The 288,358-nt window shown below is 35.1% G+C and overlaps 14 protein-coding genes, 2 long non-coding RNA genes and 6 pseudogenes across 20 annotated transcripts; 11 read left to right on the forward strand and 11 right to left on the reverse strand.

Annotated features, from left to right (window-relative positions):
* Window positions 1-23,916: 23,916 nt before the first annotated feature.
* LOC148199057 (uncharacterized) lies at window positions 23,917-26,444 on the reverse strand (annotated as a pseudogene).
* Window positions 26,445-81,893: 55,449 nt separating this feature from the next.
* LOC124847105 (chromatin assembly factor 1 subunit FAS1-like) lies at window positions 81,894-83,135 on the reverse strand. The gene is made up of 3 exons (XM_047324499.2): window positions 82,642-83,135; window positions 82,460-82,568; window positions 81,894-82,237 (listed from the first exon to the last, which is right to left on the reverse strand). Exons 1-3 carry the CDS (start codon window positions 82,738-82,740, stop codon window positions 82,065-82,067), a joined length of 381 nt encoding a protein of 126 aa, XP_047180455.2. The 5' UTR covers window positions 82,741-83,135; the 3' UTR covers window positions 81,894-82,064.
* A 5,235-nt stretch (window positions 83,136-88,370) lies between these two features.
* Window positions 88,371-91,998, reverse strand: LOC148199058 (uncharacterized). Its single transcript, XM_088112565.1, has 3 exons — window positions 91,858-91,998; window positions 89,396-90,827; window positions 88,371-89,185 (listed from the first exon to the last, which is right to left on the reverse strand). The coding sequence occupies exons 1-3, from the start codon at window positions 91,996-91,998 to the stop codon at window positions 88,371-88,373; spliced, it is 2,388 nt and encodes a 795-aa protein (XP_087968691.1).
* Window positions 91,999-102,598: 10,600 nt separating this feature from the next.
* Window positions 102,599-108,001, reverse strand: LOC124836585 (AAA-type ATPase family protein). The gene is made up of 12 exons (XM_047311758.2): window positions 107,586-108,001; window positions 107,383-107,494; window positions 107,003-107,204; window positions 106,834-106,929; window positions 106,627-106,742; window positions 106,176-106,256; window positions 105,300-105,423; window positions 104,624-104,673; window positions 103,834-103,924; window positions 103,402-103,437; window positions 103,185-103,282; window positions 102,599-103,076 (listed from the first exon to the last, which is right to left on the reverse strand). The coding sequence occupies exons 1-12, from the start codon at window positions 107,891-107,893 to the stop codon at window positions 102,960-102,962; spliced, it is 1,431 nt and encodes a 476-aa protein (XP_047167714.2). The 5' UTR covers window positions 107,894-108,001; the 3' UTR covers window positions 102,599-102,959.
* A 920-nt stretch (window positions 108,002-108,921) lies between these two features.
* Window positions 108,922-112,475, reverse strand: TTN9 (titan9). Its single transcript, XM_047311760.2, has 8 exons — window positions 112,324-112,475; window positions 112,179-112,248; window positions 112,002-112,092; window positions 111,493-111,554; window positions 110,488-110,705; window positions 110,338-110,374; window positions 110,114-110,245; window positions 108,922-109,456 (listed from the first exon to the last, which is right to left on the reverse strand). Exons 1-8 carry the CDS (start codon window positions 112,369-112,371, stop codon window positions 109,263-109,265), a joined length of 852 nt encoding a protein of 283 aa, XP_047167716.1. The 5' UTR covers window positions 112,372-112,475; the 3' UTR covers window positions 108,922-109,262.
* A 2,831-nt stretch (window positions 112,476-115,306) lies between these two features.
* LOC124836587 (BEACH domain-containing protein C2-like) lies at window positions 115,307-173,895 on the reverse strand. The gene is made up of 32 exons (XM_088112307.1): window positions 173,653-173,895; window positions 170,425-172,508; window positions 168,872-169,659; window positions 166,182-166,862; window positions 165,354-165,488; window positions 156,464-156,568; window positions 156,156-156,275; window positions 155,198-155,274; window positions 154,083-154,164; window positions 153,072-153,374; window positions 152,110-152,675; window positions 150,252-150,336; window positions 149,951-150,145; window positions 140,572-141,117; window positions 140,355-140,498; window positions 139,499-139,954; window positions 137,983-138,128; window positions 136,296-136,365; window positions 135,573-135,656; window positions 135,300-135,356; window positions 135,129-135,197; window positions 134,946-135,032; window positions 134,745-134,861; window positions 133,817-133,966; window positions 133,434-133,518; window positions 133,217-133,337; window positions 132,974-133,070; window positions 124,147-124,260; window positions 118,218-118,584; window positions 116,590-117,362; window positions 116,315-116,437; window positions 115,307-115,817 (listed from the first exon to the last, which is right to left on the reverse strand). The coding sequence occupies exons 2-32, from the start codon at window positions 172,448-172,450 to the stop codon at window positions 115,740-115,742; spliced, it is 8,847 nt and encodes a 2,948-aa protein (XP_087968433.1). The 5' UTR covers window positions 172,451-172,508; window positions 173,653-173,895; the 3' UTR covers window positions 115,307-115,739.
* On the forward strand, window positions 126,615-128,824 carry LOC148199059 (uncharacterized; annotated as a pseudogene).
* On the forward strand, window positions 148,120-149,943 carry LOC148199060 (secreted RxLR effector protein 161 pseudogene; annotated as a pseudogene).
* A 975-nt stretch (window positions 173,896-174,870) lies between the features above and the next one.
* Window positions 174,871-177,534, forward strand: LOC124821411 (phosphopantothenoylcysteine decarboxylase HAL3a-like). The gene is made up of 3 exons (XM_047293283.2): window positions 174,871-175,062; window positions 176,041-176,410; window positions 177,100-177,534. The coding sequence occupies exons 2-3, from the start codon at window positions 176,063-176,065 to the stop codon at window positions 177,370-177,372; spliced, it is 621 nt and encodes a 206-aa protein (XP_047149239.1). The 5' UTR covers window positions 174,871-175,062; window positions 176,041-176,062; the 3' UTR covers window positions 177,373-177,534.
* LOC148199061 (BEACH domain-containing protein C2-like) lies at window positions 176,312-186,263 on the reverse strand. Of its 3 annotated transcripts, XM_088112214.1 has the most exons (4): window positions 186,009-186,261; window positions 183,355-184,864; window positions 176,679-176,772; window positions 176,312-176,452 (listed from the first exon to the last, which is right to left on the reverse strand). In XM_088112214.1, the coding sequence occupies exons 2-4, from the start codon at window positions 184,804-184,806 to the stop codon at window positions 176,439-176,441; spliced, it is 1,560 nt and encodes a 519-aa protein (XP_087968340.1). In that variant the 5' UTR covers window positions 184,807-184,864; window positions 186,009-186,261; the 3' UTR covers window positions 176,312-176,438. The 3 variants fall into 3 exon arrangements, with proteins under 3 accessions (XP_087968340.1, XP_087968341.1, XP_087968339.1); XM_088112215.1 differs by lacking the exon at window positions 176,679-176,772 and having other exon boundaries at window positions 176,313-176,452; XM_088112213.1 differs by lacking the exons at window positions 176,312-176,452; window positions 176,679-176,772 and adding an exon at window positions 177,641-179,380 and having other exon boundaries at window positions 186,009-186,263.
* LOC148199062 (uncharacterized) lies at window positions 179,390-180,676 on the reverse strand (the record flags this gene model as incomplete). Its single annotated transcript, XM_088113596.1, has 1 exon — window positions 179,390-180,676. A coding segment is annotated over exon 1 (1,272 nt), but the record flags the coding sequence as incomplete, so codon positions are not given.
* On the forward strand, window positions 181,524-183,279 carry LOC148199063 (secreted RxLR effector protein 161 pseudogene; annotated as a pseudogene).
* Window positions 186,264-187,226: 963 nt separating the features above from the next.
* LOC148199064 (phosphopantothenoylcysteine decarboxylase HAL3a-like) lies at window positions 187,227-189,894 on the forward strand. Its single transcript, XM_088112216.1, has 3 exons — window positions 187,227-187,420; window positions 188,400-188,769; window positions 189,460-189,894. The coding sequence occupies exons 2-3, from the start codon at window positions 188,422-188,424 to the stop codon at window positions 189,730-189,732; spliced, it is 621 nt and encodes a 206-aa protein (XP_087968342.1). The 5' UTR covers window positions 187,227-187,420; window positions 188,400-188,421; the 3' UTR covers window positions 189,733-189,894.
* A 4,634-nt stretch (window positions 189,895-194,528) lies between these two features.
* LOC148199065 (uncharacterized) lies at window positions 194,529-195,920 on the forward strand. The gene is made up of 4 exons (XR_015785785.1): window positions 194,529-194,630; window positions 194,725-194,952; window positions 195,040-195,529; window positions 195,616-195,920. It is a non-coding gene; the product is annotated as an uncharacterized LOC148199065 (long non-coding RNA).
* Window positions 195,921-196,238: 318 nt separating this feature from the next.
* On the reverse strand, window positions 196,239-197,335 carry LOC148199066 (uncharacterized). Its single transcript, XM_088112566.1, has 3 exons — window positions 197,226-197,335; window positions 196,891-197,136; window positions 196,239-196,821 (listed from the first exon to the last, which is right to left on the reverse strand). The coding sequence occupies exons 1-3, from the start codon at window positions 197,333-197,335 to the stop codon at window positions 196,239-196,241; spliced, it is 939 nt and encodes a 312-aa protein (XP_087968692.1).
* A 4,664-nt stretch (window positions 197,336-201,999) lies between these two features.
* LOC124848433 (phosphopantothenoylcysteine decarboxylase HAL3 pseudogene) lies at window positions 202,000-202,858 on the forward strand (annotated as a pseudogene).
* Window positions 202,859-219,153: 16,295 nt separating this feature from the next.
* Window positions 219,154-219,990, forward strand: LOC124820396 (phosphopantothenoylcysteine decarboxylase HAL3 pseudogene; annotated as a pseudogene).
* Window positions 219,991-220,816: 826 nt separating this feature from the next.
* LOC124820397 (early nodulin-like protein 18) lies at window positions 220,817-221,934 on the forward strand. Its single transcript, XM_047292066.2, has 2 exons — window positions 220,817-221,120; window positions 221,348-221,934. Exons 1-2 carry the CDS (start codon window positions 220,925-220,927, stop codon window positions 221,785-221,787), a joined length of 636 nt encoding a protein of 211 aa, XP_047148022.1. The 5' UTR covers window positions 220,817-220,924; the 3' UTR covers window positions 221,788-221,934.
* An 18,525-nt stretch (window positions 221,935-240,459) lies between these two features.
* Window positions 240,460-250,458, forward strand: LOC124836638 (calcium-dependent lipid-binding protein-like). Of its 3 annotated transcripts, none has more exons than XM_047311812.2 (12): window positions 240,460-240,795; window positions 240,875-241,020; window positions 243,505-243,606; window positions 243,812-243,862; window positions 244,421-244,541; window positions 246,352-246,473; window positions 246,552-246,650; window positions 247,153-247,233; window positions 247,321-247,406; window positions 247,676-247,901; window positions 249,375-249,539; window positions 249,663-250,458. In XM_047311812.2, exons 2-12 carry the CDS (start codon window positions 240,916-240,918, stop codon window positions 250,200-250,202), a joined length of 1,698 nt encoding a protein of 565 aa, XP_047167768.1. In that variant the 5' UTR covers window positions 240,460-240,795; window positions 240,875-240,915; the 3' UTR covers window positions 250,203-250,458. The 3 variants fall into 3 exon arrangements, with proteins under 3 accessions (XP_047167768.1, XP_047167770.1, XP_047167767.1); XM_047311814.2 differs by having other exon boundaries at window positions 240,460-240,778; XM_047311811.2 differs by having other exon boundaries at window positions 240,460-240,753.
* LOC124836640 (uncharacterized) lies at window positions 242,489-249,914 on the reverse strand. The gene is made up of 3 exons (XR_015786174.1): window positions 249,773-249,914; window positions 245,841-245,944; window positions 242,489-243,284 (listed from the first exon to the last, which is right to left on the reverse strand). It is a non-coding gene; the product is annotated as an uncharacterized LOC124836640 (long non-coding RNA).
* A 3,503-nt stretch (window positions 250,459-253,961) lies between the features above and the next one.
* LOC124836635 (polygalacturonate 4-alpha-galacturonosyltransferase-like) lies at window positions 253,962-261,404 on the reverse strand. Its single transcript, XM_047311808.2, has 10 exons — window positions 260,990-261,404; window positions 260,595-260,629; window positions 260,228-260,287; window positions 260,000-260,122; window positions 259,828-259,891; window positions 259,705-259,751; window positions 256,128-256,459; window positions 255,666-256,023; window positions 254,893-255,474; window positions 253,962-254,582 (listed from the first exon to the last, which is right to left on the reverse strand). The coding sequence occupies exons 1-10, from the start codon at window positions 261,105-261,107 to the stop codon at window positions 254,307-254,309; spliced, it is 1,995 nt and encodes a 664-aa protein (XP_047167764.1). The 5' UTR covers window positions 261,108-261,404; the 3' UTR covers window positions 253,962-254,306.
* An 18,956-nt stretch (window positions 261,405-280,360) lies between these two features.
* On the forward strand, window positions 280,361-283,442 carry LOC124836631 (putative fructokinase-7). The gene is made up of 7 exons (XM_088112567.1): window positions 280,361-280,370; window positions 280,634-280,836; window positions 281,561-281,773; window positions 282,080-282,277; window positions 282,487-282,627; window positions 282,836-282,952; window positions 283,167-283,442. The coding sequence occupies exons 1-7, from the start codon at window positions 280,361-280,363 to the stop codon at window positions 283,302-283,304; spliced, it is 1,020 nt and encodes a 339-aa protein (XP_087968693.1). The 3' UTR covers window positions 283,305-283,442.
* Window positions 283,443-288,358: the final 4,916 nt, after the last annotated feature.

Raw genomic sequence — 288,358 nt, forward strand, 5'->3', positions numbered from 1 at the left:
GGCCTCGGTCCTGTTTTAACCGAGGCATAAACCTATAACCTATTTCAACACCAGTTTGTTTTAGAACCGGGGTATATAAGTTCATCTAAATTACAAGTTTGCCACCGCTTTTGTATATGTTTTGGTTTTCCTTTAACCGAAGCCTATTAGGCGAGTTAAAAAACCTATTTTTTACTAGTGTACTCTTCGGTAAGCATCTTTTTGAAAAACATACCTACACATTCAATCAAGAAGAGAGAGAGTTTGTGTCTCAAACAGTCAAAATAACATTCACTATCCACAAAGGATCGCGATATGTTAACAACTAAAATTTGACAACAATTTAACAACGGTCACATGTTAGCTTCTTATTGGACCGTAGGAATTTTGTTTTGTTGTCACTGTGGTGAAAAGGATGCAGATTTACCTTTTTGAGGATTCCGAAATTACCCCTCTATGCACCCTGTATTTTCAATTCATATTTCATTCCTCTCTCCCTCTCCATTTCAGTCCTCTCTCCAACCTCCATCAAAACTATACTTTGCCCAACTCATTATGGAGCAAAGACCCCATGTGGGTGTTTTAGCAAGGTAGTTCAAGTCCCTTAGCATTTGAAGCCAAGACATGCTCTAGTAATTGATTACATGGTGCTTGTAATCGATTACTAGTGGCTTAATAGGTACCCCAATTGGGAGAACGTGACTCTCCATGGTGATTTGTCTGTGCTTAAGGCTGCCTTTGTCCATTGTTTTCAATGGATGACTCTTGTTGGTCATGGCTGATGGTTGCAAGTGCATCAAAACTCATCTTTGTCCAGCCAATTATGGAGCAAAGACCCCATGTGAGTGTTTCAGCAAGCTAGTTAAAGTCCCTCAGTACTTGAAGCCAATACATGCCTTGGTAATCGATTACATGGTGTTTGTAATCGATTACCAGTGGCTTAATGGCTATTTGTACAAAAACTTGCAAGTCACTCCCCAATTGGTAGAACGTGACTCCCCATGGTGATTTTTCTATGCTTAAGGTTGTCTTTGTCCATTTTTTCAATGGATGACTTATGTTGGTAATGGTTGATGGCTGCAAGTTTATAAAGAAATAAAATAAAATAGAATAACATAAGAAACATGAAAATATAACTTGGAAGTAAACACATTTAAGAAACTAAAAAAAACATTGTTTTGGGGAAATTAACTACATCTAGTATACTGGTCTAAAAATTATAACTTAATAGTCATTTAAAAAATCTTTAAGTCTAGATTCCAACAAAATAAGAATCAACTCATTTGGAGTTCGGTGGAGAAAGTTATCAGCAAAACAACCAGCAAAGGTTAGAGTTGGCACGAATATATAAACGTTAGATCTTTAAGGAATTAAATGTACCTACTCAAATGTCCAAAAATAACAAATTAGTAGTTATTGAAAAGCTTTTTGAGTCTATTTTCTAATAAAAAAAAGAATCAACTCATTTGGAATTTGGTGGAGAAAGTTAAGAGTAAAACAACCAACAAAGGTCAGAGTTGACAGGAATATGTAAAATGTTAACTTTAAGGAATTAACTATACCTACTCAGATGTCCAAAAATTACACATTAGTATTCATTGGAAATATTTTTGAGTCTAGTTTCAAATAAAAAAAGAATCACATCATTTGGAGGTCTGTGGGAAAAGCTATGATTAAAATAGTCGGCAAAGGTCAAAGTTGACAACACATTATCTTATACGTATATCTTTCCCACTTGTTTACAGATCTATTACTTATTGAAAATTCCTTTTAAATTATTTGCACTGTAACAACATTAGATGGCATACCATATGAGTTGTGCAAAAATCGTTATGAACTTGAACTACCTTGGTTCAAACACCTATAGGAGTTTTTTCCTCCACAATTGAGTGGGGGAAACTATGTTTTGATACACTTGACACAATCAATGATGAGCAACATGTGTTTCATCCACAATTGAGTGGGCCAAACTGTGTTTTGATGCACTTGATACCATCAATGATGAGCAACGTGAGTCATCCATGTTGTAATTTGAGATAATATCTTTATAATCTTCCAAATTAGAGGAAATAGATACATAATCTTTTATTTTATTTTATTTTTCCTAGTTTTCCTAGTTTCCCTATTTCCCTTTTTAGGAGAACTAGATTATTACATATAGAGGGTATGAGAATGTATTTTTTATGATTTGAGAATAATAAAATAAGTCTTATTTTCAACTTCGTATAAGTGCTCCTGATCTTGGGGCTCGATTCCGCTACAACAAGTCGCACCGCTGCCGCTGTCAGACCACTGCTGCTGCCGTCGTCGCCGGTTGGGGTTGTTGATAGGGCAGAAAGGTGCGCCCAACACCGGTGATTACAACACCGGAAGTCGCTCCGTGAGAGGAGCTGCCACGTGCCTCTACGCGTCGCCACCGTCGCCGACGCGTGTAGTTTACGCGCCCACCTCTGACGAGACCCACTCGTCGTCGCCGCCACAAATAGGGTCACCAGAGCCCCCTGAGTCTATTCCTAGGGTCGGTGACAACTCATTTTTGCTATATTTAAGTAGATCTGAGTTTTAAATTTTGCTCTTTTTTTCTCAGTGTGACCCACTCACTGTCACCGCCACAGAAGAGTCGCTGGAGCCTTTAGAGTCTGTTTTTAGGGTTGGTGACGACCCATTTGGCCTATATTTGAGTAGATATGAGTTTTAAGTTCTGCTCCTTTTTTCTCGGTGTGACTCATACGTTGTCATCGTCTTTGAGACTCTTGGTGGCGTTCTACGGGATGTCTGAAGTAAAAATTATTCCTTTGAAAGCAATGGATGAATCAATGAGTAAGCCCTTTGGATCATGTACTCTGTCCATAAAAGGTAAGATTTGCCTCAATATTGTTGATCATGTGTCTCAAGGTATTTGGATCCTTGATTCGGGTGTAACTGATCATATGACACCTTTTAGTATGTCCTTCGACTCATATGGTAAAAGAAATAAAGAACAACTTATTACAGTTGCGAATGGTCAAGGTATACCTATATGCGGCTTTGGGAATATAATTTTGGACTCATCTATTGTATTAAAGGATGTTTTACATGTTCCTCAATTAGCTAATAGTCTTATCTCTGTGCAAAAACTCACAAAGGATTTAAATTGTTCGGTAACATTGTTTCCAACTTATTGTGCTTTTCAGAACCTTGCCACGGGGAAGACAATTTTAACTGCTAAGGAGCAGAGTGGGTTGTATTTTTTAGTGTTTAATAACCAAAGCAACACAAAAATCATGAGTCAACAAGCTACATCTGAGATGTGGGCAAAATCTCAAATATGGTTACATCATCAAAGGCTTGGGCATCCTTCATTTAGTCTTATCAAGTCCTTGTTTCCCCACTTGTTTACCAAAGAGTCTATTGAGCCTTTTAAATGTGATATTTGTCAATTGTCAAAACATCATCGTACATCTTATCCTATTAGTCACAAAAAGAGTATTTCTCCATTTGATTTAATTCACTTTGATGTTTGGGGTCTTATCATAGATTCTATTTTTGGAGCCAAATGGTTCGTTACCTTTATTGACGATTGTACGCGTGTCACGTGGACATACCTTATGAAAAATAAATCCGAAGTTTTTCAAATTTTTGTTAATTTTTTCCATCTTGTCCAAAATCAATTTGGAAAAAGTATCAAAAGAATCAGGTTTGATAATGGTACTGAATATATGAATCATGAATTTCTCAATTTTTTGTCTCATAATGGTATTATTCAGGAACTAACTTGTGTTAACAGCCCTCTACAAAATGGGGTTGCAGAAAGAAAGAATCGTCATCTTCTTGTAGTAACTAGAGCTCTTCTTTTTCAAATGTCTGTTCCAAAAAATTACTGGGGAGAAGCTGTGTTAACTGTCACATATCTCATTAACAGGTTACACTAGTACAAAAACAGCGTATTATGTCAGTTATTTTTGGCTTTTAACGACGAATTCGCGACCGACGTCATAGCGGGTGACGTAAATTTTATGTGAATATCACTAGGCGACGTTAATAGGACAATTTGACGTCGAGTGGATCGAGAATTGACGTAAACCTAACGTCAATTTTGTGCAACGACGTGAAGTTATGTCCGTTAGTAAAGAGAATGACGTTCAATATTTGAATAAATATTTATATTTATAGTAAGATTTGTTGTCTTATGTACGAGGGAAGGAACGTAAAGGTAACGTCATTACGAAAGATAACGGACGTAATGTTCATGTCGAAGGTCAAAGAGGACGTCAATTTTTGAGTAATATTTGCATAAATATTTATATTTAAAGGAATATTTGACGTCAAGTATAAGGGGATGGACGTATGGTTAACGTTGAACTTGTCGATATTGGACGTTACTGTTATTTTCTTTTTAAATTTGATTCGGTTTAGCTCATTTAACCAAACCTGAAATACAAAAACCAGTTTTCCAATTCATATATATTCACATAATTAATTAATTTAAACCATGATATCATCAATTCATCAATTCCAATTAAATAGTAAAACTAAAAGACGTTAATGTTATCATCAAAACTTAAAAGAACCCAGTTTTCCATTCATTTATTCACAGTATTAATCTATTAACAGTTTAAAAGCTGCACAAGTAAACAAATGCTACTATCATGAAAGGAAAAACCTAAAGCTATAGCTATTTAAAATGTTTATTCAAATATCCTGCCCAATCCTCTCTTATCGTCTTTATTACTAAAGTGGACAATGAAGAGATAGTGTTGAACCGCTGCATAATCAAGGAAACTTTACTATTATATTCATTTTAATGTCAAAAGTTTATTAATATTTGTAAGATTTTCAAATGTAAATTTTGATCTAGTCCATTCCCCTCTGATTTCTGGTCAGATGATTGCCTTTATCCATGACATGATGTAGTAGCCACATGCCCATGAATCATTCTGCGTATTACACTAAACATGTGAAAGAACTTATTTAAATGTAATGGTTTATTTAAATTTGACTACTAAAATTAAATGTTAAAGATCAACGAATTCCAACCTTAGGATATATAATTTCAAGTTGTTGTCCTCTGGTCCTAGTTACAACTCTAAACAAATCTGAAACATTTGAAACATTAGAAACATAATTTAATATATTAATGTCATAATGAATTGATAAGAATGAATGTAATACTTACGTTTGTATCAAGGACTTCGACTTCGCTTTAATCTTCCTATGAAGAGAACAAAACCATACAACTTGTGCTTTTTTTGGAATGATCACCATGAGTTGCCAATGGCCCCTATCATGTACCAACAACTAGTGAGTTAGTTTATTGATTAAAATTTGATAAAAGTTGACAATATTGGGAAACACATACACATCAATGTATGGCGCAATATATATCTCTATGTTAAACTCAGTCATCCATGTTTGAATACGTGATTTTCTGAAATCTAATGTGTTTCTAGATGGTTGAATGGTGTGAGGTTCAAGAAAACCATAAACTGATGCCCGACCTGATTCAACTACGATGGTGTCCATGTACTTGTAAGAATAAACTATCGGTCCTTTTATCAACTTATTTAATCTAGATGTCAATAGGGATATAGCATCATCGTCTTCTGCTTCCTCACGAGCCTCATTCACAGGTTGAGCAATTGGTTGTTTCTGAGGACGATAGACCTGCAACTCACATTTACAAAAGTTAGGAATCGTTTAATTATAACTTGAAGATTTAAGATAATAAAAAGAAGAATATAATACCGCTGGTGGGCCAAAATATGGCATGATCATAGCCTTAGGCCAAGCTATAAATGTGCCTAAGGCCTCCCCCACGAATTGGATTTCAGATGTAGGCACTGACACTCGAGCCTGGGGGTCTCTTGGATCATCAATCATTACCAGCGCATGAGTGGGCAATAAAGGAGCACCATGAATGGTCTGGCCTCCTACAATATGTCGTCCCATGGCCACTACGCGTGGAGGATCCTTATCAACCAAAAATTCATACTGAATATTGTAATCAGTACGATCTGCAGTAGAGCATGAGCCTTTGGTGCTCACACGAGGTGCAGTGGATCATCTGTAGAGGCGTCCTCCTGCTGTGACTGTTGTTGTTGCTATTGTTGTTGTTGTTGTTGCTCGTGTTGGGTGATCATCGCAAGTTTTTCTTCGAGCATTCTGAAGCGTTCACCCATGCTTTCCTCTAATTTGACTTGCACCTATTGCCTGATGCTACTAACCATTTCCTGAGTCACGGCTTTTGTGTTTCTTGGTTTAGGGCCAAAGTAGTCCCTCAATCCAATAGCTCCTCCAACAGCACGCTGATGACAAATTTATGAACACCGAAAAATGGCGCCACAAACTTGTTTAACAATCGGCAAGTGTGACCGAATCGTATCAAGTAATAAAACTAGGTAAGACCAAGTATCGTTTTCCCAAAGGACTCACGGCCTAGTTAGTTATATGATTTGTTGATTATTTAAGACTTGTAAACAATTGATTGTAGGTCTAAATGCAAAAGACAATAATTAAACATGTATGCATGAATTTGATCAATGGAAAAGAGGAATACAAACACTTTAATGAATTAGATGGATGAGTATGTTGTTGGGGTTATCAATTTCATCTTATCCACTCTCATATACTTTAGGAATTCATCATTCTTTTCATCAATGCTAATGCCACTCTCTAAATCACCTTGCAAGAAGGTCTATCCTTAATTACGAGTTCATACAATTCCTAGCATTCCTAGTAATTAGTTCTGAAGTGCAGGAGCTTAAAGGCAACCAATATGCTATTGGGAGAAATTCCCCGGATCTAGATTTCCCCGTACGTTCCCATATCGACAAAATCAATAATCATGGCAATGAATGAGTGATGAGAGGGTCGCACCTCCCAACAAAAGTTGTGCATAAAAGAATGCAGTATAGTACTAGGAAGTGACTCCTAGGTCGTCTCTCAAAGACCAATTTATGGTTCAGTCTCAGATCAAACACGCAGTGGGGGGGGTTTTGAAAGATTTTTTTTTTTTTGCGATTGCGGATGAACTTGAATAAAACACGAATGCAAACATAAAATGTAAATAAATAAAAACGATATCAAATACAAAATTTAATCATTGGTCTATTAAGCTAACATTACAACTAAATTAAAGAAACTTGTATGACCCACTCAAAAAGCAATTGATAAAATAAAAAAATTAAAATAAATAAAAAAAACATATTATTCAACTAGAATAAAAGAAGCTACGGTTTAGCTATGAAAATGGAACGTTGATTGCAGTAACTTGCCACCCACTTCCATAACCGAAAACAATAATCTAAAAATAAAATTTCGTGAACAGTGAGCTAGAAAAATGAATACGCTGCTTCCAAACTAAATGCATTTAAATGTATATGGTATAAAAGATTCTCGGTGCTAGCATTAAAACATAATAAATCAACAAACACATATATTTAAAACCAAACAAAACCACTGCTTAAGCAAAGCAAATCCTAAATGAAGTCAGCACCGAAATTTTTAAAGCAAGCCATATAATAAAATGCAAATAAAGCCCTTGCTGGTTTCTTCTAAGTGAAAATCACCATTTAATTCCCTGTGCTTCTAACAAGAATGAAACGTGTTTCTCCTAGCCAAACCGTGACACCTCCTTTCCAACTCCACGTGTGCACCGCTGCACATTCAGCTGAACGTTCCCATGCTTCTCACTATCCCATTCAATAAAAAACTTCCTCGAAAAAAAGTCCCTGGAGGTGGCGGCTGGAGCCCTCCAAGTGTACACACCCCAACCTCTTCTCCCCCTCTTTTACTGTAGCCCTGGACCGGGTGAATCATTTTTTCTTCCAGCACCACGTTTTTACTTCTCTGCTGGACCGTGAGTGCTTATCTTCTTTTTCTCCCTGTGGCAGCTAGCTAAAAGAAAAACCCCTACTGGACCATGTGCTGGATGCACCCCCTTCTCTCCTCAACGTGGCAGCTGGACCGTGAGCTCCCTGGATGTGCTGGACGTAGCACCCTTCTCCATTCAAGCACCGTGTATCCAAAGCTGCTCCTACTGGACCAAGGCCAAGTGAATGTCCACGTGTCTCAAGTGTGGACGTGGAAGCTGGACGTGTGTGCAGCTGCTTGCTGGATGCACCCCGCTGCTGTCCAAGTACCTCCTCAACGTGCACACCAATTTACTGCAAGCGTGGGCCGCTGCACCTCCAATGTGCTCATGGGCCGTGACCCTCTTCCGTGTGGGCGTGAGTTTTTCCAAGCCATGAGTGGTGGCCCTCCTTCTTTGTTTAATTCAAAATGCTTGCCAAAATAAATGGGTTGCCGTGTGGTTTGTGTTACGCATTCTTTACGTGAAATACTGGCCTCAAAGTAATAAAATAGAATAACACTTCTCCCAACCAAAACCGTGAATGAAGCGTGGTCCCTCCATCATTTCACTTCTTCAGCACTTTGCATTTTGGAGCTTGCCAACGTGACTTGTCCATGGGCCATGTGCTGGACGTGTGCCCCCTTCCAAAATTAATTTTCCAATGGACCTTAGCTATTACAAATTCAAGAAAAATATTTATCAACACACAGAATAAATAAATGCAGTGCAAGTTCTTTTAAGCACACTGTGTGAATGTTTTTCCAAATGTCCCAAATTATTATCCAATAATTTTCCTATAATTAATAATGCAAATAATTAGCTCAAATAATTCAAATTAATTAAAATTTGAATTTCCGATCAAATTAAGCACAATTGGTGAAAACGGGAAAATATCGGACATTTAAGCACAATTCCCTGATTAATTCTAGCACAATAAACTAAGTGAAGTCAGTAAAATATCGACTCATCAAAATAGACCACACTTAGTCTTTTGCACTCCTGGGCAAAATCAAGACGCAAATCAAGGAATAGTTCAGAGGACATCAGGGAAATGACACAAACTTGGCACACGGAAAATAAAGACGAACAAGGAAAGAAACAGAATTACACAGTTCTCAAGGAATCTGGACCAAGAAAGGAAGTAGACAATATCCAACACAGAATCAATCAGAGAGAGCAGATACTCATGAAATCATCCAAGCAATTCAAGACGTGGCAAAATGATCAATCAGCTCAAGAGGTGAATCAAAAGTAACAAAACCTCACAGATGCACTATCAGTGTTTCTCTCAAGTGTATAAGGTAAAGAATTTCAACTCAATGCACTCAAGAAAGCAAACAACAACAGACTTGGCAAGACTCTAATATCAACACTCAAAACATATGCATGTTCAAATCAAAAGGTCTTTCCATGGTTGTAATGGGGCCAAGGACAAGGGAGGGTATATCTGGATAAGAAGCTACAAACCATAAGGAACAGAGGAGCAATGGGGAACAAGCGTAAACACATTCAAACACACCCACAACCTCTAATTCCATCCTCTTCTTGACTCCATTATTCACAATTATTGACCCACATTTTTTTTTCTATTTTTCTGCTCTTCTTTTTTTCATGCTGTCTCTTTTCTTTTCTCTCTTTTCAAAACAAAACTGTAAAAGACAAGATACACATATATTTACCAAAAGAAAACAAGAAGAGGAACCAACTAGCCAACTCATCAGAAACCCCAAGGAGACCACACTTGTTCCCAAAACACTTCCAAAGCTCCAAAATTCCCTAAGGTTAAGGTAATCATGGTTTTTCACTTAGGGCTAGTGTATGAGCTTCAAAACAAAGAAATGGGGGAAAGTATAGGCTCAAAAAGGGTTTTCAAAGGATTAGAACAAGGTAGGCTTATTTGGCTAGAGAGGCTCAAGAACAAAACTGCCTTTATCACTTCCAAACATGCATATCAATCAAGAATTATCAACAAGAGTCAAGTCAAGGCATATGTGCAAGCAATCAAGAGACATATCACACACAAGAAAGAACATAAAGTGGCTCAAATTCTCACACAGGGCATTTGTGTCACAATCAATTCAACTCTCAAACATCATGATCATCTTCCAAGCAAAGAAAAGCAAGGATTTCAAACAAATCAGAGTATCAATGAAGTGAAAGACACATCTACAACCTAAACAAAGTCCAGAAATCAAGAGAAACATGTAAAACTGTATACAAGACACGATAAAAATAACCTAGAAAAGAAAAAAAAATTTAACCAAGAAAACAAAAACTAACAAAGAAAAATAAAAATCTCCCCCAATAGACCACACTTAAACTACACAGTGTCCTCAATGTGTCATAAGCATAAGATCGGAAATCAAAACAGTCAACAGATCATGGACAAGTGCAATAAAAGTAAGCAAAGGGGGAGAAGAGAGAAAGGAAACTCCCCTGATCATGGTGGCAGTTGCCAATTTTGGACTTTCAGGGAGATGTCTTCCACCACAGGATCCAGCAAGGAAGTTTTGAGGAAGAATTGCTTCATCCTCCAGATTTGATCTAGCAGGGAGATGTTTTCCACAGCTGGATCTATGCAGTGATTGTTGATGAGCAGGTTCAGCAGGTGCCTGTTGATGTTGAAACTTTCGTGAATGCTGGCACCTTTGTCTTCCAACACGGGTGCATGTTGGTCAAATTCATTTGTACCTCCTGCAATAGGGTTAGTGCAACGTGGTTCCAAAGAAATAACATGCAGGGGTATAACACCCAAATTATCATACTGAACCTCAGATACATCCTCAGAACATGAATCAATTTCAAAATCACAAGCAATATCAACTACAGACTCAGATTCATGTTCAATGCATGGAGAATAAACATTCGGATGCGATAGCAAAAATTGGTTCTCATCATGCATAGAGGGAAAATTAAAATCAGACTCAACAACAATACAATCATCAACATACCCCTCAACAACATAATTATCAACAAAATCACATTGAGGTATGTTTACCTCCACTTCCCTAAAGATTGGTAAAGTGGTGGAATATGAAAGTTGTCTACCTGATTCAAAATTACTGCTTATACCTGCCTGGTCCTCAAAATCTTCAGCAGTCTCCTCAGGTGCAAGGATAGGGACATAGGATGATGGGAAAGTAGATGGCACAGTAGTAAGCTCATGACTCTTCTCCCCATCTTCTATGTTGATGCCACTATCATCCTCATCTGGAATCTGAACAGTCTGAAATGGTAACTCTGAATCTTGAGACTGTTCCTGATTTAATTGAGTAGCCATCTGCCCTATCTGGTCATTCAAGCTCTGAATGGACGCTCTAGTCTCTTGCTGAAACTGCAGGTTCTGCATGGTCAACTGCTCCAACAACTCCTTCAATGTAGGCTCAGAAGTAGAAGGCTGAGGAGCTATTTGGGCATGAGCATCATATTGCTGACTTTGGTATTGCTGGACTGGTGAAGGCATAAAAGTACTCTAGAATGGTGGTTCTTGATAATGATGCTGTGGAGCATCATACCATTCCAAGGTAGGGTCATTCCATCCAAGACCGTTGCTGTAAGCATATTGCACAGGGGAAAATTTGCTCAGAAACTGATGCTCAAGATATCCCCAATCGGTAACGGATCTCAGAGGAAGAGAGTCTTTCCAGTCCTTAGCTGCTCCTTGTAATGAATGCGGAAATGCGCTTAAGAAAATGTAATCAAGAGGGACATCTGGAGGCTTCATTGAAGAGCACATGATGTGGAGCTCCTCCAAATGTCTGTGTGGGCATTCTCCTGCAAAACCATGAAACTTAGGCAGCAAATGTATCAGTCCAGGGGTGAGATCGCAATGAAGATCATCCTCCTTAAGTGAAACCGGCTCACAAAGAGCACTCTCAGAAATTAGAGGATGAGTCATATTGTTCTCAACATAGAAGTCAGCAGAATATGAATTACAATCAGAGTAACATGCAGAAGGAGAATCATAATCAGAGGCACTAGCAAAATAAGCAGTATTCACAAAATCAAAATAGGTAGACATGGAAAAAGAAGAATACTAAAAATCACGAAACAAATAAATCACAACACATTTATACATGCAACACACACACACAAAACAGAACATCACATCACATCACATCACATCACAACACAAGACAAAACACAACACTCACTAACACAACAGAAAGACCTAAGACTGAACCGTTGGTCCCCGGCAACGACGCCATTTTGATGAGAGGGTCGCACCTCCCAACAAAAGTTGTGCATAAAAGAATGCAGTATAGTACTAGGAAGTGACTCCTAGGTCGTCTCTCAAGGACCAATTTTTGGTTCAGTCTCAGATCAAACACGCAGTGGGGGGGGGTTTTGAAAGATTTTTTTTTTTTTTTTTGCGATTGCGGATGAACTTGAATAAAACACGAATGCAAACATAAAATGTAAATAAATAAAAACGATATCAAATACAAAATTTAATCATTGGTCTATTAAGCTAACATTACAACTAAATTAAAGAAACTTGTATGACCCACTCAAAAAGCAATTGATAAAATAAAAAAATTAAAATAAATAAAAAAAACATATTATTCAACTAGAATAAAAGAAGCTACGGTTTAGCTATGAAAATGGAACGTTGATTGCAGTAACTTGCCACCCACTTCCATAACCGAAAACAATAATCTAAAAATAAAATTTCGTGAACAGTGAGCTAGAAAAATGAATACGCTGCTTCCAAACTAAATGCATTTAAATGTATATGGTATAAAAGATTCTCGGTGCTAGCATTAAAACATAATAAATCAACAAACACATATATTTAAAACCAAACAAAACCACTGCTTAAGCAAAGCAAATCCTAAATGAAGTCAGCACCGAAATTTTTAAAGCAAGCCATATAATAAAATGCAAATAAAGCCCTTGCTGGTTTCTTCTAAGTGAAAATCACCATTTAATTCCCTGTGCTTCTAACAAGAATGAAACGTGTTTCTCCTAGCCAAACCGTGACACCTCCTTTCCAACTCCACGTGTGCACCGCTGCACATTCAGCTGAACGTTCCCATGCTTCTCACTATCCCATTCAATAAAAAACTTCCTCGAAAAAAAGTCCCTGGAGGTGGCGGCTGGAGCCCTCCAAGTGTACACACCCCAACCTCTTCTCCCCCTCTTTTACTGTAGCCCTGGACCGGGTGAATCATTTTTTCTTCCAGCACCACGTTTTTACTTCTCTGCTGGACCGTGAGTGCTTATCTTCTTTTTCTCCCTGTGGCAGCTAGCTAAAAGAAAAACCCCTACTGGACCATGTGCTGGATGCACCCCCTTCTCTCCTCAACGTGGCAGCTGGACCGTGAGCTCCCTGGATGTGCTGGACGTAGCACCCTTCTCCATTCAAGCACCGTGTATCTAAAGCTGCTCCTACTGGACCAAGGCCAAGTGAATGTCCACGTGTCTCAAGTGTGGACGTGGAAGCTGGACGTGTGTGCAGCTGCTTGCTGGATGCACCCCGCTGCTGTCCAAGTACCTCCTCAACGTGCACACCAATTTACTGCAAGCGTGGGCCGCTGCACCTCCAATGTGCTCATGGGCCGTGACCCTCTTCCGTGTGGGCGTGAGTTTTTCCAAGCCATGAGTGGTGGCCCTCCTTCTTTGTTTAATTCAAAATGCTTGCCAAAATAAATGGGTTGCCGTGTGGTTTGTGTTACGCATTCTTTACGTGAAATACTGGCCTCAAAGTAATAAAATAGAATAACACTTCTCCCAACCAAAACCGTGAATGAAGCGTGGTCCCTCCATCATTTCACTTCTTCAGCACTTTGCATTTTGGAGCTTGCCAACGTGACTTGTCCATGGGCCATGTGCTGGACGTGTGCCCCCTTCCAAAATTAATTTTCCAATGGACCTTAGCTATTACAAATTCAAGAAAAATATTTATCAACACATAGAATAAATAAATGCAGTGCAAGTTCTTCTAAGCACACTGTGTGAATGTTTTTCCAAATGTCCCAAATTATTATCCAATAATTTTCCTATAATTAATAATGCAAATAATTAGCTCAAATAATTCAAATTAATTAAAATTTGAATTTCCGATCAAATTAAGCACAATTGGTGAAAACGGGAAAATATCGGACATTTAAGCACAATTCCCTGATTAATTCTAGCACAATAAACTAAGTGAAGTCAGTAAAATATCGACTCATCAATGAGTTAAACAAAGCAAGCAATAAGCAAAGAGGAAAAACCCTAACTAAAGATGAAAGAAAGCATGTATCTTAATATAAGACGTTAAAACAAATTCCGTATATGAGAGTTTCACAAGACTAAATTGATTCCCCAACAACAATACAAGGTTTAGTTCACCATATTCATGGTGAAACTAGATGAACAATAATGAAAGAATGAAAGATAGAACCCTAAGGAGGAGGTAGCCTGAACATCCAAGATCTTCCTTCAAGGGGTGGAAAAGTGAGTGTTTGCTTCGTCTCAACCAAAGATACAAACCCTAGGACGTCCTAAAGCTTATATACTATTCTAAAAATACAGAAAATTAGGCCCAAGCCCAAAATAGTGCCGCTCAACGGTAAACTACCGCTCAGTGGTAAGTGCATGAGTTGTTTTTCTCCCCTCAGCGGCCTTTTCACCACTCAGCGGAGCCAACGTGGGTTTGAGTGCCGCTCAGCGGTAAACTGCCGCTGAGCGGTACTTGCGGCTTCTCCTTTTGCACTTTTTGATGTCTTTTCTGATTCCATCTCTATCCTTCTTCACTTCTTTCACCAAATTCACCTTAAAACCTGCATAAAAACACTGAAATCAAGCATAAACCTGTCCAACTCTCTTATTTCTAAAAATATAACCAAAAGCATGATTTCAAGCTAGTTTCTACGTGTTAAAGGTTGCTTTTAGTATCAATTTTAAGCATGAAAATAACAGTTTTTCAACTGTTATCACAACCCCAAACTTAGAACTTTGCTTGTCCTCAAGCAAACAAGATGTAACTCAATCTTCTACCAATCCTTATAATGGTTCACTCATTCAAAAATCTTCTTTTCAAGATAAGTAAAGACTTCAATCAAACTCATGACAAAGATTTCAATCAAGACGTGCACATGCTTTGGTGTTCACAAAGTCACTTAATATCCAACAAATGCTATTTTTCATGAATGATCAATCAACTAAACATGGATGTTCATGTGCTCAATGAATATTTCCTCACTAGGTAAAGTGTTTCACTCTACACAAGTGTATAAGAGGTAATCACTCATTCACTCTACTATCACAATGTCACATGAATCAACTTTGCCTTTCATTTAACCACAATCAAATAAATTCACAAGCATGCATCATCACAAGGACTTTTTCAATGGCTTATAATGTGGCTGGCCTAACAAGAAAATTGGTTTTTCTAGATCACAAAACTCTCGAGTTAAGAGAATCATATCAACACAATCATTCTTACTTTTCCCAACTTTCTTTTGCATTGAGCTTTGCTTTTTCTTTTCTTTTCTTTTCTTTTTCTTTTTCTTTTTCTTTTCACATTCTTATTTCTTAGCTCTTAGCTCAATGCTTTGAATTTCCCTTTCTATTTTCCAACAACCCCAAACTTGAACATTTATCAATACCACAAAATATTTTCTACTTAACTCAAGGTAAGACTTTTCAACAAGGGTTTTCAAATCATGTTCAAGGCTAAGGGTTCAAAGGATAGAACACAAAGTGTTCTTTTTTAGTGGCTAATTTCGTGAAATTGGCTAATATAAGGTTACCAACAAATGGCCTTGATCATACAATGCAAACAAGCAAGTAATTCAATCATAGAAAACCTGGGCAAAGTCATTCATGCTTCCAAAGGAATAGCATTCAATCACAAAAAAAAAAAAACTCTGAAGCTCAAAACCTCTCATATAAGCTCATTCACATTTGACATAAACATCCTGCTTAATATCACAATCACAATCACAACATCATGCATTTGTTCACAAAGCTTGTGAATCACCTGTATAAGCATATAATGTACATCTCCACATCAATCCATATCAAAGTATCATCAAGCATTACTTATCAAACAATCACAATCATAAGCAAACCATCATAACAGACAAATTTTCCAATTGAGTACATCAAACCTTATTCTAAAACAACAGTAAATAAGTTCAGAACACTGGGTTGCCTCCCAGTAAGCGCTTGTTTAACGTCACGAGCCTGACCCAAAATTTCAAGGATCAACCAACTGCATCATTGTGGACAAATGTTGCACTTCTCCCCCTAAGTAAGGCTTGAGGCGTTGACCATTCACCACCCAGCTTTTTTGTGGATCATCAGCAGCTGGATTAAATATTTCAATTGCTCCATGTGGATGCACTCCTTTTACTACAAATGGTCCTGACCATTTTGTCTTCAATTTCCCAAGGAATATCTTCAATCTTGAATTGAATAATAGTACCTGTTGTCCTGGATTAAAAACTTTATTTACCAACTTCCCGTCATGATAGAATTTGATCTTATCTTTATAAGCCTTGGATGAATCATATGCATGTAATCACATTTCTTCAAGCTCCAGGATCTGCCTTCTGCGTGTGCCTTGAGTTTCATAAGGATCAAAATTCAAAAATTTCAAAGCCCACAACGCTTTATGCTCCAACTCTACTGGCAAATGACATGTTTTCCCATAGACTAATTGAAACGGTGATAGTCCCATAGAAGTCTTCATTGCCGTCCTATAAGCCCAAAGAGCATCATCCAGCTTTAGTGACCAATCCTTTCTTGAAGAAGTCATTGTTTTTTCCAGGATCCTTTTTATTTCTCTGTTAGATACCTCAGCTTGTCCATTGGTTTGTGGATGATAAGGTGCAGCTACCTTATGTTTCACTCCATAATGTTTGAGTACTTTTTCTAGCTGATAATTGCAAAAATGAGATCCCCCATCACTAATCAATATTCTTGGAGTTCCAAACCACGAAAATATCTGCTTCTTCAAAAATTTAATTACCGTGTTAGCATCATTTTTAGGACAAGCTAATGCTTCCACCCATTTACTCACATAATCCACTGCTACCAAAATATATTTATTGTTAAAAGATGGAGGAAAGGGTCCCACAAAATCAATACCCCAACAATCAAAAACCTCAACCTCTAAAATGCCTTGTAATGGCATCTCATGACGTTTAGTGATTGTCCCTGTTCTTTGACACTTATCACAATTTCTAGCATGATTATGAGCATCTTTAAATAGAGTTGGCCAATAAAACCCTGATTGAAGAACTTTTGCTGCTGTTCTTTCTCCATTAAAATGTCCTCCATAAGGTGAATCATGACAGTGCCAGAGAATTCCTTCTGCTTCTTCATTTGTCACACATCTCCTCAAAAGATTATCTGCTCCAATCTTGAACAAATAAGGATCATCCCAAACAAACTGCTTGGCATCATGCAAAAATTTCTTTCTTTGTTTCCAAGTTAAATCTTCTGGCATGACCCTTGCAGCTTTGAAATTAGCCATATCAGCAAACCATGGCCTCTGCTGAATATACATGAGTGCTTCATCTGAAAAAGATTCCCAGATCTCTGATTCCTTGCTAGTAACCTCCTTGTTAACTAACCGTGACAAATGATCAGCAATCAAATTCTCACTCCCTTTCTTATCTCGGATCTCCACATCAAATTCTTGCAAGAGTAATACCCATCTAATCAGCCGTGGCTTAGAATCTGGCTTTATCAACAAGTATTTGATAGCTGCATGATTTGTGTAGATAATCACCTTAGACCCAATAAGATAAGGTCCAAATTTTTCTAGAGCATACACTGTGGCTAGAAATTCTTTCTCTGTGGTAGCATAATTCAACTGAGCATATTCAGGCTTTGTTGGCATAATAAATTGGATGAAAAATCCGCTCTGTTCGCTGGCCAAGAACAACTCCTATTGCATAATCACTTGCATCACACATTAGCTCAAAATTTTTATTCCAATCCGGGGCTACAATTACTGGAGCTGACACTAATTTGCTCTTCAATATGTCGAAAGCTTTCAAACATTCTTCATTCATCACAAAAGAAGCATCCTTCTTAAGAAGATTACTCAATGGTTTAGCAATTTTTGAGAAATCGTTAATGAATCTTCTATAAAATCCAGCATGACCTAGAAAACTCCTGATCCCCCTTACATTTGATGGTGGAGGTAATTTCTCAATGACTTCCACTTTGGCTTTATCTACCTCAATCCCTTTAGCATAAATTTTATGTCCCAGCACAATTCCTTCCTTTACCATAAAATGACATTTCTCCCAATTAAGAACAAGATTTGTCTGAACACATCTTTTAAGAACAGTATCCAAATTCGCCAAACACCTTTGGAAAGAATTTCCAAAGACTGAAAAATCATCCATGAAGACTTCAATACACTTTTCTAAGAGATCTGCAAAAATCGCCTGCATACACCTTTGAAAGGTAGCTGGAGCATTACACAATCCAAATGGCATCTTTTATAGGCAAAGATACCAAAAGGACAAGTAAAGGTTGTCTTCACTTGGTCTTTTGGATCTACCACAATTTGATTGTATCCAAAATATCCATCTAGAAAGCAATAGAAAGCTTGACCTTCTGATCTTTCTAACATCTGGTCCATGAAAGGAAGAGGAAAATGATCCTTCCTAGTGGCTTTATTTATCTTTCTGTAATCAATACACATTCGCCATCCAGTAACTATCCGAGTGGGAATAAGTTCATTCTTATCATTGTGAATTACTGTCATTCCTCCTTTCTTTGGAACCACCTGAACTGGACTTACCCATTCGCTGTCAGAGATTGGATAAATAATATCAGCTTCTAAAAGTTTCAACACTTCTTTTCTGACCACCTCCTTCATTACAGGGTTTAACCTTCTCTGTGGTTGAGCACTCGGTCAATAATCCTCTTCCATAAAGATCTTATGCATACAATAAGTTGGGCTAATACCTTTAAGATCTGATATTGACCACCCAATTGCTCCTTTATTAGCTTTCAGAATTTCTATCAACTGTTCTTCTTCTTGTAGAGACAAAGAATTACTGATGATAACTGGCTTTTTTCATCTTCTTCTAGAAAAACATACTTCAGATGTGTTGGGAGTCTTTTTAATTCTGGTTTCTTTACTTTGACTTCTTCTTCCTTATCAATTATTTCAAACTTTGTATCCTCTTATGGAATTTTTTCAATGTTTCCAAGTCCATCAGACATTCTGCAATTAATTTCTCTTCTCCTTTATCTAAATCTTCATGAGCATCAATAAGAGTTTTCTCAAATGGAGAAACATACCGCACCATCCTTTCTTGCATCACACAGATTTCATCAAGTTCGTCAAATTGGAAACATGCTTTATCATCATTTGGATACGTCATGGCTTTAAATACATCAAAGGTGACTTCTTCATCATGAACTTTCAATTTAAGCTTGCCATTTTCCACATCAATTAAAACTCTAGCAGTCTTCATAAAAGGTCTCCCAAGAATGAGAGGTACATCACTGTTTCCTTCCATCTCCATGACAATAAAATCTACTGGGAATACAAACTTGTCAACCTTCACTAACACGTCTTCCACCACTCCACATGGATATTTAAGAGACCTATCTGCCAGTTGAAGAGCCATTCTGGTAGGTTTGATTTCCAAACCCTCAATTGTTTTACACATGGATAACGACATTAAATTAGTGCTAGCTCCTAAATCAATCAATACTCTTCCAACTTCCAAATTTCCTATGGTACATGGAATAGTGAAACTTCCTGGATCTTTAAACTTAGGAGGTAATTTCTGTATGATTGCACTGCAGTTACCCTGTACCTTGATAGTTTCCTTCTCAATGTATTTGTTTTTCTTTGTAAGTAGTTTCTTCAAAAATTTTGCATATGATGGCATCTGTTGCAATGCTTCAGAGAATGGTATGGTGATCTCTAGCTTCTTAAACAGCTCCATGAATCTTTCCAATTGTTTTTCTTTCTCCTTCCTTGAATAGCTCTTTGGATAAGGAATTGGTTTTTCAAACTCTCTTTCTTTTTGTCTCTCATCTCTCTCTTCTCTTTCTTTTTTTTCTTTCTTCTCATCTTCTTCTTCTTTCTTTTTTTCTCTCTCATTTCTTTCTTTCCACTCACATGTTTCTTTTTCACTCTCATTTTCTTTCTCCTCTCTTTCTTTTTTTCTCTCCTCTAACACCTTACCACTTCTGGTCACAACAGTTTTACACTCCTTTCTGATATTACCATTTTTCATCTCGTCAACTATTCGCTCAATATGGATCTTCATATTTTCAAATGCAACTTCCACATTCTTACAATAAGATGCATTCGTCTTAAAGAATTTGTGGAAAGTCTCGTCAAGTTTTGTTGTCTTCTCAGATGGAGTAGATTGTATTTGCCATTTTTGCTGTTGCCATTGAACCATTGAAACCTTTTGTATTTCTTGTTGTAATTGAGAAAGTTTCATAATTACTTCTTCCAACTGTTGATAAATAATTTTATTTTGAATAAGCAGAGCATCATTTGATTGTAGCAACTCCTTCTGACTAGGATATCCTCTTTCACTGTTGAGCTCATAGTCACTAGTAGCCATATTGTCAATGATTTCTGTAGCTTCCTCTGGAGTTTTCCATTTGATATTTCCTCCTGCTGAGGCGTCAAGCATCATCTTGGTTTGTGAACCAAGACCTCCAAGGAAGATTAGGACTACTTGCACATCATCAAAGCCATGCGTGGGTGTCTTTCTTAATAAGCTTTTATATCTGTCCCATGCATGCCCTAGTGATTCCTCCATGCCTTGCCTGAATGATGAAATCTCTTGCTTCCCTTTATTTACTTTTGATTGTGGAAAGTATTTGTTTAGGAACTTGGTCACCACTGCTTCCCACTCTGTAAAGCTTCCTTCTGGAAAAGAATTTAACCAAAGCTTAGCGTTGCCTCCTAATGAGAATGGAAACAAGCTAAGTTTGATTGCTTCGTCCGGCACCCCATTTATTTCACCGTGTTGCAGATCTCATTAAAAGTTGTGAGGTGCTCATATGGGCTTTCGTGAGACAACCCATTAAATTGATTACTCTTCACCAGTTGGATTAATGCTGGCTTAAACTCCATGTTGGCTGCATTGACCCTCGGTCTTGCTATGCTATTAAAATGTTGAGGTCCAGCTATATTTGTGTACTCTGCAAGAGTTCTTCTGGCACTATTATTCTCCATATTTTCAGTGCTATGGCCAGAACCTTGTGGTGATGGTTGTAACAGAGTTTCCAGAGAAGGAAAAAGTTCTCTAGATGTACGGACTCTTCTCCTCCGTCTACTCTCGTCTAAACCTTCAAGAAGAGGTTCTGCAGTTTTCTTGCTTCTAGTTCGGATTGCTTCCTGCATACACAAACAAACAAATCTCTAGAAGAATTGGTTAGCACAAAAAAATATAAAAGAAGATATAAGATCAGAGATATGAAGATAAAAATAGTAAAAATAAAAACAGAAAAGATAAAAACAGAAAACAAAAAAATAAAAACAGAAAAATAAAATAAAATAAAATAAAATAAAAATAAAAATAAAAACAGAAAATAAAATAAAATAAAATAAGAAAAACTAAAAACAGAAAAAATAAAAAACAGAAATTCAAAAATCAAAATTCAAAATTCAAGTCAAAGATAATCAATAATCACACAAATGAACTAGTTAAACCACGAGTCCCCGGCAACAGCGCCAAAAACTTGATGACAAATTTATGAACACCGAAAAATGGCGCCACAAACTTGTTTAACAATCGGCAAGTGTGACCGAATTGTATCAAGTAATAAAACTAGGTAAGACTAAGTATCGTTTTCCCAAAGGACTCACGGCCTAGTTAGTTATATGATTTGTTGATTATTTAAAACTTGTAAACAATTGATTGTAAGTTTAAATGCAAAAGACAGTAATTAAACATGTATGCATAAATTTGATCAATGGAAAAGAGGAATACAAACACTTTAATGAATTAGATGGATGAGTATGTTGTTGGGGTTATCAATTTCATCTTATCCACTCTCATATACTTTAGGAATTCATCATTCTTTTCATCAATGCTAATGCCACTCTCTAAATCACCTTGCAAGAAGGCCTATCCTTAATTACGAGTTCATACAATTCCTAGCATTCCTAGTAATTAGTTCTGAAGTGCAGGAGCTTAAAGGCAAATAATATGCTATTGGGAGAAATTCCTCGGATCTAGATTTCCCCGTACGTTCCCATATCGACAAAATCAATAATCATGGCAATGAATGAGTTAAACAAAGCAAGCAATAAGCAAAGAGGAAAAACCCTAACTAAAGATGAAAGAAAGCATGTATCTTAATATAAGACGTTAAAACAAATTCCATATATAAGAGTTTCACAAGACTACATTGATTCCCCAACAACAATACAAGGTTTAGTTCACCATATTCATGGTGAAACTAGATGAACAATAATGAAAGAATGAAAGATAGAACCCTAGAAAGAGGAGGAGGTAGCCTGGGCATCCAAGATCTTCCTTCAAGGGGTGGAAAAGTGAGTGTTTTCTTCGTCACAACCAAAGATACAAACCCTAGGACGTCCTGAAGCTTATATACTATTCTAAAAATACAGAAAATTAGGCCCAAGCCCAAAATAGTGCCGCTCAACGGTAAACTATCGCTCAGCGGTAAGTGCATGAGTTGTTTTTCTCCCCTCAGCAGCCTTTTCACCCCTCAGCGGAGCCAACGTGGGTTTGAGTGCCGCTCAGCGGTAAACTGCCGCTGAGCGGTACTTGCGGCTTCTCCTTTTGCAGTTTTTGATGTCTTTTCTGATTCCATCTTTATCCTTCTTCACTTCTTTCACCAAATTCACCTTAAAACCTGCATAAAAACACTGAAATCAAGCATAAACCTGTCCAGCTCTCTTATTTCTAAAAATATAACCAAAAGCATGATTTCAAGCTAGTTTCTAAGTGTTAAAGGTTACTTTTAGTATCAATTTTAAGCATGAAAATAACAATTTTTCAACTGTTATCACACGCACACGACCTGGACGATCTAGCCGACCTGTGGCTGCTACTAGGAGGTCCTCCCTACCTTGTGCCACAAATGTGCCTTGACTCTGTTGGTCAACCAAGTCATCCTGCATATCATAATGAAGCTAGACACATTAAAAAGTTTGTTACATAATTTTTTTATGGACTATGGTAATCAATTAAAAGTTTCCACTTATAATTCTCTGGGATATCTCCTAAGCAGACTGGGATGTAAACTGGCCATTGGACTTTGTCCATGCAGCCTTCCACAATTCATGTTTGGCTGGTGGAGATGCTAGATCAGGTGACTCAAGAGCTAACTCCTCAACGCGACGTTTTCTCATCGTTTTCTCTAATAACGCATAACCACCACAGTACGTGTGGTGTATCATTAAGCTTTTGCCTCTGCTGGGCGCCTATCCTTTTCATCTATGAAAAAATGAAAATCATTAAGCATAAATCACAAATTAACATCTTGTGTGACTAGAGCAAAATATTAAAAAACATACCTGTCACTCAGGAGTAAGTCTAGATTCTTTAAACTGCACCCACTCCTCCTTAGTTATTTTATATTTTGTACAAGGAGTGTCGTTCTGTTTAGAGCCAAAGATGTATTGACGTGTCATTCTCGTCTTGAAGTCCCTCCACCATACTGCAATGTGGGATAAAATCTTCTTCCTTATCCTCTTATCATTAGGGATATTCCAATTTTCCTGTTAAAAACAAAATTAATGTTAGAGCATGATCAACAAAAATAAGTCAATGATGGAAGTAAAACATCTTAAAAATACCAACATATCCTGCCATAGTAGATTTTTGTCAACTTGTGGGACATCATCCCAACAGGTAGCGACAATAGGGACATGATATTTTTCCATCACGCCCAAGTAACTGCTGAACGATGTTGCATGTGCCCCAATAGGCACAAATGTTCGGGGATCAAACTCCACCGTCACTGGTTTCTCATTAACTCGACGGGATGTGACATCAGGCATCCAAGTCACAGATCTTCCCCCTCCTCCCGTCAGACCTTATCCAAAGCTCGTCATACCTGTTTACAAAGTGTTAGTAAATTATAGTTAGAACAGACAAAATAAATAAATTGTACAAGTAATTAAAATCATGTTAAGACACCTATTTATCCCATATGCCTTCGTTGTGATCACATCAAGTTGCATGTACTTCATCGGGTACATCATCAACCTTATTTTCAATGGTTCTTGATGAGAAGGAGCTTGTCTCAAGTATATCTAGAGAGTCTTCATCATCAGTTGTGTGCATGGCTCTCCCTTCCAATACCACTGACCATTTATTATTCACTAGGTCACTGACAGAATATTTGTCTTGCTTAACTAGCCATAATAAATGGTTCATCCTTGTAACTCATTTTGTTAAGATCCACCAAAGTGAATCTGAGGTCTTCTGTCACCACACCAGAATTAATATCAACCCATTTACACTTGAAAACTGAAACTCTAAAAGTGACATAATCAATTTTCCAAATTTCTTGTATTATTCCAAAATAACTTATTGATGTTGTAATTGGATTCTTATCCTTGGAACTGGAAAAGTGTACAGCTTCAGCTTATAAGGTAACTCCACTATTTTGAACTCTACTTTTATCGTCTTCCTCCTTTGAATAAAACGAGTAATTGTTTATGTAATAGTCGCCGAAAGTGATCACATCAGTGTTAGGTCCACGAGCTAGTCTCAATAGATTTTCAGAAACATTCAGAGTCGCATAAATATTTTTCTTAAACCAAGCTAAAAAGGATTTGTTCTGTTCATTAAGTGTCCACTTTTCACTCATACGTGGATGTGCTGACTTAATTTCATCAATGTGTTGTGAAATGTAAGGAATAACATCCTCGGTGTTGTTTAAAATGTACAAATGTGCTTGATTAACTTCTTTTCCATTAACACTTTCAATCCTTACTCCTCGAACTCCCTTTCTTTCACGTATGTTTTCATGTCTTTTTTTTGGAAGTCCTATTGGGTCACAACTTGGCATATAAGTTGAGCATAATTCAATGGCTTCCTCTGCAATGTAGCACTTTATAATCGAAGCTTTTGGTCTCAATTAATTTTTAACATATCCCTTTAAGATCTTCATGTATCTTTCAACCGGGTACATCCACCTCAAGAAAATCGGCCCACATATTCGAATCTCTCTCACTAGATGGACAATCAAATGAACCATGATATCAAAAAATGAGGGTGGGAAATACATTTCCATTTGGCACAATAGTCTGATGACCTCATTTTGCAAATCATCTAACTGTCGAGGATCAACAACTTTCTTGCAAATGACATTGAAGAACAAACTCAAACGTGTGAGAATACCTCTAACAGAGGCAGGTAATATGGCTCGAATAGCTGCTGGTAAAAGTTGTTGCATTAAGACATGACAATCATGAGACTGTAAACCAACCAACTTCAAATCTTTCATAGAAACAAGGCTACTAATATTCGACGAATAACCTTGTCGAACCTTCACACTATGTAAACATTGACAAAAAATTGGTTTTTCTTTTTTTGAAAGAGTGTGACAAGCTGGAGGAAGATAGGTGTGTCTTCCTATGGATTGCGGATGTAACTCAAAACGGATTCCCATGTCAACCAAGTCTTGTCGTGCTTTCACTTCATCTTTTGTCTTTCCTTTAACGTTTAGTAAAGTCCCAACAACAGTATCACATACATTTTTTTCAACATGCATCACGTCTATGCAATGTCGCACATCAAGTTACACCAATATGGATGATTAAAGAATATTGATCGCTTTTTCCAAATGTTTTTTCAACGGTCTTCTTTATATGTTTTCCGAAGACAACATCAATGTTCCTCACCTGGTCGTATACTTCTTCCCCATTACGTGGTCTGCACACTACATCATCCTCAGGACTTCCATTAAATGCTTTTTTCAATCTACGGTAAGGGTGATTTCGAGGAAGGAATCTTCAGTGTCTTGTGTATACAGTTTTCTACCCATGCTTCAGTTGAAGATAACTGGTATTTTCTTCACAAATCGGACATGCACAATGACCTTTAACACTGTAACCACTCAAGTTCCCATATGTTGGGAAATCATTTATGGTGCAAAACAACATTGCACGAAAATGAAAGTTGTCTTCTGAATATGAATCGAAGACCTCGACGTCCTCTTCCCACAACATTTTTAAATCGTCAATTAACGGTTTTAGATAAACATCAATGTCATTTCCAGATTGTCTAGGACACGGTATCATCATAGACAACATCATGTATTTTCTCTTCATGCACAACATAGGGGATAGATTGTAAATCATCAAAATAACTAGCCATGAACTATGTTTGCTACTTAAGTTGCCATAAGGATTCATACCATCGGTAGCAAGTGCAAGTCTTAAGTTTCTCGGCTCTGCACTAAATTCGGGAAATGTGCCATCAATGTTCTTCCATTGTGGGGAATCAGCTGGGTGACAAAGAAGATTATCAAATTTTCTTCCATCAACGAGCCACATAAGATTCTTCGCATCTTCTTTAACAGAAAACAATCGTTTCAACCTAGGTAATATAGGTAAATATCACATGACCTTAGCCGGTGGACCTTCATTGTGCTCATCGTTATTTCCATCAAGTTTCTTCTTAAATCGTGACGAACCACACGTCGGACACACCTTCATTGAAGCATATTGATCTCTATACAATACACAGTCATTGGGACATGCATGTATCTTTTTGTATTCCAAACCCATTGGACATAGAATTTTCTTCGCGTCGTAATTACAGATAGGTAACATGTTATTTTCTGGTACCATCTCCTTCAGCAACTCCAAAAAAATTTCAAAGTAGCTGATAACCTTGTAAAATTGATGCATCTTGGATACAACTCTTGCTCTGAATTGTTCTTAAGACTATCGATAAATGAGCTCTTCCAAAATTCTCTTCGCCAACGTCGCGTACCATTTTGTCTAAATGATCACTCATCCATTTGTCGACGTAATCTGAACCTCTTAAAGTTGTTGGCTTATATAATACTTCCCCATGCCAAGTCCAAACTATATAACTTCTCATTAATCCATAGATGAACAGATGATCACGGATGTTGTCCAAGTCTTCATATACTTGATTGAGACAACGAACACAACGGCAAAAATATGCCTCGTTCACTAGTTTTGCGTGTTCTTTAACATATTGTATGAACTCAGAAACCCCTCACTCATACTCTTCACTAATACGACGCTGATGAATCCAGCTTCGATCCATACTACTACACTAAACGAAAAGAATCCACAGAAAAAAAACTAACTTACGTAGGGAAACAAAAATAAATACTTATCATACGTTGAAGGAAAAAAATAAACTATCGTAGTATACATATATCATACGTCCAGAATCGACAAACACGAACACATATATCATACGTAAGAGATATTGAAGGAAAAAAAAACAAACTTGAAATGGTGTCACTGGAGAAGATGACGAAGTTCGCTGACAACGAACGAACACAAATATCATACGTTGAAGGAAAAAAAACTATCATAGTATCGTTATACATATAGATATCATACGTCCAAAATCAACAAACACAACACAAACACGAGCACATACATCATATGTAAGAGTATTATAAGAAAAAAAAACATACTAAATGGTGTCACTAGAGAAGATGATGAAGTTCGCTGACCCCGTACGAAAAACAACCTAAAGATAAAAGAAAAACAATCACTCAACCTTAGAAATGAGAACCAAATCACATTACAAAGACAGAAACGACTTAAAAATAACCTTCTTTCTTTATCGCAGTCGTCCACCAAGAAGAAAGTTCAAGAAGAAATGGAACCGCGAACAAACAGTGAGACTATGTTTTGTTTTTACATTCAACAAAAAACTTTCACATCGCATACAACAAAAATTTGACGTTATGTTTAAAAACAACGTCCAAGTCCCAAACCATACGACGTTTTCCCTTAAAACAGTGCGCCTTTTTTATTAATATTTTCTTATAAATTGCAAAGGTTATGTCGAATTTGAAGGGACTTAGATGTAGTATTGGAAGCCAAAAGTTTATACCTTTTTATTTCTTTTTAGTTTTTTTCTTTTAAACACGAGAGCATTAATAGAACGTCGAGTTCTGTTGGAAATTGACGTTTTGTTCTTCTGCCAAAAAGTACCATACTTTCGGATCTTTTTTCTTTTTTGCCCTCCCATAGAACGTCGTAGGCTGCCGTGCTGGGACGTGAAGGGAATTGAAGTACTTGGGAGCATTAATTATGTGCTTAATAGAACGTTGTATTCGATGGGGCTTCGACGTTTTTTTCTTCCGACAATAGCAAAATGTGGCGCTCTTATGATTCTTTTTTCTTTAAAATCAGACATGAATTTTTTTCTTTTTACTTCTTCCTTAATCGATTCAAGTTAGCAGTGTACTGAAATTTGCACTTTTAAACTAGTTATCAGTTTTTGATCAATATCAGAACAACATAATCTTCTCTTCTCAACTAGATTGAAGGTTAGTCCACATACAATGCAATCAACATTCACAATTCACATATCGTTTACTAAAATAAATCTTCATTTCATTTAAAATAAAACCGAAGCAGTACATAAAACCAGAGGTGACTTAGTGTCATGATTACAAAATATTAAAAAAATCCACATAGAAAAGTAGTCCCTATTCTTACGAAAAATATTTCATTCAATCTTCATCAGTTGACTCATCATCAGAATCTTCAGTTTCAAAGCCAATGCCATTCTTGTTTCCCTTCTTCTCCCATCTGAAAAGACTATCTTCAACTCTCTCATCCCTTTCAGACTTCTTCCTATATGGATCAATAACATATTTCTCAAAATCAGTTTGTGGAATGAAGGCAGTATGATATGTAGTAGGAGTAGGTGTACTTCCAACAGTTGGCTCATCTCTGAAGAACCATCCATTCACAGTCCTTTCTAGCCCAATAGAAAACAAACTTAGTATACCAATTTCTTGTGACTTGTTGCATACAAGTCTAACTTCTTGAGATACATCTACTCCTTGGAGTATCAGCACCTGGCTGATAAATACTCCATATGGCAATTTGTGTGCATATTTATGACCTGCAGCGATCATACGGCCTTTTAGTACCGCTACCCAGTTGGTTGGGATTCTAGTCTTGATAGCATTCAACAGAATTACGTCTTTTGTTGACATTCTGTCCTCGACAAATCTTACAGGCAGCAGTAGCCAAGTCAGGATATAAGCAATCAGTTTCTTGTTTAAGCCATCATGTAGGTACTACATATCCACCGTGTACCTTCGTGGATATCTTAAGAAGTTTAGCGATCTATTTGACTTAGAATCACGGATATGAGAATCCAAACCCTCAGCTTTCAGTCCAGCAATATGTGACCAAACATTATCGTCAATAGTAATGTTAACACCTTTGACCCTTAAGCGAATGATCCCATTTACAACCCTCAGATTTGTGTAGAAAACCTCTACCAAATCTGGATAGCAATCTCCTTTCATCTGGACAAAATCAGTAAGCCCTTGATTTGCAATCCATTCTTGAAAAAGGAACCCTTCTTTCTTGAACAATTGCAGGTCCAGATACTTCTGAGGAACTACATATTTTATAACTCTCCAGAATAAAAACTTTCCTCGGATCTCTTCATTACTTATCCATCCAGATGGGTTTGTGATGCAGGTGTCGCGACCCGTCAAATTTGAAGTGCAGGATGTTACCAATGAGGAGCATTGGTAAATTTGAAGATAAATGATTTTGATGATGATGCAACAAGATAGACTGTTCTAATTGTTTTAAAAGCACTTTATAGATAATAAATGTATTAGGAAAGGCTTTAAACATGTAATACTTAGAAAAACTTGTACTTCCAGAACTGTTACGCATTTAATCGATTATTAGAAGCTATAATCGATTATCCTGAGCTTTTCTGAAAACCCTGTTGGTCTGGAATAATCGATTATTACTCCAAATAATCGATTATCACTGGTTCTGATGAGAACTGCCAAAGTTTCTGGAATAATCGATTATTTCTCAGGATAATCGATTATCACTTTTGAAAAACCCTGTAACGGACTCAAATAATCGATTATCACTAACAATAATCGATTATCTGCGGCAGTTATAATTCATATCTGCGAATTCAGAATAGTTGGCTATATAAGGTTCTTCCAAAACTCTAAGAAGACAACTCTGAGCTTTTGAGAATACAGTGTGATCTGAGGAAGTTCTAAAAAGCTAGTTCAAGTGCTTTGCCTGGTCTCGTGAACAGGAGAAGCTCGCGTTTCGTGTGTCGATAGTCGGAGCGGTTCTCTTCGAGTTGGCAAGGTGGTCATCTTCCGGTTCGTTCGTCGAAGGAAGGTTTTTTATTTGTTTTTATTCACTCTTATTGTAATTTGTGAAACTGTTTTTAGTGAAAACGTTAATCACTTTCTATAGTGATTAACAACTGGACGTAGATTCTTTTGAATCGAACCAGGATAAAAATTCTGTGTTGAATTTTCTTGCTCTCTATACTCTTTACATTTTACGCATATCAACTGTTTGATAAATTTTCTCTAAGAAAATTGTTTTTCTAAAACGGACTATCAAAACTTGATTTGTGACTGTAACACGCTTTCCAAATATTTTATTCCGCTGCGCAACTCTATAACGGTACCGATTGTTCCGACACAGGAAAGAATGCAGTATAGACTAGGAAGTGATTCCTAGGTCGTCTCTCAAGGACCAATTTGCGGTTCAGTCTCAGATTAAACACGAAGTGGGGGGGGGGTTTGTGAAAGTTTTGTCGATGCGGGAAAATTAAATTAAAATTAAAACAACAGTGCAGAAAACGTAAATGCAGTGAATAAATAAAGTACAGAAAACCGTAAATTGCAAAACTAAATAAAAAGTGCTGAAATAAAATTCAAAACAGTCAAACGGTAATTAACTTGCAGAAACAGTAATTGTGTAGAAAATGGTAAATGAAAATAAAATTCAACGAACATTAATTGAGAGATACAGAATGGAAATTACAATTGAAATTCAATCCTTGAAACTGGAAATTAAGGCAAATCCAAAACCTCTCCAAATGGGGAGGAGGAAAAATGAACACTCAGAATGAAAACATCCGTGGCTGCACTCCTAACTCCTACTCCTAAATCTAATAATTCTTCTCTGGCTGCTCTCCTTCTCTTATAGGAGTGAATCCACACCTACTCTGCCTAGTCTGCTCTTTCTTTCCTTCCAGGCAGCTTTCCCGTTTTATTTTGTCCCCCTAGCTTCCTGACTTTCTCCAATATGTGCCAAAAAGTAAGCAAAAGGTGAGCCCTTCATTTGTGCTGTCCGTGTGTTTTTTCTACTTCCTTCTTCCACGGATGTTGCCAACTTCTTTGAAAGGTGGTGCCCACTCCAAATTGCTTGTCTGTTTGTAGTTCTGCTTGCTGACTGGATGCTTTCTCTGCTGTACCAGTTCAGCCCCTACTGCTGTCCTTCTCACCTCACGGCCTCCTCTCTTGGCTGCTGACTTACAAGCTGCTGTGTGCTTCACTGGATGCAGCAATCTGGACGCCACTTCCTCAACGTGTACACATTTCTTTCAAGGCCAAATTGAATGCACCGTGCAGCTAAAAGAAATACTGTGCACATCTCTGCTCCAAATTCCCGTGAATACACCTTCTTATCCAACCACCATATTCATTGTTTTAACCATCACCGCATGTGCTATTCTCCAAATTCCTCACTAAATGCAATTAAAAAAATATCATCTTCTTTCCACTCCACCAAGGTCTTGAGTGCAGCCGTGACAACTCCTCCACATGAAAAACGTTCCAGCCTGCTCCTTTGCATTTCTCGGTTGATTCCAGCTCCGTTGAGATTTGATTTGGATGGAAGAAACCGTGCACACCCATTCACGCTGCTTTAAGGTTGTGACACTTGTGTGCTGCTTCAGCTGCTCATGGAAGTGGCAGTGTGCTGCTGCTGGTGTTGGTGGTGCTGTCTTCTTTCTTCAACGAGCTGCTGCTGCTGGAGTGTGGACTCTTGAACGTTGTTCTTTTCTTCTACGTGTTGATTGTCATGAGTTTTGCCAAGCAATCAACTAAATGCTTCTCAACAAAACCGTGAGTGATGGGTGGACCCTTTAGGCCGCGAGCTTCTTTTATGAATTGGAAAATCAAAACGAAAAATGTGCACTCCAAGCGTGAATGCATCCCTTCACCCTTCCATCTTTCTCCTGAAAACGTGAGCTGCTTGGGCCCGTGAGCTTCTTTTCCTTTAATGTGGTCCCCTCCATTAGTGCCATCTAGAAAGAAAGAAGATTCCTCTTTCATAAGTGCCGTGTGTATTGGTTTTGCTTCCACGTAAAATGAGCCGACAAGTGGGCCACAAACAAAATAAATTAGCATGAATCAAATGTGCTTCTCCCTGACACCCTTATTCCATCAAGCTTCACGGTTTACATACTCAAAAAGAATTCTCCAATCCTAGGTGGCGGCTCCACTTTTGTTGCATGTGCTTTCTTCATTTTGGATGTCATGACCGTGCACTTCTTCTTTCATTCTAATAAGGAAATAAAAGAATTTCCTTTCTTGGTGCCAAAATGAATGTGCCGTGAGTGCTTCTTCCAATTAAATAACAGTGTGTAAATGAATCTTTTTCCAAATGTCCCAAATTGTATTTCCAAAATTTTCCCTGCAATTACTAATGCAAATAATTAGCTCAGATAATTCAAATTAATTAAAATAAGAACTTCTGATCGAATTAAGTACAATTAAGAAAAATGGGAAAATACTGGACAATTAAGCACAATTCCCGGATTAATTCTAGCATAATAAACTAAGTGAAGTGAAGAAAATAATGATTCATCAGTTTGTGTTTCTTGTAACCCGGGCAACCTTTTCTTTTCTTCTAGATGATGATGATGAAGAAGCCATGTCTGGATAGAATTATTGGAATGTTTTTCACAATCTAGTAGTTTTTAACTTCTCAACTTTGAAGCTTAAAACATACAATGGTTGCGGCGAATTTTACTAGGCTTTGACGTACAATGAAGAACCCACCATTACCTTTATATTTTAAGATAAGCTTTAATTTTTTTTTATTTTTATATTATATAAATTTGTTTAAATTTATCTGGTAATATTTACATATTATAAAATATAAGAACGATTTGTCGGTGAAATTTAAAAGAGAATAAAATTTTGTTTCTTTAAAATATTAATTTTATTTCATATGGAAAATAATATTAATAATATTTTATGAGAATTGTGTTTTAATTATAGATCACAATAATTAAAATCATAATAAATATTTTTATATTATTAAAAGTAATTTGAAATGAATGTTTTAGGCTAAAGAGAGGTATGATTTTTAAATTATAATACTTTAAGTTTGAGAAAAAATTAAGTTGACTAATAAACTAAAGGTTAAGATAGAATATCATGGACAAGAATTGAGATAGCTCAATTAGAAAAAAAAATACTTAGACAAGTTAACAACATAGATGCATCACATCAAGTCAAAGATCGAGAAGAGACAGCGTGTATGGAAAATAGTTAGACAAATCTAGACTAAAAATTAAGACAAAATGGGTTGGGTCAAAGATTAAAGCAGGTTAAGTTTGACGGTGGAGACTGGTTGACCCAAAATGAATGTTCGGAGATTAAGACTTAAGGTCCAGACAAACTAACATAAGTTGAAGGTCGAAACGGGTCGGCCTAAGCCAAAGGTAGGGATGGGCTGACCCGAGCCAAAGGTAGGATAGAGAACTATCTCCTGAATAATAATTAGTATAGGAAATAAAATAAATTGTATTTTTCTTATCAAAGATTAACATCTTTGTGGCAAATATTTCTTTTAAGGTTTCTTAGGTGTCTTAAATATTTATACCTATATATAGGGACACCAAATACATATGTAGACATTTTGGAAGTCATAAATATGCATTTGCAATGTTGAGAGAGGATTCTTTTGGTTCTTGGTTTACAACTCTGATTCTTATCAAAGATTAACATGTTTGTGGCAAATATTTCTTTTAGGGTTTCTTAGGTTGCCTTAAACATTTATACCTATATTGTGGTGTTTTCATCTTTCTCTTATGAAACTCCAGAAAAAATTTCAAAACGTTGAGACAGACGTGCCAGGACATGAAAGAGATGGATCTGTATATTTGAAACGGACCGATCACGACTACCACATAAGCATTTATAAAAAACTCGAATTTAAAAAGTCGACAACGTTCAAAGATCAAACGAACTCTTAGAATAACTTTTATTGGCCATATTGAAATAAATTATTTTGAAGAATTTAATAATTATAATTAGTTATTAGTATAAATGATTATGATATCAAAAATACTATGATTAACATTATTAGAAAAACAAATTTGACCCTTCTCATGCATTATTTCTTTGCTTTTTAGTATTTTAACAAACGTGTGATCAATATCCAGGCACGTTGTCACTAATATGACCATAAATAATCATTAAAAACTCATTTGCATTTCTTAATTTATAACGCTTTGAATCGATTCTTTATTACTTAGAATCGATTATATTAACTTAGCAAAATTGAGAGTGGAATTATATGAATATAGAGTGGCACATCAAACTTTTTAACTTCAAGCCCTCCAAATCTCCCCTTTTTCGCGGGTGATTGAAAAGTAGACAATTTCTGGGGAGCAGGACGTCATTTTGTTTTTAAATGAATCAAATGAAATTTATTGCTTTTTTTCTAAATGATGTTTGAACGTCGAATTCGTCGGGGCTTCGACGTTCATACAAGATGGTGGAGTGTGGAAGTTACTAAGCATAATTACACGATGTGCGTCATCGGTTCATCTATAAATATAGCTTGCATTTCTCATAATCCCTGCCTCCTGTTTCCGTATTGAACATATTAGGATTCATGTTTTTTATATCCTTGGTCTTTTCCTTTCCTTAGATATCTAAGCATTTTTGTTCTTCATATTGCAATTTGATAACTTGAACTTGAAAGTGGTTCATTCATCGTCATTTCATATGAAGGAGCCCTTTCAAGTTCAAGTTAACAAAATGTTTTTCTAGTACAGAAATGGTTAACATATCTTACTGAAAGGGAAGTGCTTAGGAAAAAGAAATATGGTTCACAATATGTTTAATGCTGAAACAATTTTGAGATCTAAATTAATTATATAAAAATGTTGTTGAACTTCATCATTTAAAATTGTATGATTCTTTTTTAAATTGTCCATAAGTTGCACTCCTCCGTTAGATTTCAGAGCTATCTTTTTTCTAAGGGAGGATACAACTTATGGACAATTTAAATTTGGAATTAATTTACACAATTGACGTTGAATGTTGAGTACCCTTGCTGCAAAGACCTGGAGTTTATTCATTGTTCAGATCCATTTTATGTGATAAACGACGTCCTATACACCCTTAAAACACAGCATCTAAAATGAATCTAAAGATATTTATTACTTTTTCACTTAATGATGTTTTAACGTCGAATGCGGCATTTTGCTGGATCAAAAAGTACATTTTGATGAAGTATATTTGGATATATTTTGTTTTTCCCCTCTCATAGAACGTCGAAGGAAGCGTGGCAGTGACGTGAAGGGAATTACAGTATAATGGGAGCATTAATGGTGAGCTCTTAACTTCACATTAATAGAACGCCTTATTCGATAGGGCTTTGACGTTTTTTTCTTGCGCAATAGCAAAATGTGGCGCTCTTATGATTCTTTTTTCTTTAAAATTAGACATGAATTGTTTTTCTTTTTACTTCTTCCTTAATTGATTCAAGTTAGCAGTGTACCGAAATTTGCACTTTTAACCAGTCATTAGTTTTTGATCAATATCAGAACAGCATAATCTTCTATTCTCAACTAGATTGAGGGTTAGTCCACATACAATGCAATCAACATTCACAATTCACAGATCGTTTACTAAAATAAATCTTCATTTCATTTCAATCTAAAATCGAAAGAAATACAGAAACCATAGGTGGCTTACTAGCCATGATTACAAAATAAAAAACAAAAAATATAGAAAAATAGGCTCTAAAATAATTATCAAGAAGATTCCATTGAATCTTCATCATCAGAATCTTCAGTACGATCTTGATCAAGAGTAGGTGGACTTCCAACAGTTTGTTCATCAATAAGAACCATCCATTCACAGTCTTTTTCAGCCCAATAGATGATAGACTTGGTATACCAATTTCTTCTTTTGCAAACAATTCTTTTTTCTTCTTCAGATACATCTACTCCTTGGAGTTTCAACACCTTGTTGATAAATACTCCATATGGCAATTTGCGTGCATAATCATCTCGTGCAGCGATCATGTGGTGTTTTAGTACCGTAACCTAGTTGGTTGGGATTCTAGTCTTGATAACATTCAACAGAAATACATCTTTTGTTGACATTCTGTCCTCGTTCAATCTTCTAGGCAGCAGTAGCCAAGTCAGAACATAAGCAATCATTTTCTCCTCCTTGTTTAAGCCATCATGTAGGTACTGCTTATCCATCCTGTACCTTCCTGGATATCTTAAGCAATTTATATATATAGCTCTCTTTGTTAGCCATCTGTTTGACTCAAAATCACGGATATCTGAATCCAAACCTTTAGCTTTCAGTCCAACAATATCTAACCAAACATTATCGTCAATAGTAATGTTAACACCTTTGACCCTTGAGTGAATGACCCCCATTTACAACCCTCAGGTTTGTGTAGAAAACCTCAACCAAATATGTATAGCAATGCCCTTTCATCTGCACAAAATCAGTAAGCCCATGATATGCAATCCATTCTTGAAAAAGGAACCCTTCTTTCTTGAACAATTGCAGGTCCAGATACTTCTGAGGAACTACATTTTTTAAATGTGTCCAGTATAAAAACTTTCCTCGCATGTCTGGATCACTTATCCATCCAGATGGGCTTGCGTTTCTTGTAACCCGGGCAACCTTCTCTTTTCCTCTTGATGATGACGATGGAGAAGCCATTTCTGAATAGAATTCTAGGAACGTCTTTCACAATCTCGACTTCTTAACTTCATAACTTGTCAGCTTAAAAAAATACAAAGGAGACGTCGAATTATAGAGGGCATCGATGTACTAATTGTCAGCCAGAAGATAAAGAGTTAGAAAAGGATGTCAAATTTTAGGCATATTCGAAGTTTTCTTCTTCATCGTCCTACCCTCCTATTTTTATTTTTTCCTTTATAAAACCGCTCATAAGCTCCCATTACCATTATATTTCAATATAATATTTACATTTTAAGATAACCTCCCATTAGAAATGCAACGTTACTGATATTCGAGGTTTTCTTCTCCAGCCTCCCGCCCTTTTTCTGTCCTTTTGTCGGTGAAATTTAAAGAGAATAAAATTTTATTTGTTTAAAATATTAATTTAATTTCATATGGAAAATAATAACAATAATATTTTATGAGAATTCAATTTAGTTATAGATCACAATAATTAGAATCATAATAAATATTATTATATTATTTAAAGTAATTTGAAATGAATGTTTTAGGCTAAAGATAAGTATTATTATACTAAAACACATTGATTGATTTTTAAATTATAATACCTTAAGTTTGAGAAAGAATTAAGTTGACTCATAAACTAAAGGTGTTAAGATAAAATATTGTGGACAAAAATGAAGATAGGTAAATTAGAAAAAATGTTGTCAAAAAAATGTTGTCAAAGTATAATTATCAAAAAATATTTAGACAAGTTAACAACACAGATGCATCACACCAGGTCAAATATCGAGAAGAGACAGTGTGTATGGGGAATATTCAGACAGATCTAGACCAAAAATTAAGATGAATGGGTTGGGTCGAAGATTAAGGCAGATTAGGTTTGATGGTGGAGACTGGTTGACCCAAAATCAATGTTCAGAGATTAAGACTAAAGGTTCAGACAAACTAACATAAGTTGAAGGTCGGGATGGGCTGACCCGAGCAAAAGGTAGGATAGAGGACTATCTCCTGATTAATAATTAGTATAGGAAATAAAATAAATTGTATTTTTCTTATCAAAGATTAACATCTTTGTGGCGAATCTTTCTTTTAGGGTTTCTTAGGTGCCTTAAACATTTATACCTATATATAGGGACACCAAATACATATGTACACATTTTGGAAGTCATAAATTTGTATTTGCAATGTTGAGAGAGGATTCTTTTGGTTATTGGTTCTCTGATTCTTATCAAAGATTAACATCTTTGTGGCAAATATTTCTTTTAGGGTTTCTTAGGTGCCTTATACATTTATACCTATAATATGGCATTTCCATCTTTGTCTTATGAACCATAACTACAATTTAAAAAAGTCGAGATGGACAGGCAAGGTCATGAAAGACATTTGTCAGAATTCTAGGAACAACAAAAATTTTCTCAGGGACCAACGATATGTTTAACAACTCTTATTGGCCACATTGAGATAAATTGTTTTGTATAATTAATAATTATAATTAGTTATTAGTATAAATGATTATGATTTAAAAAGTCGACGACGATCAAAGATCAAACTAACTCTTAGAACAACTTTTATTGGCCACATTGTGATAAATTATTTTGAATAATTTAATAATTATAATATAAAAAATATTATCAATAACATTATTAGGAAAATACTATAAATAACATTATTTGCATTTCTTAATTTATAACGCTTTGAATCGATTCTTTATTACTTAGAATAGATTATATTAACTTAGCAAAATTGAGAATGGAATTATATGAATATAGAGGGGCACATCAAACTTTTTAACTTCAAGCCCTCCAAATCTCACCTTCTTGGCGGGTGATTCAAAAGTACACAATTTTTAGGGGACGGGACGTCAATTTGTTCTTATATGAATCAAACTCAAATTTGTTGTTTTTTTTCAGAGTGATGTTTGAACGTCGAATTCGAAGGAGCTTCAACGTCCAGAAAAGATAGATAACAAGCATAATTACACGATGTACGTCATCGGTTCATCTATAAATATTGCATCCATCACGTAATCCCTTGCTTCCTGTTTCCGTATTGAACATAATAGGATTCATGTTTTTTATCTCCTTGGAATTTTCCTTTTCTTACATTTGGAAACATGTCTGTTCTTTAAATTGCAATTTTCTCGGTTGAATTTCAAAGTGCCTCATTCATATCTCAGTTCATATGAAGGTGGCCTTTGAAATTCAAGTGAACAAAATTTTTTTTATAGTACACAAATGATTAAGTTATCTTACTGAAAGGAAAGTGCTTGGGAAAAAGAAATATGGTTCACAATATGTTTAATGCTGAAACAATTTTGAGATCTAAAATAATTATGTAAAAATGTTGTTCAACTTCATCATTTAACTATGTATGAATCCTTTAAAAAAATTGTCTTGGAGTTGTCTTCTACCATTAGATTTCAGAGCTATTTGATTTCTTATGGTGGAAACAACTACAACACAAATTAAATTTATAAAGTTGACGTCGAACGTTGAGTGCATTCGATGCGAAAGACTGGAGATTGTGTAAAATATTTGTGCTCAATGACGTCCTATATCATTATTCATCATAGAAATGTCTACGTTTAGTCAGCAAGGAGTTCATAAGAATCCAAAGAGATTTTTTACTTTTTCAGTGAATGATGTTTGAACGTCGAATTCGGTGGGGCTTCGACGTTTGGACAATTAATCATAAATACACGATGTACTGCTTTTATAATGATTTAATTTTCATCTACGGATCATCTAATTTTTAATATTTTTTTCTTTTTAATTTTTAATCATTCAATAGCACGTCCGACTATGTGGAGTAGTGGGACACTAATGGTTTATTGTTTCCAACGATGTTTTTAACGTCTTTTGTTGGGGGCTAGACGTCAATTAGTTCTTATGGTGGAAATAACTGCAATGCAAATTAAATTTATACTGTTGACGTCGAGTGTTGAGTGCATTCGATGAAAAACTCTGGAGATTTTGTCAAATATTTGTGATCGATGACGTCCTATATCATTATTCATCATAGACATGTCTTCGTTTAGTCACAAGGAGTTCATATCAGAATCCAAAGAGATTTTTTACTTTTTTAGTGAATGATGTTTGAACGTCGAATTCGGCGGGGCTTGGACGTTCATACAATGTGGCAGTTACTAATCATAATTACACAATGTACTGCTTTTATAATGATTTAATTTTCGTCAACGGATCATCTAATTTTTAATATTTTTTTGTTTTTAAGTTTTAATCATTCAATAGCACGTCCGACTTTGTGGAGTAATGGAGTAGTGAATCATCTAATTCACGTCATTTGTTTGGGGCTGGACGTGAGTTAGTTCTTATCTCAATCAAAAGAGATGTATTACTTTCCACTGAATGATGTTTGAACGTCAACTGCGGCTGGGCTTCGACGTGGCTACAGATGATGGACTGTGGTAGTTCCTAAGCATTATTCATGATATAATGTACGTCTATTTCTTAGACAGTGTGACGTCATCATTTCATCTATAAATATAGCTTAAATTTCGCTTAACCCCTGCCCTCATGTTTCTATGTTGAACATATTAAGATTCATGGTTTTTATATACTTTGTGTTTTCTTTTCCTTAGATTTCGAAGCATTTATGATCCTCAAATTGCAATTTGCTCACTTGAATTTCAAAGTGTCGCATGCAGGTCTCAGTTCATATGAAGGTGGCCTATGAAATTCAAGTCAACAAAATGCTTTTTATAGTATAGAAATGATTAAGTTATCTTACTGAAAGGGAAGCGCTTAAGAAAAAGAAAAATGGTTCACAATATGTTTAATGCTGAAACAATTTTATGATTTAAAATAATTATATAAAGAACATGTTCAACTTCATCATTCAACAATGTTGAATCGTTTTTTAAATTGTCTTGGAGTTGTCTTCTACTATTAGATTTCAGAGCTATTTGATTTCTTATGGTGGAAATAACTCCAAGATAAGTTAAATTTATAAAGTTGCCGAATATTGAGTGCATTCTACGCAAAGGCCAAAGGAAAAAGTTAACATCAATTTGGTTGTGGAAGTAATGTAGGATAGGTTTTGAAAGGGTCTACTTGAAATTCATAAGTGTTAACTTTTTCCTGTGTTTTCCCCCATGCCTTCATGGTTAACAAAGAACTGTGTTCGTTTAGTAAAGGACAAGAAGGAAAACACAAGAGAAAAGTTAACATGAATTTGATTACCGAAGTTATGTAGGATAGGTTTTCAATGGGTCTACTTATTTATCAACGTGAAGGGGATTGGAGTGGTTGGGAAGATTAATTGTGTGACCAGAATGTTATGTCAAATTCGGATGGTATTGGACGTTTTAATCTTCATCCATAAGCCAAAGTTCGCTCCATTTTTTATTATTTTTCCTTTTTCCTTTTAAACTCTCACTATAACGTCCAAGCCTCATAAATCTTCGACGTTTTTTTCGTCATAAGCACCAGAGTTTTTTTTACTTTTTCACTTAATGATGTTTGAACGTCGAATTCGGCCGTCATTCGACGTTCATACAAGATACTGAGCATAATTACACGATCTAATGTACATCATCAAATTTCTTATGGTCGAAACAACTTCAAGAGAATTTAAATTTCGAATCTAGTTACACAGTTGACGTAATATTTGAAACGAAGAGATCCACGTCCAGTATTGATACCACTCGACATGGATTGAATGAATTTATTTACAACAACGCCATCGGCTATTGTTAATGTTGGTTGTTATGTTATTTGACGTTGAACGCGTGATGTTGTGCACCCTTATATACACTGAATTTGAAAATCTTATGTGCATTGTTTTATATTGCACGAGTGACTTAAGGTACTAAACCCTAATACTGAGGAAAATTATCTGGTATCCAAATTCAAATGGCTTCTTCATCACATCCTTCAAGAAACAGAGGAAAGGTTGTTGTAGCTGCAAGAAATGTTGATCTCTTTGGGTGGATCAGTGATGAGGAGACTCGTCTAGAGTTTATGAGGTGGACAAAGTTTAAACATATTGTTCCTCACAAATATATGAACCTCGACTTATTTGAAAAAGAGGTATTTCACTTCCAGGAATGGATTAAAACTCAAGGACTCTCTACACTTGTCCAGATGAAGGGTGATTGGTACCCTGACTTAGTAAGGGTCTTCTATAACAATATGAGAAACATAGATGGTGTCCTTCATTCTCGAGTAAAAGGAGTAAATGTTCACATTGACAATGATGTTTGGTTTCAAGTTGCAGGATTAAAAGCCGAAGGGTTATTCTCTCACTTACGGTACTCAGAAATAAACAGATGGCTGAAGAAAAAGGACGTGTACAGTAACTGGTTAAGGTTTCTTGAGAGATACACAATTGAAAGATTATATGTGCATGAGGGACTGAATAAAGAAGAAAAGATAACATCATACATTCTTGCTTGGGTGATTTTACCTGCTAGACCTGTACAAGACAGAATGACAACTGAAGATGTTTTTCTGCTATATGCCATCAAGAATCATGTTCCTACCAATTGGGTGGAAGTAATAAAAGATCATATGATTGATGCAGGAACCAAACATGCACGACATCTACCATATGTTGTGTTTATCAGTAAAATCCTAACCCTTCAAGGTGTGGATGTTAGTGGTGAAAAGAAATTCTCTTGTAACTCCTCAAATGTTATAAATCGAAACACCTTGACTTCCATTAACCTTGTGAAGACCACAAAGGGATGGTGCTTTAAGGATGAGGAGAATATTGTTCAAAGTTCTGGAAGCACACCTGCACTAAATGAAGACCGCACCAACTTCGTTCCTGAAACCAATTTTGAAAGATTTGTTGTTGAAAAACTCAAGAGACTCTAACAGAAGATAGACGCTCTGCATGAGAAAAAGAATAAAAATGATTCTCCAACTGAAGATTCAAGTGAAGAGTCTAGTGAGTAGGATTCAATGGAAATATTCTGAATTAGAATAGAGGCTTAGAATTTTAGTATGGAATCGGTTATGTGTTTTTGTTATGTGTCTGTTTTGCTTCTAATTTGATTGTAATCATTATGAATATGAATGAAATTGTACTACTTGAAACGAAATCCAAATTGTTAACTTATTTCTTATGTTTTCTATAGCGCTTCCCTGCATCACCCTAACTTTTGTGATGACCTAGGAAAAGTTATAAGGAAACATAAAATATATGATATCAGAATGATAAGTTACGACTAAATTTTATAAGTGGAGGACTAGATCAAGGATCCGCAAGTGTATTTATAGAAATGGACTTGATCTTTGACGTCGGCTTTTACAATATGCGACGTAACATTCATTTTTTCCTATTTTTAACTTTTAAAACGTTGACGTTTTTAAGAATTTAACGTAATAAAACTTCAAGGATTTAAAAAAAACCCATAATAACATTAAACAAAGGAAAAATATGAAAATATAACCACGAAAAGTACATATTAAAATTTCAAACAGAGTTCAAACATACAAAAATATACTAAAATATATTAAAATATTACATTAATTTCAGAAAAATAAACTAAAATGGACTCTTGTTCCTAATCTAAGTCAGATGTCTCCATAGACTCATCTTCTGTTGTGTCATCTTCATCATCAGATTCACTTGCTGAGGGAGTTATGAGAGCATTGTCTTCATCTGATTTCTTGTGAATCATGATCAGAGATTTTCAACTTTTGAAATTCTTGTTGAAAGCCTTCGAAATTGATCCACAAAAAATCTTTCAAACTCAGTCTGTGGAGTGAAGGTAGAAGGAGTTTCGTCAACATCCTTGAACACCCAGCCATCTTTTGTTTTCTTTAGACCATTATGTCTCAATGTCGCTTTTCCTATTTCATTTGATTCGGTGCACCAATTTTTTTTTCACCAGTAAGATCAACTTGATGATGCTTCAATACACGGCTGATAAAAACACCTTATGGCAAAATATGTCCTTGACTACTTGCAATTTCAATCATGTGCTCACTCATGACAACAACCCAGTTGGTTGGTATCCAGGTTTTTATGCCATGAACCAAAAATAAATCTGCAGTAGCTAGACGATCACGTAAACATCTTCCAGATAGTATTACCCAAGTAACTACAAATGCACACATTTTTTCTTCCATTTTCAAACCATCAAGTAGATACGGCTTGTATACCTTTAGCCTTGTTGAACTTCTCAGATATTCCTTATAAATTTTCTTCTTGTTGGTCCATTGGTTGAGTTCAGAATTTCTTTCATGAGACATGAAGCCTTCTGCTTTGAGACCAGTAAAAGATAGTCATATTTCGTCATAAATTTTAATATCAACACCTTTCACCCGATAGCATATAACACCATCGACAACCTTCAGATTGTGGTAGAAGACTTGTACCAGGTCAGGACAGCAATCCCCGGTCATTTCTACAAATTTTAGAAGACCAACATCTACAAGCCATTCTTGAAAGATAAACCCCTCCCTTCTGAATAATTCCACATCCAAAAACTTGTGAGGGACCACCTTGAAGAGTTTTCTATAACATCCAAATTTGTATCGTTCTTCTTCATCACTGATCCACCCATTTGGACTAGCATTTCTTACAAGGTGTGTGATGAGCGGGTCGCACCTCTCACAAAAGTTGAGCATAAAAGAATGCAATATATTTACTAGGAAGTGACTCCTAGGTCGTCTCACAAGGACCAAATGTGGTTCAATCTCGGGTCAACACGAAAGTGGGGGGGGGGGGGGGTTTAATTGTTGTTTTTGCGAATGAACTAAATTAAAACTGAAAATTAACTTTAAAACAGTAAACGTGAAAACGGTGAAGTAAAATTCAAAACATTAAAAACCGAACGGTAAAAGATATCAAAATAAAATTAACGCGGGAACACTAAACATTAATAAAACGTAAAACGTTGACACAAAAATAAAAGCATCAGTAAAAGCAAACCGTAAACATAAAACTAAAAACGGTAAAACTGAAATTAAAACAGTAAAACGAAATTAAACAGTAAAAACGAATTTGCTACAGTAAAAATGAAAATACAGCAACGTAAAACAGTAAAAAATAAATCTGGAATAGAAAACAAATACAGAAAACGAAAATACAGAAACAGTACAAATAGAAAATAAATTACAGCAGTAAATTTTTACAACAAAAACAGTAAGTCTGAAACAGAAAAACTGCAGTACAGAAAACTGCAGTACAGAAAATAAAAATACGAAAAACAAAAATACAATAAATAGTAAATACAAAAAAAACAGTACAAATAGAAATCAGTAAATTTTAGAAAATAAAATTACAGCAGTAATTAATAATAGAAAAACAATAAGTACATAAATTCAGAATCCAAATACCAGTAATACAGAAACAGCAAAAACATAATACAGAAAAATATTAAATATGGAAAACAGTAAATTACAAAATATAAAAACAGAATCAGAATTACTGCACCAAAATATAGAAAACCAAATTACAGTAAATAATTCAAAGTGAAATAATTAACAGCAGAGGCAAAAGAAATTAATTTGTAGAAAATATAATTCAGAAATTTAATTACAACAGAAATTAAATTACAGCAGCATTTAAAATATAGCAGCAGAAATTAAATTACAGAATCAAAATAAAACAATAACAGACTTGAAGTTCAGAAAATTAAATCAAACTGAAATTGATTACAGCAAACAAAAAAAATCACTAGTGCAGCGAGGGGCTTTTACCGCGGTTATTTTTCACTATACGTCGCGGTTTACGAACCGCGGCATATTCAGCCGCGGTAGTAAGTCAGAGACTTTAGGCCGCGGTAGGTTGCGGAATATGCCGCGGTTGTCCAAAGAACCGCTGCCTAAATCCTTTTTTTAAAAAAAAAAATTTTGTCCACTATATGTCGCGGTTGGGGTTACAACCGCGGCATATTCCCCTGTAGTTTTTTAAAATTGCAGGTCTGTTTTTGTGATATCCACTACCACAAAAACAGACCTGCATATAGTAGTGTCTTGAATCTCTGGAAAAGACAATTCATATTAATTAGTGTATATGAATTCAACATTTGGGAAAAAATCAAAATTTGTTAAAGTTATCAAAATTTGTTAAAGTTACCACTAATGAAGAAATCATGTTAAGAATGCAAAAGGGCATAAATACCTGGAACAGGGGCGGCGAAAAAGCTTGGTGCAACAAAGGGGAATGGTAGCGGAGAGGAATGACAGGCATTTCAAACGATTTTGATCGGCTAAAACTGTTTCTTATCGTCAAAAATGGGAAATGACCGAACAATTTTGAGTTTAAACGGTGAAGAAACGAGGGAACTGAGATGGGTGGTCGGCGGGAGAAGAAAACTCGAAGTCCAGCGAGCGTCTGCGCGAACAAGACGATACTGTTCCAAAGTTTTATTTTTTAACTCTGACTGGGGAATCTACCGCGGTTCACTACTTAACCGCGGTATAAGATGGCATTTTTGAAATTATTTTTAAACTATATGTCGCGGTTCGGCGGCAACCGCGGTAGAAGATGGCATTTTTGAAATTATTTTTAAACTATATGCCGCGGTTCGGAGGGCAACCGCGGTATATTCCTCTAAATATTTCAAATTCATTTTAAATTTATTTCAGGTAGGAGAATAGGTTGCGGTTACTCTGAGAACCGCGGGGGTATATGCCGCGGTTTTCCAGAGAACCGCGGCATATAGGCTGTTATTTAATTTTTTTTCAGATGTGGCGTCAAAGGGGATGGTTGACTGGCGTATATGCCGCGGTTCCCCTCTGAACCGCGGCATATTCTTTCGATTTGTTTACAAAATTGCCACCGCGCACCATTATGCTGCGGTTTCTAGTGAACCGTGGCATAATGTGCGCTGTAAAAACCCAATTTTTTACTAGTGAATAAAAATAAAATTGGAACCTATGGTGTACACTGCTCAACATCTTGACCGTAACACTCCATGTTGTAGTGTGATTCCAGCCGTCCAGCCCTCTGCTCTCCACTGTCCAGCCCCTCTCTGCTGGACTTATGTCCAGCTTATTCCCTTCTGGAACCTCACGGCCTCTGCACACCAAACTTGCCCTTTTATTTTGGCAGTCAAAACCTTTTGTCCATGTATGTGCACACCATTTAAAAATGAAAGTGCAAAAATGGGGTCCTCCATAATTTGTGTCCAACGTTTTTCTCCTCCCCTCTGGACCGTGTATTTGCAGCAGCCTCTCCATGTCACCTTACACCCAACTAAAAGAAATAAAACATGGTGCCCACCTTTTGTCCTTTTCCTCATTTGTTTTTGATTTTCTTCAACCACATGCTCTTCATTTACGTGTGAATTGCACCACTTTCAGAAGAAGACAAAAACATTTGCTCTCCATTTGGTCCTAAGTGAAAATAACTCATCTAAGTGAAGCCTTCCCAATCCGTAGCTGCAGTACGTGACTTCACCTACTCCAACTTAATCTACTTCTTCATTTACCAAACAAAAGAAATCTCAACAAGCTTAGCTCCAGTGAATCACCATGCTTCACTTCTTTTCCCTGTGTGTGTGGCAGCTGAAATGCAAATCAAGAAAGACCCTATTGGGTGGCTGTTTGCAACACGTTCCTGCTCTCCTTCCTCTCTCTCTTTGCTTGCTCCAAGCTAGACGTGAACTGCTGACTTCTCCGATGGTGCTGCTGTTTGGACGGTGCAGTTGGGCGTAGAATGACCGAGAATTACCACCTTGGTGGCGGCTGCGCCAGCTCCTTGCTCAAGCTCCTCTCCAACGTGCTGTCCGTGAAGACTTGCTTCCGTGTGTGCTCCAACAATCACCGTGAAGATCATTCCAAGCTCCATAAAACATTCAAGGAAAATTGCCAAGTGAAGAGTGGTGGCTGCTGTGATGTTTCTCACTCTCGGTGGCTGCTGTTTTCTTGTGGGCCATATGATATGTTTGTTGTAAGCAAATAATGGTTCAGGAATTTGAATGAATGACATATTACCCACTTCCACGTAGTAAGCAAATAATTATGGTAGCAGTAATATTCCATATGTTTGAAGATGCTTACACGTACACACCTTACATTCAGCCGTGAGTAGTGATACAAAAAATGTGAGAGCTTTCTTTCTCATAAAATAAAAATTACAGATCCATTCCTCCCATCCATGTGTGACCGAGGGTAAGAATAAAAGCATGAAAATTTGTGTGTGAGGAACTTATTAAGGCCGTGACAACTCTCCAAATGTCCCAACATAGTATCCAATAATTTTCCTTCAATTAATAATGCAAATAATTAGTCTCAGATAATTCAAATTAATTAAAATAAGAATTTCCGATTAAATTACGCACAATTAGCAAAAACGGAAAAATACTGGACAATTAAGCACAATTCCTCGATTAAATCCGGTACAATAAGCTAAGTAAAATCAATAAAATATTGACTCATCAGTGTGCAGCCTTCTTTCCACGCCGTGAAGATGAAGAAGCCATTTGAGAATAGGATTTAGACATTACAGGAGGGTTTAAGAATTTTGTTTCTGACAATGATACATGATAGATTTAATCAAACTATATGACGACTTTTACATGAACAAGAAACTACATAAAAAAAACACAGAAATTAAATAAAACAAAGCCAGAAAAACAATGGACAATGTTTTTGAAATTCATAAGTGTTAACATTTTCCTCAGGATTTCCACCATGCCTTCACTGTTAACAACGAAATGTCTTCACTTAGTAGAGGAACTAATGGAAACCCTAAGGAAAAATTTAACATGAATTTGTTTACGGAACATGTCCACCGTACCTTTAGAAATCCGTCGTCCATCAAGTCAATCCTTATATTATCAGAGTTCAACTTCAACCGCATAATAAAACGTCGAACGCTATAGAAATTCGTCATTGCTGAAATTATTTTATTGGGAGATATAAGATTGAAAATTTTAGTTAGGCCTGAAACTGATAAGATTTGATGCACAACTTTATAAATACTAGCTTTGAAAATGCACTCAGTGTTTTCTAAACCGAAGAGTTACAAACCCTAGAAATGTGAAAGACGTTCCAGAATCTGATCAGAAAGGACTTCTTCATCATCATCAAGAAGAAAAGGAAAGGTTGCCCGGATTGCAAGGAATGTTAATCCTACAGGTTGGATTAGTCATGAAGACATTCGACAGAAGCTTTTTAGTCTAAGGAAGATTAAAATTGTGGTTTCTCACAAATATCTGAAACTGGTGAGGGTGTTCTACTCCAACTTAAAGATGAGTGATGAAACATTTTGTTCCACAATCAAGCGGGCTGATATAAAGGTTTGGATTGGTCATCAGCAAGTCTATCCCATTTCTGAATCTTGGAGTGCAAACAAAACAGATTTGACAAAAACTGAAGAAGATGAGTGGGCTAAATGGTATGCGGTGAAAATAGATTGTATGTCAAAATCGCTAAAAAGATTCTTGGGGCTCAAGTAAATTGAAAGCTGACTGCAACAAAAGAATATGGATTTTCGTTCTTTGATTTTAATTTTGTAATCAATGTCTTCTTAAGCCATCTTTTGTTTTGCTGGTTGTAATCATCTTTTGTATGTTAGAATCGCAAAAAAGATTCTTGGGGCTCAAGTAATTTAAAAGCTGACTACAGCAGAAGAATATGGATTTTCGTTGTTTGATTTTAATTTTGTAATCAGTGGCTTCTTAAGCCATCTTTGTTTTGTTGGTTGTAATCATCTTTTGTAAGTCAGAATCGCTAAAAAGATTGTTGGGGCTCAAGTAAATTGAAAGTTGACACAGTCATTGACAAAAGACTCTAAGGATTGAAAAATCATCGACAAAAAGGAAAGAAAGGTGATCTGAACAACCAGAAAGGGATCAACAATAATTCTACAACACAAGAATATGGATTTTCATTGTTAGATTTTAATTTTGTAATTAGTAGCTTCTTAAGCCATATTTTGTTTTGCTGGTTGTAATCATCTTTTGAATATTAATAAAATTCACTTTTGGCAATAACATTACTGCATGGTGATTGAATTGTTTAAATTGATTAAATCACTTGTATGATTGTAATTGAAATTTTTAATGTTACATCATTACATTGAATATACCATTGCACTCTTTTTGTTTTTTTTTTCTTTTAGAACACCAATAGTACGTCGATTAGTAAAGCTACTCGACGTAATATTATAAGAAAAGTTATGAAACGAAGAGGTTAACGTCATTCTTCAGACGTCGGGGCCCCTCCTCACAAACGTCTATGTGGTTGATAGGGTAGGTGAGAAGTTATTTTTTCTGCCATATAGACGTCTGTTAAGAGGGGCCCCGACGTCTATAATATTATAGACGTCGGGGCCCCTCCGAACAGACGTCCATAGGGCTGACATGGTAGGTGAAACGTTCCCCTAGACGTCGGGGCCCCTCTAAATCGACGCCTATAAACCCCGCGAATATGAATTTTTAAATCAAAAAGACGTCATATTAGTTAGGGCCCTGACGTCTATACTATTACAGACGTCGAAGCCCCCCCAGCACCCGACATCTACAGCCAGTTATACTGCAAAACGCGAACCCGCAAGGAGTTACGCTCACTGTTCATCGTCTTCCTCGCATTTTCTCTTTGAGATATTGCATTTCCAGGTGTGTTTCATCTCTTTTAGACCGTTTAAATTTACTTTTACTCCGATTAAATTACTCTTTGATGAAATATCTTCCATTTGAACCGATTAAAATTTGTTTTCGTTACGTTTTAGTGCAGTTTTTGGCGTGTGCTTGGGCGGTGTTTTTTACTCTTTTTGGCCTACGTTTTTGGGCTTGCATTACTCCATCTCCCTGCATTGCTTTTTTAATCTGCTAAAAAGGTTATCTTCTTTCTTGATAACTTTTTTGAATGCATTTTATTGGCTTTTGCGTATATGCATGTGTTATTGGCTTTTAGGGATGCATGTGTTATTGGCTTTTGAATATGCCTGTGATAGTTGTGTTATTATAATTGGCATGTTAAATTATTAGTATGAAATCATTGAGTGAAACTTAGTTCCCGTTTGAAATTTAACACAAACGATTAATCTTTTAATCGTTTGTATTAAATTTTGAATTGTCCGATTAGACAGTTTGGGAAAATTATTTTTCATAATTTTCTATAACATGTACATTGGAGTTTATGGATAAGATTGATAAAATTTCGGTTCAGTATTTGTGTTGTTCTCCGGATGCATATTTGATTATGGTCATCCTTGACTACTCTCATTTCGTGTATTTTGGAGACTAATACGAAATGCTGCCGAAATCTTATCAAATTTATGATGTAGACTTCTTTGCATGTGTCTTAGCTATTTATGAAAAATAATTTTTCTGAATGGGTAGGGCCTAACCTTGTGAGAGTTAAAAAAATGAAACTGATGAAGTATGTTACGAATATAGTTTGGATCGAAGCTGGATGAATGAACGTTGCATCGGTGAAGAATATGAGAAGGGTGTTTCAGAGTTCTTGCAATATGTTGAACAAAATGCTAAGTTTGTGAACGGAACATATTTTTGTCCTTGTGTTCGTTGTTTTAATCAAATACGGCAAGACTTAGGCAATGTGCGTGACCATCTATTCATGTGGCATAATGAGAACTTATACCGTTTGGACTTGGCATGGAGAATTACTGGACCAGCCTACCACGTCACGAGGAACGAATTATGTGGAAGAATGGATGAGTGATCATTTAGAGGACATTATACGTGATGTCGGTGAAGATAACTTTGGAAGAGCTAATTTGTATGATTCTCTTATAAATGATTCAGAGCAACCGTTGTTCCGAGAATGCTCGAACTTTACACGTTTGTCTGCAACTTTGAAGTTGTTTAGTTTAAAAGCAAGGAATGGATGGACCGATAAAAGTTTCATAGAGTTGTTGGAGTTGTTGAAGGAGATGCTTCCATAAAATAATACTCTATCTATTCGTAATTACGAGGCAAAAAAAAATTTATGTCCAATGGGTCTTGAATATCAAAAGATACATGCTTGTCCTAATGATTGTGTTTTGTACATAAAGGAGTTTGCTTCGCTAAAGTATTGTCCAACATGTGGTTTATCCCGTCTTCTGATCTATACCTCAAAGATCAAAATTATTCGAACAATTTTTTTACATATTTACACCCTCCTAAATTCAACACTTTTAAATTTGCAAATGTTAGAATCTATTTTATTTATGTCAGAATGATTGTTTTTATTAGTTATATTTTTTTCTTATTTAACAAATTATTATTATTGTGCATAACAAGGATATCTCAGAATCATAGGGATCTGGTTGTCTAGGAGTTGTTATTATGCTACCTAAATGTTGTAATTACAGAAGATATCTTTAGAATCTTCCTAATTAGAGGAAATAGATATATAATCTTCTATTTTATTTTGTTTTCCTAGTTTCCTTATTTCCCTTTTTAGGAGAATTAGATTATTACAAATAGAGGATATGTGAATGTAATTTTCATGATTGAAAATAATAAAATAAGCCATATTTTCAACTTGGTGTCAGAGCTCCCAGTCTTAGGGCTCCATTCCGCTGCACAGCGCCGCCGTCGCTGTTTGACAACCATAGCTGTCGTCGTTGCCTGTTAGGGTCGTTGATAGGGCAGAAAGGTGCATCCAACACCGGCGACCACAACGCCAGAAGTCGCTATGTAAGAAAACCCGTCACGCGTCGCCACACGCCTCCACTGTCGCCAGCACGCATAGCCCACACGCCCACCTCCGGCGAGACCCACTCGCCACTGCCGCCACAGACAGATTTGTCGGAGCCTCCTGAGTCTGTTCCTGGGGTCGGTGACGACCCATTTGGCCTATATTTTAGTATATCTGAGTTTGAAGTTTTACTCCTTTTCTCGATGTGACCCATGATAGGTGTAAACTTTACTTGTTTTTGTTACTTAAAATGTTGTGTTTTTGAGCAAGTTTAAGTGTTTATTCTCATGAAAAGTATATAAATATTGATCTAAGTATAGTTTTGAATGTTTAAATGTGTTTTGATGCTTTTGTATGTTTATATCGAAGTAGAATAAGGACTGGATAATATCAAAGATTTGGAGTGTGTCACTTGCCCAGTCAGAAGGATCAAATAGCCCAGCCTGCGAGGACGCTCGTCGCCCAATGAGAGGATGCTCGTTGCCCAGCCAGAGGACGCTCGTCGCCTAGCGAGAGGACGCTCGTCGCCCAGCGAGAGGACGCTCGTCGCCCAGCGAGAGGACACTCGTCGCCCAGCGAGCAGTGGTCACTCGCTCAGCGAGACCACTCGCCCAGCGAGAGGAGGCTGCTCGCCCAGCGAAAAATCACTTACAGCCCTTCTCTTTAAAAACGCGAACCAGAGGCAGAGAAGGCAGTTTTTGAGGGGAGAAGGCCAGGGGGAACTCTGCAGCTCACGTCCAACTCGTGTTTGGGTGCTTCCATGGTGGAAAACCACCACTTTCCACCGTCCAATCCATCATTTATCGCTTCTGTGATGTATATGTATAGCTAGAACTCCATTTCACTGGGGTTGAGAGTAAAGTTCTGAAACTCTTTGTAATTTCTTATTAATGCATGATCTTGTATGAATTTTGTGTTCTATCTTTATTATTCATGCCTACGATGGGAATCTGAGCTAATTGAACGGTTAAATCATTGGGAAATGTATGAGACCACGGACCTAGGATAGAACAACTAAAGGATTTCAAGTCCTAGACATAGGATGGAATTTTTAGTCATCTGTGACATTGTGTTTAAGGCAAATCTAATAACTGAATTAGCTAATGGATTAGTAATTTAGTTTGAATGATTCTGAAATGTCATCTGAGTGATCAGAGGCTGCATGCGCCTAGGATATCGATGCTTAATTTTGAGAAAGTGTGTTAGTAGAAAATTACCTGAGTGATGAACTTGAATTTCAACCCCAGTGAACTTTAATTCGACTGTTTTTACCACTTTATTTACATCTGTATGCTAATCTTAATTGTGTTATAAAAATACGTTTAATAATCGCTAAATTAGTAAACTTTAACAATTAGTGAATCGAAACAAATCTCCTGGGAAAACGATACTTGGATTTACTATTTTATATTACTTGAACGATCCGGTACACTTGCCGAGGTTTCAACAACCCACACGCCGTCCTTGTCTTAGAAAAGGTCACCAGAGACTCCTGGTTGATTTCTACGGGATGTCTGAAGTAAACATTATTCCTCTGGGGGTACCTAATGACCTACCAAATATAGGAGGTAACTGTCGGTTGGATGGTCATAATTTCTTACAATGGAGCCAATTTATTTGAAGGGTTCTCAAGGGTCGTTCAAAACTTGATCACATAGATGGAGGAGGACCAGGACCAGACGACACTCATTTTTCAATTTGGGACAATGAAGTTTCATTAATTATGACTTGGATGTGGCAATCCATGATTCCTGAGATAAGTAGAAATTATATGTTTCATTCTTCTATGGGATGATTTACAGAGTACTTGTTGTAATGAGAGAAGATATCTTTAGAATCTTCCTAATTAGAGAAAATAGATACATAATTTTCTATTTTATTTTGTGTACCTAGTTTCCCTATTTCCCTTTTTAGAAGAATTAGATTGTTACAAATAGAGGATATGACAATGTATTTTTTATGATTTTAAATAATAAAACCAATCCTATTTTCAACTGTACTTTTTCATTAAAAAAGGATCTTGCTGCTTAGGATATTTAATACAAACCAGGGCTCTCTTTCCATATCAGAATATCACGGAATCCTTAATGGTCTTTCGCTGGAATTCGATCAGAACCAAACAATAAAGATTATTAAAATAGATGTTGTCGCACTTGCTGAATTCATTGAAAAGGGAAGAATTTTTAAATTTCTCTATGGCCTGAATCAGGAGTACGACCAAATCCGTGTAGAGATTTTTGGAAGAGAAAAATTACAACCCTTTCAGAAGTTTTTTTATAGTATGAGAACAAGAAACTCAGAGAACTGTCATGCTGAATGGGGGGATCTCTAACATAGACTCTGTCATGACAACTTTAAAGGGAGTCCATAAGGGAGCAAATGCTGGGAAAGTCGTTTGAATAAGGTACTCATGAGGACTATTGTTCATACTGTAAAAGATCTGGACATACCAAGAAAACATTCTTCAAACTCCATGAAAGAAAGAATGTTCTCGAGCACATGGGAAACAACAAAGGGTCTACTCAAAGATGGGTAAATCATACTACCTCAAAGATGGGTAAATCATGCTAAGGTGATGTGGTATTTGCCTATAATGCCTAGGTTCAAACGTATGTTCTCTGTTAAAGAAGATGCAAAGAGCCTTAAATGGCACATTGTCGGAAGAAAGTACGATAATCTTCTTCGATACCCAACTGATTCACCACAATGGAAGAAGATCGATGAAACATCCAAGAAACTTAAGACTTGCACTTGCAACTGATGGTATGAATCCTTATGGGAACTTAAGTAGCAAACATAGTTCATGGCCAGTTATGTTGATGATATACAATCTTTCTCCTTCGTTGTGCATGAAGAGAAAATATGTGATGTTGTCCATGATGATATTGGGTCCTAGACAACCTAGAAATGACATTGATGTTTACTTAAAACCTTTAATTGATTATTTGAAATTGTTGTGGGAAGAAGGGGTGGAAGTGTTTAATTCACATGTTGAAGAACAGTTCCATTTGCGTGCAATGTTGTTTTGCACTATAAATGATTTCCCAACGTATGGAAACTTGAGCGGTTATAGTGTTAAAGGTCATTTTGCATGTCCCATTTGTGAAGAAAACATTAGTTACCTTCAATTGAAGCATGGTCAGAAGATAATATATACAAGACATCATAAATTCCTTCCTCGTAATCACCCTTATCGTAGATTGAAAAACAAATTTAATGGAAGTGCTGAGGATGAGGTTGTGTCCAGACCCCGGAATGGTGAAGAGGTGTACAAGAAAGTCAAAAACATTGACATTGTGTTTGGAAAACATCATAAAAGTACCTTTGCAAAAAACATTTGGAAGAAATGATCAATATTTTTTAATCTTCCACACTGGTGTAAACTTGATGTTAGACATTGTATTGATGTGATGCACGTTGAAAAAAATGTTTGTGACAGTATCATCGAAACTTTATTAAACGTGAAAGGGAAGAGCAAAGACGGAATAAAAGCACGACAAGATTTGGCTGACATGGGAATCAGATCTGAGTTACATCCACAGATAATAGGAAGACGCACATATTTGCCCCCAGCCTGTCACACTCTTTCTAAAAAAGAAAAACAAAGTTTTTGTAACTGTTTAAGAAGTGTGAGGGTTCCACAAGGTTATTCTTCAAATATTAGTAACCTTGTTTCTATGCAAGACTTCAAGTTAGTAGGCTTAAAGTCTCACGATTGTCATGTATTGATGCAACAATTGTTACCAGTTGTTATCTGAGGCATATTACCTCCTTCTGTTAGGGGTATTCTGACACGTCTGAATTTTTTCTTTAATGTCATTTGCAAGAAAGTTTTGACCCCGAGGTTTAGATCAATTGGAAAATGAAGGAATAAGACTACTATGTGAATTGGAGATGTGTTTTCCACCTTTTTTTTTATATCATGGTTCATTTGATTGTTCATCTAGTCAGAGAAATTTGAACATGTGGGTCGGTCTTCTTAAGGTGGATGTACCCAATTGAAAGATACATGAAGATCTTAAAGGGATATGTCAAGAATCAGTATCGACCAGAAGCTTCAATCATAGAGCGATACGTTGTAGAAGAAGCCATTGAATTTTGTTCAAGTTATATGCCAAGTTGTGAACTAGTGGGTCTTCCCAAGAGCAGACATGAAGGAAAATATGAAGGTAAATGTGTTCGAGGTGTGAGAATTCAAAGTGTTAGTAGAAAAGAAGTTGACCAAGCTCATTTGTACATCTTAAACAACATTGTTGATGTGATTCCTTACATTTCTGAACACGTTAATGAAATAAAGGCATCACACCCAAGAATGAGTGAAAAATGGCATCTTAATGAACATGTCAAAACCTTCTTACAATGGTTTAAGAAAAAGATTTATGCAACTCCACATGTTTCTAAAAGTTTATTAAGGTTATCTCGTGGGCTGAACACAGATGTCAATACATATGGTGGGTACTATATAAACAATATTTCTTTTCAGACAAAAGTAGAAGATGAAAAAAGTAGAGTTCAAAATAGTGGCGTTACACTACAAGCTGAGGCTGTGCACTTTGCTAGTTCTAAAGACAAAAATCCAATCACAGCATCCATGAGTTATTTTGGAATAATACAAGAAATATGGGAAGTTGATTATGTCAGTTTTAGAGTCCCAGTTTTCAAGTGTAAATGGGTTGATATAAATTTTGGTGTCATGACAGATGACTTTGGTTTCACATTGGTAGACTTGAACAAGATGAATTACACTGATGAACCATTTATCATGGCTGGTCAAGTAAGACAAATATTCTACGTAAATGATCCAGCGAATAAAAAATGGTCAGTGGTTTTAGAAGGAAAAAACATGCAAGGATATGATGATGAAGATTCTCCTGATATACTTGAGACAACATTTGTTGCATCAAGACCCATTGAAGACTCAGTTGATGACGTTGCCGATGACATCCAAGCAATTCGTAGTGATCACAATGAAGGGATCTGGGAGAAAACAATATCTTAATAGGTTGTGATATTTTTTGTAATGACTTTATATGTAGTTTCATCATATTTAAGTTATTAGTAACCTTGTATATATTTTTCAGGTATGTCGGCATCAGACTCAGGATCAGGACATACCAGACGTGGTCGAGGCGTCACACGATTGCCCGATGTGACATCCAGACGCGTTGATGTCACAAAGAATTGTAAGTTCAAATTCTAAACATTGATTGATTGTGTATTTATCATAGCATGTCTTCTAAGTAACTTAGTTTTTTTTATGTGCAGGATGAGTTGGTTGAGCAGCAGACTCAGGGAACATTTGTTGTCCAAGGTAGGGACGACATTCTAACAACGGCCATTGGAAGGCCCGAGCACCCAGGACTTGTACGTGGAGTTCCTGGGGCGATTGGTCTTCGTGACTACTTTGGCCCTACACAAAAAACCACTCAATCAATGAGTCAGGAGACACTGAGGCAGATGGATCTTCAGTGGGAGGAAAGACTCAACCAAAGCATGAGATCAATGGAGCAACGATTCATGGAGCAGCTACAAGAACAAAAAGAAATACAAAGAGCGCTTGAAGAGAAGCTGCATTCCATGGCGTAGGACACCATGGGGCCCGCTGAAGCTCCTACAACACCTCGTGTCAGCACTAGAGGATCATGTTCTGCTGTAGAACCTACTTAGTATAGCGGTCAATATGAGTTGTTGGTTGATGAGGATCCCTGATGAGTCAATATTTTCTTCACTTTACTTAGTTTATTGTGCTAGAATTAATCGGGAAATTATGCTTAATTGTCCAGTATTTTACCATTTTTACTAATTGTGCTTAAATTGATCAGAGATTCTTGTTTTAATTAATTTGAATTATCTGAGCTAATTATTTACATAATTAATTGCAGGGAAAATTATTTGATAATATATTGGGACTTAAAAGAGAAATTTCTCACCAATTTTATTGAGAAACAAAACGAAATTCATTTTCTTGCTGTACACACGTCTAGATTTCATTTATTGGAAAAGAAGAGCGGGGCCATGGACAAATTAAAAACGGTGCAGCAGTTTTGAGTGGGTTGTAGCACTTGGAAACCGGGGCATCATCTTTAAATAAGAAACACCACACGGCCCACAAGAAAACAACAACACCCTGGCTGCAAGGAAGCTTCATTTATTAAATAGCAAAAGCAGCTCCACATTCACTGTCACGGCCCACAACGTAAAAATATGCTTCAATTGGAAGAGTGCTTGGTCCAGCAAAAGAAGAGAGGTGTCACAGAAGGTAACGTCCAGCAAAGAGTGCACACGGTGATGTGGAAATGGAGAGTTCTATTCTTCATGAAGTGAAGCAAGCGTATGCATGGAAAGTGGGTGGAAGAAACTCTCGGTTGTTCCAGAAACAAGCTGGATGTGTCACGGCTGGAAGCATTTGGAGCCACCACCAAAGAGGAGAAGCTGGGAGAAGAGGACAAATGAAGAGAAGACAGCAAGCAGCTCACGGTATTCCAGCAGCTTGGACGAAGCTGGACACAGTCCAGCAGAAGAAACTTAACGTTCCAGCAGAGTGGAAAGCAACCTCCACGGTCCAGCAGGGAATAGGCCTTCATCTGGAGTCCAGCAAGTGAGGAAGAAGCAAATCCAGTAAAGAACCACGGTCCAGCAAGGCAAAGGGAAGCACACTGTCACGGCTGGAATGGTGGGAAACGTAGGCCACACTCATTTTGGCTTTGGCTCTTGAACGCTGTTTTAATGGGATGAAGGGAGCAACACGTCCAACATAAATGGAAGGCTGATTTCGTTTTAAAACTTCTCTTTGCTTTGAATAAGAAGTGACGGTGTCCAGCAAAGGTGGGAGACTCACGGTACAGCACCAACAATTCACACAGCAGCTTGGAAGAAAGACAACACATCCAGCAAGGAGATGTTAGGAGAAATAAAATGAAGAAGCTTGGATGGGCTGCACCTTTGTCTTATCTCCAGGAAGCTCACGGCCTTATCCAGAAAAGAAGAGAGGAGAAAATGCAGCAGCCACCATGAGAGAATGGACGGTCCAAAAGAAATTGGCAAGCCACATTCACTTGAATTTTTGCACCAGCCGCCCCATACATGATTATTTTTATGGAAAGCAATGTTTTTGTCTCTTTTGAAAGTGCACTCATTATGCTGAAGTGAAGAGAAAGTGGAGGGTCCCTTTGCTTGCTTTTATTCACGTCCAAGGAGCACAAGGTGGTGATCAAATTGTAGAAGAAATTCATTTAAAACACTACTACAAAATCGACTATAGATAGCGCTTAAAAGATAGCGCTTTTTTAAATAAGAGCTATCTATAAATGTTCAGAACAATAGATAGCGCTTATTTAAAAAAGCGCTATCTAAACATATGACAATAGATAGCGCTTTTGTGGAAAAGTGCTATCTATATATAATTAATATTACTTTTTTTTATTTATAATTTAAAATAGATTCATAGATAGCGCTTTTTTTAAAAAGTGCTATCTATTGTCATAAGTTTAGATAACGTTTTTGTAAATAAGCGCTATCTATTCCACATTTTAAAAAATTTAATACATATATTTCTCCTTCTAGCTTCTTTTTACCCTCAACAAAAAAATTTCTCCCCTTTTCCAATTCATAACGTTTTTCAAAATAATACTATCTATATTTATTTATATTATTATTTTTAATTAAAAATTTAAAATAAATTAACAGAGAGCTATTATTTAAGCAAAAGCGATATCTATTTATTATAAAAACTAAAAAAAAAATTCGGCATATTTCCTTTATTCAGTTAACTTTGAAAACATATTTCTTTTGTTCGTGCACCTTTGCATCTGGCATTACTGTTCGTATGAGCTTAAATCACTAGTTTTGGTTTTAGAAGGTTAATTCAAAGGTTAGTTCAATTCTTCTTTTCTTCTCCCTTCTCTTTTTCTTTTTGCCCAAAACCGAAAAAAAAAAACTAGGGTTAGCCAAATGGAAGAAATAGCAACGTGAGGACGAGAGAGAGGAAGAGAAGCCTTCAATGCCAAATCCATAGGCCATGAGAAGTAGACAGGGTTAAAAAATTCTGAAGCTCATTCTTCTTTCTTTTTTCTCGTTTTCTCTCTTCTCCCTTATCTTTTTTCTTCTTTTCGAAAACCCTAAGAGAAAGAGGGATTCTTGGTGCGGCTAGGGGAAGAAGAGAATCTGAGGCTCAGACGAAGTAACGGAAGAAGGAATTTAAGAGGGGAGGCGAGATTTCAAGGTGAGTAATGGAGAAAGGGCAAAACCCTAAAACCTAGACAAATTGGAGGTTTTGTGGTGCGAGAGCAAGAGAGCGCAGCAGCGACACGTTTTGGGAAAGAAGGAGAAGAGGACACGAGACGGAGGAAATCCATGAGCAGTGGGCGCGGAATGTGAGAAGCTATGAGCAGTGGGCGCGGAATGTGAGAAGCTATGAGCAGTGGGCGCGGTTTTAAAACTATGAGCAATCTTATTTGGCTATCTATAGTGGACATGATGATAAGCTGGAAATTTGTATATGTTATGTTGGGTTATAATATATTTAAATTGGAATTGATTTGTGGGTCTGGAAGGTGTGAGTTTACTGATAATAATTGGATGTTTTTATTCTTATAAGAATAAGTGGGATAGGATGTTATTCCTAGATGGCCTGGAAAATTATGGTGTGTTGTTATATTTTTCTGGTTGGACTAGATATACACATTATTGTAACAAATAACATTGGTGTAGTGTTTCAAGACATGATTGCATGAGTTTCTATGATTCTAAGGTATATTAGATGTAATTATTGAACTCTTTTAGTGTTATAAATTTGTGAGCACCCATAGGGATTAGTATATACTATTATTGTCTGGAGTTGTAATGTTAACAAGTCTGGATCATGGAAAATTAGTACAAGAATCTATTTGGTGAAAAGGTTGTATTGAATTTATATGTGGAAAAAAAAAAGTGGGAGTTCCAGTGCTTAAATTGGTGCTCATTAAAGTGGTTTAGGGTATTATACTATATGTTGCATTCTTCTATGCTTAAGTTCTTATATGTGATGTGAAATATAATGCATGAAATTATTTAGTGTCGGAACAATCGGTACCGTTATAGAGTTGCGCAGCGGAATAAAATACTCAGAAAGCGTGTTACGGTCACAAATCGAGTTATGATGGTCCGTTTTACAAAATCAATTTTCTTAGAGAAAATTTAACAAACACTTGATGTGCGTAAAACAGTAACGAGTGTAAGGAATAGAAAAGTTGACACACTGGATTTTTATCCTGGTTCGATTCAAAAGAATCTACGTCCAGTTGTTAATCACTATAAAGAGTGATTAACGATTTCACTAAAATCAGTTTCAGCAAAATACAATTAAGAGTGAATAAACAAACCGAAATATAAAACCTTCCTTCGACCAACGAAATGGAAGCCAACAATCTACACTTTCCTTCAACTCTGGAACAGTGCAGAACAGTTCTTCCTTCGACCAACGAACCGGAAGAACAATAGTGTTGCCAACTCGAAGAGAATCGCTCCGACCTTTGACCCACAAAGCGAGAGCTTCTCCTTTTCACGAGACTAGGCAGTGCAATGAACTAGCTTTTGGGACTTCCTCAGATCACACTGTATTCTCAAAAGCTCAGTAGTCTTTCTAAGAGTTCTAGAACTCATCTATATAGCCCACTGTTCTAAAGTTTGCAAAGATGAATTACAACTGCCGTAGATAATCGATTATTGTTAGTGATAATCGATTATTCGAGTCCGTTACAGGGTTTTCAAAAAGTGATAATCGATTATCCTGAGAAATAATCGATTATTCCAGAGACTTTTGGCAGTTCTCATCAGAACTGTGATAATCGATTATTTGGAGTAATAATCGATTATTCCAGAGCAACGAGGTTTTTCAGAAGAGCTCAGGATAATCGATTATAGCTTCTAATAATCGATTAAATGCGTAGCAGTTCTAAAAAATACGAATTTTTCTAAGTATTACATGTTTAAGGCTTTTCCTAATACATTTATAATCTACAAATTGCTTTTAAAACAACTATAACAATGTATCATCTTTCAGCATCATTTATCTTCAAATTTACCAATGCTCATTGGTAACATTTAGTTTAGAAACAAATGTCACAATGTTATTTTAATTAAGATGAGAGTTATGATGTATTTCACTGGTTTTGATAGTGCACAATTAGGTAAGTAAAACATGATTTCGTGTGGTATGTATTACACCTTTTAGAGGTGTTAATTATAAGTTAAAAACTGGTATGATAATTTGAATATATATGTTGAACTTATTTTATGGATTTCGTGAAATATCTCATTTTCAATCTTTATCTTATTTATTTTTATATGCATTGCCAAACAAGTTTAGCATAATTATATTCGTTTCAGCAAACATAACAGTAGAAACATACATTTATATAACTATAACAAACATTGTCAATAATGATAGTGAAATAATTGCATCTAACTTATTTTCATGGTCTGATTTGATATAGTATAATTCACAATTTAAAATCTATGTTTATGTAATTCAAGTTCAATTGAAATAAATCTTTCATGACAATTCAGTAATGTCCGAACTACCCTAGCATATTTTTTCAATCTGATTTTTCTTAACTTTATCCAAATACATAGTTAAAGGTTTCACCTGAAAATTCTATCAAATTCCTATGTTCTTTAACACATGGTCTAATCAACAAGTAAAGTTTAAGTGTGTGAGATTGGATAAATTGATACTATTTTCTATCTTATGAATTACCTATATCTATCTCAATTATATGGTGTTATAACATAACACTATTATTTTAACCATTTAGGTCACAGGTTCCTCTTTCGTTTTTTTTCCCTTTTGTTTCTATGTTATGATATAGCCAATGTACTAGTGTCACTTTGCACATGGTCTAATTAATATGTAAATAATTAATATGTAAAGTTTAAGTGTGTGAGATTGGATAAATTGATACTATTTTCCATCTTATGAATTATCTATATCTATCCCAATTAGATGGCGTTATAACATAACACTATTATTTTAACCATTTAGGTCACAGGTTCCTCTCTCGTTATTTTTCCCCTTTTGTGTCTATGTTATGATATAGCCAATATACTAGTGTCACTTTGCACTTAAGTGTGTGAATTTTGTGATATTATTTTCTGGAAGTTCTGTATTTAATAATCAATACAACTATTCGATTAGGAGTTTCTTTTCAACATATATTTGTAATTTGTGATGTTCTAATTTATCATTGTATTATCTTAGATTGAAGATCAAGACAAGTGGAGAATGTCTTTCGTCATGCCATCAAAGTATGGTGCTAACTTGCCACTGCCTAAAGATTCATGTGAGACAATTAAAGAGGTACCTAGAAAAATAGTTGTTGTAGTTGCCTTTTCAGGTGAGTGCTTGCCTTGGACATATTTCAGTAATTTGATTTCATTTCCCCCTATTGTCTGTTCTTTGGGTTTTAATTGCAGAAACCCATTACTAGTGTAAATATTTAACTACCGGACAATGTACATATACAATTGAATCTCACGGTCTTGGATTTGATGTTGATATTTTTCAAAGTTGCTACCTTTGTTCTTTGTTGACAGCTTTTGTAATGTGATGCTTTCTTATGGGATGCCTTTACACATTGTTGCATTTTATTTCAAGATCAAAATCATCTGTGGATGTGGTGACCGATAGATTGCTCCTACTTTGACATCATTGTGAACGGTTGTAAATGAGTAATAAGTGTATATTATAACATTGAACTTAAAGTTCTTAAAAAGAATATTTACAAAGTTCAAGTGAATAAAACATAATTATTATTACTGGTTGGAGGAATATATGGTTATAATGAAAGCATGGTATATAGTTGTTTGTTACCATAGACTGAATATGTTTGGAGTTTATTAGAGTTTTGATTTGCAGTTATGTTCAAATTATAATGTTTTCTACTTTTGGTTTTCTAGTGTTCAAGACAACCCAATGACAATGATTGTGGATATTATATGTGTCGATATATGAAAGAAATTATCACATGTGAAGGAGGAACAATTTCAACTAAGGTAAGTTATCTTCATTGTCATAATTAATTTGCACGAAAAATTTAATTGACTAATTTTATATTATTATTTTTTGTTGCAGTATTTTTCTAATTGCAAATATCAACAATATTGTGACAATTAAATTATTGAAGTTAGGAAAGATTGACGTTTACATATAATTAGTACATGTTTATAGGTTGTTAGGGTGATGTACATATGTATTAATAGGATATGTGTTATGGTTGTATATACATTTTATAAAACAATGTCATGTCATAACATGTACTTGACGAATTAATGATTACATTTTGAAATATTATTGTACCAAAAAATGTTATTTATACATTGAAGTAACAAACATTCTTTTTGAGACTTGTTTTTATCATATTTGTCTTAATATTTTATATTTATTTTTTGTATATAACTAAATCAATATATAAGTTTATATATAATAGAACTAATATTTTATATTTTTTTTGAAAAAATATTTTATATTTTTTAAAATATTTTAATAAAAATTATTTTTTTAAAAAAATTTAAAACAATAGATAGCGCTTATTTAAATGAGCGCTGTCTATTGTCATACACCAATAGATAGCGCTTATTTAAAAAAGCATTATCTATACACTTTTTTGTAGTAGTGAAAAAAAAGGTTGGTAACGGAAGGCAATTGAAGAACATGAAGAGAATGGAGGGGTCCCTTTCTATTTTGGTACGTAGGAGTGTGGTGATAAGGAAGCCAAAAGAGGACAAAACTTAATGGAATGAAGTTTGAAAGGAGAGGCCGTGAAGTTTGAAGGGAGAGGGATGATTAATTGGTTGAAGAAAGTTAGGAGGAAAAGGACAAAGAGGTGGGTACCATGTTTTATTTCTTTTTAGTTGGTGTATGGTGACATGGAGCACTAGGAGGCTGAATATGTAGTGCAAATGAAATGAAAAGGGGATGGTCCAGAGAAGAGAAGAGAAGCACACGGACATTACACAAATGGAGGGGCCCCTCACTCAATTTTGGCATGCTTCCAAACTGAAAAATCAATTGGATTTTGGCCTTTAAAAGGGAATCCAGCCGTGAGAAGAAGGGGGGGAATAAGCTGGACATTTTCCAGCAGAGGAGAGAATACAGTAGGGGCTGGAACGTGACAGTAGGGGTGGAACAGTAGAGGAGAACGCATAGTACAGAGATGGAAGGCTACGGTTGAGCAGTGTGCACATTAGGTTCCAATTTTAATTTCTTTGTTGTAATAATTTCATGCACAATTTAAATTCAATGCAAAGTTTGGTTTCAATTTCTGTTTTTAAATTTCTAGATTTATTTTACTGTTTTTATTTTACTGCTGTAATTTAATTTCTGCTGTACTTTAATTTCTGTATCCAGTTTTCTACAATTTAATTTTTAATGTTGTTTATCTTTTGCATGTTGATTATTTCACTGTAATTTTGCTCTCTGTATTTTACTGCAGTAATTTTGATTCTGTTTTTACTGTTTTCTAAATTTACTGTTTTCTGTATTTACTGTTTTATGTATTTTCGTTTTCTGTATTTTTCTTTTACTGTTTTACTGATTTTGAAATTTTGCACTTACTGTTTTTGCTGTTATTATTTACTGCTGTAATTTTATTTTCTGTCTTTACTGTTTTCTATATTTACTATTTACTGTATTTTTGTTCTCTGTATTTTCGTTTTCTGTATTTTAGTTTACTGTTCCAGATTTATTTTTACTATTTTATGTTACTGTATTTTCGTTTTTACTGTTTTCTAAAATTTACTATTTTCTGTTTTTACTGTTTTCTGTATTTACTATTTACTGTATTTTTGTTTTCTGTATTTTCGTTTTTTGTATTTTAGTTTTCTGTTCCAGATTTATTTTTACTGTTTTATGTTGTTTTAAATTTCGTTTTACTGTTTTAATTTCGTTTATACCGTTTTAGTTATATTTTTACGGTTTGTTTTTACTGATGCTTTCATTTTTGCGTTTAATGTTTTACGTTTTCTGTATGTTTACTGTTCACGTGTTTTATTTTTCAAGTCTTGATGAATTTTGCATTCTTTTATTTTTACGGTCTTTTACCCGTTCAGTTTTTACCGTTTTGAAATTTATTTCAATGTTTTTAATTCAGTCGTGTTTAATTTTCATCTGCAACCAAAAACAATCACAACCCCCCTCCCACTTCGTGTTGATCTGAGACTCGAACCACAATTTGGTTCCTGAGAGACGACCTAGGAGTCACTTCCTAGCACTATAGCATTATTTTATGCAATCAAATCTGACGGGCCGCGACAGCCGCATCAATCCCCCACGCATTGTGGCTGTCGGACGAGTGCTTGAGGGAGGGCAGACTATTCACGGTGTTCCCATATTACCCCACCACATGCGTTTGACAATTGACGAGGTTCGGGATCCCCAGGCTCAGGTGCCTGTACCCAATCCAGAAATTCATTTTGTGGGGGAGGCCATAGGATCATTTATAGTCTGGCCTAGAGCACTGATCATGTCACACATCGCTACTCCACATGTATAATGTCTTTGTTATTAGTATTTCTATGTTAAATTTAAAAATATTTATTGATAACTTTGAAATTCTTATGATGAATTTGTTTACGGAAGTTATGTAGTTTAGTGAAGGAGGAGTAACGTTTTGAAAGGATGCGAAATCCAAATCTATCAACCTTTTCCTTTGGTTTTCTATACTCCTTCAAGCTTTTTTGTGTCCTTGAAGGAGATAACAGAAAACAAAGAAAAAAAATTAACAGATGGAATTCATAGCAGAAATTTTATAAATGGATGTCTACAAGTTATCTAAGGCTCTAAAACTGTATTTATAGAAAAAAAGAATAATTTCCTTTGGCTTGATGTGGGCTGACCTTTGGCTTCAATAATAAAATGCAGTCCCAAGGCAAAAGTCGCTCCTTTTTATTATTTTTATCTTTTATTATTTTTCCTTTTTAACCTCCAATAACACGTCGATTTTGGAAATATTCGACGTCTTGTGTAGGGTCTGTTTTTGAAATTCCTTGATAGAGTTTATGAATTTTATGAATGGAAGTTGTAGCATTTTGAAAGGCCTTGGAGTTGTTACAAGTTAACACAAAGAAACCTTGGAGTTGTTACAAGAAAGGCCTCATATGGGCCTGATATGGGCTTCAATAATAAAAGACCGTCTACTTAAATGATATATGGGAAAATGCAGTTTGCTGCTAGAAACGAAGAGGTTGACGTCAATTTCTTCAGACTTCCAAAGTGTCTTTTTGGTTTAATTCTTTTTTATTTTAATCCAACAATAAACGTCGGATTCCTTGGGCATCTGACGTATTCATTGGTTTAAAAGAAAAAAAAATATTTGTGGCAAAAAAACGTCGAATTGGTGAAAGAGTTTGACATTCTTTTGTTGGTTTAAAAGAAAAAAGAAAAAACGAGGGACTGAAGTTATTGTTAACGTTGTTTGTCCTGTTATGGGATGTTGAACTTTGACGTTATACACGAGTAAACGTCAAAGCCAAATCCCCACATAATTTGACTTGATAAGTGGCTTCCTCCGCTTAATAAAACGTCGAAGCCACGAGTACAAGGAAGTTTTTTCGTTTGGTTTAGAAGAAAAAATTAAAAACATAATTTCTAGAAAATACAACGTCCAACGCGAAGAAGAATTCAACGTTATGTGATTGGTTTAAAAGAAAAAGAAAAAAATAATAAAAAAGGAACTAAATAACAAAACGTCTAAGACAGTATAAAACTGATATTTTATGGGTTGATTTAAACGAAAAATAAACAAATAACTGCTAGCTGTAATATACAACGTCCTTCTTTTGTTACGATTGATGTCATATTACTTAAATCAATATTTAGTATTTATTTATTTTGTATTGGACATCGGTTGCTTCCTTAAGGATGTTATGTGATTACGACGCACGTCCAACCCCAACTTGCACGACATTCTGTATCGTTGTACACGTCGACCCCCTAAAGTGTGGGACATTCTGTTTGGTTTATAAGAGAAAAGAAATAAAGAATAAAAAAGGGATTTACTCTTTGGCTTCATGCTGGCAGATAAAACGTCAAATATTGGTCATGGTTGACTTCAAATGTGGGGGTATGAGTAATACTGTTGGAAGCAAACCACTATTTCGTTATTTTTTTAATTTAAACTGAACGTCAGATGTTTCTTAAGTTGACGTTATGTGATTCTAAGGTCATTGTTTTACGTCGATCTGGGCCTTATTTGACTTTAATACATTTTAGATTACGTCGATATGCTTCTTGTTTGACGTTAATACATTTTAGACGGCGCACTATTTTAGTAATTGACGTGGAGTGATTCAATTTATTTACAAAAATGACACCTATCATTTTTAACGTTGGATATTGAGTGCTACAACGTTGAACGCGTGACGTTATACGCTATTTTTTCACTAGTGTTACCCACTCGTATCTTAAATGGCATTAGTCCTATAGAGTCTTTATTGTCTTTTCTTCCTTCTTGTTCCCTACTAACGAGTCTACCTAGTCGAGTCTTTGGATGTGTTGTTTTTGTTCACTCTCATCATCCTAATCGTGGTAAACTCTCGTAAATGTATCTTTATTGGGTATCCTTCTAATAAAAAAGGGTACAAATGTTATCATCCTCAGAGTCGTCGCGTCTTTATCACCATGGATGTCACCTTTCATGAAACACAATCCTTTTATGTCAGTCCACCACTTTAGGGGGAGAAATCACTTGAAGTGGATGAACTCTCCTTCTTGTCATTACCATGTTTGTCTTTGCAGGATGCCCAAGACTTGAGCAATGAAGCTATCATAGTCCACAGTGAGGAAGAAGAGGAAGAAGATAAATTTTTTGGCAAAAAATATGAAAGAAGAGAACAACCCACTTCGACTCTCGAGCAAGAAAAATTGTCTAATCCGAAGGTGAGGATCCCTGAAGATATCAATGAGGAGGAGGTAAGTATTACTGATGATTTACCCATTGCATTGAGAAAGGGAAGAAGATCATGTGCTAAATATCCTATTTCTCAGTATGTTTGCACTAACTTTCTCTTGGATAAGCATAGAAGTTTTATTGCTGCCATTGATGCCACAAAAATTCCTACCTCAATCCAGGAGGCCATGAAACTTGAACATTGGAATCAAGCCATGAAAGAAGAGATGAATGCATTAGAAAGAAATTCAACTTGGGAGATTATTGATAAGCCAAGAGACAAGAAGGCGGTAGGGTGTAGATGGATATTCACAGTGAAACACAAGGCAGATGGGACAATAGAAAGATATAAAGCTAGATTGGTGGCAAAAGGATATACCCAAACATATGGGATTGATTATGAGGAGACATTTGTTCCGATGGCAAATATGAATGCAGTTCGAGTTATTCTCGCTTTGGCTGCCCATTTTGGATTGGACTTACACCAGCTGGATGTGAAGAATGCCTTTCTTCATGGAAATCTAGATGAGGAAGTGTACATGGAGATTCCCCCAGGTTTTGAAGTGAAAAATGAAAGAAACAAGGTATGCCTCTTGAAGAAAGCATTGTATGGTATTAAGCAATCCCCTAGAGCATGGTTTGGAAGATTTACAAAAGCAATGGTTTCCTTGGGATACAGACAAAGCCAAGGAGATCATACTCTATTCATAAAGCACTCTTCTACAGGTAAACTCACTCTATTGCTTGTCTATGTGGATGATATGATTATTGCAGGAGATGATGAAACAGAAAAATTGGCATTAAAAGAAAAATTGGCAACTCTATTTGAAATGAAAGACCTAGGAAAACTCAAAAAATTTCTCGGAATAGAGGTTGCCTACTCCAAGAACGAAATTTTCATCTCGCAAAGGAAATATGTACTTGATCTCCTCAAAGAAAAAGGAAAGCTAGGATGTAGAACCTCAACAATTCCTATAGAACAGAATCATATAATTGGAAATGAAGAAAGTGCTCTTGTAGAGAAGGCCCAATATGAGAGATTGGTGGGGAAATTGATTTATCTATCACACACAAGACCAAACATTGCTTATGCAGTTAGTGTAGTGAGTCAATTTATGCATCATCCAAGAGAGAGACACATGCAAGCAGTTGACAAAATTCTCCAATACTTGAAGTCAAGTCCAGGAAAGGGGCTATTATTCAAAAGAGAAGACACATTTACTATGAAGATATATATTGATGTTGACTATGCAGGTTCTATTACTGACAGAAAATTTACTTCTGGGTATTGTGTATTTCTTGGAGATAGTCTGGTAACATGGAGAAGCAAAAAGCAAGATAGAGTATCTCGTTCTAGTGCAAAAGTTGAATTTCGAGCCCTTGCTCAAGGAATGTGTGAAGGACTCTGGATGAAAATCATTTTGGATGATCTTAAAGTCAAAGTGGAGAACCTGGTGCAACTACACTATGACAATAAGTCTGCTATGAGCATAGCCCATAATCCAGTACAGCATGACAGAACCAAACACATTGAAATTGATAGACATTTCATCAAAGATAATCTTGATAGAGGCTTTGTGATTACAACTCATGTTCCTACAGAACTTCAAATAGCATATATTTTTACAAAAGGGCTTCCTCCGGGTAGATTTCAAGATCTTGTAGGCAAGTTGGGAATGATTGATATTCATTTACCAACTTGAGGGGGAGTGTTGTAATTTGAGATAATATCTTTAGAATCTTCCTAATTAGATGAAATAGATACATAATCTTTTATTTTATTTCATTCTTCCTAGTTTCCCTGTTTCCCCTTTTATGAGAACTAGATTATTACAAATAGAAGGTACGAGAATGTATTTTTTATGATTTGAGAATAATAAAATAAGTCTTATTTTCAACTATCCATGCAAAAAAAAATAGAAAAATCACTTATATGGAAACAAAAACGACTTTGGGGAGTCAAGTTCTCCCAACTGGGGAATAACGTGTAACTTTTCGTACAAATCAACAATCAACCCCTCTGGTAATCGATTACCAGGGGCTGATTGTTGATTTGTACGAAAAGTTACACATTACTCCCCAATTGAGAGAACTTGACTCCCCGAAGTCATTTTTGTGTTCTTATGGGTGATTCTTTCCAATTTTTTCATGGATACCCCATGTTTCTTATCATTGATGGTGTCAAGTATATCAAAACACAGTTTGCCCTACTCAATTGGGGACGAAACAATCCATATAGGTGTTTGAACCAAGGTAGGTGAATTCTATGACCATTTAGGAAGCTTAAAAAAATGTTGTTTTTGGGAAATTAACTGCACCTAGTACAGTAGTCTAAAAATTATGAGGTAGTATTCATTTGAAAGCTCTTTAAGTCTAGATTCCAACAAAAAAAGAATCAACTCATTTGAGTTCGGTGGAGAAAGTTAAGAGTAAAACAACCAACAAAGGTCAGAGTTGACAGGAATATGTAAAACGTTAACTTTAAGGAATTAACTGTACCTACTCAGATGTCCAAAAATTACAAATTAGTAGTCATTGGAAAGATTTTTTAGTCTAGTTTCTAATAAAAGAATCACATCATTTGGAGGTCTGTGGGAAAAGTTATGATTAAAATAGTCGGATTAAAATAGTCGGCATAGGTCAAAGTTGACAACACATTATCTTATACATATATCTTTCCTCTTGTTTATAGATCTACTACTTATTGAAATTTCCTTTTAAAATTTGTGCATTGTAACAACATTAGATGACATGTTTCTTAATTAAAAAAATAAAAAAATTTCCTGTGACACTCCGAGAATGGGTGTTACAACAATGGTCATGCACCTAACCTTAATTGGAGAAAACCACCAAAATGAACATTTTTTTTGAAGAAATAAATGGCCTAACATCATCATTGATGCAAGAACATACCCAATAGCATTGAACTCACTCACCCATCTCAAAAAATGGAAAAATTTAACAAAAAGAGAACAAAAACTATTATGGGGAGTGTTGTTGTTCCAACTAGGGAGTCACGTTGAACTTTGTGTACAATTATCCCCAAGTCTCTAGTAATCGATTACAAGACCCTTGAGAGGAAGAACGAGACGGAGAGAGAGAACTTCAGTGGAGAGACCCATAGCAATGATGGAGGGAGAGTAAGAGCAACGATGATATTCACAAGAGGAAACAAGATGCAAAACTGTTGGGCGATTTCGGCAAGCGCACCGAATCGTTCAAGTAATAAACCGGTAAGACCAGGTATCGTTTTCCCAAGAGACTCGTAATACTAGAGAATTGTGCGATTAACAACTCATCTAGACTCAAGAACAACTCAACATTTAAGAAAATATGCAGAAAGATAAATTCACAAGTAATTACAAGGTTGGACTTTGGTATTGAAGGCACTTGGAAATGGAAAAGACTAGAAATGGTATGAAATGACATTGTTAAGGTTAGTTTTCACCAATGCACTCTTGTGTATAACCAATTTCATCTCCTCTCTATCAATTTACTAAAGTCAATCCACTAAAACACTCTAGCCCTAATCCCTTAGGTGAAAGAGCCTAGGTTTTCCTTATCAAACTCCAATCCCTTGGACAATCTAACAAGCAAACCTGCATTAAAGATCTAGGATCTAAGACAACATGTGAATCATCTTCCATCCCTAGACTCAATGAACCACAAGGACTCTTGTTTCAGTTCTGGGTTCCATCTTACGTCCCCATAATCCATGAAACCCCAAAATCAAGTCATGAACGTCCCCATTACATGCAAGCTTTAAGATCGGAAACAAGAATACTAGCAATTGATAGAAAAGGCATATATATAATCAAATCATTCAACAATTACACAAGAATTCAAGGGCTACATCTATCCCCAACAAGATGGGTTTGGCTCTTCATTTCCATGGAGAGCCTTTAAGCTTACAAAATGGCCATGGAAGAAGATGAAGAACCCAAGAGGAAGAAGGGAGTGTTCCCACGAACCCTAGCAGCCCTCCAAGCTCTCCTCTGAGTGAAATCGCGCCTCCAAAGAACCAAAGACCCTTTCCCCTTCGCGTTTTAGGGTTAAATAAGCTCAGTCTGACACATCAGCAAAAGTCGCGCCCGGCGCCCTCTCAGTCGCGCCCGGGCGTGAAACTCTCTGGAAAAACAGCTGAAAGTAGACGAGCGTCCACTGAAAGTGGACGAGCGTCCACTTCTCGATGCCGAGCGTTCCTAAGCGCCTCTTTGGACGAGCGTCCTCTTAGCTCGCTGGACGAGCGTCCACTGCGCGTCCTCGCTGGACGAGCGTCCACTTCTCGATGCCGAGCGTTCCTAAGCGCCTCTTTGGACGAGCGTCCTCTTAGCTCGCTGGACGAGCGTCCACTGCGCGTCCTCGCTGGACGAGCGTCCACTGCGAGTCCTCGCTGGACGAGCGTCCACTGCGCGTCCTCGCTGGACGAGCGTCCACTGCGAGTCCTCGCTGGACGAGCGTCCACTGCGTGTATTTCGATGGACGAGCGTCCACTGCGTTTCTTTGCTGGACGAGCGTCCTCTTCTCTCTCTTTGCTGGACGAGCGTCCACTTCTCGTTGTGCGAGTTTTCGCTGGACGAGCGTCCTGAATCTTGGACGAGCGTCTACTTCTTGCTGGACGAGCGTCCTCTCGTGCGTCCAAAGGGCGAGCGTCCTCTCAGTCGTCCACAGCGACGAGCGTTCGTTCGCTGGTCGACGAGCGTTTCTGCGTGCTAACTTCTTGGTTCAGCTCTATACATTGTTGGAGACTCTTCCAAGCTCATTATTAGCTACAAAATAAGGGATTATCGATGAAAGTACATCAAAGTAGCCAAAAACACAATTATTCAGAAAACAAGACAAAAAAAGAGGATTAAACAAGTTATAAGTTAGAAAGGAGTTGATTTTGCTACTAAAATGATGCTTAAATAATGGTAAAATTTAGCATTATCAAAAACACATAGGGTTTTCTCAAATGAAATCAAGAAACTCTTTTTCCCTTCCTAAAATGTCCTTAACGACACATTATATCTTTTTTAAAAAAAATCAAAATGACCAATCAATACGTGCCATACGGTGTTGTCAAAAAGTTGGCAAAAGTGGGTTGTTAAAGAAACTTTTTCCATCGATAAATTCATTTACAACATAAAATCAGTCACGTTATTACTAATCCATACGACAATTGGCATATATTCACACAACATACCATCGACATTCAATGGACATGAACTGATATCAGAACTACATTCACTCAATTAGGTTTTCCTCTTTTTGAGAGGACATCCGCAAATGCCTTTTGTTCTTCTCTATGCCTCTTCTTTTAACTCATCTTTCGAACTCTCTTGAATCTGTCGATCCCTCCATCTGTAGCTTCTCATACTTCTCATCACTAATAACATCATCTCCCAATAATGCCTTATCAAGAGGATATCCACAGTTCCATTAAGCTTTATTCATGCGTTCTTTAATCTTTTCTTAGCTTCCATCATTTCTAAAAGAAATAGAAGGTGAAAACAGTGAAACATCAACTACGAACGTAAATTAAGGCTAGCTTCAGTATAAAGACAGAAATACAAAAAGAACATCACATTGCCAACCGCAAGAATAAAATTTCACATTCTTGCTTTCAAGAAAATGAAACAATTTGATTAATTATAATTAATCAAATTACATTCAACCAAAACTAACAGTCTAACGAGCATATTACAAGATACCGCGGCAATCCTGTCCTCGATCCTCGCCCGGCACATGCGTCGATTACTAATCTGTAAAGATTCAACTTCCTTCTTCTCCTCGGCATTCTTTGGAATCGTGGCACGATCCGAATTCGGATCTTGAAAAGAAGATTGAGGAGAAGATTTTGTTCCTATCGGCTCTGCCATTTCCACCTACACTCTTCTCAGAAAAAAAGACTCACTCTCTTTTGCTAACCGTTCTCTCTCCATCCTTTGCTTGTATTTGTAGTTTTAAAACTTTTTTTAGTCTTGTAAAAAACAAACAAACTATATAATTTAATATTTGAATAATTTAATATTAAAAAATATACATTTAATTAGTATAATAATAAAATAAAATAAAATAAGGTATCATTGTATTATTATTATTATTATTATTATTATTATTATTATTATTATTATTATTATCATTATTATTATTATTATTAATTAGGAAAATGATATTTGAACAACCTTTTTTGACAACATTTAGACACTGGACGCATGTCTAAATGTTGACTGGTGCACGTAGAATTTTTTTTTAAAATGAAAGAATGACGTGGCAATGAGAGAATTGGGGGTAGATTCAAAATGTAGGGTTATTTCGAAAATTTGAGATTAAAATGTTTTCAGAGAGAGAGAAGTTGGAGAACATTTCATGGAGCACCTTCGAACCTTCGAACCAGCCACCACAACTCTCATCGGATACCCGCCGCTCCTAGACGTTGTCGTTTTCCCTCCATCCAGTGTCGCCGCAGTGTCGCCGGTGTCCGTCGTCTTCCACCCAGCCAGGCAGTTCGGATTGCGGGTCACCGCAGCTCCGGCGTTGGCAAAAGAACCGAAGACGGCATCGTCTTCCCTCCGGCCCAGCCAACCAAGGGCGCGTTTTGAGTATCGATTCCTCTCACCCGCTTCTTTCCCTGTGCCGGACCCTTGCGGTGGTCGCCGGAGCATCGCCAGAGTGTCGCAGGAGTGTCCCCAAACCCTTTCAAGGTATGGTTTAGTGTGGGTTGAAGTTGTGTAGAAGATTTAGTGGTTGATGGCGTTTTTGGGTGGAAAGTATGAAGTTTTTTACTAATTTTTTTTACTATTTACTGGTTTAGATTTTTTGACACAATTATTATGCCATTTATATACAATTCCATGTCCAAGGAACCATTTTTTGTAAAACTCATGGTGCAGCAATTGCAGTGGTAGCAAAGACAAAATAAGTGAGGACTTCAGGCAAATGTTTTGCACAACCAGGTCAACTACGTTGCAGGTACAACACTTGCACACTCCAAGCCAACCAAACTTGTAAGTTTTTAATGCTTATTTCTGCAAATAAAAAATTTTATTGTTTCATTTCTATGTTAAATAACATTATTTATATTTTGGACTTTGTTTGATGTAAGTATGATTGTGTAGTTATTGTTTTGAGATTTATGGAGTTGTGGGATGTCGCTGAGGAATACGAAAGCAACACAATGCCCACCTACAGAAATGTAAGGTATAAAAATTTTCATTTTTGGGAGCTTTGATAGAAGATGTTGCATTTTATTGATATATTGTGCATTTATCTTTTTGCAGGAGGAACTGCAACAGGTTAGGGAGAAATATGTTTGTGATTGGATCTTGGATGTGGACAATGTGCGGAGGGATGAAGTGTTGCAAGATTTAGGCCTTATGTAGATGTTGTTGAATAGGGATTTTTGCAATGTGATTGATGTTTTGTTTACAACCTTTTGAATATGTATTGATGAGGTCTGAATGTACATATTTTTTGCTAGAAATGTTCAAAGAAATGTATTGGTTACATTTATTGATTATTAAATTTGAAGATGAGAATGATCATTGTGTACGATGTATGTACTGCAGTCCCCACGAAATTTGGATGTCATTATTTAGGAAATCTTGTATGTATGAGGTTCTATGTAGAATAAAAGATGAAAGGTGCAAAATATTTGGCTTAAGTCTCATTGAATGCGTCAACATGAATTGTATGTCCACTAAGTATGAACAAAAGAGTTGTGCACTTTAAAATAAATGTCATTTTCATAGTTAACCTGGATGTGCAAAACCTTTGTCTGAAATCCCCACTTATTTTGCCTTTGCTACCAAAGCAGTTTCTGCACCATGAGTTTTACAAATATTGTTTCCTTGGACATGAAATTGTATATAAATGTTATAACAATTGTCTGGACATCACTTTTATGTTCAAATATTGTTAAGGAAAAAATTGAAACTTCAAAATGAATGTCATTTTAATAGTTGATCTGTCTGTGCAAAACTTTTGTCTGAAGTCCCCACTTATTTTGTCTTTGTTATCAAAGTTGTTTCTGCATCATAAGTTTTACAAATATTGTTTCCTTGGATATGAAATTGTATATAAATGTCATAAAAATTGTCTGGACATCACTTGTATGTTCAAATATTGTTAATGAAGAAATTGAAACTTCAAAATGAATGTCATTTTCATAGTTGACTTGACCATGCAAAACCTTTGCCTGAAGTCTCTACTTATTTTTTCTTTGCTACCATTGTTGTTTCTACACCATGAGTTTTACAACTATTTTTTTCTTGGACATGAAATTGTATATAAATGTTAGAATAAAGGTCTCAACATCACTTTTATGTTCAAATATTGTTAAGAAAGAAATTGAAACTTGAAAATGAATATCATTTTCATAATTAACCTTGCTGTGTAAAACCTTTGCCTGAAATCCCAGTTATTTTGCCTTTGCTACCAAAGTTGTTTCTGCACATGAGTTTTACAAATATTGTTTCCTTGGACATGGAATTGTATATAAATGTCATAATAATGGTCTCAACAACACTTTTATGTTCAAATATTGTTAAGGAAGAAATTGAAACTTCAAAAAGAATGTCATTTTCATAGTTGACCTGGTTGTGCAAAATCTTTGTTTGAAGTCCCCACTTATTTTGCCTTTGCTACCAAAGTTGTTTTTGCACCATGAGTTTTACAAATATTGTTTCCTTGGACATGGAATTGTATACAAATGTCATAATAAAGGTCTCAACATCACTTTTATGTTCAAATATTGTTAAGGAAGAAATTGAAACTTGAAAATGAATATCAGATTCATAGTTGACCTTGTTGTGCAAAACCTTTGCCTGAAGTCTCCAGTTATTTTGCCTTTGTTACCAAAACTGTTTCTGCACATGAGTTTTACAAATATTATTTTCTTGGACTTGGAATTGTATATAAATGTCATAATAATGGTCTTAACAACACTTTTATGTTTAAATATTGCAAAGGAAGAAATTGAAACTTCAAAATGAATGTCATTGTCATAGTTGATCTCACTGTGCAAAACCTTTACCTGAAGTACCCACTTATTTTGACTTTGTTACCAAAGCTGTTTATGCACCATGAGTTTTACAAATATTGTTTCCTTTGCACAATTCTTTTGTTCATACTTAATGCACAGTTCATCATTTATTCTACTTCTACATAGAACCCTATACATACAAGATTTCCTAAATAATGACATCCAAATTTCGTGGGGACTGCAGTACATACATCGTACACAATGATCATTCTCATCTTCAAATTTGATTATCAATAAATGTAACCAATACATATCTTTGAACATTTCTAGCAAAAAAAATATGTACATTCAGACCTCATCAAAACATATTCAAAAGGTTGTAAACAAAACATCAATCATATTGCAAAAATCCTTATTCAACCACATCTACATAAGGTCTAAATCTTGCAAACTTCATCCCTCCGCACATTGTCCACATCCAAGATCCAATCACAAACATATTTCTCCCTAACCTGTTGCAGTTCCTCCTGTAAAGAGATAAATGCACAATATATCAATAAAATGCAACATCTTCTATCAAAGCTCCCAAAAATGAAAATTTTTATACCTTACATTTTTGTAGGTGGACATTGTGTTGCTTTCGTATTCCTCAGCGACATCCCACAACTCCATAAATCTCAAAACAATAACTCCACAATCATACTTACATCAAACAAAGTCCAAAATACAAATAATGTTATTTAACATATAAATGAAACAATAAAATTTTTTATTTGCATAAATAAGCATTAAAAACTTACAAGTTTGGTTGGCTTGGAGTGTGCAAGTGTTGTACCTGCAACGTAGTTGACCTGGTTGTGCAAAACATTTGCCTGAAGTCCTCACTTATTTTGTCTTTGCTACCACTGCAGTTTCTGCACCATGAGTTTTACAAAAAGTGGTTCCTTGGACATGGAATTGTATATAAATGGCATAATAATTGTGTCAAAAGATCTAAACCAGTAAATGGTCAGAAAAAGGTTTAATAGGTTCGGAGGTCCCTATATTTGTGTGTTCGTTTCAATTGGGTCCTCCAATTTTGGAAGTGATCAATTGGGTCCCTAATTTGGTAAAACTGAACCAATAATGCCCCTACCATTAATTTTAGTGGACGGCGTTAAATTTAATGTATCGTGGCATGCTGACGAATCAATTAATTATGATGTGGCGCATAGGGGTAGAATTTATTTTATTTTAAGTTTAAAATAAAATCCTTTCTAGGGTAAGAACCTGGCTCTCACACTCTTCCTTTTCCAGATCCCCTTTTGACTTCAAACCTTCCTCACCTTCTTCTTCTTTTCCATTCCAAACATCCAACAAAACAACACCAACTCCTCCATTAATTGGTAACCTCCTGCAGATCGATTCTCTTTAGTTTTTCATTTTTTGTTTTATTTATTTATTTATTATATATATATATATATATATATATATATATATATATATATATATATATATAAGCAAACCACACCATCTGAACAGAGATTAAGATTGCGACAATGGACGAAAGCGTGAGCGGAAAGCAACGAAGTGTCTCTGTGCAAAATGAGATGGGAGAGGAAACAGCGAAGGATAATGATATTTTCTTAAACCTCGTTTTGATGTTGCAGCCAAAAACCATAGTCATAGACAGTTTTCTTAAACATTGCAGCCAAAATCACGATCCCACAATTTTTCGTAACCTTGCTTACCCACACAGGAAGATCACAGACCCAATTGTCAAAAAAAAATTGAATCGAAATTATGACACTTTCTCTCCAAGTTTTCAGCTTTAGTGAGAGACAATGGAATTGAACTCCCCAGGAACGAGAAATTCCACTGCAAAAAGGGAAAGTGCAGAACTTTGAATTGGGAGAACCCAGAAACGAAATTTGAACAGGAATAGGACCTAATTGGGAACGAGAGAGTGGATTGAGAATTAATGGAAATTTGGGAGAGCAATGAGACAAATGATCGAAGGAAGAAGAAAGGAAATTGGATGAGGGTTATGAACTGGAGATGAAAGGGTTATATATTAAGGGTATGGTGATTGATGAGTGAAATTTGATGAAGATGATGGGGACTGGATTTCATTACATGACAGAGAGAGGTAACAAAGATTGAGAAAAGGCTCAAACGGTGTCACCTGGATGTCTCAATTTGCCACCTATTAAAAAAGGTTAACGTCGTTAACTGTATTTAACGAAAAGGCTATTATTGAATCAAATTGACCAAATTAGGGACCCAATTGATCAATTCCAAAATTGGAGGACCCAATTGAAACGAACACACAAATATAGGGACCTCTGAACCTATTAAACCGTCAAAAGAATTAGAAAAAAACTTCATACTTTCCACCCAAAAACACCATCAACCACTAAATCTTCTACACAACTTCAACCCACACTAAACCATACCTTGAAAGGGTCCGGGGACACTCCAACGACACTCCGGCGATGCTCCAGCGGCCACCGCAAGGGTCCGGCAAAGGGAAGGAAGCGGGTGGGAGGAATCGATACTCAAAACGCGCCCTTGGTTGGCTGGGCCGGAGGGAAGACGATGTCGTCTTCGGTTCGTCTGCCAACGCCGGAGCTGCGGCGACCCGCAATCTGAACTGCCTGGCTGGGTGGAAGACGATGGACACCGACGGCACTGCGGCGGCACTGGATGGAGGAAAAACGGCAACGTCTAGGGGCGGCGGGTATCCGACGAGAATTGTGGTGACTGGTTCGAAGGTGCTCCATGAAATGTTCTCCAGCTTCTCTCTCTGAAAACATTTCAATCTCAAATTTTCGAAATAACCCTACATGTTGAATCTGCCCCTAATTCTCTCATTGCCACGTCATTCTTTCATTTAAAAAGAATTTCTACGTGCACCAATCACATTTAGACACGCGTCCAGTGTCTAAATGTTGTCAAAACAGGTTGTTCAAATATCATTTTCCTATTAATTATTAATGATATTTAATAGTTTTTTTACTTAATATTCATTCATCATATAAAATCCAGTTTTTTTTCTTAAACACGTATAATTTTTTCCTTTCATTCACATCATATAATAAATTTTCAATCCATAATTAATTTGAAACTATACTCAGAATATATATATATATATATATATATATATATATTTATATATATATATTATGGTGGTAATGGAATAAAATATTAAGATAGAGGAAAAATACCTATCACCATGCTGAGAAAAAATTGTATTGGATTTGATTTCGTTAAATGTTAAAAAAATTCAACCTACTTTATTTTCGTTGGACTCACGATAAACAACAAGCCAGGCAAGAAATAGTAATGAACGAATTTAAAATATGTTGGTATAAAGTTAAATGTTAGGATTTTATTGATAATTTTGTTTAAATATTATTTTATTAATTTTTCGATCTAGTAATATTTAGTTTGATTTTGATAGAGATAAAATAGGGATAAGTAGTTATAATTTTCGGTTTATCTAGGTATAATATTATTTTATGATCGACAGATTTTATTTTTAATATAGTTGATATTTTATTTTCATATTTTATTTTATTTCCATAACATTGTAAGTATCACAACTATTTAAAGTCCTCCCATTATCAATGAACAGAAAACTAATTTTAGAAAAATATTCGAGTGTGTATCACGAGATTTTCCTAACAAAATAGTGATCGGCAAGAAATAGTGATGTCTAAAATAAATTGGCTTTAACAAATTTTTCTCTTTTAGATTTTTTTTAATAAAATAAAATCTGAAAATAAAATATCAACTATTACAAAAATAAAATCTGCTTAATCAATCATAAAAGATAAATCGGAAATCATAACTAAGTTGTTACTAATTCAGAACTACATTCACCCGCAAATGCCTTTTGTTCTTCTCTATGCCTCTTCTTTTAACTCATTTTCGAACTCTCTTGAATTTGTCGATCCCTCCATCTGTAGCTTCTCATACTTCTCATCACTAATAACATCATCCTCCCAATAATGCATATCCACAGTTCCACTAAGCTTTATCCATGCATTCTTTAATCTTTTCTTAGCTTCCATCATTTCTAAAAAAAAATAAAAAAATAGAAGGTGGTGAAAACAATGAAACAACTACGAAGTAAATTAAGGCTAGCTTCAGTATAAAAACAGAAATACAAAAAGAACATCACATTACCAACCGCAAGAATAAAATTTCACATTCTTGCTTTCAAGAAAATGAAACAATTTTATTAATTATAATTAATCAAATTACATTCAACCAAAACTAACAGTGTAACGAATATTACCAGATACCGCGGCAATCCTATCCTTGATCCTCGAGCGGCACATGCGTCGATTACTAATATGTGTTTGGACAGATTCCGGCAACCTATACAACATTTCCGAAAATATCGCCTGCATATACTATTGAATAGTTAATGTAAAATAAACATGAAAAAGATCAAGATAAAAAAAAATTCTTAATCACCTCCCAACACCAAAGACACGACTCCGTGGTGTCCTCCCATACATCAGCACCGGCCTTAGGCAGTCCAAAACTCGTTCTCATTCCCTCATTCACGACCATAGCCCTCACACTCGCGTAGGTCAGCCGCTTTGTCACCACGATTGTGCCGTTATGGACCTCCCGGTTTAATCGGTCTTAGATCTCGTCGACCAGCTTCGAGAGCGGAAGGTTACTCTCGTTTAGCATAAACGCGACGAGGTCTTCCAGGTAGTCTCTTGAACCACTCCACTGACTGCTCAGGTCGATCTCCACTTTTTCAGCCATGAATTCCTTATAATAGCCGAACAAGTCGGCGAGCTCCTTCTCTAAAGATTCAACTTCCTTCTTCTCCTCGGCATTCTTTGGAATCGTGGCACGATCCAAATTCGGATCTTGAAAAGAAGATTGAGGAGAAGATTTTGTAACTATCGGCCCTGCCATTTCCACCTACACTTTTCTCAGAAAAAAAGACTCACTCTCTTTTGCTAACCGTTCTCTCTCCATCCTTTTATTGTATTTGTAGTTTTAAAACCTTTTTTAGTCTTGTAAAAAACAAACAAAATATATTATTTAATATTTGAATAATTTAATATTAAAAAATATACATTTAATTAATATAATAATAAAATAAAATAAAATAAGGTATCATTGTATTATTATTATTATTATTAATTAATGATATTTAATAGTTTTTTTTACTTAATATTCATTCATCATATAAAACCCAGTTTTTTTTTCTTAAACACGTATATTTTTTCCTTTCATTCACATCATATAATAAATTTTCAATCCATAATTAATTTGAAACTATACTCAGAATATACATATATATATTATGGTGGTAATGGAATAAAATATTAAGATAGAGGAAAAAATACCTATCACCATATTCAGAAAAAATTGTATTGGATTTGATTTCGTTAAATGTTAAAAAAATCCAACCTACTTTATTTTGGTTGGACTCACGATGAACAACATGTCAGGCAAGAAATAGTAATGAACAAGTTTAAAATATGTTGGGATAATCTTAAATGTTAGGATTTTATTTATAATTTTATTTAAATATTATTTTATTAGTTTTTGGATCTAGTAATATTTAGTTTGATTTTGATAGAGATAAAATAGGAATAAGTATTATGATTTTCGGTTTATCTAGGTACAATATTATTTTATGATCGATTAAGCAGATTTTATTTTTAATATAGTTGATATTTTATTTTCATATTTTATTTTATTTCTATAATATTGTAAGTATCACAACTATTTAAAGTCCTTCAATTATTAATGAACATAAAACTAATTTTAGAAAAATATTTGAGTGTGTATCACGAGATTTTTCTAACAAAATAGTGATAGACAAGAAATGGTGATGTCTAAAATAAATTGGCTTTAACAAATTTTTCTCTTTTAGATTTTTTTAATACAAAAGAAATTATTTAATTAATAATTGAATGTTTATATTTAGTTTTTTATTTGTTTTTAATTTTTATATTTATTCTTTTAATTGAGTTTTTTATAATAAATTTTAATTTAATTATTTTATTAAATTGACATTAACATTTGAAAGTATCATATATTAGAATATAAATTTATCATGTGTCAAAGTTTAAATAATTTTTAGATTGAAATTCTCTAATTTTGATATATAATACTTTTAAAATAAAAAATAACAGATTTTGATAAATAACATATCGCATAATATTTTTTTAATAGTCTTAAAATTATAATGATTTTAGAAAAAACATAAGATCTCAAATGTGGTAATTGTAGTAATTGTGTATATGTTGATGTTGAGGGTAATTGTGTATATGTTGATGTTGAGGGTCCTGTAGTTGGAGGTTATCCTGATACTCTAATAATCATTTAGTCTCAAGTAGAGAGGGATGAATTATGTGGTGAGAGGAGTAGGAGGTCCTGGTCTATGTGTCGGTTTTGGACATAGTGTTGAGGACTAACCTTGTGAATGGTGTTGAGACTTTGGCAAGTGTACCAAATCGTTCAAGTAATAAAACCGGTAAGACCGGATATCGTTTCCCAAGAGACTCGTGTCCTAGACAATCGTATAATATCTAACTAATTTAGACTAAAGAATGATTCCATGTTTTTGGGGTTTTCATGCAATTAAATTAAAGATTAAACATAAAGGATAAAAGTGATCTTTGATAATGCAAACACTTAGCAATTGAAAGATTAGAAATGATATGGAATGGTATTGTTGGGGGTATGATTTCACCTACTTCACTCTTATGCATAGAAAAACACTTCCTCTTTATTAATATGCCAATGTCAATCTACTAAATTACTCAAACCCAATCCCTTGGTAGAAAGAGCCTAGACTTACTTCTTAAACTTCAATCCCTTGGAAAACCTAACAAGTTCATCCGCTTTAAGAATTGAGATTCAAGACAACCAAAGGTCCTAGTTCTATCCCTAGATACAATTTCCTTTAGGTGTTTAATCCAATTCTAGATTCACCCAATATTTCCCAATATCAAGCAAACCCTAAAATCATGATATGGTTGAATCAATCATACAAGCTTTGAGCAAAGGAATTAAACACTAACAATCAATCAAAGAGGCATATAATCATTCAAAACAACTGTAATTTACATAAGAGATCCGTGGTTACATCAATCCCCAACAATAATGAAACTAGCTCTCCATGAATGGAGAGCTTGATCTTACAACAAAGGTGGAAATGGAAGAAGGATGAAGACCCAAGGATGAAGAAGGGTTGTTCCCACAGCTCCTAGATCGCCTCTGGACGCTCCAATTGAGAGAAATCGTGTCTGGGATGCCAAAGATGTCAAAGCCCTTCTAATTTGGGGTTAAATAAACCCAATCTGCCAAATCAGCAACAGGCACGCTTGAGACCGCGCTCCAGCGCGCGAAGACTGGAAAAACGGCGCTCCAGTGCCCTTTTGTAGGGGGCGCTCCAGCTAGCTCCAGTCCTGGTGCAGAGCGCGCTCCAGCGCCCATTGCTCAGGGGGGCTCCAGCTAACTTTTTCCAGATTCTGGTTCTTCATATTTTTGCTGTTTTTGCTGTTTTCTTGTTTTCTCTGGTTCCAGCACTCTTCATTTGATGCAGAGACTTCTTCCAACTAATTAACTTGTATAAATAAAGGGGTTAATGATCAATTTATCTAATTAAAGCTTAAGATGAAACCACTTCTTAAACTAAATGAAAACTAGGATTTACATGGTAAAAAGGATGAGAAAGAGTTGATATTTTCTCTAATTCAATACTGAATTCATAGTAAAATATGCCACTATCAACTCCCCCAAACTTAGAACCTTGCTTGTCCTCAAGCAAAAGGTATCTGACTGTCAAACAAAACATATTTCAAAGATTACAGTTGGATTCATAATACATTGCTTAACTTGAAACAACTAGAAATGTGTATCATGTTAGTTTTCCACTATGATGCTCACAACACAATCAATCAATCAAATGCCATAGTTTATAAGAGATCAACAGTCATGGCAGGATGCTTTACTAAATTATGTAGAACCAATCCTCACTTAAGATGGTGTTTCACTCTAATGCACTGGTGTATAAGGATGTGTGTCTATCACTCTACTATCAAATTGTCACACAAATCAACTTTGCCATTTGTTTCAACCAAATTAAACACATTCACAAGTAAGTCAACATCACAAGGACTTTCATTGGCTTGTATTGTGGCTGGGCTAAGAAGGAACATGGTTTTTCTGGATAACAAAGCACCTTGAGCTAAGAGATCAAACAATTACAATCATGAATAAAAGTTCTCTTTTGCTTCACTTAGATTACCACCAATGTCGAACTTATCCCAACTTTCTTTCATTCAGTTCTTTTTCTTTATCTTCTTCTTTCTTCCTTTTTGTTACTTTTGTATCTTTCAAATTTTTCTTAATTCATCCTTTCATAACAACTCCCCCAAACTTAAATCATTCTCCTGCAGTACAGATGATTTCTCTATTTAGCTCAAGGTAAGGAAAATAGGGAAATTTCATTTGGGCTTTAAGGTTCAAAAAGAGTCATTTATCAATCAAGGTCGAAAGGTTTTGAATTGGTTTCTTTTGGCAATATGTGGAAGAAGTAGGAGAGCAAGATGGCCTTGATCATGTGCAACTAACAAGCAAATGGTTCATATCAGAGAAACTCAGGCAAAGTCAATTGTGATCAAATATGATAGCATTCACAATAAAATTCTAAGGCACAACATCTCACAAGGTCAACTCGAGGTTCCACAATAACATCAAGCAACTGCCATGAATAATGATCTCAGTTAAGCATACGGCATTCTCAGACTTTTTCATGAAGGAAGCAATACAATTTGAACTAAATTGACCCATCTCAAGCATCATTTCAAATCAAACCATAAGCATTATGAATCAGCATAAGTCTATCAAGCCAGATAACTAAAACAACTTAACTAAAATTGAAAAACAAAAGCTAACTAGTAACCAAAGTAAAAGAAAGCAAAATAAAAGGTCCTATGACTCATGATTTGTAGCTCATTGTCAGACTCCTTCATTTTCACTCCTTCATTTTCTGCACCACCTCCCCCAATAAATTGGGTTGGTCCCCAAGCCATGCTACTTGGGTCGCATATTCCTCTGTTGACATCTCTACTTTGTGGCGGCGTTTTTTTTTATTCTCTTGGAGTTGGATGAAGAAGTCATTTCTGCACAAAAGATTGAAAATAAAGTTTGCAAATGTGAGCTCACAATGTATGTATTTGTAACAAACAATCATTAGATCACATGATCATGAGTTCACAAGGTCAAACGCACACTAAATATGCAAGAAAAATCACAAAACACAGCCTGGAGCATGAAAAATTTGAAGCAGAAGAGAAAAATAGAGTTGCTGAAAAATCTGGTCTGGTTGGAGCTAGCTGGAGCGCCCCTAAGCAGAGGGCGCTGGAGCTAGCTATGGGTCAGAATGCCAGAAAACTGGATTCGTGCTGAGCGCGCTGGAGCGCCCAGAGCAGAGCGGCTAAGATGAGCAGAGGGGCTCTGGAGCGCCATACCAGATTGCAGATTTGCAGAATTTCACAACTACACCTACGATTTTTGGAATTTGGCACTTCTTGATGCTCAATTCAGCCCAGATTAACATGTTTTCACTATACAAACTTGATCAAATCCATAAGGATTGAAATTGAGTGCAAGAATGCCAATTTAGGTGCACACTTCCAAAGCTTTCTAATTCTACAACTCAAGGCTTCAAATTTTACACTTTAAACATACCTAAACTCAACATAACCATTCAGAACATATTCAATCACACTAGAACACATAAAAACAGATTGAACAATTCTAAAACACATCAATACACAATAAAACTCAACATTACACTAGTTAACCATTAACAACACAAAAACTACAATTGAAACTAACATGCTCCAAAATAACCAAATCAAATCAAAACATTCTAAAGCAAATTCAAACAATAAAAACACACTCAAATAACAAAATCACACAAAGAGAAAGGGTTAGAAAGCTGGGTTGCCTCCCAGTAAGCACTTGTTTAACGTCATTAGCTTGACATCATTAAGCTCAAGTTTGATTTTTGATGTTGGAATGCTTCTTCTTGTCATGACACCAACATCCTCTCAGCAATTTCCTAGTCACCAACTTCACTCTTCTAGAATATGGAGCCTCTATCTCAAGCACTCCATTTATCTTTATGTTCTTGATGACCCATAACCTATTCTTGAATCTCACTGGTTTGCCAGGTTGGGCTCATCGCTTGCCATCACAGGATTTTGGTGAACTAGTTCCTCTTCCTTTTCTTCTTCTTCTCCCTTTACTCTTGGAGATAAACAACTAAGGCTCCTTTTTACCAACTTGGCAGCTTGCTCTGTTAGACTAGTAATTGATAGAAGTTCATCTGTAGCTTCAAGACTAGTCTCTTTTTCATGATTTTGCTGCTCAACCCCAAAGACGTTGAAAATCACCTCCTCATCTTGGTCTTTCAGTTTCACTGTTCCTTCTTCCACATGAATGACAACCTTGGCTGTCTTCATGAAAGGTCTTCCAAGGATGAGTGGTATATCTGCAGATTCCTCCATGTCCATAACTACAAAATCCACCGGGAATTGGAGTTTATCTATTTTGACCACCACATCTTCCACTACACCATACGGATACTTGATGGATCTATCCGCCAGCTGCAGCATCATTCTCGTAGGCTTGACTTCAAGACCACCAATCTTCTTAAGCATAGATAGGGGTATCAGATTGATACTAGCCCCCAAGTCAACGAGAGCTCTACCTATCTCATGATTTCCAATTGTGAATGGAATGGTGAAACTCCCCGGATCTTTAAATTTGGGAGGAAGGGTTTTCTGCATGATGGCACTACAATTCCCTTGCACTTCAATTGTTTCCTCATCTAAATACTTATTCTTCTTGTTGAGGATTTGCTTCATGTACTTTGCGTAGGCAGGAATTTGTTGTAATGCTTCGGTCAATGGCATGGTAATCTCAAGTTGATCAAATATTTGCTTAAACCGAGCCAATTGTTTCTCCTTCCCTTCAGTAGATGGGATTTTTGGGTAAGGAAGGTGTTTCACAATCTCTTTCTCTTTTTGATTTTTCTCTCTTTCTTTCTTTTTATTCTTCTCTTCTCTTCCAACCATGTCTTCTTCTTCTTCATTTTCTTTCTGATCTTCTTCTTCTGGCTTTTCTTCTTCTTCTTCTTTTCTTCCAACCTCTTTCCCACTTCTTGTGAATATTACATTACACTCCTCCTTCGGGTTGGCTTGAGTATTTGCAGTAAAATGTCCACCCTGTTGGTTGGCTAATTGCTTAGCCAATTGACCAACTTGCACTTCCAGGTTCTTTATGGATGCATCAGTGTTTTTCTGGTTTTGGATGGACTGCTGCATAAACATCTGCAATGTGTCTTTTAGCTTTGAAGTCCGATCATTTTGAGGTGGATAATGTTGAGCAAGTTGATACGGATTTTTACTGCTAGAAGCTTCTTGATTTTGTCTCCACCCTTGATTGGAAGGATTAGGGAAATGATTGTTGAAGAAGTGTTGTCGTCCTTGATTTCCCATATAGTTGACTTCTTCATGTTGGGAACTACTAGGACTTTGACAATGGCCGTTGGGGTGGTTATCTCCACAGAAATCACATCTCATTACTTGATGATGTGGTTGAGGTTGAGCTTGCATTGCTTGTAACTGCTGAGGTAGTTTGGCCATATGTTGAGTTAAGAGTTCCATTTGTTGAGCCAGAAGCTTATTCTGTGCAAGTAAAGCATCCTGGGCACTCAATTCATACACTCCTCTCCTCTGTGCTGGATTTCTCCCATGTTGGCTTCGCATGTCAGTGGAAGCCATATTTTCAATCACCGCAATGGCTTCATCAGCAGTTTTAAATAGTACTGAACCACCAAAAGATGCGTCTAGTATCATCTTAGTATGAGGTTGCAAACCATTACAGAAAGTTTGCACTTGCATTTCTAGACTGAATCCATGGCTGGGACACTTTCTCAATAAGGATTTAAATCTTTCCCAGGCTTCACAAAGTGGTTCATCTACTCCTTGAACGAAGGTAGCAATGGCAGCCTTCACCTCTGTGCTCTTTGATGGTGGAAAGAAGCGTGCTAGAAATTTGTATTCCACATCCTCCCAGCTCGTAAGACTTTGATTAGGCTGTGACTGGAGCCAAGCCTTTGCTTTTCCATTTAGCGAGAATGGGAAGAGTCTCATGTACAATGCTTCTTCATCCTCCCCTTTTACACCCATAGTGCCACACAACTCATAGAAGGTGACCAAGTGCGCATGAGGGTCTTCATTGTCTAGGCCAGAAAATTGGTTTGAACTGATGAGCTGGAGTAGAGCAGGCTTCATTTCTGCCAGCTTGTCACTCATAGTGGGCCTCACAATGCTTGAGAAATTCCTCGGGCTTGTGTAAGTTATTGAGTCCCCTATGGTTCTCCTTGGAGGTGGTCCTGCGCCAGCCATCCCGTTCACAGAAGAAGAATCAAAAGATTCTATGTCTTGATTGTTGAAAGGAAATGAGGATTGATGGGTAGCTTGTTGACTTAGAGCTCGCTGTCTCCTTGTGTCACTATTGTTTCTACGAGCTGTTTTCTCGATCTCAAGATCCACAAGGAGTGGTTCAGATGACACAGTCCTCCTTGTACGAATGTTTCCCTGCATACACTAGAAAACAACCAAACTCGTGCCACAAGTCAGCCCAAAAATAAAGATAATAATTACAACAAAATAGAAAATTATACACAAAAAGATAAAGCCTAAATCGGTTAAAATTCACACAAAAGTCTAGTTTAACACGGGTCCCCGGCAGCGGCGCCAAAAACTTGTTGAGACTTTGGCAAGTGTACCAAATCGTTCAAGTAATAAAACCGGTAAGACCGGATATCGTTTCCCAAGAGACTCGTGTCCTAGACAATCGTATAATATCTAACTAATTTAGACTAAAGAATGATTCCATGTTTTTGGGGTTTTCATGCAATTAAATTAAAGATTAAACATAAAGGATAAAAGTGATCTTTGATAATGCAAACACTTAGCAATTGAAAGATTAGAAATGATATGGAATGGTATTGTTGGGGGTATGATTTCACCTACTTCACTCTTATGCATAGAAAAACACTTCCTCTTTATTAATATGCCAATGTCAATCTACTAAATTACTCAAACCCAATCCCTTGGTAGAAAGAGCCTAGACTTACTTCTTAAACTTCAATCCCTTGGAAAACCTAACAAGTTCATCCGCTTTAAGAATTGAGATTCAAGACAACCAAAGGTCCTAGTTCTATCCCTAGATACAATTTCCTTTAGGTGTTTAATCCAATTCTAGATTCACCCAATATTTCCCAATATCAAGCAAACCCTAAAATCATGATATGGTTGAATCAATCATACAAGCTTTAAGCAAAGGAATTAAACACTAACAATCAATCAAAGAGGCATATAATCATTCAAAACAACTGTAATTTACATAAGAGATCCGTGGTTACATCAATCCCCAACAATAATGAAACTAGCTCTCCATGAATGGAGAGCTTGATCTTACAACAAAGGTGGAAATGGAAGAAGGATGAAGACCCAAGGATGAAGAAGGGTTGTTCCCACAGCTCCTAGATCGCCTCTGGACGCTCCAATTGAGAGAAATCGTGTCTGGGATGCCAAAGATGTCAAAGCCCTTCTAATTTGGGGTTAAATAAACCCAATCTGCCAAATCAGCAACAGGCACGCTTGAGACCGCGCTCCAGCGCGCGAAGACTGGAAAAACGGCGCTCCAGCGCCCTTTTGTAGGGGGCGCTCCAGCTAGCTCCAGTCCTGGTGCAGAGCGCGCTCCAGCGCCCATTGCTCAGGGGGGCTCCAGCTAACTTTTTCCAGATTCTGGTTCTTCATATTTTTGCTGTTTTTGCTGTTTTCTTGTTTTCTCTGGTTCCAGCACTCTTCATTTGATGCAGAGACTTCTTCCAACTAATTAACTTGTATAAATAAAGGGGTTAATGATCAATTTATCTAATTAAAGCTTAAGATGAAACCACTTCTTAAACTAAATGAAAACTAGGATTTACAAGGTAAAAAGGATGAGAAAGAGTTGATATTTTCTCTAATTCAATACTGAATTCATAGTAAAATATGCCACTATCAAATGGTATGGAGTATTTCGGAAGTGTATTTGTAAGAAGAAGTAGAAGTCATCACAAGTGCATAACCTCCCGTGACCGCTCATCAACGTATCATCCGGATGAGTGTCTTTTGGGTATTGTGGTGTTCATTGGGTATTGTGGAACGAGTATCTAATAGGAATTGTGATATGATGGTTTGAGGGTGTCTGACATAATTATTATATGATGTTAGTATCAAAGCAATTATGCATGTTTTATAAATGATTTGTTGCATGTTAGCTCACCCTACTTGTTTGTGTTTGGGTATGTACGATGATCGTATAATTCGTTATACGGGAGTAAATGAAGGAATGTCGTCTGATCCAGTACCAATGAAGAAAGAGATCGAAGAATAAGTTAGAAGAATTCAAGTTATATTTAGGAGTTTATAGTTGAAATCTGAGTTTAAAATATGTATAGACATATATCAACTATGAATTTTTAAGTATGAGATTACGGGATGTTACCGTAAATGTAATGTTACAATATATAAATTATGAATTATCCAGTGTGAGATATTGGGATGTTACATTAATGGTATCAGAGCAGTTCGTCCTTAGGATGACCTGCGGTTTGTACGTTTGACCTGCCTTTCAGTGAAGAGTTGAGTCTAAGTGACATGATTTGTCATGTTTTTTTTAAGTTTAAATCGTAGAGTGAGTGCAGTCCACTTAAGGCTTTAAGAACAGAAAAACGTCTTGATAAGAGTAATGAGGGTGTACACTCATGATTTATCAGAGACGAATTTCCTTTCTTAATTCTTAAGGTTTCGGGAGGGAAGAGTTATGGTCTGAGTCTTTTTGTGGTGTGCTCTATAGTGATAGAGAGATACAGATTCAAGGATAACTTTACCTTTATACCTTCTTTAGATTTAATCAAAACCTTTAAGACATGTTTTTTTTTTCTCAAAGATAGCTAGATGTTGTGTATTGGAGCTTGAAAGTAAAAACACCAGAGTTTTGGTCTTGAAGTATAGAACCGTCGTTTTTACTTGGAAGTGTTTCAAGAACCGAGCGAGAGGATCAGATATCAATAGTTGTACAATAAGAGTTAAGTTCAAAGGTTTAAATGAAATGAGTTTTGGGGTAAGCATTAGTGTGGCAAGGTTTGAGAAATCAACTTAGTTCTGCATATAGGTGATGCTTGAAGATTGGAGAAAAGAAAATAGTGAAAGAGTTGAAGTTAAAGTTTAAAAAAAAAAAGATAGGAATACTTAAGTAGATTAAGGAGAAATCAAATATTAGACGAAGAGTAGAGGAGGAGTTGTATAAGGCATATAGCAGATTTAGAGAAAGTTTAGTAGGAGAAGAAATTTATAAGTTAAGAGAACGCGAGGTGTTTAGAAAAGAATGAAGTATTGAAAGGATTCTAAGCTAAGATGATTAAAAGGAGATGGTTAGATTTTTTTTCAGTAAATGTATTGGAGTTAAGATTTGAGAGTATGAGATTCTGGTATGATGAGCAGTGGAGAAAATCCAAGTACGAAAATTTTGGCTTTCGGCTTGTGCAACATGTTATAGTTGTTAATTCTCAAAGGAAAAAGTATGAGAGGATTAAAGGATCACGGTTCATGGTTTAATGGTGGTAAATCTTATTGGTTTTGAAATATTAAAGTTAATAGAGGTAGTGTAGGTGAATTAATATGAACATGGTAAGATAAACTGGAAGGGGAAGTAGTTCAAGTTTAAATTGGAAGTACAATTAGAAGTTGATTTGTGTCAGTTTAAATAGTAATACAAGTTAATAAGGGTTGATACAAGTTTGGACGGCTATATGTTATGAGAATGAGAGTTGTATTGCAAGAATTAGAGGATTAATTAGTACAACCATTAAACTATATTTTAATGTCATAAGATGGATTTAACTTATGTGACATAAGTGGTTTATTTAAATGAGTAGGTGCAATATTGATAAGGTATGATAGTGGGAAATTAGTTAGTTTTAAATTCGGCCTTATCGAGATTAAAATATATGGTTCCAGAATTTATAACATTGGTGATATTGAGTGATCTGTTGAGTCTAATCAGAAACGTATAGTTGTTAGGTGCTAGGTTACAGACAACAGTGAGTTTATAGGATTAGGTTAGGTTAGAAAGTGGGATTAAAATTGTTAACCTCAATGGTTATGTGAAAGATGGGTGAAGATTTGTATGTCTCACCTTGATCTTTGACTAGTGATGCGTGTGTGAGTTTATACTTATTACTCTTAATTCACATAAGATATAAATTTGAGATTTGGTTAATACTAAATATCCTTGGGATACGGTATTGGTCTAGGGAAGCACGTTACAATTGAGATGGCGTTGTTGTCATCAACCCTAATAAGCTCTCTAGGAGAGTGGTGGGAAGTACACTTACACTTACCCGGTGTAGCTCCGGATGGGCGATGGGGGGTGGCGTTGTGTACTTGCCCTGATAAGCTCTTTGAGTGGTGGGAATTGCCCTGATAAACTCTTTGAGTGGTGGGAATTGCCCTGATAAGCTCTTTGAGTGATGGGAATTGCCTTGACAATCTTTAGGCGAGTGGTGGGAAGTAACATGGTGGTTAAATGGTTGGGAGGGTGTAATTACCTGAAAGAGCTCTTGAATAGAGTGGTGGGAAGTGATACTTGGCACAATGATTTTATGTTATGACATGTTTTGGTGATCCATAAATTCCTTATACCTTTGGGTGTAAGGTTGTAAGAGGAGAAAATATGATATATAAATGTATACAAATTAAGGTGTTTCAAAGCCAGTCGTGATGCTTGAATGGATATATTGTTTGGCGCAGTTAGTAGTATAATTTGTGTAGATACTTTGAAGGATATAATCTTATGTGCTCTTGTTTCATGATTGTGGTATTACTAATATGTGTTATGTTGATAAAAATATGTGCCATATCGATGATTATGATCCTATAATATTCGATCCTTTTGAATTCTGTAAAGACGACATTAAATATGATTTTTAGCTTGTGTGGTCATGTGAAATTAATAATTATGCTAGTTGTTTCGTTATAGTTTAAATTTGAGTTTTAATTACAAATATGTGTTAGCATAAGAGTATACAAATGAGAGCTATTCTCAAAGAAATTTCAATTTCATTATTGAAAATGAATAAAACAATGGTGTATGATATGACAAATATCATATATTTCAATAACTCAGGTCTATAAAGTCATTAGGACTACACAATTTTTCAATTGATGCAATTTTGTATTGTCCGAATCTCATAAGTATAACTAGATGCCTTAATCTTCGTGTGAAAATGATATATCACCCATGTGCTAAGCAAACATATCTTATAGGACTGTAGAAAAAAAAAAATCATTAACTAGCAAAGCAGATAAAGATCACAATGCATAAATAAAATAAAATGTTCACGTGTCGGCCACAAGTGGCCGTTAAGAGTACAGTCCATAAAAATATAATAAATAAATAAAAATAGTCTCCTTAAGGAGACTATTGATTGGCGAACGACAATCTCAAAGAAAGCTCTGTGGAAGGGGCTTTGATACGAAACGGCATGGGTTGAGTAACTTTCTCTTCTTCTTCATGTATATCGGGGATGGGAAAGAGATCTAGGAGCCTTGGAGCCTGTGGAATTACCCATGAAGGATCTCCGGTGGTGCAAAAATAATAGTAGTCAGAGATAAATAAAATAAATAAAGAAATTAGAGAAAAAAAAAGGAAAAGAAAGAAAGTTTACCATACATAAACGACGGAAGGAGGGAATATGAAGGTTCAGATGTACCAGGGACGTCTTGCGGCAAGCGTCGATGCTTCACCCGATTTCCATGGTTTTGAAACCAACAATAGACGCTGTATTCTCCAACTTCTCCGTACTCCTTGAGTCGTCCTGTAATCTCGCGAATTTGATCTCGACTAGGATTAATGATCCCATGGTTGAAGATGTTCAACAAGATGTTAACTTGTTACGGGGTGGACCGCCATCGTTTATAAACTGTCTTGGCTTCGATATCCATTTTTTTCTAAGTTTTTGTTCATAAAGTAAAGTAAAAGTAAAAAGATTTATTACGTTGAAGTCAAGTTTCCAATTTAAGTCAAGTTTTTCATTTTGCTTCTTCTCTTTTTAGTTTAATTTTCATTGTTCAGTCTTTGAAGTCTCAATGTCCAAAAATATATCTGTTTCACGGTCCTCGCAACAGATCCTAACTAGATCTAAGTCCACAGAGTCCATATTTTTATTGTTGTTTAAGTGGAAATAAAAGTTTGTTTTGGTTCGTTTTAATTGGGGTACATGGCGTTGTTCTACCCGAATGTCTCTTTCATACCTTCAAACGAAGGAAGATTAACAACAGTTTTCCAGCCTATATACCCCGTGTTTTAAGACAAAGTGTTCATTAATATGACAACATATATATAACGAGTAAGAAAAAGAGAAAAAGGAAAGAGAAGTAAAGAACATAATACTAAATAAGCGTAAAGCAGAAAAACATAGAAGAAAAGCTTGAACAAAGAGAAAAAGGGTTGAGAGAGAAAAACTTACGAACGTGTAAGTAGAGGCAGAGTCTCACTTGGCAGAGGGTTCACTAAGAAGCTCTTGGACACACTCGAAGGAGAATCTCACTCGTGCTCAGATCCCACAAGCTCTCACACTCAAAACTCTCAGCGTTCAAATCTCACTCACACCCAGAAGATCGCTCGAAAGCTCTCTCACTCAGAAGATCTCACACGCTCCAAAATCGTAACGCCTCAAAGTGTCGCTCAACACAGTTCGCTCCTCAGTATATAGCCAAAATCTCACTGTGTCCACAGTTCCGGTCATGCATACCGGAGGCTTCAATAGTATCAGTATATATATATATATATATATATATATATATATATATATATATATATATATATATATATATATATATATATAAAAGGTAGTAGTATCTGATCTTGCCCACATTTTGGAAGTATGAAATATTCAAAGTAGAGAGGATCTCTTAGTAGAAGTTTAACCATTCGGGATAGAAGGCCATAAAATAAAATGGTTTAGGACAAATATCAACTTAGTTATAGTAGTTTGGGATAAGAGAACATGTGACTTTACTAGGGAACTAGTAGATCATATGAAACAGTCGTGACCCCCTTTGGTTTCCTTGAAATGATGAATTTTCGGGATGAAAATTTTTGTTGTTGGGGAGAATGTAAGATCCATGAAAAATATTTATAATAGTAAATTTTAGCATTTTATTAGTAATAATAATTTTAATGGATAGAAAAATGTAAATTTTGGATATAAAATTATAGTAATTCTAGAAGGAGAGGTTCAAATTTTTGATAACTTATTTAGGATTTTTTTTTAAGAAAATTGAATAGTAAAAAGTGAATAGTGAATAGTGAATAGTAAAGTGAATAGTGAATAGTAAAGTGAATAGTGAATAGTAAAAAGTGAATAGTAAAATGTGAATAGTAAAAAAAGAATTAAAAACATGAATAGTGCCAAAGTGATAAGAAAGCCACGTTGGTGCAAAGAGGATCAGATAGAATTTGAATTAAAATAATATTTTTAATAAAATAAGGAATAGTAAAAAAAAGGCTTAATTACCTACTTAGTCCCCATGTTCGGAGGTAATTTGCTGTTTAGTACCCGGTTTTAAAAATGTAGGCATTTGATACCTATGTTTTGAAATTTGTATCAATTGAATCCTACCCACTTAACGCCGTTATAAATCTAACGTTTTTCTGACATCAACTTTGAATTGTGGACGAGCGGTAGTGGACGAGCGTCCGAGCATCGTTGGACGAGCGTCCTCTTCTGTTGGACGAGCGTCCTCCTCTGTTTGGACGAGCGTCCTCCACTGTTGGACGAGCGTCCTCCACTGTTGGATGAGCGTCCTCCTCTGTTTGGACGAGCGTCCTCCTCTGTTTGGACGAGCGTCCTCCACTGTTGGACGAGCGTCCTCCTCTGTTTGGACGAGCGTCCTCCACTGTTGGACGAGCGTCCTCCACTGTTGGACGAGCGTCCTCCTCTGTTTGGACGAGCGTCCTCCAGTGTTGGACGAGCGTCCTCCTCTGTTGGGACGATCGTCCACAACCGCTCGTCCACAATTCAAAGTTGATGTCAGAAAAACGTTAGATTTATAACGGCGTTAAGTGGGTAGGATTCAATTGATACAAATTTCAAAACATAGGTATCAAATGCCTACATTTTTAAAACCGGGTACTAAACAGCAAATTACCTCCGAACATGGGGACTAAGTAGGTAATTAAGCCTAAAAAAAATAAACAAAAACAAATAGTGCCAAAATTTTGGCCTATAAATAGAAATCAGAGGAATGGAGTTTTTGCACCAAGAAGTAGAGAGAATTATGAGAAAAGAAGAAATTAGGAAGTTTTTGGAGTAGGAAGAAATTTTAGAGCAGAGGTTCTGAAGAGTTTTCGGGGAAACAAATTCGGAGCAAGAGAAGTCTGGAATAGAGGTAGGGGAGCTAACCTTTCTAAGCTTTTATATTCTGATTTAGTATTGTTTTATTTCTATTCATGTCTTGAAATTCTGTGTGAATACTGTAAATGCTTACGGTATATTTTTATATTGAATTTCTGTGTCAATATTATATGCTGTTATTTTGAATCTGTAAATAAGAAATTTGTTAAAACTAGTTGAGGAATACTTTGGCTAAGGAAAGACTTGGTACTTAAGTTGTCTATTGTGATGCACCTCTCTTTCCTGGAAGTCTACTCGACAAGCTTTTAACTTAAATCTTGTTGAACAGATTATGTACTGTTAAACTATTGTGCAATATATCTCGTTGGAATGAATTCGTGTTATTGTGGTAGATACGAAATTATGAATTTTAATTGTGATGATTGTAATTTATTATATTGGGTTTAAATTTATGCGTCTGAACATGATATGAGTATTATGGGGAGATTTCGTAATGGTATAATATGAGTTGAGGAATGTGAGCATTGTATGAATCTCGTGGAGAGATTCTGTAATGATGTGGTAATTGTGTATATGTTGATGTTGAGGTCCTGTAGTTGGAGGTTATCCTGATACTCTAATAATCATCTAGTCTCAAGTAAAGAGGGATGAATTATGTGGTGAGAGGAGTAGGAGGTCCTGGTCTATGTGCCGGTTTTGGACATAGTGTTGAGGACTAACCTTGTGAATGGTATGGAGTATTTCGGAAGTGTATTTGTAAGAAGAAGTATAAGTCATCACAAGTGCATAACCTCCCGTGACCGCTCATCAACGTATCATCCGGATGAGTGTCTTTTGGGTATTGTGGTGTTCATTGGGTATTGTGGAACGAGTGTCTAATAGGAATTGTGATATGATGGTTTGAGGGTGTCTGACATAATTATTATATGATGTTAGTATCAAAGCAATTATGCATGTTTTATAAATGATTTGTTGCATGTTAGCTCACCCTACTTGTTTGTGTTTGGGTATGTACGATGATCGTATAATTCGTTATACGGGAGTAGATGAAGGAATGTCGTCTGATCCAGTACCAATGAAGAAAGAGATCGAAGAATAAGTTAGAAGAATTCAAGTTATATTTAGGAGTTTATAGTTGAAATCTGAGTTTAAAATATGTATAGACATATATCAACTATGAATTTTTAAGTATGAGATTACGGGATGTTACCGTAAATGTAATGTTACAATATATAAATTATGAATTATCCAGTGTGAGATATTGGGATGTTAGAGTTTTTTAATACACGGTCTAAATAAACTAACATAGAAAATTCTTGTTATAATAATGATGAACTTCATAAATAAGTTAACTAAATAGAAAAATATATAATTAAGTATAAACATCAATAAAAAATACTGAATAAATGTAAAGTTAATTCAATCTAACAAATTTTACGAATAATAAAATAATATCCAAAATGTTGCGTATTATTTAAAATTCAACGTAAAAAATAATGTATAAAGATCTTTAATTCATTAAAATATCTTTTTCAACTACAATGGAATTGAATTTAAATTTTAAAACAAATAATATGTCAAATGCAATGGGACGAACTATATCCAATAGACTAGTAAATGAAACAATTAAAATTACAAAAAAACGATAATTACAAACGCCATCCTTTCTTCCTCATTTATATTTACTCATATTTTTATATTAAATTTAGGTAGTAAATAGTTATTATTTTGAAATCAAGTAATTAATTACATTATATAAATAAAAATATCCTTTATACGTATTATTACAAACACTAGTACAAAAATCGCGTACAATCTCGAATATTTTGAGCCTTTAACGACTAATTCATGAACAACGTTATATTAGGAGACGACGTCGAATTTTGTTAACATACGACGTAAATCAATTTTTTTTTGTTTTCTTTCAATTAATTGTAATCCTTTTTTACAGAGACTTGAAAAACAAAACAATAACAAATTTTAGTTTTTTGTGTTTTATAAAGGAAGAACTATAAACCTAATATAACAACATACAACAATAACCAACAACAAACAAGTTCAATCAAACAATAACAAAAAAAGTTCAATCAAACAACAACAAACAAGTTCAACAAATAAGTTCTTCAAAACGAAAATTAACTAGGTTGGTTGGAATAAAGTGTCGGTGACAAAGAAAGCAAAATGCACCTATGAAAAACAAAAACACGAAAATAATCAGTCAAAATAAACGAAAATCATAAATAAAATACATTTATATTAAATGAAAGAAAGATGACCTGTCATGTTTATAAAATCTACTTTGTATCAAATAAGCATGTATGCAGTATCCAAACATATAATACAACAAGTCCTAAATTTACTCAATTTACTCAATTTCCAAACAACTTTTCTTTTGATTTCTTTTGATGCTTATAACAACTATTTTGGCAGGAACCATTTCTTTTGATGTCTTTTCTATGTTTTTATAAGATAATGATCATTTGACATTACATTTTTTTAAACAATCTATTGAACATTCCTTTTAATCATAAAAATGTTATATTCAAATAATAAAAATATGTAAAAATATTTTTTTTTGAAATAAAATATAAAATAATAATACATATGATTGTTAGATAATTGTATAAAATATGCAAGTAATTAACATATTATGGTCAGTTTTCAAAACCAATTGAACTTGTCATTTAATTTGTTAAGATAGTGATTTACGGTTTAATGATTTAACTGTGCTCAAATTGGAGTTGAATAAATATTAATAAATTATTTTAACAAAAAAAATATATTGTAATATAAAAAACACAATATTATAATATATGGTGATAAAAACTAAAACGATACATAAATTTATAAGTTCTCAACATTTAATTAATACATATGAAAGTTTAAATAGAGTATATTACCGTATTTAAATTGAAATTTCAATAATTTGCATCAATATTGATTAATCATAGCAAGTTTATATGTAGAATAAAAAATTAATAATTGTTTTTAGGTAAAGTTTTATCTTTTAAAGAAAAAAAGTAAAATTGTGTACTATTAAGGTTTTTTGTTTTTTTCACCCATTTTATAGTTTTTATTTGTTTTTTTAGCATATTTTTTTATGAAATCGGTTGTGTAAACTGTTTAAACTATGACCAATATAAAATAATAATGCCAAGTTTAAGAAATTAAACAATTATAAGTTAATAGGTTATGAATGCAAGGGAGATTGGGATTCGAATTTTGATTCTTTGAATGCTAATTTTACATGAAGGTTGAAACACAAAAAGTAGACTTACCATCAACTGACATTTTTCAGAAGCATAAGTATATCACTTGCTACTTGTGCTTATGTTTGCCACTTTTGAAAAATTTACAAGAATCACTAAATTAAAATGCTTTCTCTTTCTCACTTCAGATATTACTTTTTCTTCCAAAATATGGCATCTTTCATTTTCTTGAACGTGTATGAGTATCCGTTAGAATTTGCTTCTGACAACCAAGCCAGACAGATCCCGTCAATTATTGCTTTCTGCACCCCCCTTATGTATTTCATACGTTCTGAAAAATCCTTTAAAAAGATTTTATATACGTTTCTTCCTGAAAATCTTATTCTAAAACTTATTCCGACTTTCATGAACAAATTCTCAAAACTACATAAATACAAATATTGATTTAGTTGAGAGACTTGCATTTTATAAGTTAATTGAAAAAGAATGAAACAAATGTTACATTTAAGGATAACCATATATAAAATTAAAATATAGCCAAAGATATAAGAGATAGAGAGATACTTGAGAAGTTGAAAGAGATTCGTCTTCATAAATGATGTCCAATAAACTCTCAAAATTAGGTTTATAATGAATCCATCACATGAGTTCAACTAAGCCTCAGAATCCCTACATTTTATTGATAAAAACTTAAAAATAAAAAATAGAAATCACTATATGATTATCAACTTCAAAATTCATATGCTGACATGTTTATAAAGTTTTAAAGATGTACAAAGAATAAAAGTTAAAATGTAATCTTAAAGATGTACAGAGAGTAAAAGTTAAAATGATTAATGACAGGCATTTGAAGGTTTCTACGTTGGAAACCATGGTGTGGAGGCTAGCAGCTAAATTGGATTTTAGGATAGCCAGACATTTACAAAATAAGCAGCACCTATTTTTATAGCCACTAACCTTGATGTCTTTGTCTTGTCTAATTTTAGTTATGTACACACTAATAATACAATGGTTTATTTTCTTCGAATTTCATGCACATGGAGTTTAATAACATGACTTCAATTAGAGCCAAATTCCTTATTCCAGCGCTCAAGCTCTTCCCACTTACTTTTGATTAAGCTCGGTCTAATTACAGCCATTGCCTTCTTAAAATCCTCGTACCTTAGTCCTCTTACCTGGTAAAACTTAAAATAGTTAACTTCTAACAATGAGAGAAAGGTTCTCATTTACAAGATTATACTAATCCGCATCTAAGATCTAGTAATTCAAATCAAATAGCATGCCTGATTAGCCTTAACAGTAAGAATGTCAGCACCCAACTCTCTAATTGGCATCATTGCAGCTTCTTCACACAAGGCTTGCAGATCACTACCAGAATATCCTACAAACCAAGAATAACAAACATTATGGTCCCGTTTAAAAAGGGAAGAAGAAAAGAAAATCTAATTGTTCTAATCTCTTTCTCATCACGAGTCAAATTAGGAAGAAGCAAATAGTTACCTTCTGTCTCTTTTACAAGCTTCTCTAGATCTCTACCTGTGCAACATAAAAGTCCAAAGCTTTTAGTTGAAAGCAGAAAAGCGAAAATAATAACAATAATAATAATATCAATAATGATGATAATCTGGAGCTTCCTTTTAGAAGATTTCAATGACAAGTTTAAAGCAAACAAAAAATAACATCTCTAACATCTAATAAAACTTTTGCATTTTCAAGTATTTCTCTGGCAAACGATAAGCAGTAGATTAATTCGACCAGATTTGGCATTAAGTTTCAGATGAAACCAGAATATATGAAGGTACAAGCTAGCCACAGTAAACTCAGAATTACCCTATAGAAGAATAAATAACCAGGAAATACACTCTGTAGTATCACCGAGTACTCATATATCAAAAGAAGTATCACAACATAAAATATGAGCACATTGCTTACTAGGTAAGGAGAATGCTTGACCCTTGAGCTTGTGCTTTAACAGAAGCTTTCGAACATTTTCATCTGGTAAAGGTACGTATATTCTCTTTACCTAGTAAAGATTTAACAGCGAACCCAAAAAGTGTAAGTAGAGAAGCAGCATGTATTGTTCAAAGATATTAGTTTAAAATCAGCGTCCATCCATGGCATACAATCATGCACAGATTTCAATGGGAATAAATGACATATCTCTTGAAAAATATAATTCAATATGTTCTAACGATTCTTTTTCTGAAGACTAGTTTTCCACAAAACATTTCAGAAATGTTGTTGGAGGAATCTTAACAGAGAGCATAAGTCTGGGTTAAAGAAACAAATGAATGCCACATTGACATGCAAATAGAAACTCCCTACAAATATAAAACCAATTTCTAGAGTCTAACCTATGCCTCAAGGTACGTACAGGATAATACTGATTATTAGAACAGAAGTTTATCGTATACTAAATACAGACATGTTACAATTAACAAGGGTATACAAGCAAAATAAAATTATCTATAAATGGGTTTCGATTTCATACAGAATTATATGATCACCTCATTTCTTAACCTATTACAAGGTATATAGTAATCATTGAGCAAAAGATAAACAGAAAGTTATATCCCTGTACAATATTTCACACCATCAGCTCAAGAAAAAAAATAACATTTTCTAACAGTGATGAATCATTTAAAGTCACATGAGCAACATGACATTCTGGAACTATATTTTCTACATATCCAGTATAGGAGGATACTAAAGAAATTCTTACCAGTCTCCTAAGAACTGCATCATCCAATTCTTGTGGCTTATTTGTCGCACCTATATTAAGGAGAAGGGAACTAATGAATTCAGCAAGACTAATAGATTTATAGACACATGACCAGGTATTCACTTGTAAAAAAAATATGAAGATAAAACAAGCAATTCCACATACACAATGGCTTAATTCAGTTTGGCATCCCATTATACACAGATGCCACGTTTTTAGGACAGATTACAATGCAGGCCAGCAAGGAAAGGAATTAATATGTTCTTAACACACTACAAGTGTGAGATTCAGCTGAATTTAAAAGAGCAAAGAGAAGTAAAGCCCAAAGCCCATCTATGGGGCTAATATGACGACAACAATCTTTGGAGGACACATGTGATGACACTTGAAATCATTGAGGAACTAATATGGTGACTAAAACTTTTATAGGACTTATGTGATGACAAATAACTTCCGATGACTAAATTGAGGCGTTACAACAAGAATGTCACAAATTCCAACGTTCCCAGATGAGCATGCATCTAAACTATCAATCGTCACTTTCCAAAGGGGAACTAAGACCAGAAACTGCAACTATTACCAAAAAGAAAACTAAACCAGTGTACTGGATCTAAAATCTAAATCTTGCTTGATTTTAGAAAGTGAATAACTAAGTATCTTCAGATGTAATGCTTACCAATTACAATCACAATATCATCAGGATTGGAGGTCACCCCATCAAACTGGATAAGAAATTCAGATTTTAATCGTCTGCTGGCATCATTCTCATTGGCCAACCTTGTTGACATTATACTATCAATCTGTTATTAGTTAAGAGAAAAACGACTACTGTTAGTGGAGAAAAACGGAGATGCAAATATAAACTTTACTTTCTGCTTTGTAAATTCTCCTTTTTATAAAGGACAGACTAATGTGATAAAGAAATAATCTGTTTCACAAAAAAGGTAGACACCGGAAGTGCTTTCACAAAATGTAGATACTGGAATTGCTTATGTGCATCATCAATCTTAATAAACATTTAGCCTATTTCAGTTAGAAGATAAAAGATACCGGATATAACTTTTATCAGAAGGGACCCTTAGCCATTTCCTTTTAAAACAAGCTCTGTATGCTGTTAAGAATGATAAATTCAATGAAAGTTGTTAGAAATAATGTAAGTGGGGTGCATGGATAAATTGTTGTTGTCCTTATAATTATTATTATCATCTTATAGTTTTGGATAACTGTAACTTATCTATTTATGACAAGACACATGGTATATGAAATCATCACATTCTCTTTTTTTTTTCTCTCAACAAAAATCAATTAATATTGTGCTGTGAACCAAGTTTCAAACAAAATAATTGAAAAGCATGGGGCAGTTGGACATGTTCAAAACTTCAAAATAGTTATCAAACAAAACTCTTGAACTGATTCTGAAGTACTTTGTTGCTTTTAAAGCAAGCTAAAAAATTTTCCCTATTCTCCAAACATATTCTTCTATGATGTCTTTCTAGTAATATTTATTATGGGGAGAACAGTAACTCTCTATATCTCTACATGAGGGAAATACCTCATCAATGAAAATTACTGATGGCTGTCTTGATATAGCTACCATGAATAGTGTCCGGACAAGCTTTTCACCTTCACCCACCTATTGAGCACAAGTCAATTATGGAATAAACTTAACCATTAAACATATTAACAGAAGAAATAAATGAGATTAAAAAAAGGAAACTGCTAGAATGTACGAAAATTATCCAATAATAACTTCACTCTATTTTAGAATAATTTAGAACATCTAGGATTACCTGTTTGAGATTAACTTCCATATTTTCTAATGTTTCATGATTTGTTTCATTATATAGTTTGGATTCTAGCATTAGTCTATTCTAAACAAGGATTTTGTAAGAAATATATAACATTTGTCAAATATTCATGTATTAAGTATCTTTTATTTCCTTTTCCTCCCTCTACTTCTAAAACCCTGTAATTCCAACTTATACGCAGAGATAGAGACGAACCCATTTTGATGTCAAGGAAGCTGCCGTGACATTAAAAAATGTTGCTTGTGATTCTGACGCCACTGCTTTGGCAAGCATGGTTTTTCCATTACCAGGTGGACCAAAGAGAAGCAAACCTAGAACAAAAAGGGTTCAACAATTTCAATATTTGGCATTTTCATACTTCGATTTTTACCATGATTCAATATTGAGGCCCTAAGGCATTACCTCTGGCTGGCCTTCGAAGACCAGTAAACAAGTCTCTTCTCTTAGTTGGCAAAATAACCATCTCCATTAAAGATTGCTTTGCCTTTTCGAGCCCGGCTGCATTTCCATACTAATAATCAAAGAAATGATAATATATAAAACAAAGAAGCATACATGCATAGATTCTTACCAACATCTTCCCATCTAACAGATGGACTTCTATCTACTATGGCAGTGTTAATCATTTCAACTAGTTTGGTATCATAATTTACACCAGATGCTTGACTCGATTTTGGGCTTCCAACTTTATTCGCCTGACCTATTCTTTGAGGAGGCTTTTGTAACACATTTTTTCTAGTACCCAATGGCTTGATCGGTATTGCAGCAGTGCTCTGTAAACATTTTTGAGGAAAAGAAAAGAAATATTAAAGGCTCATTATAAATTATAATCATGAAATCAGTATCCTACGCCCTATATAAAGTAAGAACACTCGATCATTCTAATTTAACAGGCTTAGGACCTTCAAACACCTTCAGCGTTCAAAATCCAAACATCAACAACATGGGTACCTGATTGGCTGATGAGCTACCAGCTCGTCTAGAGAGAGTCTGCAATCTCTCAGAAACTTGACTCTGCCATTTGGATATCTTCTCACGATATGACTGAACCTTCTGCTGTTCACTGCCACAGTTTCCATCAACAAAACATTCATATTATTAGAATCCACAAACCCTACTTTCGCGTCGAATGATCGGCGTGAAACAGCGAGAACCTGGAGGTGATGTAGGAAGGAACTGGAGTTGAATTAGCTTCGACAAGGATCGATTGCGCGTTCCTGTAGTGAAGAAGCGCGTCGTCTGCCAAACCCCATTCCTCAGCCCTAACGGCCTTCGCGATCTCCTGCGTCGCCAAATCGAAGTAGCCTTTCAGCTTGTAAGCCACGCGCTCGTTCGAAACGGAAGGAGGAGGAGCTTCCATTGGATCCTTTGAAGAAGAAGAAGAAGAATTTGCGGTGTTGTGATTGTTATCTGGGACGAAGATGGAGTTTAAGGAATCAATAATTCCCTGAAAGAAACTCATTCCTCAGTCACAAACGCGATTTTCCGTTTTCGGTTTTCATCACTCGCAAAAGCCCATTTTGATTTGCGTGCGTTTAACTTATTATTACTGTATTTTGATTTGATAGGTTTTTTAGTGAATACGTTGGAATTGATTTTTAGTAAAAGTATAAGCTTGTCTTAGCTCAAACAGTCACCAGCATTACGTGCTTCGGTGACAGGAACAGTGAGCGTGTCTTTTGGAGTAAAATTGATGATGCTTATGCTTACCAATTATTTCAAGATTGTAACTAAATAGTTAATCTACTATATTTTTTAATTTGAGATTTGGAACTACTAAAATTGCCAATTTCTTTTTAAGATTTTAAGTCCGTATAAATAAATTTTAAAGATTCAATTACAAAAATAATTAAAGATTAAAAAACTTGACTATAATTTTGTTTTGTTTAAAAGCCTAATTAAAAATTTCTCAAGAAGTTCAGGTACTTACTGACGTATTAATTTTGCAGTGATCGTGATTGATATTGGAATTAATTTGTTACTAAATGAGGGTAGTTGTAAAATTCGTTACCATAGAAAAATCTACTAGAAGTTATTTATACACGAAATCAATTTGATCCTGAATCAATTTCTTAATATGAAACTAAAAATATCATTCACTAGAAGTGTAAATGTGTTTTTACATCATCTTCTAGTATAATTATTGGCCTTGTTTTATATAATTATTTGCCTTAAAAACTTGATAGGTTAACAATATGAAATTTAATTTTTTATACCAACAGTATATTGAAGTAGATTTCTAATTAAAATATATTTTAATTGATGAAATTACAAAGTATTTATGGTTAAAATATTTGACAAAATGTGTATAAAACCTGTTAATTTGTATACTTAATTAGTTATTGTAATGACAAGTGTTACATATTTTGAAAGAATATCTTATAAACTGAGTGACCCTGTGTTTACAACAGTCACAGACCAACTTGTTTCTTAAAGAAGCGAAATTAATCATTATTTTTCCCTTTAACAATAGTTGTGTGATTCTTGGAGTGTATAGAAATAAACAACTTTAGTAAAATAGCTTACATAGGCATACTTTCATGACATTTACCGAAAAAGTTTTTGAAAAATTAAAAAACTTGTGAAGAAATAAGAACCTTTAATAACTTAATCAGACTCTTGCTGTCTGGTGTGTGATAGACTAAGCTGTACGAGCTCTGTAAAACCTCTTCTGGGAAACCTTACAAAGTCTTTGAGTTAGCAAATGGATTAGGAAATGGAAATGGAGAGAAAGATGCAAATCTACATGCAGGAACTCTTAGAGCTCTCCAAGCAGGAAATATGTACAGCAAATCCACATGAGGGGGCAATGGAATCAATGCTACAAAACATTAATGGTTCAACTTAGTAACACGAGATACCCTTTCGAAGAAGATGGGGCACATGCTGGGGCTGAACATGATGTCCTCCCTCATCCATTCTGGTGCCACTCTTTCAAATGTGCCAAGAGATATGGCATGGTACAGCAGCTCTGCGTCCTCATTACTAGGTGATTTGCTAATCCATGATATGCTGAAGGAGTAACCTATCAGGGTTAAATAAAAGAAACATGTTAACTAGGCAGTTACATATATCTGAAAAATGTTGAATGGATAGAACTTTATTTAAAACTTGTGACCAAGATCAGTTTTGTCAAAAAAATGGACCACAAAACAAAGGTCGTGCTGAACTGAATAGAATAGCTTTGAATTCAGAGTTAAAAATTAAAGAGTGTCGAAAAAGCGATACTGGTTATCTTATCCCCCTAAAAAGAAAACCTGGTTATTTAAAGAGAAATCATGAGAAGGCAGGAAAATGAGGTCTTTTCATGACAGAATGTCTTCACCTTTCTTTTCATGCAGTGCTTTTATGATTATCACACAACTAGATCAGTGTGTCTTGTGTCGATGCTCTCTATCTTATATTATTTGGTGTGTTTACACACTCGACAGGATAAGAGCTAATCATGCCCATTTTGTTTACTTCATTTTTGTTTCCCTCTCATCCTATCTACCTTACTTTATCTTGAGTCTTGCCCACCAAACAATCCATCAGAATTCCAGAAATATGTCCACATTTAAACACTATAACTAAGCATCTTAATTATCAACATTCCAATAGGCTATTAACTAAGAAACAATGTATAATAAGACTAGGAAATAATGAAGCAAAAAATTCGTTACAATCCAAAATTATGAATTACCACTTGATTGATGCAGCGCAGAAAGGCACATTTGTCCAGATTGATCGATAATGGATAGTTTCATGCCCAGTGCATACTCAAAAAGGACATGAATGAGCCAGTTATCATGTCCACTTTCTTGTAAATCAATGCCTGTAAAACACAATGAAGGACATATTAAACATACCAAATATCCACCCAAATGGTTCCCACATAAAGCACAAATTGCAAGTGCTAATACCAACCTGATTGATCATTAGCCTTGGTACAACGCTCCAGCAGCTTTTTTACAGCATATTAAAGTGATTACATTTTCAACCCAAATGAATTAATTCGAACGCACACATATATATAAGCACATACTTATATCTATTTTTAGGTTTTTAAATTCTCACCTTACCAGAAGCAGTTTCTTTGCAAGTCTCCACAGAATTACCGTCATTTTCAAAAGATATAAACCTTGCTTCTTTCTCCAAATCATTCTGCCTTTTCCGTTTTCTTGTCATTCTTATAGATGAGCTGTTGTTGGAATTAGCCTTCATATTATTTAAATCAGATGTTCTCTCCTGGTGAGACTTTAGCAACTTTTCCACTTCTCTAGAAAGAGCTTCATCTGCCACAGTTTACATCCAAATCATCAACATAGAAGAAGAAATGAAATTGAAGTGCGCTCAAAGAAAGGTACATTAAAATACTGTAGTGAACTTGCATTCACAAAAGAGGCAATGAAACATAACCAAACTCCAACATTGAATATAGATTCCCATCAAAGTTCAAACCAAAAAGATTAACTAGGTAAGCTATCATAATGGTAAACCACACCGTGATTCCCTTTTCAGTAAGGAATTGATCAGTAAAATACGAAAAGTAACTAAAACAGTTTCAGACTCAAAGCAATTAACTAAAAACTAAAGTTAGCTAATTTCTGTTGCAAATCTAAACAAGTCCGAAGGATTAATAACTACTATATTCTTTGTTTCTTGAGAGGAATAAGTAAATCACAAAGTAACTTTAAAGAATCATGAAAGTCTCATTGAAAGGAAAATCAGATTCACTTTCCCAAAGCCAACAATACTGCCGGATATAAAACAAATTAGGTCTGTCAACCTTAACTAATATTTATGACTTTGCTAGAAACAGAATCCACATCCAAAGTACCAGTATGAAGTGGAAATTTGCCTATTTTTCTTTCAAGTAAATAAATGCCAATTAGAAAATATGGCGTCATTTGATCCACGAAACTGACACTAATTGTGACAAAAGGCTTTTGGTCATTGTGGAAGGGACAAGGTAATGCAAACTGTCAAAATATGAAAGCCCACAATAAAACATCCATGCTAATTTTTTTAACAAGCATTTAACTTAAATTTAAGAACCACAAAAGAAATCGAAAGTCTCACTTTTCTCTCTTTCCTCCATCAAAAGCATCTGACAATCTGTAATCTCTTTATCCTTGGCTGCCCTGAAATTTAAAGTAAAAAATTTGAGTATACCAACAATATAAAACATTCCTTAAAAATCAACAACAGAAAAGAAATTAAAAAAAAAAAGGTTAATCGCATGATTCAGTCTTATTAGTTGTAGATTCTCAATTTGGTCTCTATATATAGAAAACTTCTTCAGCCAATCCCTATAATAGTAAGCGTTAAAGGTTTGGTCCCTGCCACCATCAATCCCCTTATACATTCTTAACACATTTGTAATTTGGTCCCTATATGTGCAGATCAAATTAAGAATTAGAGATAAGTAAGAGGTTAACAGTCAGAGTATGATAACACTGACTAAATCAGCAAGGTAACTGTAAGAATCAATTTAATAAATGTTTACATGTAAAGACCAATTTGAGAATTTACGACCAGCATATGAACTAAATTATATGCTTAAAAAAAGATGCATTTTGAAAACGTGCCTAAGTGAAGCCAATTCAGTTCTCAACTCATTGACTTGTCCAAGAAGCTCTTCCTTTTCGCTCTTCAAGTGCTCAATCAACTCTTCCGCAGCTGAAACACCCAAAGTCTTCGAAATTCATAACACGTTCGTTGTTCTTCCGGTAAGTCACGCAGAAAGGGACGAAGAAGAAACGTACCGGACAAGTAATTCACGAATTTAACTTCTTGCTCTTTGTTTAGGTGATCCAAATCAGAGAGTTTCTTAGACTTCAACGATAAATAAAACGAAGAATCAGTAATGAAGCGTAATAATCTTTGTCGGTTATTGATGAAAGAACAAACCTTGAGTTTGGTGTACTTGTCGTAGAGCTTCGAATACAGAACCTCCATTGCAGATACACACGATTTTCACTGCACTGGTTTGGGACTGGCGCACAAATTCAAATTAGGGCTCGACAAAGGCGATTCAGTTTGAACGATTGATACGCACCGTTTGCTCCCATCTAACTCTTGGGTCGGGTCCCAAGACTTCAATTGGGGTAACTTGACCCGTCTATAATTGGATATCTTTTTGGTGAGGCTTTCTTCCTGCACTCCACGTTTTTCTTGTACCACTCCCAACCATCATTGTGATTCCCATTATAACCCTATAAAATATATATTTAAAGTATTAAATTAATTAGGTAAGTAGTAATTATTTCTTACCCACCATATTTAGTGTTGTCATGCTATATTTAGTTCTCCAAATATCCTAAGTCATATTCAATAGTGTTTTTTATTCGTTATTCTTCTTCCTTTCAAAGGGATTCTTCTTCTTTTACTTTTTCTTCTTCTTCAATAGTTCTTCAATGCATTTATATTTCATTGTTGTTTACGTTGAAGCTTAGAGATATTTACTTCATTCTTTTTCATTTTCAATGTTTTTCTTTTTTAGTTTTTCATAATTGTTTATTATTTTTTAAAATCATATTTGCATGATGTAAAATCTTGTTTGATGTAAATACTGGATTTTGAAACTGAGCGTATGAGTGTCCTAGATTTTAAAATATGGTTAAAAAATGTATTACATTTTGAAATCTAGTTCTCTATTCTCTTGAATTTCGAAATTCAATTTTGTTATTCCTTGAATTTTAAAATTTGGTTAAAGAGTTTCTCAAATTTCAAAATCCAGTTATTTTTTTTTTAATTTGGCTTGTTTTTGTTTTATGAGTTTATTTTTATCTTCATTTTAGTTATTATTATTGCTATTGTATGCTCATGTGATGTTGTATGTAGTTAGAATCTTGGTATCTAAGATAGAAGACTATTCTTTAAGTTTTATAGATTTTATGAGAGTTTCATCTCATATTTATCTTCTTTTATAAATGAGATACAATGAATATTATATTAATAACTTCATAGTTAATGAAATATTTCTTATAGTGATGAGTTTTTCAATGGGTTCAACAATTGTTTCAATCTTAGTTTTGTTGTTATGATTGTAAGTTCTGATAAAATTAATGATCAACTTGAGAGAAAGACATATATGTATTGTTAAGACGTGAAAACAGTAAAAAATATAAGAAATATAAATGTGATAACACAAGAAAATATGATTGTCCTTTTAAATTGAGACAAAGGTTAAGTAATGGAGAGGAGTGGGTGTTGAAGATAATATGTGAATATCATAAATATGATTTGTCATAGACTTTAATTGGTCATCCTTATGCTTTTAGGTTAAAACTCAATGAATCTTCATTGTTTATTGATATGATTAAGACTCAAATAAACATGCAAACATTCTCCTCCGAAAGAAAATAATAAATCTAATATAACAACAATAAGACAATTATATAATACAAGATTTAGTAAAAAATAGGAAAAAATTGGTTGAGAAAGAGAAAATGCAAAAAGTTTGAGGAAGAAGAGTTTGAAGAAGGGACTCACACTAAACTAAAACATAATTTAACTTAGGATCGAGGGATTATGCATTTAAACCCGTTTGCTTTTAAATCTAAATATTCAATATAAAAATAAAAATTTAACTATTTTATTTTAATTTAATAATTTAATAATTTAATATAATATTGTCTTTCCTTTTTTAAAACCATACATTTTTAACAATTTTATTTCTTCTTAATTAAGTTTTAAGTTTCTCATATTTTAAATTATTTTTTTTATATGTTGAATACTTAAAATTTTATCTTTTACTTGAGTTACTATCATTTAATTTTTGTTATTTTGTCTTATCATCTTGTTAACTTGTTTATAAGAATAAGAATGGTGAGATTTTGTAATTAATACAAAATAATATTGTAGTTAATGAAAAATAGTAAATGACTTTTAGTATTTTAATTAAAAATATCTTGAATAATAAGAAAATTCTCATGATGACGACAATCGTAGATAATGGTTGCAAGAATCACAACAATCTTATTATAAAACACATTTTTAATTAAAATAATAAAAATTACTTGTATACAATGAGTGCAATACATGAAAAGATTAGATAACAAGCCATTAAGTTAAAAAGAAAAATTAATCAAATGACATTCAATTGAAAATACTCCCAATTCAATTAAGCCTACTTTTTTTTTTCTAAATACAAGTCATTCAAATTTTTAACCTTTTTTTTTCTAATTATACTTACATATAATTAAGAATGATTTAAGGTTTTGTTATTTGCCGGTTTGGTTTAATAAACTGAAAAAACAAATCTCATTCAACTAAAACTAAGTTTACCAATACGTCAATGAAACAAGTACCTAACGTCTTTCATGATTATTTTAATTCGGTGACAACTCTAAATATTAAGCCTACAAAATCACAAATTATTCAAATCCTCCACAATTGTGATGGCTAATTATAGTTTATTTACTCGACTTAACGTAAATAATTTTTTTTTCACCACACACGTTGGTAAGATTGACTTTATCATTTACACATTCGTATATATGAAATCAAACAATAACTATTTACCAACATTTTAAATGAGATATCCCAATTAAAATAAGGTAAAAAACATTAAAGTATCAATAATTCTTTTTAACTACCTAACATTTTTGTGCACTATATTTTATGAGATGTTTAAATAATAAAATTTAGTTGTAATACTGAGCAGCGAGGATGTGAAGGGACCATTACCATATAAATATACCTTTAAAATTACAGGCGTGGCCAGGAAAAAATAATTCCAAGTTCCTTATCATTCAAGCTTAAGAGATGTCCCAATATATATGCAACGATTAAAATGTCTTGATAATAAACGATCAATTTGATACCGTAGCAGCCTTTCCTCGTCAGCAACATGGACTTTGATTCATGGAGTAATTTATACGACAAGATATTTGAAAAAGTAACAACATAAATTTGATTATATTAACAAATATTGACCATTCAAACCTCAAAATCTAATCAATCGAAACATCTGAAAAGCAGCAGCATTACAAGGAAGAATAGAAACAGCATTACAAGAAAGAATAGCTATTATATTTTAATTCTCTGTAATAAAAAAATTGGTGGGACAAAAATGGCTCAAACCTCAGTCGGAACTCAAGCTTGTCCAATATCAACACTATAGCACAACCGGAGGAGCAAAGAACCCTCTACCAAATCTAAAAAATCTAACACTAGTGGTAATAGTAGGATGCTACATATGTCACAAGACTAAACCATAAGGGTCCAACCAATATGCTTACAAACCTGTCATAACCTCAAGCTAACTTTCCTAACTGATTGTGTGTAGAAGATCTGTAACCCATTAATGTATACCCTACAAGCTACGATTTTATGAGAGGCTGAAGTCCATCACCTTCCCAGCCAAGCTTGAGCATTTGATCGACAACTTTCAAGCTTAACTGCAAAACAGTAAGTGGCAGTATTAATAACCATCGAATGGGACAGTTTAGACATTAAAACAATTACAGGCGCAACAGAGAGATTTATTTAGACAAATAGTTGGCCTTCATTTCATGCACATAAAAGGTTCAAATTTCATCGGTGGCTGTCATCAACTAAAGGTTTGATGTTGTAAGAAGAATAGTGGAAATTTCACAACCATTTAAAGTCATTAGTATAAGGCAAAAATATTTTGATTCTGTGCACTTGGTTGGTTCCAGAGAATACACAAAAAGATCAAACCACACAAATGTGATGTAGTGACTACTAATATTATGCAATTTAAGAAACTGCATGGGCAATATATGAAGTTTGTTCTGTTTATCAGTTTACAATTCAGGAGAATTAAAAAAAATATTTACTTTGTATCACTACGGTTTTTCTAATTCAGGAGAATTAGAAAAAAGGACTCCAGTTCAAGGGCCATTTGGTATTTCATATGAAAGAATTAACTTACAGCCGGATCAGTAAAGATTATCAATTGCTTATCCAAAGTTGAAACCAAAAGATTTGTGTTATCCTTGTTTAGAGCCAGAGCTGTGATATCCTGCCCTTCTTTCAGCTTCAATACATGAAATACCTACACAAAAATGTAGAGAAGACTTGCTTTCAATGTTGCTCTTTCAGATAAAATGCCTGGTTTCGGTGCACAAAAATGAGGAATTGAATGCCGCACTTTAATGTGTCAAAAATCGTAAATGCAAATTTAAATCTGAAATTTTAATGCTGTACCTCGAGCGTGTGCATATCCAGGAAGCAAATAGATGGCGATGGAACATCTATTCCAGAGTTTTCAAAAGTTTCTTCTGATTCTGAAAAAAAATTGTCACCTGACTTATGCGAGTTTGGACTATTATTATAGGGTCTACCATTTTCAAGGGAATTTATTCCAATCAAAGCACTCATCCCATCAACTGAAATTTCTATGCAACTGATACTGCAAAAGAGAGACAATTGTGTTCTTGCAATTGGAGTACCATTAAGTGTAAAAGTACTGAGAGTATGCTGAGATTCATTCCAAGTCATTACAACCCCCTCAGAGGAAAGACAGACAATATGGGCCTCCACACCATCCAGCCTTCTAATTAAACGCCCCCTTCTTATAGAGTGCAAGAGGACATCTGATGAATGGGAGCAAGAAACAACTATCCCAATATCCGAGTTAACACAACAACTAAGTATTTCAGTGCGGTGGCCCCGAAGAACCTGTATGGGACCTTCAATTCGTCGTCTCCTGTCTTTTTCTAGCATGTGCGATGAACCATTACTAGTTGAAGATGATGTGCCTGTTCCAGCGGAATGTTCTGACATGACACTTGTGTGGGATGCAAGTGCCCTATGTATTCTCCAGAGTAATACTGTGGTGTCTCGGGATCCTGTCACTAGGTAGTTACTATCAGGTGAAAGACCGAGGCATGTTACAGGAGCACAATGCCCATAAGCTGTTTCTAATGTTTTAGCTCCATCTGAGGATATTAGCCTAATACTACTATCAGCATGCCCACCTAATCAATCAGAAGCAAAACTACAAAATTAGATGTCAAATATTACGTATACAAAACCAACTACAACAAAATGTAGTCCATGTTTGTAAAACTCTGTAAGAGCCAAGACCATGAAAAAATATATATTTTATTGGTCACAGATATGCAGAATTGTAGATGTTACAATGCTTTTGGATGCTAAATTTGATCACCATACAAGCAATGTTTTAAAACTTGGATTTGTATTGTAGGTATAGCCACTGCTTCTCGGTTCATGGTTCATTGGTTCAACGTTGTTGAATTGTGGTTGAACCACTACCAGTTAAACTTTTTTTATATTATATAATGTATAAAGTAATAAAAAATGTAATGTTATAAGAAATTAAGATATAAAAAAAATAAAAATTACCATAATTATATTTTTGGTAAGATAAGAAATACTAGTAATGGGAAAAAATTATTTATAACTAAATGTAATCCTTAAATGTGTTTTTTATTTATCTTAAAATTTTTTAGTTTAAATTTAAAATAGAAATGGAAAAATTTGACAAATACTAGTTCAAACTGGCTTTCTGCACAGTTTTGGACCTTTTCTGAAATGAACTAGCTTTTTTGGAGTTACCAGACTAGACACTAGACTGATTTCCAGTCATTCCATCCCAGTTTTTAGAACTAAGAATAAAAGGAAACATTATAACATGAAAATAATCCCACACAATTATGGTTCAAACCCTACCAAATATTCCATGTAGTGGATAAATAACACTATTCAATTAATTCGAAGTATTGCAAGCATTAGTATAAAACCACCAGAAGAGCTCGCTTTATAGATAAGAGACAGGATATCAAAACAATCTTAAGCCTTTCTAGATTTACCAGTAATAACTTCTTTGTTGCATGTTATAGAAACAACAGCTTGGCTTCTAATTCCAGATGCAGCAAATGCTACTGCTTGGGGGAATTGCCACTCGACAGAAGATGTGGCTGGTGCTTTGAACATGCGCATAATAGTACCACCAGCAGAGGCTAATGTAGCTTTTCTGTGTTGAAAGAGGAAAGGAGTACCCTGCCCATCAGGTGTATTAGGCTGCCACTTGTGTTGTACAACATGAGCTGCTGGTGCATTCATATCAACAACCACAACTGTATCTGAAGATGCATGGATGGCAGCTGCAGGAAGATTGCAGCGTTCTGGGAATGGAACATCATATGGTTTGACTTCTTTTGGATTACGGAATATTGTCTGATATTGAAATATAAACATTGTCACGTACTTAACATTGAAAATGACAGTGTATTTACATACTCTGTACCAAGCACAGTAACTCTTTCATAAACAATAATAGTCAGGTTTACAAAAATCTAATTCCAAAAAATTTCATTTACATCGTTTTAGATTAAAAAAAATGTTTTAGATATCAGGTGTCCCCACACATTTAAAAATCAGCATATATTTCCTAAAAAGAACACTAGTGATCAGGCTGAGACAAATATTAAAAGCTAAATATTCTAAGTTACAACAAAAAGTGAATTCACTGATAAAAAAGAAAAATGGAATTCCACATGTGTTAGGAGAGGGTGAGTTTATGAGAAAAGGAATAAAACATTAAATGCCTAACGGCCTTAACTGCCTTAGCAGTTAGGAGGAACGGGGTTATTGGTTGTATAAATAACAAATAAACAATTGTAGTTGTGTGAATTGTTTTGTTTGTAGTTCTAACAATCATCGTGAGGGGGGAGGTTAGGCTCTCTAAAGGGAGGTTGTGCTCCCAAACCCAGTCCTTGTAAAGAGATTCTTTTACGGTGAATAATAGCAAAACACATTCTTCCATTACTATTTCTATCTTTTGAGTGTGTTCTTGTTAGGTTCCAAACCCAGGAACCTAACAATTGGTTCGACCTGCCGGATCGAAGTGGGGGTGAAGGATCAAGAAACTGCCGAATCCAAATTGGGCACGAAAACGATAATGGAGAGAAGTACAGAGGGGCGATTGGAGGCAATTGAGATCACTATGGAGGGGATGAAGGCGGAGTCTGCCGCAGTACGAAGGGACTTACAACAGATAATGAGGATACTGGGGCTACAGGTTAATAACACGGAGGGGCAGTCGGACGATAGCTCCGTGAACGAGAATCCACGGCAACGAGAGGAGGATGTTGGAGGCAGAGGGGTCGGCGACCGCCAGGAAGATCAGAGACTGTGGCGGAAACGGGTGGATTTACCCACATTCGAAGGGCTGGAACCCCTTAGTTGGATCAATAGGGCGGAGCGATTTTTGTAAAGAGATTCTTTTACGGTGAATAATAGCAAAACACATTCTTCCATTACTATTTCTATCTTTTGAGTGTGTTCTTGTTAGGTTCCAAACCCAGGAACCTAACAACATGCCTATGTTGGATAATCTAATGAAGTGCCAAGAATGTATCAACAAGAAGAATCCGAAAGAATATTTAATCAAAATTGCAAGCAACATGAATTCAAATGAGTTCACAACTTGCTGTGAATACTAATAGTCAATACAGATGCAGCTTCTGAGGAAAGTATAATATTGGAATAATGTCAATGTTGCTTATTTTTAGAACCCCATAAGCACGGCTTTCTCGCACACACATGCAAGCATAGTCTGGTTTTTAACTCATTCGTTTGTTTGGGTAACAATAGAGCAAAAGAAAATTGGGATAGAAAAAGGATATAATACTGCTACATTTCACCGTTTCTTTGAACAGAGAATCAGGAAAGAAGGAAGTTACTTTGGTAGGACCCACAAGAAATGTTTTCCCTCCAAATTGGAATAAAATGCGAAGGAAATCACTCTCCTTATCCATCTGGCTTAATTTTTACTTAAAAATAATATAATTTAAATAACTTTATGTTTTGCAAAGATTTCAGATTAAAATTATTTTGTCGTTATAAAAGTGTTTCTATCTAATTTATTTCTTTACACTCATTCAAACAAGAAAAGAATTTCCTCAACTCTTATTTATATCCGTTTAAACATGTTTTTCCATTTTATTTCTCCTCTATGTCTACAATTATTTATTTCCTTTGCATTATCCCTAAATCCCAATCCAAACAAACATGACAATGCTAAGGGAAAATTGCAGATACCTCCGTCGAGGTCATGTTAAATAACACTAACATCCGTATAGTTTTAAAATAGACATTTACCTTATTTTGTTAATACATATTCACATTTTTCATCTTTCTTATGTTTTTAATAAATGACATTCACCTCCCATGTACTTTTAATAAAGTAACACTTGCTCCCTTAATTTTAAATATCATATTGACAAAAACTAAAAAAATATGAAAATTTAAATTAAAGGTTAAAAATTTTAAAATCAGGAATCTTTTATAAACTGTTGTTAGTTGCTAGTAGGATATTAAATGTACTACTACTAGGAGTTGTTAGAAAATTCATAATATCTCTTTTTAATCATTACTTTCTTTATAACCAGAGGTCAATGTATCCTTTCAAATCAATCAATTGAATAAAAAAATCTTTTTTTTTTCTTCTTAGATTAATCCTTTCATGTTAGTATCAAAATTCTCGATCTCGTGAACCCTGCTTCTGTATTTCTTCTTTCCCATCTTTGTTAGATATATTATATCTTTTATCTTTTAGTTAGTTTGCTATTATTTCTTATTTGTATTTTGGGCTTAGCCCATATTTCTTCTATTATAAATAGAGAACCCTATGTGTGTATTTAACATAAGGGAGATTTCTCCTAATCTTCTTCACTATATTCAATATGGTATCTAGAGCACAGGAATAGTTCCCGCCAACTCCACGGTCTCCGGTACCCATCCCTGCCGCTGTCCAGGCGCCGTTTTCCGCTGTCCAGGCACCGTTTGCCGCTGTCTGGCGCCGTTTTGCCGCTGTCCAGGCGCCGTTTGCCGCTGTCCAGGCACCGTATGCTTCCAACCACTGTAGGTCCCCATCACCTCGTCAGTTAGTGATGGCAGTCCCTGTAGATTTGTCGCTTCTAGCCACTACAGGCCCCATCAGTCAGTGATGGCAAATTAGTCCCTACAGTTAGTTTTATAACAGTCAACCGCCGCTGCAGTCGCTACCGCCTCAGACAGACACAATTGCGTCAGTTCTTCTTGGGCTAGAGTTTAGCCCGATCTTCTTGTGATACACTGCTAAGTATCACCACTTGGGAGTTGTCCAGCAAAGAATTTTGAACCTCCAACATGTCTTTGGATCTTTGATGCCTTTGTTTCAGCATTGTAACTTAATATTTTGTTTTGTTTTAGTGGTCCAGCAACTGTGATATTCCACATTTCCGCCCTTCACACTAAGGGGGACTACGTTTCCAAGACACTGCAAGTCACATATATATGGGTGCAGTCCCTGCAGTTTTGTAGATTTCAGCTACTACTGTTGATCCCGTCACCCAACCATCATTGATGAGGATTTAGTGTAGTCCCTGCAGTTTTGTAGCTCTTAGCTTTCAGCTACCACTGTTGATCCTGTAGTTTGTCATTGTCCACCACTGCTTTCCTTCATCCACTTTTGAAGTTGAAGTTTCACAAGCTGCTGTTAGTCCATCTATGTTTGCCTCGCACTCTTGAAGACAAATCATCTAGTTCAACACTGAGTTTATCTATTTCAAGCTTAGTTCATACAATTTGTATGCTCTAGCTTGAGGGGGAGTGTTGGATATATTATATCTTTTATCTTTTAGTTCTGTACCTCTCCCTGTTACTGTTGATATTCCTCTTATCTGTGATCCTCCTGGTGATGCTCCACCCATTTTGTCTACTCCTTCTTTAGACTCTCATTCACCACAGGGTCGTCCTTCACCACCACCCATCTTAAATACAGTTCATTTTAAGGTTGCTTAAAGTGCACCTATTTCCCTTGATTATTGGGGCTACCTAAAGTGCACAAGTTGTGGTTCTGTAAATGTTGTTTATGTTGTTGCCACTGGAGTTGCCACCACTGTCATTGTCGAAGCTTTCACCATCGCAGGAGCTATTAATATTATCGTTGTCAGAGCTTTCCGTCTTACTAATCTTTTTATTTAGGATGGTGGTCCTATTATTAATTTTAACATGACAATTCTATTAAGCAATGCTGATCTTCCATACTTGTTTGATGACAACCACCTCAATGATCGAAATTATCTCTATTGGGCTCAATTTATCAAACACATGTTTAAGGGTATGGGTACACTCAACCATATTAAAGGAGAGGTCATATCTTGGGATAACCTAATTTCCAAATTTTAGACAGTAATGACTCACGAATCATGACTACAAAAATAGGTAGAAATTATATGTTCTTGTCTAGTGCCTTGAAATTTGAAAAGACCTTGCAAAATACTTATTCCATGTGATAGGACATCTCTACATCTTATGACTTAGAAATCAAGATCTTTGATGCCAAGCAGGCCACCCTTTCCGTTGAAGAATATTATGTGACTCTACCGAGTTCACTTGAAAACGAGTTTCCTTCCGAGTTGACGTGGAAGCCATGACTAAGGACATAAACTTGTTCGAGTTAACAAGTTAGTGAGTTTGATAACTATGATTACAGTGACGGACATCAAAAACAGGACGCAAGAAATAGGAGCAGGACTTGTGAAAAAAGAAGCTCATGATACCATGTTAATCTTCATCAAAGAGAGAAAGAGAAGAGACATATTTAGCGAAACTGATTTTATTGAAACTGAACTTACTTACAAAGTTCTGTACATGTATATATTTATACCACAAGATGTAGAGTACAGTTGTATAATATGTCAAGGTAACCAACCATACCTTGTTCTGAAACATTTCTCTAAAGGTAAATTTACTCTACTCTTTTCTATGTTGATGACATGATTCGTGTAGGAGATGAACATGAGAAATAAATCTTGAAAGAAAAGATAGTTGCTCAATTTGAAATGAAGGATCTAGAAAAACTAAAGTACTTCCTTGGATAGAAGTAGCTTATTAAAAGAATGACTTCTTTATCTCCCAAAGATTGTATGTTCTTGATCTTACAGATGTAAAACAATTTGGAAGGCCATTTGAGTTCCTATAGAGCAAAACCATAGAATTGGAAATGATGAAGGCAGTTCTATTGTGAATAAAGGCCAATGTCATGTACTTGTGGGGAAGCTCATTTGCTTAGCTATCACTAGACCTGGCATAGCCTATGCTGAGTGTAGTTAGTCAGTTCATGCATGATCCAAGAGATAGTGAAGTACAAGCTGTGAACAAAATCCTTCAATATTTGAAGACAAGTCTAGGAAGGGGACTATTTTTTAAGAGGAATGGAAATTAAAAATAAGAGTTTATACTGATGCAGATTATGCAAGGACTGTCACTGGTAGGAAATCCACCTCAAGATATGATATGTTCTTGGGTGAAAATTTGGTGACCTGGAGAAGTAACAAACAAAATGTTGTTGCAAGGTCTAGAGAAGTAGGAATTCCTCAAATATAAAACAGAAAACAACAATGTCAAATAGAAAATCAATAGAATAAAGCTATCCAATCCCTTAGCATATCTACTAGTTCTCCATTAAATAAATTAGAAGGATAAGATGTAATTTCCTTTTGATGGTCAGTACAGATGTTACTTGTCAATAAAAACTATCTATAAGAAAGAATTATCTGAATGTTGTGTCTAATGACATACCACACAGTATGTAATTAGATCAATTTAAAAAATCAAATACATTAGATTCATGCCTAACAATCAATTATCAATGATCCTAATTTGCTTGAATCTGTAACAGCTAATGGTTAACAAATCTGTAACAGTTAATGACTATTTTCATTCTAACACTATCCAATGATCAGCTGTTACCTGCAAATGTAGAACTTCTGCTAATGGCTTTCTCTTCAAGTGAGGAACAGTCAGAAGTTGGGATGGTGTTTGTCCAAAATAAGCAATCTGATCTTGTATGGCACGCTGTTGTACCTTTATTTGTCATGAATAAAAGAAAATATTAATCTACATAAACATGAATAAATTACGTTCCTACAACCATCTTACAACAGAGTAATTTAAGGTTACATTACATGGTCTTCCCCTATGATTAAATTTAGTATGAATAAATTTATATACTAAAACCTCCTTTCACACGTCCCTCGATTTGTTATCTTTTAGGCAATGTGTTTGGTTTGTGCATAAAAATGAAGGAGTATATGTAGTTCTTTAAAAGAAAAGAAGTGTCAATGCATAAGAATTATACATACGAGAAGGGACTTAGGTATAGTTTTTTTTATCAGTGAGGCCTAGGAGTACAGCTAGAGGTGTCAATTTGACCCATGACCCCGGGGCTAGCCCTAACCCACTCTTGAAGAAGCCCCCTCTTAAAAAGCCCCTCAAATGGGGGCCAAAAAAAAGCCCCAACCCCCAAAGTCCCCTCTCAAGGGGGTTAGGGTCAGGGTTAAAGTGGGTTTAGCCCACTAAATTTTTTTTGAAAACTAAACTTCAACATTCTTAATAGTAACTATTAAAAGTACTAAATTTTATATTCATATAATTGATTTCTTATTTCAAATTATTAAATAAAACTAATTAACTATAGTATAATAGAATATTTAATATTCAAAATAACCACTTTTTTAAATAATTAAAAACAATTGCAAACCACACACTTAATTTTATACAACTAAATAGTATTACAAATTTATTTTACTGAAATATTATAAAAATGCTTTATTTTGTTGTCAATTTTAATTAAATTATGTCTTATGTTACAAACACCAATTATTAGAAAATTATATATAATTAGTAATATCAAAATAACCCCAAAGAGATATAATAACATATTAATTTGATTTAATATTTGCACTGCTTTTACAGTTCTTAAAAGGAATCACTGTTTTGTTTCCTCGACTTCTAAAATATCACTCAATCTGCTTTTAATTATTTAAAATTAAAATAATTCAAAAATTTATTATCTAAATTTTTTTGATCAAAAATAGTATTAATATTTTATGTGTAAATTAAACTTATATTTTATTTTGTTTTTTTTTCTCTCTGATAATCTTTTCTCAAAATCACCATAAGATATTTTATGTGTAACACATTAAATAATTTATTTTTAACTTTCAATTAGAACACATAACATAAATGTATGTTTATGTTTATATTTATGTTTATGACATTTAAAATGTAAACATTTTGAGTGACTAGTACGACCAGATTGAATTCTATGGGCGAATACAACTTCAATCTGCACAAAGTTTGAGTTTTTTCTTTTTATTTATTATTTTTGTTATGAACATGATTTGTTGAGTATAAAATGAAAAAGAAAATCATTTATATTTAATTTCTTTTTCAATAACTTTCTAAGAAAATAAAGAAGCCTATTTTTTTTAAAGTAAGAGCTTTAATTAGAGAAAATCTTCTCTTAAATTTCAATTAGGATAATTTTAGATAAAAAGTTAATTTCTTACTTATAACTTAAAAAAAAGTGAAATTAAATATTTAAATTTCAAATTTATAAAATGATCCTTTAATTATATACTTAGAGAATCTAACTCAATAAATATTGTCATTTTGCTTTTGCTTCTTGATTTTAGAACTCTCATCTTATAAAAATTTCAATTTATTTTCTATAGTAACTATTTTTGTAATAAATTAGGAGTTAATTATATTTTTTCTTGTATTCAAAATGAACATTTTTTCTAAAACAAAGGCCCATGGGTTGGCCCTGGCCCACAGGGCTTTTGAAGATATTTTGGCCCTGTGGGCTTTTTCTACGAGGGGCTTTTTGGCCCTGTGAATTCTTTTGGCCCCAACCCACGTGGGTTAGGGCCAAACCATGTAAGGAGGGCCAAATTGACAGGTCTAAGTACAGCTAACCTCAGGGAAGGTTAGCACAATTATCCCAATTTATAATGCATAACTTTTTCCATATAACTTTTCTTATCCACTCAATTACAATTGTTAGCAACATATTTTTTGGATGTAATACAAAACTACTAATTAAGCAAGAATCTTCAAGGCATGGTATCCATGCCTTTATGGTCAAATTGTCTAGAGTTTGATCTATTTCAAAACAATCCATTCATTCCCCTTAGTGGATGTATAATGATCCATCAACTATTTATCAAAATCTAATGGGTCTTCTGATCTATACCCCAAAGATCAAAATTATTCGAACAATTTTTTACATATTTAAACCTCTCCTAAGTTCAACACTTTTAAATTTGCAAATGTTAGAATCTGTTTTATTTATGTCAGAATGATTGTTTTTTATTAGTTATATTTTTTCCTTATTTAACAAATTATAATTATTGTGAATAACAAGGATATCTCTGAATCATAGGGATCTGGTTGTCTAGGAGTTATTATTATGCTACCTAAATGTTGTAATTAGAGAAGATATCTTTAGAATCTTCCTAATTAGAGAAAATAGATATATAATCTTCTATTTTATTTTGTTTTCCTAGTTTCCTTATTTCTCTTTTTAGGAGAATTAGATTATTACAAATAAAGGATATGTGAATGTAATTTTCATGATTGAGAATAATAAAATCAGTCCTATTTTCAACTTGGTGTCAGAGCTCCCGATCTTGGGGCTCCATTCCGCTCCACAGTCGCGCCGCCGCCGCTGTCTGACAACTGCCGCTGCCGTTGTCGCCTGTTAGGGTCGTTGATAGGGCAGAAAGGTGCGCCCAACACCGGCGACCACAACGCCAAAAGTCGCTCTGTGAGAAAACCTGTCATGCGCTGCCACGTGCCTCCACTGTCGCCAGCACGTGTAGCCCACGCGCCCATCTCCGACGAGACCCACTCGCCGCTGCCGCCACTCACAGGGTTGCCGGAGCCTCCTGAGTCTGTTCCTGGGGTCGGTGACGACCCGTTTGGCCTATATTTGAGTAGATTTGAGTTTGAAGTTTTACTCCTTTTCTCGGTGTGACCCACACGCCGTCGTCGTCTCGGAAAAGGTCACCGGAGACTCCTGGTTGCGTTTTACGGGATGTCTGAAGTAAACATTATTCCTCTGGGGTTACCTAATGACCTACCAAATATAGGAGGTAACTGTCGGTTGGATGGTTATAATTTGTTACAATGGAGCCAATTTATTCGAAGGATTCTCAAGGGTCGTTCAAAACTTGATCACATAGATGGAGGAGGACCAGGACCAGACGACACTCATTTTTCAATTTGGGACAATGAAGATTCATTAATTATGACTTGGATGTGGAATTCCATGATTCCTGAGATAAGTAGAAATTATATGTTTCATTCTTCTGCAAAAGAAATATGGGATGATTTACAGAGTACATGTTGTAATAAGAGAAGATATCTTTAGAATCTTCCTAATTAGAGAAAATAGATATATAATTTTTTATTTTATTTTGTTTACCTAGTTTCCCTATTTCCCTGTTTAGGAGAATTAGATTGTTACAAATAGAGGATATGACAATGTATTTTTCATGATTCTAAATAATAAAATCAATCCTATTTTCAACTGTACTTTTTCATTAAAAAAGGATCTTGTTGCTTACTATGACATTGAAAACAAGATATTTAATACAAACCAGGACTCTCTTTCCATATCAGAATATCACGGAATCCTGAATGGTCTTTGGATGGAATTCGATCAGAACCAAACAATAAAGATTATTAAAACAGATGATGCCACACTTGCTGAATTCATTGAAAAGGGAAGAATTTTTAAATTTCTCTATGGCCTGAATCAGGAGTACGACCAAATCTGGGTAGAGATTTTTGGAAGAGAAAAATTACAATCCCTTTCAGAAGTCTTTTTATAGTAAGAGGAGAAGAAACTCGGAGAACTGTCATGCTGAATGCGGGGATCTCTAACACAGACTCTGCCATGACAACTTTAAAGGGAGTCCATAAGGGAGCAAATGCTAGGGGAAAGTCGTTTGAATAAGGTACTCATGAGGACTATTGTTCATACTGTAAAAGATCTGGACATACCAAGAAAACATGCTTCAAACTCCATGAAAGAAAGAATGTTCTCGAGCACATGGGAAACAACAAAGGGTCTACTCAAAGATGGGTAAATCATACTACCTCAGAACAGGAAGCCACCAATCAATCTAGTCCTTCACAGTCTAATCCTCCACCACCACCAGATCTTGATATGAAAGCTTATAAGAAGAATCTCGAGCGCTTGGAAGCAATGGTTGAATGAATGAGTAAGCCCTCTAGATCATGTACTCTGTCCATAAAAGGTAAGATTTGTCTCAATACTGTTGGTCATGTGTCTCAAGGTATTTGGATCCTTGATTCGGGTGCAACTGATCATATGACACCTTTTAGTGGGTCTTTCGACTCATATGGTAAAAGCAATAAAGAACAACTTATTACAGTTGCGAATGGTCAAGGTATACCTATATACGGCTCTGGGAATATAATTTTGGACTTATCTATTGTATTGAAGGATGTTGTACATGTTCCTCAATTAGCTAATAGTCTTATTTCTGTGCAAAAACTCAAAGGATTTAAATTGTTCAGTAACATTTTAACAGCTAAGGAGCAGGGTGGGTTGTAATTTTTAGAGTTTGATGACCAAAGCAACACAAAAATCATGAGTTAACAAGCTACATCTGAGACGTGGGCAAATTCCCAAATATGGCTACATCATCAAAGGCTTGGGCATCCTTCATTTAGTCTTATCAAGTCCTTGTTTTCCCATTTGTTTACGAAGGAGTCTGTTGAGTCTTTTAATTATGATATTTGTCAATTATCAAAACACCATCGTGCATCTTATCCTATTAGTAATAAAAAGAATATTTCTCCATTTGATTTAATTCACTTTGTTGTTTGGGGCCTTGTCATAGATTCTATTTCCGGAGCCAAATGGTTCGTTACCTTTATCGACGATTGTACCTGTGTCACGTGAATGAGGAATGCTTATCTGGATCCCGGGTGATGTCTGCCACAATCTTCTTTAAATCTTCATCTTCTTCTACTTCCTTTTCCACTTCCTGGAAATCCTTCCAGTAAGGCCTCACCATTCCCTTCAGTTCCTTCTCCATCCCTTGACTGTGTTGCTCGGTTCCTTCCTCCACTTCTTCGCTTTCCTTTTGTGACAAAGCGTCAACTACTTTATTAGTGGCTCCCGTTCGGTACACAATCTCGAAATCGTAGCCAAGGAGTTTGGCAATCCAATGTTGTTGAGCTTGAGTGGTTATCCTCTGTTCCAACAAAAATCTCAAGCTCTTTTGGTCAGTGTGCACGACAAACCTATGACCCAGCAAATATAGCCGCCAGTGCTGGATCACCATCACCACCGCCATGAGCTCCTTCTCGTAAATCGACTTCCCCAAAGTCCCCTTTGATAACGCTTTGCTAAAGTATGCTATGGGTCTCCGTTTCTGCGTCAGCACCGCTCCGATTCCCACCCCTGATGCGTCGCACTCTACGTGGAAAGGCTGCGTAAAGTCAGGTAGCGCTAGCACCGATGCTGACGTCACCGCTTCCTTTAATCTTCCCATCGCCTCCCTGGCCGCCTCTGTCCAGACGAAATTTCCCTTCTTCAGCATCTCAGTTAGTGGTCTCGCTATCTTGCCGTAATCTCTTTCAAACCTCCGATAGTACCCCGTTAGGCCCAAAAAACCCCTCAGAGCTTTCAACGTCCTTGGTTCTTCCTAGGCAACGACCGCCTCCACCTTTTCTTCATCCATCTCGACCCCTCTTCTTGTTATAACATGCCCCAAACACCTGATCGAGGTTTTCCCGAATTCGCTCTTCTTCCTGTTGGCCACCCACTGCTGTTTTTGTAAGCGGTTCAACACCATCTTCACTTGCTGCAGATGCTCCGCCCACGTAGCGTTGTACACGAGAATGTCGTCGAAGAAGACGAGAACGAACTTCCTCAAATACGATCGGAATAGCTCGTTCATGGCGCTCTGGAAAGTGGCGGGGGCGTTGGTGAGGCCGAACGGCATTACCAGGAACTCATAATGCCCCAAGTGTGTCCTGAACGCCGTCTTCTGGATATCCGCTTCTCCCATTCTGACCTGGTGGTACCCGGCTTTAAGGTCCACCTTCGAGAAATACCTCGCTCCTCTAAGCTCGTCCAATAGCTCTTCGATCACTGGTATGGGGAACTTGTTGGGGACGGTGGCTCTGTTGAGCGCTCGGTAGTCTATGCAAAATCGCCAGCTTCCGTCTTTCTTCTTTACGAGAATCACCGGGCTCGAATAGGGACTTATACTTGGTCGAATAATCCCTGCATGCAACATTTCTGCCACCTGGCGTTCGATCTCCTCTTTCATGACATGTGGATAGCGGTATGGGCGCACGTTGACAGGGTCGGCCCCATCTTTTAAAGTGATTTGATGTCTCTCTTCCCTGTCAGGAGGCAGTCCGCGGGGTTCCTTAAATACCCCCTCATACTGCTTCAAAACTCTCCCCATTTCCGTCTTCTGCTCCTCCGTCAGCCCCTCTTCCCCTCTATCCTCTCGTCCCGATCTTCTGCTTTCCAAGCCCCAAACCAGAGCCCATGTTTCTGCTTCACTCATTTTCAACAGATTTTCTGGTTCAACCACCCTTCTTTCCAACGTCAGATCCTCTTTTATGATAATCTTCTTCCCTGCTTGTCTGAACGACATGGTGGACTTCCCCCAATCTAGTGTGACCTCTCCAAATTTGACCAACCACTCAACTCCGAGGATCATATCTACGCCTCCCAACTCGAACAAATAGAACTTCTCCTCAATCTCGACTCCCCCCATGTCGACCACCACCCTCGGACAACACCCTCGGGTCTTCTTCTTGTGGCCGTCCCCCAAGCTTACTTGATATGGAAATGTGTCTTCATATCTCGCGCCACTGTCCACCAATATCAGCACGACTTTTTCTCCCACCTTCCCCTATAACTTCAACGTCTTGGGTTGCGTCAGCTCGCCAGCAGAAAACGCCGATAACTCCATGCGGGGTGCCTCCAGCTCTACCTCTTCCCCTTCAACATCCCCTTCTTCATCTTCCGCCAGTAACACCACCCGTAAACTTTTCTTAGGGCACTGGTGCCCTGGTCTAAATGGCCCTCCACATCGAAAACACCTTCCTTCTTCTCTGCGTTTCAGAAACTCAGGGTAGGGCAGGTTTCTTGAACTCCGTCCTCGGTTATCACTTCCTCCGTGAGTTCCGCCTCTCATCGGGCCGCCTCCCGTCGCGCTGTCACGTCTTATTGACCCGACGCTCTCGGTCAGGGTCGTTCATGCCGTATTGCTCCTCGGCGATCGGTTCTTACCACCACCGCTCCTCCTCCTGTCATTCGTCCCCATGATGGGGAATTCTTGGATGCCATCCAACCCATCAAACCTAGCCCGCGTAGAGCCTCTTCGACATCTCGCGCCAGTTTCATCGCCGTCATCAAATTTCGTGGGTCGTGCTGTCTAACCTGGCATCGCAATTCCTCTCGTAGGCCCGCCAGAAAGTATCCCAACAACTGGTCATCCGAAAACGCCTTCGTCTGTCTGGCCAGTGCTTCAAATTCTCTCACGTATTCCACGGTGGCTGTTTGCTTGATCGCCGCCATCCTCTCAAAAATGCCGCCACGGTAGCGACTCTCGAACCTGATCAACAACGCTTCCTTGAGTCCCTCCCACGATCGGTCGCTCGCCTTTTCCTTCCAAAACTTAAACCAATAACCGATGCTTCCCTCCATGCTAATATGGGCCAGTTTGATCTTCTCAGGCTCCGCCACCTTCTGTATCTCGAAGAATTTTTCGGCCCTGTTAATCCAGTTCAAAGGATCGGGTCCTTCAAAAGTGGGTAACTCCACCCTTCGCCTCCAATTGGGTTGGTTCTCTGAACGCTCCCCATCTCTTTCTCCTTCGGCGTCGTTGCGCCGGACACCCCCATTATCATTGACTGAACCATGGCTCCCGTCAGAGCTCTCCCCGTTTTGCTTGGTTCGCACACCCATCAACCGTAACAGTTCTTGGATGTCTTTATGCATCGCGATTGAGTCTTGCCCGTTTGCCGCTGACTCCGCCTTCAATCCGTCTACGGCCATCTCCAGATGTCCCATTCGTCCTTCAACTACGTTCATTCTTCCCTCCATCGTTCTCGCTCTCCCCAAAACAGATACGGCAGGTCGGACCACTTTGTTAGGAATCTGGGTAAGAATCCTAACTATCTCCCTCACTCGCACACTTCAGTAATTCTCACAAGAAATGGTAATGAGTTGAATTGTATTCACATCAAAGAATCAAGAATACAACTGGAAATCCAGGAGCTTAACCTCCTTCACCAGGTCTGAACAGGTCTACAAACTCAAAGGTAAAAACTGTCTAACTGAAAACAATAAAAGAGGTCCTTTTATAGAGACCCTTTTCCCGCCTCACTTAACTGTTTAGCAGTTAAGTACTCTTCCTCACCTTTCTCCTCTCATAAACCTTCCATGTCCTAACAGGGTCCATCATTTTTAATGGCTAAGGATTACTTGTCATCCTCATGAAGCACTATAAACAATGTTACAGAAGAGAGAAACAAGAGACAATGAAATCCACTTGTCTCAACTACAAAACTGCATGTAAAAAGCATTAAGGACAAGAAATATTTAGATGCCCTAATTACCATATTTACAAATTATATTATGTATGATTACCATATTTGAATACTATGAAACTCTAGGATTTTACTCAACAAATAAATAAGTTGAAAACATGATGATGAGAAAGAAACATACTGGGTCAGAGATTTTATCAAGATCCACTGTCCCTTCATAGGTAGTATAAAAGAAAACGTTATTTGCTGTAACAGCTTCCTTGCCCCTTTGCTTAAACCTGAGCAGATCAACTTAATTTTGTAAACTAGAATATGTATGGAAAAAATGGATTAACTAGCTTATGATAATGGAAAGAAAAGAAAACAAGCAGCAGAGCAAAGCATCAGACATTTGGGTGAAATTGAAACGTAGTTAAAAACCTACCCAAATATGAGGTCAATCCACTCGTGCAAATGAGCAGATACATACTCACTTTCTAGAGCCTTCCGGTGCTTATGAATAAAATCAACGGGACTTTCAGCCCAAGCAGGAAGCTTTACAGTATCTGGCAAAAAAAATCAGAAGTTATTAACCATGATATCACAAATGACATTTTGACACAAGGAAAAAACTGAAGCAGAAAACATAATTTGAAACATACCAAGTTTTCCTCCGGTTTGTGTTGTGCCAAAATCAATTGAATTTTCATTTGTCAGCACCTCAGATTGGTAAAATAGCTCAGGAACCTAAAAAGTGGAAATAAAAAATTGTGAGTGATAATAATTCCAATAAAACCATAATAAACATTCAATATTAATAAAAACATCCTCCTACTGAAAACACATAGCAAAGGTCCGTCCCTACGTAATACAACTACATTCTTAAAATGTGAATTTAGGTTTAACTCAATCTAACAAAACAAGCATGTAAGGTGATGATTTCCTCCACTCACAAACTGTATTTTGGTATTATCCCTAGTCAATATAGTACTTAAGTTTTTCCCAAAATATATAGAACAACCATGTTTTAGAAGTATATACATACCAATTCCTTTACATCACTCATGTCCTCAAGAACTCCATTCCAAGTAGCACAAATATCAGAAAACATTCGATCTGCATGGTCAAATTTTCCACCTTGCAGTTGGATTGCAAGGGTAGTGAACGGTTCAACTCTCACAAGATAATACAAAACCTGTAAAAGATAATAAATATTAGATACTCCACAAGCAGCAACTAAAAAAATCATGCAAGACAACCGAGTTTACATATTGTGATTACTTCTAATGCTTCTGTATTTAGAAAAAAAAGGGTAAAATCAGGCATCAGAGGACATAGTGATTAAAACGAAATGTTCAATGAACTATTTATAAGGTTGGTTCTCCCCGTAATTGATTCACTGAAATCATCCCATTTACTAAAAGACATAGTCTACTGTTCAAAGAACCTAAACAGCTTCCAATTCCAATTCCTCAACCTAATGAAACACTCGTACCCATCTACCACTTATTTCTCAAACAACAGATCGCCAACCAATATTGATAAAATCATAAGTAACCCACTGCCATACTTTACATATACAGAATGTAAAACGCCAAAGCAATTGATTACAAATTATCTGAATGCGAATTCATTAAAAGGCCAGTAATATAATAGTTTATAAAGTTGTCTTTTAAAATCATAGGTGCTAAGAGCAGCCTGTTAAAATTTAAGGTAGATTAATAACATCTGAATAATTTCTCTGTTCAATATGTTAGTATGCTGCAGAAACTATGCTAGCAGCATACCTGGACATACAAAACTCAAACACAACAAAATACAATACAATCAATCTTAAATTTAGATCTGTGTTCAGTTAACAAAATATATTTTTATCACACTATCCACATTGAACTAAATGAGCATACCAGCAATGCTAACAACTTATTTTGATCAATAAGGATACTAGAAATATATAAAAAAAAGGGACAAACTGTTCCGGCACTTGAGTAGTGTGATCCGTAATGGAATTTGGGAATGACTGGATCATCAAAGCTAGTATATCTCTCCTGAAATCTGTTCAGTCGATCAGGATTTAGTGCACCAACAGGCTGTATGACATAAAAAATAAACTATGAAAACACATTATAAATGCTCTTACAATACTTCTAAAAATATATTTCATTATAGAACACCTTTGAAAGGTCTCGATAAGAGGAGGAATTAGACAAATCCAAGCTCTCTGAATTGTAATCGGAAAGAATCCAGGGGAAAACCGGATACTGCCAAAAATTGGTAATGATGATAAATGAAAATCATGAAAATAGGATTAAATAGATTAATTAAATGAAGTAAATTAAAGGGGATGGGGAGGTAACCTGGGTAATATCATTATAACTTCGCCCAGCCAGAGTATTGAGTTGCATTAGATATTCAAAGTTACTGATCTGCACAAAGGAAATACAAAAGTCATGTAGTCATTTACCGAATGGATGAGTACCCAATTATAATGCAAATTATTCTTTTAATTAATGAATCAAGGCTCTTACCTCCCACCTAGTCCAGCGTTCCATGAGTTGAATTCTCTTCAAAAGTTGTTCAGGCCTCTAGAACAAGAAGGGAATTTCTTTAGATTCTTGGACTGCATATAACACAAACGCTATGCTATATATATATATATATATATATATATATATATATATATATATATATAATCACAAATATAAATTGCAGTAAATATCAGCATGAGTTGTATATATTTCGTCAACTTCATATACTCAGATGCAGAAAAATTTAGACAAAATCAACAGAAAGGATATTACCTGAGTAGCCAAATATATATTGTTTAAATGTGGAGGTCTTGCTTGAACAATTGCACGATATGCGTTTCTTCGCCCTTCACCATTCTGAATAGGGAAGTAGAAAGGAAAATGTTAGGCATACTAAACCATTGCTTAGCCTCCACCGCAGTTTAGAATTTTAGAAGAGTTGATCTTTAATATAGTATGAAAGCCTTCAAGACCAAGTGGTCAAGTGTTCCAATCCTTTTCACATCCATTCTCCAAAATTAAATAAAATTTTGGTGTTAAGGTCCAACAGTGTGCATTGTTCACAATTCAAGATCAAAAGGCTCTTGCAAGAATGTAAAAAGCCTAAGCTTTTAAGAGAGTCTTAGACAAGGATTACAGTGTACTGCATTCAACAGTCATAAGTAAAATATTATGAATCATATCAGTGTTAAGATAACCTCAAAAACAAAATGATATTTTTATAGAATATAGCTCCTCTAAACGTAGGTTGTACTTTAGATGATAAAGTATAATTATAACAATTGAATAGAAATTAATGGTTGAGACTTGAGGTTTTGAACAGCTTCTTAGTTTGTCATAGTTGTGTGTGAATTTAATAACAGAACCTTTGATTTTTATTAATCTATGGTTATAACTATAGTTTATTCCTGTAAGTACACAACCTAAAATTAAAGGAACAACTCCTTTTTCTTGAAAATTTAAAGGAAAAAAACAGGTATATTTGAGAAGAAATACCCCAAAATCGAAGAAGAAGTTTGACCGGTCCACCATAAATAACTCCAGGGCACTTCTTCTAAGGAGGTATCTGTAACAGGAATTAACACATATAGAACACTAAAATCATGTTTTAAAAAAGGATGTATACTGCAAATGTATAATAAAAACTATGAGAAAACTTCATGTAGATAAACAAGAAAGAGAACACAATGCTTCACCTCTCAAGAGAGTAAAGTATTCAATTCTTGGAAAAAGAAAACTAAGTTACAAACAACTATGGAGCAAACTTAAACTAATAAAGGATATTCCCTTATAGCTTCATAGACAAATATTAAGCATCAATGGCTAAGTGCAAATTCAACATCTCTAAGGAACATAGAAATGGGAATAAAAAGAAAAACAAATTACTTAATTTAATTCAAAAATAAAAAGGAAATAAGGAACCAATGCCTGATGTCACCCCGGCACATGGTCAACTACATATGTAAATATGGTAATCTTGTTGCACAAATGGTTAAGAGTAAATGAACTTAACTGTATACAATTATCAATGTGTATATTATCATGAGGATATTGAGATGTCTAATGTTAGCTATTAGTGTTATGTGTTCATCTATAATGTTATATTTTTCTGTAGTTGGTTTTAACTATTTTACAGGGGTGTTTGTATATTTTATTTTCTAGATTTATTGCAATTATAGGCAGTTACATTGGTCTGTAACTGTCTATAACCTATCTCAACTGCTATGTAACTTCTTCTGGTCATTTATATGTTCTGATAATACAGCCTATATCTTTTCCAGTCACACAACTGTCAGTTACTATATTTTAATTATTCTTTTCATCATCTTCGTCAAATTCTATTATGGTATCAGATTTAGTTCATGATCCACAATGGCCGATCCCAATCCCAATCCCAATTCCCTCCCTTCTCCCTCCCAGAACAAATTCTATTATTAGCTGAGTTTGTTTCATAAGTGGCTAATAGTTTCATACTATTATCACCATCATGTAATTAATACATGTAAATATCACTGCTTAGTCTCAAAAGTGGTTAAGAGAAAATGAACATGAATTTATACTACATTCATATGTGGTTTATAATAACATGAATCACTGTTTTTTGCTGTATGTAGAGAGGTCATAGGCTGTGTGTACCCTTTTCACTTTCCTTTCATGGAGAAAAACACAATTCTCGAATGACAAAAATAAATGAATCTCCCAACATCACATTCTTATTACTAAGAAAAACTCAAATCTCAAATAAGTGAGGACAATATCACCTTACAAGCAGATTTAGTAAGGTTGTGTTAGGCCTAAACAATTTGTAAGATGGTATCAAAGTTTATCCTAAATCTATTAGAAGGGCCACTAACTATATCATCTACATTTCAAGCCCAATAGTGTTATAAGTGAGAGGGTGTATTGGGAAAAGTTAAGTCCCACATCAAGTAGAGATTGTGTCACAATACAACATATAAGTGAGTACAATCCTCACTTGAGAAGCTAATTTTCTAAGATTGAATTAAGCCTAAATTGCTTTGTAAGACCTCTATTTATTTCTTTGCTACCCAACCTCTAATTAATCAACAAGTATGCTAATTGTCTTAATTACTGAACTCAACACACACTGTACTTGAAACGACAAAATACTAAACGGCAACAGAATGAATAGAAAATAGTATGGTCTACAAAATAAGCCCACCTCCGACTATAAATTTGATGAAGAGATGACATTAGCCAGCTGCGATCTTTTTCTTGTTTCCCTGCCTCAACATTGGAATTAGAACCATCCAATGTGGTGCTAGTCTCACTGTTATCAACTATAAAATTTATCCTCTTATTGGTTACCTACAATAAGAGAATAATGCGTTACATGAGTGTTATTACCTACATTAGACAAGGAAGTCACTGAAATTATGCTAATGAATTTGTTCTAAAATATTCTAAAGAATTTTTTCTAAAATAATGTTTCAAAAACTAATTTAAAATCTTATTTGATATACCATTTTTCTTTATTTTAAACTTATTTACTTATGAAGAATTCAATTACATTTTTGCGAGATAGTATCATCTATAATAGTGATCTTTGTAAATCTATTTGATTTAAAGTATAATTTTCCGCACTCGAGGAGAGAACGACCATGCTCCATAAAATAAACAAGGGAGGACAGAGAATAAGAAAGACATAAATAAGACAAGGACGACTGTGTGAGGCATGATCCAAAGCTTTTGAGAAGTTGGGAATTGGGATAGAGAATAAGGAATGTGAGATATATAAGCTTTTCAAAAATATGGAAAGGAAATCAAGTTATCTGAACCATATTGAAGAATAATTGGAGAACTATTATTTGTGTAAATGATTCAGTTTAACTGAGAAATAAAAGGAACCTGTTAACTTTAAACTTTAGAGCTTCTAGGACAAAAACTGATACCAAATGATTTTGGTATGTTGCAAATGATTGATGAGCATGGGGGTACCAACATAGGTTCTAGTTGGGATCGTAAGCTATATAGTGATGCTCTTGCATGCCTACCTTTCTGTCATAAAAAAGGGGCAGAAAATGGGAACAAAGGTATTTTTGGATGAGCAGAAGTGAAACGAGCATAAAGCATTGCAATTTCAGCACGAAACAAGAAGAAAATGACTCTGGGGATAAAACTGGAGAGCCATGCCACAAGATTCTAAATTTAAGTATCTAGTGTCAATATTACAAAATGAGGGTAGATTAATAAAGATGTCACACACATGATAGGATTCAAGTTAGGTGACGAAAATGGGGAAAGGCAGAGGTTATTTGTGAGCACAAAATTCCTACCAAGCACAATGGGGAGCTTAATTATATTGATATATGACCAATTAAAATGTATTATGGCCCAAAGGATTCTACATTGCAGAAAATCCAAATCTTCAAATCCACCCTGTAATTTGTGCCAGAAACATAGCTGGGAGTAGAATGACAGCATTGCCAAGGAAACAAGAAAATGAGGCAAAAGGAAGGGTCATGACTATTTTTGTAAGTGTTCCATATTAGAGGAGTTCTATTTATGCACCACTTGTTCTATTTTTTGGTAATTTTGGGGATATAAATATGGTACACAAAATCTACGATCCTGCAAAAGCAATTTCATCAGGATAATTTCAGTATCAAAGGATATCCACATTTTTAACTAAATAGATATTTAATAAGATTATATTAAATAAGGCCCATAAAACTTACTTGAAAGGTTCCCCGAATGACCTTTAGTGGTCGGACCATTGATGAAGGTAGCTCAAGAACAATTCTTTCATCAAGTTCACTAGGTACATACCCAGGTGCAATGGCTGAAGAACTCTGCACAAGTTCTTCATCACTTGCATGTTGAGTAGCACCAGACTCTAGAGATGCCTGAACAGCTTGATCAGTCATTTCAGACAGTCTAGTCTGATTGTCTCCTTTATCATCATCACTGACCCTAGTATTCAGGTTGTCAGTTTCCACCTGTTCTTCATCTTCATTGACTGTCTCCAATGAGATTGCTTCTGCTGACAAAATAGGAGTGTGCTGGTCATTTTTCTCCCCAAAATAATCCTCATAATTTGCAGCAGAACCTAAATGATCAGAGCCATGGTAATTCCTCCTCAAACATCTTCTCATCCTTGAAGAACCTTCCATTAGATCTAGCTTCCAGAAAACCTAGAGAATTTATAATAATTAGTATAATGAAATAAACACAAAAATTTTGCTATTTCACATAGCTTTACTAGAAAATAGTGCAAGTAGGCCCGATAGTATAACCTCCAATTAAGGCCTAACAAGAAAATAGAAAGAAAAAAAAGGATAACATTAAAGAAATAGTCAAATTCTTTGAAACCCAAAGTCTGCCATATATATGTCAGCATCACATTACAAAAAAAAAAAGATATAATTTGTTCCCAAGGTTTTCTGATTGTCACAGGAACAAACAACAAGAAACACGAAGCATGTTTCATAGTCACTTTGTCCTCCCAAAAAGAGAATTCATGGTAGAAAGAGATGAGATGCTATAAAAAATGAGTTTGGTAATGACAATGTGAAGAATAGTATCATAACATACACAAGGTGGACTGTATAAATGATCTGCAAAAGGCCCAAAAAGACTTTTCATTTCTATTAACTGGTGAATAAGTTTGCGCCATGCACGGACTCCTGTACTGATTCGATGTCGACCAATTACATCTACATAGGTACGCCTGTCAATCTGGAAACCAAGAAAGATTTAACATGTGGTTTCTCCATAATCTGAACTTCAAATAAACAATTAGCAAACAAACCTCAGACCGTTGCATGTTCCTTGCTAGGGCAAAACTGGCAACAAGCACGGCAATGTATTTATATGAAAAGGCATTGAAGTCTTTCCCATATACTGACTTTGTATCAACAGGGTGCAAACATTCCATCCAGGCAACTCCCATTGCTTCAGAAATATTCCATCTCTTTACCCGCTCCATATCACTAGCATTTCTTCGCTGTGCAGCTGTGGCCATTGCAACAGCACTAAGACCTCTTCCAGAACCAATTCTAGAAAATCTCTCAAGATCACGAGCAGCTGCCAAAGCAGCAGCTTTTGCAGAGGCTTTGTCCTTTGGTAGGGGTGATGTTTTATTCGTGGCTTCCAAAGGTTTTTGAAAGCTTGAAAATGTATGGAGTTTAGTCTGTTTTCGTTCCATCAATGAAGTATCACGCTTAAGATGGGAAGTTGCTGTAGGAGGATGGCTTTCACCACCCGAAGTACCTGCCGCAACCATAGCCATTGCCATTGAAGCAGGTGGAGATGCAAAAGCAGCAGCCCAAGCAGGAGATATCATAGCAAGAGCAGCCTGAAACAAATACTAGTCACTGAATGCATATCTCAATGAATAAAAAATTAGCATCATAATGAATGTTTTAGCTATCATTATTGTAGTGACAAATAAGCAAGCAGACAACAAACAAAGCCAAGAAACAAAAACTAAAGAACATACAAATGTAATGGTTTTGCATTTATCTCAAGTAACAAAAACCCTTTTTTATCTAAGGTTGGTGGCACCATTAAAAAACCATAAAGTAGAAAAATAGGCTAAATCGTAATTTTGGTCCCCTAATTCCTTTTCCCCTTCAATTTTAGTCCCATACATACATCGTAATTTTAGAAAATCTTTAATTTTGGTCAAATCCTCACTTTTGTGTACATTGATTTCTTTTGCTTTTAACATTTTAATGAATTAAAATACCTTTTCATGGTACCTTCAATGAAAACATTAGGTCTAGGATTCAATTTGACCCCAAAAAAAAAGCACCATGTAACTGAGGATTTGACCACAATTATATTTTCTAAAATTTTGAGCCTAAAATCAGTGAGACCAAATCAAACATAAGAACTTAATGGGAAACCAAATGTGTGTGAATCTACGCATTATTTATATTGTTGAAAATATAGGGTTTTAGGTCTTGAGGGAGGACATTGGAGAATACAGACTTTGTATAATAACTCCTTGAGTATTATTTTATGCATTACTAAAGAAATAAAACACAATAAAGAAACAAGATAATCTGAGATTGTCTAAGATACTCCAAATATGATACAATTCAGAGATAGAATGGTTTACGCAAAACGAAATAAAGTTACATTAACCATTGAATAAAATTCAGTTCAAACTGATTGAAATCATTTATTTATTGATGATGGGCCAGATGATAAGCTGGTACCTGACCACTAAAGTTACTGTTAGGATATTTATCCTATTTTATCATCATTATATTGTGTCAAGGGTTACCTTATTTATCATGATTATATTGTGTTAAGGGTTACCCTATTTATCATGATTATATTGTATCTAGTATTACCCTATTTATCATGATTATATTGTGTCTAGGGTTACCCTATTTATCATGTACTTTTGTATCAATTTAATCTTATAAATAGAAGATTATGAGAGCGATCAATCAAGCCCTCTAGAATTATTTTACAGTTTAATTCTTAAGTTGGTATCAGAGCGGGTCGATCCCGCTTTGGTTTCTGTCTCGTAATATCTGTTCGGCGCCACAGTCCGTCGTCGCCCACCATCGTCCGCCACCGGCCACCGTCGTCCGTCACCGGCCACCGTCCGCCGTCGCCGGCCATCGTCGTCCATGGCTGTCACAGTTCCGTTCGTCTAAACCCTTAGGGTTTTCTTGTTCCTCGCTGGTACTATTCGTCTTCTTCAGAACTGGCGTCTGGCAGTACTCTTTCCTTCTCCGGAAGTCCATCAATTACCTCCAAGAAGCTAAATGGAAAAAATTATCTATCATGGTCTGCTGCCGTTGAAATGTGGTTCCTTGGCCAAGGGCATTATGACCACCTTGAGCGAGATGGAAGCCATGTGCTTACTGAAAAAGCTGATCAGTGGAAAAAAGCAGATTTCTAGCTGTGTGCCCTGTTATGGCAATCAGTGAACCCAAACTTCTTGTATCTTTGAGGGCTTTCAAAACTTGTCACTCCTTTTGGAAGAAAGCCCAAAGCATTTATGCCAACGATATTCAACGTCTCTATGACACTACGAACAAGCTTGCATCTCTTAAAATGGCAAACCATGATATGGTATCCTTCATGAAGCCCAATCTGCTGTCGAATATAAAAAAGACCCATTAGAGGATATAAAAAAGAAACTAGACAAATTTTACACGGTGTTGATCCTTCGTGTCCTACATCTCGATTTTGATCATCTCAGAGATCAACTTCTAACTAGTCATGAGGTCCCCTCCATGGAAACATTGACCACTCGCCTTCTACGTGTCCCGGTACCTCAAACTCAAGAAGTGCATGAACTAGTGGAACCATCTGTCATGGTTGCCACACGAGGAAGAGGAGAACGTGGAACTAGAGGAGGAGGACGAGGAGGTCAGGGACGTCCTCAATGCACATACTGTAAAAGGATGGGTCATACTCAAGAGAATTGTTACTCCTTACATGGTTTCCCTTCCAAAACTGCCAATATTTCGAAAACTGAAACTTCCACTTCTATATTTTCTGAGGATGAATATCAAGAGTATTTAAGGTTAAAGTCTAACGGCCTGGCACAACCATCTCAATCTCCCAGTACATCAACAACCTGCGTTTCTCAATCTATCGAAGGTCAAAATTCATGGGTAATTGACTCAGGTGCTTCTGATCACATTTCTGGTAATACCTCTTTGTTCTCATCTATTTCCTTTCGAGAAAAACCTCATTTCATAACCCTTGCAAATGGATCTAAAACTTCCTCCAAAGGAGTCGGTCATGTTTCTTTGTCTCCCTCCCTCAATCTCAACTCTGTCCTTTTTGTCCCTAATTGTCGTTTTAATTTAATTTCCCAAAGCTAGTTGACCAAAATGTTAAATTGTTCAATAACCTTTGATCATAAATCTTTTTGTTATACAGGAGCGTGGTTCAGGGAGACAGATTGGACAAGGATATGAAGCTGACAGATTATACCATTTTGGATCTCGTCCAAGGGTGTCCTGTGTTGCTGCTCCTAATCCTAAAGTGTTACATGATCGACTTGGCCATCCTCATTTATCCAAATTAAAAAAGATGTGTCCTTAACTTAGTGTCCTTAGAATGTGAGTCATGTCAATTAGAAAAACATGTTAGATCTTCCTTTCCTAAAAGGTCTCAATCAATATGTAATTCTAGTTTTTCCATCATCCATTCTGATATATGGGGATCTAGTCGTACTTGGTTTTAGATATTTTGTTACCTTTAGTGATGAATATTCAAGATGTACTTGGGTTTATCTTATGAAAAATCATTCTGAATTGTTAGCTATCTTTACATCCTTTTTGAATGAAATCAAGAATGAATTTGGTCAAATAATCAAAATATTAAGAAGTGATAATGCAAAAGAGTATTTCTCATCCTCCTTTTCTGCCATCTTGAGTTCCCATGGTATCATACATCAGTCTACTTGTCCTCATACACCGTAGCAAAATGGTATAGCAGAACGAAAAAATAGACACTTGGTTGAAACTGCTCGTACCCTTTTGCTTGGTGCCCATATTCCTGTCCATCACTGGGGATGCCATCTTAACTGCATGTTATCTTATTAATAGGATGCCCTCCTCCTCTCTTGATAATAAAGTCTCTTTCTCCATTTTGTTTCCTAATGATCCTCCCTTTCATACATCTCCCCAAGTGTTTAGCTGTGTATGTTTTGTTCATGACATGTCTCCAGGTCTAGACAAACTCTCCGCTCGCGCTCTCAAATGTGTCTTTTTAGGCTATTCTCACTTCAAAAAGGATATCGGTGTTACTCTCCTGAAACTAAGAAGTATTACATGTCTGCCAATGTCACATTCTTTGAACAAACTCCTTACTTCTCTCCATCTGTTCATGATGTTTCTATCCTCTAGCACGTCCTTCCTATTCCAATGGCTGAGTCAAATAGCTCCCCTGTCTCTGTCATTCCAAGTCTTGATCACAATCCTTCTACACTCGTTTCTCCACATACTGAGATCATCCCATACAGGGTCCCAATGGATGGTCCACCTCCCCAAGACAATGGTGAATCTCCTACTTCAGATTCCTCTCCCTTGTTACCTCCTCCCATGCCTCCTGGTGAAAATGATTCGGCATGACCTATTGCCCTCAGAAAATGTACTCGTTCCACTCGAAACCCTCATCGATTGTCGCCCTCCTATTTTTCTCTTTTATCCTCAGTGTCCTCTGTTGTTATACCCAAGAATGTGAAAGAAACACTTGATCATCCTGGATGGCGACAAGCTATGATTGCAGAAATGCAGGCTCTTGACCACAGTAATACTTGGGAGCTGGTGCCCCTTCCCCCAGGCAAAAAGGCGGTTGGTTGTCGATGGGTGTATGTAGCTAAAGGCGGTTGGTACCCCTTCCCCCAAGGAGATAACTTATCAAGACCAGGACTAAATCATGAACAAAACATGTAGACCCAAAAACTCTAAGAGGTAATGGATGTAGAGGGTCTTGAGGAAATAAGATAGAATGAGGGATTTTGTTATCTAGAACGGAAGATGGCATGCGGTTGATAAGATAACATGCCGTGAGAACAGCATCACCCCAAAAACGTGAGGGTACTTGACCATGAATGAGAAGGGTACGAGTTGTTTCAATAAGGTGTCTATTCTTGCGTTCAGCCACCCCATTTTGTTGAGGGGTATAAGCACATGAGGTTTGGTGAAGAATGCCATGAGAAGCCATAAAATGTTTAAATGGTTGAGAAAGGTATTCACGGCCATTATCACTGCGTAAATTTCGAATAGAAACCCCAAACTGTGTTTTTATTTCATTAAAAAAAGATTGGAAAATAGAAAACAACTCAGAACGATTCTTCATTAAAAACAACCAAGTACATCTCGAATAGTCATCAATAAAGGTAACAAAATACTGAAAACCTAAAGTGGACTTAACACGACTAGGTCCCCAAATGTAAGAATGAACCAATGAAAAGGGGGACGACGCCCGTTGTGAGACACTACTAGGAAAGGAACTACGAGTATGCTTCCCTAACTGACAAGACTCACACGACAAACTTGATAATTTTGACAACCTCGGGACAAGTTGTTGTAATTTGGCAAGACTAGGATGACCTAACTGAGCATGAAGAAGGGATGGTGAATCCATGATTACGCCAACATGTGGAGAAGGGCAGAGATGATAAAGGCCATGAGACTCACATCCTGTGCCAATCATGTGTTTCGAACTCCGGTCCTGCAACCAAACAGAATCTTTAGTAAATGAGATACCACAATTAAGAGTACGAGTTAGACGACTACTGGACAATAAATTGAAGGGAGACCCAGGGACATAAAGTACATGATCAATGGATATGGATGGAAAAATATTAACAGTACCAACACCATGAGATGAAACTCTAGACCCATCAGCCATTGTTACCGAGGGTAAATTATTTGAACACGACAAGGAAGAAAACAAGGACTTGTTACCAGTGATATGATCGGTTGCACCTGAGTTAAGGACCCAAGGTCCGAGGGAGTGAGTCAGACCAACAAAAGGTGTACCTGTACGTGCAACAGATGCAGATGTAGTGGAACTAGAGTACTGACGATCCTCATACCATTTGAGAAATTCGTTAAAGATTGCAGGTTGTTCTACGGCATTAGATGAAGTAGGATGGTCTGCAGACGGTGATCGAGGAGCTGGATCAAAATTAGCCATTGCTACAGGTCGAGGAGGCCGTCCATGAAGCGCATAACATCTATCAATTTTGTGGCCTAACTTGCCACAGTGGTCACATTTTGGACGTCCTTTACTTGGCTTGCGAGACCGACTTTGATCATCACGTTGGGCAGCCATAACAGAGGAATCATCAGTACGAGGAGATGTCTCAGTGACGGGTTTGCTTGGTATACGCAAAAGAGCAGAACAAGTAGAAGTAAAGTTGGGTATGACAGGAGAACCCAAAATCTGATCACGAACATGAGAGACATCATCAGAGAGTCCGTATAATGCCAACAACATGAAGAACTTTGATCGTTGTTCCAATTCTTCAGCAGGAGGTAATATATCATTAAAATCATGAAGAAGGGCATGAATTTTACCCAAATATTCTGCCATGGGACCAGGATTGCGTGGACTAATAACAGTTAATAGGTCCTGACAAACACCATAAAGGCGCTGAGTATCATTTGTGTATAACAACTTCGCTTGAGCCCATACTTCTGAACATGTTTCATATGATCGAAACATTTGTTTTAGTGAGTGAATGGTGGACTTTATAACAATGCATAACTGAGCATCAATTTTCATCCAGCGGGAAGTGTCATCTATGTTAGGAGTAGTCACATCTTGAGTAAGGTGATCTAAGTATCCCTGACTCTTTAACCAAAGTTTGATGTCGGATGCCCATGTTGCATAATTTGTGCCATCTAACTTGTCAATGGACAAGTGTACATTCACATAATTGGTGTATATTGAGGGATCAGAAGATGAGCCACCAACAGAGGTGTTTGTAGATGAGGAAGACGCCATGGAGAGGGAGAAACCCTAAAAATTCAAAGTGCTCCAATTGACGCAAAGACCACGGATCCAGGGCTGATCTCTCCGGCGGCGGATCTCTTTGGCGACGCGCCGGCACGCGCGGCGGGAAGCGGCGGCAGCGGTGACTGTTGCGGCGGCGCGTGGAGGCACGTGGGTGGTCCGTTCGCCACGATCTTTGGACCACGGTGGTCGCCCGGCCGAGACGATTCCGATGGTGTGGTCGTCGGTCGATTTTGGAACTCCGACGACGGCGGCGGAGGCGAAATCGACGGCAACGGCGGCGGTGGCGGCGACTGCAACAACAGCGGCGGTGATGGGTACCGGAGACCGTGGAGTTGGCGGGAACTATTCCTGTGCTCTAGATACCATGTGAGAAATAGAGAAGATCAGGAGAAAATATCCCTTGTGTGTTTAGCATACACATAGGGTAATTTATTTATATTGTAAGATATGGGCCAATACCCTTAATACAGAATAGGCTGAGCCCAAATAACAGAAACACACATCTTAACATCTAACAGATCTCTATATGGCCTCAAGCAATCCCCACGTGCTTGGTTTGGAAAGTTTAGCTCCATTGTTCAAAAATTTGGGCTAAAACGCAGTGAAGCATATCATTCAGTCTTTTATTATCATTCGTCTCCCGGGAAATATGTTTACTTGATAGTATATGTTGATGATATAGTTATTACAGGAAATGATACTGCTGGAATATCTCAATTAAAGGAGTACTTGTGTAGACATTTCCAAACCAAGGATCTTGGGAACCTCAAATACTTCCCAGGCATTGAAGTAGCTCACTCAAAAGATGGAGTTGTAATCTCCCAAAGGAAGTATGCTCTGGATATTTTGCAAGAAACAGGCATGATTGATTGTAGACCGGTTGATAGCCCTATGGATCCAAATCAAAAATTAACAACAGAAGAAGGTGAATTATTCTCTGACTCAGAGAGATATAGGAGGCTAGTTGGAAAACTAATCTATCTCACTATTACAAGGCCGGATCTATCTTTTGCAGTTGGAGTGGTTAGTCAGTTTATGCAAGCTCCATGTGTTCGCCATTGGAATGCTATCATTCGCATTCTAAGGTATGTGAAAAAAGCTCCCGGGCAAGGGTTGTTATATGAAGAAAAAGGAAGCCTTCAGGTATCAGGATATTGTGATGCTGATTGGGCAGGTTCTCCTATTGATAGACGATCTACTACTGGATATTGTGTTTTCCTTGGAGGAAAAATTATCTCATGGAAAAGTAAGAAACAAAATGTAGTGGCTCGATCAACAGTTGAGGCTGAATATAGGGCAATGGCTTCATTAACATGTGAACTTATATGGGTGAAGCAGTTCCTTCAAGAGCTTAACTTCTGTGACCTCCAGAGTATGAAGATGTATTGTGATAACCAAGCTGCTCTTCACATTGCATCAAATCCAGTGTTTCACGAGAGAACCAAACATATAGAAATTGATTGTCATTTTGTTCGGGAAAAATTATTGTCAAAAGAAATATGTACTGAGTTTGTTGGATCAAATGACCAACTCGCAGATGTGTTGACTAAGTCGTTAAGGGGACCTCAGATTGAGTTTATTTGTTCCAAGCTTGGTACATACAATTTGTATGCTCCAGCTTGAGGGGGAGTGTTAGAATAATTATTAAGTCTACCTATGATTAGTATAGCAGGGCCTAAAGTAGGTAGTTGTGTGTTGGGTTATCTATAATGATTGTTCCTAGCAGTCTAGGACAATCTCTTCATCTTCCATCTATCTATTGTATCAGATTTTTATCTATATAAATAATATAACTGAGAAGGGTCTTCTAAGCCCTTCAGAACTATTTTTCATTGTTTTAGATCTCAAGTATCATGATTATATTGTGTCTAGGATTACCCTATTTATCATGATTATATTGTGTCTAGGGTTACCCTATTTATCATGTACTTTTGTATCAATTTATTCTTATAAATAGAAGATTATGAGAGGGATCAATCAAGCCTTCTAGAATTATTTTAGAGTTTAATTCTCAAGTGTTACATTAACGATTGAATAAAATTCAGTTCAAACTGATTGAAAGCATTTATTTATTGATGATGGGCCAGATAAGCTGGAACCTGACCACTAACCAAAGCCCAAGCAGAGAAAGAAAAAAAAAAGTACAGTGAAGGAATGAGAGTTGATCTCTAATACTACTCACTAATAAATCACCTTATTATCCTGCTACTTTAAGAAAAGAATGGTGTTGAAAACACCAAGGAGCACTCTCCTTCTACACATGGAAAATACCCCAGTCAACAATTAACATTATTCCCTCCTTTACGTTCCAGTCAAAAGATTATTTATATGCCTTTCTCTCTAACTGCCGACTCACTAACTTCTAATAACCTTCTAAGGAAAGCCTAATTAAAGTTTTATGGGCTTTTCTTCCTATAGTAGACTCACAGGGCCTAACAGATAATATAATGCAAGCACATAAAAATTAGTAAATAGTCTATCATGCATTGGAAAGGGTACCAAACAAGTTACAAGCACATTATGAGTTTATGCATATCCATATGCTTCTTTTTTAAATGAAAATAAGTAAGCAAAAGCATCACTATGTTGATTTCAGTTCCAACTAAGCTGGCACCTAATCAAGATCAATCATATGCAGCATACCTCAATATATATTTAAAAACAGATGTGAAGCAAAGTACCTCAATTGGTAAGGAATCAGCCGCTAATGCACGGTCATCTGCAATAAGAGGATTCAAGCCATCACCAGTAGCAAGCTCATGAATGGCAGCTAAAACAGGACGCCACCTCCTTAATACAGCAACAAATGGTGGTAAAATAGCTTCAAGGTACTGTTTACGAAGAGGCTTTTGATCTCTGCTAACAGCATGGTATACCTGGCAGATGTTGTACTATAGTAACTACAATAGTTGTGCATAAGACAAATGACACATGTTGTGCACAGCAAAAGTAAGAATGAATGGTGAGGATGATAATACGAACCTCAGAATAAAGCACACAACAAGCTACCAAAACTCTTTGCCTCTTAGAATCAGAAATTGGCATGTTGAGAACAGGTGAGAGAACACTGTTCAAATTACAAATAAATAAATAAACAATATAAACCCTTCAATACTATCAGCTCAGTTATTTTAGGATGATGTTAATCATCGGCTAGATCATAAGAAATAAAGAAAAATTGGGAAATTCAATTAGGAAGACTGTTTTACAATCTATAGTATAATGTTTCAAATAGATGTAAAGAAAAAAAAGTATAAAAGTTCTATTTAGGGCTGGCAATAGGGGTGTGTAGAATTAACTAAACTGAATTGGACTGTCAAATAACTATACCAAACTGAATTGGACTGTCAAATAACTATACCAAACTGAATTGGACTGTCAAATATCTATACCATATTATACTAAAAATACTGCACTATTTACAATAAAAACTGAATTAAACCATTTTATAATTCAGTTTTAAAAAACTGAACCTCTGAAGTTGCAATTTAGTTAATTGCTCATTTACTTAAAACCACTTTGTTGATGAAACACTCAGTTAAATGCTCATTAACTAAATCTCTATAACATTTTTCTGCACAATTTTATTTCACTTGAAAACTTTTTGCCTACTTTTGTATTTATTATCACTCTCGTAGATATAGATTATTTTCTCTAACGAAAATTAGAATAATAGGTTCATTATAAAAAAATTATATTTACATATTTATGTACACGTGATACTTCTTACTATACACAAAAATAAATAATATCAAATTAGATAGTTTTACGTTTCATTTTTTATAAACTAATTGGAAAGTTTCAAGTTTCATTTTTTTTATATATTCATTGCTCTATATAAAAGCAAACCGAAATCGGGTTCATGAGAAGGTGAAAAGATAGAGAGTATCAGGGCTTGCAAATAAATAAAAAATATAATCAAATTAATACTTTAGTACCAATGAACAACATCATTGAGGAGCAAGGTGGCCTATTTAAGATTATTCGGATTTCTGTACGAAGTATAGACATTTGATAGCATGTATGTCTTAAGATTCATTCCATTAGTGATGTCTTTTAAAAATAAGCTAATTGATTATTAAAAATAAGCTATTTCTTTGCTAAATGTTATCTAAATTAAAATATCTATAAATCAAGTATTTAACTTTAAGATATATTATTCATCTAGAAAATGTAATCTGGGGATGTGAAATAGGAATAGAATAATATAAAAATAGTCATATAATAATATTAAAAAAATGCAAAGCACATTTATTATAGTAAAAAAAACATGGAGTTCAGTACAATTTAGAGCAGTGTAGTTTAGAAGAACAAAAGATAGTTCAGAGTTCAGGCAAACTATTTTTTGGTTTATTACAGTTTTTAACATTCTAAATCAGTAAAGTTCATTTTATCCACCCCTAGATATCGATGACTGGAAAAACTGCTATGCTGTACCATTATGGTACTGCCATAACCACCATTTGATAACACTGCCTAGAGTTAAAAACTTTTGCAGTGGAAATAAACATGTGGATGATATTTTAATGAAGCCTAATTTGAACTAAGGGGAGTGTTGTAGATAATTCAGATAGTGTTGTATGTTAGGCAGGTAGTTCGTGGGCTTTTAACTAACTGCTTCTTACAATACTATAAATAGGAATTCTATATTGTTTTATGTGTGAAAAATAACATTTCAAAGTCAGAACCCATATCTTGGTCTCTCTGTCTTTCTACCCCTTTTATTCTGTTTTTGTGTGTATGTTCAGTATGTGCTCTAACAGTTCAATTGCCACTGATCATTTATGGATAAAAAATATGAACTACATATATACGTGAAAATTGAATAGGTTTGTTTTACCTCCACAACAGTGCCGACCGTGGCTTTCTTCCTTCAGATACTGAATCATCAAAACTTGTATTTCTCATGAGCATGCGATCTTCACCATCATCGTCTTCTCTCATCGATAGAAGAACCATTCGAAGCATGCACAAAAAAGGCTGGTCACTGTCTAGTAGCTGGTACAATGCAGCCATCCCTCCCATTCCTGTACCTGATCCCCCACCTATACCAAGACCACCACCAAGCCCAGACTCATCCAGCAATAAGGCTTGGAGCATTGCCACAGACTTTTTCACCAAGGGAAGCTCAATCCACTTTCCGTTTGCATCTTTCTCCAGAGCAGACTTCCAAAAATCCCATCCACTCCCACCACCACCAAATAAAGCTGGATTTGCAGAAAGGTTGACACCATACCACAACCGGCTCCTGTATTTCCATCCATCTGCTAAATCCTTAGCACAAGACCCATATGACACAAAAGCACAAGAAACAGATCCATAAGGCTCAGCTGCTGCAGCTGCAGCAAGCCTCTCCATCACTGAGGATGGGATCTGGCCACTTTCGTCAGCCATGGATGAAAGGACCTAAAATTATCATGAAAGCATTAGTTTCACCAATACAAAAATAAATGAAAACGTGGAGAACTATACTTTCAAAGTAACATGAATGCTAATAAAAGGAATAGCAAGGAAAATAAAAGGAATAGTAAGGAAATAAAAGAAATAATCTATCCATATTTTCTTAATGCTGAAGAATGCACAATGAAGTTAGAAATAAGAAGAAAGCAAAGAAGGTATGGAAAAATAATACTTTGGTTTATATCATAAAAGTATTTGGAGAAAATGACACAGCCAGATCACCAAGGAAAGGATTTTGTAGGAATGACAGAAACAGTATTGTGGATCTATATAATAAAAACTACTCATCAGTATTTATTTCTAACATGCATGCAAGTGCAGTTTTAAATTACTTATGCATACATCTAGGGCAACTCCCTCAGAGTCACTAGTTTCTAATGACTCTTCAATAGTCGACAATGAAATTCGGCTACTACTGTTTTGATACTCAGTAGAAATTGGAGAAGGTGAAGCATCTGCAGCACGTGTAGAAGAGGATTGTTTGCTTTGTAGTCGTAAATGATCTTCAACAAGCATAAGAATCACAATGGCATTCTCCACTAAAGCCACAGACAACTGAGCAGCATTATCAGCTTCAGTCTTAGCTTCTCTTGGCGACAAACCCCCAGCCGCAACACCAGCTGCAGCCGCAGCAATAATTTGAGTCTGCATTAAGTAAAAGATGTGTGTAGTCATTATTTATGTTTTTTCTTCACCGCCATAGCAAAAACAAGTTTCAAGTGGTTAGGAGCTAGTTACCATCTCAGCAAAGTTAGTTAAGAATAAGAAAGGTTTTTATAAATACATTTTGGGTGGGTCTAGAGGAAGGGCAAGAAAAATGTATGTTGGGAGGAGACTGTGTTCTTTCAGTAACAGCTTATATTGAAGGAAATATATATTCTTTGTCTTTCTGATCTCAGTAAACTTCATCTTTCTTAAGTTTCTGATCCAGTTTCTATATCAGAAACTGATGTGAAATTTTTTATTACTTTTATTCTATATAAATCTGAATACAAAGGAGCCTTTATAGAAGCTACCCTTGAAAGCAAAAAGACCAAATAACCCAAAACTGATTCAACAAAAGGGACAGTAGGAAATAAAAAACCAGAGAGAGAAAATGTAACAGAAAGATACAGAGAGATAAAAGAATACCTCTTATTTTCTTTTATTCTAATATATTATGATAAACACGGTTTTAATATCAATTTGTGCTTATGCATAAGTGGGATTTGTTTATTAAGTGTGCATACACATTTAAAACCTTAAATAACTGGAGGCAAAAGAATATAAGAATGAATAACAAATCAAGCCAAGGCGTTTAATGTACAAAACCCTTCATAGGAAAATCAAAAAGAATAGAAAATAAATATATACCTGAACCTGCAATTCCCTTGCAGCAAAATCTAGCAAGCCTCCTAGGAGTTTCCTCTTAAAAATAGGTAATGCTTCTTCACGTCTTAAAGACAGAAATTAACCCAGACATGAATATTAGATAAATGACATGAAACAAGTAACTGTAAACTGCCACTTTAAACATTCAATCAATACTAGGGAATAATATGATAGTATAGAAGGAGATTGTAAAACTCCTCAAAACCCTCAATAATCTTTTCTACAAACCTAGATTAGAATGATCACTCTATAGATCAATTTCTTAGTTTCTAACGCAATTCGATTCCTAGTCAACCAATGTGCAATCTATATCCCCATTGTTTCATCATAATTCATCAAGTGTTAGCAACTTTTATACAAATTTAAAATTTATCAAATCCTGGTGCCAAACACCACTGGAAAATATGAGCCAGTAGCATTTATAATTGAAACATGGTGACATGATAATTTCCAAACATAATACTTCACAGAACTTGTAGAAAAGAGGTATCTTCCAAATTTGTTACGATGTCATAAGTGTGATGTCAAGGACCAACTTTACAAAAACCAAACTGTGAGGAAAAAACTTGTCATTGGTTGCATAACTAATGGGGAAAATTCAAAATCACATTGATTGAGATGTTGGAGTGACTGAAGGGGAGGCAACTCTCACCCCTTGAACCACCTTGAAGGGTTGAGTTAAATCTAAACGCAAAAATTTAAGAATATCCAATATACCACCCACTCACTCTAGAGCCATTTGGGCTTGTGCATAGAGAAAGCAGGTTCACCCTACATTGTGCCGAAATTTATGCTGAATTAGAATGGGAAGAGGATTGAACTTCTAAAAATTTGGTTAAAAGGCTTTAATGCCACGTCAGTTACCAACTCCCTTAAAGGATTGCACTGTTACATACACATACAGCCTAATGAATGGTTTTATATTGAATATATATTTTCAAACTAAAAAACAGTTAAATGTTTAGCTTGAAAATAATGACAAACAACATCGAAATAAAATGAAATAGAATAAAACTCAAGTTCAGTAACAGTCAAATCACATTATAGAAGAACTTGAGAAGTAATCACTTGAGCTCATAATGGACACGCAAACTTACCTTACTCGTTGTTCTCCTGTGCTAGATCCACCAACCATAGAAAGCCATTCTGAACAATGAATTGTTGCTTCAATATCCTGGACAAAATGAACAGCACTGGGCAGTCTGAATTACTCTGACAAAACCAGAAATCATGCAAGCAAACAAATACATATAATAAAAGGGAAATTCCGGATGACTGATATTTTGTGATGACTAAGGCTGTGCATGGTGATCTATTTGGAGCCTTGTAAATGGGAGAGCCACTTTCCAAAGTTAAAAACATAGAAGGAAGGGAGGAGATCGATTGGCATTTAGTTGAACCAGATAGTGTTCCAAACACACTAATAAGTCCCACTATATTGAAATTCCAGGTCAAGGACAAAAGTTTACTCCCTAGGGATGACTACAATTATGCGATAACAAAATAAAATACTAGCAGTCTTACAATGAAATTTCAATACTTCAATAGATAATTCATTGCTCAAAAAGAACTGGTTTAGAAAACATCCAAAACATTCTCACTAGACCACAAGAACAAGATATGAGCTATCAAATAGAAGCTCTGTCACATTTTTCAACCTCTGACCTCCAATATTCATTTGATTTCTTTATTTAGAAGAAATTATCCCCCGCTTGTATTTTTCTCTTCACTTGAATGAAATTTCTTCCTTTACCATGAAGATAAAAAGTTAAAGAAGTAGTGTGTATATCTAAAATCCCAAATAAGCCACTTGGAATCGAAAGGATTTGCACATTTATTGCAACCACAAGAAATGTCTAATATTTGATGTTGAAAATTTATAACACCATCCAATGAAATAAAAGATTAATAAAGATATTGGAAACACGTAAACATTAAGTCCGACCAGGATGCTGTCAACAGAAGCATACTCAAAGAGAAAACTGGGCAACAGTTGGCAGTAACATCAATAAGGTGAAGACATGAAAGAAGTGAACAATTCTAACAAATATCAACCTTCCATCCATCCTTTTGGCGCATTGAGTGCTCTAGCATGATACTAAGGAAATTATGTATAAGGTCTTCTATGTCTCCATCTCCAATGGTCGTTGAATGAGATAATTTACCAGAATCAACCTGTCAAACAGAAGTGCACAAGTTGAACAGTTAAAGAGTCTTCCCAACAACCTTACAAATGTGTATTGCACAAGAAAATGGCATGAATTTATTGTGTTCGTAAGACAAATATAAGAGATAAATGAAGACAAAACCATAAATAGAGAAAAAGATAGGATTAGAACTTTGGTTTTTATTAATATTATTACCTCGTAATTCGAGATCAGAATTTCAAGAATCCACTCAGGCCATTCTTCCATGCTTATCAGACTGCTTCTATTTTCAGGATGACTGCAAGCCAAAAATAGAAGATCCTGAAATCATACACACAAAACAACTTAAAGCCAGTTGGTATTAAAAAGATGTCAGGTAGGGGATATGTCCATAAGTGCAAGCCTTACTTCCTCTGAAAAGCTCCATAGATAATTTTCATTATAGTTGTGGCATATACAAGAACCTTATTTAAGTTGGACAAAAAATACTTAAGCCATTAAAGAAGAATTATAAATTGGCGTCGAATACTACCTGGAGTGGTTGTCCTATATATACACTAAACCAAAAACTCAAGAAAGTCAAAATCCGAATTGGAATGTAGAATAAAGGTACATGAAAAGGAGGAACTGGCTCTCCTAAAGGTACAAACTATAAAATTGGAAATTAATAAGATAAAAGAATATGAGGAAAGCACAAATTGATAAGGAGAACATATTTGAATAATGCCTTAATGTATCAGGAGGTGTTTTGGAAAGAAAAGATGTAGACTTAAATTGTAGAAAGGAGAGAGGAATACCAAGTTCTTTCATAACAAATCTTCTATTTGAAATTCTGTTAATAGAATTTCTTTCTCAAGCATGATTCAACATTGATCTCTGATAAATTAGAAATGGAAGAGAATGTGATGGAGCATTTTAAGAATATTTTGTGACAATGACTGTTCCAGTCCTTCAAGTCCTATTATCAGTGAGGTGATTCCTAAGACGGTGTATGCAGTTGATAACATGGTGCTAGTTCAAATGCCTTCTATGTCAGATGTTAAGGAAGCTATGTTTAATCTTTGCCCAACAAGTTCACAGGGCCTGACGGATTTATGGTGTCTTTAATCATATTGGGATGTAATCCAACCTGATGATAATGTCATGCAGATCATTGAATAAGGGTGGATGTTGCAAAATTGTAACTCAAACCATTGATTGCTAAGGAACCTAGTGCCAATGAGATTGGTAAATTCATACCTATTGCACTAGCAAAGTTTAAATATAAAACCATTTCAGAGATTATAACATATGGTTGGTCAAGATCACTGATAAACTGATTTCTTCTCAACAAAGAGGATTCATGCAGGGAAGAAGTATCCTGGATTGTACAGAAACAGTGTCTGTACCAATTAATTTACTAGATAGAAAGTGTTTTGCATGAGATATTGCCAACAAAATTGATATAAAAAGACCTTTGTTAGAGAGATTAATCCCAAACCTATTTTTCATTATGTTCAATATGGTATTAAAGTCATTGTTAGAGCCTATCCTAGTGAAATTTCTTGTTTGTTGGACACATTGTTCCACCTGCTATCAAACCACCCATTAATGTCAAGTCTCACGCTCAAGATGTATATATCTCGGCGTGAGGGGAGTGTGTTGGAAGTCTAACATCGATTAGAGATAATGATGACTTGGGTCCAAACAATGGATCCATCACTAGGAACATGGATCAAAGGGTTCAAGAAGGTTGAGAAGACTCCATGACAAGAGAAGGGCCGATCACATTACTTTGGAAATGGGAACGTCAACTGCTCAACGAACTTTGATCAATGCTTAGGGTGATCCCACTCAACTGCATCAAACGTCGCTTAGTGCAGACTCCTAGAGAGCACCCTAGCATGCTTCTCGAATGACCGTCACCCAACGTTCCTGCCTCGCGCCCAACGACTGCCTCTCGCGCCAATGCTTTGGAGTTCCCAGCAACACGTTTTGATCATCTTCCTAACTTAAGAATTATACTATAAAATAATTCTAGAGGGCTTGATTGATCCCTCTCATAATTTTCTATTTATAAAAATAAATTGATACAAGAGTACATGATAAATAGGTTAACTTTAAACACAATATAATCATGATAAATAGGATAACCCTTGACACAATATAATGAGAATAAATAGGATAAATATCCTAACACTCCCCCTAGCTGGAACATACAAATTGTATGTACCAAGCTTGGAATAAATAAACTACGAGTTGATCGTTTGACCCAATAAACTTAGTACATATTTCTTTAGTCAACAACTTTTCACGAACAAAATGACAATCAATTTCTATAGGTTTAGTCCTCTCGTGAAACACTGGATTTGATGCAATGTGGAGAGCAGCTTGATTGTCGCAATACATCTTCATAGTATGGATGTCACAGAATTTAAGCTCTTGAAAGAATTGTTTCACCCATATAAGTTCACATGTTAGTGACGCCATTGCCCTATAGTCGGCTTCAGCTGTTGATCGAGCTACTAGATTTTGTTTCTTACTTTTCCATGAAATAATGTTTTCTCCCAGACTAACACAATATCCTATAGTAGACCGTCTATCAATAAGCGAACCTGCCCAATCTGCATCACAATACCAAAAGACCTGAATGCTTCCTTTATCTTCATATAACAATCCTTGCTCGGGAGCCTTCTTTACATACCTTAGAATGCGAATGAGAGCATTTCAATGGTCAACACATGGAGCCTGCATGAACTGACTAACCACTCTAACTGCAAAGGATAGATCTGGCCTTGTAATAGTGAGATAAATCAGTTTTCCAACCAGCCTCCTATACCTCTCTGGATTGTAGAATAATTCACCTTCTTCTGTTCTTCATTTCTGGTTTGGGTCCATGGGACTGTGTACCGGTCTGCAATCAATCATGCCTGTTTCTTGTAATATATCAAGAGCATACTTCCTTTGGGAGATTATAACTCCATCTTTTGATTGCGCTACTTCAATGCCTAAGAAGTATTTGAGACTTCCAAGATCCTTGATTTGAAAATGTCTACACAAGTACTCTTTTATTTGAGATATTCAAATAACATCATTTCCTATAATGACAATATCATCAACATATACTATTAAGTAAACACATTTTCCGAGAGAAGAATGACAGTAAAAAACTGAATGGTCTGCTTCATTGCATTTTATCCCAAATTTTTGAAAAATGGCCAAATTTTTCAACAATGGAGCTAAACTTTCCAAACCAAGCACGTGGGGATTGCTTGAGGCCATATAGAGATCGATGCAATTTGCATACCATACCAGACTCCCCCTGAGCAACAAACCCAGGAGGTTGCTCCATATAAACTTCTTCCTCAAGATCACCATATAGGAAGACATTCTTGATATCCAATTGATGAAGTGGCCAGCGACGAATGGCTGCCATGGCAAAGAAGAGGCAAATAGTAGTCATCTTGGCTACAGGAGAGAAAGTGTCACAATAATCAAGAGCATAAACCTGAGTGTAACCTTTTGCCATAAGCCGAGCTTTGAGCCGATCAATTTCACCATCAGGGCCGACTTTAAGTGCATACACCCATTAACAACCAACCGCCTTTTTGCCCGGGGGAAGGGGCACCAACTCCCAAGTATTACTGTGGTCAAGTGTCTGCATTTTTGCAATCATAGCTTGTCGCCATCCAGGATGATCAAGTGATTCTTTCACATTCTTGGGTATAACAACAGAGGACATTGAGAATAAAAAAGAAAAATAGGAGGGTGACAATCGATGATAGCTAAGAAAATAATAAATGGGATGAGGGTTTCGAGTGGAACGAGTACCTTTTCTGAGGGCAATAGGCCATGCTGAATGATTTTAACCAGGACGCGTGGGAAGAGGTGACGAGGGAGAAGAATCTGAAGTAGGAGATTCACCATTGTCTTGGGGAGGTGGACTATCCATTGGGGCCCTGTGTGGGATGATCTCAGTATGTGGAGAAGCGGATATAGGAGGATTGTGATCAAGACTTGGAATGACAGAGATAGTGGAGCTATTTGACTCAGCCATTGGAATAGGAAGGACCTGCTGGAGGATAGAAAAATCCTGAATAGATGGAGAGAAGTAAGGAGTCTGTTCAAAGAATGTGACATTGACAAACATGTAATACTTCTTAGTTTCAGGAGAGTAACATCGATATCCTTTTTCAAGTCGAGAATAGCCTAAGAAGACACATTTGAGAGCGCAAGCGAAGAGTTTGTCTAGACCTGGAGACATGTCATGAACAAAACATACACAGCCAAACACTCGGGAAGATGTATGAAAGAGTGGATCATTACGAAACAAAATGGAGAAAGGGACTTTATTATCAAGAGAGGAGGAGGGCATCCTATTAATAAGATAACATGCAGTTAAGATGGCATCCCCCAGTGGTGGACAGGAATATGGGCACCAAGCAAAAGGGTATGGGCAGTTTCAACCAAGTGTTTATTTTTTTGTTCTGCTATACCATTTTTTTACGGTGAGGACAAGTAGACTGATATAAGATACCATGGGAACTCAAAATGGCAGAAAAGGAGGATGAGAAATACTCTTTTGCATTATCACTTCTTAATATTTTGATTACTTGACCAAATTGATTCTTGATTTCATTCAAAAACGATGTAAAGATAGCTAATAATTCAGAACCATTTTTCATAAGATAAACCCAAGTACATATTGAATATTCATCAATAAAGGTAACAAAATATCTAAACCCAAGTACGACTAGATCCCCATATATCAGAATGGATGATGGAAAAACTAGAATTACATATTGATTGAGACCTTTTAGGAAAGGAAGATCTAACATGTTTTCCTAATTGACATGACTCACCTTCTAAGGTTTGAAGACCACTAAGTTCAGGACACATCTTTTTTAATTTGGACAAATGAGGATGGCCAAGTCAATCATGTAGCACTTTAGGATTAGGAGCAGCAACACAGGACGCCCTTGGACGAGATCTAGAATGGAATATTCCGCCAGTTTCATATCCTTCTCTAATTTGTCTCCCCGAACCACGCTTCTGTCTAACAAAAGATTTATGATCAAAGGTTATTGAACAATTTAACATTTTGGTCAATTGGCTTAGGGAAATTAAATTAAAAGGACAATTAGGAACAAAAAGGACGGAGTTGAGATTGAGGGAGGGAGACAAAGAAACATGACCGACTCTTTTGAAGGAATTTTTAGATCCATTTGCAAGGGTTATGAAATGAAGTTTTTCTCGAAAAGAAATACATGATAACAAAGAGGTATTACCAAAAATGTGATCAGAAGCACCTGAGACAATTACCCATGAATTTTGACCTTCCATAGATTGAGAAACGCATACTGGGAGATTGAGATGGTTGTGCCAAGTTGTTAGACTTTAACCTTAAATACTCTTGATATTCATCCTCGAAAAACTTAGAAGTGGAAGTTTATGTCTTCGAAGTGGAAGTTTCAGTCTTCGAAATATTGGCGGTTTTGGAAGGGAAACCATATAAGGAGTAGGAATTCTCTTGAGTGCGACCCATCCTTTTACAGTATGTGCATTGAGGACGTCCCCAACCTCCTCGTCCTCCTCCTCTAGTGCCACGTCCTCCTCTTCCTCGTGTGGCAACCATTACAGATGGTTCCACTAGTTCATGCGCTTCTTGAGTTTGAGGTATCGGCACAAGCAGAAGGCAAGTGGTCAATGTTTCCATGGAGGGGACCTCATGACTGGTTAGAAGTTGATCTCTGAGATGATCAAAATCGAGATGTAGGGCACGAAGGATCAACACCATGGAAAATTTATCTAGTTTCTTTTTGATATCCTCTAATTGGTCCGCTTCCAAAAACATCCTGAATTCTTCGACAGCAGATTGGGCTTTAGCTATGAATGACACCATATCATGGTCTGCCATTTAGCTTTTCGGAGGTAATTGATGGACTTCCCGAGAAGGAAAGAGTACTGTCAGACGCCATCTCTGAAGAAGACGAATAGTACCAATGAGGAACAAGAAAACCTTAAGGGTTTAGACAGATGGAGCTGTGACGGCGGTAGAGGACGGCCGGCGACGGATGGCGGCAACGGCAGACGGTGGCCGGCCGGCGATCGACCGGCGGGCAGCGGCAAACGGTGGCAATCGGCGATGGACGGTGGCCAGCGGCGGGCAGTGGTGGACGGTGGCGTGTGGCGCTGGACAGATGCTACAAGACAGAAATCAGAGCGGGATTGACCCGCTTTGATACCAACTTGAGAAGTAAACTGTAAAATAATTCTAGAGGGCTTGATTGATCCCTCTCATAATCTTCTATTTATAAAAATAAATTGATACAAGAGTACATGATAATTAGGGTAACCCTAGACACAATATAGTCATGATAAATAAGGTAACCCTTGACACAATATAATGATGATAAATAGGATAAATATCCTAACATCCTACATGTTTAACAAGTTTTTCGTGCAAAGCCACGTGTCCTGTCAACCCTGAATCACGACTTAGGGGAATAGTTTAGGGTCAAATTGGAGGTTGAATATGCTATAAATTTAGTGTTCAACCCTTGTAAACAAAACTTTTGGAATATACTGAAATGCTTCCGAGATTACTCCAACCTTTCTTCTTTCAAGAGTCCCTTGCTTGAGAGCTTCTTAAGCCTCCTCTAGCCCCCTTCCCCTAGATAGGATCTACCTTTTCAGGACTTACAACACCATTGATCTCATTTCACTCATTATACACAACACCACCTTTGTTTTTATCATCCGCTGCATCATTCTTCATGTGTTATGTCGAATGAGCTTGGCAACTAGTTTTCCATGGCTCATCAGATAAGGTTTTCGAGTATATATGTTGATGCAAACCTCACCTTACAAGCCGGTTTTGTTGGATTAAGTTAAGCTTGTGCACTTCTTAACAGGGTGTAAGGCAAGGAGATCCTTATCTCCTTCTCTGTTTTGTATGGCAAAGGAAGTTACAAATAGAAACATAATTTTCCATGATTTAGATGGAAAAATAAGGGCTGCTCGACCAAGACAAATTGATTTTCCCATACACGCTTCATATGATGATGACACTGATTTTTTGAAGGTGTGGAATGAAAAATATGAGCAACATTATGGATGATTTACACAAATATGGAAAAGTCTTGGATCAGACAATGAATAATAGCAAATCTAAATTCTATGTTTGGAATAACCTGCTGTGGTTTGGGAAGTTTCATCTATTCTAGGTTTCTCACAAGAACTACTGTCTTTTGTATACCTTGGTGTACCTACTTTGAAGGGCAAGCCAAAGTTACATCGTTTGATGCCAATTACTGACATAATTAAGGAAAAACTAACCAAATGGAAAACTTGTTTACTCCCATAAAGGGCAAGGTTATGCAGGTCAAGTCTATGATACAAAGCATGCTTTTCTTCCGTTTTCAAATATATAGATGGCTTAAGACAATATGGAAAACAATTGAGAGCTGGTTTATAAATTTTATTTGGACTAGTAATATTACCCTGGTTACAGAAACTTCTGTACCATGGATATTGTTTATAAGCCTTGTAAGGAAGGAGGACTAGGATTAAGTTCTATAGAAGATATTAATGAAGCATCTATGTTAAAACTGAGCTGGGAGTCAATGAAATGGAAATCTAAAATGGGAAAAGTTTTAGCAGGTTGTGTTCAGGCCATCTGGCTCGGTAGTTTCTTTTGTATGCACTTCTATTTAGGTAGGTTTGAAAAACAACTTTCATTTGGTAAAGAAAAATACAACTTGGCAAATTGAAAATGGAAAATCAGTTAACTCACACCAGATACAATGAAATACTACCCACATTAGTAGTCACTGATGAGGTTAGATGGAAACATTCCTTGGGTGATGGAGAAGTCAGTTCTGCAGATGCTTGTTCATTTGTTTAGCAATCAAAGCTGGAAGTTTTATAGGGAAAAAAAGATTAGGAATGAAGTCGTTCACTGTCAAAATCTTACACTAAGTGGAGGCTAATTAACTGTTGATGACTTATTCAAAAAGTGGGCAGTGGCACTATTATTGTCTCAAAATCAACTAGTAAGTTGAAATTTGCACCTACTTCTATATTATAGTTTAGTCATATTTTTCAGTATATATGAGATCTCCAAGCTACCTTACGTTGAAAACAAGACATCTCAAGCATGGGAATAAAGTGCAGTCTAATAACGAATAGCATGATATGCCCAATAAACCTTGTTAAGGCTTTGATACCATAATAGAATGTGGACTTTAAATTTAACATAACCTAACAAAATTGGCTTATAAGATGAGTTTACACTCACTTGTATATCTAGTAGATATGGAATCTCCAACGGATGGTAATGGTGTTTTCCAAACACAATTTGATTCCTTACAACCTCCTCCTGGTTATTTACCTTCCAAATCACTTATCATAACAAGTGAACTTTAAGCCTAATCTAATATCACAAAACCAACTTATAAAGTGATATTTGCATCCAGTCATATATTACAATTTGGTTATATCTCTGGTGTGAGAACTTCAACAAACTCTAGCCATTCTATTAACAAACTATAATAACTATCCAAACTAAATCCCAACCTCCCAAGAGTTGAACATTAATTAGGGCAGGAGTCCAAGAAAAAAAGAGCAATAATGAGAAAGCTAGAAAAAATATGTCACAGACAGAGTTTTCTCTTAATTGAGACCAATTACAATATATGAAGCTACAGCTGTCTTTCCGGATGATAACAAATCAAACAGTCAAATCCATTAAAACTAAATCTAAATGTAACAGATAAAAGAAGTACTATAAATTAAGGGGGGAGACTGCTAAAAATCATGGTTGACAAGCAAATTTAGATTTTCACAACCAATCTTGTCTTTTATTTTAGTTTTGCACCAGCCTAGGTCAATAAATGTCTGTGTTCCAGCATTATCTTTCGAATCTTAATGTAGCAGCAAACTTAAGCCCATATAAAATCTTTAAAATGCCAGAAACTGAAATGCATGAACTAAGCAGTACATTAATGTACAAGTGAGCTGTACTGAGAATTTCATCATAAAACAATACACATGAAACAGCAAACACCTCATAAATCATATAAAACACAACTTATAAACAATAGATGCATGACTGTTAAGCTAATACCTGTAGCGCTCTGCTCTGTAGAGGCCTAGGTGCAAATGGAAGCGAATGCAAAAGCACCAACAAAAGTTGTGAATGCTCAAAGCGATGGCCAGAATCATAGAAATTTAGCCCATCCTCTGAAGAAGAGGCATTGATCTGAAAAGGAGAGAAAACAAAGAAAAATGAAAACATCAAAAAATGAGGACAGTAACCTGATCACCTAATGACATTTTTAAACATACATCTCGAATAAGCATTCAAAGAGACTTGAAGTCTTCTATATATTTTCATTCATTTGCATTGGGTCATGGTTAATAAGAGGACATTTTACATTAATATTAGCAAATATCCTTCTCCCTTCAACTAGTAATTTTCCTTTTCTTAAGAAAAATAGCGTGTATTTAAAAAGTCCCCCCTAAAAAAAGATCAAGTATTGAGAAATTAATTCAACAAACTGGAATGGCCAATGTCATGGTATGACTTTTTACCTTCAAATATTAAGTTTGATTTCTTTATAAATCATTTAAGCCTCTCTAAGTTTAGCTTTTGTTGGTGCTTGGAGGTTTTTTCTCTTGCATGAGTTTTGATCTGATCCCCTCATACTTTTTTTATCTTTTTGATTTTCTTTTTTATGGAGTTTTCATGTGGTGGCATGTGATTGATGGAGTTTTAAGATGCTAACCTAATTGAGTTGTTAAATTCTCATTGTGATGCCTAACATGATTTTATAAAATAAAAGAAGAATAGGCTTATAGTGAATAAATTATGGTAAAGACATTGACACAACTTTTATCAAAAAATTGTAAAATGAAAGGACAATTGCCATATCATGAAGGAAGGTAGCCATACCGAGGCGGCCAACAAAGATGTGTAAACATTGTTGGTCATTAGCCTGTTGGGTGCTGCTTCAAATGCCTTTTGTAAAGCAAAAAGTAGAAGAGAGACCTTGTCTTCAAACATAGTACCACCTTTGTCATGGAGTCCAACACCCAAAAGGTTGCTTGTTGTATCAGGACCAGCAGAGGAACCAATTCTCAGATGTCCTGAAGCTACTAATGCACCTAAGAGACCTATGATTCCAACAACAATCCCATCACTTTTATCAACATTGTAAACATTTTTTCTAGCACTGTCTGCACTAATGGATAGGCTTATGCCTCCCAAATTCTTGACAGAAGGAATTTCAGAGGCAAATACAGGAGAAATAGGATCTGGGCTACTGCCACTATCAACAGATAGAGAACCGTGGTCATTGTCTTGTAAGATGGCTTCATTTTTCTCCTTCGATCCTTCATCCTCTTGACTTCCTTTTGTCATTTCATTACCACCATCAATCTCAGTTTTGTGAAGTTTAGGATTCGTTGACCATGAATCCAGGACACCATTATCTCCAGCTTTAGCTTCCCTCTGGAGCAGAACAAGAAGAGTTTCTACACCACCACATGCCAGGAATTCTTCTGCAAATGTGTGAGCTCTAGATGCATTTGGCTGGACAACCAATCTGTAGAAAAGATGCAGCACCCTAGCAACCTGAAATTGAAGAAATAATTAATTAGTACAGTTTTATTAAAATAAAAATAAAAGAATCAAACCAAAGAATTTATATTATGTGTAACTGTTAGGTTCCTAGGTAGAGGAACCCAAGAAAACTACTGTAAAACACCAAAGTCACTGAAAATATCTGGTATTATTGATTCTAGGCACCCAAAAATAGCCAGAATGCCTCCAAGGGACAAAGTTCCCTTCACACAGAATGGCAATGATCCTGTCAACAATTCTCTAAACATCCAAAAAACCTCCCCCAGCCTACAAAGACTCCCCATTATATAAAGAAAGTCTCACTCATCCTAACAACCCAACTAACAACTAATTTTTTAATTTGTTTCTTCCTATCATACACATTATATCCTATCAGTAACACTCAAGATTTTACAAACTTCAAAATAACCACTTAACATGAGATCCAGAACATGAAGATTACATGCATTAAATATATTGCAATCTAACACAACATACCATAAAATATAACCTATTAGAGTTAAGCTAGTTAGGTTTGCAACTTGTATGGTGATGCCATAGCATTTTCTCCTTTCATTAGAAAAGGGAACTACTACAGATATTCAGCTAGCTTGTTATTTCACAACTGTTGTGCCTTACTGTGCCATGAAAAATGCAGCCCAACTCATGCCTTTCACAAGTGTGGTCAGAACTGAAACAGATGAGCACAACCTTATCATCATGAATGCAGAGACTGATATCATATCAAGATCCTATAACCACCATCACCAAGTCAGTGTCATCAACTACAAGCCAGGGTTTCCATAGCAGTACCACCCGATGATGGGATTGCAGTAGTTGAACAAAATTTCATTAGACTTCAATGGCATTGTAAATTTATCGTTGCAGATTATGAAAGCCACCTCTCCATGTGGCCATGGCAGAAAAAGCAGAGTAGGCACTATTTTTTTCAAGACATATAAGTGTTTTGGTTACGGGATTCAAAACACCTTCACAACATGCACTGTGGACAAATGACCAATGCACTGCAAGACAAAATGAACTATGCAACCACATCCACCAGCTCCCGGGATTGTGCAACCTGTCCAGCCCATCTCTGGCCAATGGCCACATCTCCAGCAAACAGCCCATCAATATCTCTCCATGCAGATTGTTGAGACAAAAAAAATTGATACTAGGTGCTTTTTCCTCTCTTTATAGTACTTTGTACCCCTTGTTCTGAAGTTCAATTCTGATGTAACCTCTCTAGCCAACTGTGCATTATCTCTATTTGTTATCTTGAGTACCAGTTTATGTTCCTTTCTATTTTCTAGAGCCATTATTTCCTCAGTTTCATCTATGATCCCTCTGCACATTTTTCCCTTTACATTGTTAATAGATACTTTTTGTTGAATTTTATTTCCTAGAACACGTTTCTAGTATATTGTTTTAGATATATGTTATTAGTTTTTCTTATTTATTACATTCAACAATTTTTGTTCTATACCTTATATATATGTCTCTGTTAGTGTTATGCCAACATCGCTTGTCATATTATTGCCATGTACCCTAAAGGTTGCCAAGTCACAAGGGAACAATGTCACCATACCAAAAGAGTGCTGCATAGAAAAGAGTCTCTGGCTGAAAGGAACTAAATGATAACACCCATTTGAATCGTAAAACAAAAAGAAAGGTTCTTTTTATATAATAATATTGGAAGAGATAGATACAAGACATACTCAAACATGAAATACACTACCAAAACCCTGAAATAAGTACCTAACACAAAAAAAAAAAAAAATAGTCTTCTAAATGATAAAATTTTAATAATAAAAAGGTTCAGTTGATAACACCAAACAAGCAATCATCCATCCAGAAGCTATATAAGAAAGAACCAAAGAAAGGTATACAGTGAAATTATATTCTAGCAAATGCATTTATAGCATTGACAGGAGCCATATGTCTGTGTCATTGTAGTATCCTGTCTGACAATTCTTATTGCCCGCACAAAAAAGAAAACCACTTAAGTGTTACTGCTTTACCTGGTTAGGTTGTGGACAGTCAACCATGAATCCAAGTAAACATCGGACATCATTTGAGGCCAATGAAGGAGATGCAGCCACTATTAGAAGTTCAACAACCACCAAGAGCTCATCAACCAAAGCATTGATTTCACCTACTGGACGTGTAGACCCAGTTAGGGAAACAGTATTTAACGAATCAATTTCGGGAACAGTCCAATAACATCTTCTGCAGCCATCAAGAAGCATCTGAATGGCATTAGCATTTCGCATTACCATTGACTCAGTGAAAACCATATCTGCAAGAGATGATAAAAGCTTCTTTTGTATGCCGTAACTACACAAACTCCAAATTTTTAAATCTAACAACAGTGTAGTGAAGAGCTGCACTTTAAGTGCATGGTTGATCTTCTGAGATTGACAAAGGGATACAACAGCAGCAACAAGTTCCTCATCTTTTACACCATCATGCTTTCTAACATCAAGTGAAGATAGAGTTCGGAGAAGATAATTTAAAATTTTTGATAGAACCTCTGGTCCTCTACCACGAGCCAATTCTTCATTGTTCCTTGGATGTTGAATAGCTGTGGATATAATTCTAAATATTGAGGCAGCCAGAGAAGTGGTGGCTGAAGACAAAGGTGACCTCCCTTGCTGAGGTTCCAGAGTATTTTCATGTAGATTGCTTATAGTCAAAGGAAGCAAAGACAAGGGACCACCATAGGACAATGCCCATAAAGCATCCACAGGACGCATTCGTGTAGCAACGTGGACTTGCCCAAGAACCTCAGCTGGACGACGAAGAGTTCCTGAATCATTATAATAAAGGAACTATAAGAAGACTGGACAACAATACAGAAAATTTTATACACCTTCATTATAAAAGAAATTTTATATTGCAATGACAGTAGATATATCTTAAAAAACCTAGGATGAAAGCTTTAAATACAGAAATGCTTATTACAGATAATTTTCCCAAGACCAATGCTTTTGTGATCCAACAAAAGACTACACAAAGACAACTATACAAGATAACCTCACGAGACAGCTTAATCACAGATAGAACACTAATAGTATGTCTATTTCTCAATGAATTTCATACCATTTACCCACCCTTTAATTTGGTTAATATTCATTGAAAGACTTTTTATAAACAATAATAATACAACTTTATATGCATGGATATGAGCTTAATGCAAGCCCCTAACTGATCTGTTCTTGATTCCCAAAAATAAAACAGTTTTTGAATTATATAGTTTTAAAACAAAAGAAAATAAACTTTCAGAAATCAAGAATCAAAGACTTGGAATTAGAGTAGAAGCATCCTGAGGAAAAAGAAAATTTTTCACTACTACAGATTAGAGAAGAACCACCATTGTGATGATTACAAACACTAACCGAAAATATAGTAAATCACTTTTTATTTCCATCATATAAATCCACAAACTAACCTTCGAACAATTATTTACCAGGTACCAGGGCCTTTCTGCACGACAAATCAATATGCATTTATGCAGTGTTTAAAATTCATTACTCATGTATTATCATAAAAGAATCAATAGAAATTATCAAACCTGAAGCACCAGAGGGTGAAGCATCAGGACAGAAACGCCCACTGAGCAAACTGGGATGATAGAGCAGATGAAGGCAACCTCCTATATCTGCATCCAAAAGCACACTTTCCTCTGCCTTGTTCTGCACATACGCATTTGTGGCTAGCCATGGTAGCCCAGCAGCATTACCAAAAGAAGGAACTATATCCCCACCTCTAGAAGCCATGCATGACATTCTTTCTGGGCCAATTGGTTCCTTGAATATGTAAACAGGACCCATCTCAGCAAACAGAGGACATTGGCGACGGCGGCGTTGCAAACCAGCCATAGTAGGAGGAGGGTTAGTTCCTATGCAGCAAAAGGCAAGAGGTTTGGAAATTCGAGGGAACTCAAAAGGGCGACTTTCATACAAAGATCCATCTATATACAATCTGACTTCACTTTCTGCTTTCCCAAGAATTCCATGCTTGCCTATATGTTCAAGACCAATGAAGTACCAGCATTGTGGTTTGAAAGCATAGGTAAAATGCAAAGAAGATTTCTTTCCCTTTCCACTAGCAGTTTCAACAACCAAAAATTGAGCATGGAAATAAGCCTCTATACCCTGATTATCACCGGATAAAAAACTGAACAGCCTTGGCATGTGTGCTGTACCTTCACCAGCAAGTGCACTAGCTGCAGCAGCAGCTGACATAGCTGATGATTTACCAGACCTAGCTGCTGCAGCAGCAGCAATTGCAGCAGCAACTGTAGCTGTATTTAATGTGTCTGCAAATGATTCAATGTAGATCCATGTTGCAAAAGCATATCCATTGATAAATGGCCAACGGCTTTCGCCTGGACCAAGCAAACCAGAACTTTCACCATCAAACTCAAAGGTGCAAGCTGGTCCCATTGACTCCTTTCCACTTATTGCCTTCTCCAATGCTAGTGTTAATCGAGGAGCCCAAACTGTTGTAAGTGTTTTTGTAATTACTTGAAACCATCTATAAAGATCACTCACATTGAGAGAATGACCAGCTAAATATTGTATGCAGTGACACAAAGGAGTTCCATCCCACCTCATTTGACCATTCAAGCCAACATCCACAGTGAAAATTTTTTCTGCTGTTCTCAACAACACTTCTAACAATCCAGCCATTGAGCACATTGCTCTATTTCTAGTACAAGCCCTTAATATCACAAGTAGTCCCCTTACCATCCGTGTCCTTGGTGACATCACATCATCTGTATCACCTGCATAAGGAAGCCAAGGAATAAGTTCACCTGCCACAATGGCAGCCCGGGAATTCAGCATCACACTGGGAGGATTATTATCTTCATCTTCTTCAAAACTTTCCACACCACCCATTGTTGCAAGAAGGGAATCTACAATTAAGAAAGGCACACTGTCCATTTCTTCCCCACCATCAAAAATTTCTACACCACTTGCGATATTCTTCAACTTGTCCATACCTTCAGGTTTCCCCATAATAGCAGAATCAACTAAGTGGAGCAGTTCTGGAGAAACATTTGGCTTTGCATGTTTCTGTCTTGGCTTTGGTGGAGAATTAAAAGTAGAATATCCGCTAGAATCAAAATTAATTGATGCGGAAAAATGCTTAGATGTATGACCATAATGTCCTTCTGACCCAGGACTATAAGAAAGATTATCTTGATTCATGTCTGCAACTGGGGAAGAATCATTCTCTATTGAGTTTGATCCAAATGATTGTTGAAAATCCTCTGCATTTCCACCATATGGATGTTGTTTACTATCAGAACCAGACGAGCGGTTTGAATCCTCATACTCATTACTCTTATCTTGGTCTTTCAAAGATACTTGCTCAAACTGGTCATCGTCCATTACTGTAGTTACAGAATCAATAACTTGTTCTTGCAAGTTAGCCCTTTCATCTATAAATTCAACCCCAACACTGCTGCTAGAATTTACATTTTGCTGATGAGGACTCCCAATAAATTGTTTTACACCACTATCTACTATTTCATCAGTATCTAATTCATTTCCAGATATCTTTATCTCTTTTGTTTCTTCGTTTTCTTCCATCAAAATGCTTATGAGTGAGCTAAACAATATTCATTCCAATTATGAAAGCCCAATCCACCTGTAAGTAGCAATTTTACAATAACCACAAAACAGCTTAATGGACAGCAAGTTCTATACGAACATTTTGGAAGAAAAGACATTATGTCATGCATCAAACAAGAAAACCAAAAACCCTATGGAAAGAAACCAATTAAACGAAAATAGAAAATGCTTCTATGATGGCCAATACTCAGATCCACATTCTCTGCACTCACTTTTTGAACTCATTCAGCAATTTAGAACGATCAAGTTAAGATCAGCCCGCTTGGATTATATCTTGGTAATTCAACTTAAAACACATCTAAATCTCAGCAGCTGATCTTTTATCCAACAGTTATAAATGCACAAAATGCATGATTATACACAAAAACGACTGCACCGAATCTGGATCCTCTATGACTCTAATATTATATTTCATGTGCATAAAATTGAACCTAAACGAAGTAAAAAAAGGTGATTCATGAGTTGCACACTATTTATTGATCTGGTTAACTAAAAGCATGTAAATGGTTGACAATGACAGTTCGTCCACTATTTCAGTACAAAAGGTCCTGCGAGGCAACTAAAAGTAAGCTTGATAATCTTTAGTTTGACCAAGCACACAAGAAATCATTATAAAACTTCAGATTACAATAGTCTAGAGTACACACTAAGAGGAAATTCATTAGCTTCCTCGGTCAACTCAAACAACTAGTTCATTTGCTAAGATTTGAGTTGATAACAAATTTCCAATTACTAAATGAAGTAAAGTGTGCACAAGTCGAAGCTCAAAAACACTGACACTGAAAAACGCTCCAGCGTTTAGTTAAGTTAACCATTTGAAATCGATTCAATCCAACAAGAACGCAACAACAGTAAGTAAAAACAACCACACGTTCATCCAAAGCTAAAAGTCGTCGCTTAGCCAAAAACGCAAAAAACAAGTCTCGGATCTTGCTCGAACACAAACTCAAGCAATCGAATCGACTCTGATGGCCTCGCATTGCGAAGGTGGATCGAGAATCAGCAGATCTCTCCGCTACGTCTCGCGCATTCGCGCAGGATTCGATCGAAGCTTGAAAAGTCAATGAAAGAAAATGCACGGATCGCAACGAAATCCACATTGCTGCTTCAGATACACATAAAACCAAGAAGAAGAAAATATAGGTCATAGTTTGGCTTACCTTCTATAGTATTCCGGCGCGGAGTGTCGTTCGGTCTGATCGCCGGTTCCGATCGAGGATTCGACGGAAATGAAAGTGTGGAGAGAAAAAGTGGAAAGGGAGTGAATTGGAGATGGAGGAGAATAAGGCGAATTGGGCGCGAAAGAGAAAAAGAAGAGAAGAGAAAGAAGGAGGTTGGTGCTGCTTGTGTTGGTTGTTGCAGCTCGTTCTATTCTGGAATTTTCAACCTGCAACCTCCTAAATGAAACGACAAAGTTTTTCTTAGGCGATTTTTTAACCTTATGAAAAAATCAGTGATAAATTTTAATATTTAAAATTAGTAAATTTAAAAATTATTAATTTAATCCAAAAAATTATAAACTAATTGTATTGACGTTTGTTTCTCTAAAAAGTTAAAAAGATTTCCCTTACTAAGCTAATATTTATTAAAAAGCAAAAAAAAAATATGGATCTCAATTTTTAATTTTTAGTGAGCTATATAAATTTTTTAAATTATCAAAAACACATTTTTCTTTTGTACAGAATTCTTTATTTTAATTTTTAACCAGCACAATTATACAAATTTTAAAATTAATAGTAATAATAATAATAATCTATTCCTATATTAAAAATTTATTTTCTTTTTCTGTGTATAATTTAATATTTTAATTTTAGTTTTTATAATATAATTAGTATTAACTAATTTTTTAATAGTAACCATTATTTGAATTCTTGTAAATAAAATGGTCATAGATTTTATTATTTTTTGCTCTTCATCATATTTATAGTTTTACACTGAGAGGTACTTTTTACAGTTATTTCTAATTTCTTTTTTTTTAACTTAAAAAATGTGAGAGGACGTGTGCTTTTGCTATTAATAAGCTAAAATCCTTTTTTAGGTTTCTAATTCTTATAAAAAAAATTAATTAGATCTTTAATTTATTTGGTTTAATTTAATTTTTAAATTTTTTAAGATAATTTAATTATGTCATTTGTGATAGATTAATATTAAACTTCATTAAATCATTTTATTTTAAAAGTTTAAATATTTAAATTAATTTAATTTTAAATAAAATGATTTAATATATAAATTTTAACAAAAATCTAAGATCAATTTAACAAAAAAAACTTAATTAGATATTTTTAGAAACTAAAATATTAAATTAAAAAAATAAAAATTAAAGAAAGAAATGGATTTTAGCCTAATAATAAATACATCGTTAAGGACAAAAGAGCTTGTGTGTGTGTGTGTGGGCTTAATCTGGGTTTATGCCTTGTCCAACCAATATAAATGTTGGACTCTCATCTCAGGACATAAGCATAGGTGCCTCACAGAAATTTAAAAAATCTCTGTTCTTCGTCTTCTGATTCGCAGCAGACAAAAAAAATAAGAGAAAGTTTGTGAAGTCACAGATACGCATAGTTCACAAGGTCTGACATCTTCTTCACTCTCTTTCTTTTGTTTTCTCATTCATTTTTGCTTTTCTTTTTCATCCCACTCGTTTTGCGTCATTTGGTGGCGAATTCCGGTGCACCCCATTAACATTCGAAGCTTCAAAGTCGATTCTTTAATCGGAATGTGCACTCTTTATGCGATTATCAGTCATGGGCACTTCTTTTGTGAGTGGTGTGCATGAAAGAATGAATTCTTCTGCTTCAAGATTCACTTCTATTGTGTGTGATCATGAATTGTTTCTGAAAATGCGGTAAAAGGTGTTAAATGGGAACATTTCCTTCATTTTTACGTCCAAAGAAGTCTTCTTTGGTTTGTCTTGGACTCAACTCAACTTTATTATTTCTGTTTTCTCAAGTTATCCACTTTTTTATGGACACAATGCTTTTTTGCGAACAAAAGTCTCCCTCTTGATGATTGTGTGTGGTATATGTGATTTCGTTTTATTTCTTTTTTTCTTGTAAGGGATAACGAAAACTAGAAACGAATTAACTCAATTTCTGGCAAATTTGTATTCTTTTACTTTATAGAAACAAGAGTGTGACCGAAATTCTTGATCCTCAAGCTGCACTAAAAAATTATGAAATCTCACAGAACCCTGTTTCTCTATCTCACTCATTCCGGTGAAAGTATTGTATCCTGATGCTTAAAAGTTTGTGACTTTGTTGATGGTTTTAATGTGGACACTGATAAATGCTGTATATGCTTTTTACATATTTGAGAGGCTGTGATTATGATTGTGTAGCAAAAATGATTTTTGTCCCCCTTCATCTATAGGTGGCTTAGTATTCAATGTGCTGCCAATAGTTTGATAAATATGTTTCCTAAGCCTAAACTCTGATCCTTAAGGAATGAACCATTTAACGTTAAATATGATGATCACTGTTTCATCCCTGCAAGTGTGAATGAGTTTGTGATGGTTGGTTTTCTAATACTTTGCATTACTGTGGAGATAGATATTGTTGAAATCTGTTGGTGATGGATTGCTCTGATCATGCAAGTAAAATGGCAAAATCCGCTACAGGGAGTAGTGCTATCCGGAGGAGGCCTCGGGTACTACTTGCTGCTTGTGGAAGTGTTGCTGCTGTAAAATTTGGACATGTTTGCCGTTGTTTTGCAGAATGGGCAGAAGTGAGGGCAGTTGTCACAAAATCATCCTTGCGTTTTATTTCTGTACAAACATTTCCTAAGGAGATTCATGTATTTTGGGATGATAATGAATGGAACACTTGGAAAAGGATAGGTGATCGTGTGGTTCATATTGAGCTTATTAGATGGGCTGAAATCATGGTCATTGCTCCATTGTCAGCTAATACTCTTGGTAAGGTAATCAAACTGACAAACTTGGCTGGTCTTATCTCCTTCTATCTGCATTATCATGTGACAAAGGCATCACTATGCATTGAACAAACTGTGTAGTCTAAGACTGGTCTATTTGTGCAACCATGGTGAATAATCTATTATTAGAATGTAGGTAAGTTCCCGATCATCAATGTTTAATTTCATGCTTGGATTTAGATCTTCTCCATTGTTGATTAATAGAATGTATTCATTGTTAGAGAAGATATAGTTTTCATTAAAAAAAAAAACTCACTATGATTAGCATTGACATTGTGTGATCCATGTAATCGGAAAGACTTTGGTGTTGCTGTATGATTGGTTATAGGAAGTAGACATGTCACACTTTTCTGCATTTAGTCAATATTGAAACTGTTAAAATCAAGATCAAATGATTTATATTTATTTCTTATATCCAACTTATAATACACATTCTGTATGTGAACTTATCTTCATCTATCAGTAAGTGATTCATGATTCCAAAAATGCATGAATGTAGGGAATCCAATTTGCAGCACACAAGATTGATAAAATTTCTGGCCACTTAATAAATAAGGATTCAAATCTGATGTTCACATCTTGTATAAGTCTGAGTGCATGTTTATATTTTGAGCATATCATTTGCAGTTTCCAATTGGCTCTTGTTATATTTCTCACTTAAAAATGTGTTGCTGTAGATAGCGGGAGGGTTATGTGACAATCTTCTGACATGTATTGTGAGAGCATGGGACTACAGGAAGCCACTTTTTGTGGCACCATCCATGAACTCTATCATGTGGAAAAACCCTTTCACAGAACGGCATTGCATTACCATTGATGAGCTTGGGATCTCTCTCATCCCACCTGTCGCACATAGGGGAGCTAATGGGGATATTGAGCATGGAGCAATGGCTGAACCTTCTACCATTTACTCAACTGTGAGGCTTTATTATGAATTAAAGATGCAGTAAAAGGTGTAGGTAACCAGGACCAACAGTTTTGACCATTATGGTGTAAGTATGGATTTTTGGTTTTGTCAGAAATCTTGACTCTTTTTGATCTTTTATCATTTGAGTTAAGTACTTGAATATACTGTGATCATATTTGATTTGGTCATATAGTTTCATTGAGCAGTGCAGTGCCTCTTACTCTGTAGTAAGTAATAAGATCCCTATTATTGAAGTAAAATTTGATATGAATTTCTTAAAAATTAAGTGAGATTGTAGAGACTACAAAAAGTATTGTGGATAAAATTATAACTATGTTTAAGAATATGGATAATATGAAATACAATTTGCGCAGTATATATTTGAAATTTTTTAGGCACACAAAGAACATTTATGACTTTTTGCTTAAGTGATTGACTAAGTAGTGCCCACACGTTTATAATAAAATCTCTAATAGTTATTCACAGAACAGCATTAGATTACCATTGAGTTTCATGTAAATCTCTTTCTCAATACCATTGTTGAGAAGTATTGTTTTCACATATATTTGATATAACTTAAAGTAAACAATGAGCCATTAGACTTATAACTATTCAAAAGATCTTTTCTTGGATATAGTAGAAAAAAAAATTGTATTAATGATTCGTTTTCTAGTAAACCATTTTCTAACAAGTCTTGTTTTCCATGTCTCAATGTTGCCCTGTGAGTTTTTCTTTACTTTAAAGATTCATTTATGTGCAATGGTTTTCAAACCATTAGACAAAGCAACAGACTCCAAACTTGGTTAACGACCATAAAATTAATTTCATTTCATGGCATTGTACCACAAATGTAATTCCTTATAATTCATTGTTTATGTAAACATTTAGGATTATTTTTGGAACTAATGTTGTAGTTTGATTCTTATAAATACACTATTCGGCATGACCTATTGCCCTCAGAAAATGTACTCGTTCCACTCGAAACCCTCATCGATTGTCGCCCTCCTATTTTTCTCTTTTATCCTCAGTGTCCTCTGTTGTTATACCCAAGAATGTGAAAGAAACACTTGATCATCCTGGATGGCGACAAGCTATGATTGCAGAAATGCAGGCTCTTGACCACAGTAATACTTGGGAGCTGGTGCCCCTTCCCCCAGGCAAAAAGGCGGTTGGTTGTCGATGGGTGTATGTAGCTAAAGGCGGTTGGTACCCCTTCCCCCAAGGAGATAACTTATCAAGACCAGGACTAAATCATGAACAAAACATGTAGACCCAAAAACTCTAAGAGGTAATGGATGTAGAGGGTCTTGAGGAAATAAGATAGAATGAGGGATTTTGTTATCTAGAACGGAAGATGGCATGCGGTTGATAAGATAACATGCCGTGAGAACAGCATCACCCCAAAAACGTGAGGGTACTTGACCATGAATGAGAAGGGTACGAGTTGTTTCAATAAGGTGTCTATTCTTGCGTTCAGCCACCCCATTTTGTTGAGGGGTATAAGCACATGAGGTTTGGTGAAGAATGCCATGAGAAGCCATAAAATGTTTAAATGGTTGAGAAAGGTATTCACGGCCATTATCACTGCGTAAATTTCGAATAGAAACCCCAAACTGTGTTTTTATTTCATTAAAAAAAGATTGGAAAATAGAAAACAACTCAGAACGATTCTTCATTAAAAACAACCAAGTACATCTCGAATAGTCATCAATAAAGGTAACAAAATACTGAAAACCTAAAGTGGACTTAACACGACTAGGTCCCCAAATGTAAGAATGAACCAATGAAAAGGGGGACGACGCCCGTTGTGAGACACTACTAGGAAAGGAACTACGAGTATGCTTCCCTAACTGACAAGACTCACACGACAAACTTGATAATTTTGACAACCTCGGGACAAGTTGTTGTAATTTGGCAAGACTAGGATGACCTAACTGAGCATGAAGAAGGGATGGTGAATCCATGATTACGCCAACATGTGGAGAAGGGCAGAGATGATAAAGGCCATGAGACTCACATCCTGTGCCAATCATGTGTTTCGAACTCCGGTCCTGCAACCAAACAGAATCTTTAGTAAATGAGATACCACAATTAAGAGTACGAGTTAGACGACTACTGGACAATAAATTGAAGGGAGACCCAGGGACATAAAGTACATGATCAATGGATATGGATGGAAAAATATTAACAGTACCAACACCATGAGATGAAACTCTAGACCCATCAGCCATTGTTACCGAGGGTAAATTATTTGAACACGACAAGGAAGAAAACAAGGACTTGTTACCAGTGATATGATCGGTTGCACCTGAGTTAAGGACCCAAGGTCCGAGGGAGTGAGTCAGACCAACAAAAGGTGTACCTGTACGTGCAACAGATGCAGATGTAGTGGAACTAGAGTACTGACGATCCTCATACCATTTGAGAAATTCGTTAAAGATTGCAGGTTGTTCTACGGCATTAGATGAAGTAGGATGGTCTGCAGACGGTGATCGAGGAGCTGGATCAAAATTAGCCATTGCTACAGGTCGAGGAGGCCGTCCATGAAGCGCATAACATCTATCAATTTTGTGGCCTAACTTGCCACAGTGGTCACATTTTGGACGTCCTTTACTTGGCTTGCGAGACCGACTTTGATCATCACGTTGGGCAGCCATAACAGAGGAATCATCAGTACGAGGAGATGTCTCAGTGACGGGTTTGCTTGGTATACGCAAAAGAGCAGAACAAGTAGAAGTAAAGTTGGGTATGACAGGAGAACCCAAAATCTGATCACGAACATGAGAGACATCATCAGAGAGTCCGTATAATGCCAACAACATGAAGAACTTTGATCGTTGTTCCAATTCTTCAGCAGGAGGTAATATATCATTAAAATCATGAAGAAGGGCATGAATTTTACCCAAATATTCTGCCATGGGACCAGGATTGCGTGGACTAATAACAGTTAATAGGTCCTGACAAACACCATAAAGGCGCTGAGTATCATTTGTGTATAACAACTTCGCTTGAGCCCATACTTCTGAACATGTTTCATATGATCGAAACATTTGTTTTAGTGAGTGAATGGTGGACTTTATAACAATGCATAACTGAGCATCAATTTTCATCCAGCGGGAAGTGTCATCTATGTTAGGAGTAGTCACATCTTGAGTAAGGTGATCTAAGTATCCCTGACTCTTTAACCAAAGTTTGATGTCGGATGCCCATGTTGCATAATTTGTGCCATCTAACTTGTCAATGGACAAGTGTACATTCACATAATTGGTGTATATTGAGGGATCAGAAGATGAGCCACCAACAGAGGTGTTTGTAGATGAGGAAGACGCCATGGAGAGGGAGAAACCCTAAAAATTCAAAGTGCTCCAATTGACGCAAAGACCACGGATCCAGGGCTGATCTCTCCGGCGGCGGATCTCTTTGGCGACGCGCCGGCACGCGCGGCGGGAAGCGGCGGCAGCGGTGACTGTTGCGGCGGCGCGTGGAGGCACGTGGGTGGTCCGTTCGCCACGATCTTTGGACCACGGTGGTCGCCCGGCCGAGACGATTCCGATGGTGTGGTCGTCGGTCGATTTTGGAACTCCGACGACGGCGGCGGAGGCGAAATCGACGGCAACGGCGGCGGTGGCGGCGACTGCAACAACAGCGGCGGTGATGGGTACCGGAGACCGTGGAGTTGGCGGGAACTATTCCTGTGCTCTAGATACCATGTGAGAAATAGAGAAGATCAGGAGAAAATATCCCTTGTGTGTTTAGCATACACATAGGGTAATTTATTTATATTGTAAGATATGGGCCAATACCCTTAATACAGAATAGGCTGAGCCCAAATAACAGAAACACACATCTTAACATCTAACAGATCTCTATATGGCCTCAAGCAATCCCCACGTGCTTGGTTTGGAAAGTTTAGCTCCATTGTTCAAAAATTTGGGCTAAAACGCAGTGAAGCATATCATTCAGTCTTTTATTATCATTCGTCTCCCGGGAAATATGTTTACTTGATAGTATATGTTGATGATATAGTTATTACAGGAAATGATACTGCTGGAATATCTCAATTAAAGGAGTACTTGTGTAGACATTTCCAAACCAAGGATCTTGGGAACCTCAAATACTTCCCAGGCATTGAAGTAGCTCACTCAAAAGATGGAGTTGTAATCTCCCAAAGGAAGTATGCTCTGGATATTTTGCAAGAAACAGGCATGATTGATTGTAGACCGGTTGATAGCCCTATGGATCCAAATCAAAAATTAACAACAGAAGAAGGTGAATTATTCTCTGACTCAGAGAGATATAGGAGGCTAGTTGGAAAACTAATCTATCTCACTATTACAAGGCCGGATCTATCTTTTGCAGTTGGAGTGGTTAGTCAGTTTATGCAAGCTCCATGTGTTCGCCATTGGAATGCTATCATTCGCATTCTAAGGTATGTGAAAAAAGCTCCCGGGCAAGGGTTGTTATATGAAGAAAAAGGAAGCCTTCAGGTATCAGGATATTGTGATGCTGATTGGGCAGGTTCTCCTATTGATAGACGATCTACTACTGGATATTGTGTTTTCCTTGGAGGAAAAATTATCTCATGGAAAAGTAAGAAACAAAATGTAGTGGCTCGATCAACAGTTGAGGCTGAATATAGGGCAATGGCTTCATTAACATGTGAACTTATATGGGTGAAGCAGTTCCTTCAAGAGCTTAACTTCTGTGACCTCCAGAGTATGAAGATGTATTGTGATAACCAAGCTGCTCTTCACATTGCATCAAATCCAGTGTTTCACGAGAGAACCAAACATATAGAAATTGATTGTCATTTTGTTCGGGAAAAATTATTGTCAAAAGAAATATGTACTGAGTTTGTTGGATCAAATGACCAACTCGCAGATGTGTTGACTAAGTCGTTAAGGGGACCTCAGATTGAGTTTATTTGTTCCAAGCTTGGTACATACAATTTGTATGCTCCAGCTTGAGGGGGAGTGTTAGAATAATTATTAAGTCTACCTATGATTAGTATAGCAGGGCCTAAAGTAGGTAGTTGTGTGTTGGGTTATCTATAATGATTGTTCCTAGCAGTCTAGGACAATCTCTTCATCTTCCATCTATCTATTGTATCAGATTTTTATCTATATAAATAATATAACTGAGAAGGGTCTTCTAAGCCCTTCAGAACTATTTTTCATTGTTTTAGATCTCAAGTATCATGATTATATTGTGTCTAGGATTACCCTATTTATCATGATTATATTGTGTCTAGGGTTACCCTATTTATCATGTACTTTTGTATCAATTTATTCTTATAAATAGAAGATTATGAGAGGGATCAATCAAGCCTTCTAGAATTATTTTAGAGTTTAATTCTCAAGTGTTACATTAACGATTGAATAAAATTCAGTTCAAACTGATTGAAAGCATTTATTTATTGATGATGGGCCAGATAAGCTGGAACCTGACCACTAACCAAAGCCCAAGCAGAGAAAGAAAAAAAAAAGTACAGTGAAGGAATGAGAGTTGATCTCTAATACTACTCACTAATAAATCACCTTATTATCCTGCTACTTTAAGAAAAGAATGGTGTTGAAAACACCAAGGAGCACTCTCCTTCTACACATGGAAAATACCCCAGTCAACAATTAACATTATTCCCTCCTTTACGTTCCAGTCAAAAGATTATTTATATGCCTTTCTCTCTAACTGCCGACTCACTAACTTCTAATAACCTTCTAAGGAAAGCCTAATTAAAGTTTTATGGGCTTTTCTTCCTATAGTAGACTCACAGGGCCTAACAGATAATATAATGCAAGCACATAAAAATTAGTAAATAGTCTATCATGCATTGGAAAGGGTACCAAACAAGTTACAAGCACATTATGAGTTTATGCATATCCATATGCTTCTTTTTTAAATGAAAATAAGTAAGCAAAAGCATCACTATGTTGATTTCAGTTCCAACTAAGCTGGCACCTAATCAAGATCAATCATATGCAGCATACCTCAATATATATTTAAAAACAGATGTGAAGCAAAGTACCTCAATTGGTAAGGAATCAGCCGCTAATGCACGGTCATCTGCAATAAGAGGATTCAAGCCTTCACCAGCAAGTGCACTAGCTGCAGCAGCAGCTGACATAGCTGATGATTTACCAGACCTAGCTGCTGCAGCAGCAGCAATTGCAGCAGCAACTGTAGCTGTATTTAATGTGTCTGCAAATGATTCAATGTAGATCCATGTTGCAAAAGCATATCCATTGATAAATGGCCAACGGCTTTCGCCTGGACCAAGCAAACCAGAACTTTCACCATCAAACTCAAAGGTGCAAGCTGGTCCCATTGACTCCTTTCCACTTATTGCCTTCTCCAATGCTAGTGTTAATCGAGGAGCCCAAACTGTTGTAAGTGTTTTTGTAATTACTTGAAACCATCTATAAAGATCACTCACATTGAGAGAATGACCAGCTAAATATTGTATGCAGTGACACAAAGGAGTTCCATCCCACCTCATTTGACCATTCAAGCCAACATCCACAGTGAAAATTTTTTCTGCTGTTCTCAACAACACTTCTAACAATCCAGCCATTGAGCACATTGCTCTATTTCTAGTACAAGCCCTTAATATCACAAGTAGTCCCCTTACCATCCGTGTCCTTGGTGACATCACATCATCTGTATCACCTGCATAAGGAAGCCAAGGAATAAGTTCACCTGCCACAATGGCAGCCCGGGAATTCAGCATCACACTGGGAGGATTATTATCTTCATCTTCTTCAAAACTTTCCACACCACCCATTGTTGCAAGAAGGGAATCTACAATTAAGAAAGGCACACTGTCCATTTCTTCCCCACCATCAAAAATTTCTACACCACTTGCGATATTCTTCAACTTGTCCATACCTTCAGGTTTCCCCATAATAGCAGAATCAACTAAGTGGAGCAGTTCTGGAGAAACATTTGGCTTTGCATGTTTCTGTCTTGGCTTTGGTGGAGAATTAAAAGTAGAATATCCGCTAGAATCAAAATTAATTGATGCGGAAAAATGCTTAGATGTATGACCATAATGTCCTTCTGACCCAGGACTATAAGAAAGATTATCTTGATTCATGTCTGCAACTGGGGAAGAATCATTCTCTATTGAGTTTGATCCAAATGATTGTTGAAAATCCTCTGCATTTCCACCATATGGATGTTGTTTACTATCAGAACCAGACGAGCGGTTTGAATCCTCATACTCATTACTCTTATCTTGGTCTTTCAAAGATACTTGCTCAAACTGGTCATCGTCCATTACTGTAGTTACAGAATCAATAACTTGTTCTTGCAAGTTAGCCCTTTCATCTATAAATTCAACCCCAACACTGCTGCTAGAATTTACATTTTGCTGATGAGGACTCCCAATAAATTGTTTTACACCACTATCTACTATTTCATCAGTATCTAATTCATTTCCAGATATCTTTATCTCTTTTGTTTCTTCGTTTTCTTCCATCAAAATGCTTATGAGTGAGCTAAACAATATTCATTCCAATTATGAAAGCCCAATCCACCTGTAAGTAGCAATTTTACAATAACCACAAAACAGCTTAATGGACAGCAAGTTCTATACGAACATTTTGGAAGAAAAGACATTATGTCATGCATCAAACAAGAAAACCAAAAACCCTATGGAAAGAAACCAATTAAACGAAAATAGAAAATGCTTCTATGATGGCCAATACTCAGATCCACATTCTCTGCACTCACTTTTTGAACTCATTCAGCAATTTAGAACGATCAAGTTAAGATCAGCCCGCTTGGATTATATCTTGGTAATTCAACTTAAAACACATCTAAATCTCAGCAGCTGATCTTTTATCCAACAGTTATAAATGCACAAAATGCATGATTATACACAAAAACGACTGCACCGAATCTGGATCCTCTATGACTCTAATATTATATTTCATGTGCATAAAATTGAACCTAAACGAAGTAAAAAAAGGTGATTCATGAGTTGCACACTATTTATTGATCTGGTTAACTAAAAGCATGTAAATGGTTGACAATGACAGTTCGTCCACTATTTCAGTACAAAAGGTCCTGCGAGGCAACTAAAAGTAAGCTTGATAATCTTTAGTTTGACCAAGCACACAAGAAATCATTATAAAACTTCAGATTACAATAGTCTAGAGTACACACTAAGAGGAAATTCATTAGCTTCCTCGGTCAACTCAAACAACTAGTTCATTTGCTAAGATTTGAGTTGATAACAAATTTCCAATTACTAAATGAAGTAAAGTGTGCACAAGTCGAAGCTCAAAAACACTGACACTGAAAAACGCTCCAGCGTTTAGTTAAGTTAACCATTTGAAATCGATTCAATCCAACAAGAACGCAACAACAGTAAGTAAAAACAACCACACGTTCATCCAAAGCTAAAAGTCGTCGCTTAGCCAAAAACGCAAAAAACAAGTCTCGGATCTTGCTCGAACACAAACTCAAGCAATCGAATCGACTCTGATGGCCTCGCATTGCGAAGGTGGATCGAGAATCAGCAGATCTCTCCGCTACGTCTCGCGCATTCGCGCAGGATTCGATCGAAGCTTGAAAAGTCAATGAAAGAAAATGCACGGATCGCAACGAAATCCACATTGCTGCTTCAGATACACATAAAACCAAGAAGAAGAAAATATAGGTCATAGTTTGGCTTACCTTCTATAGTATTCCGGCGCGGAGTGTCGTTCGGTCTGATCGCCGGTTCCGATCGAGGATTCGACGGAAATGAAAGTGTGGAGAGAAAAAGTGGAAAGGGAGTGAATTGGAGATGGAGGAGAATAAGGCGAATTGGGCGCGAAAGAGAAAAAGAAGAGAAGAGAAAGAAGGAGGTTGGTGCTGCTTGTGTTGGTTGTTGCAGCTCGTTCTATTCTGGAATTTTCAACCTGCAACCTCCTAAATGAAACGACAAAGTTTTTCTTAGGCGATTTTTTAACCTTATGAAAAAATCAGTGATAAATTTTAATATTTAAAATTAGTAAATTTAAAAATTATTAATTTAATCCAAAAAATTATAAACTAATTGTATTGACGTTTGTTTCTCTAAAAAGTTAAAAAGATTTCCCTTACTAAGCTAATATTTATTAAAAAGCAAAAAAAAAATATGGATCTCAATTTTTAATTTTTAGTGAGCTATATAAATTTTTTAAATTATCAAAAACACATTTTTCTTTTGTACAGAATTCTTTATTTTAATTTTTAACCAGCACAATTATACAAATTTTAAAATTAATAGTAATAATAATAATAATCTATTCCTATATTAAAAATTTATTTTCTTTTTCTGTGTATAATTTAATATTTTAATTTTAGTTTTTATAATATAATTAGTATTAACTAATTTTTTAATAGTAACCATTATTTTGAAATTCTTTTAAATAAAATGGTCATAGATTTTATTATTTTTTGCTCTTCATCATATTTATAGTTTTACACTGAGAGGTACTTTTTACAGTTATTTCTAATTTCTTTTTTTTTAACTTAAAAAATGTGAGAGGACGTGTGCTTTTGCTATTAATAAGCTAAAATCCTTTTTTAGGTTTCTAATTCTTATAAAAAAAATTAATTAGATCTTTAATTTATTTGGTTTAATTTAATTTTTAAATTTTTTAAGATAATTTAATTATGTCATTTGTGATAGATTAATATTAAACTTCATTAAATCATTTTATTTTAAAAGTTTAAATATTTAAATTAATTTAATTTTAAATAAAATGATTTAATATATAAATTTTAACAAAAATCTAAGATCAATTTAACAAAAAAAACTTAATTAGATATTTTTAGAAACTAAAATATTAAATTAAAAAAATAAAAATTAAAGAAAGAAATGGATTTTAGCCTAATAATAAATACATCGTTAAGGACAAAAGAGCTTGTGTGTGTGTGTGTGGGCTTAATCTGGGTTTATGCCTTGTCCAACCAATATAAATGTTGGACTCTCATCTCAGGACATAAGCATAGGTGCCTCACAGAAATTTAAAAAATCTCTGTTCTTCGTCTTCTGATTCGCAGCAGACAAAAAAAATAAGAGAAAGTTTGTGAAGTCACAGATACGCATAGTTCACAAGGTCTGACATCTTCTTCACTCTCTTTCTTTTTGTTTTCTCATTCATTTTTGCTTTTCTTTTTCATCCCACTCGTTTTGCGTCATTTGGTGGCGAATTCCGGTGCACCCCATTAACATTCGAAGCTTCAAAGTCGATTCTTTAATCGGAATGTGCACTCTTTATGCGATTATCAGTCATGGGCACTTCTTTTGTGAGTGGTGTGCATGAAAGAATGAATTCTTCTGCTTCAAGATTCACTTCTATTGTGTGTGATCATGAATTGTTTCTGAAAATGCGGTAAAAGGTGTTAAATGGGAACATTTCCTTCATTTTTACGTCCAAAGAAGTCTTCTTTGGTTTGTCTTGGACTCAACTCAACTTTATTATTTCTGTTTTCTCAAGTTATCCACTTTTTTATGGACACAATGCTTTTTTGCGAACAAAAGTCTCCCTCTTGATGATTGTGTGTGGTATATGTGATTTCGTTTTATTTCTTTTTTTCTTGTAAGGGATAACGAAAACTAGAAACGAATTAACTCAATTTCTGGCAAATTTGTATTCTTTTACTTTATAGAAACAAGAGTGTGACCGAAATTCTTGATCCTCAAGCTGCACTAAAAAATTATGAAATCTCACAGAACCCTGTTTCTCTATCTCACTCATTCCGGTGAAAGTATTGTATCCTGATGCTTAAAAGTTTGTGACTTTGTTGATGGTTTTAATGTGGACACTGATAAATGCTGTATATGCTTTTTACATATTTGAGAGGCTGTGATTATGATTGTGTAGCAAAAATGATTTTTGTCCCCCTTCATCTATAGGTGGCTTAGTATTCAATGTGCTGCCAATAGTTTGATAAATATGTTTCCTAAGCCTAAACTCTGATCCTTAAGGAATGAACCATTTAACGTTAAATATGATGATCACTGTTTCATCCCTGCAAGTGTGAATGAGTTTGTGATGGTTGGTTTTCTAATACTTTGCATTACTGTGGAGATAGATATTGTTGAAATCTGTTGGTGATGGATTGCTCTGATCATGCAAGTAAAATGGCAAAATCCGCTACAGGGAGTAGTGCTATCCGGAGGAGGCCTCGGGTACTACTTGCTGCTTGTGGAAGTGTTGCTGCTGTAAAATTTGGACATGTTTGCCGTTGTTTTGCAGAATGGGCAGAAGTGAGGGCAGTTGTCACAAAATCATCCTTGCGTTTTATTTCTGTACAAACATTTCCTAAGGAGATTCATGTATTTTGGGATGATAATGAATGGAACACTTGGAAAAGGATAGGTGATCGTGTGGTTCATATTGAGCTTATTAGATGGGCTGAAATCATGGTCATTGCTCCATTGTCAGCTAATACTCTTGGTAAGGTAATCAAACTGACAAACTTGGCTGGTCTTATCTCCTTCTATCTGCATTATCATGTGACAAAGGCATCACTATGCATTGAACAAACTGTGTAGTCTAAGACTGGTCTATTTGTGCAACCATGGTGAATAATCTATTATTAGAATGTAGGTAAGTTCCCGATCATCAATGTTTAATTTCATGCTTGGATTTAGATCTTCTCCATTGTTGATTAATAGAATGTATTCATTGTTAGAGAAGATATAGTTTTCATTAAATAAAAAAAACTCACTATGATTAGCATTGACATTGTGTGATCCATGTAATCGGAAAGACTTTGGTGTTGCTGTATGATTGGTTATAGGAAGTAGACATGTCACACTTTTCTGCATTTAGTCAATATTGAAACTGTTAAAATCAAGATCAAATGATTTATATTTATTTCTTATATCCAACTTATAATACACATTCTGTATGTGAACTTATCTTCATCTATCAGTAAGTGATTCATGATTCCAAAAATGCATGAATGTAGGGAATCCAATTTGCAGCACACAAGATTGATAAAATTTCTGGCCACTTAATAAATAAGGATTCAAATCTGATGTTCACATCTTGTATAAGTCTGAGTGCATGTTTATATTTTGAGCATATCATTTGCAGTTTCCAATTGGCTCTTGTTATATTTCTCACTTAAAAATGTGTTGCTGTAGATAGCGGGAGGGTTATGTGACAATCTTCTGACATGTATTGTGAGAGCATGGGACTACAGGAAGCCACTTTTTGTGGCACCATCCATGAACTCTATCATGTGGAAAAACCCTTTCACAGAACGGCATTGCATTACCATTGATGAGCTTGGGATCTCTCTCATCCCACCTGTCGCACATAGGGGAGCTAATGGGGATATTGAGCATGGAGCAATGGCTGAACCTTCTACCATTTACTCAACTGTGAGGCTTTATTATGAATTAAAGATGCAGTAAAAGGTGTAGGTAACCAGGACCAACAGTTTTGACCATTATGGTGTAAGTATGGATTTTTGGTTTTGTCAGAAATCTTGACTCTTTTTGATCTTTTATCATTTGAGTTAAGTACTTGAATATACTGTGATCATATTTGATTTGGTCATATAGTTTCATTGAGCAGTGCAGTGCCTCTTACTCTGTAGTAAGTAATAAGATCCCTATTATTGAAGTAAAATTTGATATGAATTTCTTAAAAATTAAGTGAGATTGTAGAGACTACAAAAAGTATTGTGGATAAAATTATAACTATGTTTAAGAATATGGATAATATGAAATACAATTTGCGCAGTATATATTTGAAATTTTTTAGGCACACAAAGAACATTTATGACTTTTTGCTTAAGTGATTGACTAAGTAGTGCCCACACGTTTATAATAAAATCTCTAATAGTTATTCACAGAACAGCATTAGATTACCATTGAGTTTCATGTAAATCTCTTTCTCAATACCATTGTTGAGAAGTATTGTTTTCACATATATTTGATATAACTTAAAGTAAACAATGAGCCATTAGACTTATAACTATTCAAAAGATCTTTTCTTGGATATAGTAGAAAAAAAAATTGTATTAATGATTCGTTTTCTAGTAAACCATTTTCTAACAAGTCTTGTTTTCCATGTCTCAATGTTGCCCTGTGAGTTTTTCTTTACTTTAAAGATTCATTTATGTGCAATGGTTTTCAAACCATTAGACAAAGCAACAGACTCCAAACTTGGTTAACGACCATAAAATTAATTTCATTTCATGGCATTGTACCACAAATGTAATTCCTTATAATTCATTGTTTATGTAAACATTTAGGATTATTTTTGGAACTAATGTTGTAGTTTGATTCTTATAAATACACTAATCACAGAGAATGGTTGACTTTCCAACCCTATTAAATATTCTTAGTGTTGCTTCAAGTAATTTAACATTGTCATGTTGTTTCTCATGAACAATAATTTCTATTATCATTTTCAACAACTTATGAAACTTCACTTATTAATTGTCGAACTTAAGAGACATGAACTATTATCAATTTGCTACTTAACATTGATAGTTGAGTGTCTCAGTACTATTTTACAAATATAAAGTCTTAAGATTTATTACTCCTACTAATCATATTCAAGAAATTTTGCACTTTATGATTTTCACAATAGTGCTTCCAAAAGAAAACATCCTTGAATTTTTTTTCCAATAAAAGATCCTTCAATAGAAACATTGCAACAAAACTCAATCTTATCATCTCACCTCTAACAATAGCTTCTTTCACCATTTGCTCAGCCGTGAGACACTATTATCAGTAAAAGATGGAGTAGAAAAAGGAAAATGATCAGGTTTAGCTATTTTAAACATTAGTTTCATTTGGATCTTTTGGTTTTGAATATTTGAGTTGATTATGTTTTAGGGCGTTTGACAAAAACTTTAGATGTTTTTTTTTCCGGTAAAATTTAGTGAAGTAATGTATTTTCTTTTTCTAATTTTATCTTAAAATATTAGTAATATCTTGTTTTTTCTTAAGACAATTTTATTACTAAGAAACGATAAAAACAAACTTTTCTCATTGAAGTTGTGTCACTAGTGCAGAATTGGCTTTTAACGTCACCCCATAGACGTTCGTCCACAAAAGCCCCAATGTAAATAATTGATCGGTGGCATATTCGTAAATAAGTGAAAGTGTAGACGTCCGTCCTGGAAGGGGACGGACGTTTATAACATTATAGACGTCCGTGGCGGGGGGACGGACGTCTACTAGTCTGAACATTGAACGTTTCAAATGCCCATATTAGTCCCTTAAACGTCCGCCCTTGGAGGGGATAGACGTTTATAACATTATAGACGTCCGTGGCGGGGGCGGACATCTACGAGTCTGAACACTGAACGTTTCAACTGCCCATATCAGTCCCTTAAACGTCCGTCCCCGGGACGGACGTTTATAACATTATAGACGTCCGTCCTGGGAGACGGACGTCTACTAGTCTGAACACTGAACGTTTCAACTCTCCATGTGTCAGCCCCTTAAACGTTTGTCCTGGGAGGGGACGGACGTTTATAACATTATAGACGTCTGTCCTGGGAGACGGACGTCTACTAGTCTGAACACTGAACGTTTCAACTCCCCATGTGTCAGCCCCTTAAACGTCCGTCCTGGGAGGGGACGGACGTTTATAACATTATAGACGTTCGTCCTGGGGAGACGGACGTCTACTAGTCTGAACACTGAACGTTTTAACTCCCCATGTGTCAGCCCCTTAAACGTCCGTCTTGGGAGGGGACGGACGTTTATAACATTATAGACGTCCGTCCTGGGAGACGGACGTCTACTAGTCTGAACACTGAACGTTTCAACTCCCCATGTGTCAGCCCCTTAAACGTTCGTCCTGGGAGGGGACAGACGTTTATAACATTATAGACGTCTGGCCCCTCACAAGACGGACGTTTCAGGGGGTGAAGACGATTAATTCTCCAACCACCCTGTCAGCACCTAAAACGTCCGCTGAAAAGGGGTGGACATCTATAATATTATAGACGTCCGGCCCCTCGCAAGATGGATGTTTAAGGGCTGACATGGGCTGTTGAAACATTCAGAGCTTCAGCCTCGTAGACGTCCGTGACTCTCCCACGGACGTCTATAACATTATAGACGTCCGTCGTCCCCAAGCCGGACGTCTAAAACCACCCACGAATATCAATTTTAAATGAGCAAAGACGTCATATTAGTGATGGGCTGGACGTCTATAATATTATAGACGTCTGGGCCCTAGAGTACCGGACGTCTAGAGTATTAAAATGGGAAACGCGACCCGCGAGCAGTTACGCTCTGTTCATCGTCTTCCCCGCGACCCGCGAACGCTATCTGCGCCATTGATTTTCCAGGTGCGTTTTCTCTCTTTTGGACCGTTTAAATTCACTTTCAATCTGATTACATTGCTCTATGATGAAATATCTTTGATTTGAACCGATTAAAAATCGTTTTCAGTCTGTTTTTTTTCAGTCTTTCGCGTGTTCTTGGGCGGCTTCTTTGACTGTTTTTGGGCTACGTTTTAGCCCGTTCCTTCCTCGATTCCCCTCCCTTTCATTTCGAATCTACTTTTCAGGTTAGCTTGTTGGTTGATTAATTTTTGTATGCATGTAATTGGGTTTTGTGTATGCATGTTTTTTACTCTAAAGTATGCATGTGTTATTAGCTTTTGAATATGCATGTATTAGTTGTGTTATTATAAGTATCAAATCATTGAGTGACCCTTAGTTCCCGTTTGAAATTTAACACAAACGATTAATCTTTTAATCGTTTGTGTTAAATTTTGAATTGTCCGATTGGACAGTTTGAGAAAATTAATTTTCATAATTTGCAATAACATGTCAATTGGAGTTTATGGATAAGGTTGATAAAATTTCGGTTCAGTGCTTGTGTTGTTCTCCGGATGCATATTTGATTGTGGTCATCGTTGACTACTCTCATTTCGTGTATTTCAGAGACCAATGCAAAATGCTGCCAAAATCTTATCAATTTTATGATGTAGACTTCAATGCACGTGTCTGAGCAAATTATGAAAATTATTTTTTTTGAATGGGTAGGCCCTACACAGAAAACCCCCCAATCAATGAGTCAGGAGACACTGAGGCAGATGGATCTTTAGTGGGAGGAAAGACTCAATCAAAGCATGAGATCAGTGGAGCAACGATTCATGGAGCAGCTACAAGAACAAAAACAAATACAAAGAGCGCTTGAAGAAAAGTTGCATTCCATGGCACAAGGCAACATTGGGGCCGATGACACTCCCACACCACCTCGTGTCAGCACTAGAGGATCATGCTCTATTGTAGACCCCACTCAGTATAGCGGTCAATATGAGCTGTTGGTTGATGGGGATCCCCCACGCATTGTGGCTGTCGGACGAGTGCTTGAGGGAGGGCAGACCATTCATGGTGTTGCCATATTACCCCAGTACGTGCGTGTGACCATTGACGAGGTTCAGGATCCCCAGGCTCAGGTGCCTGTACCCACTCCAGAAATTAACTTTGTGGGGGAGGCCATAGGATCATTTATTGCCTGGCCTAGAGCATTGATCATGTCCCACATCGCTACTCCATAGGTATAATGTCTTTTTCCTTAGTATTTCTATGTTTATTCTTCAAATAATTGTTGATAACGCTTTGATGTAAATTCTTATCTTCAGTTCACACGTCCTTAGAAGCAGCCAATTCATGATACTGTCATACATGAAGATGATGAGAGTGCTGAAACGGAGGATGATCCTCTATCAAAGTTAATGACAAAATTACCCAGATTGAAGAAAGCATCATTAGAACTATACTGGGATTTGAGAGTATTTGGTCTTCCCCCACATGTGCCAGTTTATATCACATTCTCTGATGCATTGGAGGTGATTTGGGGAGACAAGATGTTGAATATTTCCATCATTCAGCTGTGGTGCATGTAAGATAATCAATTTGGTCTTTCATATTACTTTTATTTACATTGTTATAGTTTCTAACAACTTAACTTTGTTGTTTTAGGTACATGGACACAATCGTTGTAGACCAAGGTCGGTCTTCCATGTACGAATTTGTTGAACCTTAGACCATTCAACCATCTGGTAACACACTTCAAAACAGACAACATTATTTGCAAACATGGATGGATGAGTCCAAAAGAGACATATACCTTGTGCCATACATTGAGGGGTAGGTGTTGTTATATGTGGTCAGTTCATTATTATAGTTTCCTTAATTAGTTGAATAACCATTTGTCCTTCGTGATAGGTCGCATTGGCAGCTGATGGTCATCATTCCCAAACAATGTAAAATTATATGGTTTTGTTCGTTGCACATGAAGATGAAAAATGACTTGAGAACCATGCTTCAAGGGTAAGTGTTTCTCCAAAAATGACTTTGAATTTGATGTTCACCTTCAACTTTTATGATAAATATAGTCATATTAATTATACTTTGTGTTGTACAGAGTTATTGGTAAATCTCGTGGTCAACTGGTTCAAATTTTGTATCCAAAGGTTGTAAGTCATTTATAGTTTCTAATTCATTTTCTATGTTATTGAATGATCTAAATTCTTAACTGTTTAGTTTGTGATTTCAGTGTAACCAACAGCTAGATTCATGGGAATGTGGCTTCTATGTGATGTGTTGGATTAAGACCATCATTCGAGCTGTCATTACAGATGACTGGAATGAGGTAATGATGTATACCTTCAATACATTACAAATAAAATTTATCTTCAACATATATGAAACCATAATGAATCTTTCTTGAATTTTGCAGCGCTTCAAGAGTACATCGCCTATTCCAGAGGACACAATTAAACAGATAAGGCAGGAGTGGACCGCTTATCTTCTGCAAAGATGGAGTTAGGAATAGTTCTATTTTTTGTTGAACATTGTTTAGTTTTAGTTTAAGTTTTATGTTGATAGTTTTGACAGCGTGGACTGATGTGTGCAACGTGGCTTTTTACCTTGGTAACGTGGCTTTTTCATTAATTAAGAGCGTGGCAGTGGGCAATGATTAAAATTCTGAGTGTTAGGGTTTGGTTTGGGGTATTCGAATTGGTCTTTGAGGATTTAGAATGGGTTCCCAAGGGTGTTCTTCGTTTTCGAAAAGCTGGGCCAAAGGATCTTCTCGTTCGTCCCATGGTGGTGCTTGTAGGGGAGGTGGGTTAATCCCTACTTGTTACTGTGGTGATATTGCAGTAATGAAAGTGGCCAGAACTACGAAGAATGCTGGGAGAAATTTTTGGGGTTGTCCTCATTACAAGGTTTGAAGTATACCCTTCTCAGTTAATGTTTTCTTGAGTTGATTTGATGCATTTGTTCATAGATTCCCTAACATGGTGAATAACAGGGTGGATCTTCAATTGGGAGCTGCTGTAATTTTTCAAGTGGTGTTGTGAAGACAACGTGGATGAAAAAGATTGCACAATTCTGAAGAGAATAAGTGAGCTGGAAAATGCAGTGAAGGATTTGTAGAAAATCCAGAAAATGATGAAGTTGTTAGTTGTAGCTTTGTGTGTGTGTATTGTGGTTGACCTTGTAATTTTGAAGTTGTGGTTAGGTTGATTTAGTTAGATCGTGAATTTGGGTGTTTGTTATAAGTTGGCTTAATACCTGTTATGTATTTGGATGCTTGAAAAAAGTACGTTGACAATGCGAAGGTGTTTTGGTTGGTGTAACATCAGTTATGCAATGCAATGTAGAAAATGTTTGAATCAGTCCCCCATTTGGTTTAAAAATGTTGAAACAGGTCAACCCAATAATGCATATGACTGAGGACTAATGGCACATATTACAAATCTAAATACAATCTTTGACCAAAACATGATGAAAGCACTTTGATTCATTAAATAAAGGCAGGTTTGTCACCAAAGTACATGATATTGAATACATATAACCTCCAATTCATCTAAAAAGACCATACATGTCTGTTACCAAAATAAAGACAATACACTACATAATAAACCAATTCATCTATCTATCTTTTCTTCTGACTCTGAATTTTGGTGGACGGGATGATTGGGAAGTTGGAGGTGGCTGGGTTGTTTGTGTTGGCTGGGTTGGTTCTGGTGGTTGGGTTGCTTCTGGTGGGTGGTTTGCTTCTACTGGTTGGGGCCGTAAAGGGCAGTTATTCCTGTTGTGCTTTGTCTGACGGCAAATGGTACACTTTTTCCTATGCCCTCCAACACGCATTTGAGTGTCGTCCTTAGTTAACTCCCATGCCTCCAACTTGCGTTTTTTCTTTGGCCACCCAGGCAACTTCCTTATCAGTGGTGGTAATACATCATTGAAATTTGTGGTTTGCCATAGTTGGGGACCATTGAGTAGAAAAATTATGGACGCATAGACCTCTTCATATGTGGATCTTCTGAAGCAAGTGGGTATAAAATTTTCTGGCTGAACATTAGAGTAATTCATTGTTGCAATTGCATGACAGCATGGGATGCCACTGATCATCCACTTTCTGCAGCTACACTCTTTAGTGTCCAGATCCACTGTGAACTTGTTCCCAACAGATGAAGTGTGCCTAACCTCAAAAATCTTTCGTGCAGCCCAACTGAAAGAAATAAAGAACATCAATGAACGTAAATAACAAAATGTATATAAATTGTGGTGATAAGATTACCTTGGCAGCCAAAATCTAGACAAATTACATTCTTTCTGAAGCCTCTTCTTTATCTTTGGGCATATTGTGAAGTCCATAGATGCCACCTTGCTTATGTTGGTGGCCCACCTTTTCATGAGATACACTCTGATATCCTCCATCATTGTGATAATTGGTTTTCCTCTTGCATGAATGAGGACACTGTTGAAAGCTTCAGTGATGTTGTTGTCAAGGGTATCACACATTGGTTGAGCTGTGAAGCGAGACCTTGACCAAAACCTATTGAAAAAAAGAATTCTCAAATAGGTTACAATGCATCTGTGACAGTAATGTGTATATAATGGCTAATGGGTTACCTTGGGGGAATGGCTATGAGGTATTTATATGCTTCAACATTGACTTCTTTAATTTTTAGCATTTCTCTCTCCCAAGCCTGGGGATATGTGGTGGTTGCAGCATTCCACATCAAATTTTTTAATACCTGCCCACCAAACCTTTTCCTAAAGTTTGCAAAGAGGTGCCTTAAACAATATCTTTGTTCTGCCCGAGGCAAAAGCTCTTGGATAGCTAAGACTAATCCCTGCACAATTAAATTTAGTAATAAAACCATATCCTATACAAAATCATTAACTAAAAATGAAAATAAGCTGCACATTATACCTTCTGCTGGTCTGACATCCATGTGCACCCTCCACATACTTCACTGCCCCCGAGGTCTTCAATTAACAATTGCAAAAACCATGTCCAGCTGTCTTTGTTCTCCACTTCTACTACTGCATAGGCAAGGGGTAGCATTTGGTCGTTTGGGTCCCTACCAACAGCAGTTAGCAGCTCCCCCTTGTAAACACCTTTCAAAAAACATCCGTCTAAACATATAATGGGCCTACAACTTATGAAACTATCTTTACAAGCTTTGAGACAAACATACATTCTTTGAAAGATTGGGTCACCATTATGAGAGTCAACTTTAATTTGCACTGTTGACCCTGGATTACACCTCAACAGCTCATGTCCATAGTCGTACACCCTTTTATATTGTTCTATGAAATCTCCTTCAACCTGTCTTGTGGCAATTAACTTTGCCCTTCTTGCCTTGGATATTGAAACATTTGTATTCCATTTTCTTAATGCTTTAGTACGAATATCATTCACCTTTAAACTAGGATTCTCAACTAAAGATCTATCTATTTCCTGACTTAACCACTTAGCATTCCTCAGTTTAATATTAAGTTGTCTACTACAACTATGAGTATCAATTATCTTCCTCAATTGTCAAATTTTTCGTGACGACAAATAACCACAATAAGCTAGCCAGTGCCCACCCATGCATGTCACCCTCACCCTACGGTTATCATTTTTGATAAATTTTAGATCCCTCCCAGCATGAACAACATACCTTCTAATAGCATCCTTAAACTCTTCCCTGACAGTAAAAATAGTGCCCACTTCCCACTTGTAATCTGCCATGGACTTCTGCTTTGCATATTTTGAGAAAGGACCTACATCTATTGTATCATCATTGTCATCCTCCTCACTTGCACTATTTTCAGGAGTTAAAAGCTTATCAGACTCCCAATCATCATCTGACAAACCCCTACATTGTTGGGTTTCTTTTTCACTGTCTTCATCATCCACGTATTCATCACCACTCAGATCATCTACTCCTGCTGCATCATCACTGTTCACTTCCACTTCTTCACTTTCGACCTTAATTTCAGCCTCATTATCCACTTCTAATGCTTCTTCACTTACATCCTCAACTTCATCCTCATTCTCAACCTCCACTGCAACCTCATCATCTTCTGCATCCTCATGCTGAACATCCTCATTATACACTGAATCCTCCTTCTCAACCTCCAATGCATCGTCATGCTCAACATCCAACCAATCCTCATTGTCAACATCTAGTAAATCCTCATTGTGAACCTCCAATCCTTCACTTACATTCTCAACATCTCGTGCATCCTTATTCTCAACATCCACATTCTCAACATTCACTGCATACTCATTCTCAACCTCCACTACACCCTCCACTACGTCTTCCATTCCTTCTTCACCACCCTCAACATGTGCTTCTCCTCCTACGCCACTATCCTCACCACTCTCTGCATGACCTTCACATAGCAAAAGAATCTCATTCTCATCATTTTCTAAGATAGTTGCTTCGTCCACCCCATGCACAACATACAGGTTCACTTCCCCCAAATACTTAGCCACATTCATCATGTTCATAGCTCCTTTATCATCATCAACCTTATGTAGAACATGTTGGACACTGTAATATAATTCTTGTACTTGCATGTATCCCATATGGTTAAGTGAACCTAATACTCCAAAATAACACCATTTATCGGGGTCTACGTCCCAATTAACTATCTCTCAGCCTATATAATTAAAGGGGACTTCTTTGATCAAGGTCCCACCATGGTGGACCACTACCCGAAACATGTCATCAGACATCCCTACCCGAACCCAGCAAATGCAAACGGGGGACCACTAATTTCAGTTAAAGTAAGACCTATGGGACCACTATCATGCATCAAAAGAAGACAACTTTTCACACAAAACAATTTCACCCATAGTTAAACCCCCTCAAACGCGACAACAATGAAAACATTTTCGAAAAACCTCTAACCTGATTTGATTTGTGGAATTGGATTTCCTCTGCAGATTTCACCTTCAAGATCACCCAATTTGGATTTGCAGGTCCTCCAAAATGCTTATCCCCAAATCGCGATTTCGATTTACCCAAACCAAACCCTAACACTCAGAATTTTAATCACTGCCCACTGCCACGTTCTCAGTTAATGAAAAAGCCACGTTACCAAGGTAAAAAGCCACGTTACCAAGGTAAAAAGTCACGTTGCACACATCAGTCCTCGTTGTCAGCAGGATCGTTAAATATTTAACGTCATGACCAAAAAGGATTAAATTGGACACTTTTTTCACAACGTGGGACCACATTGAACTTTTTGAAAAAGGTAGGACGAATTTGAACATTTCCCTTATAAAGAGGGACAAAAAGAGGTATTAAGCCTTTATATTATTGCAAAATTGTTCTGGGACATTTTTCTGCTTTTCAGGTGTGGTTTTATTGAAAAAATAATTAATTTTAAAAACAAAACGCCCAAGAGACGTCCGTTAGTGCACAGTCGGACGTCTATAGACGTCCAGCAGTGCACAAACGGACGTCCAACCCCTAGCCGTACTACAAACAATCCAGCCAAGTAGACGTCCGGGATGGGAGGGGACGGACGTCTATATGGACATCTGAGGGTTCAGAGTGGACGTCTATATAGACGTCCGTTGTGCCAGGCCGGACGTTTACATAGACGTCCGCTGTGGCATATCGAACGTCTATATAGACGGCCGCTCTGAACCCTCGGACGTCCATATAGACGTCCGGCCTGACACAACGGACGTCTATATAGACGTTCGGCCTGCCAACCGACGTTTGAACGACGTCACCCACATAGACGTCGGGCGAACGGACGTCTAAAGCCCTTTCTGCACTAGTGTGTTCTTGAAAAAGTTTTTTTGTCATAATTTTATAAGAATATAAGTTTAGAGAGATTAAATTAAACAAAGTATTTTAATTATTATAAAATAAAAATATTTTAATATTAAACATGTTTAATAATTAAAAGAATGCTAGTTTATGAATATTTTTCAGTGTTAACTAATATTATTTTGAGCTAAAGTTACAAGATTTTTAGTTAATGTTAACAAAAAAAAATATTTTTATTAAAGTTGATAATTTTTTTGTCTGTTAATGTTAGTGACAGTTATTTAACATTAACACTATTAGTCAAAGTATTTTTACTATTTGTTTTTTTATCGATGTAGGACAAACATTTTTAAGAGTAATATTAGTAAAGATAATTATATTTAAGGTTGGAAAAAGTTTTTTCCTTTTATATTTAATAAGCTTATTAAACAATATGCTATAAATACCGTTATTTTTCACATCACATTTTATACTATATATATGAACTTCCATTAAATTTTAATATCTATATATACTCAGTTACATACTCACACATTTTTATCTCAAAATCTAAAATATTGATTTTCATACATAAATTTTTCTCCTCAGAACATAAACTTAATTACCAAGACAGGTCTCAAAGTTTTTAAATATTTAGGAGACTCTGCAAGTCATCCATGAAAATACACTTTTTCACCAATTATAAAACCATAAAATTAAAAAAATAAAAAATTATACAGTTATAAAATTATACATTATTCATTATATAATTATACAATTATAAAATTATAAAAATAATACAGATAAAATATCAATTACATCACCTAATTACATGGAAAGTAAACAACTTAATTAAAAAAATATAAATATTTTTAGTAATCAATAAATAAAAAAACATACTTAAAACTTACAACTTTCTTTTTCTTACTTTTCTTTGTTGTTTTTTTTCCTTGTACCCGTCTCCTTTCTTCTCTTTCTCTCACCCTTCTTTATTTCTCTTATCATTTGTACTATTAATTTGGTTTAAATAATTCATTTGGTTTAAACTTTCATTCTTTTTGTTTCTGCATTCTTTGGTTCGTTATCCCTTTCGGTCTTGTTTCATTTGGTGAGCACCCCTTCAACATTAGAAGCTTCAATCGATTCTTTGACAAAGGTTCATGCAGCATTTCTTGTTCAGTGTAGTATGTCATGCATGATACAATAAATTCATCTGTTTCAAGATTCACCTCTCCCTCTTCTTGTCGTGATCTTGCATGGTTTCCGAATATGTAGGCATTACTGAGTGTCAAATGGTGCAAGCAAATCTTCTTTGCTGAAGCTATCAACTTTCTTTCTTGATGTTCAAGCATTTCTATAATTCATGATCAAAGTTTTATGCTTTCGCATATTTGTAACAAGAATCATTGTTCTTTCCCATCTTCTACCGAAAACATGGTATTCTTATATGTGTTTGTTCTCCTTCAACTATGTAGTTCAATATGTTAGTTGCAGTTCTTAGATACATGCATGTGTATGAACCAGTGATGGTTTTTTTTTTCTGAATTTTCGCATTAGTGTAGTAACTGATAAATGAAAACTGAGTATGGTTTTACATTGACAAATTCATCAGAAGAAAGTAGAATTGTTGAAATCTGTAGATGATGGGTGACCCAAATCCTGCGAGTAATAACATTCCACTGTCTTCTCGAAGTAATATTCCGCAGTCTTCTCGAAGGCGTAGTGTTCAGCCGAGAACGCCTCGGATTCTGCTTGGTGCTTGCGGGTGCACTGATGCTGCAAAATTTTCGCTTCTTTGTCAATTTTTTTGTAGATGGGCAGATATAGATGTTGTTTTCACACGGGCCGCGATACCTTTTCTTCAAGTTTCACCAATTCCCCGTCCAGCATTTAATCCTAGGAAAACTGCTGCACAGCATCTGGAATGGGCTGATGTCATGGTCATTGCTCCATTGTCTGCAAATACCCTTGCCAAGGTAATCAAATCAATAAACTTAGCTGTGTGTCAACCCAATTGAATCATTTACTGCAACAACAAAATAATGCAGAGGTTGTCTAGATCACACAACACCATTCAGTTCGATCAGATTAGGGAAAAACTTAAGTACAATGTTTAAGTACTTGTTGTTATGTTGTTCATGAATTGAAGATTTTTATGACACTTTAACATTCCGGTTTTTACTCTCGGTTTTTCTTTTACTATTTAAGCTCAGTTCTTTAACATTGGAATTTGTTGTTTCATCTATTGTGTTGCAGATTGCGCAAGGGATATCTGACAATACTTTGACAGAAATTGTGCGAGGTTGGGATCCTAACAAGCCACTATACGTTGCACCTGCCATGGACCCTGTTGCGTGGAATAATCCTTTGACAAAACAACATCGCAAAAGATGCGATGAACTTGGCATTACTATCATCGATCCCTCTCCACTGGGTCAAATGGCTGAACCTACTGAAATTTCTTACATTGTCAGGATCTCTAATGAAGAGATTTGGGACTAATTTTTCTTTAGCTAGACGAATCACTCGACAACTTATTTTGAGTATTTCGGTCTTTTTTTTTGTATCTGTAAAGAAAGAAAGATATTGAAAGTTAAAATAGTGATGTAAAGCATCTGATGTTTAGGATGGAAGTAATAATGTCTTAGCATATGTACACACAATTGTGGCTAAATCATTTTATCATTGCTTTGATTGATTTTTTATTTATTTGATGCTTAACAACCTTATTCGATGACTTCGCATTCATTATTATTTTTTCTTTTTCTTTATTACAATTATAAATTTTTGTTTATTTTAATTATTGCATTATTTGTAAGTTGTTAAGTATATTTTAAAATATTACTTTTATGGAGAAGTAACTTATTTCTAATTATTATTCAAATATATATGATAATTCTAATTTGTTTTCAGTTCTAAGTGTGTATTTGGATGATACTTAACTAGTTAAGTTAAATTTAATGAAAATTAAAAAAGAAATCTCTAATTTTTAATACAAAAATATCAAATATTGATATAATTTTCAACAAAGAAAATGGAAATTGATATTTTAACACGTCCTACAACTCATTGACTCTGGTGAGGTTTAATTTTTTATTCACTAATGCGTGTAAGAAATTTTTGGAACGGAAACGCTGAAAGAAGAAGCTACGTGGTAAGCACTAGCTCTTCTTAAATAGAAGATTTTTAACCATTTTTAATAAGATTTTTTAATTAAATTAAATTTATTTTTAAAATTTGTAGTAATATTTTAGTTTAGTAGAGGTTGTTTCTTAACAACGGAAATTTAATTGAAGAGTTCTTAGGGTTTTCGTTGAAGTAAATTTTTTATCTTATCTGTGCTTTTTCAATTAATGAGTATGTGCGAACATAAGTAGTTTGATGTGGTGCTTTGACCATGATAATTGGTGAATATGGTTTTCAATTGAGTTGTGATAATGTATGAGTAGGCTGTAGCATAATGATAGGTGTGATGTATCTCATCAGTTGAGACTAAGAGAATAATCTATATGATATGTTTTTTTCCTACGATTGATTGGAATAATGTTAGAGAATAATTGAATTGTGATTTGTTGATGAGTTGGGTAATCTAGTTTGATGCCAGATGTTAAATCATGAGTGAGTATGATGGAGTTGTGACTTGTTGATGAATGGTATCAAATGTTGAGATAGATGATTTTTGTGGATTATGTTTAGTATTGTCGTAATTATAAAGCCGTAATGTTTTATTGAGCTTAAGTATGGTATATTTGTAAGGCTTATGGAAGCAGGAAGAGAGTGGATTGTCACTAAGGCTTTGGTGGTACAATGGAGATGCTTACGGAAGCAGTCAAGATGACTCTGGGAGCTGTTAGAGTGGCGATATGTTACGGACAAATGAGAGATTGGGCAACTTCATTGGGTTAAGGGTATCATGATAAGGATGTGTATGGATTTTAATGATATTTTGTTTGGATCTTATTGGGATGGTTGAATTGTCTTATTGGTGTGGATAGTGTGGATGAATGTGATGGTATTATCACAATTGAAGCTAAATTTGTCTAATACGAGGATTAGTGCGGGGAAATTATTAGGAAATTTCAATGTATTACGAAATGATTTTGGCTAAGAGATATGAGTCTTTTGGATAGGGGAATATATGTGTAGGTAACCTAATTTTCGGGAACGAAAATTCTTTTCAGGTGGAGTGAAGGTAAGATCCGAAAAAATGTAGAACTTATAAATAATACTTAAGTATGTTTTATTAGAATCTGCATAAATTCATAAGGTATTTTGTAGCTAAGTTGATGAGAGTTCTTTGATGGGCTAAGTGGTCATGTGTTCAAGTCTTGATTAGATATGTGAGTTCAAATCCCAAGGGGATAGGTTTATGACAAACCTTTGTTTTATATTGGTTTAATATTTCGGTAGGTCCCTATTATCAACTAGATTAAACAAATGTTGAGGTGGCATGCTGATGTTAGTGATTTAATGACGTGGCAAATTGTTAGATATATATGTGAGTCTGACATGGATTTTTGTGTTTTTAAAATTAAAAAATAGGAAAAAGATAATTAAACAGATTTGTGTATAAGAATTAGGGATTTAGCAAAGGGTTCATTCACAAAAAAATTAGGAATCAATAAAAAAATTGGAGATTTATTTTGAAAAATTAGGGTTAATTGGAATTAAGAGTTTAGGAATTTGGTAATTATCGTTATATGTAGAACAACTTTACCACTTCCACCGTCAACGACAGAAGGATGCATGAGTGTTTCATCTGTCACAGCAATAATACCACACAGGTTTGGATGATCAGAAGATAGAATAAGAAGATGATGACGCGTGAAGAGCGGTGCCATGCCATGAAGCAGTGGAGCATAGCATGAAACAAAGAGATAAACTCAAACCCAATATTCAAAGCAAAATAATAAAGAGGATTGAAAAAGAATGCATTAACCACGAGTCAGAAGAAAAATATGTGGTCTGCTATTCATTCAAGTTCAGTTTTAGTAGTCATGGTTTTCACTTGTAGAAATTTCAATACTTCAAATAAATAAATAAAAAGTAGTTACATATGAAAGAAAGTGTATGGAAGCGCTTTGGAAAACCAACACTACTTCCCTCACTATAGGAACCTCCAACACCCAAAGAGGAAAAACTCCATACGACACCGCACCGATAAGCGTCATGATCCTCACCAACTCAACTCTCTGAGAAACAAAATCAGCATTCAACTCTAATGCGGAATCATGCAAAACTAAGTGAATAGGTGCAAGCCCCATCGAATAGATAACTTCCCCCAACACTTTTCCCATCTGTTATGGACCCAAATTAACAGGCTCTCTTACTTTTCTCTTCGACATACGCGTTTGAATCAACAGGTTCGAACGACATCACGATTGAGATGCGATTTGTGGCCATGAAGAGCTCGAACGCGATTTAGGGTTTGAAAGGGTTTTTCGAATTAGGAATTTTTCTGGATTAAAGCACCTCTACGTTTGATTTGCAAGTGATGAAATTGGTTTAGGTTGTGCTAATGGAGGCTTGTGTGGTGGCTATCTGTGCGAAAAAGATGACGGTGGATACTTGAGGGTTTAGAAGTGCGTGGAAGATGATGCGGGAAGATGGTGACGGCGCAAGAACAATATCTGAAATTAATTCCCAATTTGGATGAACTCTAAAATTAAACTTTCTTCTTTCCGATCCTTAATCCCTAATTCGAACAAGGTATGCAGTGGAATGTTTAATTCGCTTTTACAAATTTCTTTTATTTAAAAAAAATAAAAAAACACATCAGAATCACATACATCAAATATGCTACTCCACGTCATTTAAAAATGAAGATGAGCATATCACGTCAATCATACACTAACGTCGTTAAGCCCAATTTAACGGTAGGTGTCTAATTATTGCAATTTTTACAAAATAAGGACCCAATGGAGACGCCGAAAAAGAAGGAGACCTATTTGAGATTCTAGTCGAAAATAGGGACCTAGCGAAATATTAAACCTTTTATATTTTTCCTGAGGGCAAAACTGTCTTTTAATGTAATAATTATATTTTTCTTAAAAAAAAAAAAATTGGTTGAGATATTATAGGAAGCATTATCTAAGCAGTTAGTTAAAAAATAATTTTTAGATAAGACAACAGAAGCATGTAGTTTTAGTCTGGTATCAATAAGGTTCTAGAATTGGACAAGGAGAATCTAACCTTATTTTAATTATTTATCTTTGTAGTGGTTAATTTAATTTTAAATGCTTTGAAGGATGGTGTGATGTTTGTGCTTTATTTGGGTGATCCATGGTGTTTTTCAAGATTATCGTAAACCATGAAACTTTATTTTAAGACTATTTAAATAATGGTTTCTTCTTTTTCATGAGCATATGAAGTTAATTGTATAAAGAGTGAGTGAATCTTTAAATAGTAGGATAAATAAATGAAAAAATACAGTATTGCAATGTCATAAACGTAGTCAATGTGTTTTTTTAAATCAAATTTGAGAAGAAAACTTTTAAAGAAGAGATATCAATATCATTTAAGGTTGACATTTAATTATAATTATGCACAAATTAAAGTTAGGATTTTCCTTTTAATTATAGTTAAAAATAAATTAAGAGTTAGGATTTCTTTTGTTCAATTCCTTCTAAATCCCTATTGAATACAACAAACCCTAATTAGATCCTCAAACACTAATTTTCTTTCTCTTAATCAAAACCTAAATTGAGGGTAAAATGTTTGTGTTCGCGGCTTGGTGGTGGCAAGGCTTTGGACTTGTGATCCATGGCATGGAGAACTCATAATTCCTGGTTGCACGAAGAAGACGATGGTGCTGCGGTGGCGCGATTTGTATGGGGCTCTTCGTCATGCATGAATGGTGGCTAGGAGGGTTTTGTTTTCCCTTTCGTTCCAGTTGTTTTTGTAGGGAGGGGAGGCGCGCTCAGGCAGTGCATGTGCGACCTCTTTGCGGTGTAGTGGTCACGATAGCAACATCTCCGCGATGTAAGGCTTTCTTTCTCTAGCGACTTCGCGGCAAGGGTTTTGATTGGAGTTTTAGGGCTTGTTGTTCTCGCATTTTTTATCTAAAATTTGGGGGTTTTGTGTCATCTATTATTGGGTTCCTCATTTCTTCTTTGAAAGTTAGTGGCATAAAGAGTAGTGGCAAGGGAGGCTCATATTCTTCTCTGTTTTTGGTTTGGTCTTGTGGAGAACCATTTCTTCCTTCGACTTTCTAGTTTGATTAGTTTTTTTTTCTGGTTTTTGGCTCACGATGCACGCAGGTGTGGCCACAAAGAAGACATGGTGGTGCCTATAAATTTAAGGTTCTTGGTTCTATGAATTTGGGGGTTCTTGAACTGTGGTTTAGGTACCTACTGCTCGTAATAGTTCTAGAGGTTGGGTTGTAAGGGAGAAGATGTTGGTGATGGAGGTGTTTGAGGTTTTAATGTTCTGATTTTGGTGGTTCTTTATTGTGCCTGTGTTATGATGGGTTGAGATTGAAGAGGGTTTGGGCGCGGTGGTAACCGACATTGGTGGTGGACTTTTGAGCTAGTTCGGGATGGGCTAAGTGGGCCACAACAAATTCGGGACCACAACAAAACATAAACAAAGCAACATAACTACATATTCGGAAAGGCGAAAAGCGAGAAAAACATAGGATACTAACCTTAACTAGCATCCACTTTCAATTCCGTTCCTCCACCACAACGTGATTGTCTTCGTCTTTGCAAATATTTTACCAAGCCCTAATTCTCACACTCATTCACCCCAGCAAAATCCCTTACTCATGAAATCCCTAATTCCCATTTCAGTTTTTCTGTTTAAGTTAAAAAAAAGCCAACAGCAAAATCCCTCTGCCACGTATATTTATTTTTTTCATTTTTTTCAAATAATTATTATCCACATATTTAAATATTTTAAACTGAGTTCATTATTTGTGCACCACGTAATCAAAGGCAAACGACATTACTAAAAAATTAACGGAGAGGGCTTAATTGGCTCATTTTAACAAGTTTAAGGACCTGATTGAGACCGAAAAAAACATGATGACCCACTTGAGATTGACATACAAATATGAGGACCAAATGAGGGTTTAAACCTTGTTTTAATTACGCATGTTTTAAATGTTGAAATATTTAATTAGGACTGTTTTTAGCGTTAAAAGGATTTTGAAACATCTTACTTTAAATACGATTCGTGACACCCTGAATTGGTACATTATATTAATGTATTTGTTTCTTTTGATTAGTGATTTGAGTTATCCTTTTTCTGTGTCTTTCATCTCTCAATAACATTAAAAATAATGATTTTTGCATCATAAGGTGTTTGAATTTACATGCATATTGATCATATGAGTTCAAGAGTTTCTAGGTTTAATTGAGAATATACTTTGATTGAATTTAGGAACTTTCATATGATTAAACAGGTTTTTTCTACTAATTGAGAATGTACTTTGATTGGTGGTAGAATTTCAACTATAATTAATTGAAAATTTACTTTGATTAATTAACTTTTAATTTGGTTAGGAGGTTTAAGAATATACATGATTAAACACAATAGGATTCAATTGAGAATTGAGAATGTACTTTGGTTGAATTTATTTTGAATAATCTAGAAATGTCTTGCTTTTAATTGAGAATCTACTTTGATTAATTGTAAGATCGCCCTCAAATTAATTACGAATGTACTTTAATTCGATAATGAATCTATCTTAGAAAAGGACTGAAATTAGTCTATCTTATTTTAATTGTTTCTAAGTTTCTTATTTGTTCTTCAATAAACTCAAACATTCTTCAAACATTAATTTCATTAGCATAACTTTTCACTTTTGTTTTTAACCATTGGACAACATTTACTAACCTTTCAGAGTCTCCATAAGAATAAAGTATTGGAAAACAATTTTGTATTCGTTGGAAAACGACTCGGTGTTACTTTAACCCTATCTAGTTTGTTGACTACTAACTTAGCAATACCGAAGTTGCCTTGAAAAGTAATATTAATTTGATAACTTTAATGACAACGTATCAAATTTGGGGTCGTTGCCGGAGATAATGAGGTAGAAAATTTGGGAAGGAATATGTCTAGCTTGATTAAGAAATATATTGAAATACGACGAAAATACGAGGATTCGGGTATGTTTTTTGTTCCTTGTGTTATTTTGTTAAAAAAAACATGACCCATACTATGATTGGACTCTTCAATTCACTATGGTTATTTTAATTGAACTTTAAATACTTTTAAATAGGTACAAATAGGGCCTTAGGCTAAGTACAAATAATAAAAACTGTAGAAAAGATATCAATAGACTCAAAATAAAATATACTTCATCTATCTCCATCTTATATCAACAAAATAAAACAAAATAATATTACACTTAAATAAATGGAAAATCAAAACTACTTATCCCATTTTTATCTTTATCTTTATCAAAATAAATATTACTACACCCAAACTAATAAAATAAGATTTAAACAAAATTATTAATAAACCCCTAAAATTTAAGTTTAACTCAACAAAACTCTCCATAAACTTAAATTTATTCTTCTTTCATTTCGATTAACTTTCTTAATTCCTGAAAGGCTTAATACCCTATTTTGTCCCCAGTTTCGCTCGAAAATGTCAAATTAGTCCATCCTTTAAAAAATGCGTCAATTACGTCTTCACTTAATAAAATTTGCATCAATGAAATACCTTCCGTTAAATCCGTACAAACGACGTTAATTATTTTTCTCTTTCTTCTACTTAGATAATTAACGCCGTTTGTACGAATTTAACGGAAGTGATTTCATTGATGCAAATTTTATTAAGTGAGAACGTAATTGACGCATTTTTTAAAGAATTGACTAATTTGACATTTTCGAGCGTAACTGGGGACAAAATAGGATATTAAACCTTCCTGAAATAACGTTGTAGGTAATGAATTTATAAATATATCAATTATCTGCTTATTGCTCTCTACATTTTTTCCGAGTTAAGAGATCACCAGTAGGACTTCATATCAAGGTATAAGGAGTTAAACTTTTTTGTTTTGTGATTGATGTGCGAAACTTTTATGTTGATTCTATATCTTTTTGTTATGGTTGAGTAAAATTTTTGTGTATCTTACGTTGAATGTTATGCTTGGTATATCTACTTTTCTCGAGTTGTGTCTTACTATTGCGTTGGTCCTGCCTTATTGTTTTTGATTAAGGATAACGAGATGTTTTTGATTGAGTTTTCCTTGGCCATTCGTTATTGCTGCAGACATTTTTTTTCCTTCCATAAAGAACCAATTCTTTTTTCCATTCCTTGTTCTATGATAAATTATAGGATGACATGTGTTGGTTTGGCAAGTTTCAAAAACTTTAGTGCATTTAAGAATAGTTTTTCTTACAGTAGGAGACATAGGTGTTTATATTTAATTTTTATGAGTGTTATGCAATTTTGATCTTGTACTACTTTGTTGTGGTTCTTTCGTGATGGGCCTTGTGGTTTAATAAGTGGTATTTTACTCCTCTTAGTCTGTGAATAAATTTCATAGTGTTGTTATATATATATATATATATATATATATATATATATATATATATATATATATATATATATATATATATATATATATATATATATATATATATATATAAATATATATATAAATATATATGGAAAATGTTTTTTTTATAATATTTTTTTGCCAAATTTTTAACAATTACACGTGACACTTATTGGTTGGTTTTTTTAGTATTCTTTTTTCTAAAAAAAGGTGAATGAGAGCTATTTTGGAAGGAAAAAAACTTTTCGTGCTTTTATTTCAGAGAACCTTGCGTGTTTCTCCTTGGTCTCGCGAAAAACACCATTGGTTCACCATATCTCCACCATTTTTCAATGTCTCTTCATCAAAACCTTGAGTATATCTTTCTTTCTTGCTCTTGCTCTTGCTCTCTGTAAGTGCTGAAGTCACTAGTACAAAAATCGCGTACAAATATTTTGGGTTTTTAATGACTAATTCGCGTATAAAAATCGCGTACATATTATGAGACGTTAAATTGACGTCAAATTTTTAAAATTCAACATCAAATTAACTTATCGTCGAATTTTGTTAATACCTATGAAGAACAAAAGCACGAAAATAATCGGTCAAAACAAACGAAAATCATAAATAAAATGCATATTTATCAAATAAAAGAAAGATTACATCTGATTCTGATGGTCGTCAAACTTCGTTCGAGAAAAGTTTAAGAAGAGAAGAGAGTCTCGCGCACTAAGATAAAGTGAATGAATTTTCAATCTCCCGCTCAAATTTTTATTTAATTCACAAACCTTTTGACATCTATCGCTGGGACATTCCACGTTTTATATCATTTTACGTCGAGTTACAATTCTAAACGTCGAATTACAAAATTATAAAATTATAAAGTTACAAAGTTACAAAGTTACAAAGTTACAAAGTTATAAAATTATAAAATTATAAAATTATAAAATTATAAAATAATACAGATATAATATGAATGAAAAATATATAAATATTTTTAGTAATCAATAAATAAAAAAATATACTTAAAACGCTATTAGAACTTTCTTTTTCTTCACTATTCTTTGTTTTGTGTTTCCCTTTCTTCTCCTTCTCTCACCCTTTCTTCCTATTTCTCTTGTCATTTGTACTGTTCATTTGGTTTAAATAAAACTTTGTTTAACTTCTATTTATACTATTCATCTGGTTTAAATAATTAAATATTTGAGCACACATTAATACTGCATTTATTAAAATATTTTCTGAAGCCTGGTTTCTACATTTTTAAATTGAAATTTTAAAAGATTTTGTGTCACAAAAGATATAAATATAAATTTTATTGTCATTTAAAAACATTAATATATTTTTATTTCAATGGCAATTTTAAATTCTTGATTAAAAAATGACCACACTTTCTTAAATAAAATAAAAAAGAGTTGTTTTATATAGAAGGAAGATGGCTTATATTTTGATTATGGATTTAATTTTGGCTTATTTTGGATCCCAAACAAAATATATATTTGACAGTCACAACCAGTGGTGAGTGTCTTCCACACAGAAAATTCAAAAGACTTGAGCTTGTCATATCTGTTTCTGAAAACTTTTACGAGGAAGAGAAAGACACCTTCTTTAAGGTGATGAACTTTTCTGTACACTTTCATTCTTTTTGTTTTCCCATTCTTTGGTTCCTTAGTCTTGTTTCATTTGGTGAAAACCCCTTTTAGAAGTTTCAAAATCGATTATTTGACAAAGGTTCATGCAGCATTTCTTGTAGTATGTGATGAGTCGTTATTTCTTGAATTATATTTAGTTTATTGCACTTAAATAGACCAGGGAATTGTGTTTAATTGTTTGTTATTTCCCTGTTTTTCGAATTGTGCTTAATTTGGTCGGAAATTTGTAATTGCGCTAATTTGGGTTTTCTGAGCTGATTAAGTGCATTTTTGAAGTGCAGGAAAATTTTGGAAATATATTTTGGGACATCAGGAAGAATGCCAAATAAATTCAAGACTCTCCACACAGACATTTTAGAATTAATTAAATTGTAATTCAGTAGTTTAGAATTTCTGTATCAACTCTTATATTTTGGGTCAATTTTTGGTAAATTAGATTAGACCCAAAAATTAGAAGTTAGTGACTTGGACCTAGGGTTTTATTGTGTGGACCCCATCCCTATTAAAGGGAGGACACACGTCCTTAGAGAGGAGCCCAGCCGCCACACATTTTGGCACTTTTTACACTCTCGGTTTTGGTTCTAAGTTTTTTGGCTTTTGAACGTTTTCAGCATGAATGAAAAGCACACTTTGAATTTTTCCATTTCCTTTTTGCAAGCGCTGGATTCATGAGCAATCCCTGTTTAATTTTTATTATGAAAGCTAGCTTTGATTTAAGCTTGGTGCATTCACGGTTTTTATGCGTTGTTGCTTGATGCTGTCACGGTAGGGAGAAGTGATGCGTTATCCAGGAGCTCTCGGTTTGCTTTTTCTTTAAAGAAATGGATGTTGGAATTGCAGAATGGTGTGCACGCATACGTGGAGTTGGAGAAAGGAAGGAGAGGCATTGATTTATTTTCTAGGAGAATGAAGCATTCGGTGTTACGTTTTGGAAGCAACACGGTGATTGAAATAAGCATGGAGCAAGTAGATTGCCACGGAGAGAGAGAAATGGAACGGTGATGGTTGGAAGCAGAGTCTTGTCACGGTACGGCTGAATGGAATAAGGAGGAGAAACTTTAATTGAAGGAAGAAGTGAAGTGGTGTCCAAGCCGTTTGATGCCCACGTGAAGGAATATAGGAGATGGGACGTGCTAAAGGAATGGGCAGCTGGATGGAGAATGAAGCGGTAATGCGTTGGAGCAGCCACTGAAATTAGAAGATGAATTTATTCTTAGAGGAAGCATTGAAGCTGGAGGTGTCACGCAGCTGGAACACTTGAACCAAGGAGGTGCAGATTTGGTTCTGTTTTACAGTATGCAACGGTGCATGTTGATTGGAGAAGAGGGTGCAGGGGTGTTACGGACAAGAAGAAGTTCACATGCTGGATTCTTCTTGGACGCGTGGATTTAAGAGGATGTGTCACCACTTAGAAGGGAGAAAATGCTTCACGGTGGAATTTACTTTTGGCTTTGGTGAAAACACACATTATGGGAGTACGAAGTGGATGCACATGGACGGTGATGTCCAGAGAATTTAATTTGACTTCTTGGCTGGAATATTTATCTCAGTTTAAACACATTCATTTCTTTTCTTTTGCAGAGATTTTTAAATTGGGGTTATGATTTTTTTTTTGTTACAATTCTTGCATTTAAATTTCAGATTTCCTATTTATGCGTTACTTTCTTTGTTTCTTGCCACTGTAATTTTTTATTGTCTTATTTTGTGAGTACACTGTTGAGCTATTTAGCATGGTTAATCCTAAATTTTACTTTCTTGCATTCACTGTGATTCTAAGTTTTACTGTTGCATTGTCCATTTAATGTTTTAGCTTGAGTGTTGCATTGGAATAGCACACCACGTGTTTCTTTATTATCTATTGCATTGTTCTGTTTAATATTTTAATTTACTTCAATGCTTTCAATTATTTTTGTTTGTCTTTAATTTCCAGTTTTTTTTCGAATCACAAAAACACTTTCAAACCCCCCACTCTGTGTTTGACCTGAGATTTGAACCAAATTTGGTCCTTGAGAGACGACCTAGGAGTCACGTGCTAGTACTATACTGCATTCTTTTATGCACAACTTCTGTGGGAGGTGCGACCCTCCCATCAGTATGTCATGCATGATACAATAAATTCATCTGTTTCAAGATTCACCTCTCCCTCTTCTTGCCGTGATCTTGCATGGTCTCCGAACATGCAGGCAATACTGAGTGTCAAATGATGCAAGCAAATCCTCTTTGCTGAAGCTATCAACTTTCTTTCTTGATGTTACAAGCATTTCTATTATTCATGACCAAAGTTTTATGCCTTCACATAGTTTTAACAAGAATCCTTGTTCTTTCCCATCTTCTACAGGAAACATGGTATTCTTATATGTGCTTCTTTTTGTTAATTGCAGTTCTTAGATATACATGCATGTGTAAATATGATGGTTTTTTGTTTTCTTAATTTTCGCATTAGTGTGTAGTAAGTTACAATTTCTCGCTGCGAAATAGAGTTTGTATGGCAACCTGGATGGAGTTGAACGAGGCTCTGGGAGGAGGAATCGAGTGTGACGAGGTGATGCATAGTGGACTGCAGACTCGTATCGGCCTTAAGGTACTGTTTTTCTTCCTGACGCGTGTTGCTGAAAAGAGGAATGGTTGCTACCGGACTTCTATGCCGTGGGCGAACACCGAGAGGCACACCAGACGCTCGTCTTCGATCTCCTTGGAGTGATCCTCTTTCCGGTACTTCACGCCTGCGTCGACGCTGGCGAGTTTGATCTCACGGTGGGAAGCCTCCGACGCGACGGAGGGCTTGCTAGTGGAGGGATCCCGACGACGGCAGTGCGAGGGGAAATTGAAGGCGAAGATGAAGATGTAAATTAGCACCGGAATGGTCACAAGGGCAAGGAGTACGAGGATGAACTCGTGCGGGGAGAGATCGACTTATAATTTTAGTAGTTAAAGTCATGTAATCTATATTAATTAACATAAAAAAAAAGAGATTATAAGTGAAAAGTGCATGGAGAGAGTTTATATTTTTTTCAGTACTCATTGAAATAATCCATTATTATTAGTTATAATCAATTGTTAAAGAAAAAAATTGCTTTAGAAAAAAATTGCTTTTGAGAAATGCAGCTAGAATAATCTATTGTTGTTTACAAAAATCAATTATTAGCTACAATTATAAATTTGACTTTTCATAGATTTGACAAGTTTGAGGACTGAAAAACCTTATGTGAAAAACTTTGAAAACCTAGTGTGGATAGTAGACAGTTTAAATTTTATTAAGTGTGATCTTAGGTGATCATGTTTTGTTGTTGCTAGGTAAAATTGATACCCATTTTGTAATTTAAATAGAGGTTTCAAATGAGCCCCTTTAATAAGATTTGGCCCTAGCCCACGTGGGTTGGGGCCAAAAAAGCCCACAGGGCCAAAAAAAAATTTTATTAAAAAATTCCACAGGGCTAAAAACCCCTAAAGCCCTATAAGCCAGGGCCAGCCCATGGGCTTTCCTTTTTACAAAATTTAACGTCCAGAAACATAATATCATCATACAAGTAATCACAAATCATGTGTATTTTTTATTCATCTTTCATTTTATCTTTGTTAGTAATAACTTAGAATCATAATTGATTCATTTGTAATTATATTTTTTTACCAATAAAATTAATTTTCTACTTCATAACTGTTTCTATATTAATTAGTTTAATAATAATGCTTTTATACAATTATTCCTTAATTTCCAAATTTTGTTTTCATAATTTTTTCATCTTAATTTTGGTTTCTTAATTTTGGTTTGTAAATTTGACGGTTCAGAGATATCCACATAAAATAGGTTTAAAAGTTAAAAATATTTAATTTAATTTGTAAAATTTTGATAGATTAACTAATTTATTTATAGATGGTAATCTATTTTATCACTAGTTTAAATCAATATCATTCTATTAAGATTTGTGATCAAAATTACATTATTTTTAATTGGTGTGAACATAATTTTAACTTAATAACTTTTTAACTTTTTTAATTTTCCAAATTTAATAAAATTAATATTTATTATTTATAAAGTTATATAATTCTTTTAAAAAAAATTTATGAAACGTACAATTTAATCATTTACATCAATTTATATATTTTTATGTCTTTTTCATATATTTCATATTATATTCATTTGTCTTTTTTATTAGTTTCTTATTAAGAGACATTGATGTAATTTATTTATTATTATAATTATTATAATTTTTATTTATTTTATATGTTAATAATTAAATACAATAATAATTTTAATTTTAGTATTATAAATTATAACATTATATTTATTTAAAAATATTGTATCTATTATTTAATTATTTTTTATTACAATCTCAATTATGATAAGTAATTCAATAAAAACGATCTTTGTTGGATAAAGATAAGTCTGATTTTAAAATATTAATTTAATCTAAAAGGTTAGAAAAAAATCTGATTTTGTAACCACTAGGATTACATCTAGATCTTATATACTAACATATATGATATTTATAACAATTTTTCCTAACAAGGATTTTCACTAAAAAGTTAGTTCTTTTATTAGGTGAAATTAATTTTAAACTTTATAAAGTTTGTGGTTTAATTTTTTAATGTATATATATCTATACAAAACATTCAACAAAAGAATTTTATATGACAAACTATAAAAAATAAAAATTTTACACCGATATTAAAAATTCATCCAATCAGTAGATTTGAATTTAAAATATATCCATAATTAATATTTCAAATATTTATATAGATATCAGAATTCGATTATTGAAAAATCAAATTTTCAACTGTTTTACTTTTATAAAAAAAATTTTGAAATTTTTTTCATTTTCTTTTAAATAAAAATAATAATAAAAATTTTCTTTTTTAACTTTCCAAAATAATAAAATTATATATTTAAAATATGCTTATAATTAAAAAATTATTTTAAATAATTTTTTCTAAAATCAATATTTATACATTTATATTTAATTAAAAAGATATTAAATATCATGTAAATTTTGGAAATTATTAAACTTGTAAAGTAAATAAAAGAAATAACTAAAAAAACATTAAAAGTGAATTAATTTAGTTTGGGGGCTAGCCCCATCTTAACCGAGTGTTTCATCCTACACCTCCAACATCTCATCCTGCACCTCCAAAAATTCCATTTTTAACCTTCTGACATCCTGCACCTCCAACCTTTTTAAAAATTTCATTTTTAACTTTCTTTTCTTTCTAATTAAATACATTTTATTTTCTTCTCTTTTTCTATTAAAGACACTCTACACCACCTTAATAATAATTCTAATTTAATTTAAAATTTAAATATTATTTAATATAATTTTATATTTTAATAATTATTAAAATATGATTTATATTATAATAATAACTATAATAAAAAAATAAAAATAAAAATAAAATAATAATAATAATATAAAATTTGACTTAATATATTCAAATATATTAAATTATATTAAAATATTAAAATAAATTAAACAATTATTAAATTGTAAATAGAAACAAATTTTTAAAAACTTGTTATCGAAAAACAGTTTTGCTTTTTATTTAAAATTTAATCAATATTTATTTTAACTAAATATTATAGCATTATTTATTATATTTTTATATTTTAATAATTATTAAAATATAATTTATATTTTTATAATAGTTTTATTAAAAATTAAAAATAATAATAACTAAAATAAGAATAAAAATAATATTAAAAATCATATTTAATATATTTAAATACATTATATTAAAATATTAAACTAAATTAAATAATTAATAAAATTGAAATAAAAATCAAAATTTTAGAAAAATTTATTTATCGGATATCCATATCCGATTATAAATTTATCGGACGTCAATATCCGATAACGTTTTTAAAATTTTGCTTTTTATTTAAATTTTAATAATTATTTAATTTAATTTAATATTTTGATATAATTTAATATATTTAAATATTTTAAATGTGATTTTTAATATAATTTTTACTTTTATTACTTTTACTCTTATTTTAGTTATTATTATTTTTATTTTTTAATAAAACTATTATAAAAATATAAATCATATTTTAATAATTATTAAAATATAAAAATATAATAAATAATGCTATAAATTTAATTAAATTAAATATTGATTAAATTTTAAATAAAAAACAAAACTGATTTTTAATTTTTTAATATAGCTATTATTATAATATAAATCATATTTTAATAATTATTAAAATATAAAATTATATTAAATAATATTTAAATTTTAAATTAAATTAGAATTAATTTTAAGGTGGTGTAGAGTGTCTTTAATAAAAAAGAGAAGAAAATAAAAAGATAGTTATTAAAATATCTTTAATAAGAAAGAGAAAAAAGTTAAAAATTAGAGGTGCAGGATGTCAGAAGGTTAAAAATGGAATTTTTGAAGGTGTAGGATGAGATGTTGGAGGTGTAGGATGAAGCACTCATCTTAACCCTACCCCAGCCCACTTTATGTGGGGCTTTAGGGGTTGGGCTTTTAAAAAGCCCCTATTAAGTGGGCTAGAAAATTGGGACTTGATTTTAGAAGGGGTCATGGTCAACCCATGGGCCAGAGGCTCAAATGAGAGTAATAACTGATAAATGAAAACTGAAGTATGGTTACACGTTGACAAATTCATCAGAACAAAGTGGAATTGCTGAAATCTGTGGATGATGAGTGACCCAAATCCTGAGAGTAATATTCCACAGTCTTCTCAAAGGTGTGCTGTTAGGCCGAGAAGGCCTCGGATTCTGCTCGGTTCTTGCGGGTGCACTGATGCTGCAAAATTTGCGCTTCTTTGTCATATTTTTAGGAGATGGGCAAGCATAGAAGTTGTTATGACACGAACCTCGATACCTTTTATTGAAGTTTCACAAACTCCCCGTCCAGTTTATTTTAATCCTAGGAAAACTGCTTCTCATCATCTGGAATGGGCTGATGTCTTTGTCATTGCTCCATTGTCTGCAAATACCCTTGCCAAGGTAATCAAACCAATAAACTTAGCTATGTGTCAAGCCAACTGAATCATTTACTGCAACAACAAAATTATGCAGAGGTTGTCTAGCTCACACAACACCATTCAGTTCGATGAGATTAGGGAAAAACTTACGTACAATGTTTAAGTAGTTGTTGTTATGTTGTTCATGAATTGAAGTTTTTTTATGAGACTTTAACATTCTGGTTTTAGTCTCAGTTTTTCTTTTACAGTTTAAGCTAAGTTCTTTTAACATTGGGAATTTGTTGTTTCACCTATTGTGTTGCAGATTGCGCAAGGGATATGTGACAATTCTTTGACCGAAGTTGTGCGAGGTTGGGACCCTAACAAGCCATTTTACGTTGCACCTGCCATAGACTCTGTTACGTGGAATAATCCTTTGACAAGACAATATCGCAAAAGATGCGATGAACTTGGCATTAATATCATCGATCCCTCTCCACGGGGTGAAATGGCTGACCCTACTGAAATTTCTTACATTGTCAAAATCTCTAATGAAGAGATTTGGGACTAATGTTTTTTTAGCTAGACGAATCACTCGACAACTTATTTTGAGTGTTTCGGTCATTTTTATTTTTTTTTTTTGTAAAGAAAGGAAAATATTGAAAGTTAAAATAGTAATGCAAAGCATCTTATGTTTAGTGTGGAAGTAATAATGTCTTAGCATATGTACACACAATTGTGGCTAAATTTTTTTTATCATTGCTTTGTTTGATTTTTTTTTATTTGATGCTTAATAACTTTATTCGATGACTTCACTTTCATTTATTACTTTTTCTTTTCTTTTTTCAATTATAAATTTTTGTTCTTTTTAATTATTGCATTATTTGTAAGTTGTTAAGTATATTTTAAAATATTAGTTTTATGGACAAGTAACTTATTTCTAATTATTATTCAAATATATATATGATAATTCTCATTTGTTTTTCAGTTCTAAGTGTGTATTTGGGTGATACATAACTAGTTAAGTTAAATTTAATGAAAATTAAAAAATAACTCTAATTTTTAATTCAAGTTGAGTTTCAGGTGTATTTTCCTTCGAATAAAAAATATCAAATATTGATATAATTTTCAACAAAGAAAATGAAAACTGATATCTTAAATAGAAGCTACGTGGTAAGCACCTGCTCTTCTTAAATAGAATATTTTTGGCCATTTTTAATAAGATTTTTTAATTAAATTAAATTTATCTTTAAAATTTGTAGTGATATTTTAGTTTAAAGATTAAACGTCCTAGATAATTTATACATCCTAAAAAAGAAAAATTAAACATTTGACATATACATTGGTGCCTCCAGTTGTACCAGTTGTACGCGGTTTCATGGAATTTAGAGAATTGTTTTTACGGATATTTTATTTTCAGAAATTAATAAATTACACAAAGCATCATACAACTCAATAGTCACTAAAACACCTCTTCTGACACTAATCGCCACCCATCACCGTCAATGGCGACACCTATCGCGGCGCAACTCGCGGTCTTCGCCCTCTTCGTCACCGCCGTCTCCGCTGCCACAACTGGCTACCACAACCACACCGTTGGCGGCGCCGCCGGGTGGTCCTTCAACTCCACTACCAATACAACAGCCACTAACTACACTTCCTGGGCTTCGAATCAAACCTTCGACCTTGGCGATTATCTCAGTAAAAAACCTCAATCTCTACTTTTCTTTTCATTACATTATCATTGTACATTTAGAACACGAACGCGTTAAACACAATTAAGTTATACTGTTCTATTGCCCCCAAAACGGACGCAAATGAATTGAAATTAAATCCATCGAATGCGAGTTTCAACTTTCTAGGAAGTCAATCGGGAAAACCTAATTCAACTTTTTGTGTTCTTGCTTTTTTGTGTGGTTAATTTTTAGTTTTCAATACGAACTCCAACCAAACGGTGGTTCAGACTCACAACAAGACGACCTATCTGAACTGCACCGCTGACGATACCGACAATGTTACCTTCGTGTACGCCAGCGGTAGCAGTGGTTTCGGCGAATCGTTGACCATCGCCGTGCCGTTGACAATTGTTGGACCAAACTACTTTTTCTCCGACTCCAGCGACGGCTTGCAGTGCCAGCTCGGCTTGGCCTTCGAAATCGATGTCCAGCACGGCTCCGGCTTGCCACCGAACCTCAACCAGCCGCCTCCGCCGCCGTACCAGGAGCCTCCCGGTCCTGACGCCGTTCAGTCTCCACCGGTTACGGTAGCGCAGTCTCCCACTGGCGGCGCGTTCGCGAGCCGCGCTGACATGCGCTTCACGGTTTACATTTTCAGTGCGGCGTTGCTGCTGCTGCTGCAGTTTCAGTGAGGAAAATGTCAACTTCGGTGGAGACCCAGCATTGGATAATTATTTTTACAGCTAAGAAAGTTGACTTGTTTTTACTGATGATCTTTTCATTTAGTTTATTTGTACGTTTTATTATTATTGATATTTATTATTTTTCATCATGGTTTATGTGAGACCCTGGATAATTAGCAAATTTAATCCTGACATCACACCACTAACACACACACCACGTCACTGTTGCGGGTAATTAAAAAACCCACTTTCAACTCTGATTTTCACCTCTGCAATGCACAGAAAACTGAACCACCATCATTCTCTGCAACATTAAAAACGCACCACTCCTTACATGCACACCTGCCACTTGTCACGTTAGAAACTTACAAATCAGAATTTAGTATGCAGGTGTCAGTCTTGGACATGTTTGTTCAAGCAAACGTTACTTTAACAAAACCAAAGTTTTCTGAGAACCCTTTCACCTGCACACTCATTCATCTTCTTCCTCAGAAAACCAAACTCTTCATTTTCTCCAAATTTCTCTCTAAGAATCCTTAACTTCTCTCTATCAGAAAACTCACGTTTCCTCTCTGATCACAATTGCAGCACCATAGGAATGTTAGTACTGCTGTGATCTCCATTTTGGACCAAACAGAAACTGAATCCAATCTGGTAAGCCTTCTTACTGTATTTCGTTCTTAGGTTTCTGGAAGAATAGAGTTTTAGTGCATGCAAGTATGTAGTCTCAGAGTTCTGCAATTTTTGATTAGATTTGTTTTGGAAGAATCAAGAATATAATAGAAGCATAGTTGGATAAAGCCATTTTCATCTAGGACAAGTTGGAACTTCAATCCGGGTAAGGGAAGCTTATATGTTTAATTCATACTGCTTGATTTTATAATCTGAGTTGCATGTATATGAAATCTGATATTTGAGCCTTATGAACGTTTACTGATATGAGATATAAATTCTGGTTCATTTGCATGTTGTTTTGGATACGCATGAAAGATGTGTGAATGTTATAGAGTTGGAATGATTAGATCGATTGAATCTGTCATGAATGAACACTGCTTAATTGTATTATATATGTTGTTGCTGATTTTTGATTTAAATGTATATTGATTTGATTCTGTATAAATGGAGTATGGTGATTGTATATTTGGAATGATCCAAATGTTGAAATCTGTATGATTTGATGTATTAAATCTGAAAGGAAAGTTGTCAAGTTCATAAAAATCGAAATCTGGAAAATTCTGTTAAGAGTTGAGAAATCTGGTCTCTGTACTGATAAAGGACGTTCGTCCCTGTACGGTCTTAAACCGTTCGGTTTTCAGTTAAGCTTACTTAGACTAGAATTCTTTCATTTGGAAAGAATTCTGCCCGAGAATGAGCGTCCCTAGTTGATGATCTGAGCGTTCGTCTAGCTCAGTAATATTTAAATATTTAAAACTTTATAAATGAGTGACGTTCGGCCTTAAGTAGAGCGTCCGTCCTTAATAACGTTCGTCCTAAATGAAGTTCGACCTTCTGTTGAACGTTCGTCTACAGAGCGTTCGTTTCTATATTGAACGTTCGTTCATAACTGGTGTTCGGTCATATACCTAAACGTTCGTCCTACCCAACGTTCGGTTTATACCAACGTTCGTTCTGATTGTGCTCGGTCATTGACTTAGCGTTCGTTCCAAAGCGGGGTTCGGTTTCTAAACTGAACGCTCGTCCCTATTATTGAATTTTGAGCGAACATAACTGGCGTTCGTCCAAATTGTTAAATTACGTTCGTACTTGGACTGCCAGTGCTGTTCTTCTGAAATCAATTATATTGCTGGTGTATCTAAACACTTATCACTGGTTTTATTCCTTGGGTTCTATCTAGATTCTTTACACTTAAAATCTTTCAATGTATTATTCATCTCTTCTAAAGATCAGTATTTTCAAATTATCAAGAGTTGAAGCATATTAAGTGAATAAATGACTCGTTTCTTTTGTTCAGAAACGTGAAATCAAAGGTTCTGTGATAAGTTCATTTTATTTGATTAAAGAATGCATGACGTTAATATTAAGAGAGTGAAATACAGAATGGAGATATTATAATTATGAAAGGATATGATGGTTGAACACGACATGATATGATTATATGATTTTGAACTTGAATGAGCGTTCCATGGAGGAGCTTCTCAGTTGTATTAAATGCTAAATTTGTAAAGTATGAACATGGACAAGTTACTGATGGCTTGGTCCATCCTGATATTCCGTGATGCTCATCTTCACGTAGAAGGGGGTAGTCATGCGTGGGAATGGCAGGAGGTCATTCGTATCCCTCACTTAGCAGGGGCGAATGATTAACCTCAAGTGGAGGTCATTCGTATCCCTCACTTAGCAGGGGCGAAGGATTAACCGCATGTGGAAGCTGATTAGGTATATCCCGGCTACCACACCACTTGGGTGCAAGGACGCCTGTAACTACATGGTTCATACAGTTCAGTACAGTCTGTTTTATATAGATTTATATGTTAAATTTTATGATTAAGTTGTTTGATGTATCTGTGAATTAAATTGTGAACTGTATGTATGTTGTATTAATTAAACAATATAAGCTTACCCTTGCAATTTTCCTGGTGCTGTTTACTGTCCATGTATAATCCGTCTTGTCAAAATGCAATGATCATCCGTTGTGGATGTGAGCAGAGGGTGATGCATCTCTTGAAGTATTACTGGAAGAAGAAAATTTGGAAGATGCAAACCTGGTTGAAGTTGAAGTAAAAGCTGAACAGTAGAGGCGCGATTCCGTAGCAGTTTTAGTCTAGTGTGTTGTGCAGTATTTTTGGCAGTTGTATATATATATAGTTCTGCAGATCTGTTTTGTATTTATCTGAAAATTTGGAATTCTGTCAAGTGCTGGACTGTATTTTGATATTCTGTATTTAAATTCTACAGAATGGATAATCAGAACTGGTTTCTGTTTATTTTTTTATGAATTCTGAACACTGCAGATTTTACTGTACGTGCTGTATGTTAAGTTTTAAAATTCTGAGCTACTGTAATATTCTTAAGACTGCACTGTTTATCTCTGTAAATGTGATCAGTTCTGGTTAATGGTAATTATCATTATTTGGGATGTTACATTAGTGGTATCAGAGCAGTTTTGTTCTCTTAAGGACACTGTAGGGTTATGAGTGCACTGTGTTTTGCTGTGTGCTGTTTGACTCTGGGGCAACGCACTCCTTCATCTCGAAGGCGTGTGTTGAAAAGCTGGGAATAGTAGAGAGAGATCTGCAGTTTGACTTGGTGGTATCAACACCAGCGGCTGGAGAGCTTAGAACATCTACCGTGTGCATTAGATGTCCTATTGTGGTTGAGGGGCATAGTTATAAGGTGAACTTAATCTGTTTACCTTTGAAGGACTTGGAAATAATTCTAGGAATGGATTGGTTGGCTACCAACCATATTATTATAGATTGTGGCAAGAAGGAATTAGTGTTTCCTGAAGATGATGAAGAATGTGTGGGAGTTACATTCGGTCAGTTAAGGGAGGATATAATGGAAGGTGCAAGCTGTTTTCTCATTATGACACATGAAGACAAGGAGTTAGGAGGGTTGACGGAAGCACGGACGTCCAATGAGAGCAGTACGGAACGAGCAGTGGTGAGTGAATTTCTGGACGTTTTTCCAGAAGAGATACCAGGATTGCCTCCTGTTAGAGAAGTCGAATTCACCATTGATTTGGTGACAACGGCAGCTCCTATATCTGTTCAACCTTACCGAATGGCACCTGCAGAGTTGGTTGAACTCAAGAAGCAAATTGAAGAGCTTATGGAGAAGAAATTCATTAGACCGAGCGTATCACCATGGGGAGCTCCGGTACTCTTGGTGAAAAAGAAAGATGGCAGCTCTCGGTTATGTATAGATTACAGGCAATTAAACAAGCTGACCATCAAGAACAAATACCCGTTGCCAAGAATAGATGATTTGTTGGATCAGCTGCATGGAGCAACAGTATTTTCTAAGATTGATTTGCGTTCAGGATATCACCAGATAAGGGTTAAGGAGGACGACATCCAGAAGACAGCATTCAGATCACGTTATGGGCATTATGAGTACGTGGTAATGCCATTTGGAGTAACGAACGCTCCAGCCATCTTCATGGATTACATGAACCGGATATTTAGACCCTATTTGGATAAATTTGTAGTTGTGTTCATAGATGATATTCTCATCTACTCCAAAACCAATGCTGAACATGAAGAACACTTGAGAACAGTACTAACCGTGTTGAGGGAGAAAGAGTTGTACGCAAAGCTGTCCAAGTGTGAATTCTGGTTAAAGGAGGTGCAGTTTCTGGGGCATGTGATATCGTCTGAAGGTATTTCAGTAGATCCCTCTAAAGTGCAAGCAGTGTTAGATTGGAAGAGCCCGCGTTCAGTCACTGAAGTGAGGAGTTTTGTGGGGCTGGCTGGTTATTACAGACGTTTCATAGAGGGGTTCGCCAAGATAGTGGCTCCTCTTACTAGATTGACTAGAAAGGATCAGCCATTCGCTTGGACTGATCTGTGTGAGGAACGGTTCCAGGAGCTGAAGATGAAATTGACGAGCGCGCCAGTTTTGATTATTCCAGACACGTCCAAGCCATTTGAAGTGTACTGTGACGCATCTCACCAAGGTTTGGGCTGTGTGCTCATGCAAGAGAGACGTGCAGTAGCGTACGCGTCTCGCCAGTTGAAGATTCATGAACGCAATTATCCCACACACGACCTGGAGTTGGCAGCTGTCGTTTTTGCACTAAAGATTTGGAGGCACTATTTATACGGATCAACGTTCCAAGTCTTTAGTGATCACAAGAGCCTCAAATATTTGTTTGATCAGAGGGAGCTGAATATGAGGCAAAGACGTTGGCTGGAATTTTTAAAAGATTATGATTTTGAACTGCTATATCACCCTGGGAAAGCCAACGTAGTGGCAGACGCCCTAAGCAGGAATACAGTACAAGTCTCATTGATGATGGTGAAGGAGCTGAACTTGGTGGAGAATTTTAGAGATCTAAGATTACAATTTGAATTAGGAGAGAACGTAATAAGGTGCTGTAATCTTAGAATTTCTAGTGATGTGTTTGACAGAATCTGGATGAAGCAACGTGAGGATGAAGAACTGTTGAAGATATTTGATGCACTCGGTTCAGAAAAAGCTAAGGAGTTTAATGCTGGAACGGATGGTATGTTGCGTTATTTGGGAAGAACTTGCATTCCCAATGATGGAGAGCTGAAACGTATTATATTGGAAGAAGCTCATCATAGTCGTCTTAGCATACACCCCGGTATGACTAAGATGTATCAAGATCTTAGGAAATCTTTCTGGTGGCCGGGAATGAAGAGTGATGTTGCACGCTTTGTGGCATCTTGCTTAACCTGTCAACGCGCCAAGGCTGAACACCAACGTCCAGGTGGATTGCTTCAACAATTGGAGATTCCTGAATGGAAGTGGGACAGCATTTCCATGGACTTTGTGACTCATCTGCCACGCACAGTCAAGAATCACGATTCAATCTGGGTAATTGTGGACAGATTAACTAAGAGCGCCCACTTCTTAGCCGTGAATTTGAAGATGTCAATGACAAATTTGGCTAAGCTGTACATCAAGGAGATAGTGCGTCTTCATGGAGTGCCTTCAAGCATAGTTTCTGACCGAGACACGAGATTCACATCTCGGTTTTGGCAATCTTTACAAGGTGAATTGGGAAGCAAGCTACAGATGAGTTCTGCGTATCATCCGCAAACAGATGGCCAATCTGAAAGGACCATCCAGACGTTAGAAGATTTGCTTAGGACGTGTGTCCTGGACCATTTAGGCGCATGGGATGAGGTCTTGCCACTGGTGGAATTCACATACAATAACAGTTTCCAGTCTAGCATTGGTATGGCGCCTTTTGAAGCTCTCTATGGAAGGAAGTGCAGAACGCCACTTTGCTGGTTTCAGGAAGGAGAGAATGTGCTAACTGGACCAGAACTTATCCAGCAAACTACTGATAAAGTGAAATTGATTCAGGACAGATTGAAGACATCCTTGAGCAGACAGAAATCTTATGCAGATAGGAGGAGAAGACCCTTGGAGTTTGCAGCAGGAGACCATGTATTTTTAAGGTTGAATCCAATCACTGGAGTGGGAAGAGTTGTTCGTCCAAAGAAGCTGTCTCCCAAGTTCATAGGACCGTATCAAATTCTGAAGAAGATTGGACCAGTAGCTTATGAGCTTGCTTTGCCTCCTCAACTATCAAACCTTCATCCTGTTTTCCATGTGTCTCAACTCAGAAAGTATATAGCCAATCCCTCTCATGTTTTAGAACTGGAAGACATTCAACTACAACCTGATCGAACGCTGGAGTTGCAACCAATCCGCATTGATGATGTTCGCACTAAATTACACAAGAGGAAGGATGTTCGATTGGTGAAGGTAGTGTGGGATGCCAAGAATGGAGATTCAACGTGGGAGGTGGAGAGTGCAATGAGGGACTTATATCCACACTTATTCATAGGTAAATTCTGAATTTTCGAGGACGAAAATTTTTGTAGTTAGGGAGAATGTGAGACCCTGGATAATTAGCAAATTTAATCCTGACATCACACCACTAACACACACACCACGTCACTGTTGCGGGTAATTAAAAAACCCACTTTCAACTCTGATTTTCACCTCTGCAATGCACAGAAAACTGAACCACCATCATTCTCTGCAACATTAAAAACGCACCACTCCTTACATGCACACCTGCCACTTGTCACGTTAGAAACTTACAAATCAGAATTTAGTATGCAGGTGTCAGTCTTGGACATGTTTGTTCAAGCAAACGTTACTTTAACAAAACCAAAGTTTTCTGAGAACCCTTTCACCTGCACACTCATTCATCTTCTTCCTCAGAAAACCAAACTCTTCATTTTCTCCAAATTTCTCTCTAAGAATCCTTAACTTCTCTCTATCAGAAAACTCACGTTTCCTCTCTGATCACAATTGCAGCACCATAGGAATGTTAGTACTGCTGTGATCTCCATTTTGGACCAAACAGAAACTGAATCCAATCTGGTAAGCCTTCTTACTGTATTTCGTTCTTAGGTTTCTGGAAGAATAGAGTTTTAGTGCATGCAAGTATGTAGTCTCAGAGTTCTGCAATTTTTGATTAGATTTGTTTTGGAAGAATCAAGAATATAATAGAAGCATAGTTGGATAAAGCCATTTTCATCTAGGACAAGTTGGAACTTCAATCCGGGTAAGGGAAGCTTATATGTTTAATTCATACTGCTTGATTTTATAATCTGAGTTGCATGTATATGAAATCTGATATTTGAGCCTTATGAACGTTTACTGATATGAGATATAAATTCTGGTTCATTTGCATGTTGTTTTGGATACGCATGAAAGATGTGTGAATGTTATAGAGTTGGAATGATTAGATCGATTGAATCTGTCATGAATGAACACTGCTTAATTGTATTATATATGTTGTTGCTGATTTTTGATTTAAATGTATATTGATTTGATTCTGTATAAATGGAGTATGGTGATTGTATATTTGGAATGATCCAAATGTTGAAATCTGTATGATTTGATGTATTAAATCTGAAAGGAAAGTTGTCAAGTTCATAAAAATCGAAATCTGGAAAATTCTGTTAAGAGTTGAGAAATCTGGTCTCTGTACTGATAAAGGACGTTCGTCCCTGTACGGTCTTAAACCGTTCGGTTTTCAGTTAAGCTTACTTAGACTAGAATTCTTTCATTTGGAAAGAATTCTGCCCGAGAATGAGCGTCCCTAGTTGATGATCTGAGCGTTCGTCTAGCTCAGTAATATTTAAATATTTAAAACTTTATAAATGAGTGACGTTCGGCCTTAAGTAGAGCGTCCGTCCTTAATAACGTTCGTCCTAAATGAAGTTCGACCTTCTGTTGAACGTTCGTCTACAGAGCGTTCGTTTCTATATTGAACGTTCGTTCATAACTGGTGTTCGGTCATATACCTAAACGTTCGTCCTACCCAACGTTCGGTTTATACCAACGTTCGTTCTGATTGTGCTCGGTCATTGACTTAGCGTTCGTTCCAAAGCGGGGTTCGGTTTCTAAACTGAACGCTCGTCCCTATTATTGAATTTTGAGCGAACATAACTGGCGTTCGTCCAAATTGTTAAATTACGTTCGTACTTGGACTGCCAGTGCTGTTCTTCTGAAATCAATTATATTGCTGGTGTATCTAAACACTTATCACTGGTTTTATTCCTTGGGTTCTATCTAGATTCTTTACACTTAAAATCTTTCAATGTATTATTCATCTCTTCTAAAGATCAGTATTTTCAAATTATCAAGAGTTGAAGCATATTAAGTGAATAAATGACTCGTTTCTTTTGTTCAGAAACGTGAAATCAAAGGTTCTGTGATAAGTTCATTTTATTTGATTAAAGAATGCATGACGTTAATATTAAGAGAGTGAAATACAGAATGGAGATATTATAATTATGAAAGGATATGATGGTTGAACACGACATGATATGATTATATGATTTTGAACTTGAATGAGCGTTCCATGGAGGAGCTTCTCAGTTGTATTAAATGCTAAATTTGTAAAGTATGAACATGGACAAGTTACTGATGGCTTGGTCCATCCTGATATTCCGTGATGCTCATCTTCACGTAGAAGGGGGTAGTCATGCGTGGGAATGGCAGGAGGTCATTCGTATCCCTCACTTAGCAGGGGCGAATGATTAACCTCAAGTGGAGGTCATTCGTATCCCTCACTTAGCAGGGGCGAAGGATTAACCGCATGTGGAAGCTGATTAGGTATATCCCGGCTACCACACCACTTGGGTGCAAGGACGCCTGTAACTACATGGTTCATACAGTTCAGTACAGTCTGTTTTATATAGATTTATATGTTAAATTTTATGATTAAGTTGTTTGATGTATCTGTGAATTAAATTGTGAACTGTATGTATGTTGTATTAATTAAACAATATAAGCTTACCCTTGCAATTTTCCTGGTGCTGTTTACTGTCCATGTATAATCCGTCTTGTCAAAATGCAATGATCATCCGTTGTGGATGTGAGCAGAGGGTGATGCATCTCTTGAAGTATTACTGGAAGAAGAAAATTTGGAAGATGCAAACCTGGTTGAAGTTGAAGTAAAAGCTGAACAGTAGAGGCGCGATTCCGTAGCAGTTTTAGTCTAGTGTGTTGTGCAGTATTTTTGGCAGTTGTATATATATATAGTTCTGCAGATCTGTTTTGTATTTATCTGAAAATTTGGAATTCTGTCAAGTGCTGGACTGTATTTTGATATTCTGTATTTAAATTCTACAGAATGGATAATCAGAACTGGTTTCTGTTTATTTTTTTATGAATTCTGAACACTGCAGATTTTACTGTACGTGCTGTATGTTAAGTTTTAAAATTCTGAGCTACTGTAATATTCTTAAGACTGCACTGTTTATCTCTGTAAATGTGATCAGTTCTGGTTAATGGTAATTATCATTATTTGGGATGTTACAGTTTACATTTTCCTTTACAGTATTACAAATGATAACATTTTGTACTTTTTTTGAGAGAAGTATATGTTGGGATTTTGTTGCGGGAAACAGAATAAGCATATTTTCTGGCCAATTTATTTTGAATGGCCAAAGGAAACATGAAGTGACATTTGGAGAAGACGAATTTGAAAGGTACATAATCCAAATGAAACTAATTTTATGATGAAAATATCATACTATTCTTTAACTTTCCGAAAATTTATGTAAACATTTTCAAGAGTATTTTAACCAAGTGAACAAATTTAGTTATTCCTATAAATTATAATATGAAGTGTTTGTAATTTATGATAATTTAGAAGTGATAATTAACTTTTTAATTTAAAAATAGTGATATTTGATTATTTTAATATTAAATTAATTTAAATAAATATAAAATTTTATAAATGAGTTTTTAGTAGAGTAAAGGTTTTATACCAAGTTTAATAATAAAAAGGAGATTATTGGATTTTCTAAGCAAGTAGCATCCTTAAATAGAAAGTAAAAGACGTTTCAAATAAAATGGTTTACCTAAGAGAAATGTTTGACTTTGGGTTGAGTTGGAGGATACCAACTAACAAAAAGGGAGAAACACTTGTTAAGATTTTTCTTGTAGGAAAGGATAAAATAGTAATATCAAAACACATTCAAGGAGGGGAAGAGAGGGAAAGGTCTTGAGTTGCTTGAAGGGTGTTTACGATGGTTGATGTTGAAGTAGTTAGTCCAAATACTTTCATTCAACTTGTATATCACATAAATGGTAGTTGTGTTTAAGTATTTAGGTTTGGTTTAGGGCAACATATTCCTTTATGTCATATGCACGTGTAAATGAGTCGGGGTTGCCTGTGAGGGTATTGGAGCTTGAGCTGGTGGTTTTTGTTATGGCTTCGATCAAATGAATAATGCTTTAGTGTGTGACATGTTTCATGGTAGTCAAAAGATATAAATTAAAAGTTAATTTCATTTGTTTCCTTTTCAAGGTTGGAAGATAGTGAATTGGTTGTTTTACAATCTCATTCTTCTAGATTAAGGTACCCAAAGAATAAATGTTCTTGATTCTATGGGGTAAGTCAGTAGTTGCTATTCAGAGTGGAAAAAGTTGGAAAGTAAGGGTAGAGTGTTATGTGATTTGGGGTTGTCTGATAAAGGCCAATAAAGAGCAGACACAAGGGATCTTAGTTATGAAAGAACTTATAGATGTGTTCTGAAGGAGGTGCTCGAACTTCCACCTAAAAGAAAGGTGGAGTTCATTATTGACTTGGTTCTTGGAACATAACCAATGTCAATAGCTTCTTATAGGATAGTTCCTACCGAGTTGGTAGAGGAATTGTTAAAGAAGCAATGGTTTAGACTCAATATGTCACCGTGAGAAACTACAATTTAGTGGATCTTAAAGGAGAAGTGGCAGTATGTCAATATGTCTAAGTGTAAGTCTTGGTTAAGGGAGGAGTGACTATTAGGACATATGGTTCTAATGAGTAGAGATAATGTTGAGGAAAGGGAGTGTTAAGGCTATCAATGAAAACGGGAGTTCCAAGGGTCTTGCAAATTTTTTTGAAGTCTTGAAAGGGGTTTCTTAGAGGGTGGTCATTTCCCTTATCATAGCTGACAAAAAAGAATTAACCTTTTGTGTAAACAAAGAAGTGAGAATGTATGTTGATCAGAGTGATGCAGCGAAAATAGTGGTAAGGATTTCTTTAAAACAAAAAAGGTGTTATCTTTAAAACAATAAAGGTGTTATATTTACGAGGATTAGTTAAAGATGTTCAATGATCATCATGAGCTAAAGGTGTGGAGAGGAATAAAGGAAGAAGAACAGGGGACGAAGAAGATAAACCGAGTTATGGTGTTACCTTATAAATGAAAACATGATAATTGATGTTGTAAGAATTGGTGCAGTGATAGTGAAAGTTGGTGGTGAAGTATGAAAATCTAAGGTGAGAGGTGAACTTGTGAAGAGATTTCATTAGTGTAGTCACTTGACTAGAACTAGTGAGTTTCTCAAAATGATTAGTAAAAAGCAAATCGAGAAATCTTAGTTTGAGATGTATCATAGAGCTGCTTGGTATTGATCAAACTAATGATTTCTAAGTTGATAAAAGATGTAGTTCTAAGGATGTTGTGGTAGGATGGTTATAAGTTAATGGATTAAGAAATATAGATGGAGCATCAAAATTGGGTTTTATCATTGCAACAGTTGAAAGTTTCAGTTTGAAAGTGGGATAACATTGTTATGGACTTTGTTACCCATTGGTCGAGTCAGTAAATGAGGCATGGTGTTATAGGGATGATTGTGCATAGGTTGGTCAAGGATGTTCGCTTCTTGTTAATTAGTCAAATGTTGTGTATGATCAAGTTGGTTGAGTTGTACATCAAGGAAATAATAAGTTGGTGTGAAGTGCTAACTAGCATGTTTTAGATTGCGACCCAATGTTATCTTCATATTTTGGTGAAAACCCTACAAGAGGTAATGAAGAACATATGGAAGATTAGTTCAGTATATTAGATTCAAATTGTTGGTCAAGCATAAGGATCATTCAAGCTTTAGAATTAAAGTTGAGAGTTTCCTTTCAGTGTAGTGGCTAGACCAATCTACACTGTTAAACACCATATCACATATCACAAAGGAAAGGTTATCAGTTAGTTAAGGTATTAGGAATGGTTAGTCATAGGAAGTTGTTATAAGAGAAAAAAAAAGTATGTCCTTATCTTCAACCTCATGAGTGAATTTTCGAGGACGGAAAATTTTCTTGTTGGGAAGAATTCGATAACTTAGAAAATGGTATTTTAAAAATGGTATTTCTTGTTGGAGAACATATGGAAGATTAGTTCAATGTATTAGATTCAGATTGTTGGTCAAGCGTAAGGATCATTCAAGCTTTAGAATTAAGGTTGGGAGTTTCATTTCAAAGTAGTGGCTAGACCAATCTACACTGTTAAACACCATACCACATATCACAAAGGCAAGGTTATCAGTTAGTTAAGGTATTAGGAATGGTTAGTCATAGGAAGTTGTTATAAGAGAGAAAAAAAAGAGTATGTCCTTATCTTCGACCTCATGAGTGAATTTTCGAGGACGAAAAATTGTCTTGTTGGGAAGAATTCGATAACTTAGAAAATGGTATTTTAAAAGTGACAGTGATTTAAAAATAGTGAGACTCATTTATTTTAATATTGAAAGGATTTATATAAATAAGAAGTTTTATAAACGAGTTCATTATTTTTAAAACACATAATCTTTGTAGAAACCATTTTTTAGAGTTTTCTGAATTCTCTCTAGGAGTTCTCACTCTTCATTCGTCTGATTGAAGATCTGAGACTGAATGAGTAATTCTTGTAGTGAACTCTTCAATTTGGATCAATCAATTTATTTGATCGAGTAAGTGATAAATTCTCAATTTAAGTAAATTTTATGATAATTTTGGCACTTATCTTGTTTTGATTTTGTTTAGATTATGTTTAATTGCCCTTATTTAGTTTGTTTTGCAGTTCTTGATATCAACAAAGAGTCAAAGTAGAAAAGTGAAGAAAATGAATGAAATTCAAGTAATTCTAGACAAAATTGACACTGGTGCAGTTGAACAGGAGAGTTGGGGCTTAAGCCACACAAGCAAACCTGTTATAAAGGGAAACCTCAAACATTAAACCTATGACTAAGGCATGAAGACTCATTCTCAAAGAAGTTAGTTTAGGGACTAAAGCACTAGAGCATAAGACTTAGGCTATAAGAGCAAACCCTCGTGTTAAGGAAACCTTATGCACCCACATTTGGAAAGATTTGAAATGTAACTTTTACATCTTGAGCCCAAAATGTGCAACTTAAACCCTAAGGAAGACAATTTGGAAAGATTTGGAATAAAACTTCTACGGCTCAAGCACCAAAGGTGAAGTTGAGCATTGCCCTTGACATTTTATAAATACATACCTCATGTCCTTGTTTTAGGCATTGAGTGGATGATCAAATATGTAGTAGTAGAGTAGGAATGGGTTTGTGAGATTCGAGAGAGAGAGAGATGCTTTCATTGGAAATCTTATGTCTAGATGTTGTAGGGATTGCATTCCAATATTCTATGAGTAGTTGAACTCTCTTGTGTCGAGGTTGGATGTAATCAATTCTGACTATCTATACTTCTACATTTTGGATATTTATTTATGCTTCCATTCAATCTATTTATGAATTAGTTTGTGTTTGTTTTCGGATGAATTGATCAATCGTCTTATTTCACTGACTTGAGATTGAGTGAGAATTAGTTTCAAGTTGTGGTCCAATTAATTCTCCTATGCTTTTATATGCTAAGAATAGATCTAAGGTTCTAGTTGGTTATATATTTCTGATCTTAATGTAGTTGATTCATTCAAGCAGTCATTGAGGGATCATACTAAAGTTTGATGATCTTAGGCTCTAAGTGTTAGGAATAAACCTAAAGTTACATGTAAAGAGCACCCCGAGGATAATGAATGATTTGCATAAGTACATAAACAAGATCAATAGTGGTGCATTGGAAGAGGATGAGATGAAATCCACTCATAACTTCTACTTCACTCAATTTATATAATATATACTGCTATCAATATTTTCTAAATAAAAAAAATCCAAAAACAAACTACTAGTATGCTTTCTAAATCCCTATAGATACGATAACCTCATTCAATTGTACTACAAATGACTTGGTGTAGTTGCCAATAGGTCACAGTTGGATAAATGTTTTTAAACTTGTTGTATGCTGTTGGAAATTTTGGGACTTAGGCCTAATGAACATAAAAATCACAATCCAACTTTACCTCATCAATAAGTCGTTGTTTTTCTCCTTTTCACATGACCAATTTGTTTTTGTCTTGCATATTGGTTTTTCTTGCTTGCTTGTGCTCTTTGGATCATCAATATGACACTCTGTTGATCAGTAGTCCTTATGGTAGGTCCTGATCGTTCTTGTCATGTCCCTTTGTGTATAAAGGACATTTGTGGAGCGGAAGGTGTTTTAGATGGTTAGAGTTATTAAGGGCGGTTATCACAGGTGAGGGAAATTAATTAGTTTTCTTTTAAGTTAAATTGTTTGGTTAATTATATGTATCTATGTTGAACTATGATTTAATGGGATATGTACTTTGATTTAATCTATTTTAGAAAAGTGTTATGTACTATGATATGTTGAAAACATGAGCTTTATGATTTGTTTGTGTGTTGTAATTTCTTTGTGAGATTCTTTAATTGAGTCAAGTTAAAAACATGAAATTTTAGGTGTTTGAAAGTTTACTAAGTGAGGATTAACTCAATAGGAGTCAAATTGCTTAATCAAAACTTAAAGAGGGAGTTATGAGTGTTGATACACCACTAGACACCATTGAGATAGTTGTCATTGACTTAGGGGCATTGAGCACCACTTTCGGACCGTCAGATGCACTCAAATCAATGGGTTCCAAGGGGTTGTAGTGTCGGGTGCCACCCTATTTTTCTAGTTTGAGTCACCTCGGAAAACAATAGGATCCTTGCTTCGTAATCGTCGCTGAAAGTTTGACGTAGGTCCTAGACAAATAAATTGTTACTTTGACCGATGAGATGTTTGATTTGAGGTCTGTAGTTAGGAAAGTCACTAGTGCGAAATAAGCCTTCCACGTCTAACATTAAACATCAGTATTGAAAAAAAAACCAACGTTAGAAATGATCGATGGTATTGCAGTAAATAATTCTCCTATATAGATGCAAAAAAATTCCCATATTTTGACGTCATATGCCTAATTGGTGTCTAAAAAGTGTAATTTCAACGACATATAACGTTATAATTTCACTTTTTGGACGTATATGGTTGCATGAATCATGTCAACCTGCACATAAATGACCTTTTGGCTATCCATGAAGTAATTAAACGTTTGAAAAAGGGAATTTCAACGTCTATTAATGTTGAAATTTCACTTTTTTACGTTATATGGTTGCATGAATCATGTCAAACTGCACATAAATAACCTTTGGGCTATCCATGAAGCAATTAGATGTTTGAATAAGGGAATTCCGACATCAATTAACGTTGGAATTTCACTTTTTGGATGTTATATGTCCTTTGAAGTTTGTGAATTCATTAAAATGTTTGGCGGACAGTTGAAAAATTTACTACCATAAGACGTCTGTAACCCTAGATTTCGACGTTAAATGACTATAAGACGCCTTAATTACTCTCTTTCCGACATCATATATCCTGTAAAAATTTGTAAAAACATAACACACACACACACACACTTTTTCTTCGCACTTTCATTTATGCATGAACCTGTATTTTCGAAGACGATTGCGAGGAAGAAGAAAAGTTAGTATTTTGTCACTTACTTCTTGCAAAAGTGTTTCTCTTGCCTTTGTTGGGATATTTCTTTAGTTTTGACCATTTCATATCAATTTTTCATTTCGAATTGTTTTCCTTTTACGAGAGTTGAAACTCCATCAATCCCAAGTGAACCACCTACTTCATTCACGAGTGCAAGGAAGAACAAATGTTAGTTTTGGGTTTTTCTTACCATAAATGTATGTGTTTTCGCATGTGGAGGCTACGATTTTTTTTGTGTTTATAGATTCATTTCATATTTTTGTGTTCCATTGAACGTCCACCACAACGAACAATAGTGTTTGGAAGTTCTCCACTCTCCATTGCTGCTAATAATTCCCTTCTATCAAGGTTAGCTTTTTTTATTTTGATACACATTGCAATGAAGTGATACATTATTTGATTCGTGATTTTTAGTTTCCTTATTGTACTTTGAGTGTTGTTTCTTATATGTGTCATTGATATTTGTATATTTCTTGTGAGTGATATAAATTTTTTAATATGATTTTTGGCATTTGATTTCTTATATACCTTTTATAAATACTATGGATTGAAGCTGGATGAATGAATGTCGTATTAGTCAAGAGTATGAAAATGGAGTTTTTGAGTTCCTACAATATATTCAAGAACACACAAACCCTATGAATAAGACATATTTTTGTCCTTGTGTTCGTTGTTTAAATCAAATATGTCAAGACTTGGACAACATGCATGATCATCTATTCATCTATGGTATAATGAGGACTTATACAATTTAGGAGAAAACAATTCCTTAATAGGTGCCTTTTATTAGATTTTCAACTTTTACAATTTCTTTATTTTGTATGTTCTAACTTTATAGAAATAATTTGTTTTGTTCATATATGATTTACTAACATTGTGTTTTCAGGTATGACGAGCTCGGATTAGGAAAGAGTGGACATGATAGATTTGTGACTCGATTTCCTGATGTCACATCCCGCTGAATTGTCTTAAAGAGGTTGGTGGTAGAGATTGATCATCGATTGGGTACACTTAGTGGCCCACATGCAGAAAAGTTTTGAGCTATTTGGACATGTTGGCCAAAACGCATTTGGGCATGTATGGTTTTGTTCCCTTCACAAGAAGATAAAACCTGATTTGAAATCCTTGTTACAAGTGTAAGTGTTACATTCTTTCATATCAATTCATTATGATATTAATTTATTAACCTATATGTTTTAAATTTAATTAGAGTTGTGAGTAGGTACAGAGTACAAAATTCAAATACTGTATCCAAAGGTTGGACTTCATTGATCTTTAACTTATTAAAATTTGTATGTGTTGATGAATGCTTGATAAAATCTTATAACATGAATTATATGTTCTATATATGATACTCTTTTTATAAATTAGTTTATCTTCTCTTATTTGTTTGTCTGTTATGTGTTGTGTTCTTCTTTTCCAATTATCACTTTATATGAATGATATTACTATAGTCCTATCTTATAAGACTAATATACTATATATATTAAATTATCTGTCTTCTAAATATTAATAATAAAATATTTTATTTAAATAATATTATATTATTGAAATAAGATATTACATCGAATATTAAAAATTTTCATTATACCAACAAATTAACTCTATGTATGACAAAAAGTTTTCCTTAAATTAGTTTTTTATATATATTTTTAGAAAGAAAAAAAAATCTATGTACCTAAGTAAAATTAAAAGTAGTATATAAAGACTAAGTTTTAAGTATGTTATGAATTTAACTATTTTTAATTTGTTTCTATTATTTTTTTTTGTCTATTAGTATTTAAAATTTTTATTTCTTTTCAATTTTTGTTGTTTAATTCCTTTTATAATAAAATGACATATGTATTATATTATTTCATCATATTGATTTCTTGACTCTCGTATATAATATATGTGAAATACGAGATTTCATATTTAATATAAAACAATCTTAAGATTACATAAATAAATATAAGGTGAATCTTAAAAGATAAATTCACACTATCTAAATGTATTTTTAAAAATATAATAATTATTTTATACTTTACAAATATCTATTTTAGAGATTTTTGAGAGAAATGAAAAATAAATCTATGTAAGGAATTTGATGATAATCAATAGTTTTTCACTATTTTTCCTCTTTATAATTTTAATAAATCAAATAATGAAATAGTTTTCTTGTCACTTCATCTTCCTTCATCATTTTTTCTTTCACCAATCGTAGCACAGCCCAAAATCTTAGAAGAAAATGACTTGAAATCTAATATAAAATAATAAAACAATATGTGCATAAGCTCTCGAGAAGGTCAGTAAGTTGATTCTTTTCTTTTTGTTGAGTTTGGAAAGTTTTGACTTTGAATAATCGTACAATAATTGTACAATAATTAAATGATGGTGTCAAAGAGGTTTATCTGCAAAATATTTCTCTATTTTAGTTAGGTGTTCAAAATAAAATATTAAAAATAATTTTTTTAGTTTTTATTATTTAAATTAAAATAATTAAATAGTATTAAAAATAAAGTTTTAATATATAGATTAAAAGAAAATTTATTGTGAAGAGAATTCAGTTAGTTATACATATGCTAGCTTTCTTGTTTTATGTTTTCAATCCTTACAATGGAAAAAGCTTACAATTTTTATAATTAGTTAAATTAAATAATTTAATCTAAATTATGATATGAGTATATTTTTGTGGGACACTGCGAAGATAGAGGAAGCTGCACGTGTATTCAATAAAAGGAAACTTACAAAAGGAAAAGAAAAAATAAAGTGAAGAAAATGGCCAAAACTGACAAAAGACAAACCAATAAATGCACGAAGGAAGGAAGAAAAGTGGAAGATTGATTCAATAACGCTGAATGAGTATAGTCAGTCCCTAAGAAAGAAGGCTTTGTAATACTTTCCAATTTTCATTCCAAATTCCAATCTTGTGGAGGAAGAGACAAAGAACTCACCAATCCCTCAATTTTACGTTAAAAACAAAAAAAAGATTAAATTTTTGAAACATCCCAAAAGAGAGATAGAGATTCTTCCATAACTACATAATTGAAAAATAAAACTTGGGTTTTCCTTCACTTGCAAATTTTGGTGTCTTTTACAATTCTCATCCCAATTGGTATTCATTTTCACATGATTGACGTTTTGTGATTCTTTTCTCAAATCGCACTGTAAGTTCCGGTTGTGGCTTGATTGGTGCGTTTTTTTTTAAGGTTTGTTTCTAGAATTCGCATGGTCTATTCATTTGGGTATCTTTGGTTTTGATTTGTTTGTTTTGGTTTTGTTTTTCAGGTTTTGTAGTAAAAGGGTAGCGTTGCTTTGAATCAGGGAAAATGGGGTTGTTTTCTGGGATTTTTCTGGGGATAGTATTCGGCGTGGCATTGATGGCTGCGTGGCAACGCATGATGACGTACCGTAGCGCCAAGAGAATTTCAAAGGTATTTTTTATGTAACGATCAAGGAATCAATTTCATTGCTTTGATGATCGATGTTATGGAAAAGAAATTATGAATTTCGTTTTACTGGGGCAATGTTGAAGAAAAGTTGATGAATTATCATGTGATGGATTAATGAGCGAGCCTTTGAATATTTGAAAGAACTTCTGGAAAATAATGAAGTCATGCATTGGCATTGTAAAATTGATCTACATTGTCAATTAATCACAAATCAATGTATGATTTATTTTAAGTAGTTTTCGTAAAATTCGGTACTTTGTTACAAGTGACAATTTCTGATTGAGTTTACACAATCAGTGCATATAAGTTTTTTTACTGTAGTTTTTTTATAAAGAGGGTCATTTGTATTGAAGATGTGTAACCAATGTGTTAAAGAATCGTATAGAAAGTCAGAAGTAGACAGAGAATGCTTTTGTTAATCAATTGGTTTGGCTAGAAGAGATGAAGAGATACTTTGTCAATTTACAGAATTGATGTCCTTTGATAAATTTGCAATATCTCTGTCCGGAAGTTTTGTAGAAGAGAAGTAAAATTAACCACTGTCTTAAGTGAAGAGAATGTAACTGTTGTAGGAATTGAGCCCTTGTTGGAACTCTATCTGGCTCATAATCTCGGTGGAATATGAAAAGTCGTAGCATCAAGACATAAAATATCATAGAAACTAATTTTGCTCAAATTCCTCACCATGTTATCTAGATTATCATTTTTTGTGATAGGAAAGAGATATTCTGCTCAAGAAAAAGAGGGAAGTATAACTCATACTGGGATTGATGAGAGAGAAGGAACCTAAAAATATAGAATGCAGCAACGTTATTGCGTATCTGTATATGTCAGAAATGGTAGAGAGAAGGCATAAACACAATCCTATTTAATTTAAGGTCAAGGTACTGTCATGGAAACGGGGTGCTTTTTCCTCCAACTAAATGCAGTAGAGTTTAATTGATCATCAGAAAAGACTCTAAAGTAAAAGTTCACTAATTTTCCCTAAAGGTTATTCCATTAGAAAGTAGTTGACTTTACGATAATGAGTACCCTACTTCAAAGAACTATGAACACATATGAAGACTCAAGAGAGATTTGTTGATGCCTACAATCTGCAACTAGTCATTTTTAATAGTTGCTATTCGTTAAAAGATTTGATTTTATTGGGAGGTATCAGCAATCTCTGATTTTTCAGAGTAACTTAGAAATTGGAAAAATACTACAAATATCAGCCCAGAGGATAGTTCAACTCTTCTACCGAGATTGGTAGAGGTGAGAGTAGATTCAAGCTAACCATTTTACCATTCTAAAAGTAAGTTCACCAATGTTTACATTTGTTGTGAAAGCTCAAATGGAAAAGAAAGTTAATAGTGTGTAGGTTTCTCTCTCTCTCTCTCTCTCTCTCTCTCTCTCTCTCTCTATATATATATATATATATATATATATATATATATATATATATATATTATATTAAGTATTCAGAATTGATCTACTTTTCACTAAGAACGAGGTACTATTGAGCCGCATGCCTAGGAATTTTGCTGTCATCTGAATGATCAACTCCAAGATTGTGTCCCTCTAAGACAGTGTTAGCCTTTGCATTCCAAAGCCTTGATTTACCTTCTGCTTTACATAGACTTGTGTTTGCTCCTGTTGATTTTTAGTCCTAAAATGTTAACTTGTCAAGTGAGTTAGGACTGATGCAAAATATCTTAATCTAGCCAATGGCTGCTTTTAAGATTCATTTTGAATGTGAATGCAAGTTATGGACTATTAATTGGTAAAGATTCAGGGATATGAAAAAAATTCTGGGTGGGACTAATGATGGCCATTTAATATATGTTGCTTAACTTGGAGTTTTCTGAAACCATTTAAAAGACACCGTAGTCTAGATAATACGTGTCTTATCATTTCATTTGTTTTGTATGTGACATCATGTTTTCTTTGCCATTATGAATTCTGTATTGAGGAATGCTAAAAATATTTAGGACTTCCATTATTGGAGAGTACTAATTTTGGAATAAGAGTATCTTGCTCTGTAATTGTCAAGATCCGTTGTTTTATGAAGTCCACGTATATAAGTGCATAAGTGTACCTTTGTGTGATGCATCACTGCTATCTCTTACCTGATGTTATGAATGGGGTGTGATGGGAAAAGTTAAAATAGTAAACCTTGGCCAAAAACTCAGGACATACGTCTGCATGGTGTGCCTGTAGACCTTAGCATGAAGTCTGGATCCTGGATTTCTATACTGATTAAACCACTGCATTGGCAGAAGACAAGGAAAATAAGGGTATAAACTGGAAAATAAAAAGTAAGGCATTTTAAATTAGAAGGATTCATGTTAATGATGAATGCTATGACACTAACAAGACTTGAGGTTCCCTTTTTAATGAACACTTTTTTATGTAACAATAAAATATGTTTTAATCTGTGTTTGTGTGTAATTTCCTTATCCCAACATTCTTCATTTTTCTCTACAGGCAGTTGATATTAAACTCCTTGGGTCCCTCAACAGAGACGATTTAAAGAAAATTTGTGGTGATAATTTTCCTGATTGGATATCTTTTCCTGTATATGAGCAGGTGAGATTCATGTTTATAGTGGTTGCATAGCTTTATAATGAAATGATTTCACATGCTCTCCTATTATTCCAGTTAATACGGTATATATTATTGGAAAAACATCAAAAGTAGCTGCAAAGTAAAAATATAGAAATATATCTGGTTTCCCAATTGGTATACTATGCCTGTGCTCCGTTTATGACCTTCCTTGCCTGGGCATTTTCAGGTGAAATGGCTAAACAAGCAACTGTCCAAACTTTGGCCATTTGTTTCAGATGTGAGTAAACTTGCTAGCATGTTATATATTTGTATGATAATCTACAGCAGTTTGTGTGGTGTTTGTTGTTTTTTAACTATATTTTCTAGGTCATATCTTGATGTTTCCCTTGTTTTTGTGTGGTGTTTGTAGTATTAATGTTTTATTGCAATTTTGATTAGGTTGTTTATTTATTATTGAATGACACTATTGCTTTCAAGTTCTAACACCCTGTAGTTCAGTTTGAATGAGGAAAAGAGAGTATATTGGATCTGATTGATTATTATAGGGAGTCTAAATTCAGAATTCTTCAATGAAAACTCATACAATATAGAACTCAAAAATTCAAAACCATGAAGACTGGATGTCCTTTGGTATTTAGTTAGTTCTGTATCTACATCTTCAAATTACTAGGATTTATCAAGTGAAATTGTTTGGCTACAACATGCATCCTGCTTTCCTTAGGCTCAAGGAGACCCTTTCTTTTTTGGTTTTCTTGCAGATCTTTGTTTTTGATGGGTATTCCTGCATTGCTTAAATTACTGACTTTATCTTTATCTGGATTATGTTTACTTTTAGGCAGCAACATTGGTGATAAGAGAATCTGTTGAGCCGCTATTGGAAGAGTACAGACCTCCTGGAATTACTTCATTGAAGTTCAGCAAGCTCTCCCTCGGAAATGTTGCTCCAAAAGTTGAAGGTTATTCTGTCTACTTTAATTCCTCGTTGTTTTTTCTGTGCTAAGTTTATTACAGCACTTAAATAATGTACAAGACAATGAGGTTATTTGTCATTCTATTTTGCTAATATTTCTTTTAGGCTGCTTCATGTGTAACTTTTTACAACGTTCTCAAAAGCTGGCCATCCAAATTTTTTATTTAATTTTTTGCTTTATTATTTTCCCCAGATTATGCTATTTGATGAACTTTTGTTCTATGCCTTGAGATAGGGGCGGGGGGGTTCACAATCTCTTTTGCACTTTTGACATTTTAAGGATGCAAAATCTAGTATCCGACAATATCATTGTGAAATTTTTATGAGTCCAATTCTTATGTGTCTCAATTGGTTGGAGAGGATTTTCTTTATTTTTCAGTGCATTCCTTCGGTCTTGCCATGTTGTGGAATTATGTTTCTTGGGCTTGTAGCTTTACTTTAGAGATCTTCTCATGATTGTTTTGGAGTAAATTCTATAATCAATATTCTCAGTGATTAGACAGTTTTGGTGCATTTTTGAGCCACATTGACTTACTGTTTTTCTCTTTCCTAGAAAATTCCTGAAGTAAAGTCTTCATTTTTTTTGTTTCAAGGTTGTCAAACTCTCAAGTTTACAATCCTAGAAAGAAAAAACGAGTTAGCTCATTATCAAACTCTTTTTTGAGTAAACTCCTTAAATTCATGGCAAACTTATATAAACTCCGGAATTAAGAAGTGAGTTAATGATTTTGATAAGAAATGTAATTTTTGCCTAACTTTTTCCTAACAATGACGATGTTTTATTAGACTCTAATTATTTGAAGAAACTAATTCCTTTGAATTGATTTCACATTATGAACTAGTGTTTTTTGAATTATATATGACTTAGTCATTTTTTAATCTTATTTAGCACTAATGTACTATCACACTTTTGTATTGTGATTTGCTACTTTTCTTTAATATGATTTGGAAATATTGATTTATTTTTGTATTAAGAGTATTCTGTTATACATATGTCATTAATAGATTTTTTAATCGTATTTTTTATATTAGTAAAAGTGTAAGAGTTTACAACTTCAATCTACCAGTCTAAGATTACGAAAGTTCCACGAGTTTAAAATGTTCTTTTCTGTTTTAGCAAAATATCAATTGAATATATCATTTCAGCATTTTTTTTTATCAAGTTTTATAGAGGAATCCAGCAAAAGACAGCACACAAACTAAAAATCACAGCGCACGCACAATCATAACCAAACTTCCATGAGTAAAAATAAAATCCCATCATAAATTTAGAATATGAAGGAACCTGAGTCTTGTCTGAAGACACTGGACCATCAACTTTTATTTGCCTTCATTTGACTTATCTTCAAGCTCTAGCAAGTGACTGTTAAGCACTAATCATGTCTGAATCTGTGCCAGGGACATAGGGCCATAGGAAACTTGTTATAGCATGTAAAAAATATCGTTTAATCTGTGTGGCAAAAGCAAAGCAATACAATCCAATCTATCGTAACTTTTCAAAATCAGGGGGAAAGCCATTAGTATGAGATTCAAGATTTAACAAGTATTGAATATCAAACTTAAATGAAATACGACAAATAAAAATATTTTAGCTCTGTCTTGTGCAACTCAAGGCTTGAAAGAATAATATTGTTTGCTAAAATCTATAAATATATGAAAATGAGTGCATGTCAATAAAGACCATAAAAAAATGCATGAAACACAGATTTTTATCACCCTTATTGTTCCTCCCTCTCAATTTTTCTGCTGATTTCTTTTTTAGAATTAATGTATGCATATTTTCTTCATCCATGCAGGTATTCGTGTTCAGACTCTTAAAAAAGGTCAAATAATTATGGACATTGATTTTCGTTGGGGTGGTGATCCCAATATCGTTTTGGCTGTTGAAGCTGCACTTGTTGCATCAATCCCTATTCAGGTTAGACTTAGCAGTGTTTGTTGAATTTCACTTTCTTATGACAAAATTTCAAAATTTTGAGCGTTGTTTTTGCTTCAGTTGAAGGATCTCCAGGTTTTCACCGTTATCCGTGTTATATTCCAACTTGCTGATGAGATTCCGTGCATTTCTGCTGTTGTTGTTGCCCTACTTGCTGAGGTAACTTTTTAGGTGCAAAAATGAAAAAGAGAATTTGGAGAGTGGGAGGGGGAGGTGAGGATGCACTCGATTGAATTTCACAACCTCCCTTTTTTGTGCTCTCATGCAAATCAAGCATATAATATTGACTTGAAGTTGCATATGCAGGTTTTCATTTGATGAGATATAACGTTTAGTTGGTTAAACCAAAATCTGAAAAAGCCGGATAATGAATCCCTTCGTAGAAATCATATATTTTGATCACATTAACTATCAGCTTCAATTGTCTTAACAATTTTATCTGTGTGATGATGGTAAAACCATCATCATCAGCTGTAGGTTGTGATTGAGTGGACTGATACAGTTATTCATACTTTTAAGAGTTTGATTTTGACAGCCTTTTTCAATGATCTAATTGAATTCTTGGACTAGTTGTATCAGCATAGGCTACTACATGATAACTGGGATGCCAATATCATTTACCGTTATGAAATTACTGACTTTTTCAATAACATTTTATCAGCCAAAGCCTAGAATTGATTACACTTTGAAGGCTGTTGGTGGAAGTTTGACAGCACTTCCTGGAATTTCAGACATGATTGATGTGAGTTCTATTTTACGAACTTGCGGCGTCCACCTTTTACTGATTTTGAATTCAGTACTTATGATACACTTCTCCAATTTCCAATAGGATACTGTGAACTCAATTGTTACTGACATGCTCCAATGGCCTCATAGGATTGTTGTTCCTCTTGGGGGTATACCTGTTGATACTAGGTAATGTGAATCTTATGGATTTTTTTTTGTTTATTATATTCCTATCTGCGTGAAGGTTGGAGCATGTTGTTTAATTATGTATCTGGTAAACAGTTTTTCAAATTGGTTAAATTCTATAGAAATATTCCTCACGCAAAGACCTTCAGTTTCATTTTCTGTTTCCTCCACCGCCTTGAAAAGAAAAACAAATTGGTATTTAGGAATATGCAAATTAAAAATGGTAATGCTCAAATATTTTATTCTACTTAAGCACCTTTTTTTCTTTGCAGTGAACTGGAACTTAAACCCCAGGGAACGCTTAAAGTGAAGGTAGTGAAGGCCAATGATCTGAAGAATATGGAAATGATTGGGAAGTCCGATCCTTACGTAGTGTTGCATATTCGGCCGCTGTTTAAGGTTAAAACAAAGGTTATTGATAACAACTTGAATCCTGTTTGGAACGAGGAATTTGAGTTGATTGCAGAGGACAAGGAGACCCAGTCACTCATTGTTGAGGTTTAGCACAACTAATCCTTTTCTTGTAACCCATTCTGTCATAACTGTTACTTATTTAATCCTTGGTTGAGATACTTGCAAGCTACCCATCACATGATTGGTATATTAAAAATTTCATTTCATAAACAAAGTGGTGAAGAGACTAAGGCAGATATGTCATAGGGTTCTCGTGAGGTCAATGAAATGGTGGATATTTTTTATTAAAAGGTGCTGATAGAACTGATATTAGAATTAGAAAGAGACAATCTTGAATTTTGTTGCTTCCCTAATTCCAGTTCCAACAAAAGTAGTAAGGATGGAGTCAAGGAATAGAAAGAATATAACAGTACACAATACAATTGCAGGTTAATAGAGAGAACCTCACTTTCCAAATATCATTCTATTTTACTTCTCTCCATAAAGTCCCTTTACTAACTCTCCTAGAACTAGTTATAATAGTTCAGATACACTTTAATGAACCTACTTAATCTTAGGAATATTGTTACTTATTATGCTTAACGCTACTGAAAGTTCGGCAATCGAGTACCAACAAGTCTTGTAAAGCTAAGAATGTCGCAATGAGGAAATGGGGTTACAAGAAAAAAATAAGATCATGAATAAATGTTAAGAGAAAGTAGGAGGACAAAGCCATGAAAGAAAAACTTGGTAGAATTGCATTCATAATGGTTTGTTTTTGGAAAGTTGCGTTAATTGCATACAGTCATCCCTAGCCCGCCTTAATTGCAGTCTCATGGGTTGTATTTAGCACACATTGACTAGAAATGTGACTTAAATGTGACTTAAATATAACTTAATTTGGGTTATTCTAATCTTATAAATCAATTTTTTGGGTTTGAGTTAGACCTAGGCCAAAATTCTATGATATTATTAGAGACTCAACTATAGATATGAATTAAATAAAGCTTATAAAGCTTTGGTAATCCTTCCTTCAAAAACCAGTTTTGTAGAATTGATTTAACGTAAGCTTATAGTCTTGGAGTTTGGCCATGTGAGAGTAAGACCTGTAGATGTCCAATTGTAAGGATTTCATTAGATGGAGTATAGCCCAATAGTTAGAGGTACTATATAATATCTCAAAGTGAACTATTCAAGAGAACTTAGATCTAATTGGGCCATCCTGAACTCTTGATTTGTGAAATATCACTGACAGTGTGACATTTTTCCATTAACTAAAATTTGACTCCAAAGCTGGCGGCAATTTACATGTTTGTGTATATGTATAAAGGCTATATTTACTTGAAAGAAACTTTACAATTTAACATGTGTATGGACTAATATTAACTTCTGGGAGTAATCTATTCCATTTTACCTTGTTCATTTCCCTGTAAGTGCTTATGGATAAATTTATCCAAACCATAATCTGTTTTGACTAGCTACACCTGATAATTTTTTGGTTTGAAAGATTGTTCTCTTCCTAACAGCATAATCCTGATTAAATTCTTTTGTTGCCATAATTGATGGCTCTGAATTTAGGTTTTTGATGAAGACATTGGGCAAGATAAGCGATTGGGAATAGCAAAATTACCACTTATTGACCTGAAAGAAGAAACTGAAAAGGAGTTTGAGTTGAGACTGCTGCCATCACTTGATACACTGAAAGTGAAAGACAAAAAGGATCGAGGAACCTTGACATTAAAGGTATAATTAGACATGCATTGATTTGTTTCCATTAGTGCATCATTTCTGTAACTATCCTTGATATAGCTGTATAAATGTTCTCTGGATTAAATTAAAAGTCACAATCTCTCATTGAAATTCCAGATCTTTTATCACGAATTTGACAAGAAAGAACAATTGGTTGCACTAGAGGCAGAGAAAAAGATACTAGAAGAAAGGAAGAAACTTAAAGAGGAGGGAGTTATAGGAAGTACAATGGATGCCCTAGATGGAGCAGCATCGGTGGTTGGTTCCGGTGTTGGAATGGTGGGTTCCGGTGTCGGAATGGTGGGTTCTGGTGTTGTTTCTGGTGCTGGACTTGTTCGGAGTGGTGTTGTTTCTGGAGCTGGATTTGTGGGGAGTGGTGTTACTTCTGGTGCTGGACTTGTGGGGAGTGGTGTTACTTCTGGTGCTGGACTTGTGAGTAGTGGAGTTTCTTCTGGAGCTGGGCTTGTTGGCGGCGGCCTTGGTGCTGGATTCGGGGCTGTTGGCAGTGGACTCGGTGCTGTTGGCAGTGGACTCAGCAAAGCAGGGAAGTTCATGGGAAGGACGATCACCGGACAAGGGGGATCCAAAAGGAGTGGTTCATCTACTCCTATCAATGTGGAGGAGGCTGGTGGTGGTGCAAAACCTCTCAATCAGTAACTGCAACAGCCCTTTTACCTTCAACTTTTTCTTTCTTCTTTTTCAAATTCTGAGGATGTTGTTAATTGAAATAGAGATTGAACACTTGTAGAGATGACACTTCAATTTTAGTTGTAGCATCCTTTTTTTTCTGTAACTATGTTTCACATGGCCCTGTAATAAACTAACATTGTAAAAATTCCTGAAAACAAAGTTTCAAAATGGAAAAAAAGAAAAAGAAAAGAAAACCATGTTACACAAATTGTTGTTAACTTTTAATTATGAATTTTAGTGTACACTTCTATTTTTGGTAGTATGTTTGATTTTTTGCAGTCTGTTGTCTTATCAGACAGGTGGGCAGTTATTTACTGTTGAAATTATTGAAACACGACATCAAAATGGGTGGGTCCCATGTTCAGAATATATTTTTTTAATAAATAGAGATTTTTTTATTATAAAGAGTTATTTTCTATGGAGGACATTATTGAATTAACACCAGCTCTACTTCTTCCTTTTTTCTAGGCTCCCATTGTTTTCTTTCTTCCCATAATAATATTGACACTTCTACCACCCAATTTGCTTCTAATACAGATTTTGAAGGTTATTACTCTTCCAATCAATACTCATTCTATGCAAATAGACCAAACTCTAGTTTATTGCAAAAAAAACAGGCTTCTTCTTTGGCTTATTCTGAACCCAAATATGCCTTAGTCCATAATAATACTTGGACACTCTAATTTCCCCTCCCTACATGACAAATTGTTGGTTGGTTGTATCTGGGTTTTTAGAGTCAGGAAAAATTTAGATGGCTCTCAAGCAAGTATGCTTGTCTTGTAGCTAAAGGTTTCATCAATAACTTGGCCTCTTTTTCATTTAGATGTTAATAATTTTTTTTAAAAGGTGTTTTTGATTAAATTTCTTGCATGTAACAAGTCTTAGTTTTGTATACCTTGGTCTTTCTTTAGCATGCAAGCTCATCGAGGTTATGTATGACTTGAAAAGAGAACCTTCGTTATAGGTTTGGAAAACTACAAAAATATTTTTATTCAATATGGTTTTAATCTCAACAAGTGTGATCATCCACTTCTTTTCTCAATGTTAAAGTAACACTATTTGTTAGTTTATCTTAACAACATAAGAATAATAGATAATTCTTCCACACGTTTTCAAAGGATTGTCAATTAACTTAATTTTGTTTTCTCCTTTAAGTAGTTGAGCCAACTTGATTTTCTTGTGAGAAGTTACAACTTTCAAGGATGATTCCCTTTTTAAACCCAAAATAAATGTATTTGTGATCTTTTACATGTATCTAATATATTTGAAGTTAAGTGTACTTCTTCCCATATGACCTCTAATAAAAAAAATTAACAAAAGTTTTCTTCTTGATGTAACTTCCTATAGACCTATTATAGGTTTTCTTCAATATGATATTATAATTCTTCCAAAAATCAATAATGTTGAGAACAAAAGTGTTTCCATTTACTATTTCTGTGCTTGAATATCACTAAACTACTATCAAAAGGATTATTCTACGTCTTAAAGAAACTCATTTAAATGGCCCTTGTCAGAATAAAGTTTAACATACCTATATTGATTTTGATTAAGTGTTGTTAAACAACAAAGTACAAACATGAATACTTTTGACCTCTAAGACAATAATTTTCAAACAAATCATGAGATGCTTTATCTGGTACCACATTGTATTCTCTTGCTTTATATAGTAAGTAAAACCTTAATCAAATGATATGCATACAGTTAAAGTAACTTTGTCTATCACGAAATTATTTATGAACTTATTTTGTGTTGTAAAAAATATTATTCATATTCACGCCTACCATGAAAATCTCATAAAACTTTTATCAACATTAAATATCTTTAAAAAGACACGCTAAAATTGTTTCACGCTAACACACATCCTAACACATCTTATGTCAATTGTGGAAATACTATCTTATCATGTATGGTTCTACGATTTACTCCAATTTTGAGTCAAAGCTCTCTGACCTAAGCATGACAAGTTATGCTAGCTATCAAGATGTTACTTGAAGAAGAGATAATAATTTAATGTTGCATGGACCGTATTGTTGTGCTCTAAAAACATTTTGCATATTCATATGCAATTCAGAAGTGTGTTTTAACTTTGTGTTCGTCGAAAAATGTTATTCTCTATCTAGACCTAATGATCTTTTAAATTATCCTTTTTTTTTTGTAAATCCTTTAACAATAGTGGTTGTGTTCCAAAGAGTACTCAAATATTAGCTACAAAAGATTGTAGTTGTGTTCCAAACAAAACTATAAGTTGTCAACCAAAAGTAATTGTTTTTAAATAATACTTGAGTTTTTAGCCAAAATTGACTTAATGTCTAAATAATAATTTAATTGTTTTTAATTAGAATAGTTGTGATTTAAACAATATTTATTAGTAATTTCACCGCATTAGTTTGTCAAGTAAAATTTGATGGATTGATAAGAACTAAAAATAGTGTAGATTCATCTACAAGCTAGTGTAAAAATATATAACATAAGTTCTTCTTCTCCTTATTTAAATTGCATATTACTAAATTTCTAACAAAAGAAAATGTGCTTTTCCTTTCTTTAAAAGCTAAGTTCTTTGAAACATTTTTAACAAATTGTCTATCACATTAAAAACATGTGTCTATCATCACTCCATCAAACACAACTTTGCAAAAAAAATTCAAAGAATTTTGTTATACAGTTGAATTTTCTCTTTTTATGTATTTGACCTATGTTCAGGGTCTTCTTACTTTTATGATCTTTGTCTCTCTTTTTTCCTTACAAGCTTTTGGCGTAGATTGGACCGCAAATACTAATGATCACAAGTCCATCTTTGGTGTTACCATACGTTTTTAGATCAAATATCATTTTATGGTAGTCTAAGAAAACAAGTTGCTTTGGCAATATTTAGTACGTAAAAAGGAGTATAAGAATCTTGCTTAAACGACTGATAAAATTCCAAGGATTCAAACCCTTAAAAAACTTGGCATATAACATGATCCCCCTTATTATCTGCTATGATAAATTGATAGTCAAATTACAATGGTCTTATCTCATAATCATATTCTTCATGTCTGAACTAAGTACATGAAATTGAACTCTTCTTTGTTTGTGAAAAAGTTCTATCCAAGTGTCTGTATGTTTAACATATCTCAATTCAAGTGTGGGGAGATGATGCTCTAATCAAACCTTTCTCATACTCATTTTTTGTTTATTTAAGACAAACTCAAAGTGGTTGCCCTTCCTATTTAGGTGTTTTGTCTGTTGTTCCTTTACTGCTTCGATTTTTTTCATTCTCTGCATAAAAAGAATCCTTGTTTTCGTACAAAAGATCATCAGACCACTAATTTTACTTTACCTCTTTTACGTTTGTTTTTTCATAGTAAACTACATTGGATTAAGCTTTCTTTCGACGTTTGAATACTCATTTTGAGAGATTCAAACCAAGGCTCGAAAGTCAAACATTCCATGTTGCCTTCTTAGCGTACTATGTAGTATTCATAAATGGTTACAAACAATCAGTTGAAGAGTAAAGCCTCTAGTCAAGAAGTTTGATTAATTGATGTTCATCTGTTGAATTTCGTTTCATTGCCTGATTATATTTGCTTAATATACTTCCCAAGTTGATTATGACAATTGCTCATTTTATCACGACTAAGATAATTAAAATCATACTCTCTAATCACATATTGTGAGAACAATGCTTGTCATTATATCAATTTCTGATGATTCGTGCACTAAAAGAAAATGCAATCGTAAAAAAGGTTCTCGAAACAGAAGAAAGCTACTTTTGAAAGAATACATAAAAATTGTTATTCTATTTCTAGTCCAGTCTCAGTATCAGAGTATTGTATACAATGAAGGGATTTTATAGCAGTAAATAAGGTATAGTACTTATGTACCTTGTTTCAAATCAGTGAGGGTAGTGTAAACAAATAAAATTAATTGAAAGCAAAAAACAGTGACTTAGGAAAGAGATGATGTAGGGGTAACCACAGAATAAGCACTGACCCTATCACTCTGAAATTGCTAAGATAGAAAGAAGATGGGGAAGGGTATTGATCAGAGAAAAAGTGCGTTTCTCTGGACTTCAGGACCTAATTGTCAGGATCATTCATGTAGCCTACAATTCTGAAGATAGGGATGACTAAATTTTACATATTTGGTCCAGTAAGACCGATATTTTGTCATGGCTATCTCTAACCATGGCTTCATATTACCGTTGTAGTGTACCACTGCCGCATTATCTATCTCTGAACGATCTACACTTGGATTGTAACCTAGACCAAGCACATGCCATGATTTATCTAGCGGATGTGTTAATCCATAGAATGTCATCAGCCCTGGAGGCAATGTCCCCAGCTTCCACAGCACCCTGTCTTCGTTCTGGAATCAAACAGGAAGAAAAGGGTTAGTGAAAGATCAATCAAAGTGATTTAACTTAGTACATAAAGTGCAAGTTAAAACCTTATGTTGTTGCAATGTAAATGGTTGATATTGTAACAAGATGCATTCACACAAATATAACTAAGGAAGTTGTTAACATTACAACCGTCAATTTTTTAATCAACAGTTGTAATTGCACTTTATCCTCAAAAGGGTAAGTCTTCTCTTTAGAAAAGTTATATATGTCTGTGGTAATCTTTATTATGTAATAGACACGCGATGTAAGCCAAGTTTATGTTCAAGTACTCACCAAATTCTGCCACTTGTGATATATGCCAGTGATATCCTTCTTTTTCCACACCTTCAAATCAAACATGTTCATCCCGTATGCCCAACCACAAGCATTTGGATCAAAATTTTTTGCAATATGTGGATTTGAAAAGTTAAGGTACTTGTCAAATCGGTGAAAACTCTCCCCACATGTTTCAACAGCACCATTTACATTTCCATTAAGATTTACAGCCCATAATCCAGTCAGGTCTTTCTGGACAACAATGTCATCATCAAGAAAAAGAATCTTATCCAATTTAGGATAAACTTGTGGAAGATAGAATCTCAGGTGGTTAAGCATTGACAGATATTTTGGATTTCTGTACTTGAGATTCGAAGCACCAGTAGTAGTTGGATGGCCTGCCTTGAAATAATACTCTTTCATTGTTGCAGATTCAAGCTGCCTCAAGACTGGGCAGTAGGATGAGTTCAACCACTTAAATTCATCGACATTTTCAACATTGATTGTAGCTTTTCCAGGAGGATTCAGCAAAAACCACATGTTCATGGCTCCAAAATTTAGCTTATCAGTAACAAGGTGAAACACATGCTTTGAAGGATCCTGATGTTGAAGAAATGAAGATAAGACAAACGAAAAGTTTAATTATATTAGTTAGTGACTTAGGGATGCACTGAAGAAGCAAAATATGTGGGGGCTGTACAATGCAAGCAGAAACTATTTCATTATCTGTAAAAAATTACTTTATACACTTGCGTGCACACATTGGTATGGTAAAAGATAGTACAAGTCACCTTTGCATTCACAATAGTTGAGTTGACAACAACAGATGCAGCCAAGACATTGTCCGAGAATAGGGCATAATGATAGAGAGTAGGATTCTCCAAATTCTCACTTCTAGGGAATTTTCTCTGTTCAAGAGGAAGGAGGAAGTAGTCTATGGTAAGGCGCATAGATAAGCAATGAATTCCATTCGGTATGGTCTTGGCAGCCAACTGGCTAAGGAACGTGCTTTGTTTTCTCAAGCCCCTAACTCGCTCATCAGCTGTTTGTAGCATTGCCCTCAATTTCCCAGTAACCAACTTACAGTCATACAATTGCTCTTTCGCCTTGGAAAGAACATGGCCCATAGTTTTTATATTTTCATGATCGCTACAGATATTAAACATTTGATTAGTAAAGTTGGTTAATGCAAAAACTAAAACACAGATGCATTTGGAAATCACTACTGAGAAAATTGCACATAGCTTTCATACCTCGGCTTTAGCTCAGCATCAGAAGTTGCCTCACCTAAAGCACGCTGACTTCCTTTAAGCTGAAATTCCAATTCTTGGTACAGTTGAAGACTGTCCTTCATCTTTGCAATACTCAAGTAAACCTTAGCCATAATGATTTGGTCTCGCATCAACCGTACAGTAGAATCCGCATTTTCATTCTCATTTTCTTTCCTCCAAATGTTGTATTTACCAAGAACTGCTGAATCAACAGATTTCGAGTGTTCAATAGCTGAATTTTCAAGCTTTACAATTACTTCATCCTCTCTTATCAACTCAGCAGCACGCTTTTCCTTCCTTTTCTCTATTAGTTGCTGTAAAAGATATATTCAAAGAACAAAACAGGGTTTATTCCCATAATTGTTGAGTTTCCAAAGTAGAGTATCACCAACAGTGCAAACAACATTGAATTTTATATAAACTTTAGGGTTATGGGTGTGCAGTTCTCTTCAAGTCGAATGTGTATTAAAAGAATTAATTTAGGAATAAAAGGCTTTACATTTAGAGGAATTATCAACCATATGTTACAGGCATAGATTACTAGATGATCTTGGGTTAAAGCACTCGATTACAAAAAATGAATAAAATTGAGTTTGAGATGACATTTTGTTGGGTTGTGAGGGAAGCCTAAATAACACAAAGATCTTCCATCAATGGTCATTCTTATTCAATGTGAGATTTTTTTCTTGGATTTGGTCCTCCAACAACTTATTTGCAGGATATGGACAAATTAATAAATTTCCAATGTGTCAAATACAAGGTAGTCAAACTCTAGAGGTATCTCTTAAAACTCATGAGTTATCCTAGATAGGAAAAACGAGTTAACAAAATCAAACTAATTTTCCCTTCCTTATTTATGAATTTAAAGGTGGAAAGTCTCCACTGAGAGGTGCATGAGTTTGCTAAACACAAGCGTGTAAATTTTCTCATTAGCAATAGAAAGAGTCTTGCCCCATTTTGTTTTGTTCATATTGATGTATGGGGTCCCATTAATGTCCCTGATATCTCTGGTGCTAAATGGTTTATAACCTTTATAGATGATTGTACCCAAGTAACATCGGTTGTCACAATGAATAAGAATCAATATGGACTCAATATTACGAGAATTGCGTATGATAACACTAGGGAATACTTTAATCTTGAATTGAACTATTTTTGCCAAAAAGAGGAAATAATCTGAGTCTTCATGTGCTAACACACATCAATAGAATGAGATTGCTCAAAGAAAAAATGTGCACTTACTAGAACAAACTAGAGATTTATTTTTTCAATATCATGTTCCTAAGCAATTTGATGGACAAGCCCTTCTTACTACCACTTATCTTATCAATAGATTACCCTCTAAAATCTTAGGATCAAAGAGTCCCATGGATGTCCTATCTTGTTATACCCATACATAGACCCAACAATAAAACTCCAACCTCGAATATTTGGGAGTGTATCCTTTATGGATGTTCATAGTAATGAAAGGAAAACTGGATCCTAGGGCTATCAAATGTGTTTTCTTAGGATACACAACCATGCAAAAGGGATATAAGTGCTATCACCCACCATCCAAACAATATTGTGTCAAGAGATGTCACCTTCAATGGACATGAGAGCTACTGTAAGAAACCTCATCTTCAGGGGGAGAATATAAGAGAGGAAGATGAGTCTCTCAAACTTCCAAATATGATATTTGAACCTGCACCTAAACCTCCTGAACCTGCACCTAATGAAGGTGGAAAATTTGGAAAAAATGTGGTTTACTCAAGAAGAGAAAAGGCCATTTCAGAATTTGTCCATGTCCAAGAATCCAACCTACCATCATTACCTAAGTTAACTATTTCTAGTCCTATACATTCTGATAATTCTAATGAGTTTGTATATGAAAATTTAGAAGCACGAATGAACCAAAACCTAGCCCTTCCCATTGCCCTTAGAAAGGGAACCAGAACATGCACCCGACAGACCTAACAACCCTTTTACACTCTATCGAACTTTTTGTCCATTGAAAAATTCTCTCCTACACACAAAAACCTTTGTAACAAACCTGAACTCTAACCAGACCTTCATCCTGTATATCTATAGCATTCTCTAATAGGAAATGGAAACAAGCCATGGGAATGGAACATGAGCTAAGAACTTGTCACCTTACCAACTGGAGAAAAAAAACAGTGGGATGTAAGTGGTTATATATCGTGAAACATCAGACTGATGGGATCTTTGAATATTATTAGACAAGTCTAGTGGCGAAAGGATTCATTCAAACCTATGGAGTGGATTACTTGGAGACATTTATCCCGGTTGCTAAGATGAAAACAGACTCAGTAATATTGTTATTAGGAGCAAATCATGATTGGGATATATAGCAGTTCAATGGGAAGAGCAAAACATGGAATGTAGTAGCCAAATCAAATGTTGAAGCAGAATTTTGAGTAATGGCCTAAGGAATATGTGAATTTCTAGGGTTGAGAATTATATTGGAAGATCTGGAGATAAAGTGGGATAAATCTATGAGATTATATCATAATAATAATTTTGCAACAAACATAACCCACAACCCTGTGTAACATGACAAAACTAAACATATTGTGGTGGTCAGACATTTTATCAAGGAAAAGCTAGGCAGTGTCTGCTCAAAATCAACTTGCAAACATAGTCATCAAAGGGCTAAACTACATTAAATTTGAAAGAATTATATCCAAGATGGGAATGGAGAAGACTTGCCAGCTTGAGAGGGAATGTCAAAACCGTGTTGTCCATTGTGTATTTTAGGAGTTATCCTAGCAATAATTTTATTCTGCTATAGTGGTATTATGCCATTAATGCTAGGATTAGATCATGTATCTAAAATCAATCCCATAATTACTAGGATTTGTTTCCTTAGAATTTGCTCTCTATATTTCCTAACATAACCAGCAAACCCATGTATTTATAGGTCCACTGGCTTCATTATTTAATACAGAAATATCTTATTGTTTCTAAATTTGAGAAATTTCCTTTAGCACTGATGTACTATCACACTTTCTCATTGTGATTTGCTACTTTCTTTATTGTGGTGTCGAAATGTTGAAATGTATTAAGAGTGTTATGCTATTCATATGTCATTAATAGATTTTTGCAATATTATTTTTTATATTAGGTAAACTCTTACAAGTTTGAGTTAAATGTTTGAGTCGAGTTGTAGTATTGATTTTTTTTTTTGTATATGGGTTGAGAGAACCCAATTGCCTCCTATTATTATGTGTTATTGCTGATAAAAACAAAAGCATGAATGTATGTAAACTCTCCAATTTAATAAGCTTGATCAAACATATTCTAGACCAGCACAGCTTCATGTCAGCTGGAGTGACAAAGAGGGTATCCCAGCATATAAGTCATCATCATGGGCCGTTGGGATTTGGGAAGGCTTATGTATTATTATATCAGTAATGAGGCTGTTTCCATGACATTGTAACCTCTTACAAGGTGTAGCAGATTACCCCACAGTGCAAACATGCATCAGTAAATGCCTATTAGAAAAACTGTATACAAGTTAAAACAAGAAAAATACTCAAGAACGATCAAGGATACTCACCCTTCTGGATAGCTGTGCAGGAGTGTCAGTCCACTGAGCATGACCAACTGCATTCCTAAAAACTATACAATGAGAATGTAAACTAAGAGAACATAAGTAAAGTACGCAGCAGTGCGAAACCACCTGAAAATCTTCCTTCCTTCCCATCGTGCTTCTCTTGTCCAACATTGTTTGCCGGTTCGTTAACCTATAATCAAAAATAAAAATAGCCTATCATAGAGAGAAAAAAATATGCCCTTTTTTCTTTAAACCAGGAAGTGAAAGCTTCTAGACGAAATAAATCAGTCTTCCAAACCTGATTTGTAGCATCAGAAGCCTTTGATCCAACAACTCTCCATGAAGCAGACAAATTTTTTCTAAAACTCTCAAGACTCAAAGGGCCCACATCATTTGTGTTGGAAACAATAACATCTAGAACCTAATGCATAATAATTATTAGAAACCCAGGAAGAGCATGAACTCTTCAACAAAAAAGCATTACACACGAGACACAGAGCAGGAGTAAATATAAGCTTTCGCTTGCCTCTTTGGAAAAAAGCGATTCAAGATCCTGTAGTGACTGCCACTCTCTGAATCTGGCAACCTGCAACAACCAACACCAATAAAAAAAAGAAGGTCCCGTAAGCCACTTGTAGGAAAAGAAAATGAGAAGGTAATAAAATGCGTTAAGGTTCTCCATAAGCCTCCTTATCTTTTGGGTAAATTAAATGAAGAAAGCTTTCTATAAAACTTAAATGCATAAGTCAATATAAAACTTAAATGCAAAGTTGATTTTAGCTTATGCAAGAAGTTCGATTTTTTACCTTCATATTCTCTTCTCCCATAAGTACTTATAAAAAGTTCATCCAAACAGAGTCTTAATCACATAACCAATAAACCCAAAAACGTACCTTTCTGCTGGTAACAGCCGAATTACCACCTTGATCTGCACAATGCACTTGAAGTAATTAATCAAACTAACTTAAACCAATTCCACATGCATTGAACGAAAAACCCATAGACACTAATCACGATTATTTTCTCCTCCCATTTCCCACTTCTCACGTCAAGAACATTATACCACACACACCCCATTTAATGCCCGAAAATTCAAAACTCCCTAGAGAGAAAAAAGAGTGAGAGAAAGAAAAAAAATAAAGCATATATAATCTACAAGAAAACATAAAGCATTAGAAGAGTAGTGGATGTGAGATCTGGGACAATTATAAGATGTAAGCAATAAGCAATGCCCAATTGGAAAAGAAGTGAGATTTGATTGAAATAAGTAAAGGAAAAGGAATGAGACCGTGAAAAGTATGAAGGGGCGATGCGCGGAAGAAGAGAAGGGGCGCAAGGAGGCACAGAAGGAGGAAGGCAAGCAGAGGAAAATGCGATCCCTTTGTTCTGTTGTTGTTGGGTGCCATTGCGGATCTGAATCAATCAAAATGTGAAAGGGAAAGAGAAAAAAGAAAGAGGGTTTATTGATTGATCATGCAGCAATGCTTCACTCCAATGAAAGAAAAAGAAAGAGAAAAAAACAAAAGTGTATGTGTTGTGGTGAAGTGAAAGTGTGAAAGTGTGAAAGTATGAAATGGTGTGGTTTGGTTTAGAATGTGGGTTGGATGCAATCTTTGGTCTCTCAATTTCCAACTTCCACTTTCCTTTCATTCCCCAGCTGTTTCTTGCTGGCTCCTTCTCCCTCTTCTTTTTTCCTCATTTTTTTATTTTCAAGGTTCATAAAAAACCAATCTTCAATTATAGTAATTTTCTCTTTCTATATAATACAAATATTTCTAAGATTTATTAAAAAACTCTAATGTTCCATGATGATATTTTTTACGGGTAGAAATCACTTTTAGTTTTTTATGTAGTTGATAGATTAAGTTTTACAAAATTTGTTACAATACTTTATATTCTAAAACATGCATAAAATTAAGTTTTTTTAAATTTGAAAATTAATAATTAAATGTGTTGTTTAACAAGTAAATTAAGACTATTAGTACACCCAATATTGTAAAACATTATTTAAGAAAAACATTTTAATTACGCGTATATGATAATGGGTTAAGCACGCGGAGTTTTAATTAATATTAGGGAGAACAACATTAGCGTATTACCAAACGTCTTAATCTAATTACGCGTGATCATACACGTTAATAGTGACTGGTCATTCATGTAATAACCATTGCATCATAATTTTATGATTTCTTGAATTAGATGTAAAACGATTTATACGTCGCAAAAATAATTTAGTTTAATATAGTTTGTGATTTAATTTATTTTTCTGCTTATTGGTTTTTTTTTATAAGGCCTTTATCTAATTCTTGGATAAACTTGCTCTGAATTTACTATTAATACAGCTTTGTCAATTATAAACATTTATTGATTACAATTGAGAGTTAGTTGGGTTTTATAAATAGTGTATTAAAAGTGAAAATATTAAAGGATTTTTTTTTCTTTTTGCTAAAAGTCAGATTAAACATATTAATTATTGACTTAAGACGCTTATTAATTTTTACTGTAACTTAATACTACAGTATTTCGTAGCTAATGTAGTGAATTTATCCGAATACATGGAACGCAAAAATTTACATGAAAAATAAGAGAATTTTGTGAATGTGCAGTATTATTTCTATATGATTTTAAACATGGATTTAGTTCTTTAATTTTTAAAATTAAAGAAATTTAGTTTATTATTAATACGTTGCTTAATTATTAATCGAAAATATTAATAGAAAATTTACTTCATTTTCATAATAAATAGTTAGTTGACCAAAATTAAACATTTACAATAAATTAAAAGAAAAATGTGTTTAAGGATGAAAGTGCTCTTATGAAGTGACAGCTTTGGGAGCGTCAATGACCACCATGTTTAACATATATAAGTTGTATTAAATTATTTTGTAGTTATTTGAGTAAATATGGTAATGGCTGTTTTGGCCAATAATTTTTTAAAATTTTATTTTTAAAATTTGTTACATGTATATTAAAATTATATTTAATTATATAACTTCTTAAGTTTTAATTAATTAACTGAATAAATTAGAATAATCATAATTTTTATATGTTAAATTATGTTATTATAGTTAATAATTAAAACTTAATTTGTAATTATTAATAATTTAAATTGCAATATTATTAATATGTTTATCTTTCAAATAATATCATATATAAAATTAACCTTTTAAATTAATTTTATTTTAATTTTTAATTTAAAAAATTTAGACCGATAAACCACACTTTTGTCAAGTAAGTTTGAAGATTCTTTAAGAAGAATGTAAAACAAATTAAAAAACTTAACTTGATTAGTTAAATTTGAGTAAATTACATACCAAAGTTCATCTTACCACTTATGTAAGTGAGTTGAGATGAAAAAAAAGAAGAAGAAAAAGTTAGAAATAAAGAATGAAAAACATGAGTTTCAAAATGTGACTAACATGAGTAGATCAAAACTAAAAGACTACAAATTGATAAAATTTTAAATTTAAATAAAGGTCAAGATGATCCAAGTCGAAAGTTCGAGACTATTGAATAGAAGGTTGAAGCGAGTTGTCCTAGGTAGAGGGTCAAAGAGATTCAAGGCTAAAGGATAGAGTTGAGACACCATAAGCACAAGGTTGAGCCGAGTCAGCCAAAGTCAAATAATCAAGCTAAGTCAATTCAAGTCAAAAAATCAAGCCAAGTCGACTCAAACAAAAAAAAATCGAATTAAATTAGGCCAAACTAAAAAATCAAGCTTAGTTAGTCTAAGCTAAAGATTGAGCTAAGTCGGTAAAGGCCCAAGTGATGCTGAGTCGATCCAGACCTAGGTGGTGTCGAGTCAACCTTAACTCAGGTGGTGCCAAGTAACCCAAACCTAATGGTACTAAGTCGACACGAGTTCAAGTTGAGTTATGTTGGTTTGGATCCAAATTAACTTAACTCTGGTCAATGTTGAGATCAGATGCCAAAACCTAAGTCGACACAAGTTAACTTGAGTCCAAATTGAACCAAGTTGACTCATATGTCTAATAGGCCTAATGATAAGGTATACTAGATTTATCTCATTGGATTTAATTTAATTGACAAGGTGGATTTAATTTATATTTAATGTAATTTAAATTGAATTGAAAAAATCCAAATATAATTTATCTAACTAAAATATGAGTTATAGATCTAATTCATTTTATTAGATTTAGATTGATTTTATAAACTAAATTTCAAAAAAATTTAATGCATGAACATTTTTTTTTCTTTTAAGAGTGCTTCTTTAAGTTGTTGTTTATGCTTGTTAATGTTGTAATGGTAATGGTTTGGATATGGATGGTGAACAAAGTTTGACCCTCCTTGTGTGGCTCTTAGTAAAGGGAAAGAAGGTTCATGAAAAGGGTATAGTTGACATGATGACAAGTCTTATGTTTTTTATATATCCATGTATGGTTACACTTGCAATTGATATTAGATTACTATTTTTTAATCGAATATTATGGATTAAGTTATAAATACCCAATATTCTATTATTAAATATTTTTATTTTGATATTTTAAAATAAATCATGTGATAAATGTAACAACCAAAAAAAACATACATATCTAATTTCTCGAGTGATTATAAAGTTAATAAAGAGACAAACCTAGTATATGGAAAATGATGCAATGTACATTATAATATACCAATAAAAATACAATAGTATTTAACAATTGAGTATTTAAAATTACATTCCATAGTTATCTAGTTTTCAAAATATTATGAGACTATGATACTATTATTTTATTTTAACTACATTAATCCTAAAACAAATAAGAACACTTCTCATTTCCATAGACTCTACTACAGTTACTAATTTCCTCTATCTCACTCTAAAAATAACAACCATTGCAAAAGAAAAAAAATACACAAACCAGATAATGGTAAGCTAATGTTATTAAGTCCAATCATATCAAAATTTATATTTTTATGATTAAACATTTAATTTTCATCCCATCATATAATCATATAGTCACATATTCACAGACACAAGATTAAGATATTACTATAATCAAATCGAGATTTATATTTTTATGATTAAACATTTAATTTTCATCTCATCATATAATCATATAGTCACATATTCACATACACAAGATTAAGAATTACTAGAATCAAATCGAGATTGATGCAATTACTCAAACACTAGGAGTTACACACTCATGGTAACTTTACATCAAATTTTCCATATTTCCTAATATGATATCTTAAGACTGGCCCATAATTTACTTGTTCACAAACTTCTCCACGGGGTTAATTCACTATAACTCAATTGAGAAGAAATCCATGATTTCTAAATCAACTATAAAAACCTCCTGCACTCTTCACCACCTAAACCTTATTCTCTATATGAGTTTGAGAGCCTAGTGGAGTCTATGGATAACTTTAAGAGTGTCCCTAACAATTGCATCACACTACTCTTATCAAACTATATCCTTCCTCTTAGGAAGAATATAGTCATTACAAACCAAACAATTTATACAAATAATTTATGTATTTATCACATTGAAATCCTTTCTCGAAAGTTTACCCTTCATTTCCATTTTTTATAACATAATCATCCATTATTTCCATCACATTTATCATATAACTCAATTCATAACTAATAACATACAATTATATTGTTCCTTGATTCTCAACCATTCATGATTCTTAACACAATAATAACATGTTTTATTATAAGTTCAAATCACATCTTTAATCTCAAGGTACATAGAATATTATATAGTTTCTACGCTACCAGCTTTTAATATATACATTCAAAGAATACTCAATGACAACCACACACATCATTACTCTTGGAAGTAACCAATATTCACCAGTTATAGACCCTCAAACATCCCTCAACCTAGATCCCTTATGTTGTGTTTGGATCTGGTGATTTACTATTCTCATAGATGGAATAACGGGTGTCGATTATGTTTGGATCCGCTAATTTCAACTTATTTCAAAGCGTTGATTTTTTATTAAGTATGAGGTATTCACACTCATTGAAGTGAGGAGATCCTCACGAAAAACAATGTTATTGCTTTAAATTTATTTATATGATCCTTCATAATTATCATTTTCATGTATTCTCTACATATTTTTAGAATGAGTCGAGTTTTTCGAAAGACAAAAGTGATAAAGATGAAGCTGAGAAATCAATTATCCAAGAAAATAATCAATTATGGGAGTTGAAAAAGATGCATAATGACTAAGACAAATCGATTTTCCTCTCACTTGAAAATAATCATAGTGACTTGGTAGTGTTCTTGGTCTCATGCTCATGGCGCAGCCCTTGGTAATGTGGCTTGATAGTATCCTTACTAGTTTAGCCTAAAGGTGTTGTGTGATGGTGCCTTGTTGGTGCTGCCCATGGTTGTCATAGAGACCAATGAAGATGGGTTTTAATAGCAGCAATAGGATGTATTATAATATCAGGACATGAGATAATAATATAATAACAAAATAATAATAATAATAAAATTATATTTTTGTACTTCTAAAAATAATTTTAATTTCATTTTAACATAATTTTAACTATTTTCATTTAAATTTATATTAAATTTATTTATTAAAACATTTTTAATCTATCATAACTATCACATCATGCACAAACTTTCATTCCAAATCTACACAAATCACTCAATCTTTCTCTTAATCTAAACAATTTCACTTTTATATACTTTTCATCTCAAATCATCTCAAATTCACTTCTTCAAATCCAAACACACCATTAGTGATCTAGAACATGCAAAGAACCAAAACATCTCAATATGTCATTCATAAAATAAAAGCAGTCACATGGTTACCAAAATAGAATGATTTGAGTGGTCATCCACCACAACTTTAGACCTATCTCTCCCGCTCCTCAAGGCTTATGAGTAAAAACTCCAAGCTGCTAACTTCAGCACTAAACTCAACATGAGCTAGAATCCTACGGGCAAGACATTCATTCTTTTCTATCTCTCGGAAGAGGAAAGGAGCAACATTCGAATTCTTAGTCCCTTCTATCTTCCACCGCCTCTTAAAGATGAAGAGATTCACCTTTCTACCTTATCACAAGAGGAAAGGTTACTACATTTCTATTCCCTCGAAAGAGAAAAGGTACAACCCCAAAATTAACAAAGTATGACAAAAAGACATAACTAACAACATAACCACTACCACGTGACATTCTGATAAGTGCATATTTATGCCCTTATTTAGCCTTTAATATTGGATTCTTAATTGGTTTTTGTACTTTAATAGAATATTTTAATTAGGATTTGTTATAATTGGGTTTATTTAGCCTAAGATACAAAATTGTGTTAAAAATAGTTTTTCAGTTGCATACATGGTTTTTTGGATATTTTGACGTGTGTTAGTGCAACTGCAGCTAAGTTGAGCTCATTGATGTGTGGAAATAAATTGGTTAAAGTTTCATGACACCTTAAAGATAAATTCAAGAATAGAAAATAATCAAGACCACAAGAAGTCAATCCAAGCATAGCATGAAAAAGTGAAGAAATTTGGCTAAGCTAAGAGGAGGGAACATACAATAAAAATTGGATCTTGCGATTTTTTCTATTTTTTCTACCAAAAGCGCTTTGATAATTGATAACTGTTTATGATTAAAGATAATTTGGGGAAAACATATCTTAAGATATTTTTTTATATTGTTAAATAATTACCTTATTTAACTATATCAATAAATATCAAAAGATAATATTTGCCAAATCTTTTTTAGTCTAGCAAATATCTTCTCAAATATTTTTAGAATTCCACAACAATCAAATAGTATTTTGAAGATATTGGATTATTTAGAAGATAATTGGAGGAGATTATATTATCATAAAGAAGATTACAACAATAGAAAAACTTGAAACAAAACCCAAGTCAATTTCTGTATAAAGAGACCTAAGGAAACACTTTGGAGGAGCTTAAGAACCCTTCGGAGGGTTTAAATTTCGTCCACCCTCTCTTCTCTCATGTTCTCCACCATCCCTTCTTATATTTTCATGTTATTTGAGCATTCCATGGAGTGCTAAGCCACTGGGTTGATTGTGTTGTAATTTCTTAACTAGATTTTGAGGATAGATGAATAAATTTGTTTGTTCTTTTGATTTTTGTTGTGATTTATTTTTATCTATGTCTTTTTCCTCTTAATCAAGTAAAAGTAATGAATGATTTTTACATTATAGCAATTTAGCATGGTGTCAAATCTACATAACATATCAATCATATGAGTCCAAGATTTTTAATTTTAATTGATGATTGAATGAGTTTTTGCCAATAATTGAGAATGTACTTTGATTAGTGGTAAAAACTTTAACAAGAATTAATCAAGATTGTACTTTGGTTAATTAGCTTTTTACTTGATATAAGAGGTAAAAGAGTATACATGATTAGGCAATAATAATATTTAATTGAAAATGTACTTTGCTTAAATTTACTATGATTAATCTACAAAGTTCTTGCTTTTAATTGATAATGTACTTTAGTTAAAAATAAGAACGCCAACAATTTAATTGAGAATTTACAATAATCTTTAGATAACCATGAATCTTATTATGAAAAAGCAGTTAAATCAACCTATTTTCTTTATATTTGTTTCAAAATTTTTTAAATCTCTTTATAAATTTCTTTCCTTTTATCTTTTGTTACTTTGTTCTTTAATCTTTTCTTTATCTTTATCTTCTTTATTATTTTATTAACCCCTTTTGTATAGCTTTTATAAGAACTAATTTGTTAAGAATCAATTCTGTGTTCGTTGGGAGACGACTTAGGATTGAATTTATCCTTTTCTATTTTGTTGGCTATTATCTTAGCAATACTGAAGTTACTATAGTTTAGTAGTATTAATTTGATCGCATCAACAACAACGTTATCACATTCACACTAATACTAGATAATTGTCATGAAAATCCATTTCACCAACATCTAATTCCTCTAGAAATTCAATCCCAGAAATCACATATCATACCTCCGGAGTCGTATCTTAACCATTTGAAAATCTTACTAATAACAATCACCCAACAGTAAACAATAGCCCTAGAGTAAATAGATGATTCAACGTTCCAAACAATGAATTTCATACCCTCAATTCATATAGTGTATCCAAAAACCTCATTTTCCTACCAGCTCGTACTCTACCACCAAGCTACAAGTTTTTCATTTCAAGTAGTGGACAAATAAAACTTTAATTTTATGTCACAAACCAATCACTATGTTTCACACTAAATTATCAGGCATTCCAAACATAATTGCTCCACTGCCCACCAAACCAAAAACACACAAAAACAAGAATAATTAAGGTACTTGTCATGATAACAAATCAGGTAGCAACAATCAGAGTCAGCAATATCCAAACAACAAGATACAATAATATTTGAGAGAAACTATAATTAGTTTAGCGTCTCAAGCATTCAAACAACTTATAACCAAGGTCCAAAAGCAACATTTCCAGTGTAGAAAACGTGGATTCATAACAAGAAAACATGCTTGAAAACAACAGAACCACAAAATATGCTCATACTGAAACAATTCAACCATCCAATTGTAAATCTCAAACAGCCAAATAATAGACACTAACCAAGTTTATACAATTTGCATTTATCAACCTACACCCACTTTGTTCTAATGCCAGACAACCTGATACAAGTGCCTAATTATGCTTCAACGATGCATATTACTATCATACTTGTCTACTTATAACATATACGTATAACACCAAATTATTTGCATTACTAACCTGATCATGCCATATATTTTTTCACTATACTAATCACTTGCCTAATTTTACATATTCTTCTCATAAATACAAGGACCACTAACTCTTAACCCACATAGTCAACTAAACATTACACAGATCATTATTTCTTCCTATCTTACCCAGCTTTAATATACACTCTATTTGATATAACTTAACTCTAAAAGAAGAGGTAGAATGGAAACTTTTCCTGTTCACGATTTCAATTGGTGGTTGGGTTTTCACAATTATCTCATGGTAGCTTCTGACCAAGAAGAAGGGAAAAAAGGGTGAGGGTAGGAAGGGGTTCTGTTTTCTAAGGTCTCACAATAAAAATAAAAGTTATTATTAAACGAAAAATTAACCGTTTAAAATTTGATTTTATAGATTTATATTTTTTTATTTAGTTTTATGAAATTAAAATAATGAGCTTAATTTTTTAAAACATAAATTTTATAATATAACTTATTTTAATTTACTTTTTTAAAAATTAAATTTATTTATTTTATTATGCAATTTTGTAATATAGTTTTGTTTTATAATTTTATGTGAACTATATATACCTTAAGGTTGAATTTTTATTTAATTTAAGTTTATGTTTTAAAAAATTATTTTTAAGTATTCTTATTTGACTTTTTTTTAAAAATTGTTTGTGGGTAGACTACTCACAAATTTATACATATTATTTTAACTTTCGAAATTATATTATATATGTAAATTCAAATTCGAAGCGAAGCTCTCAAATATCTGAATGCTAAAATTTGTAATTTGATAAATTAAAAAAAGTACTGACAAACGACTTGATTTCAAATTTTGTATAACTTAATTAGTTAAAAAGAAATAAAATCACGATTATTTTAAATTACGGGATAAAAATAGAATGAAGCCAATATGTAAAAAAAAAAAATTGAAGAAGAAAATCCAACAATAGAAGAATATATATGCAGACTTGTCAAAGACTGCATGGCATTGCCCCCACATCCGTAACTCATGGAATTTTTGAACAATATTCCTTTGATTATTAGATTAGGAACACAGCGACAGGAGCAAATGAAATTCAACCATTCAAATTTTGAGACAAAGATTTTGAGATTTCCATGAAAACCGGATGAAATTAAGGTGACTCTGTTAATTTCAATGACTGGCAAGCATGCATGCATGCCCTTTCCCCTTGACTCTGTTAATTTGAATAATGTTTGAAATGATGAACTGCTATGATGTGTAACTATGAAACATCATCGATCATGTCAATGGTGAATTCGTCATAACTTTCCAAAGGGTATCCACAAAACCCAACATGACAGGCTGTTGCTTCCCGGTGACCCTCGATCGGTCTCGCAGTCGCAGGGGAAGCTCCAAGCTTTGTATAAGTTCCTCTTCTGGTATTCATTTTCCCACTTTCTCTCTCTCTCTCTCTCTCTCTCTCTCTCTCTCTCTCTCTCTCTCTCTCTCTCATTTCATTCATATTACCATCTTCTTATATTTGTTCTGGTTGATTTGCAATGCTTTAAGTTTTTCAATTTGGTTTAGTTCTTCATGGAATCACATGTACAAAATTCATTGAATTTCTAGATCCAACCTTGAAATGATATGTGCAAAATACATGTGTCAGACACGATTGATAGATCATTCAGTCTTTTAAGCATACTGATATGCATATAATAAAAAGTTTGTTAAGAGATGTTGATGATGTTTTCATCTCTAAAATAATTAATGATTCTCTAATCGTGGATTAATTAAGAATCACGTCCCTAAAAAGGTTGTTCTGAACTTACAAGAACAGACATATAAGGGAAGTAAAACAAGTAATACGATTATAGCTGTATAATTCACGAGTATTTACTAAATTAGTAGTAGAAGTCATGTCAATGAAGACAAAAAGAGTTCGAAGGAGAAAAAGGTTAAGGAAATGGACCAAGCACAAATCATAAGTGCATAATAATATTTTGAATGACAATATTAGTATCAAAGAGTAGTAAGAATAGAAACATGATTGCTAGAAAAATTGATAAAATCATAATCATGACTACAATTGTGAGGAATAGGTAGAGAAAGAAAGTTAGAATCATCAATTCATAAAACAACACATTGCGAGAGATATCAATCTTATGATTTTGAATATTAAGGGCCATATCAGGAATAACTCTAGCATCAAGCTTCTTTTTGTGTACAACAAGAGTATTAATGTAACATAGACAACCAAAAAACACTCAGAACATATATGTCATATAGCTTTCCATTCAATTTTTCAAGGAGTGACAATATCAAGCGAAGAAGTAGGCATGCAATTTGATAGGATATAGGATGATAAGTGATAATCGGTTTAGGATAGAAGGAAGAGAAAATGAGAGGGCAGTTAGGAGATAAGAATTATTTGACAGTTAGTTAGTTAGTGGGAAGGGGAAGAGAAACTTTATAAATAGGGAGTGGGTTCTATATAGGGGAATTATGGAGTGAATTTGTTGTAAAGACAAGATTTTAGCCTGTAGAGGGAGGTTATGCTCCTAACCAGGGAGGTTATGCTCTCAACCATTCTTTGTAAAGAGAGTTCTTTTACTGTGAATAATAGAAAAACACATTCTTTCATTATTGTTTTTACCTACTGTTAGTGTTCTTAGTTAGGTTTCAAACCTAGGAACCTAACAAATTGGTCCGACCTGCCGTTTCGAGAAGTGGTCGAATCATCCAGAGCATTGTCGTATCAAAAGGAGAACTGCCGGATATCCTTAGGAGAGGAGTGTTGGATCTTTGGGAGAGAAGGGTGATGGAAGGAAGAGACAATACCTTGGAGAGGAGGACCAACGAACTAAAAATGAGCATGGCAGAATGGAGAAGCAATATGCAAGAATGGAGAAGAAATATGCAAGAAACGAGAGAAATGATGTAAGAAATCAAGATTCACATAAAGGGCTTAGAAAGAAGTGAGAAATCTGTCACGAAATGACAGAAAGAGGGTTCAGAAGAAGAGTTGGAGGAAGACAGGGGTGAACAGAATTGGAGGCAGCGGGTAGAATTGCCCAGGTTTGAGGGGCTGGACCCGTTGGGATGGATCTCTTAGGTTGAGAAGTTTTTTGACACCCAAAATGTCACAGAGAAGGAGAGGCTCGAGTTGGCTTACAACTGCATGGAGGGAGGCACAATTTATTGGTTCAAGGCCCGGAAAAATAAAACCAATAACCTTTCTTGGAAAGGGTTAAAAGACGCATTGATAAGGGGATTCAGAGAAAGAGATAGAGGCTATGTTTTTTAGAAGATAGCCCAAACTGCAGGAGTTACAAACGCTGCTGTTGAGAAAGCTGCAGAAGTTTCTGCTGCAAGGGTGGATAACGTGACAAAGGTTGGTAGGAAAAATACATCAGGTGAAGATCATGATGGGAAGGTTGTGACTCTTGTTTCTCCAAGTAAAATTGTAAAAGTTGTTGTTTGTAGTGGAGATGGAGTGGTAGGTTGTGGTGGGAATGTCAAAACAGTAAAGAAAGGGGAAGAATTGTTGAGGCTTGGGGTTAAAACAGTGGTGTCAAAGAGCAACCGAGTGGAGTCTGTATACAGGACAAGAGAGGACATGCTACAAGATATCAAGAAAGGAAAATATTATGAAAATGTATTGCGACAATCAAGCTGCTCTCCACATTGCATTAAATCCAGTGTTTCACGAGAGGACTAAACATATAGAAATTGATTGTCCTTTTGTTCGTGAAAAGTTGTTGACTAAAGAAATATGTACTGAGTTTATTGGGTCAAACGATCAACTCGCAGATGTATTAACCAAGTCATTAAGGGGTCCTCCGATTGAGTTTATTTGTTCCAAGCTTGGTACATACAATTTGTATGCTCCAGCTTGAGGGGGAGTGTTAGGATATTTATCCTATTTTATCATCATTATATTGTCTCAAGAGTTACCCTATTTATCATGATTATATTGTGTCAAAGGTTACCCTATTTATCATGATTATATTGTGTCAAGGGTTACCCTATTTATCATGATTATATTGTGTCTAGGGTTACCCTATTTATCATGTGCTTTTGTATCAATTTATTCTTATAAATAGAAGATTATGAGAGGGATCAATAAAACTCTCTAGAATTATTTTACAATTTAATTATCAAGCGAAAGAAACACTCAGGCGGAGGAGAAAATTCAAGCAATTGGGAGCAAAAAGAAGAGAACGCCATTAAAATTAATGGAGCTAGGAAGGGTGAGGAGACACCAGTTTTTTCGTGGGTGAAAAGAGAAGAGTTGACCACTTATGAAGGGATTGACACCCAAGATCAAACAACAGGGGCAACAAATGCTTCTAAAGTTCAAAACACCAAGGGATCAACAAAAGCACACCCAAACAACAAAGAAAATGTAATCCAAGGGTGCAAGACTTGGCATCAGAAATACAAGCACCTTTCTTGGAAAAATCTGGCCCCAACTCTAGTTGAAGGGAACAGAAGAAGCAGTCTCTGTGAGAATTGGGCAATAGTAACACAGATGGGGAGTGTGGAAATTTTACACGAAAGTTTGCAAGTAGATGGATCAGTTGCCAAAAGTGTTATAGGAGCCGATGGAGTCAGAGTTGAGATTTTGAGGACTTCACAAAATTGGGCTAAAAGAATCCAGGAAAAGTAGAAGTCATTGGAGGAGGATTTGCCACCACCCAAGCCTCCAAACTTGAATTGGAGGGCAACATCTAGTGGGTTCCCTTCGTATGGTAACAGGTTGATGAAGAGGAGCCATGAGATCAAGCTTTCCGGTTCTAACCTTGAGGACAAGGTTGTTCTGCAGGGAGTGTAATGATAGGATATAGGGTGATAGGTGATAATGGGTTTAGGATAGAAGGAAGAGAAAATGTGTGGACAATTAGGAGGGAAGAGTTATTTGACAGATAGTTAGTTAGTGGGAAAGGGAAGAGAAACTTTATAAATAGAGAGTGGGTTTTGTACAGGGGGATTATGGAGTGAATTTGTTGTAAAGACAAGATTTTAGCTTGTACAGGAAGGTTATGCTCCTAACCAGGGAGGTTATGCTCCCAACCATTCTTTGTAAAGAGAGCTCTTTTACTGTGAATAATAGAAAAACTCATTCTTTCATTACTATTTTTACCTACGGTTAGTGTTCTTAGTTAGGTTTCAAACCCAGGAACCTAACACAATTTATCAACAAAGCCCTATAAAATGGTAAGCAAATTAGCTTGAAACAAGACAAAAAGAGTAACATTTAACAAATGTTGGTGTTTTCATTCAAGTATGCTATTTTGTTGTGGGGTCTCATCACAAGTGGTTTGATGGTTAATGTTTTTAAGGGAAAAAATTATGTATAGCAAATTCGATACCATTAAAGGTAATTGTGCTTGGAATTTTCTTCTGCCATGAAAACACAAGAACAAAACAAAACAAACCGGAGAAAGAAAGAAGAAATGAAAAAAAAGACAAGTAATCAGAGTTATGAGCAATAGAACTCTTAAAAAGAAGATATATGATATTGTTAGGTTTCTAAATGGGAAACCTAGCCAAAACACTCTCACACACACCAAGATCCGAAGATGAATGAAAGAATTCTGGTATTTCACAAGAATTAGCCTTTACAATCAATAGTCTGGGGAGCATAACCTCCCTCACAAGGTTCAAAGAACCTGTCTGTATACAACTGTCAACAACCCCCTCCCTCTACTAAACAGAGGTTATTTATACAATACTTTCCCGCTCCCCTCCTAACCGTTAATACCGTTAGGCTTTTTAATTCTTTCTCTCCTTTTGTAAACTAACCAGGGCCTATCATTACCCACCGCCCCATGTTCAACCTTGTCCTCAAGGTTGAATTCTGGGTATTGATCACGTATGGTAATGGAATCTTCCCAAGTTGCTCCATCATGGCCCCCTTCTTGCCACTCAATCAACACTTGTGGCACTTCCTCATCTCCCCTCCTTATTTGCCTCCTATCCAAGACTTTAGTAGGCCAATAGAACGACCATTTCCCCTATAATTCCGCAGGCAAATCTTTTTCCACACTATTATCTCCCACTGCTTTCTTCAGCTATGATGCATGAAACACAGGATGTATGTGAGTTGTGTCGGGTAGCTGAAGCCTGTAACCCACTTGTCCCACCTTCTGCTCAACTCGAAAAGGCCCATAATATCTTGTTGCCAATTTCGGATGCATCCTCAATGGCATGGATGTCTGCCTATGTGGCCTAATTTTGAGATACACCCAGTCTCCCACTTCAACATCTGTTACCCTCCGCTTTTTATTAGCTTGCTTAACCATCAACTCTTGGGCTCGCATTAAGTGGAACTTCAATTGCTTCATCGCGAGTCTGTAGCTCTTGCGCCACTGCCTCCACTGTTGTTTCGCCGAGAATAAACCTATGCAAAGATGGAGGTGATCTCTGATAAACTACCTCGAAATGGGTACACTTCGCGGCTTCCTGAAAACTGGTATTGTACCAGTATTCCGCCCAAGGTAAAATGAAACTCCATCCTTTAGGTTGCTCCGAACAAAAACACCGTAAATACCCCTCCAATACCCGGTTCAGCACCTTCGTTTAACCATCAGACTCGGGGTGGTAAGCAGTGCTCATCTACAGCTGAGTCCCTTGCCGCTTAAACAATTCTTTCCAAAAAGTACTCAAGAATAGGAGATCCCTGTCACTTACAAAAGAAGTTGGTATACCTTGCAACCTTACCACTTCTTTATGGAAACTTCAGCTATCGTGCAGGCTGAATAAGAATGCTTCATAGGCACAAAATGGCCGTACTTGCTAAGGTGATCCACCACCACTAGCACTGTGTCAAATCCATTCGACCTTGGCAGCTTGACTATAAAATCCATGCTAACTTTCTCCCACACAGCATTAGGAATAGGTAGTGGTTGCAGCAGTCCTTGAGGAGAAGATGCAAGGTACTTGTGTTGTTGACATACCAAACAACCCGCCACATAGTCTGTAACAACTTTCTTCATGCCCACCCAATAAAGAGATTGGGCTAGATGGAATTCGACCAACAATTTCGGAATCCATGATGAGCGAGCCGATATCACCAACCTACCCTTGTAATGCAGTCTGTCACTTTCTATAGTGAAGGGTGGGTGTGTGTTTGGGTTCTTCTTAATATCCTCCTTCACCTTCCTTAAGTGTTCATCCTCCTCCACCTCTTTTAGAATATCTCCAAAATCCTGTCAATACGGTCGAGCCACAACCATCAATTCCTTCTCCCCTTCCCCCTGATCCTCTATTCTTCTGAATAGTGCATCCGCTGCCTTGTTGGTGTTTCTTGCCTTGTAGACTATTTCAAAGTCATACCCAAGTAGTTTGGCGAGCCAATTCTGCTGATTTTGGGTTGTAATTCGCTACTCCAGCAAGTATCGCAAGCTTTTCTGGTCTGTGTGCACTACAAACCGTTGGCCCAGCAGGTATGGTCGCCAATGTTGTATGGCCATCACCAGGGCCATGAGTTCTTTTTCATAGATTGACTTGGTCAATGACCCCTCTGATAAGGCTTTGCTGAAATAGGCTATGGGTCTCCGGCCTTGTGTCAACACTGCTCCGACTCCCCCTCCCGAGGCATCACATTCTATGTAGAAAGGTTGATCAAAATCTGGTTACACTAACACAGGGGCTGAAGTAACTGCTTTCTTCAATCTGGACATAGCTTCTTCAGCCCGTTCTCTCTAACCATATTCTCCCTTCTTTAATAAATCGGTTAAGGACTTAGCAATTTTTCCATAGTCCTTGATAAAGCGCCGGTAATATCCAGTCAATCCAAGAAATCCCCTCAAAGCTTTTACACTCCTTGGTCTCTCCCAATTCAGCACGACTTTTACTTTCCCCGAATCCATATCTACCCCCTTTTCAAAAATCAAATAGCTGAGATACCCTATCTGAACCCGTCCAAATTCGCACTTCTTCCTGTTAGCCACCTAGTGATTTTCCTCCAGTTTCTTCAACACCACCCCCACATGCCCCAGATGTTCTGCCCACGACTGGCTATAAATCAATATGTCGTCGAAGAAAACTAGCACGAATTTTCTTAGGCAAGGCTACAATAAGTCGTTCATTGCGCTTTGAAAGGTTGTTGGGGCATTGGTTAAGCCAAATGACATTACCAAGAATTCATAATGCCCCAAATGAGTGTGAAACGTTGTCTTCTGAATGTCCTGCTCTCCCATTCGTATCTGATGATAACCAGCCTTAAGATCAACTTTGGAAAAATATGTTGCTCCTCTCAACTCATCCAGCAGCTCCTCGATCACTAGAACCAGGAATTTGTCCACAAAACGGTTTAGGGCCCTATAGTCCACGCAGAATCGCCACGACCCATCCTTCTTCTTCACCAATATAACCGGGCTGGAATAAGGGTTATTGCTTGGTCGTATCATCCCTGTTTGCAGCATCCCTGTTTGCAGCATCCCTGCCACTTGCTTCTCTGTTTCATTCTTCAGCACATGTGGGTACCTATAGGGCCTCACATTTATTGGGCCAACTCCCTCCTTCAGGGGTATTTGATGCACCATCAGTCTTTGTAGGGGCAACCCGCTAGGTTCCTGGAACACTCCGGCATACTGGTCCAGCATCCAAACCTCCACCTCCTTTATTTTCAACAATGCTTCTAGGGCTACCAAGCTTTGGGTTAGCGTAGGATCCCCTCTTATAGTTACTCTCCTACCCTCCTTGTTGAAAGTCATGGTGAGCTTGCTCCAGTCCAAAGTTACCTCCCCTAAAGTAGTCAACCATTTCACCCCCATAATCACATCAACTCCTCCTAATTTAAACAGGTGGAATCTATTTATCACCTCCACTTCCCCTAAACGAATTTGCACACCCTAGCAACACCCGCTGGTTTCCTTTATCTGACCATTGCCCAGACTAACCAGGTAACGCCCCGTCTCTGTCGTGTTTAATCTCAATTCTTCCACAAGTTCCTTGGTAATGAAATTGTGGCTCGTGCCACTGTCAATTAGGACTAACACCCTTCTTTCCCCAATTTCTCCTTGTAACTTCATCGTCTTAGCCTGTGTCAGTCCCCCTACAGAGCACACCAACATTTCCATTTGCACCTGGGCTAACTCCGACTCTATTTCAGTCTCCTCTCCCTCTTCGTCCTCTGCCAAAATCAACATCCTCAAACCCCTTTCTAGGCATCGATGCCTAGGCCCGAAGGCCCCTCCACATCTGAAACATTTGTCGCTTCTCTACGCAGCGACCCACTACTCCCCGCTAGCCCCGTTTGGTTTTGGTTTTGCCGCACAATTTCTACCCACGACACCATATCGATCGGTTTATTCCAGTTCGATATATTTCTTCCCGTTCCCCCCGCCTTCACACCTCCTCTCCGTCTCGGGCGATACGCATGGCGACCATTAGTTCTTAAGGATTGTGTAATCGCACCTGGTTACGTATCGTTTCTTGCAACCCAGCCATGAAATATCCCAACAAAATTTCCTCTGGTAGCTTCGACGTTTGGCCTACCAAGATTTCAAATTCTTTGATGAACTCATCCACCGAATCAGTCTGCTTGATGGTGTCCAACCTTTAAAATACGGTTCCCCTGCTTCTTCCTCCGAACCGTGCTACCATCGCTTCCTTCAACCTCGCCCAAGATTGGTCTCTGGCTTTCTCTTTCCAAAATTGGATCCAATATCCAGCACTGCCCTCCATACTAATATACGCCAACCTCACCTTCTCCTCATCCTCCTTTACCCCTTGCAAGTCAAAAAATCGGTCCGCTCTATTGATCCAGTTGAGTGGATCCGATCCTTCAAAGATGGGTAGTTCTACTATCTTCCTCCAATTAAGCGTGCTCTCGGGACGACTACTTCCTCTTCCGTTTTTGTCCTCCCCTTGTCTCCTTTCGTTCTCATTGACCGGCGCTTGACTATCCTCTGATTGATGGTCATCTTGATTTCGACCTCTTCCCCCCAACATCCTCGCAATTTCCTTCAATTCTTGACGTATTGCGATAGTATCTTGGCACAACGCTCCTGTTTCTGCCTTAATCCCGTCAAACGCAATTTCTATCGTCTCTAACCAGCCTTCCATCACATTGAACCTTTCGTCCGCACTTCCCTCCATCGAATTCCCGCACACCCCTCCTCAGATCCGATAGGTCGGACCAAATGTTAGGTTTCTAAATGGGAAACCTAGCCAAAACACTCTCACACACACCAAGGTGCAAAGATGAATGAAAGAATTCTGGTATTTCACAAGAATTAGCATTTACAATCAATAGTCTGGGGAGCATAACCTCCCTCACAAGGTTCAAAGAACCTGTCTGTATACAACTGTCAACAACCCCCTCCTTCTGCTAAACAGAGGTTATTTATACAATACTTTCCCGCTCCCCTCCTAACCGTTAATATTGTTAGGCTCTTTAATTCTTTCTCTCCTTTTGTAAACTAACAAGGGCCTATCAGATACCATAATGTAATTCACAGTATCGAGGTATTTATTAAACCAATAGTGGAAGCCATGTCAATGAAGACGAAAGAGAGTGTGAAGGAGAAGAAGATTAAGGAAATGGAATGAGCACAAATCATAAGTGCAGAATAATATTTTGATAAGAGAAAAGGAAGAAGAATACAATTGTGTCACGTTCTTACAAGAGGGGAACGATTATATTGGAAAAAGAAAGGAAAAACAGGAAAGAAACAGAAAGACATTGACAGAATGAGGAGGCGTTGTCGAGCTGTGTTGCCGAGGTGTTAATATTCTATCAACAAGTTTTCAATGAGCATTCACTCATATAGTAGATGTGAAATTAGATGAGAAATATAATTTTTTTTTTCATTTTTTTCTGTACTATCCATAGTGTAAATTCGTCTTATTTTTAGTTAATATGAGATCTCCATCACACTTTCCTAAGTTCGAAGATATACATCTCAATATGTGACTATACATTGGTCCTATATCAGCCCAATAGTATAGTTCCAACAATAACAATTTTTGCTAGAATATGCTTTAATTCATAACTCTGATACCATGTTAAGAAGTGAGTTTTAGACCTAACTCAATTTTACAAAAATCGGTTTGTGAGTGAAGTTTGCACCCACATATCTACTGCTCAACGTTATTACTATTAGGAGCTTAAGTGGAATAACTAATTAACATTAGATTAAAAACTTCAAATCATATGTACTTATTTCAGGAGTATATGCTAAATTGATTGAAGTTAAAGAACATTATGAGTGCCAATGTTTTTCACGATTCTGTCCAATGTGATAACGAGTAATGAGTTGTACTTGTTATTTGCAGGTTCATCTAAACATCGGAGAAAAGAGAACTATAAAGGGCCTCTGATTGTTTGCTTTGGGGAGATGATGATGAATTTGGTCCCAACGGTGTTACCAATGTCCCTTGCAGAGGCAGCAGCCTATAAGAAATTCCCTTCTGGGGCCACTGCCAATGTTGCAGTCGGAATTTCTAGATTAGGAGTTTCAGCAGCTTTTATTGGCAAGGTGAAATTCTCTAATACTATATTAGCAATGTGCACAATATATAATATTAGCAATGTGCTCAATATATATTTTCAAACTCATTTCTCTCCCATATTATTATTATGTTTATATTCTCTGCAAAAATTCCATGTGCTAAATCATAATGCTTGGTACTTACAGCTGAATTTGCTTCATATGCATGAAACAATGAATGTTTGAATAAGCTTTTCATAAACACTTTAAAATTAAAAATGAAAAGGTAAATGAGTTAAGTTTTTAGCCAAGTCAAAATCATCAAAACTTATCTTAGTTTTATAGACTTTCTTTTCTTTAAACTTCTTAAAAGATTAAGGTATATAAGTGGATTTTAGTTTATAAGAAAACTCAATGTATTTACTTTTTTATAATTACTGTAATTACTGATGAAGATATGATAAATATGTGTGTACATAAGCATGTGTTTCCTTAACGGTTTAGCTTCTGAAGTATACGTTTTCTTGTTTCATAGTTTCTGATCCCCTGATGATTCAAGAGCACTGCAATTTGGAAAATACATTACAATATTCTTTCCAAGTTTTTGTTTCATATCAATTAGGAGCATATTTTGTGCTCTGGAATTTTATCTTGACTAAAACAAAATTCAATGTGCAAAGTCTTTAGATGTGAATCTTTCCTTTCATTCTTTCATTTTAATCTACTTGTGTCCATTTTTCTGACCACAGTGTCTCTAATATTTGCAAGGAAGGTGGGAAATGATGAATTTGGCTGTATGTTATCTGATATTCTGAAACAAAATGGTGTTGACAGTTCGGGCCTACTCTTTGATGATGATGCAAGAACAGCATTGGCATTTTATGCTCTTAAGAGTAACGGAGAACCTGAATTCATGTTTTACAGAAATCCAAGTGCTGATATGCTTCTTCGTCCTCAAGAGATTGATCCAAGCCTCATAAAGAAGGTAATATAAAGTACACATGGAAATCCACCTTTTTTTCATTTCATCTAGCATAACTAATGTTTGTAATTATGCTTAACTCAATTTCTCAAAATAAACTGTATACTCCACTTTGTAGCGGATAGACTTAAAGACATGATAACAAAACATACTTTGATATCATCATAGAATTTGGGTCGAGGCTAAGAAACTAGTTCGTTCTCCACTTAGAAACACTACTTGAACCCTGTTACTCAACATGAGATCTTCAAAGAAATGCTACAATTTTGTGTTCCGAAACATAGATCTTAAGTATATTTTGCTGTGCAGGCCACAATATTTCATTATGGTTCAGTCAGTTTAATTACGGAGCCTTGTAGGTCAGCTCACCTTGCAGCAATGAGTGTTGCCAAAGTCTCAGGCTGTATCCTTTCCTATTCTCCAAATTTGGCATTGCCACTATGGCCATCAAAGGAGGCTGCAAGACAGGGCATCATGAGTATCTGGAACTATGCCGACATTATTAAGGTACATGTTTTGTTTGTGAGTGAGTTTTTCAAAATGTTCCTTCACTGTCATTTTGAGATAAAATTGCCCTCCAAAAGGGGATCATTTGCTGTCAAAGAATGATATTGAAAAACCTATTTGGTCTCTATACTAAAGGAACTATTTATTGTTCATGAAAATGAGTATTAACTCTATTAATGTACATACACACTGTCTGTTATGAAGTATAGGTAAGTGTGGATGAACTTCGACTCTTGATCGAAGGTGATGATCCTTATGATGACAAAGTGATCATGATGAAGCTGTACCACTACAATCTCAAACTTCTGGTTGTCACTGAAGAAGGACGAGGCTGTAGATACTACACCAAGGTTTTATTCCACAAACAAAAACTTGCATGATCTCTATTCTATTTATTTTTGCAACCATAATGTTGTCTACTGATAAATGTTGTTGAGGAGTAAGTCACAAATGTATTTATGGTGTACACATTTTGTCCTAAATACATTAAACGAAATCTCTGTATTTTCTAAGCCAAAATAGGTTGATTGTGTTTAATCATTTAGATTTTCTGCTCAGGACTTTAAAGGATGGCTTGCTGGTTTTAAAGTGGAAGTAGTTGATACAACTGGAGCAGGTGATTCGTTTGTAGCAGGATTATTGAGCATTGTGGCTGCACACAATCATATCTATAAGGTCACAAAAATACTACTTATTCAGTTACTGGCATCACATCTGATCAGATTTCACCCCTCTTAGTTAACCTGATTTCTTGCGATTCATAAGGCATGCATGAAAACCTAAGACATATCCAACAAAAATAATTTTTTCATGTTATCAAAACTAGTTTTACATTTCATAACAAACCCTAAGAGAATTATTGAAGGTGTGTTCCTTGTGCCACTATTAGGATGAGAAAAGGTTAAGGGAGGCCCTTGATTTTGCAAATGCTTGTGGTGCTGTCACAGTAACAAGGAGAGGAGCCATACCTTCACTTCCCACAAAGGATGTTGTTCTCAGACTTCTGTTTTCCCGCTTCAATTCATAGATTTCCCAATGTATTGGTTATCTCAAATTCAGTTCATGTTAGTTTGAGGCCTGTGGCATTTCCTGTTCTTCATTTGCTATAAACATTTTAACAATTAGGGAACTACTAACATGACAAATGCAGTTACGCACTTTTTTAAATGTTTTTTTAATGACTATTTTCTAGAAATTATAAAAAATTGTAGAGTTTTATATCTTATTTAATTATTGCTTTTCAAGATGTTTGACAGTACTTGCACTTCACAGCCACTACCCCTGCTTATACAAATTTTAAAATATTTGACAATGAAGTGGAGGAGATTTTGTTTTTATACTTTCTCTCTAATAAAATAAAATAATATTAGTATGTAGGTGACTAAAGAAAAACATTTACTTGAATCCTAATAATATACAAATAAAATAAAGTGATAAATTTAATGAAGTCAAATAATCTAATAATGTAATTTTTCTATTAACTTTTCCTAATAATATACAAATAAAATAAAGTGATAAATTTAATGAAGTGAAATCAACTTAATCAACTATAATATAAGAAAAGTAAGAATTACTTATGAAAATTACATTATTAACCTTATTTCTTTTCTTGAGACCTGTCAAAAAAATAGTTTTTTTTTTTATCTTTTCAGACACCCTATTTACTGTTTTGCCCATCATTTTTGTTTGACACGAGTCCACTTTTCTGGTTTTTTTGTCTTTGTCTTTGCTACTCTTTCTCTCTTCACTGCCCATTCTCTTTTTTGTCTTTTAGTTACTCTTTCCCTCTCCACTGCTCTTATTTGGACAATTCAATGCTGTTTAAAATATTTAGTTATTTTGATTTATAAACGATTTTTATTTTTTTATATACCTTCTAATATTTGTAGTTTTATTTTATTTGTTACTATTTATTTTAATATGGAAATTATATTTAATTACTATAATAATTTTAACATTTACTGGATAATGTTTAATTTTTATACAATTTAATTTATAAAAAAATTTAATTTCAATAACTAATAAATATTTCTCAATGTATTGAAATTTTTTTAGTGTTGTTTAACATTTTAATATATTTTTATTATTCTTAGTTTTATTTTATTTATTATTATTTAGGTCAATTTTAAAAATACATTTACTTACTATAATATTTTTTTAATATTTATTAGATTATGTTTATTTTTTATATAGTTTATTTATAAAAAAATTAATTTCAATAATTAACAAATATTTGAAATCTACATACTCAAAAAATTAATATAAATAATTTAGTAAGATAGTAGTTTAATTTAAGAAATTAATTTTCAAAACTAAATAAATTTCATTTTTATTTTATTTATTATTATTTAGTTCAATATTAAAAAATTAATTACTATAATACTTTAAATATTTATTGGGCTATGTTTAGTTTTATATAGTTTAATTTATAAAAAAATAATTTCAAAATGTATTTAAATTTTATATTACTGTTTTATAATTAAATATATTATTACTTTTGGTTTTATTTTATTTATTATTATTTATTTCAAAATTAAAAATATATTTAATTTTCATAATATTTTAAATATTTATTCGATTATGTTTATTTTTTATTTAGTTTAATTTATAAAAAGTAATTTTAATAATGGTAGAATCGTTGCACAACGAAATATTTACTCTAGACCAAAACAAAAAAATGGAGTTAATTGGTTTTGAAATAAAAATTTATACCTTTAAAATTTTTCCCTTTTAAATATAAGAGTTACAATAAAAATTATTTTCTATGTAATAAAAACATTCAATTAAAGAGAATACAAATTAAAATTTTTACGTTTAATTGTTAATCACTAAGAAAAGATTAATACTAAAATAATATGATATTACAAATAGGAGTAAGAACAATTTAAAAAAGTCACATGAGAAATGTCTTTTTTGAAATCCATTAGATTGAACAACTCTTTTGAGTTTCATAAAGGATGAAGATACCTATATTGAATCACACAAAAAAAATAAAAATAAAATATTTTTCCTGAAGTCAGAAAAAAGGAACATTGTATTTAAATTACATAATGGGTATCAATTTTACATAATGAAATTTAAACCGTCTACTACTCACATTAGATTTTCAAAGTTTTCACATAAAGTTTTTCAGTCCTTGTCAAATCTCTACTACTCCTTAACTATAACTTTCCTCTTTATTTAAAAAAAGTCATTATCTTATCGTAATTAGAGTTAAAATATGAAAAGTCAAATTTATAATTGTAGCTAATAATTGATTCTTGTAAACAACAATAGATTATTCTGGCTGCATTTCTCAAAAGTAATTTTTTTTTCTTTAACAATTGATTATAACTAATAATAATGGATTATTTCAATGAGTATTGAAAAAAAATTAAACTCTCTCCATGCACTTTTGACTTATAATCTCTTATTTTTTTTATGTTAATTAATATAGATTACATGACTTTAACTACTAAAATTATAAGTATGTAATGTAACACTTAAATCTAAACATTTAATCTAAACATTCAACTTTTAATGTAAATCCAAACATTTTAAACTTTCAATAATTCTTAAATAATTATTGAATCTAAACATTCTTTTAACTCTTTAAGAGTTCTCCATAAATCATCATCATGAATAAGATTTCATTTTTCTTCATTTTACATCAAAATTGTGCTTCTATGTTAAGAATAAGGTATCAATCTTCTTCTTTAATCAACAAATAATTAATACATAATTATGTGAAAACTACATATCTAAAAATCATTAATAACAAATTTAGTGAAATAATATTTTAATTTAAAAAAAAATATTTTTTAGAAAAAATAAATTTTATTGATACTTATTAGATAATTCATTTAAATAAAAATGTATCTACAACTTTTTTTAAAAATTTAATAAGAGTGTTAAAACAACTAATCAAAATTTTAGTTTTTTTTTTCATTTTTGGTATCAATATTGGATATGATGGATATTGACAGACCAATTTTGAAACATTTTGAACAGAAGCCTATTTTGTGTGAGAGTTCTACAAAGTTTATGTGATTTCTATATAAGTTTTTATGTTATAATAACAATACTCTAAATCTATTTATTGTATCAACAACTTCTTTTATGTTTTACTATATCTATGTGTTCTATAAATTTTATTGTATTTATGTAACATCCCAAAAATACAGTATAAACTATATAATAAAATAATTATAATTAATCATAATTCAGATCAGTCTTAAAATTTAAAAAGAGCGTACGATCCTTGGCCGAACGGTCTTTACAAAATAGCAACACACTTAAACTGTACCAAATCAGCAAACATGACCGAACGGTTTACAAAATGAATTACCGATCGGTCAAATTACTCAAAGGGAAAGGTGACCACCTTACATTCAAACTAAACTACTGACCGAACGTCCTATTGTTCGGTCTTCACTTCTACTTCCACCAAATTTTCTTCTTCTAGCGCCTCTTCCAGCAGCTTGTCTCCTTCTGCTCACATCCACACGGATGATCATTGCAACGACAAGGACGAACGTACAAAACGAGACAACACAGGAAAACATAGGGTAAGCTTATGTAATTTAATTCAAGTATTACACATACATTTCACATATTCAGACACATCAAATACATTTCATCATACACTTCAAGCAAGGCCTATCACTAGACTAACTGTCCGGATGGTATGAATTCTGTGTAGCTACGACGTTCGTGCACCCGGGTGATGTAGTAGCTGGAATACTCTCATCAGCTGCCACCCGAGGTTAGTCCTATCTGTCCAAAGTACCCCTAAGGACTAGGACCTCCTGTCGTTCCCACGCATGACCTACCCTCCTCTACGTGAGGACGAGTACTCACGGAACATCAGGATGAACCGCCAGCTAAGCATTACCACATTCATACTTTACCATGTCAATATTCATCCAAGAGTCGTTCCTCCCTGGAACGCTCGTTCAAAATCCACAACCTTACATTCATCTCATATACTCTTTATCTTTTATAATTCTTCATTTTGGTGTCATCTTTATCACAAATTCTAAGAACATCAATTACCGAACGTTCATCCCTCTTCAGAACGAGGACGAACGATAGGAACGAGGCCGAGAAATCTTCCGTTCCAGAGTAGAATAAGACCAAAAGAGTTACTATTAGATTTAATGAATGAACCGGGTACAATTATATAATATATGACGACCGTTATTTACATCGTGAATCAGTTAAATTAACTGACTCTCGGGAGTTCAAACCAACACTCAAATTATAAATCAAGTATGGAGGCCTAGGTTGGATCCAACGAATGCAGACACGTTAAGATGTTAAAGAACCATATTTGGAATAATTCAAATACAGAAACCTAATGTCAGTCAATGACCGAACACGGTAAAAGAGATTCTACTGAAATTGGACGAACGCTGTTTCATCAAGATTGATAAATTAAAAATGAGTACGAGCGTTCGGTATAAGACCGAGCGCCACTCATTACGAGAGCCTGGGGTGAGACCTATCACTAATTTAAACTTATAATAGAAATATTAATAATAGTAAATATGATAAGACACGTTGGAGACAGTGTTTAAGAATAACAGAATATACAAATGCATGTTTACAAGATTTTCAGTTCCTCACGTAACACTCAGGTACACTACGTTTGGCCGAACGCTCAAACATAGCACTATTACAAGAAGGCGCTCGTCCTCAACTAGAATTCTTCCCAAATGAAAGAATTCAATTTCAAAGGAGTTTACTAGAAACACCGAACGATCAAGGACCGTTCAATGACGAACGTACATTATCATAGGGAAAGTTCATATTCAGATCTCATTTATCTTCAACTCATTTTTCAATACATCATTTCATAACTTTATAAATTCATATCAAAATCAATTTGCATTCTTCGTACAATCTATATCATTCTAATAAATCATACTCCACATAACACTCATATCAACATTCATACAATCCAACATATCAATCATCATGCATTATATTCATCTCAGTCCATTAACGATCGTTCATACAACACAATAAACATACAGATTAAATTAAATAAGCTTTCCTTACCTCTATAGTGAACGAACTTCCTTCAGACTAAAACTCAGT

The sequence above is a fragment of the Vigna umbellata genome, chromosome 4 (genome assembly GCF_029865625.1).
Source record: "Vigna umbellata cultivar VRB3 chromosome 4, Vumbellata_1.0, whole genome shotgun sequence".
Classification (NCBI taxonomy): domain Eukaryota; kingdom Viridiplantae; phylum Streptophyta; class Magnoliopsida; order Fabales; family Fabaceae; genus Vigna; species Vigna umbellata.

Coding starts and splice junctions, on each gene's coding strand:
- LOC124836631 (XM_088112567.1), top strand. Junction 280,837..281,560: donor CAGCAGCTTTTATTGGCAAG/GTGAAATTCTCT, acceptor TTTGCAAGGAAG/GTGGGAAATGATGAATTTGG. Junction 282,953..283,166: donor CACACAATCATATCTATAAG/GTCACAAAAATA, acceptor TGCCACTATTAG/GATGAGAAAAGGTTAAGGGA.
- LOC124820397 (XM_047292066.2), top strand. CDS start 220,925: ATGGCGACACCTATCGCGGCGCAACTCGCGGTCTTCGCCCTCTTCGTC. Junction 221,121..221,347: donor CGACCTTGGCGATTATCTCA/GTAAAAAACCTC, acceptor GTTAATTTTTAG/TTTTCAATACGAACTCCAAC.
- LOC124836587 (XM_088112307.1), bottom strand. CDS start 172,450: ATGGAAGAAAACGAAGAAACAAAAGAGATAAAGATATCTGGAAATGAA. Junction 138,129..139,498: donor TCATTCGGGGAACCTTTCAA/GTAAGTTTTATG, acceptor CTCTTATTGTAG/GTAACCAATAAGAGGATAAA. Junction 115,818..116,314: donor TAATCTTTACTGATCCGGCT/GTAAGTTAATTC, acceptor ACTGTTTTGCAG/TTAAGCTTGAAAGTTGTCGA.
- TTN9 (XM_047311760.2), bottom strand. CDS start 112,371: ATGGAGGTTCTGTATTCGAAGCTCTACGACAAGTACACCAAACTCAAG. Junction 112,093..112,178: donor ATTCGTGAATTACTTGTCCG/GTACGTTTCTTC, acceptor TGGGTGTTTCAG/CTGCGGAAGAGTTGATTGAG. Junction 109,457..110,113: donor TGCGCTGCATCAATCAAGTG/GTAATTCATAAT, acceptor TAACCCTGATAG/GTTACTCCTTCAGCATATCA.
- LOC124836635 (XM_047311808.2), bottom strand. CDS start 261,107: ATGGCACCCAACAACAACAGAACAAAGGGATCGCATTTTCCTCTGCTT. Junction 260,123..260,227: donor AATCGCTTTTTTCCAAAGAG/GCAAGCGAAAGC, acceptor ATTATGCATTAG/GTTCTAGATGTTATTGTTTC. Junction 255,475..255,665: donor CAACTATTGTGAATGCAAAG/GTGACTTGTACT, acceptor CTTCAACATCAG/GATCCTTCAAAGCATGTGTT.
- LOC148199058 (XM_088112565.1), bottom strand. CDS start 91,998: ATGGGCGCTGGAGCGCGCTCTGCACCAGGACTGGAGCTAGCTGGAGCG. Junction 90,828..91,857: donor TTGCTGATTTGGCAGATTGG/GTTTATTTAACC, acceptor GTTGTTTTCTAG/TGTATGCAGGGAAACATTCG. Junction 89,186..89,395: donor AGCCAACCCGAAGGAGGAGT/GTAATGTAATAT, acceptor CATCTACTGAAG/GGAAGGAGAAACAATTGGCT.
- LOC148199061 (XM_088112213.1), bottom strand. CDS start 184,806: ATGGAAGAAAACGAAGAAACAAAAGAGATAAAGATATCTGGAAATGAA. Junction 179,381..183,354: donor CTGATTCCTTACCAATTGAG/GTACTTTGCTTC, acceptor GTTTGGTTGCAG/GACCGGAGTTCGAAACACAT.
- LOC124847105 (XM_047324499.2), bottom strand. CDS start 82,740: ATGGTCGTGAATGAGGGAATGAGAACGAGTTTTGGACTGCCTAAGGCC. Junction 82,569..82,641: donor CGTGTCTTTGGTGTTGGGAG/GTGATTAAGAAT, acceptor TAGTATATGCAG/GCGATATTTTCGGAAATGTT. Junction 82,238..82,459: donor TAGGATTGCCGCGGTATCTG/GTAATATTCGTT, acceptor ATTTTTTTTTAG/AAATGATGGAAGCTAAGAAA.
- LOC148199064 (XM_088112216.1), top strand. CDS start 188,422: ATGGATTGCTCTGATCATGCAAGTAAAATGGCAAAATCCGCTACAGGG. Junction 188,770..189,459: donor CAGCTAATACTCTTGGTAAG/GTAATCAAACTG, acceptor GTGTTGCTGTAG/ATAGCGGGAGGGTTATGTGA.
- LOC124821411 (XM_047293283.2), top strand. CDS start 176,063: ATGGATTGCTCTGATCATGCAAGTAAAATGGCAAAATCCGCTACAGGG. Junction 176,411..177,099: donor CAGCTAATACTCTTGGTAAG/GTAATCAAACTG, acceptor GTGTTGCTGTAG/ATAGCGGGAGGGTTATGTGA.
- LOC124836638 (XM_047311812.2), top strand. CDS start 240,916: ATGGGGTTGTTTTCTGGGATTTTTCTGGGGATAGTATTCGGCGTGGCA. Junction 247,407..247,675: donor GGTATACCTGTTGATACTAG/GTAATGTGAATC, acceptor TTTTCTTTGCAG/TGAACTGGAACTTAAACCCC. Junction 249,540..249,662: donor GAGGAACCTTGACATTAAAG/GTATAATTAGAC, acceptor TTGAAATTCCAG/ATCTTTTATCACGAATTTGA.
- LOC124836585 (XM_047311758.2), bottom strand. CDS start 107,893: ATGAGTTTCTTTCAGGGAATTATTGATTCCTTAAACTCCATCTTCGTC. Junction 105,424..106,175: donor CAGTAATTTTCATTGATGAG/GTATTTCCCTCA, acceptor AACTAATAACAG/ATTGATAGTATAATGTCAAC. Junction 103,925..104,623: donor ATGCAGTTCTTAGGAGACTG/GTAAGAATTTCT, acceptor AATCTTTACTAG/GTAAAGAGAATATACGTACC.
- LOC148199066 (XM_088112566.1), bottom strand. CDS start 197,335: ATGTGGAATGCTGCAACCACCACATATCCCCAGGCTTGGGAGAGAGAA. Junction 197,137..197,225: donor CTCATAGCCATTCCCCCAAG/GTAACCCATTAG, acceptor GTTTTGGTCAAG/GTCTCGCTTCACAGCTCAAC. Junction 196,822..196,890: donor TCTAGATTTTGGCTGCCAAG/GTAATCTTATCA, acceptor TATTTCTTTCAG/TTGGGCTGCACGAAAGATTT.